The sequence below is a fragment of the Saimiri boliviensis genome, chromosome X (genome assembly GCF_048565385.1).
Source record: "Saimiri boliviensis isolate mSaiBol1 chromosome X, mSaiBol1.pri, whole genome shotgun sequence".
NCBI lineage: Eukaryota > Metazoa > Chordata > Mammalia > Primates > Cebidae > Saimiri > Saimiri boliviensis.
This window is the reverse complement of record NC_133470.1, coordinates 3,262,598-3,550,955: the sequence shown is the minus strand read 5'-3', so window position 1 is coordinate 3,550,955 and position 288,358 is coordinate 3,262,598. Positions and strand designations below refer to the sequence as shown.

Here is a 288,358-nt window from a genome sequence, read left to right as displayed (position 1 = left end):
ATGCTGCTGCCTGATAAACTCTCTCTCCCGTTTGTCTTGCTGGCTTTTGCCAACGTACACTGATTCGTCTCAAGTCGTCCACTTCACCCCTCACTTTCAGCACACAATCTTTCTTTCTAATGCACAGAGCAACAGACATTATCAGGAATAACCTTCCTTCGTGTTTTGCATCTCCTGCAAAATGATCTATACTTGCATTCTTTCTTCACTGCTGTCTCTGGGGTGCAAAGGAACCAAGATAAGAATCTCCCTATCTGCTCTGTAAATTCTATCTCATCCACATGATGGTCCCCATCATTCATCTCCTTTCTCTTCTTTATCGCCAACCTTTCTAAGAATGGCACATCTGCAGATGAATTAGTTCTCTATGCTTCTCAACATACTTGCCAAATGTCATCCATCAGTATGCTTCCAATTTTAGCATATCCATTGCCAGGCAAACATTCACAAACGTGTCCACACATACTGTCACAACTTTTTCACTTCCTGCTTATTCTGCTTTCAGAATATACTACTCTTCAGAAATAGGTATCTTTGAGATCACTTATCAATGACCTCCTAAATGCAACCTTAATCTCTTCTTTTCAGTCACATTCTTGCATGGTCTCTGCACATATTAAGATTTTAAAAATGGCATTCATGATTTGTTTTAAGAGATTGTCTTATTTTTTTTCAAAGGAGTAGAAAGTGTTAAACTGAACCTGCGTTGTTCAAAAAGCACACTCTTCCCAGAATTTTTGCATTTATTTAAGCTTTGGCTGAGAGGCATACTGGAAAACAAGTCCATTCAGTGCTTTTTACCACAATGCCTCCTGCACTGTATTTCAGAAATGAGTACATTGGATCTTGATTTTGATGGAAGAAATTATTTCATCAACAATAATGTGACCATGGTTCTGAAATAAGAATTTGTATTAAATCTTTGTGGTTGAACATAAAAGAAGCCTGCAGGAACTTCGGTAATTATTCAGACTCAGGGCCCGAGGGCTGTGTATTTCAGAGACAACTAAAAATGGATCTGGTACAGGTGTGGTGATTTGGACTCCCTGATTTCATACACATGTGCACTGCACAGTTTCTACCAGGTCATGACCCATGAATGGCATCTTTATTCTGCAATGACGATGACAGGGTTTATGTATGTCTGTATCCTATTACTGATGAGACCCCCAGGTATCAAATAAACAGATCCTGATATGGAAAGACAATCTGCTCTCATAGAAAACACAAGAGACTTATTTTTCCCCTCCAAGTTTTTTTCTGCTTTTTTGGTGTGACGAACTGAAGGACATGTAATAACTTAGAATGATTTCCATAGACCATCTTCACACACAATTTTCTCTTATGTTCTCTGCTGCTAGTTCTGCAGACTTCAAGATGTGAGTCTAAAAATAAAGACGCATGAAGATTCAATCACTACTATTCTTTTATTTAAAGCTCTGGACAATTACTGAGAAAAAACCCCTAGGGGATAAAAAATAGATTAGAAAAATTGAATAAGAAAGTCATTATGTACAATACATCACTTGGTATATGATGCTTTGCGATTCTGAATTTTAATAATGAGTCAGAGACTAGTTAGAATTTTTACCGAGTATTATGATCCTGTAAAAGTATTCCCACTGGGGCATTTTCATAAGTATTTCAAACATTAAACTGATATTTAAATATACCTTTCCAAAGCAATGTGAGATTATTTCCTATATTTCCAAAAATGATTATGTTGTCTAATTAACATTAGCCAATGATCAATATACTCATTAGTAATTGGAAAATTCTCTAAAATGATATGTAGTTAATTGGGCAGCAACAGAGGAATGTCTATCCAAATTGAAAGAATGTTTAATATTGACAAGGGTCTCATGCATATGTATGTACCTGAAAATGTCAAGATGAGTCATAGGATGGCATTGTACCTTTTGAGAATAAGGTTGAAAAACCATGGCTCATGTGCTTCCCAGCTCATGAAATCAGGACAAATTCAAGCACAGACACTGCCCATGTACTGAAACCAGAGTGGAAACATAATATCCTCCTTTGGACATGATTAAATTATGTATTTACTCACTCATACCTTTATAAAAGTATGTATTGTCTAGGGTACTCTACTTAAAAATGGCCAATCACACCAGTCAAAATGGTGATTATTAAAAAGTTAAGGAACAATAGATGTCAGCGAGGTTGTAGAAAAAATAGGAACACTTGGGCAGGGCGTGGTGGCTCAAGCCTGTAATCCCAGCACTTTGGGAGGCCGAGGCGGGTGGATCACGAGGTCAATAGATCGAGACCAACGTGGTCAACATGATGAAACCCCGTCTCTACTAAAAATACAAAAAATTAGCTGGGCATGGTGGCGCGTGCCTGTAATCCCAGCTACTCAGGAGGCTGAGGCAGGAGAATTGCCTGAACCCAGGAGGCGGAGGTTGCGGTGAGCCGAGATCACGCCATTGCACTCCAGCCTGGGTAATAAGAGCGAAACTCCGTCTCAAAAAAAAGAAAAAAAAGAAAAAATAGGAACACTTTTACACTGTTGGTGGGAATACAAGTTAGTTAAACCATTGTGGAAGACAGTATAGTGATTCCTCAAAGATCTAGAAGCAGAAATACCATTTGATCCAGCAATCCCATTACTGGGTATATACTCAAAGGAGTATAAATCATTCTGTTACAAAGGTACATGTACATGTATGTTCATTGCAGCACTAGTGACAATAGCAAAGACATAGAATCAAACCAAATGCCCATCAGTGATAGACTGGGTAAAGAAAATATGGTACATATACACAATGGAATACAATGCAGTGATAAAAAGGAATGAGATCATGACATTTGTGGGGACATGGATGAAGCTGGAAATCATTATCCTCAGCAAACTAACGGAGGAACAGAAAACCAAACACCCCATGTGGAAGCTGAACAATGAGAATACATGGACACAGGAAGGGGAACAACATATACTGGGGCCTGTTGGGAGGTGAAGTTGGGGGAGAGAGAGGATTAGGAAAAATAATTAATGCATGCTGGGGTTAATACCTAGGTGATGTGTTGACAGGTGCAACAAACCACCATTGCACACATTTACCTATGTAACAAACCTGTACAACCTGCTCATGTGCCCAGACTAAAAATAAAAATTAAAAACAAAAGAATAGAGTAAAAAAAAATGGCAAATCAAATATAGTGCTCAGTCTCTGCTCACTTGAGGTCTCAAAGGGGAGATAGAAAAATAAGTTTGTGGCACAAGTAAAAATAAATTTCTCGAGGGAGGCACTGACAGAGAGTTCTTCATGTTCCCAATCATTAACCACTGATTCTGATTTGAGAGCTGGGATGGGTAAGGTCAGAGTTGGAGGTTACTGAAGATGATGCTGTTGGAGTTAGATAGGAAGAAAGTATAGCGACAGGGAAGTGCTATGCATTCTTCCAATTTAAACAGCTGACAAGATAGATAGAGCACTTCCTGTTGAAATTTCTTTCAACAAGAAATTTCAGTTGTTTAAATTCCTAAGCCACAGCCCCAGGCAGTTTTGTGATGAGTGGATCTTGCTCCTCTCTATGGAAATGTTCTGGGGAGTCAATATTGGGTCAATAAAAGAGGACATGGGGGCCAGGGGCAGTGCCTGTAATTTCAGCACTTTAGGAGGCCAGAGCAGAAGGATCACTTGAGCCCAGGAGATTGTGACCAGCCTGGGCAACATAGCAAGACCCCATCTCTACAAAAATTTATAAAATTAGCCAGACGTGGCAGCACATGCCTATAGTTCTAGCTACTCCAGAAGCTGAAGTGGGAAGATTGCTCATGCCCAGTAATTCCAGGCTGCAGTGAGCTGATTGTGCCACTGCACTCCAGCCTGGACAACAGAGTGAGACCCATTTCTCTACAAAAACAAACAAGCAAACAAAGAGTATGTGACATCCAGGATACTGTTGTATAACATTTAGAAAAAAACCCCACTGACCACTTTCAGAAAAGAGGATCCTGTATCCAATTTTCATTTAGAGATGGTATTGGTCATGAAAGTTGCCTAATAGTGAGTTTCTGGGGTGTGATCTTTGTTGTTTACTCCAAGTTTTCTCTTGGCACCTTGACTCATTTCCACTGGGAACAATGGTCACAGTGCAGTGACCGAGACTACTCAACAATTTACCGCAAGGAAAGTACTGGAATGGGACTATCATGAAATGGAATCATAGCTTCCTGCATGAATCCTGCAGACAGAAGACCCCATATGTGAGGAAAGAGAGTTTGTTCATGGAAGTCCCTATAATCTGTGGTGAGGAGGAAGTAAAGTATCAACGCCAGAGAGAATTCAGCTAGTGCGCAGCTGCATGGTAGAGTTTTAATTTCACCCAAATACAATCACATTTGCGCTTATGGCCCCATTCAACTCATTCTCTTTACAGAATGTTGACGCAGTCCTTGATGTTGCCATCATGCTGAACGGTTTTAAGCAGCACTATGTAAACAGGCAAAAAGCAGAGAAATTGTTATAAAAATACATGCACCAAGGAGTGTCACAGTAGCTGCTGACTGGTAGTGGAAACTGGTTTTTATTTTCTGGATTCTTTTGGCCAATCTAACTCATTGATGATATTGTATTTTTACTATTTGTTTATTATGATGATGATTAGTATTTAGTTTAATATTTTTCTATTGAGATTGTTTCATTATTGTTGCTTCCATCTCTCAGGTTTTAAAATATTGCACCAATGATATAACATGAATAATTTTGCATTGTGCATATGGCCTGAAGAGATACTATTGCATCATGTATATTGCCTAAAGACGCAGTCTTGACTAGTGGGTCATTGCATAGTTGTTACAGTCAGTGATGACTTTCACCCCCCTGGGAAATATCTGTCAGACTTGGATAGGATTCTTATCCCCTCTCCACCTCAGTTTTCCCAGGTGTAACACAGTGGCTTTAATAGGATATTGGGGCTTTAATAAATATTTAAATGAAGTAATCCATTACAGTGCCTGATTTAAGATACAGATTCAATGATTATCAGAATTATAAGAAATGTTTTCTCAGGGTAACATATACACTTTCCATCATCATTTAAAATAGTTGCAAAAGATTCCATCTAGCATACATTCCACTCTAGTCATAACACTTCTTCTCTCTTTGAATCTATTGGGTCCAGTTTTACACTGTCATATATTGTTCAATTATGAAGATTTTGTGCATAAAGAATCATGCACATTGAAGATTCCATCCCTAGGAATAAAAACTCAGAAACAGAATTACCCATAAAGCATCCAACATTTTTAACATTCTTGCTCTATTTTGCCAATTTACTTTTTTAGAAATAATATGAAGTAGAAGCACTTTTTAGGAATGTTTTAAGGGGTACAGCAGTGTTTGTATAACTGACAAAATTGTCCTCCTTCAAATCTTCTGGTTGCTAATTCTTCCAAAATGCATGTAGACAAATATCCGACACGAAGTCTAGATCTCATTTCCCTCAAGCCATTCAATTGCTGATTGTGTGACCTGCAACTTTTGATGTTACTGGATAAGGTTCCATAAAATGCCTTGGAATATTACATCATAAAGACACCGTGGTATTTCCCATTACTACATAGATGTGGTTGTTATAAATGACACAACAAAATAAGGTGAGAATTATGAATTCAAGATGCTAGATCATTTTACTTACCCTTATCATAACTCCCCTGTATGCCAAATAAGAAATTGGCATTTTGGAACTTGGAGGTATTCCAGCTTTGTGGGCCCCCTGTCATGGCACACCTGGGAAAACTGTGGTTTGTGTTTGGATGATTTAAGTTACATGGCAGATGTGTGGTGGCGCTGACATTGACAGACCTGCAAATGTGGATTCCTGGGTATCGTGTTGCAGCTGCAAGCCATTGCTCATACTGATATTGACCCATTTATTAACTTGCATGCTCTCATGTCCCCATGTCCATTGAGTATGGCTTCAGAGATAAATTCAACATACGGACACAAAGGAAATGAGATGTGAAACACAAAAGCAATGGAAAACCTGGAAGTGAAGATAAAACCAGGTTGATATGTATTAATAATTCTGCAAGTCCTCATTGAGTTCCTTAGAGGGTGAAATCTGAAAGAACCACCCCCCATGCCAAAACCCTTTACATTACCTGGTACAATCTTAGTAAATGGGAAACACTAAGTCAGTGTTAGCCTGTAGCAATGGAAGCCAGAGTGGCTTGTGTTGTATCCAAAACAAAATTTGGAATTATATTCACCGTGAAACTTGTTGACTGACTGCGGGGGCTGCCCTCAGACAACCATGTCTTATGGGAACCATGCAGCAATGATAGAGACAGTCACTGCAATAAGAAGAGAGTGATGCAGGCTTGAGCTCATATTTAAAAAAAATGTTTTCCTATTTTAAAACAAATACAGATTTACAAGAAGTTGCAGCATGATGTACAGGAAGCTCTGTGTGTTCTTCATCAAGTTTCCCCTACTGAAATCATCTTGAAGAAGAATAGGGCAATGTCAACAAGGAATGGTTCCTATTTATCAAAACAAAAAAGTCCACCATTTTAAAAGGGGGCTTTTTATTTTCCTAATTTTTGAAAACACTATAATTGAGTATGTGTGACTTCGTAAACTGAGCGGAAGCTATGTATTTCAGTTTTCACAAACCATGTGTTCTTAAAAATAACTAAACTTGGTTCTGTTTAATCTTAAGGATAGGTAAAGTTTTTTGTTGGGTTGGTTTTGTTTGTTTGTTTGTTTGTTTGTCTGTTGGTTTGTTTTTTGAGACAGGGTCTTGTTCTGTTTCTTGAGCTGGAGTGCAGTAGCACAAGCATGGCTCACTGCAGCCTCAAACTCCTAGTCTTAAGTGACCCTCACACCTTAGCCTCCCGAGTGGCTGGGACTATAGGAGTGTGCTTCACCACACCTGCCCAGCTAATTTTTATTTTTTTATTTTTTTAGAGACAAGTTCTCTACAAAATACGCTGCCCAGGCTGGTTTAGAACTCCTAGGCTCAAGTGAGCCTCTCTCTTTGGCTTCCCAAAGTGATGGGATTACAGGCGTGAGGCACCACACTCAGCCCGAAGAGTTTTTACAAAGGGCCAGATAGTAAATACTTTGGCTTTGTGAACTACAAAGTCTCCACCATAAACAGACAACTCTGCCATTGTACAGCAAAAGCAGCCACAGACAATACCTAAATAAATGGATGTGACTGTGTTCCAATAAAATTTGATTCATAAAAACAGGCAGTGGGCCAGATTTGGTTTGTGGGCTGTGATTTGTAGACCATGGCCTAAATCAACTCACTCAATGTCTGAAGGGTTTTGAGAGTTAATTCAGTAAATCCAGTTATATCATTTCCCTGTTATTTATCCAGAATCCTCCAAACATACACATTAAAAAAAGAGACAGCCAGGAGCGGTGGCTCACACCTGCAATCCCAGCACTTTGGTAGGACAAAGCGGGAGGATCACTTGAGGTCAGGAATTCAAGAGCAGCTTGGCCAACATGGTGAAACTCTGTCTTTACAAAAAGTAGAAAAATTAGCCAGGCATGGTGGCTTGTGCATATAATTCCAGCTACTCAGAAGGCTGAGGAATGAGAGTAGTTTGAACCTGGTAAATGGAGGCTGCAGTGAGCTGAGATTGCACCACTGCACTCCAGCCTGGGCAACAGAGTGAGATTCCATCTCAGACATACATACATACATACATACATACATACATAAATATTTAAAACAAATCTTTCTATAAGCCTGTAACATTCTACTTTGAGGAGGCAAAAATGGCATAAAAATGAGTTGATATTAGGAATTTACTTGTATGTAACTTTCCGGAATGTACCATAAAGTCAATCAACCTGTCTACCTGCCTACCTCCCTCCCTTCCTACCTACCTACCTACCTATGTATATCTACACATCTCTCTACATATGCCTATATCTGTTTTACCTATCCATCTATCATCTATCTCTATGTATACCTTTATATATCTATATCTATCTTATCTATCTATATTCATTTGTCTATGTATGTCTATATGTATACATGTGTGTATATACATATATATGCATATATAGGCACACATCAATTTCTGTTAAATTCACATACAAACATATATTGAATTTCTATTGACTTCCTATACATACATTCATTTACATATGCAACTGTTGCCATATGCATGCATTTGTGAACCCATTTTCGGTTCACAAACATAACACGTTTGATGTCACATAGATAATTCTCAAAATTGTGTTGGAACTTGTCAACTTTCCACTGGCTTAGAGCTGCAGAGGAAAACTAAGACTTGAAGGTACAAACAACTTCAGTCTCTACCGAGTTTTTAAATTAAAACGGCAATTCTTCTACCAAGTGGATGTAAGTTCATTGTATTAAAATCCATTGATAAGATGTTGTGAAGTGTGGGATGAGGGCCACAGAGGGTGGATCATTATTAGCACTCTTGCTATTACCGACATGGCACTTCAATGAATGCACTCACTTGGGGTCAACATGTGGGCTCGAGGCCTTCTCAGGAATCTCTCCAGTGGATTTCATTTATTAATAAGGCTATTCTTTAAATTTAATGTATGACCTTATGTTGGAAAAAGAAAAAGTGATTACAATACTAACAGGCATGCAAAGAGCGATTCTTTAAATTATCAAAAAACTGTACTCTTAGGGACATCTCTGGTGGCCCTTGAGCTTTATAAAACCTGATAAAAATAAATTTAATATTGAAATGAAAAACCTGGGAAAATGTAGAAACAACTCTCTAAAATAGGTAATCTTAATTATTAAAAATATAATCTTTTATATCCCTAAAGGCCCAACCATGTGTACAAAGAAGCATCTATTCCATGACAAGAGATTTTTGATCAATTATTTTCCCAATGAGAGAACGCTAATTATCAAGTTATCCTTTGGGAAAATACCAAATAAGTAAAATAAAATAAGAAACACCAGTGCTGCCCTTCACAAAAATTATTACTTGGAAAACTAACTCCATGGAATGCAGGGTGATCAACCACCCCACAATACAGATAATTGCCAGGATATGGAATTTTCAGTCTTAAAATGGTGACAGTATTGTGCAAACCAGGATGAGTTGATCACCCTAATGGAATAGGAAATAGTAGAAATTACACTGCTAAGGTGTCTATGGTAAACATGCCAGAGACATTCTGGGATAAATAAAATTTAACCATTGTTTTTACTGTAACCATTCACAAAATTTTAGTAGGCTAATAAAGAAACAAGAAGAGCATTATTTAGGCACTCTCTTTTCCCAGGTTCTAGAAACTAAAATATTACTCAGGGAATAGCCAGGTATTCAATTTTAGCTCAGGTTCCATCCCTCTTGGAACATGAAGACAAGCTCAGAGTTTTACAGTACGACTCCCTTGAAGATTAACAAATGAAGGAGCAAATATTTGGAGAGGAAGAGAGGGAATATTGGTTCCTCTATCTAAATCATATATTACAGATTATTTGTAAGTTCATTCCTTTCTTCTTTATCCTGCTGTTCTCTTTCTAGGGCTTCTCAGCCTTGACACTATTGTCATTGGGGGCTGGACCATTATTGTGAAGGGCAGTCTTGCACTTTGTAGGATGCCATTTCCAGTTGTAACAACCAAAAATGTCCCCAGACATGGCCAAATGTCCTTGGGAGGACCAATATTGCTCCGAATTTATAACCTATTTGAGCCAGTCTGAAAAATAAGGTCTCACAAACAGAGAAGCAAACTCAGAAAGTAGTTGCTCAGAAAAGCAACCCCCTAATGGGACGTCGTCCTTGACTGCTTCTAGGTCGCTGTAGCTTCCTAAGGGATGTCATGTGATTGTTGAGAGTGGAAGTGTTTCCACCATCCACGTGCATGATTTCAGCAAAAAGCAGGCCCTTTCGTGCACCATTCTCAAAACCTTGAAGAAACAGGCATCAGTGTTCAACCTCAGCACCTGGCGTGTTGAATGTGGCTCTATCAAATGATTAACTTGGCTATCACAAACAAAATTCAGAAGGGAAAGAACATGCAAATAATTGTTCTCATCACTCTCAAAAACTGCTAATTGTTCCCCTCACTAGCTACTAGAGGTACTCAGGGCTGCAGGAGACATTGACTCAACACAGGTGTTTCTACTCTAGCTCTCTCTTCTACTATTTCCTGGTCTTTTTATCCCCATGAGACCTTCAATTTGTCAATTAAATTCAAAAGCGGTGGAAAAAGAGGACAGGCATTTAAAAATGTCTGGCAATGTTTAATAAACCCATCAATGCAATAATCCAATTCCCTAGGTTTGGGGCAGGTTTTCTTATTCTCAACTTTGACATTTGAGGGTTTGGGGCAGGTTTTCTCAACTTTGACATTTGAGGGTGAAGTCATTCGCTGTGGTGGGGGCTGTGCTGTGCATTGATGGGTACTGAGTAACATCCCTGGTCTCTAACCCAGATACTAACTGGGTTATCGCAACCCAAAACATCTCCAGACATTAGCAGATATCCCTAGGGGAAGAATAACCCCTGTAGAGTATCACTAGTTTGGGGGATAAAGATGAAGAGAAAATGGACAGTTGCTCAAAACATTTAGGAAAAATCTAAGGGTAACTTTCAAAACTACATATGCCTGGGTTCCATGCTTGGAGACTTGGAAATCATTGGGGTGGGGTTCAGCTGGAGTACAGGAGTCTTTAAACCTCCCTAGGTGGCTCTAAGGTGCAGACAGAGTTGGGAGCTACTGATCTAGAAAAGAAGGCAACAATGACCAGAGTTTGATTAAAGCTTCACAACACTTCGGCGTGGCACCAACAGATTCCATTACATTGTTGCCTGTCATTCATAATGTTTTCATAAACCGTAGAATCGTCCTCATTTCTAGAAAACGTGTGTGTTTCTAAATGTCTAAGAACTCTTGTACGTGGGCTAAAGTAGGTGATGTGGATTGGGGGACCAACCATACCCACTGGGATACCAGAAACCAAGACTTGCATCAAGCACTGCCTGCACCTGCATTTTCTAGCATTATCCAAGATTTTCTAGGGTGCCATGCTGGCATCTTCATCTACTCCTTTTTTCATATCTAGTTCATTAAGTCCTGCCTGTTGAACATTAAAAACATATCCAGAATATGACCTCTTCTTATTAATCTCATCATGACCTTCTAGAAACTCCTACCACTGGGTCTTGCAGGATAATAGTAATAATAATATTTGTATTTGCTGCTTCAGTGGTTGCATCGACAGCACAAAGCTCTCAAGATTATTCTAAATCCAGCTGATGGAGTAATCGTTTTAAAATAGAAGACAAAGTTTTATCAACCTCCCAACCTGGAAGCAGGAAATGGGGTGGGTGATGCTGCTGACATTTGTTGGGCAGAGGCCAGGTATACGCCTTAGTATCCTACAATGCTCCTCACCTGCATCCTAAAATCTGAGAGCCTTGCAGTGTTGTACAAAGATGGTCCTCACCATCATTTCTGTGGTCCCATCTCCTACTACTCTCCCTCTCTCGCTCATCATGGCCACTCTGGACTCCTAGGGAGTTCCAGGCATGCTCCTCCCTCAGGGTCCTAATATCTGCTGCTCATTCTTGCTGCAAATCTGTCCCCAGCTATTACTAGGTTTTAGAAACAAACAATCCTCTTCCCTCCCTCCTTGAGGTCTTTGCTCAAATGTCGCCTTCTCAGAGCAGTCTTCTCTCACTACTTTATCTAAATTGTAACTCCCTACCAAGCACTAGCTACTCCTTCTCTAATGTTCTTCATAATATTTCTTGCCAACTGTATTTGCTTTCTTGGGCTGCTATAGCAAATCAGCACAAACTGCATGGCTTAAAACCAACAGAAATATATTTCCTCATAGCACTGGAGGCCAGAGTCTGAAATCAAAAAAGTCTGAGTTGCCTCCGAAGGCTTTAGGGGAGGAACCTTTCTTATGTAGTGCAGCTTCTGGTGGTAGCTGGCCTTTCTTTGCTTGAATCTAAATCCCCCTTTAGCCTGAATCTCATCTTGAAGATAAGCACACAGATCTTTCTTTCTCTACATTGTCTTGTTCTCTGTGTGTGGCAAATGTCTCCCTGCATTCATTTTTTTAAAAACTATTATTTTAGGTTCAGGGTACATGTGCAGGTATTTTAGGAAAATTGCATGTTGCAGGTGTTTGATATACAGATTATTTCATCACACAAGTAATCAGCATAATACTTGATAAGTGGTTTTTGAATCTTCACCCTCCTCTCACTGTCTACCCTCAAGTAGGCTCCAGTGTCTATTGCTCCCTTTTTTGTGTCTATCTGTCCTCAATGTTTATCTCCACTTATAACTGAGAATGTACAGTTATTGGTTTTCTGTTCCTGTGTTACTTCACTTAGGATAATGGCCTCCAGCTCCATCCATGTTGCTGTGAAGGACATGATCTCATTTTTTTTTACGGTTGCATAGTATTCCAGGGTGCATATGAACCATGCTTGCTTTATCTGGTCTACCAGTGATGGATATTTAGGTTGATTCCATGTCTTTGCTATTGTGAACTGTGCTGCGATGAACATATGTATGCGTGTGTCTTTACAGCAGAGTGTTCTATTTTATTTGGATATATGCTCAATGATATCTACCTTCTTCTTGTAAGGATACACACGATTACATTTAGGGCCCACCTGGATAATCCTATTACCTCAAAATCCTTAATTGCATTTTTGAAGACCTTGTTTTCATGTTATCTTTCCTGGTTCCCAGGATTAGGACCTGATATATTTGGGGGTAGGAGAGCATTACTCAGTCTACTACACCACTTGCTTATTTTTCGCTCACTATAATCTAAAACCCACTAAGGATACGGCTATAAATTTTTTCTTATGCTTTTGCTATGTTTCTCATCTAGAATATACTAGAAGCTCCATAAAGTTTTCATTGTCTTTCTTGAATGAAGGAATAAACATTTACAAATGAAATGTGTAATTATTGGTTTAGAAATACCTTAATGGAGTAGATTATTTTTTCTTTTCTTTTCTTTCTTTCTTTCTTTTTCTTTTCTTTTCATTTCTTTTTTTTTTTTTTTTTTTGAGACAAAGACCTGATCTGTTTCCCAGGCTTCAGTACAGTGGCAGGGTCATGGCTCACTGCTGCCTCAATCTCCCAGGCTGAAGTCATCCCCTCACCTGAGCACCCCTGCCTCCGAGTATCTGGGAATACAGGTGCATGCTACCCTACCCAGCTAATTTTTTTTTTAGTAGAGATGAGGTCCTACTATGTTGCCAAGGCTTGTCTTGAATTCCTAAGTTCAAGCAATCCTCCCTATTTGGCCTCCCAAAGGCTGAGATTACAAGTGTGTGCCACTGTGCCATGCTGGAGTTGATATTAATTAAAGAAAAACCTTAATGGATTCGACTGAGGTCAAAGATTGATGATACTTCTGAAAAGATTACCCAGAAGGTAGCACCAGGAGAAAAACAGTTGCCAAATAAGCAACAGAAATGAAGACTTATTGCGCAGATGGTAAAATCATGCCTACTTCGAACTCACTGGATTTGCAGAAACAGAAATTCAATAGAATAGGAGAGAGGAAGAATTAATTGTTGAGAATTTGATAGAATTTAGAAAACCCTGGAGATACAGCTCCCACCTGGATCACTACAAAGAAATTTTCTTATTTTCATGTAATTTTTTGAGACACGGTCTCATTCACTCTGTTGCTCAGGGTGGAGTACAGTGGTGTGATCTCAGCTCACTGCAGCCTCAACCTTCTGGGCTCAAGCAATCGTGACATCTCAGCCTTATGAGTAGCTGGGACTATAGGTGCTTATCATCACACCCAGCCAGTTTGTTTTGTTTTGTTTTGTTTTGTTTTTTAGATATGTTGTTTTGCCATGTTGCCCAGGCTGGTCTCAAACTCCTGAGCTCAAGCACTCTGCCCGCCTCAGCCTCCCAAAGTACTGGGATTATAGGTGTGAGCCACCATGCCCAGCCACAGAGAAATTTTCATCAGACTTACACTTTCAAGCTAAAACACAATAAAGGCAAAAAGACCCAGACAGAAGGAAAGGAAGTGAAATAAATTATTTCTCACCAGTTAAGAAAACACTTACAGTAAAGAAATTTCAATTAATCTTTTTAGAAGATTAATTGAAAGTACGAAAGACAGTCATTTATTATTTTTTTTAAATCATGTGCTGGGAAGAACACGAAGCCAGAGGAACTCAGAGGCAAGAGTTTTCATGGCTGTACAGATTCTGAAGAGCAATGGGAGATACCTGGTAAAGTTGAGGGCATGAACACTCTTCCACTCTGCAATTCTATTTTTTTCGTAGTTTCAAAAGCATACATGCGAAAGAACGTTTATCGCAGAATTGAATGCAAAAGCAAATTATATTAAATATTTAACCTAAAATGGGTGAATGAAAGAGTCATGCATGAGTTGTAACCCAGCAGTGAAGAGAATGAATGAGAGATCAGTGATCAACATGGGTGAGCTTCAAAAACATGGTGTGGATCAGTACATTCCGGAGCACATTGAAGAGAAAGCAAACAGTATAAAGTTTAAGGGATGCAAAAAGTGCTAAATACATGTGGATATGCAAGCTGTATACATCAAGTGTGGAAGTGCAGTGTGAACAGCACTATTATAAAAGTATAAAGCAGTGCATGGAACTGACTGAAAGATTAATTCAAGAGAGGGATGAATTACTACAAGGTGGAGGGGAGTGAAGATTGATTGCAAAGGTATACACAAGAGACTGCAGTTGTTAGTAAGCTTTATTTCTTCACTTAAGTAGGTAGATCATTTTGTGAAGCATTGTCGCTTCTATGTCTGAATTTATTTTTATGCAATACTTACATAAAATAAGTACACAAAGAAAGCTATGCAAAAATAAGTTTATTTTGTTTCTGTGGAGGTTTCACCTTTTCTGCTTTCCTCAGAATTTTTTTTTTTCTTTGAGACACAGTCTCACTGTGTTGCCCAGGCTGGAGTACAGTGGCATGATCTTAGCTCACTGCAACCTCCGCCTCCCAGGTTCAGGCAATTCTCCCGCCTCAGTCTCCCGAGTAGCTGGGATTACAGGCATGTGCCACTATGCCCAGCTAATTTTTGTATTTTTATCAGAGACAAGGTTTCACCATGTTGGCCAAGATGATCTCAAACTCCTGACCTTGTGATCCACCCGTGTCGTCCTCCCAAAGTGCTGGGACTACAGGCATGAGCAACGCGCCTGGCCTCCTCAGCATTTTTAATGACCTCATAACATTTTTTTTTTATGTTGAGGCAAAACGTTTTCCTTCACTTTGCAATGTCTGGGGTGGCTGGTCACTGAAAACATCTGCAGAAGAGGGCAGGCAGTGTGGACAGATCTGTGTCCCAAGCATGGATGGTCTCAGCCCAACACTACGTGAACCACAAAAAAATCTTTATCTCTTTAACAGAGTGCAATCTTAACTTGATTAAAAAGAAACTACCCTGCCCTGAGTAAAACTGGCACTCCGAGAACCAGCAAGTGCTGTCAGGAGTACAGGAAAAGTTCACGACGTGCACCCCATTCCTGACTATCACTGGCTCACAGAGCAAAGTCATTGATAAGCAAGAGGTTAAAGGAATTATTTGATGTAGAACAGATTGTGGTTGGGAGCACTTGAATACTATGTAACCAGCTGGATCCACCAGACATTCTGTATTAACATAATTCATTCATTTATAAATTGCTTGGCATATTCCAGGTTTGTATTGCTAAACTGCAAGCATCAGGCCTCCTATAAGTAATTCCTCTGTGTACCTGATTCTCATAAATCCGAGAGAAGCCCCCAAACACTTGACCCTTGCTAGCACTACCCTGCTGCAAAATCTACAGCAACATTCTTTAATTTCTGTTTCATTATTATTTTTGTTATTATTTTTAGAGACAGGGTCTCACCGTGTAGGCCAGGCTGGTCTCACTGTGTAGCAAGGTGTGATCATGGCTCACTGCAGCTGCGAAATCCTAGGCTGAAGTAACCCTCCCACCTCAGCCTCCTGAGTAGTTGGGACTACAGGTGTACACCACTATTTTTTTTTTTATTTTGTAGAAATGGGGTCTTCCTACATTGCCCAGGCTGGTCTCCAACTCCTGGGCTCAAGTGATCCTTCCTCCTTGGCCTCCCAAAGCACTGGGATTACAGATATGAACTAGCCCACCAAACCTAATAATATTTGTAATAGACAAATCATAATTGCATGCATTTATGAAGTACAATGTGATGTTTTGCTATATGCGTTGTAGAATGATGAAACTATTAACATATCCATCATCTCATTTAGTTATCATTTTTTGTGATAAGACATTTGAAATTTAATCTCTTGCCTATTTTGAAACACGCAATAAATTGTTATTAGCTCTAGTTACCTTGCTGCACAAGAGATCTCAAAAAGGTATTCCTCCTTCTATCTGAAACTTCATACCTTTTGGATAACACCTTCCTGTTTCTTCCCTCTGCTACTCAACAAAGTAACATTCTTGAAATGAGATTTTTGTTGTTGAGCTTTGCAAAGGTGGAAGCAGGCTGGATCCCTATCAAGGCAGAAATAGCTGTCCCAGAAACGGTCTTTGCTTGGCCAGGCACGGTGGCTTGTGCCTGTAATCCCAACAATTTGGGAGGCTGAGATGGGCAGATCATTTGAGGTCAGTAGTTCAAGACCAGACTGGCCAATATGGTAAAACCCTGTCTTTAGTAAAAATATGAAAATTAACTGGGTATGGTGGTGGGTGCCTGTAATCCCAGCTACTCTGGAGGCTGAGGCAGGAGAATCACTTGAACCCTGGAGGTGGAGACTGCAGTGAGCCAAGATCCTGTCAGTGCACTCCAGCCTGGGCAACAGAGCGAGACTCCATAATAAACAAACAAACAAAAAACAGCTTTGGTTTAGGGCAGGTCCGAGTTTAATCTGTGGATCACACTTCCCGTCATGAATTTGGTCCAATCTCTCACCTTTCTGAATCATTTTTCTCCAGATTCCTGAAGAAGCCTCCCCCAGACCAAATATCCTCAGCAAAGTAGCTGAAGGGAGCCTTTGACTGGGAAACCCTGTTCATCTGATGATGTCAGCCCCTGGCTCAAAATACTGTATTAGCTACCATTTCTCTAGAATCAAGGCCAGAGTCCCCATGAGGTTCTGAGGCACTGCCCCATCAGGCCTCCTCCGCCTCTACTTCACCTGTGTTACTTTATTTCCGCCTGCCAATGACCCTAGCTCCTCCTCCCCATTCCTGGAAGGGGCCAGAGCCCCCGGACTGGATGCTCTGGTCTGTTCTTCACCGGGACAGAAGCACACTTCTTCCAAGCAGCCTGGCTGCCTCCCTCGTCTGCCTCAAGTCTTGCTCCTCTTCCTCATGCCATCTCCCTTAAAGGCCCTACTTAATCCTGTCATCTGCTGTCCAACCCCCTATAACCAGCATTGCTGTCTCTTTTCCCTGTAGAAGACAAGTCTCCATGTGTAAATGTACAAGCTCCATGCAAAGGCTGGAGCCAGCACAGGTCTGATGGCTCAGTCCACGCTACTGCTCATCACCCTGCAGTCTTTTACCTGGTGTTGGCTCCACACACCACCTTTGGGCATGCAGTTTGAGACACCATTCCTGAATACACCAATGCTCCTGTGAAATGCTTACTTACGGCTCACGAAGGCAGCTGACCTTAGCATCCTTTCCTGGCTGTGGACCACTAATGTATCTTTAAAATCAACCTACAGTGTAGAAAAGAAAAATGGTACTTCGCGGTTAGACTGGTTTCATAAAAAATATATGAAAATAAAGTGGAACAAATTTATCAGAGCCCTCAAATTACATACAACTTTATGAATTCATTTATTCAGTTATAGTCTCAACCATCTTATTTACAGAGTTGCTTTCTCACTGATTTCCTGATTTCTCTCCTTTCCTTTCCTTTTCCTTCCTTCCTTCCTTTCTTCGTTTCTTCCTCCCTCCCTCACACCTTCTATTTCCCCGTTTCCTCTCTTCCCTCCTCTCCTTCCTTCCTTTCTTCTTTCCTCCCTTCCTCTCTCCCTGTGTTTTCCCCTCCCTCCCTCCCTCCCTCTCTTCCTTCCTTCCTTTCTTCCTTCCTTCTTTTCTTCTTTCCAGCTTCTGGACATTCACATTGTTTCCAGCTTCTGCTACTAGAAACAAAAACACTGTGAAATATAATTGTGTGAACCTGTTTGTACATTTGGGTGAGTGTAGCTGTAGCTTATTTTACAGGTTATAATATGAAAATGACATTATTATTTCAAAGGGCGTATGCATTTTGAATGTTGAACAGGAACAGCCAAGGACAATATTTCCAAGGATGTTTTAAATGTGTTAATCTTTGCCAATGTGATGAGTGACAATGGGTATCTCATTATTTTAGTTGGTTTTTCACCAGTTTTTAGTCCACTGAGATTTTGGCAAGACTCAGACAGCTCGTAGCTTTATACTATATCCCCTGGGCTGGGTGCAGTGGCTCATGCCTGTAATCCCAGTGGTTTGGTAAGCTGTAGTGAGATCCTTTGAGGCCAGTAGGTCAAGACCAGCCTGGGTAACATAGCAAGACCTCGTCTCTACAAAAAGTTTTTAAAAAATTTGCTGGGTGTGGTGGCACACACCTGTATTCTCAGCTACTTGGGAGGCTGAGGCAGAAGGATAGCTTGAGCCCAGGAAGTTCAAGGCTGCCATGAACTATGATAGCACCACTGCACTCCAGCCTGAGCAACAGAGTGAGACCCTGTCTCTAAAAACATAAAATAAAATAAAAATAAAAAGACCGTATCTCTTAGCAAGGGTGTGGACTATAGATGTTCTACAGTTGAGTAAGCCATGGCTTTAGAAACCAAGTGCGTTTGTACTCTGATATATTGATGTTCTTTATTGGAAATTAAAGATCCAATGTCAGTTCTCAAACTCCACTAGCTGTCAGAGGTTTCTACCAGGTCTTGAGTCTTAAACTTTAAGGTTCTTTTTGATGTGCTTTGTGAGTTTCTTTTCAGGTCTGTTGCTTGGTGCATGACTTCTAGCACTCTGCACTCCAAGAATAGTGGACTTAGGTATCTACTCAAGTCTCCAGCTCTTAGCATGGGTGGTTTCTTAGTTGGCAATAATTTACTTCTATGCTGGATAACTCTTACTTATTCGACAAGATTCAGTGAAAGGTCACTCCCCACCCCCACCCCACCACCCCCACCAGCCAGACCTTTTCTGAACACCCAGCAGTGATATCCACTGCTATGCGTATTCATAACCTCATACTAGAACCTTTGTTCTATTGACTTGTGGGTCTCACCCCTAGATCAAAGGATTCCCACGAGGGAGTGTGCTTCTCAGAAGCACACAAAACCAACTAAAAGAGGATGGGATGGCAGGATTGGAACTCAATTGTTTTTTTTTTCCCATCATTTAGTGATTCCCAGTTTTGTGATTGTGTAATGGCTAAGAACACACACCTGTGTAAAAATCCATGCTACACTTCACCCTTGAGCGTGGTCTGTGCTTGAAGACTTATTTCCAAAGAGCACAATGAGCAAAGGAGAGGAAGAAGTCATTTTACCATGCATAAACCTGACAGTCATGAACTCAGCCAGGTGATCGGGTCGGCATCATCAGTGGGAGACCAGGGATGCTCCGAAGTGGGTGCTTCCAGACCTCAGAAAATTGTTAGCTCATACTGTTACCACGCACCAAGAGAATATTTGTCAAAGGTCAAGGGCACCTCCACTCAGAATCCCTCTATGGTTACCAAAATGTGAACCCCAGAAATTTGAGACAGATCTGAGTTAGTTTAGAAAGTTTATTTTGCTAATGTTGAGGACACGCATGCCCGTGACACAGCCTTAGGAGGTCTTGACAATATGTGTCCAGGGTGATCAGAGCACAGCTTGGTTTTATACATTTTAGGGACACATGAGACATCAATCAGCGTATGTTAAGATGAACATGGTTTGGTCTGGAAAGGCGGGAATACTGAAAGTGTGGAGAGGGCTTCCAGGTTATAGGTAGATAAGAGACAAATGGTTGCATTATTCTGAGTTTTTGATTAGCCTCTCCAAAGGAGGCAATCAGATATGCATTTATCTCAGTGAGCACAGGGGTGACTTTGAATAGAGTGGGAGGCAGGTTTGCTCTAAACAGTTCCCAGCTGGAGTTTTCTCTTTAGCTTAGTCATTTTACGGGTCCAATATACTTTCCTTTCACCTAAGTCATGTTGAGAGTCCTACCCTTAATGTGATTTGAGGAACACAGCATTTTGCCTCTGGGATCTTCCTTCCCCAAACACCTAACCTTAGTCTAATTGTGGGAAAGGCATCAGACAAACCCACATTGCAGGGCATTGTAAAAAATATCTAAGCAGTGCTTCTCAGAAACATCATGCTCATAAAAAGCAAAGAAAGTCTGAGAAACTGTCACAGCAGAGGAGTCCAAGGAGACTTGATGACTCACTGCAGTGGGGTGTCCTGGGTGAGATCTTGGAATAGAAAAGGGACATCAGGGAAAATCTAAGGACATTAGAATAATGTCTGAAATTTACTAAAAGTAATGGATGAATTCATTGCAACAAATGTGCCCTGGAAGTCCAAGATATTAACAAAGGGAACTGGATACTGGGTAAACAAGAACTCTCTTTAATAGCATTTTCAATGTTTTGTGAACTTAAACGTATTCCAGAATTAAAAGTTTAAGCCTACATCTCACTGCCTACATGACATTGGGCAAGTCACATAATCCCTTTGTGCTCTGGTTTTCTTATATGCAGAATGGGGATAATAACTATAGTATTGAGATTATAAAGGGCTTAGAACAGTTTCTGGAAAGTTGTCCAATAAGATAAAGTAAATAAGCATAAACATGTTGCTGTTGTATGATGTAATTGCTTCCTATGTTAGGATTGTGCAATTCTAATGTATAAGAGTGTGTGTGTGTGTGTGTGTGTGTGTGTGTGTGTGTGTGTGTGTGTGTGATGTTCCGCTATGTTGCGCAGGCTGGTCTCAAACACCTGGCTTCAAGTGATCCTTCTGCCTCAGTCTCCCAAAGTGCTGTGACTACAGACATGAGCCACTATGGCTGGTCTGATTGTGGTTTTTAATAGCAACTGTACTGAATGCTAACACACAGCCTCACTAATAAGAAGAGTTTATTAATATCTATTGAATGGATAAATGGATAGATGAATGAATGGCCATCAATATCTTTATTAATGGTGACATTAGAATGCTAGGTGTTTTATCACCAGCAAAAGTCCCCCCTCTCACTTATAGGGGGAAAATTAATTTTGCTACTGTATTTCTACATTTCATTTCTAAGCATGGTCAAGATAATTTGGAACATTTTTATGGCAAGGATTATCAGTAACCCACCTGGCTCTAGGAAAAATCTCTGTAATGCCATATTATAGAAGCATCATTTTTAGGCAATAAATTTTCTCTCTAAACTTTTCAGAATGAATTATTGGCTAAATGTATTCCCTGGCAAGCAAATGAATTAGCCTGTGGTCAGAGGTTATAAAAAATGAGCCAATTAAATTTTTCATGACATCTGCCAAAATAATAACTTTTATTCACAAGCAGTAACTAATACATCATTTTTGTTTTACCCCCTGGAAATTACTGAGGTTGCAGGAACAATTGTTTGTGGAGGCAACCCCTACTTTTTGGCAACGAGATAATGTCATGCATGTGTGGGAAACTGTTTTTAGGGAAGAGCCCCAAAAGGTTTTACATTATTAAAACGAAAAGCACAGGAGGAGTTCCAGAACATTCTATGACTTTTTTTTGCAACTGAAAATTATTGCCTGGTCTGTTGAGAAACCTTTTCTGCTTACCCCAACTCATCCAGTGATGTGTGAAAGGAAAAATAAATCTTAGGACTCCAAACTCAGTAGGCCAAAGAGAGAAGTCAAGCTGGGAACTGGGTCATGACCACCTGCCTCTCATTTGGTTCCTAAACAAGATGGCTACAAAGAAAACCTACATATCTACCACCTAAAGGTCTTGTGGGCTGCAAGATCTTTACCTTAAAGCAGTTCTGTTGTAGTTCACCATGGCAAAGTAAATTGACAGCTTATCTTCATAGGTACGGGGACACAAGACAGAACTCAGAGTCATCCCTCTGCCCACCAAGACAAATACATATCTTACTGCTTCCTCTGCCCTATTGTCTATGTTATCTTATGTAAAAATGCACATTCACTGAGCCAGACAAAGGCATGAAGGCCTATTTCCCCTACCCACCCCTCACATGAGAACTGTGTACTTCCCAATAACCTGCTCCTTCTCCTTTAAATCTTGAAGGCCTAAAATTCATCTTCAGAGAAAAAACTGTCTCCCAGGCATGTGTCCTTAACTTCAGCAAATGATACGGTTCAGCTGTGTCCCCACCCAAACCTCACCTTGAATTGTAGCTCCCACAATTCCCATGTGTTGTGGGAGGGACCTGGTGGAGGATAATTGAATCATGGGGGCCGTTTCCCCATACTGTTCTTGTGGTAGTGAATAAGTCTCAGGAGATCTGATGGTTTTATAAGGGGAAACCCCTTTTCCTTGGTTCTCATTCTGTCATGTGTGCCACCATGTAAGACATGCCTTTTGCCTTCCACCATGATTGTGAGGCCTCCCCAGCCACATGGAGCTATGGTCCATTAAACCTCTTCTTCTATTAAATTACCCATTCTTGGGTATGTCTTTATTAGCAGCATAAATGTAGACTAATACAGCAAATAAACCTCCTGATGAATAAACCTCCTAAATAAACCTCAACCTCTTGATTGAGACTTGCCTTAGTCATTTTCTTTGATTTATAGATGTTCAGTCCCAGGTTTCACAGTGACATGAATAGCTTGAATTCTACATTTGTTTGTTCAGCTGAAGACCAACTGTATCAACCTGTGCCACCTGTACTGTTGCAACACCTCTCTGAGAGTACCTAGCTCTGGGAAGTAGGTAGCCACCCATAATTCTATAGCTAGTGTGCATGCTGTGATGAAAGCCACACCCACTGACCACAGGAATATGAAAATAGGTTGGCCATCTGACTAAGACAGCTGGTTTTAAAATTATTTCTTCTCCACCTACAACCGTGTTCCTCCTTCTCAAATATGATTGGTCTACTCATTAAGCCACCTGTATCCAACAAGACAAGAGTGCACACCCAGTGGGAAAAACTGCTGAGAAATAAATTCTCCAAAATTCTTTGAAGAGGAAATTTGCCTTCTTTGAAGTCAAGATCCTTAAGAACATGTTTAATTTCTTCCATGGTAATTGGTCTTTTTAGTTAGTCTAAATTTTCTTAATTTATAAATTTATATTTTTAAGCATGGATTTTATAAAGATTTTAAAACTTTATAGGATAGTGTTCTATTAAGTACTTTTAAGATTCTGTTACGTCATCTTTATCTATAATGATAGCCCATTTATCAATTCTATCCGTTTCTACTTCAGCAATCTCCCTCTCCCTCTCCCTCTCTCTCTGTCACTCTCTCTTTATCTCCATCTCTATTTTTATCTTTTCGTTCTCCCTCCCTCTATCTCTATTTTTATCTTTTTTTCCTCTTGAACATTTTAAGAGGGAGTTAAAGATTTATATTTGAATATGTTTACCTGTTTTATTATTTCTTTCATATTGTCATCCATTAAATTTTACCTGTATGTTAGCATTATTTCTTCTGCTTTCTCAAGAAAAAATTTTCAAATATATATACCTTTAAAAAATCACGTAATCATAATTTATCATACTGGTGTAAGTTCCTTCAAGAATTTAGTATTTACATTCCATTTTGCAGTGGTGTTTCTCATAATTATTTAGACTTAATTACATAGTTAAAGAGACCCTTTATTTACCACTTCTCCTCTCATGTCTTACTGCCTTTCATAGCAAATTGTAAAAAAAAAAAAAATTGAAATTGATTTTAATTGATTGGTCTCTTATTTAATATAATTTAATTGATTAAATGAATTGACTTGAATTGATTGGGCTTTCATTTTATTGGAGTACATCTCCAAGTGTTTATGTATTTCCAGGAAGGCTTCCTGAGTAATATGTTTTTAGTGTCCTTACACATTAAAAAAATCTCCTTTGGCTGGTTTTAAACGTGTGTGACATTTCTCTAACTGTGTGCTTTACAACCATCTCAACTTGACTTGATAAGAAGAAAATGTAAATCATACCAGGATTTGCTTTAGAATATATGCTTTTTCCTTTTATTTTTTACTTGACAGGTAATAATTGTACATATGTATAGGGTAATATTACAAAATAATGTATGTATTTACAGAGTAATATTTTGATACATGTATACAATGTGTCATGATCAAACCAAGTTAATTAGCATATCTATCACCTCAAACATTTATCATTTCTTCGTGTTGAGACCATTCGAAATCCTCTCTTCTAGCTTTCTGAAAATATACCCTAAATTACTGGTAATCATCGTTCACCCTACAATGCTACAGCACACTAAAACTTATTCCTCCCATTTAGTAGTAAGTTTGTATCCATTAACCAACTTCTCCCTTATCTCCCCTGCTCTCTATGCTTACCAGCCTTTAGTAACCACAGTAGAATGTATACTGTTAATATATGTACTAGAGGACATGTTGGGACACATGAACATATGCATTTTAATTCCTAAGTGTTGTTATAATGTGTCATCTTCAGTATGATCAAGAAGAATGAACAGTGATGTTTAAACCTGCTACTTCTCTAAAGTAGGAGGGGAAGTAAGCCAATGAGAGACAAACCCTCCTCCGAAAGGTGAGAGTTTTGAGAAGGGAGGAAAAGATGGCAAATGCCTGCTTGCTTTGTGTGTTCAGGAGGTACAGGGAGGATTATAAAATACCTTCATACAAGTGCAGGTATCTTTTTGATAAGAAGGTGAGAAGGGGGTGAAGGATGAGAAATTGTGTAGTAGATATCATGTACATTATTCAGATGATGGATACACTAAAAGCCCAGACTTCACCACTATACAATGTACCCATGCCACATAACTGCACTTGTATCCATTAAATAAATACAATACAATACAATACAATACAATACAATACAATACAATACAATATAATACAATACAATACATGCCTCCACTTGATCATAACCTTGGGAATTCTCCATCCATCCTGTAGTGATGATATGCTGAGAATCAGTTCCATTCTCTCAGCCCTCCTCTGGTGGCATCCTTGGGGAGGAAACACACCTGTGCCGGTTCTATTACCATCCATGGCAATGTCATTAGGGACCAACCATGCTGGACCCAAGAGGAAGAGTTTACAGACCATGAGCATGCAATGAAAGTTAGGGGGAAGGACCGTTAGTAGCTGTCTCTTGTTTCATTGCTAGTTTGTTTATTTAAAAAGAACTCCTTCTTTCTCTTTCAAGTGTCTGGTGTTAAGAGTGTTCCATGCTGTCAGACTGCAGGGTTGGGGTGATTAGAATAGACTTGTGTAAAGGTCCTCTAACACCTTCAAGATATCCCCTGAGTTACAGCTATATTGATAAGCTGCAGTTTCTCTGCAGCTCATGGTGGGTAGAGGATGGGAACCCACACTATTACAAATATTTTCCAAGATTCAACCAAGTGAGATCAAAAAGCCATCTGGTTAGACAATCCTGCATACAAGAGCAGTTCTTACTTTAATTTAGAACACTGCTTAATGCACAAATTATTAAAATATAAAAACTGGGAGATCAAATGGAGCTCATTTAAGTCCTAAAGTCACAAATTTTATTTGACCTTGTAATGAACATATTCTGGCACTTTTCTACTTTCGTTGTTTCCCCAACACCTCCTTTTTTTTTTTTTTTTTTTTTTGCAAATGAGTGGTTTCTAATTCACGTTTTTATTTTTCTTTTCAAATATCATGAAAATGTCATGAATAATAGAAAAGAGAAATGAAAACTATACAACATACATTTGCAAACAGCAGCAATTCATAAGTTTTATGAAGTATAAGTTTGCTCATTTTAGTAAATGCATAATGAGATGATTTTATTATTCCTTGACCTTTCAAGGTTTGAATTTATTCGCTTTATTGTTTGAGATATTGTAACTCAGGCGATGTCTTTTTGGAAGAAATTCTGAACTGTGCTTTTTTCTGTCTCTGCCATGGGTGTGTGACTTTTGATATTATTGCACATTAAATTACATTATTTGTGAGGTTGCTTTTATTTGGAATTGTTATGTTTTAGGCAGTGTAGTTTAATGGAAATAAAATGTAAGGGAAAAAGATTAAAATGTAAGATAAAATAAGACTAATCTTGGAATAAAACAACAACAGATTTCTTTCGAATGTTGAATTAAATCTGCCATCAACATATTTTGCTAAACCCAATCAACTGAGCTTCTTAAAATAAAAAAAAAAAAACTTTTTGAGTATTATAGGGAACATTCATAAATCCAACACTCACGTTTTACAAATACTAGCATTTCTGTCATATTTACTGAAGCTCCAATTTTTCCCAGAAACAAAATATAACATATGTAATTAAAGCCACACTTACATCTTACTTTTTCATCCTCCCTAGAAATACTCATTGTCCTCAAGTAGTGCGGAATCTATCTTTCCAAATCACTCAAGCTTTTTTTGTTGTTGTTGTTGAGGTCTAGCTGTGTTGTCCAAGATGGACTCAAACTCCTGGGCTCGAGTGATCTTCTCTCCTCTCGCCTTAGCCTCCTGAGCCAATCACATTTTTATGTAACATGCATACAGCTCTAAAAAAAATCTGTGATACAGCTTTCTCTTTTTAATAAAAATGCATAAATAATAGCAAGCTACATATTTATATATTTATGCCACTTGATTTTTTTCATTTCAAGTTTCTTCTTTTATTTTCTACAGAGTATCTCTCTGTAGCCCAGGCTGGAGTGTAGTGACACGGTCATAGTTTATCGCAATCTTGACCTCTTGGGCTCCAACAATCCTCCAGCCTCTGCCTCCTGAATAACTGGGACTACAGGCACATGCCACCATACCTGGCTAATATTTTTTTTAATTTTTGTTTGTTTGTTTTTAGAGAGACGGAGGTCTCACTGCATTTCCTGGGCTGTCACCTATGCTTTCTGGGATGTATGCAGGTTCACACATGTACATCGATTCATTTATTTTTCACTGTTGTATATATACCCTGACGATAAGGTTATTGTGGTTTTTATTTTAATTGCATACAATACTTTGTGTGTCCTTGGTTATTTATGAGCTTTTTTTCTAGGAACGTATGTGTTTGTGTGTATGAAATTGCTAGGCTGTAATATCACAATAAGGTACCTTTGCAAGTTTACTAGGTATTTCCAAAACAGTTTAACAAATTTACAGTATTATCAGAAGAGTGTGAAAAATTTCATTTTCCACAGTCTTGAAAACACATGGTAATACCCTATCTTGTAATTATTTTAAAGATTCTAATTGGTATCAAATGTTGCTTTAAGGCATACTTTCTTAATTTTTAGGGTTTGAACAAATTTTCATATTTTTAGTTGTTCAGTCTTCTTTACTCTGAATCACCTTCTTATATTACTTGATCACTTTGTTCTAAGTCTTCTCTTTCCTTATTGAGTGGTAGGACTTTTTACTGGAGTAGGAACTAAATCATTTTAGGTTTGATTCCTTTTAAACATCTCTCTATCTATGGCTTATCTTTTAGGGTGGTTTCCAATATCTCCTCCTATACAGAAAATTTTGACTTTCATGCAATTTGATACTCCAATATTTTCCTTTAAAATGTATGCATTTAGTGTCTTCAGGAAACTTTCCCCAGTCTAAGATCATAAAAATATTTGACTATACTTTCTTCTAGTTGTTTGGGCATTTTCCTTTTAAATTTACATTTTTTTGAGACAGTCTCACTCTGTTGCCCAGGCTAGAGAGTTCAGTGGCACAATCTTGGCTCACTGTAACCTCTGCCTCTGGGTTCAAGTGATTTTCATGCCTCAGTCTCCTTAGTAGCTGGGATTACAGGTGTGTGCCACCACCTCTGGCTACTTTTTGTATTTTTAGAAGAAATGGGGTTTTACCATGTTGCCAGGCTGGTCTCGAACTGCTGACCGGAAGTAATCTGCCCTCTTCAGCATCCCAAGGTGCTAAGATTACAGGAGAGAGCCACCACACCCAGCCAAATTTTAGATTTTTAATCCACTTGATTTAAAAAAAAAAAAAACATTTTTGGTAGGGTAATGAAGGGATCTGCCAACCTCTCCACCTCGTTTCTACACACAATTGCTTGTTGACTAGCCTGTTCCTTTCCCACTGTTACACAAATTTCTGCCATATTGTCAATTTCTTTTTATATTTTCCTCTATTTTCTGTCTCTTTATTCTGCTAAGTATAATCAATTTTTCTATCCAGTGTTCCAATAATCTTTCTAATGTCTTGCTATTTACTAGGAGATTTCCCCATCTTTATTAGTATTCTTCAAAATGTTATTAGCAATTCTCAGCCACTTACATTTCATATGAAATAAGAATCGACTTGTCCAGTTTAAGGATATGCTGTATTGTGATTTGATAGGTGGTTTCCATGGATTATAGATTATATATATATATATATATATATATATATATATATATATATAAAATTTAAGGATGAAAAATATTGTAAAGATATTGAATCTTCCCTTTAGTGAACATGATGCATCTATCCATTTGTTACATCTTCTGTTATGTCCTATAATACATAAAAAGTTATTTATCCTTGGCTGGGTGCAGTGGCTAACACCTGTAATCCCAGCACCTTGGAAGGCTGAGGTGGGTAGATCACCTGAGGTCAGGAATTTGACACTAGCCTGGGCAACATGGTGAAACCCTGTCTCTACTAAAAATACAAAATTAGCCAGGTCTGGTGGCACATGCCTGTGATCCCAGCTACTCGGGAAGCTGAGGCGGGAAAGTTGCTTGAACCTGAGAGGCAGAGGTTGTAGTAAGCCAAGATCGGGCCATTGCACTCCAGCTTGGCAACAAGAGTAAAACTCCATCTCAAAAAAAAGTTATTTATCCTCATAGTGGGCTTTTATGTCTTTTAGTAAGTATATTTTAGATACTTTATATCTGAAATGTTTCGTGTTTTTCCACTGTCCTTTGTTCTTTTAGAACCACAACATTTGGGGATTACCAACATGGTTTGCAGCCCTCAGCTTTGGTGAGACTTCTTCCTTTTCAGTCTTTTCTGGGTAAATCTGAACCTTTGGAGAAGTAGATGAGTGAAGTCAATTTCAAAGGTAAGAGATATTCTGGGCTCTCCCATAACCTCTTTTAGGACAGAAATGATTGGCAGGGACAGGGACGTCTATCAATCATAACACCTTCACCTCGCTTGGGGTGGGTTCTATGAACAGATTGTTTTCTACTGTGTTGCAACTGCTTTCCATGAAAAGCTGGCATGATTTTTAAAGGAGTATTTCTCACAGGAACTTTGCAAGCCTAACTTGTTTTTTTCATTAAATCATGTTAAATTTATCAGCCTAAAGAAAATCTCTCAGTTGTTGCTGTCACTTACCTGAGGACTACTGTTAAAGGCCATATGGGTTATTTGCATCTTTTCTTTCAAAAATAAAATTAAATAAAGAACTTAAATCTAAACTAATGAAAAGGAATTTGACCCAGGATATCATGAAATAATAAGGTACCTTAAAGCGTGACACGAAGCTGTACCTAAAAAGTTCATTCTTGTGCCATTTTCCCTGGCATGTTTTTCTTCTGATGGGCAAGGGAAGGTCTCTTAGGTTGGATTCCAGAGGCAGACACTGAGGGAATCAGAGAACAAAGGGCCATAGAATAAAAATGTGAGTTCTTTTATTCCCCCACTTTTATTGTGGTATAATTGGCAAGTAAAAATTGAATATACTTACTGTATACCATGTGAGGTTTTGATAAATGTGCCATTATGAAATGTTTACTATGCACCAGGTAAATAATTTATTTATCACTGTACATAGTTGTTATTATTGTTATATGGTGATAGTGGGACTATTTGAGATTCATTCTCTTAACAAATTTCAAGTCAATGACGCGGTACGGTACTGGTAACTATAATCACCATGCTGTAGATTACATCCCCAGAACTTATTTATAACTGAAACTTTGTACCCTTTGACCAACATCTCTCCAGTGCCCCCCACACCCCAGCACCTTTTAACTACCTTTCAACTCTCTGCTTCTGTGAATTCAACTTCTTTAGATTCCACATCTAAGTGAGATCATATGTATTTGTCTTTCTCTGTCTGGCTTAATTTGCTTAACATAATGCCCTCTAGCTTCATTCACTTTGACCCAAATGGCAGGAATTCCTTCTGATTTATGGCCAAATACTATTTATATATATATGTATATAAAACAGATATACATATATGAATATGTATATATAAAATATATACATATATGTATATAAAAAATATATACGTATATATTTTATATATACATATATATGTATATAAAAAATATATACGTATATATTTTATATATACATATATATGTATACATACATTTTCTTTATCTGTTCATCCATTGGTGGACACTTAGGTTCGTTCCATATCTTAGCTATTGTGAATAGTGCAGCAATAAACATCGGGGTGCAGATATCTCTTTGAGACGCTGATGTTGTTTCTTTCTGATATATATGAAAAATTGCTGGATCATCAGATAGTTCTATTTTGAATTTTTTTGAGGAACCTCTGTACTGTCATTCACAGTGGCTGTGCCATTTTCAATGTGACTTACTTACTTGAAGCTTATCATGTTCTGAAACATCCACTTCAGAATTCATCTTAGAGAATATGAATTGAGAAAAATTTTGACCTTGGATTGTGCATGCACCTAATACATAGGCCAACTCATGCACCAGTGATTTGCTAAGCATATTTCTTTCTCCCAGCAAATCTGGACTTTTGGAGGGATGGATGTAGAGATCAATGGGACAGGGCAGTGAAATGTTCTAGGTTCTTTTGTAACCTCTTTTGGGGCAGAAATGATTGACAGGGATATCCACCAATCTTAAAACTTTCACTTCATTTGAAGCAGGTTGGATTGATTTTTAATTACTGCATAACAAATTACTGCAAATTAGCAATTTAAAACAACATACATTTGCTATCTCACAGTTTCTGTGGGTCAGGAATCTGAGGGCATAGCTTAGCTGTTGTTATGGACTGAACTGTGATTCCCCAAAATTCATATGTTGAAGCCCTACCCTACAATGTCACTGTATTTGGAGATGGGTCCTTGGACCTTAAAGAGGTAAGTAGGTTCTAACACTGAAATCTCCTTCAGTGTTAAAAATAATTCAGTAAAAAAATAGTTCAGTAAAAAAATAATTTTAAAAAAAAGAGGTAATTAGGTTCAAATGAGTTTGTAAGGGTGGGACCTAATCCAATCTGACTGGTGTCCTCATAAGAAGAGTAGTTTGGGACACAGACTTGCACAGAGGAATGACCATGGGAGGACACAGGAGGAAGACAGTTTCTTCAAGCCAAGGAGAGAGGCCTCAGGAGGAACCAGCCCTGTCCATACCTTGGTCTTGGACTTCCAGCCTCCAGAGCATGAGAGAATAAATTTCTGTTATTTAACTCACCCAGCCTGTGGTACTTTGTCATGGTAGCCCAACCAAACAAAAGAGCTGGTTTCCCTGCTTCAAGGCTCCAATCCAGGTGTCAGCCAGAGTCAGGGTCTCCACATAGGCCTCTTTGGGGGAACATCTCCTCTCATGCTTCTGTAAGTTGTTGGCAGAATTCATCTTCTTGCAGCTGTAGCACTGAAACTTCCATTTTGGCTGTCAGCTAACAGTTGCTCTCAGCTCCAAGAAACCACCTACAGTTGGTTCTTCGCCCTGTAGCTATCTTCATAGGTTCCCTCACAGCATGGGAGTTTGGGTCTTCTAGTCCAAAAATAGGGAGAAAGTCTTTGTTTTTTAATGCATTTTTGATTTTTAAAATTTTTATAGGTTTAGAGGGTACAAGTACAGTTTTTTCACATGGATAAATTCCGTGAAAAAGTCAAGGGCTTTTAGTATAGCCATCACCTGAATAGTGTACATTGTACCTATTAAGTAATTCCTCATCGCTCACTCTCCTCCCACCCTTCCACCTTTCCCAGTCTCCAGTGTCTATTATTCCATTCTCTATGTCTAAGTGTAGACATTATTTACCTCCCAGTTATTAGTGACATTGTGCAATATTTGACTTTCTGTTTCTAAATTGTTTCACTAAAGATAATGGCCCCCAGTTACATCCTTCTTGCTGCAAAATACATAATTTTATTCTTTTTGATGTTTAAGTAGTAAGTATTCCATGGAATATGTATACCAGATTTTCATTGTTTAGTCCTCTGTTGATGGATATGTAAGTTGATTCCATGTATTTGCTATTGTGAATAGTGCTGCAATAAACATATGAGTGCAGGCATCTTTTTGATGTAATTATTTTTATTCCTTTGGGTATATATCCCGTAGCAGGATCGTTGGATTGAATGGTAGTTCTAATTTTAGCTATCTGAGAAATCTCCATATTGTTTTACATAAAATCAACAGAGTAAACACACAGCCTACAAGGTGGGAGAAAATATTTGCGTAACTATGTATCTGACACAGGGCTAATATTCAGTATCTACGAGGAACTTAAGTAGCTCAACAAGGAAAAAAACATAAAAAGTGGGTAAAGGACATGAAAGGACATTTCTCAAAAGAAGACATACAAATGGCTAAAAAACACTTAAAAAATGCTCAACATCATATCAGAGAAATGCAAATTAAAACTACAAAGAGATACCATCTCACATCAGTCAGAATGGCTATTACTAAAAAGTCAAAAAACAATAGATGTTGGTAAGGATGCAGAGAAAAGGGAATGATTTTATGCTGTTGGTGAGAATGTAAATTAATTAGAGAGAAAATCTTTGACCTCAGGGAAGACCACATCTGCCTTTTACTGCTCCTCACCTAATCAAGTCAAGCCCACTGAAGATAATCCCCTTTTTAAAGAACTCAAAGTCAATGAATTTGGAACATTAGCCACATCAGCAAAAGTCCTTTGTCTCAACCATGTTCTGTTGGCCAGAAACAAGTCACAGGTCTTGTCCCTGCTGAATGGGAGGGGATTGCGTAGGCTGTGAGCACAAGGCAGCAGGGATCCCAGGTGCTTCCATCAAGAGTCTGGTAGGAAAAGCAGGAAGCAGGACAGAAAGGAAAGAAACCAAGAATAGATGTGAGGTCAGGCATCCGGCACTGACAGCAGATAGCAGCTTCATCCTGTAAATGCACTCAGTGTTATTCCAACCCAGAGCAGCAAGCTTTGACGGCCCATCGCTGTCAGCCACTGGGGAAGGGAAGGGAGATGCAAAATCCCAGACACTTGTAGCTCACTGTGCATAAAGGTGCAATGGCTCCACCACCCCAAGGAAATAATTCTGATGAAGTGCTCCAGGTGCTAGCCATCAATGGTGGAAACATGTTAAAGCCAACATGGGAGTTCTAAAAATGGTTAAAAATGACCCAATAGCACAGTGCTAACATTCTCTCCTACTGAAGGTGAGGATGGATCAGTCACTCCTCTTCTGGAAGTAGCATATACTTCCTCTGATTATAAGATTTAATATATTCCGGCCAGGCACGGTGGCTCATGCCTATGGTCCCAGCACTTTGGGAGGCCAAGGTGGAAGGATTACTTGAGGCCAGGAGTTCAAGACCAGCCTGGAAAACATGACAAGACCCTGTCTCTACACAAAATTTAAAAATTAGCTGGGCATGGTGGTTTGCCCCTGTGGTCCCAGCTACTCGGGAGGCTGAGCTGGGATGATCACTTGAGACCAGAAGTTCAAGACCAGCCTGGACAACATAGCAAGACTCCAGATCTGCAAAAAATTAAAAACAAAACAAAACAAAACAAAACAAAACAAAACTAGGCATGGTGGTGTCTTTCTCTAGTCTCAGTTATTCAGAAGGCTGAGGCACAGGGGTCACTTGAACCCAGGAGTTTGAAATTGCAGTGAGCTGTAATTGCACCATTGCACTCCTGCCTGGACAACAGAGCAAGACCTTGTCTCAAAAAAAAAAAATAAATACACAGAAATATATTCAAAGGAAAATCAAATTTCGGAAATTCTGAGACTTGGTAAAGAAGGAAACAAAGATCATGTGTAATCCCATCAGCACATGGTTGATATCTCAGTTTATTTGCTTCTGGACTTTCCTCTTGACATGCATATTTATTCTTTTCAGACTGTCTAATTAGAGAGTTGGATACTAATTGTATTTACTATCAGGGCCCAACAAGCCATTCATTGTAGCTGTCAGTTCCAGCCTCTGCACGCTGCTGTCTACCATGAATATTTTTTCTTCAAGGAGTTTATTTCACTTTTCATCAGCGTTAAAGTAAATAATCAGCACAGATATGAATTCTGCTGACACATTATATTCACAAGTAAGATGATGATTTACCATTCTGGATAAGTTCAGCCATGAGCCATTCCACCAGCTTACATATAATGCTTCCCCCTGAAATAATCAGCATTTTCTCAAAATTGGTGAAGACAGCTATGGATGTGAACTGGAGACCTTTTTTTTTTAAGCTAACATATTCGTTTAGGTTCACAAGTATGTATTTATTGCTTTGGAGGAATCTCTAAGCCTGTCCTTTATTTTGGTGATTAATAGATATTAGAATCAAGAACATGATCTAGTTTTGTGGGAGCCCTTCTCTGACATGCTTTGGGTTTTTGTTGGAAGATATTTCCCTAGTCCCTGCCCCCTGGCCTCTCACCTGGGTTCCCTGCCTTGGGCAGCTCAGCCTGGCTTATCCCACAACCCACTTCAGATCTGCTGTTAGCCATGAGGGATAGGGCAGTGGGTGGTTTTGTGGTTCTTGCAGCTGTGAGGGTAAGCCTGCCCACCTCTGGATCTCTATCTAGGGAACCCCAGGGCTGCTATGTACCTAATCACGGCCTCCAGTATTTGATTCACCAGCAATAATATCAACATTTTGAGCTCCTTTGTCCTGAGTCCTCTGTCTACCTCACTGATATATAACTCATGCTGTGAAAGAGAGCAATTTATTCAGCCTCTTACAAATGTTTGCTTGTTTAGATATCTGCAATTACATAGTTTCACTGATTAAGGCATCATGTATTGAATACCTTCCATGAGTAAGGCAATATACAGGCCTGTATCATTAGCCATGACTTGACAGTGTCTGAACTTAGTCTAACTGCTGAATGTCGCATTTCTTCTGTTCATCCTTTTCTCTATCAGGGAGAAAATCTTTACCTGTTACTTGACACCATTTTGGAGGTGAGATCAGGTGCACAGTTATATTAGATTAAGGCCAGTTAGAAAAATGAAGAAGTATCCAGAGCATGGATGATTAAATAATAAAAGCATAGCCACACAATGAAATGGCACAGGATTCACAAAATGATGCACAAATATTTATTGGGGTGGAAAAATGATCATGATCTGTCATTAAATAAAAAAAATATGGCTCAAGGATGTCAGCTTAAAAATTAAAATAAAACATGATCAATATGAACTATTTTTGGTAAAAAAAAATTTTTATAAAAATATGTGTGGCGCCGGGCGCGGTGGCTCAAGCCTGTAATCCCAGCACTTTGGGAGGCCGAGGCGGGTGGATCACGAGGTCAAGAGATCGAGACCATCCTGGTCAACATGGTGAAACCCCGTCTCTACTAAAAATCTAAAAAATTAGCTGGGCGTGGTGGCACGTGCCTGTAATCCCAGCTACTCAGGAGGCTGAGGCAGGAGAATTGCCTGAACCCAGGAAGTGGAGGTTGCGGTGAGCCGAGATCGCGTCATTGCACTCCAGCCTGGGTAACAAGAGCGAAACTCCATCTCAAAAAACAAACAAACAAATAAAAATATGTGTGTATATATATTTATGTTCCTATATATTTTATGTTCATATACATTTTTATATATAAGGATATATGTCCTTATAAAATAAATACACACAGATATATGTATACATACACACAAATCTACATCTGTATAACTCCTGCTGTATGTATGTATATATATATATATATATATATATATATATATATATATATATATACACATATCCTATTGGGTCTAGATTAACTGGAACAGGCAGCCAATTTAGGACACATAGTTCTGAGTGGTGACAATGATGTGTCAAAGGAGGAATAAATGAAGGTTGTTTTGAAGAATCACTTGCAATATGTGAGTCAACAAAATATATCCAATAGATAAGATACATCTTTATCTACATATCTACATCTATATCTCTACCTATATCTATCTATCTGTCTGTCATCTATCAATCATCTATTATCTCCATTTATCTACCATGTCTATTCATCTATCCTGTCTATCATTCTATCATCTATCATCTCCATTTATCTATGTATCTATGTATCTATCTATATCTATGTATTTTTCTATGTATCTATGTGTCTCTATCCTATCTATCATCTCCATCTATCTATCATATCTATGTATCATGTGTCATCTCCAGTTATCTATCTATCATCATCTATCTATCCCATTGTATCTATCATCATCATCTATCTTGTCTATCATCTCCATCTATCATATTATCTATCATCACCATCTATCTATCATATCTATCATCATCTATCCTATCTATTCTATCTATTCTATCTATCCATCTACCTATCATGTCTATCACCTATCATCTCTATCTTTCATCATCATCATCATCATCAGCTATCTATTCTATCTGTCCTATTTCTCTATCTACCTATTGTCATTTATCCTATCTTTCATATCTACCTATCTATCATTTCCATTTATCTATCTCTCATATCTATCATATATATTTATCTATCATATCTATCAATCTATCATTCTATTATCTATTATCATCTCCATTTGTCTATGTATCTATGTATCTATCTATCCTATCTATCATCTATCTATCATCCCCATTCATCTATCATATTTATCATCTCAATCTATCATATGTATAATCTATCATCTCCAGTTATCTATCTGTCATCATCATCTATCTATTCTATCTATCTATCTATCACCTATCATCTCTATCTATCATAACTGTCATCTATCATCTCTATCATATCTGCCCATCATCTATCATATCATATCTATCATCTATCCTATCTATCTATCATCTCCATCTGTCTATCTATCATCTATCTCTCCTATCTGTCATATCTATCATCTCCATCCATCTATCATATATATCATCTATCATCTCTATTTTTCTTCTCTTCATCATCATCTATCTATTCTATCCATCTATCAATCATCTATCTATCCTATCTGTCTATCTCCATATTCATCTGTCTATCATATCTATCATCTTTATCTATCTATCCTATTTATTTATCTACCATCTCCATCTGTCTATCATATCTATCTTATCTATTATCTCCATTTGTCTATCTATCTAAGGCTTTTGATGTTTCTTTCTTTTTGTTTGTTTGGTTGTTGAGATAGAGTCTGGCTTTGTTACCCAGGCTGGAGTGCAGTGGTGTGATCTTAGCTCACTGCAACTTCCACCTCCTAGGTCCAAGCAATTCTCCTGCCTCAGCCTCCTGAGTGGCTGGGACCACAGGTCATGCTATCATGCCCAGGTAATTTTTGTGTATTTAGTAGAGATGGGGTCACACCATGTTGGCCTGGCTGGTCTGAAACTCCTGACTTCAAGTGATCCACCCAACTAAGCCTTCTGAAGTGCTGGGATTACAGGCTTGAGCCACTGTGCCTGCACTTTTTGGTGTTTCTTAAGCAGAATTGCAAAGACCCAGGGAAGACTTAGTAGTGTGGGGCTTTTGCCTCTCTTGAGTCTTGGAGTCTTGATCCTGTGAGGGATGCTTCCATTGTACATGACTCCTCAGAATCCCCAAGATAAACATGGTGAGGGTGCAGGACCCTATTCTTCTAGCCAAAGTCATCGAACCACTCCATCTTACTGGCTATTGCCTAGAGAGCTGAGCTCCTTATCGGTGCCCAAGTTTAAACTCTCATGATTTATATATTCCAAAGCACTGTTTCCAGAATTCTCACTAAAATTTGGCTCATTGGCTAGGCGCAGTGGCTCATGCCTGCAATCCTAGCACTTTGGGAGATTGAGGTAGGCAGATCACTTGAGGTCCAGAGTTGGAGACCAGCCTGGCCGACATGGTAAAAACTTGTCCTTACTACAAATACAAAAATTAGCCAGACATGGTGGTGCATGCCTGTAATCCCAGCTGCTCCACAGGTTGAGGCTGGAGAATCTCTTGAACCTGGCAGGCGCAGGTTGCAGTGAGCTGACATCATACCACTGCACTCTAGCCTGGGCGATAGAGCGAGATTCTGTCACAAAAAAAAATAAAAATAAAAAGAGATAAATAATAAAATAAAATTTGGCTCATTGAGGGCATTGTATTCTTTGGTTCCCTAGCCCTGCACCAATAGGTGGCACACAGTTATTTGGTGGATGTGGAGAGCAGTTTAGAGATGAGTCAACTCCAGCCAGAGAGCCTAAGTGTACTGACTCCAGGAAAGAAACACTGAATGCTGCACACGCTGCAGACTGACAGTCTGAGGATGTGACAGTAAGTGATCAGATCTAAAAGCAGACTATTGGTTATGCCTGAGGCACCCAGATCCTGTGAGCCAGAAGCAGTGGAGAAGCAGTGCTTCCTGGCTTTGAGAGCACAGCACGGAAGGTCCTATAAGCTGCGGTGAATTGGACACAACAAAGGGTTTGTGCAGCCGCACATGGACCAGCATTTACTATGGAGACAAAGCCTCAGTTTCTTCCTTAGTTAACATTGTGCTCAGAAAACACTATCCCAAAATGAAGGCCTCAGAAGAAGCCTTGGAAGCAAAAGTTTCTTTCTCACCTTCCCCTGCCCTTTTGTCTCTCAGTCCCATTCTCCTCAAGGCCTCATAAAAACTAGAAATTTCTCTTTCCCAAGGTGGTTCATAGAAACGAGAGCCCCTTTTTCCCCAAAGTCAGACATAAAACCTAAAATAGGACTCGAACTTACCCTCCACCTCCTTTTGGTGTCAAAACTGGCCATAAAAAAATCCTCTGATCTGCCTGGTTTGACTGTAGCTCCTAAAAAATCCTCTGATCCGCCTGGTTTGACTGTAGCTCCTAAGACCCCCATTCCAGAGAGGGTCCCGCCACCCACCCAGAAGGAAGGAGGGCTGCTCAGACAGGCCAAGAACAATCTAGACAGACAGGCCTGGCTGGGTTTCCCCACTCAGTCCATTAGCTTTAGATCAGGCCCTTTTCCTCCAGTCCTATGTCTATATGGATTTTGTTGAACTCAAGCATAGCAATGGACAGTTTCCTATGTATCTTTGGGTCTTCATTCTGAAGGCTCCCGTGTCATACAAAAATATCATGAAATAAATGTTTGTGCCTTTTCTCCTGTTAATCTGCCTCTTATCAGTGATTTCAGTGAATCTTCAGAGGGCAAACAGGATGTTTTCCCTTGGCCCTGACATTCTCCAAGTGATATTTCCTCCCAGTTAGGACATTTCCAATAAAGGGTATTTACTTATCTAGTCAGTGCAACTCACACATTTTTTTCTTTCTTTCTTTTTCCATGGGACCCAGTCTTCAATTGATAAGCTGTGTACTTTGAAGAGATTTACAACAATGAGGCTTTGGGTGTGTCAAAACCTCCAGCTACAGAGGCAAACTGGGACATACACAGTGTTTCTTATTGGCTTCAGAGGAAATTGGATAATCAAAAATAATTAAAATGGAAACAAACACACAGAAAAACCCCAGACCTTTGGCACATGGTTATGTGCTCCTCCTGTTTGGTCAAGTGAGCAGAAGGTGATTTTATTCTCTGAAATCCAGCATCAGCAGCTCCTGCCCTATCTGGAACGGCACGTCTGACATCTGCCACAATGAACAGATGGTGTTAATAGTTCAGTTTGTTGCACTTAATAATAATGACACTATCAAAGTGTTGCTCCTTGAACATTTGATGCCAACCATTTCTGCTGGGTCTAGACTGATGGGAACAGGTGGCCGACTTACGAAATGTGAGTCCTGAGAGGTCATAGCAATGCAGTCAATGAAGAATGAGTGAGGCTTCCTTTCAAGACTGACTTCTATTTTACTCTGGGGATAGAGTGGAAGGCTGGCGAGATTTTCCACTTAGCTAAGTTTTATAGTTTACAGTGCATTTAAGCAGTGGTTTAATGCATGGCCCAAAGTCAACTGCCTTTGTTTTGAGGTGTTACCTGCTTCTGGCTGCAGCTGAGTCCATCTTAAATTGGTCAGATGATATGGACAATTTTATCATTAATGTGGACTGAAGATTGGGAGTGATTAGAAAATTTTGTGCTTAGTGTGTGCTAGGCTCCCAAATTCAGCTTTTAGTTTTTGTTTGTTTTTGTTGCTGTTGTTTTTGGACGACAGATTCTTGCTCTGTCGCCCAGGTTGGAGTGCACTGGCACTATCTCAGCTCACTGCAGCCTCCACCTCCTGGGTTCAAGTGACTGTCCTGCCTCAGCCTCTCAAATAGTAGCTGAAATTACAGGTGCCCGCCAGCATGTCCAGCTAATTTCTGTGTTTTTAGTAGAGACAGGGTTTCACTATGATGGCGAGGCTGGTCTCAAACTCCTGACCTCAGGTGATCCACTTCTCTCAGCCTCCCAAAGTGCCGGGATCACAGGTGTGAGCCACCACACCTGGCTCAAATTTAACTTTCAAAAATGTCCAGTTTCTCTGGTTGTGCCTTAGGTTTGAGAAAATAAGGAAACTATACAAATAAAATGCATCTAAGTCCCTGACTTGAAAGCAAATTGTCAAACAGATGATGGAAATGCATCACCCTATGGTCTCAGCATAATAGTACGTCATTTTAAGGACACCAGTCAGAAATACTCTACTACACTCAAGCAACTTTTGTCTAATGTCCAGGGAAGGAGGGGACTGAGACCTCTCATCAATGTCAGTTTGAATTGAGAGACTGTCAGTGACTCTCATACTAAATCCAGTGATAAAAGTGTCATGCAATACTTCAGGTGATGGAAGCACCATTGTTGAGTGAGGGATTCCTTTTGTCTGAGAGATCAAGAAAGATTTTCCAAAGCAGATGGACTAAAAGCTGGACTTTAACGGATAAGTGGACTTGGGGATAGAAGGGGAGTGGAGTGGAAGGACATTTGCGACTGGAGGATGGGTATGAGGGCCTGAGAGTGTGTGATATATCAAGAGAATTACGAATTAAACAGAAGTGTGATCAGAGCACAGAGCACAATAGCACTGCGTGCTGGGAGGTAAGATTAAACAGCAAGTGAGAGACCAGACCCTGGAAGATCCTTTGTGCTATGCTAAATACCTTGGGTTTTATTTCACAGGCAATGCAGTCTCAATGGGGATTTGAAGAGGGGGAAGTGACATTCCCTAATCTAAATCTTCTAAGAGGATGATTCTGGCAGCTTTAACCTAAAGCCTTGGAGTGATGTGCTCTTTTTCAGATCGTCCAATTTCCTGAGCCATGCTCATCTGTCAGTGTTTTGAGAGAACAAACTCTATGTATACTGTCTTGCTTACAAGTGTGTTCAATATATATATATTTGTGGGCACAGTCGGCTTCATCTAGGGTAGTTCTTGTCTTGAGGTCTCTGCTGTATTTTAAACTGAGTAAATTAGTCACTACCACTAAATTCTGCAGACTTTAGAGGGTGTGGCAGGAAAATAGCTTTAGGCTGGTGATACCTTTAGACATTTAAATGACATTTCTTCCTGGAGAAACGAGGATTGCTGAGACCTCAGCCCAAGCTTGTTCCTTGATGCTACTCATCCTCACAGGCTTGTCTTGGGACCTTGGTCATGGAGACCCTGGCAATAAATGGACCATGATGAAAACAACGGGAGCCAAAGAAACTGATAAATTATTTATTTGCAAAGGTCATCTTTATTTGATGAAACGATAAAGAACCAGGAGAAGGAGTTACATTTTCTGTCATTGCTAAATAATCTGGTTGATGTGAACAATACTAGCAAACAGGCTAATGTGAAAATGCAGCTCCTTTTTGTATGAAATACATTTTCCCAGAGCCTCTAAGGATTCCATAGATGCAATCTCATTAATCTCCTCAGCATTTTCTGGAGCTGTCTGACAGCCATGGGCCATAGTTTATAGATTAGGGAAGCCAAAGGGAGGCACCAAGTGTCCTACCTTGGGCTGCAGAGGCTTTTTCTACCTTGGCAGAAAGACAACTCTTATTTTGGAAAATTCTCTCAATACAGCCCTTCTCACACTGTTTGGGGGATCCTTGCATCCCAAATGCTACCAGAAGCTGTTGGCATTTCAAAAGAATTCTTTCTATGAGGGTGACAAAAGGGGAAGTCATTCAGGAATGTGGAAACAGACAGGCCATTCTTTCCTTAGGGCATATCTCCTTGGTTGGTCCTTGTTTTGAGTTACTAAAACTATTTTAAGAATTCAACTTGTTTTTTTGGGGGGGTAGGGTGGGAAGTGCATTTTCTGGGTGATCCAGCCAGGATTTCAGGAAATCCCACCCAAGTTTCTTGCTTTAAAGGAGCCTCATCAAAAATGAACAGTGACATTGTGAAACAGGGCTCAACTGTGGAAAATAATATGGATTATAATGATAGGTGCTTCTCCAGAGTCATTACAAGGTTATGAAAGAAAGTGCCAACTTCATAGGCTGCCATTAAACTGTGTTTCCAACCATGTTTCTTATTACTCTGTTGCAATCCATCCTGTGCTCTAGAACAGGAATTCCCAAGCCCCAGCCATGGACAGGTCTGTGGCCTCTTAGGAACTGGGCTGCAGAGCAGGAGATGAGTGGCGGGTTAAGTAAGGGAAGTTTCCTGTGCATTTAAGCTGCTCCCCATTCCTTGCATTACCACCTGAGCTCTGCCTCCTGTCAGATCAGCGAGGGCATTACAGTTTCATAGGAACGCAAACCCTATTGTGAACTGCACATGCAAGGGATCTAGGTTGTACTCTCCTTATGACAATCTAATGCCTAATGATCTGTCAGTCTCTCCCATCACCTGCAGATGTGACCGTCTAGTTGCAGGAAAGCAAGCTTAGGGCTCCCACTTATTCTACATGATGGTAAGTTGTATTTCATTATATCTTACCATGTAATAATAATATAAAGAAAGTGTACAATAAATGTAATGCACTTGAATTATCATGAAATCATTCCCTTGTATCCCCACTGTACATGGAAAAAGTGTCTTCCACCAAACCAGTTCCTGGTGGCATAAAGGTTGGGAACCACTGCTGTAGAAGGATGCACCCAGCCACAGGTCTGGAGCATGGTGCACTGCTTGGAATCCTCTAGAATTTTTTTACTAGTAAAGGACCCTCTAGTAGGATTTCTTCCTCTTCATATAGGAGGAAAAATTTCCTCTACCTTCTTAGATTGTGTGGCTGAGCTTGCAAAACAAACTGGCAAAAGACAAATTAACAGCAGAAAATCATACACTTTACTTGATACTAAGCTTTATATGACATTGGTGGGTTGTGGTGAGGGGGTGCTTCACAAAGAAAAGATGCCCCCTCATCCCCCAAGAGGCACCTAGACTTGGAGCCTTTTATACCATTCAAAGAATGATACACTTGTAGACAAGTGACACAACAACAAAAAAAAGGGTTTTTGGATTTTTTATGGGCTGTAAATGGTGGGAAGGTGAATATAAAGGGATGCTGATGGTTGATGAGAGTTATTTGGCAAGGTGTGCTGTTAGATTCTTTTTGGTCCTATCTTGCCCCTAGTCATGAAAAGGGGGAAGCAAAGCAGAATTTGTTTTGCTTTTAGGGGGCTGAAAAAGGGCAGAGAGTTTCACTGTGTGTCTCCCTTTCCTCAAAATAATCCTTATGCCACAGTTTCGTCTTTGGGGTGGCATATTCTGATCCCCTGCAACTTTGCAGCACTTCACTTCTTTTGCATATTGAATTTCACCCATCCTTTAAGAAATTATCTGATATGCTGACCAATGTTCACTCTAGCAATCTTTTAGAAGTTATAGAAAAATATACATAACATAAACTTAATCATTTTAACTTATTTATTTACTTATTTTAGAGCCTGGATCTCTCTCTTTCACTCAGGGTGGAGTGCAGTGGCACAATCGTGGCTAACTGCAGTCTTGAACTCCTGGCCCCAAGAGATCCTCCTGCCTCAGGAGGTGAATGGTTGCGACTGCAGGTGTGAACCACCGCACCTGGCTCATTTTAACCTTTATAAAATGAACAGTTCAGTGGCATTAAGTACATTCCCCTTGTGCAATCAGGACTCCCATTCACCTCCAGAACTTTTTTCTTTTCCCCAAAGTGAAACCATACCTATTTAGCAATAAATCCTCATCCATCCTTTCCCAGGTCCCCAGCCCTTGGTAACCACGGATCTACATTTTGTTTCTATGAACTTGACTATTCTAGGTACCACATGCAAGTGAAATCATACAATATTTGTCCTTTTGTGTCTGGCTTGTTTCACTTGGGACGATGTCCTCTGGGTTCATCCATGTTGTAACATGTGTTGGCATTTCACTCTCTGTTTAAGGCTGTATTGTATTCTATTGTCTGCATAGACCACATTTTATTATTTAAGTAATCTTGAATTCATTTGTTTGTTTTGTTTTAAGCTTCCTATGCTGATATTATATTCCTCCGAAAATTAAAATAATGAAATTACAGAAGGCACTTATCGTGTTTGGCCAATATTTAATGTGTGAAGATATAGTTAACCTTGAAATACTGTGTAATTGGTGCTTTCTAACTGAATGTTTCTTAATTTCTTTCGCAGAGGCACAATTTTATATAAGTGAATTTAAGGGAATAACAAAACAAGACAAAGTCCTTTGTGATGGTTAATTTTAGGTGTCAACTTGACTGAATTAAGAGAAACCTACATGGCTGGTTAAGCATTGTTTCTGGGTGTGTCTCTGAGGGTGTTTCCAGAGGAGATTAGTATAGGAGTTGGTAGACTAAGTGGCGGAAATTCTCCCTCAGTGGAGGTGGCCACTGTCCAATTGGCTGGGAGCCTGGATGGGAAAAAGTGAGAAGACAGGTAAATTCTTCTCTCTTCCAGAGCTGGGACACTCTTCTGAGTCTGCCTGTGGACCTCAGAACTCCAGGTCCTCCTGCTTTTGAACTCCAGGACTTGCATTAACGCCCCACCAGTTTCTTAGGCCTTCAGCCTGGGACTGAGAATTACGCCATCAACTTGCTTTGCTCTGAGGCTTTCAGACTTGTACTGAGCCGCATTGTAGGCTCCTCTGGGTCTACAGGTTGGAAAAGGTCTGTCATGCGAATTCTCAGCCTCCTTCATCACATGAGCCTATTCCTATAACAAATCCCCTTCAACATCTCTACCTCCATCTGCCTATTTGTCTATCTGTCTGCCTATCTATCTATATCTTCTATCTATCTACCTACCTATCTTATGTATCTATGTATCTATCTCATCTATTTCATCTATGTATCTTATGTCTCTCTCACGTATCTTATCTATCTTATCCCTTTCATCTATCATCTGCCTCATCTATCTAATCTAGTTTATCAATCTACCTATCTCATCTGTGTATCTATCCCCTACATCTATCCTATCTATCATCTACCTACCTACTTACCTCCATATCTTTATCTCTCCCTCTCTTATCTATCTACTTATCTAATCTGTGTCTCTCTAATCTGTTTCATCTATCATCTATCTAATTCATCTAATCTATCTTATTAATCTACGTATTTCATCTATCTATCTATCTATCTATCTATCTAGTTTATTTCATCTATGGACCTCATCTCTCATATGTCTATCTCTCTCATCTATTTCATCTATCTCATCTCTCTATCTCTATTTCATCTATGTATCTTATGTCTCTCTCATGTATCTTATCTATCTTATCCCTTTCATCTATCATCTGCCTCATCTATCTAATCTACTTTATCGATGTACCTATCTCATCTGTGTATCTATCTCCTACATCTATCCTATCTATCATCTACCTACCTACATACCTCCATATCTTTATCTCTCCCTCTCTTATCTATCTACTTATCTAATCTGTGTCTCTCTAATCTGTTTCATCTATCATCTATCTAATTCATCTAATTTATCTTATTAATCTACGTATTTCATCTATCTATCTATCTATCTATCTATCTATCTATCTATCTATCTATCTAGTTTATTTCATCTATGGACCTCATCTCTCATATGTCTATCTCTCTCATCTATTTCATCTATCTCATCTCTCTATCTCTATTTCATCTATGTATCTTATGTCTCTCTCACGTATCTTATCTATCTTATCCCTTTCATCTATCATCTGCCTCATCTATCTAATCTAGTTTATCGATCTACCTATCTCATCTGTGTATCTATCTCCTACATCTATCCTATCTATCATCTACCTACCTACATACCTCCATATCTTTATCTCTCCCTCTCTTATCTATCTACTTATCTAATCTGTGTCTCTCTAATCTGTTTCATCTATCATCTATCTAATTCATCTAATCTATCTTATTAATCTATGTATTTCATCTATCTATCTATCTATCTATCTATCTATCTATCTATCTAGTTTATTTCATCTATGGACCTCATCTCTCATATGTCTATCTCTCTCATCTATTTCATCTATCTCATCTATCTCTATCTCATCTCTCTATTTAATGTGTCTAATATATCTATCCATGTATGTTCAATCTATCTAATCTATCTACTTATCTCATCTATCTCTCTAGTTTATCTAATCTACTTCATCTATCTACCTTATCTCTCATCTCTCTCTCTCTCTCTCTCATCTACTTCATCTATCTATCTCATCTATCTATCTCTAGCTATCTCATCTTTCTAATGTATCTAATCTATCTATCATCTAACCATCTACCATCTCTCTCTCTCTCTCTCTCTCTCTCTCCATCTCCATCCATCCATCCTATTGGTTCTGTCACTCTGGAAAACCCTGACTAATCCACCTTTCCCTTTATACCTTCATCATCCCATAACCCAGTTTCACACATGCTTCTAGTTTGAAAAATAGTCGAGGGCACATGTGCTAATATAGGCAGAGCATAGTTTAAATTAAACCTCTCTCTGCATTTTCAAACTGCCTCCCACATGAAAGGTTCAGTGAGAGCCTCTGGGGGTCCCTGTGTTGTATTTGTCAATAATTTTCCAATAGCTGAGCATACGTTGCTTAATGAAGTAAACTTCAGAAAAATGAAGCAGAAAACTAAATTACTGAATGGCTAGTTAAGTAAGATAGCAAGCAGATGCAAGCCATGTAGTGATGTTTTCAGGGTGAATGTCCATATTTTTGAGAGAGGAAAACAAATCTTGTCAACAAACAAGTCAAACCAAAACATCACTGATAGCATTCAAAATGTGGGAATGACCCCAGCCATATTTTTTAAAGCTCCTCAGATAATTCTGATGTACTCTAGATTGAGAACCACTTTTTAGACAAGGAATGTGTTCTGAATTCTAATTATAGAATAAATGAAAAACCATTTAATTAGTATTCATATTCACCAAGAAATAAACCAATGCTATTTAAAACAAAAGGGGCCAGGCACAGTGGCTCATGTCTATAATCCCACCTCTCTGGGAGGCTGATGTAGTAGTACAAGGCCAGCCTGGGCAACGTGGTGGGACCCCATCTCTACAAAAAAAAAAAAATCAAATTTGGCCAGACATAGTGTCATGCACCTGTGGTCCCAGCTACTCAGGGAGCTGAGGCAGGGAGATCACTTGAGCCCCGAAAACTGAGGCTGTGGTAAATCATGATGGCCTGGGTAACAGAGTAAGACCCTGTCTCAAAAAATAAATAAAAATAAATAAATGAAAGAGAAATCTGTAAATCCAAATGAAAGAGAGAATATGTTTGCAAATGTGACCAACTGCTAGATGTTAAAAGAAACTTTTTTTTTTCAGTGGTTTATAGAGGATTGACTTTATAATGCATTCAGTAAGGGAGGGGGAATTATGGGCATGACAGTTTCCACTTCCTGATCTAAATCAATTAATTATGGAATATGCTTTATTTTAGTATGCTTAATCCAGAAATATTCTCAAATTAGATTAGTCACAAAATATATTTATTTACAAAAATGGCAGGCCCCTTCTGAATAATCCATAATATCTACTCTACGGAATTTGCAACATCTGTAGAATTGAATGCATCATGATCAGAGCTACATAGTCAATATATTTCTAATGAGCTCTCATTTCTCTATTGAAGGCTTTTGGTATGTGGGTGACTTTAGAGAACATCTCAAACACTGGAAATGCAAAAAATAGATAAACAGAAAAAGAGAAAATTACGTAACTTGTTTATTTCTAGTTATAATGGAGATGCACAGAAGCAATGACTCTCTAAAGAAGCAGGTGAATAAAAATTATTAGAATTCATTAATTTGGCATTATATTTATCTCATTAATTATGTTCTGTTTATACAGAAAAAAAGTAATTGCACTTTCTGAGTACTTTAAAAAAATTTTAATGCAACGTAAGAATTTAGTGGAAGCTATTTCTAATGTTAGATTCACTTCTATGGAAAAAAGAATCAAGTGATTTGTTTAAAGTCCCTAATTTCATTGCCAGATAATCTTGCAACATAGTGGTTTCTAAGCAATTAAGAGCAAATTTGTGTAACTGCATATTTATATATTTGCACATAACAAGTTTAAACCTCTATACATGACACATATTTTTTTAAGGATAAACAACCTTTATTCCATGTAAATGGCAATGCAGATATAATAAGCAAATGATACAGTAAGCAGATTGATATAATATGTAAATTGCAATGGGAAGGGGAGAAAAAATATTTACACTCATCGAGCTCTAGAGGATTCACCACCACATTGGGAAGCAACAGCCTGGGCTCCAGAGTCGGCCAGACACATATTTTTAAAGTATGGGATTATCTTATACTTGAAAATTTGTTTATTTCATTAAAAATATAGCACAGATATTTATTTATACAGATTAACACTTTGAAATGTTATTCTTTGTGGGTCCGTCTTGAGATTTAAGAAAAAGTAAGCACACAAATCAAAACGTTCTCAGAAAAGACACTTGGAAAACTACCTTTGGTTTTTGACAGTTAACTATATTGGATGCAATATAACGTGTACATTTTCAGTTGAATAAAGAAGAAAAATAATTCACCTATTTGGAGAGATGTTTGAATTGCAAAGGAGTGACTTTTCTGACCATCAATTTGCAGTTTCAACAAACAAACTTAGAAAGAAAAATATTGTAAGATCTCACAGAGAAGAGACTGTATTTGGTGCCTGATTTTTACTCTTCTCTTCAGTTCCAGTCCTGCAGCAGACGCTTAATAAGTGAAGATACTTTATTTTCATTTTCATTTTTTTTTAGATGAAGTCTCGTTCTGTTACCCAAGCTGCAGTGCAGTGGCACAATCTTGGCTCACTGCAACCTCTGCCTTCTGGGTTCAAGCAATTCTCTTGCTTCAGCCTCCTGAGTAGCTGCGACTATAGGCATGTGCCACCACACCTGGCTAATTTTTGTATTTTTAGTAGAGACGGGTTTCTCCATGTTGGCCAGGTTGGCCTTGAACTCTTGACCTCAAGAGATCTGCCTGCTTGACCCTCCCAAAGTGCTGGAATTATAGGTATGACCCACCACGCCTGGCCAATAAGTAAAGATACTTTAATAATAAACATCCATGGAGAGGTGATAGGCTGCAAAGCACGGACAGCTCTACTAAACCACTAAATTCAGGTGTAGGGCAGAACTCAGAAAAGCTTGCGTTAACAACTCAGCAGTCCCCCCACATTGCCTTTTATAGCATCAGTGTCAACATAGCCACAGGCAGTTGCTGACAACAACCAGGGCTTCCTGATTTGCGTTTTGATGGAAGGAGAGTGGACTGGTCAGTTTCCCAGGAGCCCCATGCCATAAATGTCTTTTTGCCACTCATTGGCCCAATTTAGAATGGGTGAACCCATCCTTGCAGTGAGCCATGCATGGCAGAAGAGATGGAATTACCAGCGTTGGTGCATAATGGTATCCTGGGATAGAACACAGTCAAGCGGCCAGTAATAGGGAGCCACTATATATCCTCGGGTTGATGCTCATCTCTCTTGCTTTTAGAAAACTTAACATACTGTAATTTAATCTCATGATGTTTATTCTGTCTCCATTTGCAGTGGGGGCAAGGTAACAAGATTTGGATAGAGAAGACTGAGAAACAAAAGATGTATAGAGATTTTCCCAAAGTAATTGTTAGTTCGTGGTGGGCCCAAAAGAGAACTAGAGCTTAGAGCTCAGACGTTTTAACATCTGGTCCAAGGAGTCATTCATTTCCCTCCCTATCCCATGCATTTTTTTTTAAGACAGGGTCTCACTTTGTCACCCAGGCTGGAGCACAGCAGTATGATCATAACTTGCTGCAACTTTGACCTCCTGGACTCATGTGATCCTCCCACGTCAGCCTCTCTAGTAGCCATGTCTGGCTAATTTTTGTATTTTCAGTAGAGACAGAGTTTTGCCAAGACTGGTCTCGAACTCCTAAGCTCAAGCAATCCGCCTGCCTCGGCCTCCCAAAGTGTTGAGATTACAGGCGTGAGCCACCATAGCCAGCTCCAAGGACTCATTCTTGTTGGATTTTATCCTGATGGCACTAATAACAGCTAAGTTTAGTGCCTGTTTTTACCCCAGCAGTACTTGCAATGAGGGTTCTTGGAGATGGCTGATTAGTTGAACTGACAGTACTCTTAAAGGCAATGGCCACTGGAATCTAAATTCTGTAGGAAGCAGAGTGGACTGAAGACCCTGAAAAAGGCAACTTTATTTATAAGAGTTATGGGGAATTCAAAGTTTTAAAAATGTGTTCTCTTCCCAGTGCTTTTTTACTGTGTTCGTTACACAAAATTTATTGTTTAAAAAAGGAAATGTTTCAGTAAGTGGAGATGTTCATTCAGAAATAATAATGTAGGAGAAAATGGAAAATAGCAATAAAATTTCTACAGCAGACAAGAATAGATATTGATATAGATTATCTCATTTAGTCCTCTAAATAACACTGGTGAAGGTAGAACTTGGAATATTTTTATTTATCACTTTTCTTTATGTATCTATCTGCTTGACCATCCATCCATTCATCCATCCTTATGTCTATCCATCCTTCTTTATTTCTACCTTGTCTGTCTATCTATCTATCTATCTATCTATCTCTATCTATCATCTCTATTTATCTATCTATCTATCTATCTATCTATCTTCCTACCTATTAATGGTAAGGGTGGCAAAAAACTTTTCTGTCTCTTTGGTTCTGTGACTGGGACTTGTGATCTAAATAGATGAAATATAGATTTTAAAAGGCATATGTTTCTTTATTAATGTTAATATTTTATGTGCATGGGGACCCCACATAAAAGAGGTTCAAAACCAAAAGAGACAGTTAGACCCCAGGACTTATCTACCACTTTCACAAGAGGTGGTGAGTTGTGGAGAAATGACTATACAAAAAAAAAGTGGGGTGTGGATTTGGGCTTCTTGGGTCAATAAATTGTGGAAAGGTGATTAGGAAATATGTGGTAGTTAAGAATTGTTTAATAAGGTTTATTACACCTAACTAAACCACTCGTGGGAAAGGGGAACCCCTTTACAAATAGAAATTTACATCAACTTTAAAAAGTGAAATGCCATGATTTTAAGAGGGAGAGTAGAGAATTATTTCTGTATCGGTTGCTTATCATGTACATTCAGCTAGAAAATAATCATTATGCCAAAATGGCACATTTGGGGTAGTATATTCGAATCCCCTTCCCTGTTTATCTATCTATTATCTCTCTCTCTATCTGTCTTTATCTATCATCTATTACCTATAATTTATGTCAGTCATCCATCTCTTATCAATCATCTATTATCTATGTATCATCTGTATCTCTCTATCAATATCTATCTCTATCATCTGTCTATCACTCATCTATCTCTATCATCTATCAATCTCGTATCTCTATTTCTTTATCACCTATCTCCATCATTCATCTATTATCTAACATCTGTATCTATCAATCATGTGTCTATCTTTCCATCCTATCAATTATCTATCTATCTATCTATCTATCTATCTATCTATCTATCTATCTATCTCTAATTCCAAAACTTCAGCTCTCCACAATATACTTTCATATTTGTATCTATCTATCTATATATATATATTTTCAGAATGTTTGCAACACAGCTCTCAATGAATACAGTGAGACTTATTATCAGTGTCTGCAGAGTTAAAAACTTACCCAATAGTCAACAGAGTTAAAAATAAAAGCAAACAAACCCGAAATTTTTATTCTCAAACTTCCAGTGCAATGTGCTTTTATTATACCTGTTTTATTTAATATTTTGAATTTTTAGGGTTAAAAAAATTGATTTTTCAGTCTTCACTGAACTTTAAATAAATAATCCATTTTGAATTCGCATCTTCAATTTGTTTCCAGGCAAAAATCTCCCCTCTCCAAAGGAGAAAAGAACAGAGAGATACAGAGAAAAAGAAAGAGATGCACACTTTTTACAGAACATAATTTGTTCTGTAACTATGTAGACCAAGGAAATAACAGAATTTGCAAACCATTTCTAATCAGGTTAGAAGTAGCATAGAACTCAAAGAAGATCTAAGTGCTGGTATGTTAATCCTCCTGAATCCTGGAGGCCTTGTTATTCAAGGTTGCCTCTACTTGCTCTCTGTACCTCCTGCTGAGTTTGCTTTTGGTGGATTATGTAAGTCAAGACAGTGCAGGGGCTCATTGTTATCGCTTTTTCTTCTTAGCATCACTTGACTCTTTTGTCCCAACTGAAGTTGAAAAAGCCATCCTTTTTGGTGCAGAAGAAAGAAGCTGTAGATTGTCCTGAAAAGGGGAACATGCTTATGGTGATGCCATAAAGGAAATCTTTGCAGTCTTATTCCATCTGTCCTGCAATGCAGTCCAAAGGAACACAGGTTAAATGATAACTCCAAATTTTACACATACAACCTAAAACTACTCTGATAAGGGATTCAGAGACTTCTTTTATAGTATGCATGACTCACTGATATCCTGAAACAAAAATAATCATCATTCTTCAATGGGAAAACTGCATTTTCTTTTTTGGGTCTGGAGGGAAATTTCTGGATAGATTTGTATTCCTGCCTTTGAATAAACATGTTTTTGTTCTTGACTTTTTAGCCCTTTAATTACTTAAGAGATTTAGAAACAAAATATAAGTAGATTTTGCTTTTTATTCTTAAATTGATAGTTAATAACTTCAATTAGCTGTCATGCATTTGACAAAAAATATGTGAAATGTGAGGAAAACATAAAATAAATTTATTTCTTATATAAAATAAACAAATTTTTCAAACATGTTTTTCAATCATAACAGATTTATAGAAGGGGGATTTTTATTTTTTATTTTTTGTAGAGATGGGGTCTTGGATATTGCTCAGGTTTGTCCTAAACTCCTGGGCTCAGATGATTCTCCTGCCTCAGCCTCTCAAAATGCTGGGATTACAGGTTTGAACCACCAGGCCTGGCGTAGTTGAAGAAAATTTTGTTTTGGGATAAAATAGCAAAATGATGACAAATAATAATGGTGATAATGAATATCTCGTTTTGTTCTTGACTTTTTAGCCCTTTAATTACTTAAGAGATTTTGAAACAAAATATAAGTAGATTTTGTTTTTTATTCTTAAATCGATAATTCAAAACTTCAGTAAGATGTCTTCAATTAGCTGTCATGCATTTGAGAAATTTGTTTATTTTATATAAGAAATAAATTTATTTTATGTTTTCCTCACATTTCACATATTTTTATCTAAGTACATTAAAAATTACATGCTAGTGAAATGCACAAATCTTAAGTGTACAATTTGATGCGTTTTGATAAACGCTTACTGTCATGTAACCAGCATTTTAATTAAAATGTATAACATTTCCATGACCATAAGAAAGTTCCCTTATGGTTACGTCCAGTGTATCTCCACCACCCAATATAGGCAGCAAGTTTTCTCATTTCCATCACTGTAGATTAGATGTTTTTCCTTGAAGTTCATACACCCGGTAGGACCACATCTCACCTTCTATGTTGTTCCATACATCAGTGGTTTGCTCTTTTTTAGTGCTAAGTAATATTCCATTGTATGAGTATACCACCATTCTTCTGTTGATGGTATTTGCATTATTTATAGTCTTTGGTTATTAGAAATAAAGTTTTTATGAATATTCTTGCTGAAGTATTTTTGTGGACATAAAAATATTCTTTATCTTGGGTCAATACTAAGCATGAAAGTATAGATTATAGAGTTCGTATGTGTGGATTTATAAGAAAATGGTGGTTTCCCTCAGCAATATGGGAAAGTACCAATCTTTGCAATTACCATTTTTTAAAAATTTCAGTTCTTGCAGTTGGTGGGAAGTGATGTTTCATGGTTTTAGTTTGTATACTCTGTTGACTATCATGTTGAGCATCTTTTTTTGTATTTATTGGCCATTTCTATACTTTCTTTAGTGGTGTCTAAAACATTTGCTCATTATTCAGTGGATTGCTTTTCTTTTTATTATTGATGTTTTAGTTTTTTATATATTCAACGTTGAAGTCCTTTATCATAGACATGTATTGCAAATATTTTCCTCTGAGTCTCTTGCTTCTTTTTGCAGCAGTTTATAATAAACTTTTTGTACCTGTTTACTAACACTATGCTTTGATAAGTAAATTTACCTTTGACAAAGTCTAATATGTCTTTTTTTTCTTTTATGTTTAATTCTTTCTGTATTCTTTCTAAGAAATGTCTGCTTTGGGATAGCAATTTTATTGTCTGACTACATAGAATTTAGATGAACAATTTATAATTAAGGGTTCAAGTATAATACTGGGGTTTAGGGGTTCAGGGTGCCCTCAGCTCCCCTGAGAGAATGTTTCTCCAGGTTACTGGTCACCTGCCCTCTCAAGAATGAGAGAGGGGACCACGGCACAGTGCGCAGTAAATACTGGACTCAAAAGTGTTTGTAGAAAGTGATTTTATTAAGCAAGAGAAGGAGAGAGAAAGAAACAGCTAACTCTCACACTGAGTGAGAGAATCCAGACAGATGGAATCCAGGAGAGAAAAGCAGCTTCCACACTGAGTGGAAGGGAATAAAGATGGAGTTTAGGAGGGGAAGACAGGTTTCTACGAGGGAGTGTGGAAGGGGACCCCAAATGGGAAATCCAGGCTAGAGAAAGACGGCTTCCATGAAGGGATTGTTCGTGGAAGGGGACCCAAACATGGAGTCCGAAGGGGTGTGGAAGAAGGGGACTTTTAACCTGGGAGGAACCCCCACCTTCTCTAAGACCCCTGGCCAATGAAAGCAGTTCCTTAGAACTTCTGCTGGAGTGATTGACCCTTAGTTTCTTACTGCTCCTGCGAAATTCAAACATAAACTGTTAAATCTCCAGGATGGAGAGAGATGGGAGGGGGCATGGTGCTAGGAACTTCTTGCCCTTAAAACTACACCCACTTGTGGACCCTGAAAGAGAACACATTCACTCACAAGGACGATGCCATATTCTAGATGAGAAAATTATAGAATAAAAATGTTTGCCCACTATAAAAACATGTGGAACTAAACAATAGAGCATCAAATTATATCAAGTATGACTGAAAAAGCCTCAGAAAAAAATTTTGTCCATAAGGAATTTAAGTTTGGAAATTGAATAGATCAAACTGTCAGATAATAATAAATAAAGAAGTGTAACTGCCCACTGTGGGTTCACCTTGCCCACTGCCTAGACAGAGCCGATTTAGCAAGAGAGGGAAATGTCATAGAGAAAGAGTAATTCACAAAGAGCTGACTGTGTGGGAGACCGGGGTTTTATTACTCAAATCAGTCTCCGCAAGCATTTGAGAACCAAGCACTGATCTTAGGTTTTACAACACTGATGTTATTCCCAGGAGCAATTTGGGGAGGTTCAGAAACTTGGAGCCAGAGGCTGTATGAAACCTAAAGTGGAATTTCTAATCTTGTAGCTAATTTCTGAGTTCTACAAAGGCAGACTGGTACCGGGCAAGAAGGGGGTCTTTTTGGGAAGGGGTTATTATCAATTTTGTTTTAGAGTCAAACCATGAACTGAATTTCTTCCAAGTGTTAGTTCAGCCTACACCCAGGATTGAACAATGACAGCTTAAAGGTTAGAAGCAAGATGGAGTCGGTTAGGTGTGATTTCTTTTACTGTCATGATTTTCTAAGTTATAATTTTGCAAAGGCAGTTTAAGAAGTACAGATGTTACATTTTGAACAATACGATTAATAAGAATGTGTCATGAGATATACACTGAATTTTCCATCCACAATCTTTATAAGATATACATTTTAGAAAAAGTAACCATGACCTAGGTGTAAAAGAAGTGTCAACATTTTCCAAAGAATCAGAATGGTATAACCTATGTTCTCTAGTATTAAAGAAAAATGTAAAGTAATATAATAAATAAGTTTAAATGTAATAAATTCAGCCAGGCAACTGCTTTGTTCTTGCCATCTCAGGCTCAAATTACCAAGGTGATTTTTTGCATGCCAAATTGAGCACTTGGGTTGGCTTCTCCTAATACTTATCCAAACAGGAAATGCTGGGTAAGCATGAAATGAGTTGGTCAAACACATCAGGACAGATCTGACAGGAGAACATGTTCAGAGAAAACTGCAAAGCATGTTCCAAAGCACCGAAAGAAAACAACGAAACAAAACAATGTAGCGTTTTCACTGAGGGCCTTTGGGTTTGTGAGGCAGTAAAATGTCTGGCCCATGCTAACCAAGGTTTAGATTAAATGAGAGTTATTTTCAGTTTTTACATGTGTGTTCAGAGGAAAAGTTTTAAATTTCCTTTTAAAAAGATAGACTTTTGGTTCTCTTAAAAATACAGCGTTATTATGTACTACTTAGACACTGTGAATCTGACTAAGTATATTTTTCTCCACTTTGGCCTGTTTGAATTTTTAAAATCTTTGTTTTCAGCACTTCTGAGCCATTGCACGAATAATACTTTACCCACCAAGAATCCATTTGCAATAATTTATTGCCACTCCTAGTCCATCCTGAAAACTGAAGAGAGAACTTATGCTTTCCACATTAGACAAATGAAAATTCCTCCAGAGATCAAATGAAAGAGAAATTACATTTAAATCACAGAAGGAGGCTGGACAACGTTCTTCATTTAACCAGCAGAGAAAAAAAAGAATCATTTCCATTCCTGGTCTCTACTGGCCTTTCCCTTTATTTGAAATGTAAACGCTGTCATTCACATTTATCTCCTTTTGCATCTCCTCAAAGCAGTTTCCTGTTCTTTTACAGACAAACATGGCAGGCCTGAGTATAGTTAACAATGCCAGGATTCCTGGAAAAAATTCCTAGGTCTTTTGATCTGTCAACTGAGTGAAGAGATTGAGCTCCCACAGTGTGGTCAAAGTCAGGACTCTACTTGAAAGGGTCAAAAGCTACTGAAAAAAAAAAGAAGAAAAAGTTTCATACAAATTAAAATGTTCCTACTAAATACATATGAATTATACAGATAATACATTAAATGTGAATTCAGTTCTTTAATTTTCTTCCAGATGATAATCTTAGCGTTAAAGTGTTCATAGACATGATTTTCTCTTTTTGTTTCTAATCCAGTGACAGTTGTTTAGGGTTAAAAGGCTTTTCTGCAGGTTTTGGTGTGTTTGCTGCACACAATAGCTGCAAAACTGCTGGCTATGCCTTATAGGGGTGATGTCATTGTGCATTTACTGAGCATGCAAGGAGCACAGAGTACATTCTAGGAGCTGGGATCAATACTGGAGCGGCAACATCCCATGGCCCCAACTTGGTGTGACTCTGAGTCTTGTGGGAAAACAGCTGAAAGGGTTCCAGAGAAATAGCACATGTACACACACACACACACACACACACACATTGTGCAATCATGGAATGGAAAAATATAGCTCTTGAAAATTAATTACATAACTGAACATAGATTAACATCCAGGAATTATGGCTCTCATACTTAATATGAGTTCTGATAAGAATGCCTTACATGTGTGTGGATTTTATATATATATATATATATATATATATATATATATATATATATGTATACACATAAATATATGTATATATATAATATAAACTATATATTTAGATACAAATACATATTTATATTATGTATAGTTATGTATTATATGTGTGTTGTAAACTAAAATTGAATACCAGATCTGTGTGATCTGTCTTTCCTACATATGAGCTGTGTAATTTTAGGCAATTTATTTAACCTTTGTAATTTTCCTTTTGTGCCTAGGAAATGGAGGTAGCAAATGTACTAGGGTCCTCATGTGTCACCCGAAATTTGCATGTTGAAAACAATTGTGCTTTACATCACAATTAAGGCCCTCCTTCTTCCCCCGCCCCCGGCCATGGGCATGAACTTCCTCCTCTGGGCCAGAGTACTCCAAAATTTAACCCGAAAGACTGGTTCAGGTTAAACGACTGGAAGTGGGGGTCGGACATACCTTATTATGCCCTCCTCCCTTGTGGAATTCAGGAAAAGCAGATGAGCATTGAACATCAACAGAGACCCTAATTCTGATAAGAAACATTTACAGTCTATTCTCTCTGAAGCCTGCTACCTCACGCTTTTATCTGCATGATGAAACTTTGTTCTCCACAATCTCTTATCCTAACCCAGACATTCCTTTCTATTGATAATTAAATTTCTAAATCTACCTATAACTTGGAAGGCACCTCCCATCCCCCACCGCAACTTTGAGTTGTCCCACCTTTCTGGACCAAAGGAATGTTTATCTTAAATGTATTCGATTGATGTCTCATGCCTCCCTGAAATGTATTAAACTAAGATGTACCTCGACCATCTTGGGCACATGTTCTCAGGGCCTCCTGAGGGCTGTGTCACAGGCCATGGTCACTCATATTTGGCTCAGAATAAATCTCTTCAAATATTTAACAGAGTTTGACTCTCTTCATCAACAGTTTAAATTCATATAATGTCATAAAAATAGATCTAAAATGTACTCTTTGTTTTATGTATACATATGTATAAATATACAGTCATGTACCATCTAATGGTATTTCAGTCAACAATAGACTGTATAGATGATTGTGATCCCATAAGGTTATAATATCATGTTTTCACTATACCTCTTCTGGGTTTAGATGTGTTTAGATACACAAATACCACCATGTTACAATTGCCTACAATATTCAGTACAGTAATATGGTGTGAAAGTTTGCAGCCTAGGAGCAGTAGGCTGTACCATACAGTCTAGTTGTGTAGTAACTACACCTTCTGGGTTTGTGTAAGGACATTGTGATGTGCACAATGATGAAATCTAATGACCCACTTCTCAGAACATAGTCCCATTGTTAAGCAATGCACGGCTATATATACATATATAGTTACTGCATAATATATATTTACTTACACAGTATAAATTTATACCACATATAGCAACTGCATATATGAATATATGTGCTCATTTATATACATATATTTATATGAACTACAAAGAGCAAGCTTTAGATACACTTTTATGAAAGTTTATGAATTAAAATGTAAGTTTTAATATTTATCACAAGTTGTAATATATGTTTTAATATATAAAATATATATTAATATATACAATTACAACATAAGCAATATATAAACATAATATTTAATATAAAATTATAGCAATATTATACTATATTTTATAAAATATATTTGTTAGTTTATATACTTAGAAAACTTTCCCCTAACATATATTACTTTCTCATCTATACATATTGCAAAGTAGCATATGTTAGGTGTACTTTTATAACATCACACAGATTAAAACAACTGTTATGCTGATTTTTCTATAAACATACAGTATTGCTGAAGGTAATAAATTTCTGAAGGGGTTTTGACATATAACCTTTGGACCAGTCTCCCATGGTAGATAGCATAGCTGGTCTTTGACAACAACGTCAATTCTCATTCTCCTATTCAAGACCTGGCTTGTTTTTTGAAGACACAAATCAGGGATATTTTAAATAAATATTGCCTGTTGACGAACAAAAAATAAAACTGATTGGTATGCAATTATATGTTGGAAATAAAATATTATGCAAGGTTTGCAAAGGAAAGCAATTTTTAAGAAAAGCTACTGCTGCATTTTTAAAAAGCCATGAAACTGTAAGTGACACAAAATTTATAAAATTTGATATTCATTTCTGGTAAACAAACTGCTGCCGTATATTTTATTGCACATCTACAAAGGTAAACTTTTCATGTTTTGACTTAGCAGTTGTTGTAGGAGATATTTTCTTTACTCTGTGCTTGAGAGGTGAGAGGCTTAATATGTAGAGAAGAGGCCATGCAACTTCGAGTCAGACAGATATGGGATTCAGTGTCTTTCCTACATGTGAACTGTGTAATCTTAGGTAATTTATTTAACCTTGTAATTCTCTTTTTATACCTAGAAAATGGAGGTAGCAAATGTATGAGGGTCTTCATGTGTCTTTCCCAATTTACATGTTGAAATTTAATTGGCCATGTGATAGTATGAAGGGGTGGAGCCTTAGGTCATGAGGGTGGAGCATCATGGATGGGATCATGACCCTTATAAAACGGCTTGAGGGAGTGAGTTTGTTCTGTCTTGCTATGAGAGGACAAAGCAAGAAGGCTTTCTGTAGACACCACATGCAGGTGCCCTGATCTTGGACTGCAAAGCTTCAAGAACTGTAAGAAATAAATTTCTGTTCTTTATACATTTACATAGTCTAAGATATTTTGTTATAGCAGCAGTAACAAACTAAGACACTATGCCTACATAGCTGGCCAATGTATAAATGAATACAATTATATACAATTGACCCATGAACAGTGCAATTGTTAGGGGTGCTGATCTTCTGCACAGCTGAAAATCTGCATATAACTTCTGACTTCCCCCCAAAACTTAACTACTTACTTACAGTCTCCTGTTAGCCAGAAGCCTTACTGATAACATACACAGTTGGTTAACACATACATATGTGTTAACACGTATATGTTAAAACATATGTATGTGTTAGTTTATATACTTACAAAACACATATGTATGTGTTAACCGTGTATGTTATACATATGTGTTAACATACATGTGTTTTATGCATTTGTGACATACCTTTCTGTATTCATGACCTGAATATATTTTATGCATTAATGACATGTCTGTTTCCTAATTCTGTTTCCTAATTTTTTCAATATTTCTAGGCCATGGAGTTTATCTACAAGTTTTTAAAAATTGTCACAGATCTCCAAAAAAAAAATTCCAACATATTTATTGAAAAAAAAAATCTATGTATAAGTGGACCCATGTAAGTCAAACCTAGATTGCTCCAGGGTCATCTGTATACATCTATACGATATATGGTGCCATGCCTGGCACAAATGATGTGTTATTTAATAAGTTCTCTGATGTAACATAGTGTGTTCCTTCTCTATTAATGTACTTTAAAAATGGTGAAGGCAAACCACAGAGGCCACCTAAATAAAGGACAATAATGACTGATATGGTTTGGCTCTGTGTTCCCACCCAAATCTCATGTTGAATTGTAATCCCAAGTGTTGGGGGAAGAACCTGCTGGGAGGTAATTGGATCATGGGGCTAGATTTCCCCTTTGCTGTTCTCATGATAGTGAGTGAGTCCTTACGAGATCTGGTTGTTTAAAATTGTGTCACACTGACCCCTTTCACTGTCTCCCCTCCTGTGCCATGGTGGGACATACTTGCTTTCCCTTTGCCTCTGCCATGATTGTATGTTTCCTGAGGTCTCCCAGCCATGCTTCCTGCTCAGCCTGTAGGACTGTGAGTCAATTAAACCTCTTTTCTTCACAAATTAACCTGTCTCAGTCAGGTTCTTTTTTGCAGCATAAGAATGAACTAATACAATCACCAACTAGGAAAAGACCATGGCTCTTCATATGGGGCATCAGCTCTTCCTGAGTGGAGCAAGTATTACCAGACAGGAATGCAACTTTTATATTGCTTGTTCTCTGCATTTTTCAAGAACAGTCCAAAAGAAGAAAGTATGTGTAGCACAGGCACATTTGAAAATAATATGAAAATAATAGAAATATCAGCACTGCATTGAAGAAGACCTGGCCCATAAGCTACTCATTTTTGACCTGTTTTCTTCATCCACCATGTAAATGAATGGTTCTCACCTGGGGACCAAACCTGAACTGTCAGAGGCATTTGAACCAGAATGACTCTAACTCAAATAGGGGCTGGGAAAAATAAAGCTGACGCCTACTCGGTGGCATTTCAGGAGGTTAGGTATTCTACGTCTAATGAGATAGGAGGTCAGAACAAGATACAGGTCACAAAGACCTTGTGAATAAAACATGTTGCAGTAAAGAAGGCCACTAAACCCACCAAACCAAGATGGTAACAAAAAGTGACCTCTGGTTATCCTCACCGCTCGTTACACACTAATTATAATGCATTGGCATGTTAAAAGACACGCCCACCAGTGCCATGACAGTTTACAGATGCCATGGCAACATAAGAAAGTTACCCTATATGAAGGACACGTGCACACGAATGTTCATTGCAGCACTGTTTACAATAGCAAAGACCTGGAACCAACCCAAATGCCCATCGATGATAGACTGGATAGGGAAAATGTGGTACATATACACCATGGAATATTACACAGCCATCAAAAACGATGAGTTCGCGTCCTTTGTAAGGACATGGATGAACCTGGAAACCATCATTCTCAGCAAACTGACACAAGAGCAGAAAATCAAACACCGCATGCTCTCACTCACAGGCGGGTGTTGAACAATGAGAACACATGGACACAGGGAAGGGAGCACTACACACTGGGGTCCGTTGGGGGGAGATGGGGGAGGGACTGGGGGGTGGGGAGGTGGGAAGAGATAGCATGGGGAGAAATGACAGATACAGGTGAGGGGTCAGAAGGCAGCAAACCACACTGCCATGTGTGCACCTATGCAACAATCTTGCATGTTCTTCACATGTACCCCAAAACCTAAAATGCAATAAAAAAGAGAGAAAGTTACCCTATATGGTCTACATAGGGGAGGAATCCTCAGTTCCAGGAATTGCCCACACCTTTCCTGGAAAACTCATGAATAATCCACATCTTGTTTAGCATATAATCAAAAAATAACTACAAGTATACTCAGTCCAGCAGCTCCAGCTGCTGCTCTGCCTATGGAGTAGCCATTCTTTATTCCTTTACTTTCTTAGTAAACTTGTTTTCACTTTACCCTATGGACTCATCCCAAATTTGTTCTTCCATGAGATCCAAGAACCCTCTCTTGGGATCTGGATCAGGACCCCTTTCTGGTAAGAGAACCACCACTTGCTTTTTCATGCCTCTGAACTAAGAATAATTATCACAGTTTTAAATCATTGGAGAAAATTACAAAGAAGAATAATAATTGATAACACATGGAAATTATATGAAATTCAAATTTCATGCCCATAAATAAAGGTTTATTGGAATACAATCACCCATTCACTTTGTATTATCTGTGACTGCTCTAGTGCTATAAGAGCACAGTTGAGTAGCTGTGATAGAGACTCTATAAACCACAAACTGAGAAATATTTATTATCTGGCTTTTTACAGAAAAAGCTTATGACTCCCATTCTACCTGATTCTGATGCATGTTCAAGTTTGGGAACTGTTGTTTTAAATCATGCCTTCTCTCCCATCATTGCAATATAATGTCATGGCTATGTTGAAAAGGGAAAGGGAAGAAGAAAAACTTTCATTCTTCCTTGGTGTGATATTTCCATTCTCACACTGCTATGAAGAACTGCCTGAGTCTGGGCAATTTATGAAGGAAAGAGGTTTCATTGACTCACAGTTCCCCAGAGCTGGGGAGGCCTCAGGAAACTTACAATCATGGCAGAAGGGAAAGCAAACACATCCTCTTCACTTTGTGGCAGTAAGGAGAAGTGCAGAGCGAAGTGAGGAAGAGCCCCTTATAAAACCGTCAGATCTCATGAGAACTCCCTCACTATCACAAGAAGAGCATGGGGGAGTCACCCCATGTTCTAATCACCTCTCATCAGGTCCCTCCCCCAACACATGGGGATTACAATTCAGATTGCAATTCAAGATGAAATTTGGTTGGAAACCCACAGAGCCAGGTCATATCACTGGGTACTGGATTGTGAATCCATTTGAGGCAGACAAGTTAAAAGAGCTTCAGTTTTTGCCTAAGATAGACTGAGTTCAGATTCTTCAGCCCTTTCTTGGAAGTTTAAATACTTTAAATTACCTTCCTTTTGGATTCCCCTTCTGTAAAGACACAATAAATGATCCACACCATGTAGGATTATTTTGAAGATTAAATGAATTATATATAAAATCCTTAATGCATTTCCTGGCATATAGTAGGTGTTTAGAAACAGGGTCATCGTTTCAGTTTTAAAAGATTATTTTCATTATTTGCAGACTCTAGGAGAGTGTGAGACACCAGCAACAGACACACTGGAACTGACTCTAGGCTTGAAAAAAATATTCATGGTAGCATTATATATTTAGAAAAGTACTTAGACATGGAGAGAAATGCTATATTTTCTTTTCAATTTCTAGCATCACAAAAAACTCTTATAACAGGATTAAAGGAAAATGAGCTTGTAGAGATATAGGTCTTAACTGATCATTTTACGGGTGCCTATCATACAAGGTACCTGTTTCAAGTAAGCATCTACTCAGTCTTTACTGAATGAAGAACGTGTCTACTGTTGATTGTTTTTGCGTTGCATGATGTATTGTTTTATTAGTGTACTCTTCCATTGTCATATTCCATATCTTTCTCATTTTACCACTAGGAATTATTATCTTTTCCATCTCTCAGGACTAAATATGGTCCCTGAAAGAGACTACTTGATTGGATGAAGATGAAAATATCAGACCTCTTTCATTTATTTAATCTGCAAAACTCATAAAAAAATGTGTTATTCACGACTCTTCCCTGATGGCCATGGTTATGTGGCTCCAACTAGATAGCTTTATACGGTTTTCATCAGAACACAGCAGGGCGTTCTGCAGGCATCCAGTGATCTTCCTGGCCACAGCTGGAAGTTCCCTCCTTAGAAATGGACTTTGCCTTATTCTTGTTAATCTTTTCTAAAGTGTGAATGCTTTTCTTCATGTCTACCAATGCCTTCCTTCCTTGTTCTTTTCCCAAATGTATTTCGGTCTTTCTCTATTTCCAATGATAGGTCTTAAAAATAGCCATTGGGTTAAAAATTCCTGAAGTAAAAAGAAATAGAATGGAACAACTAGAGTTTCCAGAGAAGGGACTTTGTAAATCAGAGAGATCACTCCAACACCAACTTGAGCAAGACATAACAGATTTCAAGTATTTCTATTTTCTCCTTTAGGTGAAATTGGGAAATTCCAACTGATTGCCTGGAAAATTGCCTTAGTATGCCAGCTCCCTGGAAAGCAATTTTGAATTGGGTGGATACATAGAAACCCTCTGTCTTCTGAAATTTAAGTCTGCGAGATTATTTTACAGCTACATGTATTGATAATAAAGGAGTTTCTCCAGAATGGGATACAGTAAATAAGATGGTGTTTGTCTATTTCCTCACATTTCTATTTTCTGTTTATTTAAAGCCCATTCTGTCATTGGAATTAATGTCTATCACCCCTGCTATTCCTCCTCTGTGAATATCCCTTTTTAAAAAAATTCACTGGCAAGTTTGAGAGTGAAATGCATTTTAGGCTTAATTTAAAAAGTAGATAAAAGTCTCCAGGTGCAAATGCAAGCCTTAAATGGGAAATTCTTGGCAGGCATATGTAATTTATATATAATCGAGCATCTGTAAACATAACACTAATGGATCTCACTCAACTTTCACATAAAGGGTAGATTTGAATATAGATGAAGAAGGGAAAAATTCTCTTATTTCATCTCTACATTTATTGTCTGTAACAGTCATCACAAATCAATCTTTTAGCCTTGCTACAGATTTTATTATTTGCCAGAGCAAAAGCTGATCAATTTTTAATCTGATCAAAAAATTATTCCAAAAACCTAAGGATTTATTTTTTAACAGAACAATAAAAGTATTTTTTGAAAGACTTTATGCATTAGTGAATGTAGCCCTGAAAAGTATATGTAACCTTGAATTAATAATTTATGCTTTCTTTGCCAATGTTGATTCATTTTGTTTATATAAAAATATAATAGTTTACTCAGATTTTCCTCATTAAAGAATCATATTTTATTTAAATGAAGCATTTATGAAAATAATTGGGCTAAGAAAATGTAGTGTAATAGAAGTCCAAACTGAATATTATCAGGAAATTTACATAGCATTATGATTCATTTTACATAAGAGTTGTATAAATTGGTGAAGGCATATTTATGTTTTAAAATAAATCCAACTAATTATCCCTATATACCTCACTTGGTAATGCCATTCTTATACGTGACAATCCATGCTAGCGTGAAAGATTGTATGAGGTTTTTGTTCCTCTGTGGAAGCAAAGTTATAAGCTATAGTCAGATGAGTTCTGAAGGCAGTGATTCTCATCTGTCAGTATTTAACAATGAACAGTGTTTATTGAGTTGTTACTGTCTTCAGTACTCTGATAGTTACTACTCGTATTATTTGAAGTGCTATAGAATGAATGATTTAATCTCTTTTACCCAGCAGTATATTGCAAGATTTGGCAATTTGCCCATTACTGAAGTAGGCTGAAATTATCTTTTATTTTCTCCAACTTGGCTTTTGGTCGGCTTTTCTTACCTTAATAGATACACAGAAAATTTTTGTTTCATAGTGTTTATATTCCTAACATGACATAAATAAGATGAATTTTATAACTTAATTGTACTAAGTTATAAGTGACTGATACTGGTTCTGTTTAAAAAGTATCAGTGTATTTTATTAGAGGGAAGAGCCTTAGGAGAAAGGAATTAATTAAGCCTGGTGCAGTGACTCATGCCTGTAATCCCAGCATTTTGGGAGGCTGAAGTGGGAGGATCACTTGGGTCCAGGATTTCCAGACCAGCCTGGACAACATAGCAAGAACTTGCCTCCACAAAAAGAATACAAAAATTAGCTGGATATGGTGGCACACACCTGTAGTCCTAGTTACTCGAGAGGCTGAGGTGGGAGGATTGCTTAAGCCCAGGAGGTCAAGAATAGGGGAAGCCAAGATTGCACTACTGCACTCCAGCCTGGACAACAGAGCAAAACCCTGTCTCAAAAAAAAAAAAAAAAAAAAAAATAGAAAGAAAGGAATTAAGTTCAGTTGGTTTTACCACATACAACAGGAAAATAAAGTTCATTTAAAAAGAAATAAAGGGAGAGGCGGGCATGAGTCTAAGGGTACAATGGTTCTATTAGACAAGAGAAATAAATGATAAGAACTGAGGTGATGAACATGATGTTAATTAGTTTCACTCAATCACTTCCCTGGGTATATATGCATCATAGCATCACTTTGTAATGCATAAATATATACAATTATGATTTGTCAATATCCAATAAAAATAAATAAATAAAAGATATAAAGAAAGAATTGAGGAACAATTAATTGTACTTTAATCAAAATACTGTCTGATGACAGTTCTGCTTCTAGCAACATGTTGTGGCTTCAAATAATCCGACCTATAGATAACAAAGAGAAACATGTAAGCAAGAAGATTAACAACATTAGAGAGCCATGAAGAAAGTGAGGAATCTTAAATTGGGCACAAAAAGCACTGTTTGTAAAAGAAAAGGATAAACGCGTAAGGTGCACTGATCATGAAAGACCATGACGAGAGTAGAAAGGCAATGCACACAGATGATATTTGCAACCTGTTTAAATAACAAAAGTCACACATATTCTGAATATAGAATGTGATCCTATAAATCAATAAGTAAGAGACTAACAACCCAATTGAAAAACGAGCAAAAGATTTGAACCAGCACTTCACACCTTGGATATTCAAATGCACAATGCACACATGACATAGTTTGGATGCCCCACTCAAATCTCATATTGAATTGTAATTCCAAATATTGGAGGTGGGGTCTGTTGGGAGGATAGGGGTGGGACGTGGGGGTGAATCTCCCATTGCTCAGTGCTATCCTTGCAATAGTGAGTGAGTTCTCACAAGATCTGGTTGTTTAAAAGTGTGGGGCATCTTCCTCTGCCTTGCTCCCCTTCTCACGCTATGACTTACCTGCTTCCACTTCACCTTCTTCCATGAGTAAAAAGATCTCTGAGGCCTCTACAGAAGCCAATCAGAGACCAGCACCATGCTTCCTGTACATCCTGCAGAACTGTGAGCCCATGAAACCTCTTTTCTTTATGCAGTCTCAGGTATTTCTTTATAGCAATGCAAGAATGGCCTAATACAACATGTGAAAATCGTAATGAAACTCATCACGCATTGGAGAAATTTACATTAAAACCACAAGAGGGAGACATCTACACCACCACCAAAATGGCTAAAATGAGAAAGATTGGCATCATCAAGTGTTAGCAAAGACACAGAAAAATCAGACTTCATGTACTTTGATGGAGGGATTTACTAGAAAGGGAGCATACCCTTTAGAAAATTGTTTGGCTGTGTCTTTAAAAGCTGACCATAGAATAAACTTTTGAAGAAAGTGATCATCCTTCAAAGATTCCACTCCTCAGTGTATACTAGATAGAAATGTGTGCTTATGTGTGCCAAAAGATTGGTTCAAAATGGTCATAGCATCACTGCTATGGTTTGGATCTGGACTGCCCAAATTGCAAGTCGAATCGTAATCCTAATGTTGGAGAAGGGGTCTGGTGGAAGGTGACTGGATTATGGGGGCAGATTTCTCATGAATGGTTTAGCTCCATCCTCTTGGTGATGTTCTCATGATAGTGAGTTAGTTCTCAGGAGATGTGATTGTTTAAAAGTGTGTAGCACCTCCCGTCTCTCTCTTTGTTGTTACTCCAGCCATGTGACATGTCAACTTCCCCTTCACCTTCTGCCGTGACTGTAAGTTTCCTGAGACCTCCCCAAAAGCAGAGCAGATGCCAGCACCATGCATCCTGTACAACCTGCAGAACTGTGAGCCAATTAAACCTCATTATAAATTACGAGTCTTTAGAAATTACTTTTTAGTATTTCATTTTTCTTTATAAATTATCCAGTCTTTATAAATTACTTTTTAATATTTCTTTATAGCAATGCAAGAATGGCCTAATATAATCACTATACATAAAAGCCAAGAACAGGATAAAAACCTAAAGATTTGTCAATAGTAGAATGATGGAATAAATTCAGGTGTCATTATACAACAGTAAAGTATATAGAGATAAAAAATGAATAAACTGCCCAGTCTATAAAACAATGTGGCTAGGTCTCATCAGCATGATGTTAAGTGAAAGAAGCTAGACAGAATAACAAATACTGTATTATTCCATTTATATAGAGTTTGAAAACAAACAAATCCAGGATGCAATTATTTTGGCATGGGGAGTGATAATTATTGGAGGGTACTACAGGGGTGTGCTTTGAGATGCATGCAGTGCTTCATTTTTTGACTTTGATGGTGGTTCTGTGAGTATGTTTACCTTGTGATCACTCACTTACCTGTGTAGGTATGCTGTGTGCATTTTCCCTCAATGTCACACATCAACAAAAACGTAACTTTTTAATGCCACTTGATTAAACCAATCACTTGTCACCATACACATTAAGGACCTAAGGACTGATATTTGCATGAAATAAAATCTCACTTGCATTTCAAACCTAAGATAAACCAGAAGCTTTACGAGTTTTCTAGGAACTTCGTTTTCTGCCTCTCTTCCCCTTTCTGGCCTGAATGGAATGTTCTTTTTCCTTTTAGCTTTAGGTAGTACTACAAAGGTACAATGTACTCCCCCCACTCCCCGCCTCCAGAAACTGTGACTTTAAACATGGTCTGATTTTCAACTCATTCCTATCCATATGGAGAGTTCTAAAACTTGATATGCCCAGTGATTTGAAACTAGGTGGGGCAAGAGGCTAAGGAGAATATAAATGTGATCTGTTTTCTCTCATCAGATTTCCATAATGGAGATGTTTGATTATAATGCAGTACATTTTTTTTGGATGGTTAATTGAATAGAATCATTGACACTCACTCTTTTCTTAGCCTGACCACTAAAGGGAAAAAGCAAATAAGAAAGCCTAGTATTTGTGTCTATTCACAGTGACTAATGCAGTTTTTTTCCCTCTGAAGAGCCAATAAAATGTTGACGTTGACATTTATCACTAAATTAACTGAGTCAGTTCTCTGTAAGGCTTCATTCTTTGTACAATAGAATAGCTTTTAGAGGTAAAAAATGAAAAAAAAAAAAACACAAAACTACCCAGATTATACAACAATGTGGCTACGTATCAGAAACATAATGTTAAGTAAAAGAAGGCATTTAGAATAATGAATCTTGTATCATTCCATTTATGTAGTTTGAAAACAGACAAACTCAATCTATAGTATTAAAATGTAACTGTTTTGGCATTGGGTAGCGGTAATTATTGGAAGGGAATATGGAATTGGGTTGATATGGTTTGGCTGTGTCCCCACCCAAATCTCATCTTGAATTGTAGTTCTCATAATCCCCATGAGTCATGAGAGGGACCCAGTGGCAGGTAATTGAATCATGGGGGTGGTTATCTTCACACTGTTCTCATGAAGTGAATGAGGTTTCATGAGATCTGATTGTTTTATAAGGGGATTAACCCCACTTCGAACTGCACTTCTCTTTGCTGCTGCCATGTGAAGAAAGATGTGTTTGCTTCTCTTTCTGCCATGATTTTAAGTTTCCCAAGGCCTCCTCAGCCCTGTAGAATTCTGAGTCCATTAAGCCTCTTTCCTTTATAAATTACCTAGTATTGGATATGTACTTATAGCAGTGTAAGAATGGACTAATTAATACATGGGTGCTTGGAGATGAATGCAGTACTTAACTTTTTGACTTTGGTGGTGGTTCTGTGGGTGCATTTTCCTGTGATCACTCATTTATCTGGACAGGTATGCTGTATACACTTTACTGATGCACATAGCTGATGTGAACATCATTAAATGGACTGAGCCAGTTCTCTCTATGACTGCATTCTAATCTCTCTCTTTTGGTTCATCAATTTCTTACTACAATGGTTGTTCACACACACACACACACACACACACACACACACACAGCCATGTCTCCCATTCTCTTTATTTCACCAGATAGAGCTGAGAATCAAATTTAATTTTTCACAATGGATTAGAAACCACGTAGGAGAAAAGACTATAAAAATGATCTTTAAAAAATGATTTTTTTTAAAAAAGACGAAAAGACAGGAAATCAACTACTTTCACTTTTCTGTAACTTGAATTCTATCCTTGCATTTCTGTTGATGTATTCAAACCTCCAAAGTGACATGTATAATGCCATTTTTCAATAAGAAGGTCAATAGTGAGCTTTATAACTTCTACCACTGTGGGGGAAATACATTAGAAACAATTTTGGAAAACATATTGAGAGACCACCTCAGAAAGGGCTATTTTGTTAGAAATAGCCAGTAAGGATTTAGGAGGCAGAGGTTTTTCTTAAAGCACCATTACAAGGGATGTTTAAAGACACTGTTGCCACCAGAGACAATAGCAGTTCACTGGATGCTATATGACAAGATTTTCAAACAGCCTTGAATAATGTTTTACCAGTTAAGGTATTGTTAAATCAAAGGGCCAAGAATCACTTGATAGGGAAAAAAATGGGTCAACACTTTAAGACAGCAGAACTCAGTCATCTGTAGGAAATGACAGCGTTCTTTTGACTTAGGCTAGGAATGAAGACATGGAACTTAGGGTAGAAACAAAGCTACTGTGTATCTTTTGAGAAAGTTACATGTCCTTTGAGCTTTCATTTCTCTACCTGGAAAGTAGAACTTATAACACTTACAGACATGGAAACTAATTGACGTACATTAACCAAAACATCATCCTCAGCACCCCATGGATTACTTCTGTCTAGCTGTTAGGGAGAGATGGAGGTTTCTTTTATGCCCGTGACTATCCTGTCCACTCTCATTGCTTCCCACATGTAGTGTCTATTTTTATTTTGAGGCAGGGTCTTACTGTGTCACTCAGACTAGAGCGCAGTGATGCAATGACAGCTCATTGCACCTTTAACCTCCTGGGCTCAAGCAATCCTCTGGCCTCAGCTTCCAAAGTAGCTGGGACTGCAAGCACATACCACCACTTCTGGCTAACTTTTTTTTTTTTAATAGAGAGAGAGTCTCACTTGTTTTTTGTTTTTTTCTGTAGAGACAGAGTCTCACTATGTTGCCCAGGATGTAAATGTAATGTTTATATTGCTTCTTCTAGATCTGGCTTGGACCATTCATAGCTTGCCTTCTTGCTAATTATTATCTAAACTCCCTGGTTCCTAGCACCCCTGGAGAAGACATTCTTCTTCCACATAAGCAACAGAAACAGGTGGACTATGAGAGGTCGGTGCCAACCCCTGTAGTTTGTACTTCTCACTGTCAAGGTTAAACTAGTGTATGCAAATAATTATGATCATGCACAGCAAGGCTATCTTTGTAAGCAGTTTACCTACCTGCCAGTCGGCAATCATTAACAGTATTTGTTGAATTGTTGCTATATGTATGATCAAATGTGTTCTTACTAAAAATTTGAGGTTGTTGCTTATGTTGGAGTTAGCTACAGGGAACTATAACAATAGGAGTATGTTTTCAAACTTCAGGCTTCCTATGTTTTTCTTAAATTCCAAAAGCAAACAAACAAACCCAAATGAAGCCAAAACAAAACCCTTAGTGCTTCTTCTATCTTTAGATTCACATCTCTCAGGAGAGCATTTCCTCTTATAATTGTTCCCACAAAAATCCCAACCTCCTTTTAGGAAAAAAACTCAGAGCTATACATCTGGCTCTAGGATCATTCTTCCCTCTTCCCCTCTCTCCTTCTTCAGGGAACACAGGAGAAAAGAGAGTTTGGATGGGGGAGTCCAGGCCGGATTTTCTTACTCTCTGTTACAGTCTCTGGCAAATCTCCCTCCCTGGGCATCATTTTGAGGTTCAACTTTGCCTCCCCTTCCAACTGGACCAACTAATGGGTGACCAAGGAAACCCAGAGACAATTCATTCTCAATTCATATTGAGAGAGAGAGAGAGAGAGACAGAGAGAACGGGTCTTTGTCATTTGCCATCACCTTTTACTTTGAGAAAAACACACACTGGACCCTTTCATTCTGAACAGGTAGTGTGCAAGGAAGATCCCTGTGTGTCTCCCAGGGTAGCTCTGTGAGTAGTCTACCCAACCTAAGCAGACAGCATCCTCGTCGGCAGCAGTAAATACTCTTGTCGACAGCACACCACTTTGGCAAAACGCTCAAGTGAGCAGATAGGAGCCTCAACGCAAACAGTGCTTCAAGGCTCGGCATAATATGTGAGTTTTATCAAGGGATTTGTAAGAGGAGTAGGCAGCCGTTGCTAGCATTGCTATCACAGGGATAAAGGAAGTAAGTGAAGAGTGCCAAAGCAGAGCATTTAGGAAGTCATAATGATAATAATAATAATAAAGTGTGGAGTTCAAGGAGCTGCAATAAAGGAAAAGAGCTTCATTCTTAAAACTGGGGCTCCCTGATCCATGTAAATGACAAATTCAAGGTTGAAAACGCACATGGTTCCACAGCTTAAAAATCACCATGGGGCTGCTTCTCCCAACATCAGTTCTGTTTACTTTCACTGCATAAATGCATAGGTGAGTTGATAGAATCTGGCTCGTTTACCAGACTCACATCCTAATGTAAATATCTGTAGGTAGAGCTTGAAAATTATTTTAAATCCCTTGCAGTTGTTTCCCATGACCTATTTTTTTAATTTCCTTTTTTTTTTTTTTTTTTTGGCGTGGAGAGCTGCTTGCACTTTGTACACATTCATTTTGTTGGTGGATGGATTTACAGTCACATTTCCATACAGATAAGCTGTTGACGTTAGCCAGATGTCTTAATAAGATTCTGTTTACCCTGTTAGTAAGGAGAGGCTCTGGTTCAAGGGAGAGAATAAAGAGAGCGGGATGGACTGTGTGAGGTCCCAGCTGGGGATTTGTTCAGAAGGCAGATTAGCTAAAATGTGGCAGCCAAGTCCCCATCCTAGGCAGACTAGTAAGACATAAAATTCGTTGTTGTCAATACCCCGTCTGCTTCGTTAACTCTCACCAGTTCTTTTTTGTAACATTCTTTTTTTTAATTAAAAAATATATTTATTTAGAAGCATTCAGAATGTCAACAAAACAGCTGTAACTTTTTTTTTTGCCATTACAGAGTGATATTCAGTTAACAGAACAATTACTTCGTATAAGTTGCATCAGAGACAACTGAAGATGAAAAACCTACCATCCCCATACAGAACTAATTTGTGCTGTGCACCAAAAAGAGCCTGCTTTAAATTTTGGTGCCAATTTACAACCTCCATACTGTACCAGGCAAGGTTAGTGGATGTTGAAAATACTACCAGCATAGGGCTGTCTAAAGACACATTCGGTAGTGTGTTAACTATACAAAAAAGAGACTGTACAGTCTAAAAACAAATCTTACACAGCCTTACATTTCAGTTTTTTTCTCTAAAAGGAGTCACTTGTGTACAGGAGGTTAAGTGCTTTATAGACAAGAAGAAAAAACTGCACTAGAACCAACTTATACATCATCATCTTCTTCATCATCTTCATCTTCTTTATCTTTCTCCTCTTCCTTTTCTTGCTTTTTCAGCTGTGACAACTCCCTTTTTTTGCTGCATCAGGCTTTTCTTTAGCTCAATATGCAGCAATATCCATTTCGTATTTTTCCTTCCTTTCATAAGGCTGCTTGTCATCTGCAGCAGTTACTCCACATCTCTCCCAGTTTCTTCGCAACATCATCAATGGACAGGCCAGGATGTTCTCCTTCGATTTTTGGGTGATACTCAGAGCAGAACAAGAAAAAGGCTGAAGGAGGCCCCTCAGGTGCAGTGGGATGCTTGAACTTCTTTTTTGTCTCCCCTTGAGGAGGAAACTAGATTTCATTTCTCTCTCATAACGGACCTTGTCCGCCTTTGCCGTATCTTCAAATTTTCCTTTCTCTTTAGCAGACATGGTCTTCCACCTCTCTGAGCACTTCTTAGAAAACTCTGAGAAGCTGACTGAAGCATCTGGGTCCTTCTTCTTATGCTCCTCCCGACAAGTTTGCACAAAAAATGCATATGATGACATTTTTGCCTCTAGCTTCTTAGGATCTCCTTTGCTTGTGTTTAGTTATTTTCCCTCAGGGAGGCACAGAGTTGCTCAGTACTCTTCCGGGTCTCACTTGCCCCAATGCTGTCTCTATGGAGCTCAATATACTGCAACGGCTCTTTTGCAACATTCTTTGCCTACCTCACAGCTTTAAAATTGCCTGCTCTCATAATTTCTTCTCATCCCATCCCAATTAAAAAAAAAAAAAAAAACATAAAACAGAGCAACACTTTACAATCCTCTTCCTAGTAGCTATGGCTAGTGCACAAATTTGTCCTTAAGTGCAGAGGGTTGTGTAAGTATGAGGGTAGATTTAATGGATTAATCTTGCAAGATAGCAAGTGAAAAAGAGACACTCTCAGTTCATTCAAGTTGCTAATAGAAACTACCTTAAATCAAGTGGTTTATAAACAAAACATCTGTTTTTTTTACAGTTTTAGGTGCTTGAAGTTCAAGATCTAGGCGTGGCAGATTCAGTGTCTGGTGAGGGCTTCCTGGTTCATAGATGGCACCTTCCTGCTGCGCCCTCACATGGTGAAAGGGGCAGGGGAGCTCTCTCGGGTCCCTTTTATAAGAGCACTAATCCCATTCATGAGTGTTCAACCTTATGACCTGTATTAGGGTTCTATAGAGGGACAGAGCTAGTAGGATAGATGTATGCATAAAGGGAGTTTATTAAGGAGTATTAACTCACATGATTACAAGGTGAGATCCCACAATAGACCATCTGCAAGTTGAGTAAAGAAGCCAGTCTGGGTCCCAAAGCTGAAGAACTTGGAGTCTGATGTTCGAGGACAGGAAGCACCTAGCACAGGAGAAAGATGTAGGCCAGAAGACTAAACCAGTCTAGTCTTTCCACGTTCTTCTGCCTGCTTTTATTCTGGCCATGCTAGCAGCTGATTAGATGTTACCCACCCAGACTGAGGAGTGTGTCTGCCTCTCCCAGTCCACTGGTTCAAATGTTAATCTTCTTCTTCGGCAACACCCTCACAGACACACCTAGGAACAATATTTTACATCTTTCAATCCAATCAAGTTGACACTCAATATTAACCATCACATGACCTTATCACCTCCAAAAGGCCCCACCTCCTAACACCATCACCCTGGGAGTTAGAGTTCAACATAAGAATTTTTGGGGAACAGACATTCCGATCATAGCTAAAACCATGTCTGTGCAGGGTGGTTCAAGAGCTACAGAATACCCATTTCTCATGAAAAGCATTACAATTTCTGTCATCGTGGTAAAATTCTCTTTCTATGCATTCTCCTAAGATCCTATAGTTTTCCTTTGACTAGGTTCAATTTTGTACATAACCCATGCTTTTCATTTCTAGTTCCTTGAGGGCAGGAGCCACATCTATCTTATTCAGTGCAATCTCTCCAATGACTGATCCATGTGGTGGATACTACATAGATACTTTTGGTTTCAAAAGAGAAAAAAAAAAAGACTCCCTGCTGTGCAAAAAATGCAGTTCAGTGATCCTAAGTATGGAAGCCTCTTGGGGTACGCAGGGTGTGCACACTGGTTTCCCTATGTACTGTTGCTGACTGTCTCAATGCCAGTTTGCCTCCTTTGGTTCATAACCTTTACTGAGAATTGACAAGCTTAAGAGACATCTGTCTTATCTATTCTATGTTTTCAATTTTAAGGGTTTTTTTGTTTGTTAATTTGTTTCTGAGACAGGGTCTCACTCTATTGCCCAAGCTGGAGTGCAGTGGTGCGATCATGTCTCACTGCTTGAACTCCTGGGCTCAAGCAATGCCACCTGCTAAGCTTACAGAGTAGCTGGGACTGCAGCCACTTGCTGCCACACCTGGTTGATTTTTTAAATTGTTTTGTAGAGATGGTGTCGCGGGGGGTCTTCACTATTTTGCTCAGACTGGCCTCAAACTCCTGGTCTCAAGCAATCCTCTGCCTTTGCCTGCCAAAGGCAGGGATTACAGGCCTGAGCCACTGTACCTGGCTGTATTCTGTCTTAGTGATGCTAAAGAGACATCAGCATTGGTAAAGTTGGAGCAGAAAGATAATTAAACATGTCTTCAGGAATCACTGACAGAGACAGAGGGGTTCTTCTATCCTCAGTAGAAAATGGCATGTTCATTCAACACTCTCTACTTGGGGAGAAGAGGCAAGATTCCCCCATGGGGCCAAATGTTGACACTACTGGTGAGACTGGGCTCTTTTGTTGCCAGAGCCCCTCCATAGTCACAGTTCTGCCTGAGTCACCTTAACTCTACTCTATTCCTGAGTAGCCAAGTGTTCTGATACGACAGATGGTTGATCTTCTAGGACCGAAGGCAATGAGAAAGTTCTTCATGCTCTTTCCAGATTAACAGCAAAACAGTGTTCTTCTCAGTATGAGTAAAGTTCCTGACGACCTGTCTTCCTTTCCTCTTTCCTATGGAGACAGATCATCAGACACAACGGTCTGAAAGGTACCCACTCATACCCTACCTTTAGATGCAAAGGAGATAGAGAGTAACTATTCATTGACTATCAGCATGCTAGAAATTTAAAAAAGAGCAAGAGAGGAATTTGTGAATGTTTTGCTCCAGGGCCCATTACTCAAACATATGTCTTTGCAAATGGACCATATGTTATGGTCTTTACAGAGGCAAAATTCCTGTGGAATCATGGGAGTTTCCCTAAGTAAAGATTAAAGTTCAGCAAATGCTCTCAAAGCTGTTCCACAGGCGTTTGCAACTGGCCAGCCCTTGAGTATATCATGCAATTAGCTTCAGATAAACTTATTGAGCTCCATTTCTCCTTTCTGTTGCCTACTGGGTTTCTCTGGGAGCTTACATTCATGAGAGAACTGTTAGTCTGTTTCACGCATGCAATTTATTTTGTACATACCATGTCAGAAGAAAATAGAATAAAAAGCATACCTATCTGATTCAACCATGCTGTGGCTCTGTGTCATTTATAGCTACTAAGAAGCATGCCTCAGCCAGGTGCAGTGGCCTGTAATCACAGCACTTTGGGAAGCCGAAATGGGAGGATTGCTTGAGTCGAGGAGTTTGAAATCAGCCTGGGAAACATAGTGAGACTTAATCTCCATGAAAAAAAAATTAGCTGGGCATAGTGGCATGTACCTGTGTTCCTAACTACTTGGGAGACTGAGGTGGGAGCCAGGAGGTCGAGGCCGCGGTGAGTTGATGGTGCTACCACCCACCATCCTGGGAAACAGTGAGACACTGTTTCAAAAAAAAAAAGAAAAAGAAAAAGAAAGAATAAGATTCCTCTCTTATTTGTGTGGTCATAAAATTTTCCTGGATCCTCAGAATTATAATAACAACAAGATAAAATATATAGAAAGACTATTTGGCTGGCAAAATTTTAGGTGACTTTTGTTTGATGCAGGGGGTCCAATATCCAATATGCAATGCAATGTCCATTTTGAAACACCACCAAGAGATAGAACAATTTCAGAAATCTTATATAAACCAAGATTAGCCAACATATTAGAGATACCACCTCTGGTTTCCACTGTCTCTCTATTTCCCTTTGACTCTTACCTTTTCCCTTGGCAAGGCACACAACTGGTGCAAGATAAATTTCTATCTTATCCTGGCCAAGAACTGTCTTCTACTTTGATAATTCAATGGTGGCAGCATTCCTGAAAAGTTTAGCATTGAGACTTGAAAAGCAAATTCAAAAAAATGACTCTTATCATCAGAACTTGTTGCTGCCATAGGGATAAAGGGAATAATGTTATTCTACAGCAATTATTTGGGGCTACAGAATGGAGACTGTCACACTAAGGTAAGACTATTTCTTTCTCTGCTTTGAGTATCTTTGGTGGGTAATAGAATAGGGCAGTCACATTGCTAATTTTCTGTGTTTTATTAGAGCTTCTTATAGCTAATTCTCCTATCAATTCTCTGAATGATTAATACAATTTCTCAAAGTGGGACGCAAGTTTCCAGTCTCTAGTGTGTAGAATCTATCATTCTTCTGTACACCCAGATCGGATGCACAGGTTAGCAGAGCAGCTCAGACTATGTGTGAATGGAAAGCCCACTAGACTATTATAGATACATTCTGGTAAAGTAGGATAAACTCTCCTTTGTACAAATGTGGGTAAATGCCTCCAAACCCCAATTTCCTTATCTTGATATTGGGTATGTTAATACCTGCTTTACCTCACAGACTCTTTTTCTGGATTCATGAAGACAAAAAGATGAAAGAGCCTTATGAGACCACAGAGCCCTGTATGACAGTAAGCCAGCATAGGATCAGAGATTGAACACCTGAGACTTTGTACCCAGGTCTTCATGAATAAAACAGCTCTTTGCAGTGGGCATTTAAACCATCCTTTGATATTAATCACAATTAACATTGAACTGCTTTGTCTTAAATACTAAGTTCCATAACGGTGGAAAAAAGCCCACAGATTCCAGTGTGTATTCTGGCAGTTTCTATGCATGTGTAGGAGAGGAGGAAAAGCATGTTCTCTATCCACCAAACTGAGACATTCTGGGGAGCAAAAGGAAGCACTCTTGATAATTCTGTTGGGAGAGCAACATGTACATCAAGACTTTCCTAGGCAAACCAAGACATGCATTCACCTTATCTATAAGGATAGAACTTGGAAACTGATAATATGATGAAGACTGCATACAGGTTGGGAGACTCTTAAGTTCTGACTCCTCTCTCCATTGTATTATTGTGTTTCTTATCTCAAGGGTGATGTATTAGTCTATTTTCATGTTGCTGATAAAGACATACCTGAGAGTGGGTAATTTGTAAAGAAAAAGAGGTTTAATTGACTCCCAGTTCCAAATGGCTGGGGAGGACTCACAATCATGGCAGAAGGTGAGTGAAAGGCATGACTTTCATGGCAGCAGGCAAGAGAGAACTTGTGCAGGGGAACTCCCCTTTATAAAACCATCAGATCTCATGAGACCTCACTATCATGAGAACAGCATGGCAAAGGCCTGCCCCCATGACTGAATTACCTCCCACCAGCTCCCTCCCATGACATGTGAGAATTATAGGAGCTACAATTCAAGATGAGATTTGAGTGGGGACACAGCCAAACCATATCAGGTGATGCTATGAATCCTTCAAAATGGGAGAAACTCTCCTGCCTCAGTCAAGCTAGACCAATACTTGATCCTCTCAGTCTTTTCCTGATCAGTCATATCCTATGTACTCTGTCTTAATGATCATTTTCATATACGCTATCACTAAGTAACAACTGTAATGAAGGATCTGAATCTATTATTTACTTATTCAGAGACTGGGTCTTGCTCTGTCACCCAGGCTGGAGTGCAGTAGTGTGATCATAGCTCCCTGCAGCCTTGACCTTCTGGGCTTGAGCAATGCTCCTGCCTCAAACCCCCAAGTATCTGGGACTACAGGCATGTGCCAACATGCTTGGTTAATTTAAAAATTTTTGTAGAGATATGGTTTCACTGTGTTGCCCAGGCTGATCTTGAACCCCTGGCCTCTAGTGATCCTTCCACCTCAGACTACCAAAGTACTGGGAATACAGGCATGAGCCATAGTGCCATGCCTGAATCAATTTTTGTTGGATGACCACTGATAGTTTTCAAATTCTATGCTTTGTCCTTTCCTTTTTGTCCCACGGTTGGACAAGACAATGAGAAAGCCTGGGAGCTACCTGCTTGGGAGGCAGTGGGGGATGTTTAAACCATGCACATCCTAATGCATGTGCATGCAGGAGGCTTCACCCTGTCCCTATCTCTGAACCACAAGAAAACTCAGAGCCACTGCCCCCAACCCCTTGCTGTCATTCCGCTCTAGAGTGAACCTGAGCCCTTCTTTTTGGGAAATCCTCTTGCCATTTACTATGTGTGTAATCAGATATTTCCTATTCATTGGTACCTGTGAGTCACCTCTCTGTACATCCATAAATCTCTGCACAGGGGGCTGACCAAAGTCCATCAGGGGATGCTGGAAACTCACCTAAAACATCAACCTTGCCAGCCAACTAGCTAACCATCATTAAATAAATTTATCATGGAGTTTTCCACAAACCCATGCACAAACAAGTCAACTCAACGGTTGCCTGTAGCTATGCTGGGGAGGGATTTCAAAGTGCACAGTTCTAGCCTTCAACCAGTAAAAAAGTTGGTGACCTCCTTATACTTTGAAGTCAACTAATCTGCAAACATAAATTTTAAGTCTGTCTAAAATTCATTTAGCTGATCTCATGTGATGTGAAAACAAACCAATACACAGAATCCACACTTCATGTAACTGCTTTGAATTTTTCTCCTGGGTCTAAACCAAGTATTTTAAACTCCTTGAATTCAGCATCTATTGCTGTGCAACACGTAACTGCAACATTCTCAGCCTGAAAAACACATATTTGTTATTTGACAGTTTCTGTGGGTCAGAACTCCAGGGGTGGCTTAGATGAGACCCTGCAGTCAAAATGTTGGCCACAAGTAGGTTTCACCTGAAGTCTTGTCTGGGGTGGGATCTTCTTCCAAGGTCATGTGAAAGTTGGCAGGATTCAGTTCCCTGCAAATTGTTGGAGAGAATGGCTCATTTCCTTGCTGGCTATTGGCAAGAGGTCAGCCTCAGTTTCTTGTCTTGTAGCTCTCTCCATATGACAGCTTATTTTAGTCAAAGCCAGAAAAAGGAACTCTACTAGAATGACAGAAGCCATTGTCTTATGAAACTCATTATAGAAGTGACATCCTGCCATCTTTGATGTATTCTATGGATTTGAATCAAGTCAGTAGGGCAGTTCACTCTCCAGATAGGGGTCATTTGAGTGCCATCTTAGTGTCTGTATGCCATGATTCTTAAGAACAGAAACAAATAACGTTCTTCTGTGCATCAATTTATCCATCTCTTCATCTTCTAATGACAGACTGTATGCCATAGCACTTGAGAGTAAATGGTGTTACTCAATATTCTTCAACCTTTCTTCATCATTGCTAAGAAATATTTTACACATTTTTTTCTAACGCACCCTCCCATGCACATTTTGCAGATATACTCCTTATCTGTGTATGTCTGTATCCCTGAGCTTCGTTCATGAATGACTTTTTCACCTCCTAAGAACCAATTTTTATCCCCTTTGGGAAGATATTATCCCCATTAAAAATGCCTGAGGATCATGCTACAAACTCAGACTGCTTTTGTTTCTTTGTGTTCTGCCACTTTTCAGCTTTGTGATAGGCAAGTCACTGAATACCTCTGAACTTCTGTTTCCTTAACTGTAAGATGAGAATCACAATACCACCTACCACTTACAATTGTTATGAGGATTAAAGGACACAAGACACCAGAAGTATATATAACAGACACAGTGGATTGTAGGAGCACCATAAATACTAGTCTCTCTTACTGCAGTGTGCAAAACACTATGTCTAGCATCAGAAATTCTAAGATAATACCAAAACAAGAGTCTCAAAGAGGCCCACTGTTTGTTAAAGGAGATTGAAAGATTACAAAATGTGTAACAAGTGCTATCATACAGTTATTTTCAAGATGATCTGGATATAGAAAAAAAAAAGAGTGTCTAAATTCTGAAAAAGAGAGGAGGGTGCAAGAAAGAAGCATTTCTCAGAGGAAGGACACTTGAAGGAAGAAAAACAGTTTGACCTCAGGAACAAAGAAACAAACTAAAGCAATGGCAATGTTGATGGTGACAGAGAGGAGGAGAAAGACTGGAAATAAATGATAATATGGTAGAATGCCATGGTTATTCAAAAGATTCACTTATGTAAGTACGCATTTCTCCACTTGCTTGTCTATTCATCTATGCATGAATTCATCTATGGATGATGAATAGACAAGCAAGTGGAGAAATGTGTACTTACATAAGTGAATGGATCATTCATCCATCTCCACATTCATCCATCCACTCTCCATCCATCTATCATCCATCCACACTTATTTCCTTCTGTCAATCCAGCTACCTATTTATTCACCCATCTCTTCATTGATTCTTTTATTCCACCCTTCTATACATCTATCCATCCATTCATTCATCCATTCCCACATTCATCCACTCACCATCCATCCATCCATCCATCCATCCATTCATCTATCCTTCCACCCATTTTTTCACATATTCATCTACCTGATTCCCTCTGTTAGTCTGTCTACCTATTTATTTGTCTATCTCTTCATCAATTCATCCATCTCACCCTTCTATATATCCATCCATCCATCCATCCATTCGATCATCCACACATTAATTTACCTGTTTCCTTCTGTTAATCCATCTTCCTATTTGTCATATTTTCATCAATTAATCCACCCCACTCTTCCATCCATCCATTAATCCATTCAATCACTCATCTATTTCTAGATTCATCTACCCACTCTCCATCCATTCATTCATCCATCTATCCTTCTTTCCATTCGTTTATTCTCACATTCATCTACCTGCTTCCCTCTATACATCCATTTACCTATTTATTTGTCCATCTCTTCATCAATTTGCCCATCCCAACTTTATATACATTCATCCATCAATCCATACATGTCTGTTTGCTTTCATCTATCCATCTATGTACTCATCTCTTCATCCATTGCTTCATCAATTCATCTATCCCACCCTTCTATACATCCATCGATCCATTCATACACCCATCCACACATCAGTCTATCCATTCATCTACCCATTCACCACTCATCCATCAATCCATCTATCTATCTATCCACCTATTCACCCATTCACCCATCCATCCATCCATCCATCCATCCATCCATCCATCCATCCATCCTTTTTTCCACAAAGGATTTAAGGTATTGTACAAAAACAGATAAAATAGATATAAAAAATTTATAATAAATGAATAAAATAATGAACAAACCAAACACTAAACTCAGGTGATAATGGAAAGGAGAAAACTAGAATAGGGACATAAAGTAGGGCCAGGGGTTTGATTTAGGCAAGTATGCATTCCATGTGCCTGCTCTGTGAGAGTCAGACTTTCGGTATGTTAGGATGTTGAGTTGTTTGTACTCCTAAGGTAGCCTGTATCTGTACTAAAATTTCTACTGCTTAAAGTTTAAATGGGGGAATCCCTTAAGCTATTTACTGTACTCCACATCAAATGTTTGATGGCATTTGGATAGACTTTGGCAAATGTAGTCCATCTTCTAATTTCTTGTTCATCTGCATTTAAAGGGCTTTGAGCTACAGAGATGAGATGCTGCTGATTACAGGGAAGTCAGGTTTCAAGTACTTTCTCCTGAAAATCCATTTTACTCCTTTGCTGTTAGCAGCATTTGCTACAGGAAAATGTATACTTAACATTTAGCCAAAAATAAAAACCTCTGCAAAATGCCTAAATATAGATTGCTTCATTGCCTTCAAATCAGCTTGGAAAGAATGCAGAGGCTGGTGCTCAGAAGAAACCAAGTGGTTGGAAACTGCAGTGCAGTCTGCAATCAGAAGAAGTTACAATTATGGCATGGAGCAGCAATCCCAGAAAATCAAAACACAGTTAGGCAACCACTAAATCCCATTATGAAATATAATAATCATTATTAGAGCTTTTTCTCCCCCAGAAAATAAAGAGTTGGAGACATTATGCCATTGCTTAACCATTTTCCATAGCGGGGTCATTATTCTTTATGATGCTACTAAATATACTCATCATCTTACAAATCTCAAGTTCACCTTCCAAATACGTGATCTCGTCCTTCTGTGTAAAGTTAATCAAAGTTGTAAAAGTGCTTTATTCCATATCTTTATTTTTCCCCACAGAGACAGGGGAATAAAAATGTGATGCATTGGAGGAGAATCACAGGACTCAACAAATAAACCTTTAGATGTCATTGTCACCTATGTGTACTCTATGAGAATATATGTAGAGATTAACCCTTTCCTGGAATGAATATCTAATGCTTTTTGGGGGGACAGCATGCTTTATAGTTAGGACATTCTTCTTTATATCCAGCCTGACTTCCTCATGCTGTACTAACCTTCCAATCCTTAACTAAATTTTTTTTTAAAAAAGGATAAACACTGGGCAGTGTGTTCTATGGGCTTTTAAAAATACTCTGAGACTGTAGTCAAAACTTCACAACACCAGTGGCGAAGTAGTCAAGAATGGTGCTGATATGGTTTGGCTCCACCCAAATCTTATCTTGAATTCCCATAATCCCCACATGTCCTGGGAGGAACCCAGTGGGAGGTAATTTTGAATCATGGGGGCAGTTACCCTCACCCTGCTATTCTCATGATAGTGAGTGAGTTCTCATGAGATCTTACGGTTTTATAAGGGGCTTTGCACCCTGTTGCTCAGCACTTTTCCTTGCTGCTGCCATATAAAAATGGACCTGCTTGCTTCCCTTTCCACCATGATTTTAAGTTTTCTGAGGCCTCCTCAGCCATCTGAGCTATGAGTCAATTAAACCTCTTTACTTTAAAAATTACTCAGTCTCAGATAATGTCTTTATTAGCAGTGTGAGAACGGACAAATACCGGTGCTGTGCTAAGTTTTCTGAGTTTAACATCTCTTACAGAACATGCTAGAACCAATCCACATTCAATTTTTCCTTAAGGCACAAACTGTTTCCTTACTATTTATAGCCACACAATACAGTAAATTTGTGGACACAATTAATATCCATAAATCCTCATAGAATGAGTGAGCCAGTGAATCAACAAACCATTACTTCCTGAATTCAGTAGAAAACACTTCAATGAAACCAAAATCCCCATCTCAAGTCTTTCAATTCCCATTCTAAGAATAAAAGAAAGCATAAACGCACAGTGAGTTCTCAGTTAATGAATTATTTCTAGATTAAACTACAAGAAATTGCTGCTTTGGTTTGTAGGTCAAAAACAGTTGAATATCAGTTGTATGCTAATATTTGCAGTTTGGGGGTGATATTTGGTAGTCTGCTCTTTAGCCACATCAGAAAAAACTACTGTAAGATGAGTTAGAGATATATAAATAGCATCTCATTTTGGGAAAATAGTTAAGCAAAAATCAGAAAGGATGCCAAAATACTAAGTTCTGGTGTGTCCTTTTTTGATTACAGGATAAACTTTAGTCACTGGTAAATGCTTCTTTTAATGTTCACCAAGCAAAATGAGGCATTTGGGATAACAGAGCAGTGGGTTCCCTCTTCTGATGACTTAGCCTGAAGAGCTAATGAGTCAGTCAAGAACAAGTGTTGGCTTTGACAGAGGAACCTTGAAGGAGATGGCTCTAAGAGTGGAAGCAAGCCTGGGCAACATAGCAAGACCCCATCTCTGCTCTGCAAAAAATAAAAAATCAGCTGGGTATGGTGACAGATGCCTGTAGTCCCAGCTATTTGGGAGGCTGAGGGGTGAGGATGGCTTGACCATGGGAGTTCAAACATACAGTGAGCCATGGTTGTGCAACTATACTCCAGTCTGGGTGACAGAGTGAGAACCTGTCTCAAAACAAAACAAAACAAAACAAAACAACAACAACAACAAAAGAACTTTTGTGAGTACATCAGCACCAGATAATCCAGGATTATCTCCACATCTCAAGATTCTTAATCACATCTTAATAATCTTTTTTTGCCAGGTTATGTCACACTTTCACACCATCTAGGATTGGGATGTGGATACTTTGGGGGGCCATTATTTGACTGACCATAGTTTCCCCTGGCTTTTCATTTAACCAAGACTGAGTCTAAATTGTTCAGTGTTTTGCTTATTGCAAAATCCAACACTCATGTTGGGTGGCAAAGCATCCTCTGATCAAGTAAAGTGTGCACAACAAAGTTAGACCTTGGTCGGGGTTTGCCTCTAAGCTCTTTAAAAAATTGTTTAAAGAGAATCTTGCTCTGTCACCCAGGCTGGAGAGCAGTGGTGAGATCACAGCTCACTGCAGCCTTAACCTCTTGGAATCAAGTGATCCTCTTGCGTCAGCCTCCTAGGTAGCTAGAACTATAGGTGAGTGCTATCATGCCCAACTAATTTAAAAAATATTTGTAGAAACTGGGTCTTGCTGTGTTGTCCAGGCTGTTCTCGAATTCCTGGACTCAAAAAATTCTCCAAGCCATCCTCCCAAAGCACTGGGATTATAGGCATGAGCCACTGTGGTCAGCCTCAGAGTCTTTATAAGAAGGTAAGGGGGTCTGAGAAAACGATATAATGATGGAAGCAGAGAGTAATTTGAAACCCTACATTGCTGCCTTTAAACAGTTGAAGAAGGAAGGCCTGTAGAAGCTGTAAAAGACATGCAGACAAAATCTGCCCTAGAGGCTAGAGGCTTCAGCAGGAGCACAGCCCTGCTGAGAACTCAGTTCTAACCCAGTGAGATCCATTTCTGACTTCTGGCCTCCAAAACTGTAACATAATAAGTTAATCTTGTTCTAAGCCATTGAACTTGTGGGAATTTGTAACAGCATCAGGAGACTCATACAGAATCTTTCTCAGGGTCTATCACGAGGCATGTACATCTTCAGAGAGGCTGTTACATGATAAGTTTAAAGTGAAAAGTGGCTGGGCGGCGGCGTGCTTCAGTGGTGTGGTGGCTACCACCTGTAATCCCAGCACTTTGGGAGGCTGAGGCAGAAGGATCAATTGAGTCCAGGAGTTTGAGACCAGCCTGGAAAATACAGTGAGATTCTGTCTCTATTTTTTTTTAATAGTTTAAAAATTAAATTATAAAAAAAAAAAAAAAAAACTTAGGAAGATGGGAAACCTGAAGGTACCCAATAACTATGGCCCTGTTTCTTGCTTTAATGTAAACTTTATCTGTCAGTGAGGACTAGGGCAGTCTATCTTCTCCTCCCCTGGTTCCCTGAATTAACTAACACAGAGTTCTTTAAAGTAGGCTGTGGAGAAATAACGTAGACTACTGGACCACTAGCTGTGGCTTTTGTTCAGTAACAGAAACATACAGCTCATTTCTGAAGTGGAGACAAATTGGAAACATGTAAAAATGGAAGGATGGAGTTACACAGGGAGCAACACACTAACAAGAATTGACAATAAAGAATGCAAAAAAAAATGAAAGTATAATCTCTCCAAACAGGGTGACTAACCATTCCTGCTCTGTCCAAAACTAGGTCTCTCCAACTATGACAGACTTTCAGTAGTACCCCAAAAATCGCCAAAATCAGTACTTTCAAAACCCAAAAAATCCTCAGTAAACTACCCATTTCCTAATAAAGATAACCTGTTTATGACGACAGAGGAAATATTGCAATTAATAACTCAATAGGGATATTAAATCATTCATTCATTCAACAGTTTCTGTTAAATACCTGAGATAAATAATGTATTAAGGTGATTAGGATAAAATAATTGTGATCGAGCCTGATGTTCTGAAAAGGAAGAAATAAAATATAAAACTTAAGTGTGATACAAACACTAATGTCAAGAAACATATTCTTTACTGGATATTAGATATATATATGTGTGTGTGTGTATATATATATATGTGTGTGTTTGTGTGTGTGTATAAATATCACATACATGTGAGAAGTCCACTGTGCTATTGAAGCCTAATAAAAATGTTACCCAACTATCTTTCATTAAAAAATGACTTAGGAATTGTTTTTCTTATTCTTTTCTCTCTACATTATATATATAATAAGATCAATTAATTACATTATATATGCATTATATGCAATGTAAATATTACATTATAATGTTATATAATGTATATAATGTTTATATATAGTGTATGTGCATACAATTTGTATAATATTTATGTATAGTGTATATTATAGTGTGTATACACACACAATATAAAAATATTGTATACAAATATAAATTATATATAAACATATTATATAAATATTTCTATTTTATAAATATAAATATATCCATTATATTACTAGTAATATAGTAATATGTATTATATAGTAATATAGTATATGAATTATATTTTATGGTAATATGGTGCAGATATTACTGTATATATCACTATATGTATATGGAGAGAGACAGAGAAGCTATGATAAATGTTATACCAAAAAATAAATACATGCTGAAGTTTTTAAGTTTTGTTTTAGTGGAAGATAGTTGGGTAACATTTTTATTAGGCTTGGCTAGCTCAGTTGGCTCTCATGACACAATGAGGATACTGCTAAAATAGATCAAATGTAGGAAATTGAAACAGATGTGCTAGCCTACTTAGATAGGACATTTTGCTCAAACAACTTATTGGGTTCATTCAGGGGGAAAAATACCCACAGCAGGGCATTGGAAAATGGCAAAGTGCTGCATTTTGTTGAATGAGATATATGGTTTGTGTGACCTTTTCCAGCTACGTCCAGTTTCTAGAAGGATAAAATTAAGTTTAAAAAGACCATTTTCTGTTTCTCTCTCTGGTCATTTTTCCTCCTTATCATTTTAGGAGCACCAACCAGTCTGAACTTCTTTTTTTGTTTTCTTGAGTGGATGGATGAGGAGTTCGGGTGAGGATTGCCACATTGACCTATTCATTACCTCATTCACAGAGTTCCAGAACAACCTGCCCATGAAATACTCATTGTTTCTTTCTATTCTTTCTCTTATTTCAAGCCAGTCTTTGTTCACTTACATATTTAGAGAGCACTGCTGCTATGAATTCAAAGTTCTAAACTGTCATTGACCTAATTAACTTGAGATGGTTTGCCTGTTGATTTTCTGTAAATAAATATATTTATCAAAGTCTATAATAAGTTTACAGGGTCCTTTTTAATGTATGCAGATAATGAGTTTAAGAGCAACCCAGAAAATGTCAATGATCTCTTCTATAGAGGACAATTGGTGAGCCATCACAGCACAGGGCTGTCAATTACTCACTCCGCCTTGCTAATTTCAATACCGTAGCCAACTTGAGATATTAGGAAAGCTAATTAACCTCTGTGTAACTCAATTTGCCCATCAGTGAAAGCTGCAAAATTGGATCATTCTCTAAACTGCGCTTCTCCATCTCGCAAGGACAGGTGCTCACTGACATCAGAAAACAAAGCATTAGAGTCGTGACAAGGTGGGGAGAAGAAAACACGGCCAAAAACAGGCAGCATGTCTTGGCCAGGTGAGGAACAGCTGAACTTTGTGTTTTCCAAATTATTGACCTTCAGTCCATGTTGTTCTTCCCACCTCATGGACTGTTTATAAGCCAGTCTTTTCAAAAGCATCAGAAAGAGATGGAAGAAGGAAAAGGAGCTAAAATTTGTCAGAATCCAGATTTTGGAAAGAAGATGGTTAACCTTTGGTACAGCAATATGGTAAGAAATAAAAAGAAAACACAGAAGCCAGGAGAGACTGGATGGGCTTCCTAACGTGGCCTTTTATAATCTCTGTGCAAAGAGCAAGTTACTCTCCGACTCTAAGCTCAGTTTCCACATTGAACAGGGATAGTAATACCTGCCTTACAGCACTGGGGGAAGGCCTATAATAGGACTGCAGTGGTGACCAGCTGTAGACCACTTGAATTTGAGCCACATAGGTTGAGTTTGGCAATGGTGGTGCTGGAAGCAGATAGTGTAAGAAAAAAAAATGGGAGTGGAAACCAAAAACAGAAAGCAGACAGCTTGACTCGTAATACCATGTTGCTACTTTAGTCTTCAGGCTCAGTGTGGTGCCCAGACCAGCTGCAGCACTATCTACAGGAAGCTTGTTAGAAGTGTGAATTCTCCAGGCAGGCGTAGTAGTCCCAGCTACCCTGGAGGCTGACGTAGGAGAGTCCTTTGAGCCCAGGAGTTCAAGGCTGCAGTGAGCTGTGATTGTACCACTATACTCCAGCCTGGGTGACAGAGCATCTCTTAACAAAAACAGAACTGCAAATTGTCACTTCAGCCCTACGTCTGCATGCCAGACTTCCTGAATCAGGAATTCTGAGGTGGGGTCCTGCAATCAGTGTTTTATTATCCTCCTGAAGCTTCTGATGTACATTCAAGTTTGAGAACCATTGCTTTAGAAAGACTTTGGTCAAGGTAAAAATCAACAAGAGGAAAGTAAAGCCCAAATCTTGAAGAAACTGGAGAACTTGATAGGTTTGAAGGAAAAGATTTTAGGCACAGAGAACAAGGCAGTGATTTGTTATTAACCTGGGACATGAGAAGGTGGAAGGTGGGGCAGAGATTTGGCCTGAGTGAATCCGAATTCCCATGACAAGCTAAAACACAGCCATGGAGGGATCATGTTGCAAGTTCACCTGAAGCTGAACCCAGGTGCAGAATCAGATATCCATAGAGCTAATGTTAGCGTGGGATTGAGTTTATATATTTTATTTTAAAATTTGTTTTATATTTGTATTTTTTGACACAGCATTTTGCTGTCACCCAGGCTGGAGTGCAGTCATGAGATCATGGGGCACAGCAGCCTTGACCTCCTGGGCTCCAGCAATCATCCTGCCTCAGCCTCTAGAGTAGCTGGGACCACAGGCATGCTCCACCATGCTTAGCTAATGTTTTATTATTAGTAGCAGTAGTAAGATGGTATGTCCTTATGTTTCCCGGGCTGGTCTGGAACTACTGGGTTCAAGTTATCCTACCACCTCGGCTTCCCAAAGTTTTGGGATTATAGGTGCAAGCCACCATGCCCAACCTGGACTGACTTTATAGAAGAGAATCATCATTCCAAACTTTTCCTCTTTTCCTGTCTTTTTTCTAGAACAGAGAGACCCTAACCTTTTTCAGTTTCTTCTCATCATATCTCCCACTTACCTTCCTTCTGCCTCAACCCTCTGGATATTAATTGCTTTATCTGAATCCTCTCTTAAGTTTGTGTGTGTCTGTTGATATTTTCACTTTGAGTTGTTTTTCAGTTAATTTCCTGTCTGTCCTGAGGCTCTAAGGCCAGCATTGTGCTCTGAGAATTCCAAGTGAAGATACATTATAGTTGTTCAGACAGATTGTATTATGTTTTCTCTTTAGTTTCCAACATTGTGACTTAGCTTCTGGCTGCCAAGGCATCAACAGTGTGTAGGGAATTGTCACTCACAAACAACCGTAGACAGAACCAAATTGGACTATGCAGGGGGCTGGGATTCTGACACCTGGATTATTCTTCTGTCTGTGAATCCACTGCCACTGCAAACTGTGGGAAGCCTCTCAGTCAGGGCTTTCAGCTCTAAGAATAAAGATATTTGAGAAAAAAATGTTTATAGTCCTTTCTAGATCTCAGATTCCACAATCTATAATCTATTGGTTTCCATCCTAAGCCATGAGTCCTACTTAGCACTTGAACTTCACTCAACATTCTATATGCATGGTTAAGAGTCAGCAATAAATCTGAACTGTGCATGATGTTCTTTTATTTTGCTATTTTGAATAAGTACAATTCCCAACCCTGAGAATTATGTGGTAGCTCTTTCCTGAATCTGCATGACTGACCTGACTCTTCAGAGTCTAAATCAAATCAGCTGCTAGCAGAAGTTTTGTAAAAAATGGATAGAGGAACACAGTTCTTGCATAAGCTTCATTTCTCAAACACCAGCAAAATCTCTCATTAGAGGTATCTGCAGGTTAATTAAGTCTTTTGAAAAGAAAGATGACCCTAGAAATAAAACGGACATTGCTTAAGTCATAGACAAAACTGACTTGATCTGTCATTTTACAGCATGGCACAGAATTTATAAGAGAATATCTGATTCTATGCTAAGTATGAAGGGCAGAATTAGAACACAGCCTCTAAGATTCCCACCCACTAGACTACATGTCCTGTATAATCCTGAACTTTGAGTATGGTTAGGGCCTTTCACTGTGATTGATGTCAAGACAGAGACTGGGTTATAGTATTGAGAATAGCTACAGGGATTTTTGTAGATGCCATTTTGTATATGTGATTAAGTTCCCTAATCAGTTGAATTTGAGTTAAGGAGATTACAGTGGGGAGACCTCACTAATTCAAAGAGCCTTTTAAGAGAAAGCCTAGAAGCAAGAGATCTGAAACAGCAGATCTCTTTCATCACCATGCATTCTGCAGCCATAAGAAAATAAACTCAACAAACAACTGTGAGTTGGAAAGAAGACCTAGGCTCCATGTGAGACGATGATTGCAGCCTTCAAAAGCCAGACAAAGACCCACCTATGCCATGTACAGACACTTGACCTAAGGAAACTCCAAGGAAACAAACATACATTTGAAGCCTCCAAGTATGTAACAATTGGTTATGAAGCATTAGAAAATGAATACAGTTAGCTTGTAGTTCCCTACTGGGAAAAGGAATAATTTAGAGTATTTAGAAGAAGTATACAGAAGACACCATTCATTCAGTCTGAAGAAAGGAAAGATGATCTCACTGAATGCCATTATTAAAAAATAACGTGTTACATATTCTGTTGTTAATCTGGTAATAACCATCCAGTTAATGGATGATACAGTTTTGCTGTATCCCCACTCAAATCTCATCTTGCATTGTAGCTCCCATAATCTCCACGAGTCATGGGAAGGACCTGCTGGGAGGTATTTGAATCATGGGGGCAGTTCTTTTCCATGCTGTTCTCATGATTGTGAATAAGTCTCACAAGATCTGATGGTTTTATAAGGAGGAGTTCCCCTGAACATGTGCTCTTTTCTGCCACCATATAAGACATGCCTTTCCCCTCCTTTGTCTTTCACCATGATTGTGAAGCCTCCCAGCCATGTGGAACTGTGAGTCCATAAAACATTTTTTACTTTATAAATTACTCAGTCTTGGTTATGACTATTATTAGCATGAGAGCTGACTAATTCAATGGACAAATGTGCAAATGATTATATAAAAAGATAGTTTCACCAACAAATACAAGAATCATATTGAGTAATTGTTGCAGAGTCGGAAGGAATAAAGAACTAAATGAAGACCTCTATTAAATTTTAGCTTGTCCTACAATAAAGGTTAGGAGTGTAAGGCCAGGGCTCCCAAATATCATTAAACAGGTTAGTGCTCACTGTTGAGATGTTCTCTTCAGATTTTGACACTTCCTTCAGATTAGTTCCTAACTGGTGTCTTTTACACATGCAAGATTTTCCTTTATCCACAAATCCCTTTCCCTATTGCATCTGGCTAGCCATTGCCAAATTCCTTACAGGGTTTGTCTTAGTCTGTTTAGTGTTGCTATAAAAGAATAGCTGAAGCTGGGCAGTTTATAAAGAAAAGAAATTAATTTGTACATGGTTTTGCAGGCTATACAGGAAGCATAGCACCAGCATCTGCGTCTGGTGAGGACTTCAGGCTGCTTCCACTCATGGTGAAAGGGGAAGGGGAGCAGGCTTGTACAGAGACCACATGGATAAAGAGGAAGCAAGAGAGAGAGGAGGAGGTACCAGGCTCTTTTTAACAACCTCTTGGGAACTAATAAAGTGAGAACTCACTCATTATGGTGAGGCTGGACACCCAGCCATTCATGAAGGATCTTTCCCCATGACTCAAACACTTCCCGTTAGGGGGTCAAATTTCAACATGAGATTTGGAGGGGTCAGAGATCCAAACTGTAGCAAGGTTCTTTAAAGAAAGAGAGAAGAAGGCCAGAGGTCTCATTTTTCAGCAAAGAAGTAACTGAGAGTCAAGAACAAAACAAAAGCCGTTTGGCTGACAAGCATTATCAATTTTTTAAAAGATTTATAAGAAGCTTGACATTCAAGCTCCATTTCCAGTTTGTATTGGAGGAAAGCAAAAAAAGGTCAGGAAACTCACAAAGTTCTACCAAGAGAAGAGTGCAATATCACAGAATAGAGCTTTATCTTGTAATTGTTTTCTCCATGAAAATTTCAAATACATCTCTAGGACAAAACAGATAGGTGTAAGTTTGTCAATAATTCTTCCTTGGGAAGTTTTTCCTTTCCTAAAACTAAGTCCACTCCTTGAAAAATACCTTTTAAAGGATAACTTTCAAAGAAAAGGAAAAATTATGACTTAGATAGCTAAAAATAAACAAGTGTTAAAGAGGTTGTTTAACTCATTATTGGTGTGTCAACCATCAGGAAGGTCTTACAACACATTTAAAAAACAATCCAAAGAACAATCCTATTTATAGGTTTAAAAATATCCTATATGAATATGAATGTGCAAATAGAGGAAAAACAGACTTTCATTTTTGTGGATAGGGGGAGTCATTCGCACTTCCACAGGACTAAATTTGCATGTCTAGAGACAAGAATTATTTTGCATTACCCTTGATCATTTGCAATGTACAGAGTTGTAAAATAGCTCAAAGACAGTGGATGGCATAGAGCCCTATAGAATCAGAATCAGATACCAGCAGGGGTGAGATAGAAACAATGAGCAGCTTTCTCCAGAAGCACACATTTTTGCCCTCCACATCCTTTATGCTATGAATTATAGTAATTACTTGGTATTCTTTAATTTTTTGTTTTCCTGGTAACCCTATGCAGGTCTCCAATTTTGGGGGGAAATGTTACTGATGAACATGGTTTAAATATATATAATTAGGTCAGGTGTGGTGGCTCACACCTGAAATTCCAGCAATTTGGGAGGCTGAAGTGGGAAAATCTCTTCAACCCAGGAGTTTGAGACCAGCCTGGGCAACATGGTGAGACCTTGTCTCTATAAATAATAAAAAAGAATTAGTTGCACATGGTGGTGCATGCCTGTAATCCCAGCTACCCTGGATGCTGAGGGGAGAGGATCACTTGAACCCAGGAGGTTGAGGCTACAGTAAGCCATGATAGTGCCACTGCACTCCAGCATGAGTGACTGAGTGAGACCCCATAGCGTAAGAAAAATTAAAAATTTCCGGAGGCATAGGGAATAGGGAATAGAGGAATTACTTTTGTATTAATAGTGTCAATGAAAAAACAAATCTGGACTAAGTAAGAAAGGACTTCTTTGAAATACTTATTGCAAGGGTTGGGGAGGACTGTTTACCTATTATTTTAATTGGGAAAGGTGAATTATTGCAATAGCAAGAATGCTCTGACTGTAGGTCTGCAAGTATCTGAAGAGTTAGGCAGGGAGGGATTTTCTCTTATCGGCAAGAAGAAATGAGGCTAGAGAAAAACAGGAGGGGAAGTTTGATAAATGGTTATATTATAGGACAGTAGTTCAGAGAATGGTTTACCCCCAGACCAGTCTGTTTTCAGAATAGGCCCTTAAGGAGGGGTATTCTGTTGGCATATGCTAAGGGTGAGCTGAAGTCCAGGGTCCTGGGGAAAATAACTGACCCAACGTTTGGTTCACAAGCATTTTGTTCCCATTGATTAGTAGGGATAATCAATTATCAATTACGAGGCAAAGAATGGAAACTTGGAGGGTCTGGATCTGGTCGTGTCCTATGTAAACTGGGGGAACATTTATGAGTCTTAACTAAGTCACATTGGTAAGGATAGTTCCTTGCAGTAATCCATTTTCCAGAACTCAAAGTGTGGGAGAAATTCTTTAACTGTTGCTGTTTCCAGGATCACAGGGCTTGGGTATAGTTCAACATCATCAACACAAACTCAAATATACTGTAGACTAGAATGCAAAGACTGAGGGCTGCTCATCTTCACCTGCCTTCTCCTGAGAGCAGAGCCTGGGCCAATGGCTTACAGGACAGGCTTCCCTTGGGCATGCCATCCCAGGTAGCAAGAGGGCTGGGGCAGTGAATTAGAGAATACCTAGCCATGGCAAGGATGCATTGCCCACCTGCAAGGGTAGCTGGTGGCCACCTGAAAAGTCAAGTGACAGCCATCTCAGGGGTAGTCTATCCAAGGGAAGAGGAGGAGAAGAAAATGAGACACATAGATCAATTTATTTCCCCTACGAGTGAGAAGTTCCTTCTATGATAACTTCCTGCCCATGATGGAGCTCTGTGACATTTCCTAAGGTATTCAGGGATAAGCCACTGTGTGGGAGGCAAAAGGAGTGTATCATAGGTCTGGCAAAACACACCTGGCCAGGTGCACCTGTGTGGAGCTATATAGTGTTAAAGCAAACTAAATATGGCCTGAGAAGGACTCCGTACTTCTATATTTGAGTCCTTGTGGATCAACTGTAACCTAGCTTAACAGGCAGATAAAATTGAAAACCTACTTAGTAGTATGCACCTGTAACAATAGCTAAGTCTTGGTCAATGCCAGCAGCCATACTTCAACCACACATACAGTGCTGAGTGTTCACACTGTGTTCAAATAAGGAATACACTGAGCTGTGACCAATCTAGCCATTGTGTACCTCACTTCCAATTTCTGTACATGGTTTCCCTTTTTTGTTGTTTATAAATCTTCTTCCACCACATAGCTGTGCTGGAATCTCTCTGAATCTGATTCTGGGGGCTGCCTAATTCACAAATTGTTCATTGCTCAATTAAACTCCTTTAAATTTAACTTAGCTAATGTTTTTCTTGTATCAATAGGAACTGGTTCTGAAGCTATGGATAGAATGGGAAGCTGTCATAAGAGGGAAGTTCTAGGAGGACACCTCACACCATATATTGTGAAAAGACAATACTTCTTTAAAACTAGGCAACAGCCCCAGGTTCCTGCTGAAGCTATTTTCTCACCTCTTCTATGGAGAGCCATTGTTCATAGTGCAGACAAGTTTGAGACTCACTTGGGAGTTTTCAGCTTTCTTAATTGTGGGGCAAGAACATTTAGGAGGCAACCGTATTAGTTTCCTTTTGATACTGTAACATATGACCACAGGCATACACTGAGGCTTAAAACAATACACATCGATTATTTAGTTACTATATATCAGAAATCTTGTGGGATCCTCTGAGCCCTCTGCTAGAGCTCACAAGGCTGAAATCAAGGTGTCTGTCAGGCTGCATGCCTTGCAGAAAATGCTGGGGACGAATCTCCTTTGGTTTCTTACACAAAATACATTTATTTCTGACAGTTCTGGAGGCTGGGAAGTCCAAGGTCAAGTCAATTAGAGGCTGGTCTTTGCTCCTAGAGGTTGCTTGCATTCTCACTCAGTGTTTCCATTTGAAGACCCCTTCAATAATGGCGTTTTGAGTCCTTATCTCACATCAAATTTCACTGACTCCCTGCCTTATTCCATTGGGTTGCTGTCACAAAACTGCAATTTAGAAAGAACAGACATTTTTTTTTCTCACAGGTGTGGAGGCTGGGAAGTCCAAGATCAAGGCATCAGTGGATTCAATGTCTAGAGACATCAGCTCTCTGCTTCCCAGATGGTGCCTTCTCACTGTATCTTCACATGGTGGGGAAGAGGTCAATGAGGAATAAATTCTGTTTCCTCACATGGCAGAAGAGATGGACAGACAAAAAACAATAACCAAAAATCAGGGTTCAGCCTTTTATAAGAGTACTAATCCATTCATGAGAGTGAAGTGTTCATGACTTAATCACTTTTCCAAAGGTCGTACCTCTTAATACCATGACTCTGGGTTTTAAATTCCAACATATAAATTTATTTTTTATTTTTATAGATTTAGGGAATACACATGCATTTTTGTTATGTGAATATATTGTATGGGGTGAACTGTGTGCCTTTAGTGTAACCATCACCTGAATACTGTACATTGTACCTGGAAAGTAATTTCTCATCCCTCAGCTTCTTCCCACCCCTCTGAGTCTCCAGTGTCTGTTATTCCACTCTCTTTGTCCATGTGTACTCATTGTTTCGCTACCACTTTTAAGTGAAAACAAACGGTATTTGACTTTCTGTTTCTGAGTTATTTTACAATGTGAAATTTTGAAGGGGCACATGCATTCAAATCATAGTATCCTTCTTTCTCATATATCTCTTTGACTTTGACTTCCTTTCCCACTTTTAAGGGCTCCTGTGATTGGTCTTGTCTTATCTGGATATTCCAGGATAATCTCCCTTTCTAAGGTCATTAATCTTAATCATGTCTCCATAGTCCCTTTCTCATATAAAGTGACATTTTTAAAGGCCTCAGGGGTTAAGATATGGACATTCTTGGAACTGGAGCATTCTGTCTGCCACAGTTTGCTGAGACAGTCAAGACTTTAGGAAACATTTTAAGAATGAGTTTTAAAAGGTCTCTAGAAAGATAGAAGAAAGCCTGTAAAGTAATAAGATCTGTTTTCTTCCCCCCAACAACTGGATACCTTAACTGGTGAAATGAAAGGAATTTCACCTTTCAGACTAGTCCCTTTAGGTGAAAATTTCTCAACATTTATACTATTGAAATTTCAAGCCGGATAACTTTTGTTCTGATCACTGTCCTGTATGCTCTAGGATCCTTAGCAGCACCCAGCCTCTGTACAACAAATACCCAAACCCAGCACATCCACTTTTAACAACTGAGAATTTCTAGATATTGCCAAGTAAGCCCCAGGAGGCAAAAGTTTTCCCTCTCTGTCCCCATTAAAAACCAATGCAGAAGGAAATTTGAGTCATTCTAGTTCATCCAATTATATTACCACTGATTGGTTCATTTGTAGAAATCTCCCTTTGGATATTAATTTATAAATCACAGAAAAAAAAATCACCCAGGATGCTATCTAAGTTCTTGCATTTAAATTCAGAATAGTATTCATCTTGGGCTTCCTTTTACTTTCCAAGCTTGTGCATAAATGGCTTTTGCTTGCTCCAAGAAAAAAATGTAGAACATAAAGAAAGTAAATTTGCAACCAATGAGGTTACTCATACTTTTTGGCAGGCTTAAAAAATAATCCCAAGCAAAGACTTGAAAACCTAACTTGACCATTTCCCATGTGCTTAAGAGCTTCAAACAGTTATTTTTTCTTGATGGGGATAATGCACACTTGTGTGTTTTCATTCTGTGTCACTAACTACAAATAAATTCCTTTTAGAATCACATATTATTTAGAATGAAAATAACATAATGTTAGATTTATCACAAGTCAAACACAAAACAGTGAGATGCCCAGTTAGCTGGAGATACAGTGGCCAAAACCAAAAAAAAGTACTTACAAATATGCATTTTCATCATAGAGCACACTCTCCTGAGTTATCTGATTTTAGCCTTTGTTTTTTTCTGAATTATTTTATAACTCTCTAAGTTGTATTTAATAGATAGTAATGCCAAAATAATTCTTAGAGATTTGCAAATTCTTTTCGGTCCCACATTGGCTTGATTACATGGCATGATTGACTTTTTCCCCATCCCATCTAGAGAAACCAGTTAAGCCTCCATTTGTATATCCATTTCATCCTTCCTGATCTATACATTTGTGATTTTTCAAAAAGCTTTTCTTGGAACTAATCAATCTGCTTGGTTCTCTCAATCAACGAGTTATGTAAAATTGCTTTAAAAACTAAAGTTATTAAAATACGTCCATTTTGATGTCTTCTTATTTCTGTGATGACTTTATCCTCCTTGAGTTTAACAATTTCAAGCACAATGCGTTATTAGTCATAGAAAAAGACATAGCACAGGTACTTATTAAAGAAAAATTTAGTATTTTCTGAGAGACGGCCTCAGAGTTGTTGGCTGCACATAATAATCTAAAGGGAATTTTACTTTTTTCTAGGCACTATCCCTTTGGTGCTCAAGTACATCCTCAGAAAGTTGCGCAGTGTCAAGGAAGAATCTTCTAGAAGTTAACGTTTTCTTCTCCCCTTTCTATTTCTTCTGAACTTTATTTTCTTCTTGGAACTGCTTTTCTTTTGGATTGCTTTGAATTAACTTTCCCCCTTCAAGCTTATCTCCACCATGACTGATGTTTTGAGATAAGCTTCCTGCCTTCTTTAGGAAGAAATACACCTCTCCTCTCTAGGGATGGATTCTATCCAGGCTTGTGACTGCTAAGAGATTTTGAACCATGTTGGGGTGATTAGAGCATTCTTAGGACCCCAAAATAAAAGAAGATGAGTTAAGAATACATTTAGTTTGGATGTGAGTGCCCACAGTCAATTCTTTGTAATGCTAAATTTTCCTAGTTTTCCTGGTCTATAATGGTTGGCTTCCAGCAATACACCTACTGCCTTTAGTCAGAAATACACCTGCTGCCTCATTCACCTGATATTGTGAGAAGGGACAAGGATATGAATGCATCCTCAGTGCCCAGCAGTGGAAGCAGATGGGTAAAGAAGAAGAAATATGCCTTCAAATAAATAAAGACAGAGCTATTCAACAGGTCCCCCTCCTTCAAATCAGACAGTGTTCAATTCTCACCAATGTCCGATAAAATAGAAGTTTTACTATGTCAGGAATATACTATATCCTACAATACATCAAAGGATAAACACATATTTCAATTTGGTGAATTCCTGTGTTTGTTGGGTAAAAACCCACTGGAGTAGGACTACAAACAGCCAACGCATCTGTAACAGTTCAGGTATGTGAGAACTACTTGATAGCAGTTTCCATGTTTGGTCCCATCTTGAAAATCTGCATGACGTTATCAATAATGAGCTACAAGTGTGAAAGACATTTTTTAAATTATAATGAATGAAAAAATGCAATCAAACCCCCTCACCCTAAAATAAAAAGTGTGTATAGCTATGTGAACACCAAAGATTTCCCTAGTACATGTGCTGTTTCTCTCTCTGTCTCTTAGAAGTAGAGGTCAAGCCCATCACCATGGCACATGTGTAGCAGAGCAACAATGTTGAACATTACTTGAGCCCTAAGCTCCCGGAACATAGCAAGAGTTAACAATTTCTCCTTACACTTTTTTTTCTTTTTCTGTTTTTATTTAAGATTCAGAGAGTACATGTGCAGGTTTGTTATCTGGGTAAACTGCGTGATGCTGAGGTTTGGAGTACAAATGATCCCATCACCCAGGTTCTGAGCATAGTACCCAATGGTTAATTTTTCAATCCTTGCTCCCCTCCTTGTCTTCCTATTTTAGTAGTCCCCAGTGTCTATTTTTGCTATCTTTACGTCTATGAGTACCCAACTTCTAGCTCCTGCTTGTAAGTGTGAGCATGCAGTATTTAGTTTTCTGTTCCTGTGTTAATTTGATTAGGATAATGGCCTCCAGCTGCATCCATGTTGCTGCAAAAGACATAATTTCATTCTTTTTTATGGCTGCATAGTATTCCACAGTGTATATGTACTATATTTTCTTTATCCAATTCACTGTTGATGGGCACCTAGATTGATTCCATGACTTCACTATTGCCCCCACTCTTGAATTCCATGAAAGGGTTAACTGAGTATACCCAGATAAGACCCACCTCCTTCCATTGTAACACTAGCAGATGATAAGAATGATTCCCTTGTCCACATCTTCCCTCTACAAAACCCCAGGCTCCAATCCTATCTTTGATATGTTGCTCATTAATGAACATTTTCCCTCTTGCAATGACCTGAATGAAATCAGCTCTTTAATTGTATGCTGCTATTTTTTTCTTATGCAAAGGCAATTAGAAATTCTAATGCTGGCTGTACACTGACAAAAGGTACAGAGTCTGTATGAAGGAAAACTTGGAGGTGGCATAGGAGAAGGTAAATAAGTTTACAAACTTGGGAACCTTAGGAGAGACATTAGGGCATAGGAGAGTGCCATTAGCATGTCATTTCTTATGTTCATTTCACCACCATTGGGCTCGGATTCCTTAAGAGCTCTTTATTGTGCTGAGTAGGAAATCCAAATTCCAAAAATTCCTACCAATCCAGAGCCATTTCTACAGAAATCTTAGGACTCTGTCAGATACTGATAGTTGGTAAGAGATCCCTGCCTTTTTTGGCTTTTCGGCTCTTGAATGCAAGCTTCCTTCTGCTTAAAATCCTTTTCACAATCGTCTGTTTGGCTGCATTTGCTAGTCCTTCAATACTTAGTCAAAAGCTGCTTTCTCTGGCCCTGATCCTTTAACTCTCTCTCCAATACTGTATCTATGTCTTTCCTTGTTCATTTTCCCACTGGGTACATATGAATAAAGGGACACTATTTGCACATAGTGTCTATGATAAGGTTAGAATGAGACAGGTCAACAGTAAATGCAGAGTCTTGATTGCTAAGTAAGCGTTATTCGTGTCCCACGAAATTTAAAAACTTTTGGAGTAGACAGAAGTGGGGAGCCAAAATAGGTGAAGGAGTCCAGAACATGCATAAATATGATTTTCAGATGAGGGACTCAATTCTCACAAATCTCTTTTCTTGGAGCAACCAGGGAAGATGGATTCTTATTACCAGAAACAAGAAGTTGGCATAACACCAGACATTGTCACAAAACTGTTGTATCTATAAAGGCCCACTTGTCTTTCACAAAACTCATTAATTTTAAAAACTGTGACCCCTGTTTCTACAAAAAAAATTTAAAAAATTAAAAATCAGCCCTGTTTGGTGGTGCCCACCTGTAGTCCCAGCTATTTGGGAGGTTAAGGCAGGAGGATTGCTTGAGCCCAGGAGGTCAAGGCTGCAATGAGCCGTAATTGTGCCACTTCACTCCAGACTGGGCAACAGAGCAAGATGCTGTCTCAAAACCTTATCCCCTTCCCCTTCCATTACTAAGTTAGTATACACGCCCCAAATTCTCTTTCCTTGAGTCACATTTTTCTGTTAATTTCCACATATAAGTAAATAACGATCTGCTTTTTCTCTTGCAAATCAGCATTTTGTCAGTTTAGTTTGCACATCCTCAATTTTACAACTTAAGAGGGTATAAGAAAAGTTTTTCCTCCTCAACTTGAGCCACAGAGAAGACAATGACTTGTTTTATTTCTGCATGGCTACATGAAAATGAAGGTTTTAATGCCGTTGTGTATTGAAAACAATTGATAAATGTCTTCTAAAAGAAATAATGAGGCTAGATGTGGTGGCATGTGTCTGTAATCCCAGCAGTCTGGGAGGCCAGGGTGGGAGGTTAGCTTGGGCCCAGGAGTTCGAGATCAGATGGGGCAACAAGGCAAAACCTCATCTCTACAAAAAATAAAGAAATCAGTCAGGTGTCACGGCACATGACTGTAGTCCCAGCTACTCAAGAGGCTGAGGTGGGAGAATCGCTTGAGTCCTGGAGGCCAAGTCTGCAATGAGCTGAGATTGTACCACTGCACTCCAGCCTGGGTGACAGAGAGAGACACCATCCCCTCCACCCCGCCAAAAAAAAAAAAAAAAAAAAAAAAAAAGAAAGAAAGAAAAGAAAGAATGATAATTGTCAAAATCTATATATACATACACATTTATATACATACATATAAAGGCAAAGCATGAGATTCTCTTAAGTAGACCATAAAACTTTTTGGAATTCACAATATTTATCTTTTACTTTTTAACATCTTTATCGAGATATAATTTACATACCATAGTGCTCACCCATTTAAAGTGTGCAATTCAACATATTCGTATTTTATTTTTTATTGTAGTAAAATCATATAACATAAAATTTACCATCTTAACCACTTTTAAATGTGCAGTTCAGTTGCATTAAATATATTCATATTGCTGTACAACAGATCTCTGAAACTTTTTCATTGTGCACAACTGAAACTCTACACTCATTGAACATCTCCCCATTTACCCCTCCCCCAGCCCCTGCTAACTACCTACCTTCCTTTCTTCCTTCTTTCCCTTCCCTCCTTCCCCTTCTTCTCTCCCTCTTTCTTTCCATCTTTCTTTCTTTCTTTCTTTCTTTCTTTCTTTCTTTCTTTCTTTCTTTCTTCTTTCTCTTTCTTTCTTTCTTGTCTTCTTCTGTCACCCAGGCTGAGTGCAGTGGCATGATCTCGACTCACTACAACTTCTGCCTCCCAGGTTCAGGCAATTCTCATGCTTCAGCCTCCTGAGTAGCTGGGATTACAGGCGTGCACCACCATGCCCTCCTAATGTTTGCATTTTTAGTACAGGTGGGGTTTCACCATCTTGGCCAGGCTAGTCTGGAACTCCTGACCTCAAGCGATCCACCCACCTTGGCCTCCCAAACTGCTGGGATTACAGGCATGAGCCACCACGCAGAGCCTAACAGCTGGTTTTAAATGACTATCACAGGACCAGAGTTCCTCCTCAGGCATTTTATGATAAACATCACACAGGGCTTGACATACCGTTTTTTGAGTAAAATAATAGAATTACAAATAGCCCCCCAAAACCTGATTAGGTGAAAACATTGTATAGATGAAAAATGTATGGAAATGAAGACACGAAGTTACTAAAAATACAGAATTTGCATGGCTTCCAGGGACTCCAGCTCCTCAAACTGTAGTTGTCTCTCAGATTTCTGTTTACAAAGCTCTGGGGAAATAAATGTAGATAAAGTACTCTTCTTCCTGGATTGTTACCTTATCTTTATCTAAACATATGTAAGTGTCAGCAATTTAATTTCCCAAAGCTGACTTTAAGTACATTGTCCATTTTTCTTTGAAAAAAAAAAATTTTTTTTAAAGATTCAGCAATGTTTTTGAGGGGTATATATCCAAAACAGTTGGAAGCAGGATCTTAAAGAGGTATTTGCACCCTCGTGTTCACTGCAGATCTATTCACAATAGCCATGAAGTAGAAGCAACCCTAATGTTCATTGACAGATGAATGAATAAAATGTAGCCTATTTATACAGTGGAATAGTATTCAACCTTAAAGAGAAAGGACATTCTATCACATGCTATAACTTGAACGTCCATAGAATGGGATGGCCATTTCTAGGAAGTGTTAGGAATGTCAATTGTGCAGACTCTTGCTGTCTTCAACTCAGCAAAACATGCAGGAAACAACAGCTGGAGAGCTTCTCCCCTTTCTGTCGTTTCTTCCTAGCTGGGGCTCTGATACTGTGGCTGGATTGGGCCAGTGCTCTTGTCTGTCACTATGCTATAATAAAAAAATGTATCTGATCTCTGTGGCCTGGCAGAAAGCTTCTAAAACCCTTGGTATTTCCTGAGTGATAGAGTAGTGTCTTTTTGTTATTCATAAGGACTCCCTTTCCAGATACCTGAGTTTATGCCAATGAATGGTGGGAGGGACCCCTAGATAGTCTCAGAGTGAAGACCGGTTACCAGGAGGGCAAACCTGTGATTTGAGAGTGAGTACTTTCATTCCCATTGCCTGACCATAGGGAAGTGAAGCTGAGCATTAAATTCGATGAAAACCCTTGAGCAATCAGTGGGGAGCTTCCAGGTGGGTGCACACATGGATGTGCTGGGAGGGTGGAGTGTCTTCAGAGGATGTGGAAGCTCCTGGCCTTGTCACCCTCCCCGCCCCCATGTCTTGCCCTATATATCTTTTCTATCTGGCTGTTCCTGATTCATATCCTGTAAATAAACCAGTAATAGTGACATAAAATATTTTTCTAAGTTCTATAATTCTAGAGAATTATTGAGCCTGAAGAAGGCATTGTGGGAACCCCCAAACTTCTAGCCAGTGGGTTGGAAATATAGGTGGTCTCTGGGATTTGAAGTATGGCAGTCCTGTGGGACTGAACCCTTAACCTGTCTTTGCTAACTCCAGACAGTTAGTGTCAGAATTGAATGGGACTGTTAGAAACCCAGCTGATATCAGAGAATTGCAGAATTGGGATAAGAAAGTGACATATAGATGGTATCAGAAGCAGTGTTCGAAAACACCACATAACCACACATCTTGTTAAATTTGTAAACTAAAAATAAAATCTTAAGCCCTCCATCAACTGATCAGATCCCCTCTTGGCCAAGGGAACCCTGGAGAATCCTAAAAAACTGAGTTCTGGCCATGATGGGAAGGGAAGTTGTTTTAGTCCATTCTTACACTTCTGATAAAGACATACACAACATAGGGACATTTACAAAGGAAAAGAGGTTTAATGGACTCACAGTTCCATGTGGCTGGGGAGGCCTCACAGTCATGGTAGAAGGCAGAAGGCATGTCTTACATGGCAGCAGAGAAGAGAGAATGAGAGCCAAGTGAAATGGTTTCCTCTTATAAAACCATCAGATCTCATGAGACTTATTCACTACCACGAGAATAGTACGGGGAAATCGTCCCCATGATTCAATTATCTCCCACAGGGTCCTTCCCCCCATACGTGAGAACTATGAGAGCTACAATTCAAGATGAGATTTGGGTGGGGAAGCAGCCTAACCATATCAGAAGTGAAACATACCTTATTATACCTCTTCTCTCTAGGAATTTAGACACGACTGAGCAGCATTAATGTTAAAAACCTCTCCATCGCAAGACAAGACTTGGTGGCAATCAGATACCAAATTATAATTAGAACCTCAGGGCATGCCAGGCAATGGTTAAGTCATGCCTGCAGGCCATCAGTCTTGCTATGTAGCATCGTTATCTAATTTAGCCATTCTTTTCTGCTGACTCCAAGTTCCAGAAAGAGCCTTAGTCCGTTAGCTTGCTGCAAATTAAAGAATCTCTGAATCCACCTATAACCTGGAAGCCCCTGCTTCAAGTTATCCCACCTTCAGGCCAAACCAATATCTACATTCCATGTATTGACTATATCTTTGCCTGTAACACCTGTCTCCCTAAAACTAAACTGTAATTCGATCACCTTGCGATCAGTTACTCAAGGCTTCTTGGGTTTGTGTTTTCCCTGGGCTGTGATCACTTATGAGCTCAGAATAAACCTCTTTAAAATATTTTATGGAGTTTTTTTTTCCATTGACTAATTTCTATTTCATTAAATTCAGTCGAATTGTAACATTAGAGCAGAAAAGTTTCTGGAATATTTAACATGGCTGTATACTGAATAGAAGATGTGTTCATTCTTTTCAGAACTTTGTGAAACAGAGCTAGCCAGTTACCTGTGAGACAGAAAAACACTTAGGATTTTCCTATCCAAAAAGGTAAATCTAACATTCATGGGCAACATGCCACTTGGATTTCTCAAAACCTTGAAATGAGAAGAATAAATCTCTTTTAGTAAAAAGATTTGGAAATGCAAAGTGGCATTTTTTGAAAGTATTGCAATAGAAAAAAGTTTTACATTAGAAGGGAGAATGTCGTTATAGCTATGCAGATAATAATAATGATTGCATTTTCTTTGGGTAAGTACCTCTTATCATCATAGGGTTCTCAAGCAATGCCAATTTTGTCCACCAGGGGACAATGTCCAAATAAATTTTAATTGTTAGATGTAGGGGAGTGCTCTGTTAGTGCCTAGTGAGTGGAGGCCAGAAATGCTGCTAACCATCCTGCAATGCACAGGACAGCCCCACCACAGAAAATTATTGTAATCACCCTATGGGTTATCCTGCCCATTGCACAGACAAAACCAATCTACTGAGACCATAGCATTGCAGTAGTAGAGAAAGGCTTCAATTGACATGAGACCAGTCCACACAGGAGAACTGGAGTTATCACGAAAACCAGTCTCCCTGAAGGCTCAGAGGTTAGTGGGGTTTACAGACAATTTGATGGGCAGAAGGATAGGGAATGGGTACTGCTGCTTGGCTGGGTATAAAATCATAAAAGTCTAGAAAATCGTCTCCATGTACTGAGTCCACCTCTGGATAGGGCCACAGGAACAGTGCAATCATGAGTCCTGAGTCTGGGTCGGATCAGCGTGAAAAACAACTCAGAAAAAAACAAAACAAAAAAAACCCTTAGTTTCTACATTAGTGATGTTTTCTATAGGAGCAGTTAGGTAGCTCACAAATCTTGTGAGTTGGCCACATGACTCCTGAGCAGTAAGAGATAAGAGAAACTATGTCTATCTTCTGACTTCTCATTAGTCTTACAAAGGTGGCTTCAGCCCCTAACATGGAGGAGAGTATTTTAGGGAGGGACTATAATCATTCTTATTTCAGAGTTAAACCATAAACTAAATTCCTCCAAAAGTTAGTTTGGCCTATGCCCAGGAATGACCAAGGACAGCTTGGAGGTCAGAAGTAAGATGGAGTCAATGATGTCAGATTTCTCTTCCTATCACAGTTTTGTAAAGGCAGGTTCATTATCAGTCCTCAATTATCAATAGTGCCAATGTAGAGGATTCCACCCTGTTAGACACTCCTGAAAAGTTGCCAGTCCCAAGATTCTAGCTTCTCCATTGTCTTCTTCTCACGATTTTACTATATTTGAATGAGGAGGTGGGTGTCACACAAAAAAAGGATGTTTTTAAAGGAGGAAGGAATATTTTCAATGCAGTGTTCTGAATTCTTCAGTTTGAAACATTAATCCCGAGATCTAGGCTTCTCTGAAAAGAGAGAAAGAAAGATTACTTTTATTGTTTTTAAACTTAAAAAAAATGAAAGAAAATCAGAGACAAGGTTTTACATGGGAGCTTTGATGGATATACTCCCTCAAAAGAGGGCTCCTGGGTTGGTTGGTCTAGGAATTAAGTATATAAAGAGAAGGCAAGACACTGACCTAACTATCTGTCTGCCCTAAATATTTAAACAAAAATAGAAATCAGCAGGTGTAGAAAAGCCAATACAGCAGCTATGTCCCTGTTACTTTTGCAGTGTGGCCAACACCCAGCCTGTCCAAGAAGGAAGCTGAAATCCTGTGTTCCTTGAGTAGTCTTTATGGGTCAGGGTCAGCATTTTGAGGGCAATCAATTAGATTGTGCTTGAAATTACAATTTGGAATTGAATCTATAAATTAGGCCACAGAATTTCAGAAAACTGATAACCACAAGCCCAGTTTAGACAATCTGTAAAACACCTTTTGGGAGAAATTTTAAAAATGACAGCATAACTTAATTCTCCACCTTTATTTGTACAAATGGTTGGTTTCTTTTCTGCTTAACTGTGCAAACAAGAAGACCTAACGAAGAAACTACACAATCAGATATGAGGCTGGAATATTCACTTTTTATGAGGCTGGAATCTTCACTTTAAACAAGTTACAATGAGTTACAGAGTACTCTGAATAAAGGTCCTTCCATCACTGATAATAACAGAACAAAAAAAAAAAATCTCTTGCGAGTGTGCATTCTGGGCTTCAAAAGGTATGTTATTTTAAAAGTGCACAGAAAAATGTCAAGTGGGGAGAATATTCTTTGTGGTTCAATGGGTGTGGTTTTCATTTTCCCTTGAAAATGTGGATTTATGAAGGCATGAGGAGTTGAATTTTATAAATACCCTTTGTTCTCACCAGGAGGGTCATTACTTTCCATGATGCAGTGTGGTTGAGGGCAATCTTGTCAATTCTAACTAAGTATGAATTCAAAGTTTTTTGAATCAAGATACATAGAAAAACTTACAAAACCAGATTTCTTCAGGAAAAAAAAATTTGTAAAGAGAAGAGAAAAGTAGCTGAAGAACAGAGTTCACTCAAAATGCTAATTCTAATATATCAATTGTGGTTACTTTCAGACTATATCCTTGTCTGCCAAGTCAACCAGTTCAGCCTCAGCTAATCCAGGATTTTTAAGCCATCAAATAACATTAGAACCTTCTCCATGGATTAGTTACTTCTGTGAACTCTGAATATCTGAGACATGTCTCAGTTAATTTAGCAAGTTTATTTTGCCAAGGTTGAGGATGCACACCATGATACAGCTTCAGGAAGTCCTGATGACATGTGCCCAAGGTGGTCAGAGCACAATTTGGCTTATACATTTTAGGAGACATAAGACCTCAATCAATATATGTAAGATGTGTATTGGTTCCATCCAGAAAGGCATGACAACTCAAGCAGGGAGGAGGCTTCCAGGTGACAGGTAGGTGAGAGACAACTGTTTGCATTAAGTTTCTGGTTAGCTTTTCCAAGGGAGACAATCAGATGTGCATTTATCTCAGTGAGCAGAGGGGTGACTTTAAATAGAATGGGAGGCAAGTTTGCCCTAAGCAGGTCCCAGCTTGACTTTTTCCATTAGCTTAATGATTTGGGGGTCTCCAAGATTTATTTTCCCTTCACATCTCTTGGAAGAGTTATTTCAGTGGTTCGAAAAAGCAGCTCAACTAGCTGTGTGTACTGACACAGTTTGGCTGTGTCCCCATCCAAATCTTATCTTTAATTGTAGCTCCCATAATCCCCACATGTCTTGGGAGGGACCCAGTCAGAGGCAATTCAGTCATGGGGGCAGGTTTTCTCATGCTGTACTCATGATAGTGAATAAATCTCATGAGATCTGTTGATTTTATAAAAGGCAGTTCCCCTGCACCTGCCCTCTTGCCTGCTGCCATGTAAGACGTGTCTTTACTCCTCCTTTGCCTTCCACCATGATTGTGAGGCCTCTCCAGCCATGTGGAACTGTGAGTCCATTAAACCTCTTTCTATTTATTTATTTTTTTTTTTACAAATTACCCAGTCTTTGGTATTTCTTTATAATAGTATGAAAATGGACTAATACATGTACATTTTGGGGGATTCACAGCATTGAAAAAAGTGGATTCTTGCTGGGCAAAATTGAGACTCAGATGTGGTGGGTGAAGCACCTTGCCTTGTGTGATCATGCACCTGTGGGCTTGCAGTGGAGAATGAACTTCCAGAATGCTGTTGAATGAATCCAGTGCATAAAAGAAATTCTGATCAGAGAGGAAGGCTGGAATTAAAAGCACATTCTCATTTGAAAGATGGAATAATAATGCACTTAACAGCTTCCCCAAGGAAGTCATTCCCTTTCTATTCATATTTTTTAAATCAGATTATAATTGTAAAACTATTTATAGGCTGTTTGCAGTAATGTAACTAAATGACAATTCCACTTAGATATACAAGGCCAGACCATGTGTTAGCGATTTACCAAAGAAAGCATGTGGATAGCAGAGTGACACATGGCACAGAGGTGGGATGTCATTGCATGAGATTTACATGCCAGCCTTTTATGTTACCCAATTCGATAATTTCCTTTCTGAACTAGAAATCCATTTTGCATAGTTTGTGATTTTGTAAGTGGCTTGTACAGCTAACTGTGGCCCCTTCTTCATGCCATCTAAACTGCTGGATTTCCATGTTTGGATACAGTAGAATTCATTGAAGGACTGCTGTAACTAAACATTATTATTAACAAAGCAGATGCTCAATATTGTCTGAAGAGGCTGCCTCTTATCTTGATTCCATTCAAACCGTTCCATTCGAAGTGCATGAGTAGATATTTTTGCATCCTTGAGAGTTTGTTGTCTTAATATGTGCCTTCTCAGCTGATGGAAAAAGTTTAATGAGAAAAATGAAATGCCATTCATGTATCATGCTTAGCAGAAGAGATATGCTGGTATGTATATATATATATATATATATATATATATATATATATATATGTATATATATATATTTATATAATTTCTTATGCCTGTCTTATTCTGCCTTCTTCTGACTGTAACAACTGAAGCATGAAATCTGGATTTGAAAATTGGAGCCATAGACTCTTCAGTTATAAAACATCCATCAGATCTAACCATTACTGGGTATACACCTAAAGGAACAGAAATAATTCTATTATAAACATACGTGCACTCATATTTTCATTGCAGCACTATTTACAATAGCAAATACATGGAATCAACCCAAATGCCTATTAATGATAGACTGGATGAAGAAAGTGTGGTTCATATACATCATGAAATACTATGCAGTCATATAAAAGAATGAGATAATGTCCTTTGCAGGGACATGGATGGAGCTGGAGACTCTTATCCTTAGCAAACTTAAACACAGGAACAGAAAAACCAAATAGTGCATGCTCTCAGGTTTAAGTGGGAACTAAATGATGAGAACATGTGGACACAAAGAAGAAAACAACAGACAGCATGTCCCTCTTGGGGCTGGAGGGTGAGAGGAGGGAGAGGATCAGGAAAATAACTAATGGGTAGTAGGCTTAATACCTGGGCGATGAAATGATCTTTTCAACAAACCTCTATGACACGTTTACCTGTGTAACAAAGTTGCACGTGTAACCCTGAACTTAAAAGTACATAAAAAGTTAAACATCTATATATTAGAAAATCTACATTTTGTGTTTACTATTTTCCTGGCAACAGGCTAGGTGCTGGGGGTAAATATCACATATAAGATATATGTGGTTCCTGCCTTGAGTCCATGTATAAACAAAATGAAGCTGGACCCCTACATCATACCATACACAAACTTACCTCAAAATTAATCATAGGCCTAAATATAAGAACTACATTATACAGTTCTTAGAAGAAAAATCTATTCATATTTCTTCCTGACCTTGGGTTAGGCAATGATTTCTTAGATTTCACACTGGAAGCACAAATGACAAAAGAAAAAATTCAAAAATTGGACTTTATCAACATTAAAAGTCTTTGCTCTTAAAAAGACATGGTCAATAAAGTGAAAAGGCAACATACAAAGGTAAAATATTGGAAAGCCACATATCCTATGAGGGACATTATCCAGCATATATAAAAACTCTTAAAACTCAGTAATAAAAGAATAAATCACCAAATTGAAAATGCAGAGGAACTGAATAGACATTCCTCCAAAAAAGATTAATGAATAGCCAACAGACACAGGAAAAGATGCTCAATATCATCATCACCATCACTCTTATTATTTGAGAGAGTCTCTCTCTACTCAGATTGAAGTTAAGTGTTACAATCTTGGCTCACTGCAACTTCTGCCTTTTGGGCTCAAGCAATCCTAAAACCTTACCCTCTTGAGTAGCTGGGACTACAGGCACACACCACCATGCCTGGCTAATTAAAAAAGAATTTTTTTTGTAGGGATGGGATCTCACTATATTGCCCAGGCCAGACTCGAGCTTTTGGGCTCAAGAAGTCCTCTTGCCTTGGCCTCCAAAAGTGCTAGGGTTATAATCATAAGCCACAATGTCTAACAGTATTAGCCATCAGGGAGATGGAAATCAAAACCACATTCATACATCACAATCACTAGGATTGTTAAAATTAAAACAGCAGACAATAACATGATCACAACGTTTTGGAGAAACTGGAACCCTCATATATTATTTGGGAGTAGAAAGTTGTGCAGCTGCTTTGATAAAATAGTAGCAGTTTCTCTAAATGTTCACATAGAATTTGACACAGCAATTTTACTCCTAGGTATTTATCCAAGAGACATGAAAACAGTTGTCCACACAAAAACTTGCATATGACTGTCCATAGCAGTCATTATTAACAATAGCCAAAAGGTAGAAACAACCCACGTGTCCACCACCTGATGAATATATAGACAAATGTAATATATACACACAATGAAGAAATGAAGAAAGTACTGATACAGGCTAGGACATGGTAAATTTTGCGAAGAAAGTCAGTCACTTAAAAAAAAAGATATACTGTAATGGCAATAGGAGTTCTTTTTTGTTTTTATTTTTTTTTAGTAAAGACAAGGTTTTACCACTTTGGCCAGGCTGGTCTCAAACTCCTGACCTCAAGTGGTCCATCCCCTTCGGCCTCCCAAAATTCTGGGATTATAGGTGTGAGCCACCACGCCGGGCCTGGAGTTCTTGTTTAAGAAGAGCTTCTGTTTTGCAACATGAAAACAGTTCTGTGTACAGGTGGTTGTGATGGTTGTACAACAATGTACTTAATGTCACTGGATTGTATACTCTAAGGTGGTAATTTCATGAACTGTACATTTCATCACAGTTAAATATAGACAGATACATAGAATGTATATAATAAGATTTCATTTATTTGAAATATCCAGGTAAGGAAAATCTATAAAGACCCAAAGTAGTTTGGGAGTTTGTTAGAGGTAGGGGAAAGGTGAGGTGAAGGAAACAGGTAGTGACTGACAATGAGCATGAGTTTTCTTTCTACAGTGATGGACCCATTCTTTTAAAAATTTTAATATTATTTTTTAGCGATAGCATTTCACTCTGTTGTCAAGGCTGAAGTACATTGGTGCCGTTAACAGTTCACTGAAGTCTTGACCATCTGAGCTCAAGTCATCCTCCCACCTCAGCCTCCTGAGTAGCTGGTACTAAAGGTGTATGCCACACATCTGGGATATTTTTTCATTATTTGTAGAGATGGGAGATCTCGCTGTGTTGCCCAGGCTGGCCTTGAACTCCTAGCTTCAAGTCATCCTCCTGCATTGGCCACTAAAAGTGCTGGGATTGCAGGCATGAGCCACTGTGCCTGGCTGGAAATGCTATAAATTACAACATGGTGACATGTGCACAGCTTTGTGAATATCCTAAAAGTAACTTAAATGTCCATTTAATGAAGGTGAATAAGATATTGAGGTTATGCGTCAGTAAACTTGTTACAAACCAAACCGTGGCATCTATATTTATTAAGACCTGATTATGGATAATTATCATCTTGACTTAGTCATTCATAATCGGCTCCCATTTCATTGAGGAGAGACTTAGGCACCCCCAAATAAGAGGGAAAAAGAAGAAAATTGTTCATGATACGTGAAAACTGTAAGGGTGAGGGCCATATTCTGAAATGCCTAAGGTGAATGTCAAAATGAGTTTACTTAGAATCAGGAAAGAGGAGGCACCCAAAACAAGAAAAGAAATAAAAGAGAACAGAAGACAAAGAGCCTGTTTCATTTATCTGTGGTAAAACAAGCTCATTTCCAAATTATAAGTCCATGTATTAAAAGAACACCTCATGCCATACACAAACTTACTGCAAAATGAATCATAGGCCTAAATATAAGAGCTACATTATACAACTCGTAGAAAAAAACCTACGAATATTTCTTCCTGACCTTGGGTTAGGCAATGATTTCTTAGATTTGACACTAGAGGCACAATGACGAAAGAGAAAAATTGGACTTTATCAACATTAAAAGTGTTTGCTCTTGAAAAGACACGATAAAGAAAGTGAAATGACAACACACAGATTAAGATAAAATATGGAAGCCACATATCCTATAAATAGGGACATTATCCAGAATATATAAAGAACTTTTATAACTCAATAATAAAAGAATAAATAACTAAATTAAAAATGCAAAGGAACTGAACAAACATTTCTCCAAAAAAGATACATGAATAGCCAATAAGCACCTGAAAGGATGCCCAATCTCATCATCATTATTATCATTATCATTATTACTATTTGAGACAGGGTCTCACTTTGTCACCCAGGTAAAACTGCAGTATTATGATCTAGGTTCACTACAATTTCTTCATGATATTGAAGAGTGTCTCTAACTTTCCACAAGCCAAGGAAACCCACCACCAGCTGACTGATTTTGCTTGTTTCCAGGAACCATGGGGTGGAGGTACTAGGTCCTGCTTGTGACCCTAATGGCATCAGAGGGGAACGGATCTCTGCAACGCTGAGTAACGGCTTTCCTAGAAGGACTCCTTTCCGCACAGGCACAGGTGATCAGTCATGAGAGGCCAATGTTGGCCAGAGACGTAGTAGGCTGGTGGAGCAGGCATTGTGCCATCCTCACCATGTGTGCCAAGGGTTCTGCTCCCTAAACAGAACAGATGTGAGAGGGAACATAGTGAGGGCCCCCAACCAGCACTATAGACATCCTGTTAATTGCTGTCTTGGATTGTTTCCTTATTACTGGCTGGCTGCTGTGTCAGTACTGACACACAGGATACAATTCCTAAGATGGTGATAGAGTTTGGATCTGTGTCCCTGCCCAAATTTCATGTGGAATTGTAATTCCCAGTATTGGAGGTAGGTGGGGCCTGGTGGGAGGTGATTGGATCATGAGAGTGAATTTCTCATGAGTAGTTTAGCACCATTCCCTTGGTGCTGTCCTCGAGATAGTGAGTTGGTTCCCTTGAGAGCTGGAGGTTTAAAAAGGGTGCGGCACCTCCCAGTCTTCTCTCTTACTCCTGCTCTGGCCATGCAATGTCCCTTCTTCCTCTTCTCCTTCTGCCATGATTGTAAGTTTCCTGAGGCCTGCCCAGAAACTGAGCAGACACCAGCATCATGTTTCTTGTACAGCCTGCAGAACTGTGAGCCAACGAAACCTCTTTTCTTTATAAATAGCCAGTCTCAGGTATTTCTTTATAGCCATGTGAGAATGCACTAATAGAGAGGGACATGCCATCATGGTAGATTTGGGTGATCCTTCATTGTAATATTCATGGCCTCAAGAAGCAGTCATCAATAGCTTAAGAATGCTAATGTTATCAGGGTGTGGTGACTTGTGCCTGTAGTCCTAGTTACTCAGGAGGCTGAGGTGGGAGGATAGCTTAAGCCCTGGAGGTCAAGGCCGCAGTGAGCTCTGAATGCACCACTGTACTCCAGACTGGGCAACAGAGTAACACTCTGTCTCTAATTAAATAAATAAATTAATTAATTAATTAAAATGGTGTTTTTGTAGTAGATATATGAACACCCAGACACTTCCCCACCTCCCTCAACTTTCCTGAATGGCTCTTGGAAAGAAATTTGAATAGCTTTTTAGGCTAGTCCATTCTCTCTCTAATAGATTTCCCTACTTATTTCAACTCACAAACTTGTATCTTTAAATATTAACAACAGTGGAAATCACCATGGGGTTATGACAGAAACCATTTTATTCTATGTTTTAAAAGAACTAAGACATAATACCTATCGTACACTTAATTTGTCAAGAGTTCATCCTCTCATAGAAGAAAGGTCCAAGACTCCTCAAGTTGTTCGTTATCAGAAAACTTTCAAGAGACCTACCCTTTGCGTAAAATCTACTCTCCACAGTCCATTTGAGTTAAACTCCAAGATTCAAAGAGGCATAAAAACATTTCTAGTCATAGAATATTACAGTTGGACATTTACAGAAAAATTTTCCAAAGCTACACATCCTGCAGATATTTTGTCGACCAGCCATATGGCCAATTTGGTTGTGCATCCCTGGTAGAGGCCAACGTTTATTGCTCCCACCTTCTCTTATTTCAGGAGCTCAAGGCTCTCCTCAGACAGTGACTGGACAGCTGGACAGTTAAACCTATATAGATCCGAGGAAATAATTACTAGTAATTAAGACTATATATAATTGTGTTTTATCAAGGGATTTGAACCCTGAGGGGTAGTTTTGAGTGTTTAGCTTTGTATATTGACTCTGAAACTTGTTAGCCATAGACACAACTAAATCCTTAATTTCTTTAAGCCTTCAAATCACATAAAAATGAGAATAACAAGATGGTGTGTGCATGTGTGTGCATGTGCATATGTGTGATTGTGTGTTCCATATTTATTTGGATGTATTTCTGGTAAGAGGAGAGTTTCATGGAGTCTGGGACATCATTTTTTCTGTGTATCTATTTGTCTATCAATCATCTATCTAATCTTACCTATCATCTATCTTCCTTCTCTCTATCATCTATTAATCATCTGTAATCTATCAAACTATGCCTATTATCTATATGTATGCCTATCACCTATCAATTCATCTATTGTCTATCTGCCTATCTTTGTTCAGGCTTTAGGCACTACATGAGAGTGATCAGCAGCTGTTATAGTATCAGAAGCCAAGTTAAGCATGTTCCATATCTACTACAAGTTCCTTAATTTTAAATCCATAATTTGGCAATTGTTCAGTATACTTGCTGTTACTCTGATTTGGGAAAGTTTGTCTGGTTAAATATGGACAAATCATTACATTTTATAAAATAATCTTTGCAGCATGTTGATGATATTTAATTGTTATATTCAAGGGTATTTCAACCTAAAATATATCTTTGAAGTTCCATGATGTTTTCCTTTTAGAATTGAATTTAGTGGATGATGATGCATTTTCTATGCCAAAGGAAGAAAAAAAATCCCACAAAAGAAAATCATGCATTTTGGGTCACATTTGATTATTTGAAGGCTATTTGCATGATGATAGGATTTCATTTGTTAAGAGTTCAGAGTGCCTGCTGTTTATTCCCCACTTGAAGTCATAATCTTGTTTGTGACATCGCAATCATCACCACAGCAACCAATTGTGATTCAACAAATTGGGGATTATGACAAAAATCAAGTGAGAACAGAAGGATGGGAAGAGGGGGGCGGATAAACTTTCCAAAAAAAAAAAGATTTTTTAAAAAACTCAGTGTTTATTTTAAAGTAGAAAGAAGTCTTGCTGGAAATGTTGTCCAGTGAATCATGGTTATCACCAACCATACACTTAGTCCTGAATCATACTCACTAGCCTACAGGATGCACAACAGAACTGCCATTTTGATTTGTTCAGATATTGCTTCTAACAATTTATAGGTTGTGGTAGTGAGCCTTTTTCATTCTAGAAACTGGCATTTCTCTGTCAAGCTGTTGTAAATTTGTAAACGCATCCCTCTAGACTTTTCCAAAGGATAGGGGTGAGTTCATTCTATGTTTAATTAATTTTCTAATCTCTGTGATTAGGTCAGCGCCTTCCCCAAAGTTACATGGTTGAAAATAAACTGGGCTCCATTTGAATTCCAATTTTGTGACTCTGTTGATAATAGTATTTTGAGTAACCCATGGTCAGCAGGGGTCCAACTATCAAATGATGAACATATACATATTATACATCTTTTTCTGACCTTCCTTAAAAATAAAGTTTGTTTCTGAAACATGGCTATTTTTTTTTCAAATTTTAATGTAATGTGTAATGTGTTTTCCAGAGACTGAGGTTTGAAAAATGAGTCTTCTAAAGTTTTAAGATATTTTCTCAGTTAGTGTTTTAGAAAAGTGAACATAGGAGAGAAAATGTTGATCAAGGGTCACTGACATTTGTTAACATATTAAGCAACAGTCACAGACACGTGGATTCAACTGCACTTAATACTTTCAGAATACTCTTATGCCAAGATTGGTGGTTTCTGCATATTCATAGGAGTTCAGGCTAATCACTTATTTCTGCAGGTAATATAAGGCAGAGGGATAGGCTGTGGAAGAGGGTATCAGGAACTGCACTCATATTTAAAGTGCTTATTACAGGCTTAACTTCATCCCCCAAAATTCATGGATGGAATTCTTAACCCCCAGAATTTTAGGATATGACTGTATTTGCAAATGGAGTTTTTAAAAGAGGTGATTAAGATACAATGAGATCAGTAGGGTGGGCTCTGATTCAATAGGACTTGTGTCCTTATAAGAAGAGGAGATGAGGACACAGACACACACAGAGGAATGACCACGTGAGCACACAGGGAGAGGACATAATCTACAAGCCAAGAAGAGAGGCCTCAGAAGGAACCAGCCATGCTCACACCTTGATCTTGGACCTCCAACCTTCAGGACTGTGGGAGAATCAATGTCTGCTGATTATAAGCCCCCTAGTCTATGGTATTCTGTTATAAGCCTGAAATGAACTAAGACAACTCATAAGAAGAGGAGATGAGGACATAGACACACACAGAGGGATGACCCTGTGAAGACACTGGGAGAAGGAGGCATTTATAAGCTAAGAAGAGAAGGCTCAGGAGCAATGAACCCTGGGACATCTTGATCTTGGACTTCCAGCCTCCAGAATGTGAGAGAATAAATTTCTGTTGGTTAAGCCACCCAGTCCATAGTGCCTTGTTATGACAGCTCTAGCAAATGAAAACAGCAATCAAAAAATTTTTAAATTTTATTTTAATGAGTTTCCATGCCTTGCTTGGACAGTATAAACAGTGAAAAGTGATATGTCTCTGGCTGTGAGTATAGAGCTTATGGAACAGAATAATTAGACGGACAAAAAGTTAGGAGAGAAGAAGTCTTCTAATTCTATGATCAACTTCCAGGGTCTGTACAGAATTGATGCAAAACCATTCAAATTGTTTTCTGCAAAAGTCTTAAAATGTGAACTCATAATGTGATTGCCTTGGGTCGGGAAACTGAGAGCAGATTATCCCACACTTTTTCTTTGAGCAAACAGTACCATGAGGTTAAAATTTCAGCTATCAGCCTGTGTATGATGGCTCAACTTGTAATCCTAGCACTTTGGGAAGCTGAGGTAGGAGGATCACTTTAGCCCAGGAACTCAACCCAGGTCAAAGAATTGCTTGAGCCCTGGGCAACATACTGAGACCTAGTCTCTGCAAATTTTTTTTTAAATTAGCTGGGCATGGTGATCTGTGCCTGTAGTCCCAGCTACCTGGAAGGCTGAGGTGGGAGGATTGCTTGAGACCAGAAGTTGGAGGCTGCAGTAAGCTGTTATTGCACTACTGCACTCCAGCCTGGGTGACACAATGAGACTCTGTCTCAAAAAAATAATTCAGCTATCAAAAAACAGTAGAAATTGCTTTAAATCCTACAAAAATATTTTAAGTGACTCCGTTTATAAGGTTTGTTGTCTCTCCAGGAACATTTTATCATTATAATGTAATGTTCTGGGGGACAGAAGCAGGGGCACGATTATTGAAGTAGAGCCTCTATCAGCTATTTTAAACACTTTAGACTACCCAAATGTGAAATCAATAAACAAATAAAATAATTGCAAGATTTCAAGCAGAGAAGTGGCCCAATAGCCCAATCTAAGGTTTGTTTTAGAAAGGTCCTTCAGGCTGTCTTGAAGAGAATGGATTGGAGGTGTGCATGAGGGGATTTGAGATACCTTGCTGGGAGTCTACTGTAACAGTCCAGGCAGAAGAAGGCAGTGGTATGAAGTTGGGTGGTTGCAGGAAAAATTGAGAAAATGCACAAATTTGGAAAAAGAACAAAACAAAGTACAGGTGCACAAATGTGTAATCACAAATGCACACATATGTAGATATTAGAATCAAGAGAACTTACTGTGCATGAGAAGGGATGAAATGGTAGAGGGAAGTCAGTGAGATCAGTCAAGGGTCCCTTCTGGAACTTGATACACTTGCATGCCAGGTGGTCTTTCATGAAGTTTCTTTTGACTCTGAAATGAGTCAAAATGGAGGGCCAATGGTTGAAACCTGCCAGTCTATAGATTATAACTATGGGTGTTAGAGAAAAGAATGTGGCTAAAAGGAATGAAAGGGTCAGGAGACAGGACACAACTATTTAAAGCCAAGAACTGGAAATAATATGTGACCCTATCATGTCTGAGGTAAAGACTCAAGCAAGACCTAGGAGGCTGAGTACCGATCAGGCTGGCATCGGCCAGTGACCAGGTAAGGATGCTGATTTTTCTGGATAGATTCTGATGTAATAATGATTCTTAAAAATAGGTCCTGTGAAGTACTAATATAACTAGGGTGTATGACAGACAAAATTATAATTTCAAATGTCCTGTGCTCAGTCCCTCTTCACATTGCATAACTCTGAAATTTTGTAATGTCATTAAATGAACTGGTTACATATTATTTTTTGAAATACAAAATAGAAAGCCATACACTTCCATAAAAATGTGTTAGACAATCCAAAGTGAATGGTGCAAAATCCTTGCATATCTCAAGAAAAGTACAGGCTTGTGTGAATCTAGCACAGTGGAAGTGGAATTCTGCCTAAGGTTATGAGGACAGGTTGGAAAATCCTGTACAGTTTCTCGAAGGCCCACGACTTTGGGAATTTAGGTCGTTAGGACTCCTACACAAAAGTAGGTCAGAGAGAGCAATCAAAGCACTATTTTTGTTTCTGGCTGAACAAAGGTGGGTGGTACGAAGAGATTTCTTTCTGTAGCAGCTGTTGTCCTGGGTAACTTAGAGAGTACACTAGAGAGATTTTCCAGGGTGTCACTAATATATGTTAGCTTTCAAAGACTTTGCTGAAATAATTGGGAAAATCCATTTCCATCAATATGCTTTGAAGAGGTACAAAGTCATTAAGGATAGGATAAATCATCAAATCCTTAGGAAATGATATGAGAAACAGTATCAATTCGTGTTAAAAGTTTTTACAATCTATTTGCTCCAGCCTAGATCCAAATTAGAAATTGAGGTTCACGAACATTAAATTAAATTTTCAATTGTATTCTGAATTGCTTCAGAGGACAGTTCTAGGGTAATCATTGAAAAGATAATATTTTATTTTAAATATGTCTGTTTTATATGCAAGCTAGCTAAGGATATCAATTCTAGGAAACATCGGTACAGAAACTTCATAATCACAAGGAACTTACTGAAAATGTTTATTTAACAATGTTTCCCTCTCTAGTAAAAAGTTTGGAAAAAACAGAAATCTTTAAAAGAAAGCAAAATCGCCCTCCTTGGGAAGGACACAAGGGGGATTTCAAGGTTTTTCATGTTGATCCAGCTCTTGACTTGCATCGTGATTATACAGGCGAGTCCAATTTCTAAACCTTTACCAAGATGTGCATCTATTCTTCCATTGGCTTTTGCTGATGAACAGTATTTGATATGGTTTGGCTGTGCCCCCCCCAAATCTCATCTTGAATTGTAGCTCCCCAAATTCCCATGTGTTGTGGGAGGGAGCTGGCGGGCGATAATTGAATCATGGGTTCCGTTTTCCCCATACTGTTCTCATGGTAGTGAATAATTCTCACAAGATCTGATAATGTCATAAGGGGAAATCCCTTTCACTTGGCTCTCATTTTCTCTCTTGCCTGCCATCGTGTAAGACATGCCATTAACCTTCCACCATGATTGTGAGGCCTCCCCAGACACGTGTAACTGTGAGTCCATTACACCTCTTTGTCTATATAAATTACCTAGTCTTGGGTATGTCTTTGTCAGCAGCCTGAAAATGGATTCATGTAGTATTCATTGTGTGACTCTATTGCAATTTGTTTACTCATTCCCCTCTTCATAGACATGTTGGTTGTTTCCTGTTTTTCTTTATTACAAATAAACCTGCTGTAGACATTCTTGAAGTGTCTCTGTGAGGACTTGTATTTTCATTCCTCTTGAATAAATATCTAGGAGAGGAAGTGCTGGGTTGTGGCATCATCATATGTCTGATCTTATAAAAAATAATTCAGATGCTTTTACAAAGTAGTCTTGCCATTTACTTGTCCCACCAAAATGCATGAGTGAATTTCAGTTAGGTATGATTCTTCCATAGTTATTTTCTACCTGTTTCTTATTATTCCATTACTCTTTTCATATCTTCCTTTGGATTGACTATTTCATAGTTATTTGACTGTGTGCCCATCCAAATCTCACCTTGAATTGTAATAATCCTCATGTGTCAAGGGTGAGGCCAGCGGGGATAACTGAATCATGGGAGCAGTTTCTCCCATACTTTTCTTGTGGCAATGAATAAGTCTCACAAGATCTGATGGTTTTATAAATGGGAGTTCTCCTGTACAAGCTTTCCTGCCTGCTACTATGTAAGATGCAACTTTGCTCCTCGTTTGCCTTCCACTATGATTGTGAGGCCTCCCCAGCCATGGGGAACTGTGAATTCATTAAACCTGCTTCCTTTATAAATTACCAGTCTTGGTTATGTCTTTATTAGCAGGATGAGAACAGACTAATAAACTCATATATGTGATTTTATCTACTCTACTAAACAAACATATAGACGTATGTATGCATGCATATATACATACACATGCATATATACTTATACATGTATATGCACATATACATACATACACACATACACATATTATTGATTATTCTATAGCAAAGCTCCAGCCCACCACCTAGTTTTATATGGTCTACTAGCTTAGATAGATTGCCACATTTTTAAATGGGCTACACTTTAAATAGTTATGTATGTACCAACATGATATCCTTGATATTGCCTCTCAGTCTACAAACCCAAAATTGTAAAGCAGCAGCCCCCAACCTTTTTGGCACCAGGGATCAGTTTCGTGGAAGACAATTTTTTGATGGACCAAGCTGGGGTGGATGATTTAGACAAGATTCAAGTACGTAACATTTATTATGCATTTTATTTCTATAATTATTTCATTGTAATATATAATGAAATAATTGTACAACTCACTATAATGTAGAACCAGTGGGAACCCTGAGCTTGTTTTCCTGCAACTAGACAGTCCCATCTGGGGGTGATGGGAGACAGTGACACATCATCAGGCATTAGATTCTCTTAAGGAGCACACAGCCTAAATCCCTCACATGTGCAGTTCACAACAGGGTTCGTACTCCTATGAGAATCTAATGCTGCTGCTGATCTGACAGAAGACAGAGTTCAAGTGGTAATGCCAGCAATGGGGAGTGACTGTAAATACAGATGAAGGTTTGCTCACTCACCCACTGCTCACCTCTTGCAGTGTGGCCACACTACTGGTCCATGGCCCAGGGGTTGAGGACCCTTCCTATGACTATATACTGCTTGGTCTTTAATAGAAAAAGTTCTCCACTTCTACCCTGGTGCTGTACTCGCCAATATGGTACTTGTTAGTCACACTTGTTAGTTAGATATTGAAAGAAAGTAGAATTAAATACAATTTTGAAAATTAGCCCCTCAATCACACCAGCCATATTTCAAGTGCTCACTAGCCAAGGTGGCTGATGGCTACCATATTGAATGATGCAGAATACTTCTGCTATAGATTAAATATTTATTTTCTCTCATCAAATTCCTGTGCTGAAACCTAATTCCCAAAGTGATGGTGTTAGAAAGTGGGACCTTTGGGAGGTGATAAAATCATGAGAGTGGGACCTTTTGAATGGGATTTGAGCTCTCATAAAAAAGGGACCCTGGAGAGAACAGAGCAAGAAGTTGCCATCTATGAAGGAGGAAGTAGGTCCTAATCAGGCATTGAATCTGCTGGTGTCTCAGTTTTGAACTTCCAGCCACCCAGACTATGAGAAACATGTTAGTGTTGTTTATAAGCCACCTAGTCTATGGTATTTTATTTTAGCATTTCCAACTTTCATCATATCAAAAAGTTGTGTTAAAAAGCGTGACTAGATAATTCAATATTCATCTTTAACATATCCTAGTCAACTTAAAAAAATATATACTCCATTTGTTCCCCTTTACCACAGGGTATATGTTCCAAGGCCCCTAGTGGATGCCTGAAACTGTAGATAATACTGAATCCTATAGATATTAATACTATACTTTTTCCTATACCTACATACCTATGACAAAGTTTGATTTACAAATTAGGCACAATGAAAAATTAACAAGAACTGATAAGAAAGTAGAACAATTATAACATTATGCCTGCATGTCCACTCTTGTGCTTTGGGGCCATTATTAAGGAAAATAAGGGTTATTTGACTACAAATACTGCCATACCAGGAGAGTGAATCTGATAACTGACATGGCTCCTAAATGTCTACAGCATAGATATGCTGAAAAGAAAGATGATTCATGTTCCAGGCAGGACAGCGAGGGATGGTGGGAGATTTCATCATGCTATGATATGCTTAGGCTTCAAAATCTGCAGGTGTTTAGGGAGAGACCTGGTAGGAAGTGACTGGATCATGGGGGTGGCTACCCCATGCAGCTCTTGTAATAATGAGTTCGTTCTCATGAGATCTGATGGTTTTATAATCATCTGGCATTTCCCTGCTTGTATGCTCTCTCTCCTGCCACCATGTAAGATGTGCCTGCTTTGCCTTCTGCCATGATTGTAAGTTTCCTGAGGCCGCCCCAGCCATGTGGAACTGTGAGTCAATTAAACATCTTTTCTCTATAAATTATCCAGTCTCCGGTAGTATATTTACAGTAATATGAAAACAGATTAATACATACTACTTAGAACAATATGCAATTTTAAACTTAGGAATTGTTTATTTCTGGAATTTTAATGGTATGTTCCGATGCTATTTTTTGGATAGCACTGGTGTGCCTATTTGCTCTGTCTCTCTTGCCCAGCTTTTTGTACCTCAAGAGAACTTTTCTCTATCTCGTGACATTGCCTTCAGTCTTTGGAGAGCTATACTATGTAAAGGTCAGGGAGGTCCATGCAGGATCTCATTCAGGTCTCCTTCCCTGATCTGTACCTTCTGAGAGAGGCTGCCTTGAACTTGTGGTAGATTCCACGTGCCTGCAGAGCTATGTCTCCCTGCTCTTTCCTCATGTCTCTACCACATTTGATGCACTATCACTCTACCCTCTCTAGAGATCTTTGGGAAGCAATTGGCGGTGAATAAAGATATATTCAGAGACTAGGACTTCTCAGTTGTCTAATCTGATATGACTCCCTGTCTGTGGTCACTACATTTTATAAAAAGTTTAGCTTGTGTATCCTTTCCCACATTAGCAGCTTCCTCTGCCTCTCCAACTCCAACAGAATGAAAGTAGTCAGGGGTGGGGTGTTTTCTTTCTTATATAGAGCTGTTACTTTTTGGAACTGACTTTATAGGTGCTTCATTGTTTACTGAGCTTTAATTAAATTTTTAGCTAGGGGCAGTGACTCACACCTAAAATCCAGCACTTGGGGAGGCCAAGGCAGGAGGACTGCTTGAGGCAAGTATTTCAAGATGAGCCTGGGCAACATAGCGAGACCCTGTCTACATAAAAATATTTTTTTAATTACCTGGACATGGTGGCACATGCCTGTAGTCCCAGCTACTCTGGAGGTTGAGTTGGAGAATCCCTTGAGCCTGGGAGTTCAAATTTGCAGTGAGCTGTGATTATACCACTGCACTCTAGCATGGACAACAGAGCAAGACAGTCTCAAAACAAAATACAAAAACAAATCTAAACAACCACAAATGTTTAAAAAACTGTGATTACTTAACTAAAAAAAACTTTTTAACAAACATCTATTCTTTTGTTTATTAGGATGAGAGTAATATTCTTTCTTGAACTGGAAGAGGGACTCCTAACAACTATATTTAATCCTGAGGTTGAATTAGATAAGAAATGATTTTTTTTCTAAAGAATTAATCCAAATGCTTATGACTCTGCATTACAAGGAAATTCAATATGCTTTGTTTTTTTTGCTTTTTCATTTGTTTTTTCTTTTGTCTACTTCGTTTTTTTATAATCAGTCACCATACAGTTACTATAACACAATTTTAATAATTTGAAATGTATAACAAGATAATTCAAATCTTCCTCGGTCTTCCTCTATTGATTCTATTTCCCAAATGGCCTTGACTGTGCTAGTATGTTTGTTCTTTCAGATGATCAGAAAAGTCACTTATTAATTTAAAGTACAGAGCAAAATTCCATTGTGGTTTTCATTAGTGTTGTGTCAACCCTGATAGGTTAACTCTGAATATCTAACATGTTAATAATAATGAAAAGTATCACCCAAATTCATGCCATATGACTCCATTTATATTTGTCATCTTCTAAGTCTTTCAGTAATGTTTTTATTTTCTTCATTTAAAAAATTATTTTTGTAACAAGAACAATGGAAAACAGGGAAGTTTGTAGACATCAGGGACCATGTGGACAGTTATCTGTGCCTAAGACAGCCTTGATGAAAAGGGACATGTAGTCCCTGGTCTAAATTAGCCATAGTCTGCTCACTCTAAACTTGTATTATACTTCACATTGTTGTCTTCTTTTCAACCCATACTCCAGCCTCAGGCCCCATGTATGTTTGTCTATGATCACTTGCTTATTTTCATAGAGTAAGTGAGTTTGTTTTCTTATATCAGCATTGAATAACTAGTTCCCATTTTACATCTTTCAGAAATAGAAAAAAGTTACTCCATTATACTTTGAATATTACATTTTCTAATATGCATTTTAATAGGACAAATTTTGTTGGTCTGGTAATATACAACAGTTAGGATGTTCATGACAAATGAAGAAAAATGGATATAAGTATTAACTCCATGACCTTGTAAAATGTTGAAAGTGTAATTCTTCTTGAATTTGGTACTAAAGATTATGGTTGTTAAAGTCTGGCAGGATCACTGCTGAAGAACAGCTATTGTACCATTTTGCATTACTGAAGAGTATTATCATGTGTAGAGCAGAAGGTGAAAGAATGAAAAAAAAAAAAAAGATATCTAGCAAAGTCCTCTGAACTGATATTCACCTCTTGGCATTGACATAGCCTACACTGAAACTTGAATAGCAACATGAAACCACTGTGGAAAGGTGGTCACTGCATTTTATCTTATTAGAGGCAATATTAAATCACTGAAATTTATAGGTCTGACCTAGCATGAATACACAAGTGCTTTCATGCTGTGCATGTCCCAGAAATATAGGTATGAAGGCCAGTAGGTCATTCTCAGAGAAGAGTTGGAGTGGGTTGTGTAAACATATGTTATCAAATTTCAAAAGGGAGTGAAATCATGTTAAAATTTATGCTCTCTATATTAGCATCTTTTCTTGCCCTGCTATGAAAAAAATACCTGAGACTCTGTACTTTATAAGGAAAAGAGATTTAATTGTGCTCATGGTTCTGCAGGTTGTACAGACTTCTGCTTCTGTGGAGGCCTTGGGAAACTTACAATTATGGGAGAAGGCAAAGAGGAGGCAGGTGCATCTTCACATGCAAAAAAAGAGAGAGAATGAAGGAGGAGGTGCGACACACTTTCAAACAACTGGATCTCGTGAAACTCAGAACAGCAAGGGAGAAATCCACACCCATGATTTACTCACCTCCTAGCAGGCCCCTCCCCCAACACTGGGGATTAAAACTCAACATGAGATTTAGATGGGGACACAGAGCCAAGCTACCTCACTGTACATACAAAGAACTAACAACCAAATTCTACCTGAATATATTAGTTCATTTTCATACTGCTACAAAGAACTGCCTGAGACTGGGTAAGATTTAAAGGAAAGAGGTCTAACGGACTCATGGTTTATCATGAGGCCTCTGGAAACTTACAATCATGATGGAAGGCAAAGGGGAAGCAAGACACCTTCTTTACAAAGTGACAGGAAGAAGTTCTGAGTGAAGAAGTAAGAGTCCCTTATAAAACCATCAGATCTCATGAGAACTCACTCACTATCATGAGAACAGCATGGGGAAATCTGCCCTGATGATGTAATTACCTCCACCTAGTCTCTCTTTCTACACATGAGGATTATGGGGATTACAGTTCAAGATGAGATTTGGGTGGGGACACAAAGCCTAACCATATTAATATATATTAGCATATTCAAACTAAAATATCGTTCTTCAATTCTAAAGACCCACAAGGTGTTATTAGATACGGTTGAAACAATTGTCTTTTTCAAGTATTGTAGATGTTAAACTTAAATAGTCTCACATCACAGAGAAACAATGTTGGAGAACAAAATTGGAGTCAGAATACTGAAAGAAACTCTGTATGTGAACATAGTAGAAGTTTTTTTTCTTTTTTACATCTAGTGGTCCAGACAGACATTTTGTATGTAGGAAAGAGATTCACGTTATGGAAGTGAACACTTTTTCGGGTGTATTTTATTGTTCACCTTTAGGGCAGTACTTATTCCTTCCACATGGTCTCACTGGTCTTAGTATGGCATCTCCCTTCCTCCTTCCCTCCCTTCCTCCCTCCCTTCCTCCCTCCCTTCCTTTCTTCCTTCCTTTCTGCTCTCTCCATCCTTCCTTCCCTCCATCTTTTTTCCTTCCTTTCCTCTCTCCACCCTTCTCTCTCTCCCTCCTTCCTTCCCTTCCTCCATCCTCCTTTCCTTTCTCCTTCCCTTTTTTCTTTCTTCCTTCCTTTCCTCTTTCATTCCTTCCCTCCCTTCCCTCCCTTCACTTCCTTCCTTCCCTCTTTCCTTCCTTCTGTCCTTCCTTCCTTCCCTCCTTCCTTCCTTCCTTCCCCTTTCTTCCTTCCCTCCCCTTTCTTTCTTCCCGGCCTCCTTCCTTCTATTCTTTCCTCCCTCCTGCCCTCCCTTCCTCCTTCTTTCCTTTTCTCCCCTCCCTCCCTTCCTTCCTTTCTTCCTTCCTCTTTCTTTCTTTCTTCTCCTTCCTTCCTTTCTCCCTTTTAAACCTTTTCTTTAGTACTTATGAATGGCTGTGATTTTCTCTCAATTATTTCCTTACTTAGTCAATATCATATTAGTCATGAAAATACTAAACAGCAACATTTAAAGCACATCACAGATGAGGAATCTGTTTTGCTACACACTTTGCTCCACAAGACTATTGATCCTCTACAGCAGGAACTAACAAATGTTTTTGGTGAAGGGCCAGAGGATGTGTATTTTAGGCTCTTGGGGCCATAGGGTCTCCACAATTTCTACTTCTACAGCATGAAAACAGCCACAGGCAATGTGTAAACAAATGGTCATGACTTTGTGTCCATAAAATTTCATTTACAAAAACAGAAGCAGGCTGGGTTAGACTAGCACCATCATTTACGAATGCCTGCCTTAGAAAGAGGAAAAACTCAACAATGCTCAGGTTACAGCAATAATACAAACAATATGTTAGTGAATTTTGTGTTCAAATTACTTCATGAAACCTTAGTACTCAGGGAATAAAATAAGAATTTAGGCTCAGCTATACACATCCTAAAACAGTAAGATAGTCCAGTGCAAACATGAACTCAAAGAGGTAGAACGTTATTCAACATGTCAAAGAGATTCCAGGCTGGAACTGAACTTTCTTAGCCACAGAAGCTAAGTCTTATAACTAAGACTTCCCCTAGTCCTTCTCCTTCTTTTCTTCTACCTCCTCCTCTTTCTTCTTTGCCTCTTTTCTCGTTTTCTTAGGATGATGAAATGTAGATAACCTTAGAACCTACAGAATGTCTTTTATTTTAAGGTCTATAAACTCATGGATGTACAAAGCTGAGGCAAGTAATGTTAACTATCAGATTGAGTTGGATGTTATACAACAGTGCTTTCTGGCAACTGGGGCCAACTGGAGAGGTAGTGGTTGCCCAGGTATAAAGGAGGCTGAATCTATTCAAAGTAGTGCCATGTGCATAAATGGTATTAGGAATAAATAAACATACTCACTTTCCCCTACCCCCCCCCCACCGCCCTGAATCCCTGCACTAGATTTTGCTTGGAAGTGAATACATGCATCACCCAACTTGGATTCATTGCTCAACAAACCTAAAATCAGGAACTCAGAGGAAAATAAAATCAAAGAAAACACAGCATCTCCATAGACTGGTGCTCAGGAATGCATTTTTTTCCTCCTCTACACTCTCCTTATCATAGCTCTGGCTTATTTTCTCCTACACCAAATACTGTTTGAATTCTGTCCTTCCCTGTCACCTCTGCAATGACTCTCACTAACGTGACTGATGGAAGCCATACTCTCAAAATAAGAGGGAGTTTATTTTAAGATGCAATGGACTTGGCAATGGTTATAGAAAACTAGAAAATATGTTGCAAAAGGAGAAAGACCAATAGATTAAAATATTTGAAGGAACCAGAATAAAATGTCATAAGATCTGAAATAAAAAAATATAGTGTGTGCTTCATAGTTGGTGCACTAAACATTGATGTTCTGCAAGATGTTCTCATTGGCTATGTGTTCATCTGCACCATCTATAAGGATGGTGTGCATATTGGCTGTTGTGTGAAGGACTTGCACACCCAGTTGATCAGTAGCCTTGCATGGATACAACTATTTTGTTTTTCTAAGGCCAGAAGGCAGTCACAGATTCATTCAGACCCATTGTCAAACAGCTTGAACACCAGCTCTTCTCTATCCTCAGGGCAGACTTGGCCTCAGAACTCTGGATTTTTAGCCAATTGTTTACCATCAATTTCCATCTCAAATGTGTTACTGAGCAATCAATGGGCTCTTGTCTGATGCAAAAAGAAGCCAATTCCATGAAACTGGCTTTTGAGAAAAGGAAAGTTTTATTGCAAGTCAACTGTAAAGGAAAGGAGACAGGGAAATGCTCAAGCCTTTCTCCCTGATTGGGAGATAGGTTGGGTTTTATAAGCATGGAATAATGAGGCATGATCTGACTGGATTTTACAATGGGGTGATGCTGGGAGGCATCATCTGACTGTATTCTGCCATGGGGTGACACTAGACCTCAATCTGATTGGATCCTGGATCCTGCCATGCAGGGTCTGCTTCTTCATTCAGTCCCCATTCCTTGTTCCAAGGGCTTAGGTTCCACCTTGGTTCATCTGGGAATGCTCAGGTTAGGTGACCTTAAACTGGGGATCCATTACAACTGAAAAACAGCTCACAACTTTGTTACATAAAAGTAACCAGATTGCTCTGGCATGGTTACAGATGCGATGTGTGCAAAAGAGAATGTGTCTTTATTCTCAGAACTGCTCCTCTGTAGAAGGAGCAGGTAAGAGATCTACCATCCATGTAGTTGTTCTCTATAACCTGGGAGTCAACCTGCTCTCTCTCTCCTCATCTGTCCTATATTTTTTTCCTGTGGCTGCAGTAACCAACTACCACAAACTTAGGGGCATTACACAGCCACATGTACTATCTTACTGTTTTGGAGATGAAAAGTCTTACTTGGGTTAACATCAAGGTGTTGGCATGGCAGTTGACATGATTTGGCTGTGTTCCCACCCAAATTTCGTCTTGAACTGTAGCTCTCACAATTCTCATGTGTTGTGGGATGACCCAGCGGGAGGTAATTGAATCACACGAACAGGTCTTTCCCATGCTGTTCTCATGATAGTGAATAAGTCTCATGAGATCTGATGGTTTTATAAAGAGGAGTTTCCCTGCACAAACTCTCTCTTGCCTGCTGTTATGTAAGATGTTCCTTTTGCCTTCTGCCATGATTGAGAGGCCTCCCCAGCCACCTTGAACTGTCAATCCATTAAACTTCTTTTTCTTTATAAATTACCCAGCCTGAGATATGTCTTTATCATCAGTGTGAAAACAGACTAATATAGTAGTGTTTCTTTCTGCAAAGTTCAAGGAAGTACCTGTTTCCTTGTCACTTCCAATGTCTGTAGTCTGCTGGCATTCACTGGCTCATGCTTTCCTTATTCAAGATCAGATTTGAAGATGCTATTGATCATTCTTCTGCAATATCAATAGCATCTTCAAATCTCTCTCTGATTTTGACCCTCCTGCCTCTTTCTTATAAGGACCCTTGTGATAACACTGGGTCACCTGACTAATCCAGGATAAACTTCCCATCTCAGGAACCTTAACTTAATCACATCCACAAACTCTCTTTTGTCAGGAAAGGTTGCATATTCATGAACTCCAAGGAATAGGACATGTGCATTTTTACTCTGTCCACCACATATCCCAAACCCAGTTATTAGTCTTAGATCATCCTTATCTTTAATATCTCTCCAACAAGCTACTTTCTCTCTACGCTGATGCCCACAGCCACGGACTGCATTCACAATCTCACCTCCTCTCATTTGCGTCACCCTTTAGCTTTTTAATTTGTTGCCTTTGATAACCTACAGGTCACATTTGACAGGAGTATTAGTCCATTCTCACACTGCTATAAAGACATACCTGAGACTGGGTAATTTATAAAGAAGAGAGGTTTAACTGGTTCATAGTTCTGCAGGTTGTACAGAAAGCACAATGCTGGCATATGCTCAGTCTCTGGGGAGGCCTTGGGAAATTTAGAATCATGGCAGAAGGTGAAAGGGGTACAGCCACATCACATGGCCAGAGAAGCAGTAAGAGAGCCAGAGGGGAGGTGTTACACATTTTTAAACAACCAGATCTGATGAGAACACACTCACTATCATGAAGGCAGCACTAAAAGGGATGGTGCTAAATCATTCATGAGAAATCCACTCCCATGATTTAATCACTTCCTACCAGGCCCCACCTCCAACACTGATTTTCTGTGTGAGTCTGTTCTTGCATTTCTAAAAAGAAATACCTGAGAGTGAGTAATTTACTATTTTTTAAAAGGTTTAATTGACTTATGGTTCTGTAACTTGTACAAGAAGCAGGACAGCTTCTGGAGAGGCCTCAGGAAACTTTCAATCATGGCAGAAGCTGAAGAGGGAGCAGGTATCTTACATAGCTGGAGCAGGAGGAAGAAACGAGGGAGAGATGCTACATGCTTTTAAACATCTAGATGTCATGAGAACTCACTCACTATCACAATGTCAACACTCGGTGAATGGGACTAAACCATTTATAAGAAATCCACCCCCATGATCCAATCCCCTCCCATAGGCCCTACCTCCAACATTGGAGATTACATTTCAATATGAAATTTGGGTGGCAAAACACATCCAAACTGTATTAGCAGGCTTCTAAATTAACCTGCCTTAAGAAGGTCTTGTGATGCATGGAGACTCCATGCCTGAGCAAAGAATCTTAACATAAGTTTCTCAAACTGTTGACGTACTGATGAATACATAACCTACTAACATTGGATAGGATGCTGATTTATTTCTGAATTACAAAGTTTTGTTGATTTTTTTCTGAATAATGAAGTTTTACTGATGATTGTCTTGCTGATAGAGCATTTTAGCCTATGTGTTGTAATCAGTAGCCAATGATTGTAACCTCTCCATCTACTCTTATACACTTAAGATATTTTCAAAGTTGATAAACCAATTGCTGTCCATCTCTGCTCTCCTCCCATGACCCTTAAAGTACTCAGCAACATGGTCTTAAGACACTGCATGGTGCAGTCTTTCATTATTGTTCCAAACTCATTTTATTGTGTTATCTCTCCTCTATTCATTACCCTAGTCATTCAGGTTGGCTTTCAGTCTTCCAATGTAGCTAGCCTCTTCCCGGCTTGTGCTAGAAATAGTATAGCTCTGACAGATTACCAGATATCAAGTGGTCTCCCGTATTTATCAGATTGTTCTTCAATTACACAGCACCAAGTACTAGTTCTGCCTGATGAGATGTGAGCAGAAGGCACATGTGGCATTTCTACATGCAGAAAGTGAGTAGTCAATACTCCTTATTCTTCTCTCTCTTTACCTGTAAGGTGTCCCCTGTGAGATCACGAGTTCCAGACAGCAAAGCTACAGGGCCCAGGAAGATGGCCCAGCCTCCATCAGGCAGTGAAGTGAGAAACTAATAACATTTCAAGCTGTGACTATTTATGTCACATGGATTTTGTTTCAGCAGCAAAACCTAGCTTTTCCTGACTAACAGACATCTCATTGTATAAGTTCATTCTTGCATTGCTATAGAGAACTACCTGAGACTGGATAATTTATGAAGAAAAGAGGTTTACCTGACTTACAGTTCCACAGACTGCAGAGGAAGCATGGCTGGGAGGCTTCAGGAAACTTTCCGTGATGGCAGAAGGTGAAGGGAAAGCAAGCACATCTTACATAGTGGAAGCAGGAGGAAGATAGAGTGAGAAGGAGGTGCTGCACACTTTTAAATAACCAGATGTTGTGAAAACTCTATCATGAGACAACACTAGGAAGATGGTACTAAACTATTAGAAACTAACCCCATCATTCAGTCATCTCCCACCAGGCCACACTTCCCACACTGGGGATTAAAATTCAACATGACATGAGATTTGGGTGGGGACACAAAACCAAACCATTTCACTTATAGTCTTGGATTTGCTACCACCTCCACCAACAATGCCAGTGTGTTCTCTTATCTTTTGCTCTGGATATTGTTTAGGTTTTATGCTAAAAGTCACACTCTCTAGTCCTGGTCTTTGCCTTTCAGACAGACCAAGGCCACACTGTTTTATTTCTCCATAGCCTTGTAGTCTCTACCTTGGTGGAAATCATCACTCATAACCATCTGCCTTGCTCAACAATGCCTTTCTAGCCTCTAGAACATCACCTACACTTAGTAAACCCCTGATACACATGGTTGCTTTATGAGTAACACATTCTAGACAAATACTGAATGAGTGGATGCAGGAAAGAATGAGTGAAGAGAAGCTGGTGATTGTGTGATCTAATCATCTGGATCTAAACACATCATGTGCCTGGATTCAAGCAAGAAGATCAGAGAGTTAACCTTAAGATCAAAGTAATGCTGCAAGGTCAAAACATACTGAACCTGATGACAGACAAAGCTTTTGAGCAACAGTATTCTGAAAAAGGAAGTCAGGATAATGAGAAATCAAAGTACGTATACTTTCTAACCTCAGGGGAGGAGAAAAGGTGGAATTTCCATTTTTGTTCCTAGAAAGAAAAATCACTATCTTTGCACAAAGGTTTACCATAATCACTATGATTACTATGTTTTCTTTGGTATCCACTTTCAGAAAGGCGGGGAAATGACACTTTTTTTTCACACCTTCATCCATCTCAGTGATACATATGTGCATATACTTGTGTTATCCTGGTTGACTTGAATCAATACCCATTAGAGATGAAATGAGTTATTAAGTCGTCTCCCCTCTACTTTGCACACAGATGGAGCTCAATCCCTCTTCCTCAGCCAAAACACTCATTGGATCTCTCTTTCCTTTCCTGCAGCAACTGGAGTGTAGCTGCTGCCACCACTACCACCACCAACATCTTCTCATTGCTGGCAGTGAGATCTTGAGACGCTCTGTAAACATTTCTTTGGCATGTAGCAGTGTCCCCAAGAGCGTTGATAATCTTACTTGAATGTGAGCTCAGTACTAGGACAGCCTCCTTGGATTTGGCAGGCAGCCCTTGAGAAAACCTTTTGTGCCTGCATCCCTTTGATGGACAGGCACTGAGGATGCCAGTGACCCAGCTTCTGGAAAGAATCACAGCAGGGAAGGGCATTCCAACCTGGGAATACAAACTAAAAATGAGAGATAAAAACTCAGATCAACGTTGCTGCTGAGCTTATTACATTTAAAACCAAAAGCAATACCCGATTAAAGCAACAAAACACCTGGATATTTTGCAGTTAGCCCCATTAATCAGAGGAGGACAAGCCTTGGGGCTGTGGATCAGGTTCCTAATCCTGTTGCTAGAGGTTTTCACTTTTATTCTCATTTCTGTGGCTGATGTGGGATCCTACAGATTGTTTATCCCAAGGCTGTCTGGGCATGGGCTCTGTGAACAGTGTCACTCTAAAAATAACAGGCTGTACCCAGAATAGCAGACCTTCTCCTTCTTCCTGCAGGAAATGATTTCTCAGCTCCTTGGAGGGGTCAGTACAAGGTGAGAGCCAGAGAAAGATGGCAATGAAAAAGAAAGACATATTCTGCAATGGGTCGAATGGGGTCTCCCTGACATTTACAACACCCAGAACCTCAAAATCTGACCTTATCTGGAAATAAGTTCTTTTGAGATGTCATGGTTGCTGCTGCCATCAGCAGACAGAAAGGTAAGCTCGGACTAGAGAATCATGATGATTTAACTAGGTCTTACTTGTTTTCTTTTCATGAGAAAGAAATCAGATGATATCGTGCAGGACTCCAGGGTGAGAGCAGATGATTCGCAGCACAAAGCCAAAAATAAGCTCGCCTTTCACACAACCTTTTTACGCATCGAACCACGATGCAACGAAAACAAGTTTAATGAATTTATGACTTGCACCTCTAGGTATCCAAATACTTTTTAAAAATTTAGATTCTGCGATGCAATGTCATTTTTACAGAAGTACCATCAGCGTTGTTATGTTCTGAGGTTATCAAACCTTTTTTTTTTTTTAATAAACATGTCCAAACCAAGTGTGAAATGAGATGGGTCAGAAGGGAAATTTTGGAGGATGCAGAGAGATCCGTCTTCTGCATTTTCATCTACTTTCTGCTGGTCCACAGGTCTGCCTTCTGGAAGTCAGCTGGAGCCCAGTGCAAAGTGCAGCTAGCTGTTGAAAAGATTGTGGTTCTCAATCATGAACTCTTTGCAATGCCAGCCTTCTCTAGTATGAGTGAGCAAGCTTGGTGGGAAGATGGGAGTCGTGATTATGGTCTTTTCTCTGGGACATTCAGAATCAAACTGTCCATCACAAGAGCAAAATAAAGTGGTGACATAGATAAGTCTGAGAACTTATTTACAACTCACAGCAGCAACTCTGTGTGAATGTTAATTGTACAACCAGGGTAAAAAAAAAATAACTCTAATACCATATGTGCATGTTAGGAAATTGTCTAAGTGCATATGGAATTGGGAGTTCAGAGGTTGAAGGAACTGAAATGATTTTCCATATAAAATTATTTGCTACATGTTATAGGCTGAATTGTGTTTCCTCAAAATTTATATGTCAAATCCTAAGCACTAGGACCTCAGAATGTCACTGTATTTGGAGATAAGGTCTTTAAAGAGGTGATTAAGGAAAAATGAGGTCACTAAGATGGGCATCAATCTAACAGGACTCGTGTCTTTATAAGAAGAGGAAATTAGGACACAGGCACAAATACAGGGATGACCCTGTGAAGACACAGGGAGAAGACAGCATCTACAAGCTCAAGAGAGAAGCTTTAGGAGGAACCAACCCTGCCCACACCCTGAGCTTGTACTTCCAGCCTCTAGGACTGTGAGAGAATAAATATCTGCTATTTGTAAGCCACCCAGTCTACGGTATGCTATGACAGCAGCCTGAAATGGACTAAGACATCTCTTAAGAAGAGGAGATGAGGACACAGATGCACACAGAGGGACAACCGTGTGAGGACACAGGGAGAAAACGGTGTCTACAAGCTCAAGAGAGAGGCCTCAGGAGGAACCAGCCCTGCCCATGTCTTGATCTTGGACTTCCAGCTTTCAGGACTGTGGAGAATACATGTCTGTTGTTTATAAGCCATTCAGTCTATGATATTCTGTTACAGCAGCCTGAAATGGACTAAGATATCTCATAAGGATAGGAGATGAAGACACAGACACACACAGAGGGACAACCATAAGAGGACACAGGAAGAAAATGGCATCTACAAACCCACGAGAGAGGCTTCAGGAGGAACCAGCCCTGTCCACACCTTGATCTCAGACTTCCAGCTTCCAGAACCATGAGAAAATTAATCTTTGTTGTTTAAGTCACCTGGTCTATAGAATTTTGTTATGGAAGTCCTAGAAAACTAATATACTGCATGGAAAGAAACCTTCCTATAACATCATTCATGAGAATAAATTTAGCTTGTATTGTATTTCTTCAGCATCAATAACTTTGAATAAGATGTGAGAAGAAGAATAATGTAAACATACTGGTATTTACCCCAAATAGGAAAATTGTAGCTAGCTTTTTTCCCCCAGGAAGATCTGTTCCCTTTTTTCTAGAATTGCTATTCCAACAACTTAAATATTATAATTCCTACTATCTTCCTTAACATCTTCATAAAAGGAACCTTAAACATTTTCCATCAACATCCTACAGATCAATTTGCAGACCTAAAATTATTTCTAACATCTTCCTAATTTTTTTCATGTGATAATTTAAATTTATACTCTCTTTGTTTCCTTTGTAAAAAAAATAAATATTCCTAGTTAGAACGAGAAGAAAGCCCCAATTACATTGGGATTAAATGCTGAGAACAATTAAATGTTGGGAACATTTTAGATCAAAAGAAGACCATGTTTAATTTCATTTACCTTCAAGAAATGTAGGGCAAACATTATCATATTTTCCCTCAATTCCTTGCTATTCACCCATCAAGATTTTATACTTTTTTCCCCAAATGTAGATTCTGAGAGAAGAATTTAGGTAAAAGTAGTTTATTTGAAAGGTGATCCTTGTAAGTATGACCAGAAAGAGACTGGGAGGTGAGGAAAGCCAATTGTATCAATGTGCTATTGCTGTCTAACAAATTAGTACAAATGAAGTGCCTTGTAACAACACACTTTTACTAATATTGCCTCTGAGTTTCCAAATGATGTCAGAGAGGTGGGCCTCAAGCAGGGTTTAGCCTACAAGGGTTCTTGGCTTTGCTCAGGAAGGAATTCAAGGGCAACATGGAGGTAGAAGAAAACAGCTTCATTGAAGCAGCAGTGTTACAGCTCTGTGACTGCTTCTGCAGAACAGACCTAACCCCTAGGCAAAGAGTGGCAGCTCAGGGTGGTTTCACAGTCACTTTTATGCCAATTTTAATTGCATGCAGATTGAGGGGTGGTTTATGCATAAATTTCTAGGGAAGGAGTAGTAACTTTTGAGTCATTGCTGTGGAAAGTGTTGGTAACTCCCGGGTGTTGCCATGGCAATGGCCAACTGACTTGGCACACTGGTGGGCGTGTCTGATGGAAAGATACTTCTGTCCAGGCTCTGTTTTAGCTAGTCTTCAATTTGATCCTGTGTCCCGGGCCCACCTTTGAGGTTGGGTCCTGCTTCCTATCTCACAAGGATCAGGATCAGGTATTCAGGTAAAGGTTAACTGCATCCTCTGCACAAGGTCTCATAAGGCTGCAGTTAAGTTCTACTCATTTAAAGCTCAGTGTTATTTGTTGATTGATTTTTTTTTTTTTTTTTGAGACAAGGTCTTGCTCTGTCAAGAAAGCTGGACTACAGTGGCATGATCATGGCTCACTGCAGCCTGTAATTCCCAGGCTCAATCAATCCTCCCACCTCAGCCTCCTGAGTAGCTGGGACTACAGGCATGCATCAGGGTTCTCTTTCAAGTGCAGGTAGCTGTAGCAAAAATCAGCTCCTTTCAGTTGTAGAACTAGAGTCCCCATTTTTCTGTAAGAGCTATGTTAGAGGAACCACTTTCTACTTCTCAAGTTTTGCCTGCATTTCCTTGCCACATCATCCCATAAGCAGTTATCATCATGGCTGTTTGCTGACTCTTCCCCCTCTTAAAGTCTCCTCTGATTAGGTCAGACCCACCCAGTGTAATTGATTTACTCAGTGAACCCCTTGGTAACCTGTTTAAGTGAGTGACATTCATCATATTCAAGGGCTCTGTCTATTCTAAAAGAAAGGTATTATACATATTGGGAACACCAGGAGGCTGGGATCTTGGTTTGCATCTTAGATTTCTACCTCCTAAAACAATATAAGATGTGGTGAAAAAGGGCTACTTCTGTGGACAATGGGATCTTCATCCCACTGGAGATTCCCCGAGGCACTATGGTGGCAGCAATCTCAGAATTGTCCAGCCCAGGGGAGAGGAAGCTGGAGCATTTATCTAGAAACTACCATCCCTCAGTGAGCGAAGGTAGTTCCTGGGGTGTCCACTTACTCCCCTAAGTTTCTACACCCATGGGGCTAGGATGCCCCTCTGTGTTATACTGCCTGAGAAGTTCACAAGCAGAACCACACAGGGCAGACTTCAACAAGTACTCACTACACGGATGGAGCTCATTTACCACGGAGTTGCAAAAGTTCTATTATTATCTCTGAGGCTACCTGCGAGTGTGGTTTCTGACTCTTTGTCAAGTTAAAGGGCTGCGGGATTTAGGATGTTCTGCTTAAAGTCTGAAGTACCCCTGGAGACCCTCATGGTTAATTTCTCCACTGATGGTTTGCAACATTGGCCTAACCAGTTAGACAGAGCTGGTTTGATGACATAGCCAGAGAGCTTTAAATGCTTGCCATAAACTTGTGCTTTGCATTTTCCTGAAGAAGTGTGCATACCTTGATGGTTCAGTTCTAAGGCAGAACATGGTTTATGTGTAAGTAATGTCCAAGAACTTTGTGTCTGGCCCTTAGAATATCTTTTGGATTCCTTATGTATGTCTTCTCTCTCTCTGTCAATCTCTCTCTCTCTCTCTCTCTCTCTCTCTCTCTCTCTCTCTCTCACTTTGGATTCACCATACCTTTGCCTTTAAATGGAATCTCCCTTGACTTTGCTTTGTGGCATCTTGGGGAGTTCTCTCATAAAACCCCAAATGGAAAATCTTTGCAGTCTGTCTACTGGAGCTGTGGCTGACTCCTCCAGCCGACTGAAGAGTTATGATCCAAAAGCATCTGCTTCAAAGTCTTACTGCTTTCAGTGACTGCACTGGCTTTAGAGCCCTTCTTGACATTAAATAAATGTTTGAATATTCATCAAATTCACTGCCTTTCTTTATCTATTGGATTTTAGAAACAAAAATGGGTGATTATTGATTCCCCTCCTTCCATGTCTTCCTAGGTATCATCTGACCAGTCGTTTTGGTTGTTATCACTAGAAATCGGCCTTTCCCGTTGGCCTTTTTGCTCAATGGATTTGACACTCTTGTTCCCATGGAGCCTCCTCAACTTTTCTGTCCTGCTTACCATAATTATTCCCTGGCTATCAAAACACAGCATGCCTCAGTTTGGGGAGCCTTGAAGTTGGCTTCAGTCAAACCCACACTTGTGTCTCTTCTGTTCTCTACACAAAGGTTGTTTTGACAGTCAGCTGTCATGCGCTTTTAACATTACCAGCTCATCAGAGCATTCTGTTGAGTTGCAATGCCTGCGGATTACCTGAGTTCTGCGACCTTTTGATGTCTTCATCCTTTCAAAAAGAAATGACAATGCTTTTGAAAATTCAGCAGAAAAAATGTTTCCTTCCATCCTGAGATCACACATAAGATGTTACCTCCAGGGAGATGTCCCTGCATGTGGCTATAAGTGTTACATAGGTAGGAATAATCATTGCAGAGAAGAACGGGGAATTTGAGCCCAAGTTAAAAAAAAATTGACCTTGGGGAGAGTGTCTAAATGGATATAGTTTAGGCCGAACACCTGCCTCTTTTCTTGGGAGAATCTGTCTCTCTGCACTCTCCAAGAGGGAGGAAGGCATATGGAACTAACTTTTCAAGTTTATCCAAGTTGGGAGAAAGTATTTCTCCACTAAGAAAATCAGGGGCAGAGAAATGGATCCCTAGATAGTTATTTCCCAGGAGTTGAGAGCAAGGACAAGAAACAGTGTAAGCAGAGTCAGGCAGGGAGAGAACTAACAATGGATACTGATCTAAATTGATTCAACTTCACAGCCCAAAGTCTTCACCATCACACTGCAGTGCCCCTTGTACATTGAAAAGCAATTTGGAAAGCTTTCTTTAAATAGTAACGTGACACGAAAGGAGGCCCTTAATTTATGAATCCAATGCATAGAGAACTTAGTATATCATTTATCTGGGGGAGATACAAGGAAAAATAACTCACCCCTTTTGGCTTTAAGAGCTTGCACCTTGTGAAGATGAAAAGAAGCTGAATTTAAACCACTGGGCCACATAGCACCTCCCATGGCAGAGTTATGAATCTGCTAAGTGTTTTGTGGAATGTGAGGGACATTTACTTTGTACAATTGTGGCTAGCATTAAATAGGATCTTAGTTTTAAAGAGTATGGTACGTACCCCTCATAATGTTGGGTCCTTCCTTCCTTTCTATCCAGCTGAGTCTGAGCTCCCAAAACTCATTGCCAAAGAGTCACTGATGAAGCCAGGAGTTAAATCTGTCATACACTTTCTGTTGATGTAATTGATGGTATCTCTGACTATCAATTTAGACCAGAGACAAAGTCAAATGCAAGAAGGATTTAAGATATGACCTTCCTTTTATTTTATTATTGATTGCTTTAATATTACCATGTAGTAATTTATTATCAAGCTGACATAATAAAGCATTTAAAATTTACATACATGTCTGGATGTGTTTACATACACATACTTATTCATACATGCATACACATTCATACATACAAGTGATTATTTGTCGGGTGAATGGGATTATCAAAACCCTTTCTACACCTTCATCAACAAAAGGAAAGCTGGGTTAAAAGTCTAGAACTAATCTGTCATGTTGTAATTGAAACTGTACTGGTTGCAAGAGAAAAGGGTGGGTTTTACAGGTTGAATATCTTTTTATCTAAAATGCTTGGGAAAAGGAAGTGTTTTGGATTTCAGATTTTTTTTTAAATTTTGGAATAATTGCATTATACTTACTGGTTTGGCACCTCAAATCCAAAATCCCAAAACTTAAAATGCTCTAATGAGTATATCCTTTGAGCATCATGTTGCTGCTCAACAAGTTTTAGATTTGCGAGCATTTTGGATGTGAGATGCTCAATTTGTATTTGAATCTCTGTGACTAACTGGTTATGAGACATCAACCAAGTCACCCAACCAGTCTGGGCTCCAGTTTCCTTTTCTGAATAATTAAGGAGCTAGGAAACTGATCAGCCCATCCCTTCCTATCTGAATGTTTGCAGACCTATTACAACAATTAACCTGAGCACTGAGAAGCTCAGGTCAGCTCTGTCTCCTGGGGGATGCTGATTCGCAAGGATTCAATTCATTCTGTTTATATTTGCATCAGTGAGCTTGGGCTAACGTAACAACAACAACAACAAAAACCCATAGGATGGATGATTTAAGAACAGAAATTTTTGTTCTCAGCTCTCGAGGCTGAAAGTCAATGATCCAGGTCCCAGAAGATTGGTTCCTGGTGAGAACTCTCTCTTACTGTCTTGTAAATGGCCACCTGGTCTCTTAGTCCTCACATGGCAGAGAAAGAGGGGAGCTCTAGTGACTCTTCCTCTGCTTATAATGACACTATCCCATCACAAGGAATGCACCAATTTGACATTATCTAAACCCTACTGTCTTTCCAAGGATTCACCTCCTATTACTATCACATTGCAGGGGTCAGGGCTCCAACGTATGAGTTTTGGAGGGAGCATAATGTAGTCCATGGCAATACTGATGCTGCCGCTCCTGAAAAGGGTAGTTTTATGAAACAAGTTCTTTGTAAATATAAACGCTTCCTCGTCTGAACATTGGTGTTATAATTTTGAGCCATGACTTTTACTGGTGTGCAGTGCGCTTTTTACAAGGCTGGAACAGTCTCTGACATGGAGTGTTTGTTCAGCAAGCTGTTTTTCCCTGAGGGAAGAAGATAATGGTGTGTATTTCATAAACCGGTCCACATATTTTGCTTCTGTGAATTGGAAACCCAGGATATTTGCATTCTGGTGGGAGAGTATTTTTTTCCTTTCCTTTTTCTAAATTGTTGGATCATCTTGGGAAGCTCATTCCTAATTAGCTCACAAAGTAAACACTTGGAGTGTTTATGAGAAAAGCCAAACCCTAAGTACTACCATTGCCTGAGATAGTTCCTTTTTTCTTTTTCATTAATCTATGGCTATAGGCTGAATTCTAATCAGTAACTGCCATATTTGCTCAAACCAGTAATCATCCCCATAACTTGGAAGAATAGAACACAACAAAACATGAAAAATGAAATCACATGGTTTGTGACATCAACTCAGTATTGATATTTTTATGCTGAAAGAATATAACATTGTACCAACAATGTAATAATAATAAGAAGAATGAGAAGACTCGTAAGTTGTCTTAAGAATTTCACAGGGAATAATGAAGTACATAACTGGTGATTAGTTAACCAAACAAATAGACTTAGTTCTACCAGGCATCTGATAGGAAATGTCATCTACAGGAATGAGATATGCAAAAGTATTTCCTTTTTCCTCTTAGGAGAGCAAAAAAACTCTGCCTCACCACCTCCCATTTCTTCGGCTACTCTATGTCTTCACAAAACAAACAAAAAAGCAATATATATATATATATATATACATATATATATATATGTATATGTATATATATATGTATATGTATACATATATATGTATATGTATACATATACATATATATATATAATTTTTGCCTGAAAAATTACTGGGAAGAGATCAAAATAAACTTTCAGTGCTTGGAAACTCACACAAAAGAAGTAAAAGCCAAGGAGCATTAAAATCCATTTTAAAAAACTTAACTAAAATATGCAAAAGGCAGGGGAATATTTACACTCACATGCTTCATATGTAAAATCTTAAAAAAGGAAAGCAACATAGTGATATTTTTTGTAATTTGACATATGCTATATTAGGAGAGAATCATGCTATTTGGTAATTACCAAAATTGCTACATCTTAAATTTTCGTAATGATTTTATGTTAAACATGTCAGTCTGGCCTCATTTTTAAGCGGACATTTTGAATGTTATGGGTTTTATTTTTTGGTAGCAAAATTGTGCAGATAAAATCATGCTTCACAGAATATGACTACATAACACATAGATTAATAGCATTATTTTAGGATATTTGTCCATTTCTTAGTTACTGAAAAAGCTCACAATGATTGCCCACAGCCTTGTTCATGCTATCATATTACAGTTATTTGTGTGTGTATTCTCATGATCCTATATGATAGTATCTTACATTTGTGCAGTATTTTATCATTTTTGAAAATCTGTGGCAGAATTTGTGCATTGTGTGGTGGGAATGTGTACCCAATCAATGTCATTTTGGTGTAGGCTAATTCTAATATTTTATTTTATTTTATTTTATTTTATTTTATTTTATTTTATTTTATTTTATGTTTTACAGACAAGCTGTCTTGCCTGAGTAACTATCCCCCAATACATAAATAGACAAATTTATTTCTCAATGTCTGGCTTAAACAGCATTCTCAAAGGTCCATTGAGGGATGAAGGTTGCAGAAGAAATAGAAAATGGTAGTCCATTGTATCTCATCAGTTTCTATTGGATTTGGTATTCAGGAAAAGAATATGCTGACTTTTAAAAAATATCTGCTAGGAGCCAGGAATTACACTAGGTCCTAGAAATACAAATGTGAATGAGAGACCTTCCCTACTTCCCACCACAAGAATACAGTCAAGGGGGTATACCATTCAGAAGGGAAATCAGCAAAGTAAACAATAGGATGTTTAATGACAGGGAAAGGATGAAGAGGGAACATGGGAGAAGACAGCAAATGCTTACTGAAGGAAGAGTGAGCAGACATTTTGCAAAATATATGTTGCTGGTGGATGTGATGTCTCAAAATTGGAGGAGAGGGCAGAGAGTCTTTGGGGCAACATGAACTTCAAGAGAGAAAGCCCAGAGATCTAAGAGGCGAAGCCTCATGTAAGAAATAGAAATAAATGCAATGTGTCTGGGGTGAAGTGTGAAGAGGCCATGGGAGGTGAGGCTGGGGTGTCAATAGAAAAGCACAAGGTAAGGGCATAGACCTTACCCTAAGAGATATGGAAAGCTGTCCAAGTTATGCATGGTTTCCAACAGTGTCACAATCATATTTCAGTTTTTAAAGATAACTCTAGCTATAGTTTGAAAAACAGAGCAGAATAAGGGAAGAACTAGATGCAAGGATACCAATTAGGAGTCTCTCACAATAATTACAGTAAGAGACAAAGATGACCTGAATTGGGATGACCTGGGAAACAGCAGGTGTAGGACACTAGTTTTATAGAAATAATAGCTACAGTCTAAAGAATCTTGGTGGTTTTTTGCCACATTCCTATTCTCACCTTGAAAAGAAAACCATGTGACTCTAATTCCATTCCTTACCTACAGTTTCTATTGTGGTTTTAACACAAAGCTGAAATTCACTGGGTGACAAAAATAGCACCACCTTTCAGAATAAACCCAACTAGAGGCAACTCCAGTTTCACATTTTAATCCAAATAGTCTCAAGAGAAACAAACAAACTCACACACAAACTCAAAGTGCTTTTCCTCTGCTCTCACATTGCAACAACAATCAACATAGAAGCTGTCTATGACGGGGGAAAGCCCCTTATAAAACCGCCAGATCTTGTGAGAATTCACTTACTCTTATGAGAACAGCATGAGGGTAACCACCTCCAGGATTCAATTACCACTTACCAGGTCCCTTCCATGACACATGGGGATTATGGGGACTACAATTCAAGATGAGATTTGGGTGGGGACAGAGCCAAACCATATCAGAGGGTAGGTGGTGCAAAAGATAACACATGTGACTATGGATCAGAAAGTCAGGGAAAGGGCCAGGTGCGGTGGCTTGTATCTGTAATCCCAGCAAGTTGGGAAGCCAAGGTGGGAGGATCACTTGAGGTCAGGAGTTCAAGACCAGCCTGGCCAACCTGGTGAAATCCTGTCTCTATTAAAAATACAAAAATTATCTGGGTGTGGTTGTGGGTGTCTGTAATCCCAGCTGCTACGGAGACTGAGGTAGGAGAATTGGTTGAACCCAAGAGGTAGAGGTTGCAGTAAGCCAAGATCGTGTCACTGAACTCCAGCCTGGGTGACAGAGTATGGGAATTCACTCAGGAGGTGGCAAAAATATTAACAGAAAAATAGTAGAGAAAGTGTAGAATATAGTAAAAAACCCTTTTGGAAGGCCTAAGATATTTTCACAGTTTCAGTAGAAGTTTCAGCTGAAGGCAGCCTAAATCCCCCTTACATTTTGTTAATAACTAGAGCAAATAGCAAGGCTGTGTGGGGGAGTTTACCTAACTAACTTGTTTACTCATGTGTTCTTAAAACTATGCTTTGAGCTGGATGGCCCTCTCAGGAGGGAGGTCAACCAGGGATATTACCCTCTAATGGTGTTTGCTTTGGGCATCGGAACCTGTGCTTTGATCTTTAACCTCTAGTGGTGTCAACTCAAGCTTTTGTCAATTAAACTTTACTAAATAAATGTAAGCCTCAGTGGCTGTGGAGCGCTAGTGTTTGCAACTGTTTACAGCACTCTCCAGGGTGCCTGTAAGCCACCTGGACCCTCAGCTGAACTGGCAAAGCATAATATCTGTGTGTCAGTGTACTTTATTCATCCATCAATGAGTCAGGGTCTACAGGACAGACTCCCGCAAGTGGTGACCCTGACAACAAAGCAAAACTCCATCTCAAAACAAAAATGAAACTCAGGGAAAGATTAGAGTCCCACTGCCTTGGGGAAGTGGAAGGAAGTCAGGAGAATGTCAGTGAGAGAGAGATTCTGCTTTCTGAAGTCTGCTTCTGAGGCCAAAAGCACCCCAACATTATAGCAAGCATTATGGGAGTTATGACCCAGGAACTGTGGATAAAAACCTATATCATATATACAATATATCATGTTATGTGTATATATATATATATATATATATATATATATATATGATTTTAAAAGGGGTTCTGCTTTTATCATTCAATGAATTTCAGCTTTTTGTTTTAAGGGTAACAAAGGACTAAACCCCTGATAGAAAATGTTTGATAAGGAGTAGAATGTTTGTCTTTCCCAGGTGAGAATAGGTATGTATCAAAGAACACCAGTGTTCAAGACTCTACCTAGAGCTGTTGTTTCTACCAGAGTCTTACATCTGCTATTTTCTGAATCTTCCCAATTCATAGATAGATAGATACAGATATATATAGATAGATATAATAGATAGATATGGTTTGCCCGTGTCCCCACCTAAATCTCATCTTGAATTCCCACATGTTGTGGGAGGGATATGGTAAGAGGAAATTGAATCATGGGGGCAGTTCTTTCCTATGCTGTTCTCATGATAGCAAATAAGTCTCACAAGATCTGATGGTTTTAAAAAGGGGAGTTTCCCTGCACAAGCTCTCTCTTTGCCTGCCACCATCCATGTAAGATGTGATTTTCTCCTCCTTGCCTTCTTCCATGATTGTGAGGCCTCCCTAGCCATGTGGAACTGTAAGTCCATTAAACCTCTTTTTCTTCCCAGTCTCAGGTATGTCTTTATCAGTAGCTTGAAAACAGACCAATACATACATATGTTACACCGTGAAATGGCAGTCTTAATGTCAAAATTTACTTTTGTGAAACTCTGTCTTTACCAAAAAAGAAAAAAACTTAGCTGGACATGGAGGTGCACCTGTAATCCCAACTACTTGGGAGGCTAAGGCCTGGGGATTCCTTGAACTAAGTAGGTCTAAGCTGCAGTGAACTCTGATTGTGCCACTGCACTCCAGCTTGGGCAGCAGGGTGAGATCTTGTCTCTAAAAAAATGACAAATTCAGAAAAACTATGTTAAATCATGATTAAATTTTACTTTTAAAAAACTGACATAATTTACCCTTTAGTCCAATGTCTTTTCTGGATATAGTCACTGTTTTAAAGGACAAAATGAGAATGAGATACTTAATTCCTTATGAAGTTTGCCTTTGTAGTCATTTTTTTCTGGATGAAATTGATACTCATGAGATAAATGGCATGAAATTTAATTTTAAATGTTTATTTCTACCTTCTTCCACACACCTTCCCATGGGGGAACATCTGTATAGTGTGGGTTTTAGTCCAAAGCAATTGAAGCTCTTCTTGGAATTTGGGAGAAATATATTGGAAAGAAATAAAAAATCCACCTGAGTATAAAGAAAAACACTTGGGACCAAGTGCATACAAAGATATTTCTACAGGCTCCTGGAAGCCATTTGTCATCACACCAGTCTGCAGCAACGAGGCATAGGCCATCCATTCCATGGTTGTCCCTTGCACAAAAGGCAATGCCCTGACTATGGAGGCTTAAGTCAAATGCCTGCTTCTTGGCCAGAGACCACATTTGTCCCATCGGGCTTTCTAAAATGGAGACAGTTGACTTGGCCTACTTTAGCACTCAATTTCACCCAATGAAAGGGAGAGAATTCCCCTAAAAGGAAATGTAGATACTTCTATAGGCTGAATGTCTGTGCTCCTCAAGAATGCATATGTCAAAACCCTAATCCCCTGTGTGATGAGATTAGGAGGTGGGGGACCTTTGGAAGTGATCAGATCATGACAGTGTTACCCTTGATATAATTTGTGTACTTTTAAGAAGAAAAATGAGAGCTTTATCTCTCTCTCTCTCTCTCTCTCTCTCTCTCTCTCTCTCTCTCTGTCTTTCTCTTTCTCCTGACCTCTTTCTCTTTTTCCCTTTCACTTTCTCTCTCCCCCTTGACCATATGAGGATACAGTAAGAAAGAAGGTGGCTGTCTAAAAACTGTACAAAAGGCCCTTGCCAGAACCTGAGCATGGCAGAACCCTAATCTCAGATGTCTCAGCTTCCAGAACTGTAAGAAATAAATCAGTTTTTAAAATTCACCCAGCCTAGGGTATTCTTTCGCAGCAGCACAGGCAGTTGAAGAAAGATGCAATGATGTCACATTCAGTAAATCTTAAGAAGCCAAAATACGGCATTAAGTATTAAGAACCATCAGTTAATCAAACATTCAGACCAATTGGTTTAGATATTTTCCTAGCTAGAACATCTGCCTCAATAAGAAACAACTTTTTTGACACAAGATCTCATGCATATGAGTAGATAATTCTATGATATGTATGGTCATACACATTTTCCTATGTAAAGCAAACAGCCTGAATGGGCTTGCTTCACGATGATTTGTGATAGGAGACTGATATTTTCCCTTCCATTACCCATTGAAATATAACTGCCTATTCATTGTGTAGTCCCAGAGAGCACTTACAATATTTGAAAGATAAAGTATAGTTTGCAGATAGGTTAAGTTAGTTATTTTACACACGTTGCTGAAAATCTAAGTGAATTTCACCTAATCCATTACACGGAATGAATCAGATTACATGTGACACTGCTCCTTTGTGACAAATGTGTTTATAAAGTGTTATTCACACAGAATTATGGTAATTTATCTGCCCAGTGGCTGGAACCTGGGCACTATATTTTCCTCTAACCATTCTAAGTCATCATTTCAAAGTATCATAATACATGTAAATACTTCTTTCCCAACAGGAGATAGGATATCCACACTCAAGTCACATTTTCCCCCAATGCTGTGATGAGACAGAGGAATCAACTCACCCTTCCAAAGCCCAGCAGCTCTCCAGGAAGTGATAGTATTTACGGGAGATTATGAAACTGGGCACATTTACAATTGTGCATTGAATGTTCTCATTTTGAATGGTCTAGAGAGATTGACTCAATGTCTGTGTATCAAAGATATACCCCAAATGAAGTTGGATTTTTAAAAATCCTCTCCTTTTACAAATATCTTGCATCTATATTGCAATAAAACCATGCTTTTTGTAACCCATCTCATTCTATTACTTTAGTACAAGTGATGTTTTGGTTCTGATGTAAACGTGGTAAAACTACTTTCCACCTCAATGTTTTTATATTTATCACCATCCCTTTTCCCAAGCCTGCATGTTCTGCAATTCCATTTTTAGATCCACATTTTTAATCATGTCTCAGTATGTTATGGGCAATTTCGTAGACAAGGTGCTTTCAACTCCATACAAATCTTGGAAGATTATGACATTCTCCCAGAGGTGGTCTTTTCTGTAAATTGATGAGATATTAATGTTTCAGGTATGAAGTTTCATACATTCTATGCTAAAAGGCTCTCTTAGTTTGAATATAAAAATACCTCAGCATAGGGCAACTAAACCATTATAGTCATTTAAACATAAGGGTTTTCCTGAAAATACAGAGGATTTCTTTGCAGAGTAGGGGAAGAGGGAGAAACTTTTGTGTTAAAATTTCTCTTTCTTCTTGTCTGTCATCTCAGATGTGAGTGGGAAAAGAAGAAAAGGTTGCACCACTGCCCAGTAATTTCTTTATAGATCAAGTAAAAACACTCACCACAAACTCTACTGGAAGGTAAATACTTCATATCACACAATGTTATTAACACAAAATGAGCTTTCCTCTACATTTTTGGAGCAGTATGTTCTATAAAAGTACTTTTTGTTGGTAGAGATGGGGTCTTGCTGTGTCATTTAAGCTGGTCTTACAATCTTTGGTTCAAGGAGTATTCCTGCCTCAACCTCCTAAAGTGCTGGGATTACATGTCCAACCTAAAAGTGCTTTTTTCAAGAGCACTTTCTACTGTCCTTGATGATAATGACTCTTCTGAGTATCTTTAGGTACTATCCTTGCCTACAGGAACATAGCACAAGGGAAGACCATGTAAAGAAATGGAAAATTGAACTATACCATATAGTCTCATCCTGGAAACTGTTTGGAAATAGTTTCTCTTGGCAAAATTTGTCCAGATTAAATTTTGGTATGAGCCAGAGTTTTTGACCAATGGGACACCCAGTGTATGCAATTGAAGACTATGGAAGATTTTCATTCCTCACTCTACTTTCTCTCTACATTTATTTTACTGAGAAATTTTAAATAATGGATTTGAAAGGAGAACTAACATGTGGAATGTCTTTCAAATTACCACTGTCTTGAGGATTCCTAAGGTTTCCTGAAGGATGTTGAATGATTGATGTCAAAGCCTAAGTGATGAATTTGAACTATGATGGTACAACTGATAATTTAAAAATCCATTCATCCCTTGAAGAATGTCCTCTAATACAGAAGTACCCTGATTGAACTAGAGGCACTACAGCACATGCTATTAACAAGTATACATTGAGACTAAAATAATCAACCTGAAAATATCTTCTTTGAGAAGTGAATGGTCACACCTAAGCACATCAGTAATATAAGCAAGAGTTATAGGCAATAGAAATGGGGTGTGAATCAGAGCACATTCAAGTTAAAATAAATGCACCATTATAAAGGCACATGCACACGTATGTTTATTGCAGCACTGTTCACAATAGCAAAGACTTGGAACCAATCCATCAATGATAGACTGGATAAAGAAAATGTGGCACATGTACACCATGGAATACTATGAAGCCATAAAATAGGATGAGTTCATGTCCTTTACAGGGACATGAATGAATCTGGAAGCCATCATTTTCAGCAAACTGACACAAGGACAGAAAACCAAACACCACATGTTCTCACTCATAAGTGGGAGTTGAACAATAAGAACACCTGGACACAGGGAGGGGAACATCACATGCTGGGGCCTGTCTGGGGGTGGGGTGGGGGTGGTGGTAGGGGAGTGACAGCATTAGGACAAACACCTAATGTAGATGACAGGGTGATGGATGCAGCAAACCACCATGGCACTTGTATACCTATGTAACAAACCTGCATGTTCTACACATGTACCACAGAACTTAAAGTGTAATAAACAAATTTTAAAAAATAAAATAAATGCACTATAAGAACATATCAATAAAGGAATGTGGTATAATAAAATAAGAGAAATTTGTCTTATTATTTGTAGCAATTGTCTTCTACCCCAAAATAAGTTGGATTTCTGATAGACAAATAAGGCAGATTTAAAGGATATTCATAGCAGAAGCTAAAAATATTCAGTGATAAACTAACATCGATAAAGAGTATATACCATGAGGGAGAATTGAGCTTAGAGACAGTAATGGGCCAACAATTTATTGAGGGGAGATGATCCTCAAGGAGGTAATACAAATATAGTAATTAATGTCCAGAGTTAGGGGACAGGGAGTGAGGGCATGGGGGGAGTAGGTGATCTCAATCTTTGAGAAGCCCAAGTTTAATGAACACTTGACATATTAACAAGCAAAGCAGGGCCATGACAAGGATGCCCTTGTCATGCAACTACGGTAAGATGCTGATAGGTTAAGAGCCTCATCTAAACTGCTCTAGACAGCCTCGTCCCTTACCCACTGCAAATGGTAGACATGGCATCACATTTGCCAAATTTTTCTTTTCTCCATCCTCCCTGTTAGTTTCCATTCGCTATCTGAACTCCTTGCACTTCTGCCATGTTGTAGAGACCTTGTTCATGTCTGCAGCTTGACTCCATATCATTTAAATAATTGGCATTGCTAATTTTTGAGAATCCGATTTTTTTTTCATTTCTTTCTGTCTATTCCCATGCCAAACATTTGTCAGATGAATACCTTGATGTCTAAATACTTAATTTCTTCTTTTGAGATCTTTACATCTTTTAAAACTGTCCCACAGACAGGATACAAAATAACTGATGATGGTTCTTCAAAAGCACCAAAGTCATTAAATGCGAGGAAAAAGTGAGAAACTGTCACTGATTGGAGGAGAATATGGAGCTATGACAATTAAATGCAATGTGCAATCCTGGATTGGCTCTTGGTCCATAAAGAGAACATGATGTGGTTTGGCTCTGCGTCCCCACCCAAATCTCATCTTGAATTATAATCCCCATATGTTGAGGGAGGGACTTGGTGGGTGGTGATTGGATCATGAGGGTGATTGGACCATGCTGTTCTTGTGTTAGTAAGGGAGTTCTCACAAAATCTGACAGCTTTAAAAATGGCAGTTTTCTCTGCACTGTCTCCTGCTGCCATGTAAGACGTGCCTTGCTTCCCCTTCTTCCATAATTGTAAGTTTTCAATTACAATTGAAAACCTCCCCAGCCATGCAGATTTATAAGTCTATTGAACCTCTTTTCTTTATAAATTACCCAGCCTCAGGAAGTATCTTCACAGTAGTGTGAAAGCAGACTAATACAGAACACTAGGGGTAAAACTGTCAGAATTTTATTTAGATTTATAGTTCAGTTAACAAAATTCTTTATTAATAATTTCCTAGTTTTTTAATTGTACTATAATGACAAAAGATGTTAACATTAGAAAAAGCATTCTGAAGGGTGAACGAAACTCTCTGTATTATTTTGGAAACTTTGGAAAGTCTATAGTTATCTTCAAACAAAGTACTAAAAAATAAATAAGACTTACATTATTGAGAAAAAAAAACATCCTGCAACTCTCTGGTATTTTACATGTGGGGTATGCATTCTTTTTCTTTTGTTTGTCTTAGAGTTTTTTTTAAAAGTTCTACAGACATTTACCTATATTTCTTATATGCTATGCAGATTATCAGGTTTTGTTTCAAGCTATTTTTATTGCACAGAAGAGCTTCATTCTTTTTTTTTTGATAGTGATAAAATTCACATCACACAAAATTAACCATTTTAAAGTGCAAAATTCTGTCACTTTTAATGTGTTTGCAATGTCATGCAACCATCACCTCTATCTGGTTCCTAAAAATTTTCGTCACCTTAAAAAGAAACCCCAGGCCAGGCTTGGTGCCTCATGCCTGTAATTCCAGCACGTTGGAAGGCCAAGCAGGTGGATCACCTGACGTCAGGAGTTCAAGACCAGCCTGGCCAACGTGGCAAAACCCATCTCTACTAAAATTACAGAAATTAGCTGGGCATGGTGGCACACACCTGTAATCCCAGCTATTTGGAAGGCTGAGGCATGAGAATTGCTTGAACCCGGGAGGTGGAAGTTTCAATGAGCCAAGAGTGTTCTGCTGCACTCCAGCCTGGGTGACAGAGCAAGGCTCTGTCTGAAAAAAAAAAAGGGAACCCCATATGTATGTGGCAGTTACTCCTTACCTCCCAACCCATTTTCACACCCAGCTCCTGACAATCACTAATCTAATTTCTGTCTCTATGAGTCTCTCCATGTGATTCATAGAAATGGAATACAATATGTGGCCTTTTGTGTCTGGCTTCTTTCACTGAGTTTGGTGTTTTCAGGGCTTATTCACATTTATGTATGCATCAGTACTGCATTCTCTTTTAAGGGTGAATAATATTTTATTGTCCGAATAGAGCACAATTTGTTTATCTGTTCATCTGTTGATAGAGATTTGGTTTGTTTTCACCTTTTGGTCATTGTGAATAATGCTGCTAATCCCTGTTTCAGTTTCTGCTTTCATATCTCTTGGGTGTACATATAGGGTTGGAGTTTCTGGGTAACATGGTAATTCTCTGTTTAACTTTTTGGGCCTCATTGTTTTTTGGACAGAAATTCTGCTGGATTACTTACTTTGTCTATGGCTATACTACTAAACCATTTTGTAATATTATAGTTTTGTTCCAAAAATCTAAAATTATAAAATGTAATCCTCCAGGGGTGTAAAGGATGCACGTCAGGATTATATTTTATAATTTTAGTCTCTTAGAACAATTATTGGGTATGGCTTTTTAGAGCATGCTGGATTTTCTTTTTGTATAGTTACCATCTGATAAGGTTAGGCTTTCTTTCCCCACTTGAATCTCATCTTGAATTATGATCTTCATAATCCCCATAATCTTCATGTGTCAAGAGAAAGACCAGGTGGAAGTGGTTAGATCATAAGGTGGTTCCCCCATGCTGTTCATATGATACTGGGTGAGTTCTCACAACATCTGATTGTTTTATAACTGTTTGATAGTTCCTCCTGCATTCATTCTCCTTCCTGTCACTTTGAGAAAATGACTGCTTCTCCTTCACCTTCCATTACGATTGTAAGTTTCCTGAGGCCTCCCAAAACATGCTGAGCTGTGAGTTAATTAAAACTCTTTCCTTTATAAATTATTCAATCTTGGGTGCGTCTTTATTAGTAGCCTGAAACTGGACTAACACATTATCCTTACATACCATTGACAAGTATAACATGATCACATATCCGAGGTGTTTTAATCCACCCTTTATAGTATAAGCACACACATTTTTATCAACAATGTTTTTTTTTTAAATTAAACAAAATAACCCAGGCCTACATTTGCTTATGTGAGTATGAGTTCCACAGTAACCTACAGGGTTGTTATCCTCACTGAAGAAGATCTTTTCTGCCTTCCTTCTTGATACTTGTCTGTGATGGCTTCCACTAATCTTGCTATATTCCTTTCCTCTACAAGAAATCTGTCTTTTTACGTTCTCCCATTTCTTCCATTAGGGCCACTTTTTGTTACCTTCACTTTGTCTGTCTTGAATTCATTTAGGTAGCTACCACTTCTATTCAAGTCCCCTGGAATTAGTACATTCTGATCAAAGAACTCTTTCTGATTAAGTAATTTGTTTTTCATGTATTTTTGTTTTGGTGGGGGAGGTGATAGGGTCTGACTCAGTCACCCTGGCTAGAAAGCAATGGTGCAATCATGGCCCACTGCAGCCTCCAACCTCTGACCACAAGTGATCCTCCCACCTGAGACCCTCCCAAGAAGCTGAGACTGCAGGTGTGCACCACTGCACCCAGCTAACTGTTTTTATTTCTTATTTTGTAGATATGGAGTCTGATTACGTTGCCTAGCTTGATCTGGAACTCCTGACCTCAAGTGTCCTCCCTCCTCAGCCTCCAAAAGCACTGGGATTATAGGCATGAGCCACCACCCTGGACATTTTTAGATTTATTTATATTTTCATCACATACATATTTATCTGTATTCAATATTGTTTAAAATACATTTGCATATTTGTGTATAGATACTTATATGTAAATATATTAATAATATAAATATATTATTCTACTTTTCATGTTTTGATATTAATACAAATATGATCTGACTGGACACATTTTTCTTTGACATTAAAAAATTTTAATGCTGATAAATTGATTCAGGTTGGAATATCTAGCTGTAATTTATTATTTGTCACTACTTCAATTGTGTAAATCTATCCTACCAATAGACTATCTGAAAAAAAAAACAAACGGAGTTTTCTGATGTAATCATAAGTGGGTCATTATTGATTTGCTCTTAAATATTTTGATGTATACCCAATTAAAGGATGCTTTTGCCAGGTTAAACTTCCCTAATACGTAGATTATATATTGAATTGTTGGGTTTTACCATGAACTGCTTTTCATACACTTAATTCTCTTTAATGCGAGGTATGAGTGGATGGAAAGTTCTCTGTTAGTAATGGCGCTCCCATTATGTTTGTCAAAATTACATTCCTACATTCTGATTTCCAAATATACTCACTTTTGCTTAAATGAGCCATTTTCATTTAAGGATATCTTCACAATATTAATGCCATGTCAGCAGCCATATTTTTCTCATTCTATTATTCTACAGAATTTAAATAAAAAACATGGGTTCTTTGAGTGATTTCAGTATTAAACATTGTTCCCAAAAATAGGTCCATCTTACACTACTCACATCCAACACAGATAATTATCCTTTTATTCCCTGCATTCAGTTAATCATTATGAACTCTACTATCGGGTTTAAAAATAATAATAATCAACAGTGCAACTGAATTGACAAAATAAGTAGAAAAATAAGAATTTCCCATCAGAATGTGCTGAGGCAAAGAAAATCATTTAATGTATATTTCTAATATGTCCATTGTTCAGGGAATCATGGCTTTGAATCTCAGACTTTAATCTAATTAAAAATTGGCTTTTGTATGCCACTAAGAGAGTGATTTGCATTAGAGAGCTTTATATATTCTTTTTATTCCCCATATACCTTCTGATATTCTTCAAAATACAGTTCATAGGTACAGTGTTGCCTTTGAATATTTACAGCTACCCAAGATATCCCTAATGGCTAATTATTACAGAAACCTGCGAGGCAGTAACATATTTTATAAAGGAATGCTAAAGGGGCTTAATGAGCCTGTTAAGAAGAATGAGGTGTTTGACTCTCCGAGAATACAAGATTGTGAAACTGCTCTCTGGGAAGAGGAAAATTTAAGATCCTTGACGAAAACTCTTAATAGAACCAAGTAGATGAATATGTTCATACATCAAGTAAGCAGCATGGATAGATTTAAAGTTTCTCATTTTTTTCTTATACATCTCTAATTAATTTCAGAGTTTCAAAATACATGATTCTGTACACCTGAGTGCTATGGAAACTCTATTATTCATAAGCAAGTTTGGACTTCTGCAATCTGACTGTCTCTTTCTAATAAAACCTTAGCATTGGACCACATTGATATTCACTGCCATCTAAACTTCCTTGATCTCAACTGAATCCCATCTTGTGCTATGAATTCAATGTCTGCACATCAAACCTAGAAAAATAATAAAGCTGTTTTGGGATTGTGCTAAAACGTTGACTTGTCCCAAACAGTTGTTGCTTTAGGATAGAGCACTGGCCTTGAGCATCACTGAGATAATAAATCAATACATCCATTTGAACATTTCCATGAATGTTTGTTTTACTCACTTCTTAGAGTTCATAAGAGAATGTGAAGCCAGGCAGTGATTCGAAAGCATGGAAGTCAGAATGAAAAAACAGACATGTTTTCCTACACTGTCAAGACTGAATAGGGAGTGTGGAAATTTTGTGAATCAAAGAGATACGTGAATGGATAATCTAATGGTTCTATCCTTCTTCAAATATGGCTGGAATCATGCCTTTTGCTGGGATAGGTAAGAATGTGCCCTAGGCAAACCACAAAACTCAGCTTGTCATCATATGACATCTTAGTATCTACAGCCTTATCCAGTGATGGCCTCATTTCCTTAAAAAAATTGTGAAGTTAGAGAAAAATTTTCTTATCACCATTTTGCAGTGGAAAAAAAAGCAGCATCAGGCGAACATTTTAGGATTCGCTCCAAATCCCCAAGCGTGGTCAGTACCAAGGCCATGATCAGAACCCAGAACTTCTGAATCTTTGTGGAGTAAAGTCCCCTCCATCCTAGTTTTCTCTCCATTAAATAGAGAAGGAAACCTCTAAAAATTATACTAGTTAGAAAGAAGGAATAAGTTCTACTGTTCGATACTATGGTAGAAGGATTATAGTTAACAATAATTTATTGTATATTTCAAAATAACTAGAATTAGAATGTTCCCAACACAAAGAAAAGATAAATGTTTGAGGTGATGGATACCCCAATTACCCTAACTTGATTATTATATCTTGTGTACAGGTACCAAAATATCACATGTACCCTCAAAATATGTACAACTATTATATGCCAATAAAATCAGTTAATTGATTTAAAATAAAATAAAAATTTATTTTTATTAGAACTCATATTCTAGTTAATTGAAACCCAAGATTCACATATTCAATTCTCAAATGTGCAGGGCTTTCCAATATGAAAAATAAAATGGCATTATTGTACCTGAGGTCTGAATAAAAGTGAGAAAAGCTGATATTAGCAAAAATTTTAAAATTGGGATATACTCCAAAAACATCAACAATTCCAAGTTAAGAAAATAAAATAGAGCTTTATGTTGGGTTACTAATGAACATTTCCAAAGATACCTCTGTATAAAGACATCTCCTGGAGGAATAGTCATTAATTTTGACTCTATAGTATTTGACCTAATCCTCTTGGAAAAATAAAACAAAATACTACGGTGATGAAAGAGATAAAAAGAATTACCTTTAATGAGTTTCATGGTTAAGAGAAAAGATGACTGTGAATCAAGTCTAGATTTCTTTGCATTGTCCTAAGATAAAAATATGTAATAGTGTTTTAAAAATATTAAGAACTGTGTTCATGAAAGCATTGGTAGTATTAAATCAATGTTTGCAGAGACTTGTCAGGAGGAAACCTTGTGTTTTAGTGGCCTTTTGGAGGGAAAATGAATAAGCTGAGTAATTAGAGTTATTAAATGTTTCAGAAGGAGAACGTGAAGACAGAGCCAATTAAGAAGGATGGTGAATATGGAAAAAGGAAGACGCTTCAAGAAGAAATTTTCCTAAAGAAGCCATTTGATGAACCTGGGAAGAAATCTTTAAAAAGGCTTGCAAAGATAAGGTCTCTTCTGTTCGCAGTTTCTAAAGGGTAGTTTTAAATTCTCAGCAAAGCAATCCGTAAAATAAAAGATTGATGTATTTCTTGTAAAGTCTTGAAAAATGATTCATTGCTGTTCATGCAATTTTCTGGCTTTGAAGGTGTACACACATTATAGAGAAGCAATACAAAGAAAGCCAAGAAAAAACGTAAAACTCCCATTAGAATTTCTGTTGGAAAAAAATCTACGAGATATCAGTATTCTGAAAAAAGAGAATGACTGATAGGAAGGAAGGTGAGCCCATCATTATGGAACTCATGAAGCTGAAAATGAAAATGATTTGTGGATCACGTTTTTGGATGGGATGAAGATAGCCTGACAGTTTGTTATACATGTGCAGAAAATGCCAGGAAGAAAAGTATCCATGGAGAAGAGTGTTCTAGCCAGTCTTGTGAATTTTGTGTCGTGTAACAGCAAAGGTAAACTTGCTAGTCTGAATGCCAAAAGGTTCCTAAAACACGAAGACTCTATAAAAGCACCATAGAATATTCCTCCTGTAAGATAAAATGTCCACATTGTGAAAGCAATGATTAAGCCTGCTAGGTTATTGAAGGGGACAATAACCAAGAATTCATGTGCAAAATAACTACAGGCACATTAAGATAAATAATTCTGTAGGTCTATGGGAGATTTTCCCCCACTTTAACCATGGCTTGAAAGCTTCAGAGAGGAAAGAAATTCAGCACATCAGGAATAGATCCTACCTCTTTGAGGAGCCATAAGAATTCACCTGCTTTGGGGGTTCTCAAAATGTGCTCAGCAGCATCAGCCTCAGCTGGAAACTTGTCAAAAATACAGATTCTAGGGTTTTGTCCTTGATGTAAAGGAATCAGAATCTGGGGAAGGGGGGCCGTTCAGGTGATTACAATGCCTGCTAAATTTGGAGAACCCTGCTCTAGTTGACTTTTGCATCCAACCATGCTCCAAAGCACAATCTGATTTAAAAGAGCTTCTTTCTTGCATTTTTTTTTAAAGGCAAGCTCTCAGTATTAGGGCATAATGAGTTTTCTGTTAACACTCAGCACTTCCTGTAGGTTTTTGCTGAATAGTTTAGGTTCCTCTGCCCCACTCTCTAGGCACACCTGCTGGTGCCTGTTGCAAGAATCCTATGCATAATGGAATTGAAAGTGTGATAAGATCATCTTTCTAATGACATGCTGGAAATGAAATTGCTAGGAAAATTGCCTTAAGACTAAAAATCATAAGATAAGTAATAAATAGCACCTTGGTAAGTTAAAGACTTCTGCCTTATTTTTCTCATTAAACTTTTCTTTTGAAAGATGAAAGTATTAAAAACAATCACGGATGGTGTCTGATTACAAGTTGATTTTCAGGTGTGAAGAAATGCCATTCTTGCAGAAGGAAAAGGTACACTTCTCATGAAACTCATTCTCTTCCAGCAGAAACTTGTAGGATTATTGATGAAATTATACCTTGTTAAGATGCCTAACCCTTATGGTAGTAGAAAGCAATGCAATCTGAACACAGTGAAATATGAGAACTTTTGATATTGCAACAAAAGCTACGGCAACATATATTTTTAATACATGTTCGGGGGGCTAGACATTTTAATATATCTTATTTTTTAGTGAAGCATAAGGGAAATTTTGAGCATATTGAGTGACTACAGTATAGAAAGCATTTCTCCAAATGTTCTATGGATGCTGATAATCTCTCGTGAGTTTAGAAGGTGTTGTACATGAGCACATTCACATACACACCATGCATACAGCATACAAATAAAATAGTCTCCTTCATCAACAGGTGCCAGGGACTTTGATATGCTAATGATCAGTGTGAATGTCTACGTGGGAAGACTTCCAGAATGAGGGATTGTCTTAGTTTATTCAGAACTACTGTAACAAAATACCATAAACTGGGCGGCTGAAATATCATTTATTTCTCACAGTTCTGGAGGTTGGAAGTCTGAGGTCAGGGTGCCAGCATCGTTGAGTTCTTGGTGAGGGTGCTCTTCTTGGTTATAGACAGCTATCTTCTTGCTGTGTCTTCACATGGTGGAAAGAGAGAGCTAGCTCTTTTATCTCTTCTTATAAGGGCACTAGTCCCAATGATAAGTGTACTATCCTCATGACCTAATCACCTCCCAAGGGCCCTACCTCTTAGTACTATTCTTAGCATTTCAAGATACGAATTTTGCGGGGATACAAACATTCTAACTATTTTACTTTTTCTCGTATTTATTTGATCTCAAGAATTTTAGTTCTAGAAACCTACATTGGAAAGTACTCTTTTATATTCTATCTGATTTGAACTTTGTTGTGTGTTACCTAAACTCTTCTAATCAATCCTAAATAGAACAGAAAATACAAAGCATATAAAAAAGCACTCAATTTAACTCAATACAATCCAAATTTTAAAAAGGCTGTGAGAAAATAATACCAAAGCAGGCAGGCCTTCTTAAGTAAACAAACAAACAAAGAGGTTAATACATGCAAAAAAACCGTGGTTGGCCATCTACAGGAACTCACGTCATTGCAAGGTATGTCTCTCACACACACACAGAGAGATATAAAATGAAGTCATTTCTTGAGTAAGTCAATTTTTATACTTTTTTTCCCTTTTTGACTCTAAAAAAAAGGTTAAATAAATGACACAAGATAAAAATATGGGAGTTTTTTCATTGCCAAAATATAGCTGTGATGGTCATAAAAACAATCATATCTTTATACAAAGAATTATTTCTAAAAGGAACAGCATGAATTATAAGTCAGGTAGGTAGGTAGGTAGGTAGGTAGGTAGGTAGGTAGACAAGCAGACAGATAAACTCCAAATTCCAGTGTAGATCTAAGGAGAAACTTTGGACCAGGAGCCTCAGAAGCAAACAAGGAGGAAGAAAGCTTCGAAAAATTTATGAAAGACCTGAAAACTGCAGATCGAGAGGATTTTGTCCAGGGCCACATAATATTACTTACCCTAGCAAAAGGAGTGTACATTTTCTCCTGTGCACCACAGAACTCTGAGCAGAGAAGAAACAGTTTCAAAAATTTAAGGGGAAATATTCATGAGGAGAAAGAGAAATATCTAAAATGGTTGAAGGAGACTGTTAGTGTTGGAGCCGTTGTGTGCATCCTCTGGTGACACACAGTGGAAAGAAACCACCTCCTTTGTGCATTACAATGCAAAGGGCAGGTCCAGCAGGGGACAACAAGCCCCTTAAGCCCCTGCTCCCACTCCTTTGGGAATTGTTAGATCTTGCAATGGGATTCCGTCTTCTCTGCCTGGGTCATGAAGATGCTTCATTTGGCCAAACAGATATTTCAGTAACTGGTCCTGATCAAGATTCTGAAGTATTGATATGATCTGGCTCCCAAGAAATACCAAGCGTTCAAGAAACATATGAAATGAAAGAGATTCATAATAAGCAAGGATGGAAAGGTGGTTCTGCTCAGAGTCATCTGCCATCAGCCATGTCACCTGCTATTTCTCAGAGATCAAACTTCTGAGGCATCGCATCCCTGAGTCAGAAGGCTTAGGGATGAGGTTTGTTAATATATGTTTTAAGAAGCAACTAGGGATTGTGAATAAGCCCTAGGTGTCATGCTTGTGAAATAATTCTCCACTTATTCCTGCCATATGCATGTATCCTATGATTACAAGAAGAAAAAAAAAAAACCTAACAACAAATGAACGGGAGAAATCCAGTCCTTCCCAATGCAGGGCATAGCTCAATCTCTTCCAAATTGAGACATGAAATCTGAATGCAAAAATTCTTGGAGTTTCTTTATATTTTCCAGAGAAATAAAAAGTGCAATCATTAGCTTCTATATAGTACTCAGTTGAATGTGTGCTATGACACTCCTAAGTTTTACTGATGTGACACGGCTTAGTTGTATTCTTTCAGAATAACTTCACACAGTATGGTTTCTGCAAAAGTTTCATGTCTCATTATCTAGTGTCTATTGTACTATTTCTGAAATAGACTCACAGGGAAGAAAGAGAGGAGATATTGCAATTTGTAATTGATATCACAGAACATGAAGTATAGTGTGAAAAATCAATCTTATAGAAATCTTGCTTATAAATTAGTGGATTTATCAGCTTTGAACATCCATACAGCTAAACCATAATAATCTCAAAGAGTGAATTATGAATCTTACCCAACTGAAATATACTTCAAATGGACATCTGGCCAAGGTTCCTGACACTGAGAAATAAACACCCAACATATTGCTTTAAATAAATTGGAACCACTTAACCAGTAAGCAAAGGCTTTCTTTTAATAAGAGGAAGAAAAAAAAAAGAGGAGACTATGTCTTCATGTATAAAGCTTGAGAGACATATATGAATAGTACCTTGTTTATGGGAAGAATATAGATTTCTGTTTATACAGTTAGAAATGACCAAATACTTAAGGAAATTCAAAGGTGCTACTGCTGTTGAGAAACACAGAGGTTGCCTCTGACTCCAACTGATTTGGTTTGGCTGTATGTCCCTATCCAAATTTCATGTCTAGTTGTAATCCCCAGTGTTGGAGGTGGGGCCTGGTGAGAGGTGATTGGTTCATAGGGGTGACTTCTAATGGTTTAGCACCATTCCCCTAGTACTGCCTCATGATTGATCTCTCAGATCCAGTTGTTTAAAAATGTGCATCACCTTCCCCCTCACTCTCTCTCGGACATGTAAAATGTACTTGCTTCCCCTTTGCCTTCTGCCACAATTGTAAGTTTCCTGAGCCTCTCAGCCATGCTTGCTGTAAGGCCTGTGGAACTGTGAGCCAATTAAGCCTCTTTTCTTTATAAATTACCCAGTCTCAGGCAATTCTTTATAGCAATGTGAGAACAGACTAATACACTCACCAAACTGTTTCTGTTATAGCCAGCCAAAAATAAAGTGAGAAAATCACAATAAATTTTTAATTTTAAAATGTATTTTTAAATTGGATATTTCAGTATCTAATTCTTAAGTTTACCATTGGTCTTAAAGGTTATAATAGAGCAAGTCTTTCCTGAGTGAGTGGTATCCACTGAAATATAGAAGGAAAAAGAAATATACAAGAAAGATATAAAGATAGGCAAATCATAAGCAATGTTCAGACCTTCATACTGACTCTTTAGGTGATGGGGGAACCTTTAAAGAATGAGAGTGTAACAATGCTTTCTGGGTAGCTCATTATAAAATGACATGGAGGGTCACAGAAACTTGAGGGGTAAGCACAAATCAAATTAGATTTAACATGCTTATATTTTTAAATTTTATTTAAAACTCATACACTGCCATTTTCAAGATAAATGGAAACATATACTCTTCAACTAAAATATAAAGTCCAGGCCAGCGTGGTGGCTCATACCTGTAATATCAGCAATTTGGGAGGCCGAAGCAGGTGGATCACTTGAGGTCACAAACTGAAGACCAGTCTGGCCAACATGTTGAAACCCTGACTCTACAAAAAATACAAAAATTAGCTGGGCAAGGTGGTAGGTGCCTGTAATCCCAGCTACTCAGGAGGTGGAAGTTGCAGTGAACCGAGATCATGCCACCACACTCCAGCCTGGGAGGCAGAGTGAGACTCCATCTCCAATACATAAATAAATAAATAAATAAATAAATAAATAAAGTACAATCTGTGCATATGTAATATTAAATATACTATATAGAATTGTTTAAATATTCTAAATATATAATATGTATATTTTCTTTTCTATATGAGTTTGACTTACTATCTTGTGATTCAGAATATTTGGAGTAGGATTGTCTTACCCATGAAGTTTGAAGGCAGAGCAAATTAGTTTAAACTTCAGGCAGTGACTGGGTTTAGAACTGTGTGATTACATCTTGACAAGGTTCTGGCTCTGAGCTATGTAATTCCTATTGTGAGATAGAAAATGTAATATTTGCCTAGATGCTCTCTTTGTTGGGCCTATAAAAAGGCAGTGGGCTGAATGATGTCCGTTTTAGTGCTTGATGGTGGACAATACTCGTTCTATTTTGATAATTGTTTTGTTTCAAAATATGCTTAGGGTCTTTGCATGACAAGTATGAAATATTAAATTGTGGAATATCAGAGGCTAGGTACAGTCGTGTATGCCTATAAACCCAGTGCTTTGGCAGGCTGGGTCAGGGAGATCACTTGAGCCCAGGAGGTTGAGGACTCAGTGATCTATGACTGTAGCACTGCACTCCAGCCTGGGTTACAGAGCAAGACCTTGTCTCAATAAATAAATAAGTAAGTAAGTAATAAGTAAATAAATAAATAAATAGTGAAACATAGATAGTCCTGATTTCTACATTACTATGCTACAACTTGAAAAAAAAAGTTCATTCCAAAGTGAATTTGGGCCGGCACAGTGGTTCACGCCCGTAATCTCAGCACTTTGGGAGTCCCAGGTGGACGGATCACCTGAGGTCAGGAGCTCAAGATCAGCCTGGCCAACATGGTGAAACACTGTCTCTACTAAAAAAATACAAAAATTAGCTGGGCGTGGTGGTTGGATTACAAATCCCAGCTACTTGGGATGCTGAAGCAGAAGAATTGCTTGAACCCATGAGTTGGAAGTTGCCGTGAGCAGAGACCTCTCCTCTGCACTCCAGCCTGGGCAACACAGTGAGACTCTGTCTCATATAATAAATAAATAGGTAAATAAATAAATAAATAAATAAATAAAGTTAGCCTGTCTTTCTGCTTTAGACCTTGTCTTTAGGAAAATGAATAGGCATCTAGATTTTCTCATGTTGATTGGCAACATATTTTTCTATTTGTGATGAACAGGACCAGCTACACAATTTGTGGAGTTCAAGATATGAAAATGAGTGGACCAGTGTTTATAAATTAAGGATTTCAAGGCCACATTTGCAGAGCATTAAGCCAAGCATGAGCCCTTTGAGCTGGGGCCCTGTAGGACATTGGTCTCACCCTCGTGAAGTAGGACCCGTTTGATGAAGAGAAGGTGTAAGCCTGGTGAATCTGCATATGCAAACATCGGTCCTCTGCATGAGGATTAAAATAGATGCACTGAATTCTATTTGGTTCACAAAGCTGGTATGCAGTCTCTTTGTTTAAAAAGGGATATGCTTCTTCACTCTGTATGATTTGCCTACTTATTGTCTGACTTTTAAATCTATTAGCTCAGCACAATTTGGGGTATTGTCCATGTACCAGGCAATGGGTAACAGCTTTGGTGAGGATGTCCTGCAAAAGTTTGTGGTTTCTCTAGGGAGACAAGAAGAGGAGGCATAAAACACGTGATGGTGGGTGCAAACTGGAGGAATGCTTTCACCTGTCTGGAGGATTTGGAGGCTCTCAGGACAAGAAGAAAATTAGAAAAAGTCTTAGAAGGCAAGTGTGATAAGAGAAAGAGAGGTCAAAGTAACCATGGAGATAGAGATAAGCATAAAACCAAATCAGAGAGGTTATTATATGATTTTTTTCTAGTAACTGGCACGTATATTCAATGTATTATCACATACTATGAGAAGGACGCAGTGAGGGGCTGGGAAAAGATCGTGGAGACAGACCCAAGTTGTTTTCTAGATAGCTTCAAATTAAAGTCTGATAAAGTTTGGATTTTATCCGTAATATTGCCTTTGCACGTGAAGATAAAACACTTCAACATTTACCTTTTTCTCATGTAGTTTGATGTACATCGTAAGTGTATACAATTTTTATTTGTCAATGACAAAAACAGTCTAAATAAAATAGAAATAGAAATAAACTACCTTAAAAAAGAAGTTCTACATTAAATCTGTGTTGTTGTTTTATTCTTTTCACTCTTCCACATAAAATATGTTCAGCAAAGGCAATCTCCATCTGTGTATCCACTTTATAAATTGTCTTCCTCCCTCCAAAATACTTTATCCTCTGTCTTTTGGGCTTCAGAAACTTTTGATTGGCATATCATGTACATTGAGAAAAATACAAAGACAAACGTGCAGCTGGACGCATTTGGATAAACAGAAAATTCATGTCACCAACATTCAGACCAAGAAACTGGACATTTCCAGCACCCAGTAACTTGCCTTCAACCTCTGAGAGTTACCACCCATTTTGAGCACAGGGACAAGCCTGATTTTAGCAGCCTTGATTAGTTTTGCCTGTGTTGTGACCGTATTTAAAGAAAACGAGACAGCATTTAACCTTTCATTTCTGGTGGCTTTTAGTTAACATTGTTTGGGGATTTATTCATATTTTTTGTGTGGTTGTAGTTTATATTTTTCTATTATTGCAGAATATTTCATTGTATTAATATAGCATAAATTGTTTGTCCATATTGATATCAGTGGACATTTGACTAGCTTTGGGGATTTTTGAGAGTTAATATGTCTATTTGCGTGAATATATGTAGCTAATTTTTATGGGTGTGGGATTGCTGGGTCACAAGTAGTTGTATCTTTAATTTTTGTGTAAGCTACGAGTTTTTCCAATGTTGCTGCCCAATTTTTATTTCTAGCAGACATGCGTGTGATTTCTAGTTGCTCTACATTTTCTCCAACATTTGATATTGCCCATCTTCTCAAATTCTAGCCATTATGGTAGGCAGTAGATTTCATTTATTTTCTCTGAAACTAATCAAGTTGAACACCCTTTAAAAATGTTTATCAGCCATTTAGCGATCTGTCTATTTTGCAGGATCTGTCTATTTTGGATTTTTCATGTATACAAATCTCAAGGTATCAAATATATGCTTGTTTTTTTCTCCTGGCCTTACTCCATTTATCCTTTTTACCCCAAGTATTTGGAAATGTAACAGTTTTTAAAGTAGGACTGAACATTTAGCAAAGAACACTTTTTCCTTTTGGAGTTTTCTCCTTGTCAACACATCACACAAACTTACATAAATCCTGTGGCGTTTGAATTGGGAAAATGTCTTATGTAAGCAACAAGGCATGGGGAAAGGGTGGTTTTGGGAATGAAAGGCTTGTCTTAGTTCCATCATTTATTATCAACAATTACATTGGGCAAGTTATTTGAACTCGCCACACCTCATTTTCCTTATCCATAAAAGGATGCAAAGCGTTGTTGGAGGATTAAATGAAGTAGCATTTATAAAATTTCTTATAATGTGTATAGTTATTTGAACAGAATCTCACCAAAGTCAGTTTTAGAATAGAATCTCACAAAAGCCAATGTTGCAAAAGTTGGTGTTCTATCGTGTCTTACCGCCAGTCACCATATCCTAAACTTGTATGGAATTTCTTTAATTAAGCAGTGTGCTAAGAGAGTAAGGGATGAACTTGAAATCATCATCAAGGCATTTTAAAGGAATCTTTTATTTCATGGCTTTCACAAGGCCTTTAAACATTGTGATACGACTTGCCCCACTGGACATGAAGAAACTGCAGGAAGAATGAATAACTTCCAGACAGCTGTATCTCTTCTTTGCTTTGCTTAGTGCAAAGAGCATCTCAGAAGACAGACTGAAATATTCCTATATGGGCTGAAAACAGTAATTAGAGGCATCTGGTTTGTCCTATCCCCTAGGGGCTTAAGGCCGATACCAGCAATATTACTGCTAATTAGTAGGATGTTATTTTTCTTCATTTGATTAGTTTCTTAATCTGATTAAAATGAGGTTGAATACATTTCAGAAGGAAAGATGTTAGTATTACCCACCTGGATTTTAAAGGTGAGCTGGTTTAATAAAGTTCCATATTTCAGGAAAACCTGAATAACCTAAGCAGCATTTGAAAGGTTGCTCTAGGTTTTTCGATTTGGTATTTCTTGTGTACTCCCTGGAGAGACCAGCAGGGGACACAGTGCAGAGTCAGAGCCAGAAATGGCAAAAACAGTTCAGAAGCTTGAATGGAAGAGAGCCATCCCAAAACCCACTCCTCTTTTGTCTGTGCCCTGAATACTAGCTTCCTTTAAGCTCTTGCTCTATATTTGTCAGTAAATTAGAATTATAAGGAAGCAGATAAACTTGAAGAAATAAATTAAAAAATATGACCGGTCTCAAAAATATTTTTCAAATAATAAGAGTAAAAATCCATCTAGAAATGTTGCAAAGAATGAAGCCATTCTTTTCCACTTTTCCCTCAATGCTCTTTCAGCTATTTTCAAATGAAATTTTTATGTCAGAGGCCAGTTTACTCTTACAAAAGTAAGATGTTTGTAGGTAAAAATGTACTATAACTCCTTTTTAAATTTACCCTGAAAAGCTGAGGCCAAAGTTGTATAAAGGCAAGGATGGCCTGTTAAGACATTAGTAATGTGGAAACAGTATCCTTTAGAAGTATGTCCCAATTTTGAGTTCAATATCCATTTCACATGAATGTAAAGAGCACTTTAATTTTTAATTAAAGAAATTCTGTAGTATTTCAAGGGCTAAACTAGATCTTTGAATCACACCTATTCAATATAAAACAGAGTTAACATTACTAATACAAGTGCTCTAAATACTTTACATGAATAAGCTCTGTGATTTACGCTAAAATTGATAAACACCATAGTGGTCTAGGACTGAATTATTATTATTGAACTTGGAATGAAAAAAAAAGGAAGATTTACCCGCCAATTCAGGAACATCACCCTTCTATTTTGTTTTGTTTTCAGACTGAGGTCATTTAAGTCACTGAGGAATTCCTTGATGTTGATGAGAGCAGTCACCTAGACTTGCTTTTTGCATGAAAGGACACCATATGCCAACTGGAATTTGACTTTCCATGTAGTTGCATGTGTTTTCAAATGTTTTTAACCTCACACATTAAATATTGAACCAAAGAAAACCCAGTGAACACCTCAATAATTAAATACATGGAGGATAAAATGCATTTACAGGACAAATGACAGACTTTGCATAATGGGTTGCACAATAATTGCTTATTAAATAAGGATCGCCAATGTGATGCATGTAATAGAACGTAGACACAATCTAATATCAGAGGACAGGCCATTTGTTGGATGTGTGAATTTGGTCCAATACCTCAACAAATCCAAGTATTAATTCCTTGGCTGTGTCCCCACCCAAATCTCACATTGAACTGTAATAATCCTCACATGTCAAGGGTGGGGACAGGTGGAGATAATTGAATCATGGAGGTAATTTCCTCCACACTGTTCTTGTGGTAGTAAGTTTTACAGGATCTGATAGTTTTATAAATGACAGTCCCCCTAACACAAGTCTTCTTGCCTGCACCATGTAAGATGTCTGTTTGCTCTCCCATTGTCTTCCACCATGTATGTGAGGCCTCCCCATCCATGTGGAACTGTGAGTTCATTAAACTTCTACCTTTTATAAATTGCCCAGTCTTAGATACGTCTTTATTAGCAGCATGAGAACAGCCTAATACGCTGTAAAACAGGAATAACTCCTTATGGAGTTGATAAAATTAAATATGGCAATGGCCTATGAACATGCTCTGTGATTTTCAACACTTAAATTGGGTCACATCAACTATGATATCCTCAGAGCTTTTAATGGAAATGTATCTCTTCTCCAATTAGCAAGTTAATTGTTTTGCTATGCCACTCCTCTGGTGAAAAACATAAAAATAAATTAATTGTAGTTCTCTCATGTTTCTTCATAGTCTATTAAGCCTTGCAGATACTGCAGGAACTTGCCTAAAACTTCCATAGAACTTACAATGCATTAAAAGGGTGGAGATCAGGAATTAAACAGATAACTATGCAAATCAATAGCCAATTATTATTGGTTATGATAGGGGCAACAATCGGAAGAATATTTTAGAGGTGACAAAGAAGGGATTAGAGGTGACAGGTGGCACTGCAGTTTAAAATGACACTCTGACAAAAAGATGCATCCTGTTTGTATCTATTCATGCCTTATTAAGGGATATCACTAGGTATTGATTTAAAGACATATTAAACTATCTACTGGAGCTACTTGAAAGCTTATTATCTAATTTCCTGGATAACATCAACTGGTGGAAAATAAAGCATAAAATGAGAGATAAATAAAACCCAAATTCTGATGTATTTGGGGTGAAGAGGTAGCTACAACAATTATCTAAATATCCACACTGAGTTTAGATACTGGATTGAGAAATGACACACACTTTTTAAAGAAAAAAAAATCAAATATTTAAAATTGTAAAAATTGAGTGATCATATCCCACCCTCTAATTTTCTTAAATTTCAGAATCAGCATCCTTTATTATCCAGAATGTTCTATGCCATCTAGTGAGCCAAAAACCATTTCTACTTTTATAGATATGATGCCATATTTACTCTTTATATTTTAGGGATTAAAATGGGTTAGTGAAATCTAAGCAGTCCATTTCCAGGTCAGTTCTTACATTATGCTTTTCATAGGAGATTTTTGTGGGTGTGTGTGTGTTTTCCAGCAAACCCAGAAAACGTAAGAAAGCTAGTACATCCCAGGACCACTCAAAGTTATCTTTTAAAAATCCTACAGTAGATAAAGTATTCCAGAACACTGTATCTGCTACCTTTCACAATAACGCTCAACACTGAATATTGAGTGCCTTATGAAACCAATAAAAACTTATTAATGATAAATTGCCACCTACCTTTGTTTCATATTAGAAGGGTTTTGTTTGTTTCTTTTAGAGATGGGGTTTTCTCTGCCACCTAGGCTAGAGTGCAATGGTGTGATCAGAGTTTCATATCTCACTACAAACTCCATCTCCTCAGCTTACATTATGTTTCTACCTCAGCCTCCCAAGCATCTGGGACTACAGGTGAGCACCACTTGACTAATTTTTTTAAAGAATTTTTTTTTGTAGAGACAGAATGTCACTGTGTTGCCCAGGCTGGTCTTGAACTCCAGGGTTCAAGCAATTCTCCCACCTTGGCTTCCTAAAGTTCTGGAATTAGAGACATGAGCCACTCCAATCAGATATATAGGTTTTCTCAAAGTTATAAAAATCAAAAGCAAAAATTCTGAATTTATATGTTCATTTCTAAAGAGTAAAAATATGGCATTGGGATAATTCTAATATTGTTGGTATAAAAGCAATTCTGTTATGATTTTCCAATTAACTATACTTTATTCATTCCTTGGAGTTAAAACAATTTTTTTCTGTGTGTTACATTCAGACTTGGTGATCACTGGGACTAATTAGTATTCTTTTGAATTTTCTGAAGAATGAGCTCAGCAGTTTAAATTCAGTTTTAAAGAGTCTACTCCACCTGAAACATTAAAAGGACCCATGATCAAACATTGGGGCATCCCAGGAATGTGCAAATAAAATCTCTGCTTTCATTGTTCCAATGATCCAATCATGTTGCATTTAGTTTAATAAAAATGTAGGCTATTGGGCCCAAATAAACATAAGCAAAATTCTCAATGTTTTCAAATAAATTTCTTCAAAATGTCTTTGAGGGTTACACATCTTTTTCTATCAGATTAATTGTAATTAATTTCATTTGTTCAAAAGCCCAAATGAAAAAATATAAAAAGAATCCAAGAGAGGTCTGAATAAGAAAAAGCACAAATGCTTTTATTAATGAGCAGAGTGAGAACAAAAGCGAATCTCTAGGCTCTGTGAGGTCAGAGACAGGGTTTGTCTTGTTCTATTTTTGGTGCCTGGTGCCTGGTGCCTGCCTCTTAGATGAACAAATGAATAAATGAAAAGTACCCCACACTATGGGGTTCATTCAAGGAATTTCAATTCTGAAACTCCTGATCCTATAATCAGATCCTCTCTGCCCAGGGTTAATGCCCAGTGCTGAAAAATAAATGCCTTTTGTAATATTATCAAATTTCAAAATTATTAGGAGCCTTAAAATTAGTTAATACTGTAAAATACAAGAATGGATCAATATTTATTAATGTCATTCTCCACAATAATAAATCAGAGAAGATATAAGCCACGTGATCTTTGTGTGGCAAAAGGAATCTGATAAAACTCAAAGTCTATTCTGATGAAAATGAGAAATAAAAATGGACTGATAATTTTGTTATAAAAGTACACATTTTAAGCCATGAACCAGTACCTTAATTCATATGAAAACATTAGAAAAAAATCCTATTAAAGTCAGTGAAAGATAAGGATGCCCACAGTCATTGTAATAATTTAAGGTTGTTCTGAAATTACTAGTCAGTTTAGTGGGACAAAAGAGAGAAACATGGAATAATATTAGGAGAGAAGAGGTGCAATAATTTGTAGATATGAATCTACATCTGAAAAATATCTAGAGTGTTATTGAAAAACCATTGGAAACAAGTAAATATATACATATATATAATTTATATTATATTACAAATATATAATTATATAACATAAAATATATATAATATAGATTGCATATTTATATATAATGCATAATACACTCAAATATATATGTTTTTAAACTTAAAGAAGTATATGAACTTTATACAAGTTCATACATATTAAGTTCATACGAAAAAAAAGAATTACCAAAACATTTCTGAAAGCACTGAGGTGGGACTGTTGTACCTAATACGGAAGCATGGTATTAAGCAACATTAATAAAAGTTTCATATAGATGTGCAATCAGACAGATCTATGGAGAAATGGAGAATCCTGCAACTGCCCTCGGTGTGGTTCAAAATTTTATTTTTGTAAAGATAGCAATTCAAACCAACTTGGAACACACGGATTAGTCCATCTATGTACTAAGTGAAATAACTAAAGGAAAAAGGGAAAAAAAAGGATAAGTTCACTTGTTCCAATAAAGATAATTGTACATAGACCAAAAATTTAAGTGTTAAAGGAAAAAAAAAGTCCATTCAGACCAGAAGAGATGAGATGAAACTTAAAGAGTATCACAGGCATTTCTGATACTCAGAATGGTGTTTCAGACACCATTTTTCTTTACAGTATCTGAATTTCTGCTTTAGCAGAAAAACTGATAAATTTGATGATATAAATTTGAAAAACAGTAATTTCTGCCCCAAATAGGAAAAGTCAAAATATATCAATGCAAGGTATTATATATAGTTTATATATGTGTGTATGTGTGTGTGTACCATATACATGTATATATGTGCATACATATACATGTATATATATGCCTAAATTTGCCTAGCAGTTAAAGAGTTTTTACAGTTTACTGAAAGACCAAAATCCCAGCAGAAAGAATGGACAAAAGATAGGAACAGATATTTCACAGAAAAATAAGCACCATTTACTTATAAACATATGAAAAGTTGCTCAATAATATTAATAATATTAACTGGCAAATTAAAACAACAAAAATTCTTCTTAGCCTGTTGTTTCAAAAGTTTTGGAAATATGCACAGCAGTGGCAAAGATATGGGTAAAACAGACTCCCTTATATGGCTATTGGTCAAAATGTAAACTGGTGCAACGTCTTCGGAAAAAAAAACGATATAGTAATTAAAAATCTCAATAGGTATGCCACTCATATATTCAAATATGTGCACAAAGTCTTACAGACACAAGGGTTCTTTTTGATATTATTTATAAAAGGCTCAAAACAACCCAAGAGGACATAATCAGGACTAGTAAAATATAGTACTTCCATACAAAGGATTACTTTGATGCTATAATGTATGTGTGAAGATATGAAAAGGTTTTCAAGATAAGCTATTTAAATAAAAAATACGGTACAGAAGATTGTGTATAATATTCTGCAACTGTGAAAAAATAACACGCATAAATATATATTTACACATTCATACAGCTAAAGACAGATGTGTGTTCATCAGAACAAAACACAAAGGGTATAGAAAGAATTGTTAGTCTGGATTTTGACAGTTTTATTCTCCATTGTATCCTGCTTTTTCCCTTTGAGACTTTCCTCCCATGTATGTGCGTGACTTTTAATTTAAATTTAAAAGCAAATTAAAATTAAAAACCAACAAAAGCAGAAAAAATAGATAAAGGTATTTGTTACCTTACTGCTCTGATTGTTTCTTTCTTTACAGCTTTTAAAATTTTTTAAACCAAATATCATTCTCCTTTGAAAGGCAAACAAAAGCTGACAACCACTGGGATATTTTCCCAAATAAATACAGAATAGTTACTGAAGTACAAACTAAAATTAATCTCACTTTTGTCCTGAGTGAATTCATAATTTAATACTTATTTGACAACTCAGGAGGTGGATTAAAAATTTGCAGTGTCTTGCACTTGGTCTTATGACGGTCAGTTATTGTTGTGCATTAGATGTGCTGAAGTCTAGGTTAAAAAATTTAAGAGTGCCTTTTGAAGGAATGCTAATGAAAGCAGCACTTCCTGATGTTATCTATAGCTTTTTATATTTTCGTTGATATGATATTTTTACTTTATCTCCCTCATCACAGTGAGGATAGGTTACAGCCATATATCCATGTCTCTATCTCTCTTCTCTTTATTTTTCTCTAATCTCTATATAATTGTATTCATTCTAAGATGTAATATTTGGGAATGAAATGAAAAACAGACATATACCTAACAATTTTAAAACAAGATTCTTGGTAACAATAATTTGCTCAGTCTAAAAATAAAATCTGGTGCTCACTGGTAGGAATTTTATAAGCCATAAAAAGTCACATCTGACTCATTTGAGTTCTGTGAAGAATGGTACTATAGAAATACAAAATACTACTATCATACTACAGCACCAAGTTGTCAATCTGGTAACTTCACTAGCCTCACCTTTATAAGCCCATCATTTGCAAACATCCGCTTCCTGCCTGCTTTCTCCTCCTAACACAGAGCTTTACGACATCACATTAAATATCCATGTAGCTCCACCACAAGATGGACAGATGAGAAATTAAAGAATTAAAACTGTCCCGCATTTTACTAGCATCTGTATCAACTGCAATAAACATGTGTGCAGGCTTCTTGACAACGATTGCTCCTGTGATAATGGCTCTTTCTTAGAGCTTGGTGACACCTGTTGACTCTGCTAAGTAAATGACAAATGGAAAGACAGAAAATGCAAGTGAGGAGGGGGTGGGGGTAGATTAGACTCTGTGACAGTTGCATGCATCATGTATTTAGGTCACTTGTCAGGGATGTAAATCAGGCCACTCTTTTCCCTATGTTTAAATGAGGGACCATCAGCTCTTCCAGATGTGGCTGCACTTGGAGGCTGTGCAAATAGATCCTGAGACATATTTGATGAGAAAAGACAGTAGAACACAACTGGCAGTTGGAGATGGGGAGATGCCAGGAGATGAGGCATCAGGACCACATGGGAGAAGGCTACAGGCACCAGGTGGAGGAGAGGGGTACTGGGCCAATAAGTTTTGATTGTTTTTTATTCTTTGTGGGGTTTTCTTTTTTTCATTTTTTTAGAGACTTTTTTTAAAAAAAAAAATTAGATTTGAGAGTACATGTGCAAGTTTGTTACATGAATGTATTGTGTGATGCTGGGGTATGGACTTCTAGTGAACCCATCACCCAATAAAGTACTGAACATAGTACCCAATAAGTACTTTATAAATCCTCGCTCCCTCAAAATCTCCCCTGTTTTGGAGTCCTCAGTGCCTATTGTCTCCATCTTTATGACCATATGTACCCACTGTTTAGCTCTCACTTATAAGAGAGAACATGTGGTATTTGACATTCTGAGTTATTTTAGTTCAGGTAATGGCTAAGTCCATCTATGTTGCTGTGAAACACATAATTTTATTCTTTATATGGCAGTGTAGTATTACATAGTGTAAAAAAAAATCCCATGTTCATGGATAGGAAGAATCAATATTGTCAAAATGACCACACTGCTTAAAGCAATCTACATATTCAACACAATTCCTATCAAATTACCAACATCATTCTTCACATAATTAGAAAAACAATTTTAAAATTCAAATGGAACCAAAAAAATAGCCTGAATAACCAAAGCAATTGTAAGCAAAAACAACAAAGCTGGAGGTAATGTATTATCCAACTTCAAATTATACTACAAGGCTATAGTAACCAAAACAGAATAATATTGGTATTAAATGGATATATAGATAAATGGAATAGAGACCCAAGATATAAAACTACACACCTACAATCATCTGATCTTTTGCAATGACAACAAAAATGGAGAAAGGACACCCTATTCAATAAGTTGTACTGGGAAAACTGGCTAGCCATATGCAGAAGAATGAAACTAGATCCCTATTTTTCACCATATTCAGGCACTTTCAAAGAGTAATATAGAAGTGTTTGAGTGAGAGAGACAAAGAAAGAGAGAGAGACTGATGGAGGGCCATCTCAGTTGCAAAACTCTCTGAATGAGGCAAAGGAAAACTGTTCAAATTCAGAAGTGATAAGGGTGAAGAAGAGAGGCTCAATTTGAGAAACCCATGAGAGGAACTGAACAATCTCCTAGGAATGCCAGAGATCTTTCATTCAGAGGCAAAACCAAGACTGAAGTCATAGGCGAGAGCCTGATCTTGCAGACAAGAACAAACGTTGCAGAGCCAAGAGCAACTGTCTCAGCTGCCCCTTTGCTAAAATCTCTGCTTATTGATTCAATTCATCTCTACCTCTTCCAACCCAACAGGTGTCTAAAATTCAACACGCAGCTTCAGAAAAGCATAACCACCACATTTGTCTCACTTATTGTGAAGACTGATGAAAATATTTGCAAGCAATCCAAAGATCGAAAGAGGCCAACTCAAAAAGCCAACTCTATTTTCCCTCTATTATTACAAAATAGAAGAAAAACAATTGACACTTGTGTTTTTAAAATATATTTTTATTGATATATGGTAGTTATATGTATTTGGGGGATAAATGTGAGATTTCGACACCTGTATACAATATGTAATGATCAAATCAGAGTGATTGGTGTATCTATCACTTTAAATGCTTATCTTATTTTGTGTGCTGGGAACATTTCAATCCTTCTCTTCTAGCAATTTAAAAATATACAATAGGTTTTTGTTAATTATATTCTCCCTATTTGGTATCAAATACTAGACCTTATTATTTCCATCTAACTGTACTTTTGTACCCATTAACCAACTTCTCTTTATTCCCTCCTCCCCACTACTTTTCCCAGCCTCTGGTATCTGTAATTCTATTCTCCACCTCCATGAGATCCACTTCCTCACCTCTCATATGCGATTGCGAACATGTGACATTTGTCTTTCTGTGCCTGGCTTATTTCTCTTAACATAATGACTTCCGGGTCCTTCCATGTTGCTGCAAATGACAGGATTTCATTTTTATAATGGAAAAATAATATTTCATTATGTATACATATCACATTTTCTTTATCCATTCATTCATTGATGGACATTTAGGGTATTTTACACATTGTCTATTGTGAACCCTGCTGTAAAAATCATGGCAATACAGATATTCCTTTAATATACTGATTTCCTCTCCTTAGGATAAATACCTAGCATTGGGATTGCTACATCATATGGTAGTCCTAATTATAGCTTTTTGAGGAACCTCCATATGGTTCTTCATAGCGGCTGCACTATTTTACATTCCCACCAACAGAGTGTGAGTTCCCTTTTTCCACATCTTTTCCAGGATCTGTTATTTTTTCTCTTTTTGATAATAGACATTTTAACTGGGGTGAGATGATACCTCACTGTGGTTTTGATGACACTTGTCTTATTGTCACAGACAAACTTCTTGAAAGTGTTGTCTTTAGTCAGTATGTGAATTTCCCAAATTGCCAATCACATCAACAACCGTGATCACATTCCCTGTCTGTAGCTCAACATCCTATTGAAATTGATTTCCAACTTGGCTTTAACCACACCGGCTTTTTCATGTCTCAGAACATAAGACACTGGGCTCATGTTTTCCTGATACACTGGGCTGTTGTTTGTCATCCTGGCTCCATCTCTTTTCCTTTTCCATCTGATAGTCTCTGATCCTTCAAGGCCCACACCCAATGCACCACCTCAATGAAGGTACTAGGAAAAGTAAATCCTTGTCCTAGCTTCCTAGAGGCTGGGGTTGCCCATGATTAAATTGTACAGTATTGTAGTGTGTATGATAGGATGGTTTGTTTTGAATTGCGTTGAGTTAACTGGGCTACGGGTTGCCCAGGTTGAACATTAATTCTGGGTGTGTCTGTGAGGGTATGTTAGTCAGGATACTCCAGAGAAACAGAGCCAATAAGAGATAGATAAATAGATAGGGAGATAGATAAGTAGATAGATGTAGAGATAGGTAGATATAGAGATAGATAGATATAAATAGATATAGGAGATAGTAATAGATAGATAGTGTATTAGTCCATTTTCACACTGCCATAAAAATACTACCTGAGACTGGGTAATTTATAAAAGAAAGAGATTTAATTGACTCACAGTTGTAAATGGTGGGGAAGCCTCAAGAAACTTATACTTGTGATGAAAGGATGAAATTAGCATCCATTGTATCTGGATGAAATTAACATTTGAATTGGTCAACTGAGTAATGAAGATCTACCCTCAGCAATGTGGGTGGGCATCATTCAATCCACTGAGAGCCTGAATAGAACAAAAAAGGAGGAAATAGGAATCATTCCATTTTTTTCTGACTTACTGCTTGGGGTGAGACATCGCATCTCACCTTCTCTTACTCTTGGACTGATATTGACTCCCCTGGTTCTCAGACCTTCAAACTCAGGCTGAATTACAAGACCAGCTTTCCTGGGTCTCCAACTTGCAGATGGCAGGTCATGGGAATTCTTAGCCTTCATAAATGTATAAGCCAATTTATCATAAATCTATCATTTATCTATTCATCTGCCTACCTACATAGATCTATCCATCTATCTATCTATAGCTATCTATAGCTATATCTCTATATATCTCTATGTCTATCTATGTCTCTATCTATTTAGATCGATCTCTATATCTTTGTCTTTATATCTATCTAATATGGTTTGGCTCCATGTTTCCACCCAAATCCCATCTTGAATTGTAATCCCCATATTTTGTGGGAGGATCCTTGTGGGAGGTGATTAGATTACGAGAGCACTTTACCTCATGCTGTTCTTGTGATTGTGGGTAAGTTCTCATGAAAGCTGATGGTTTTAAAGTGGGCACTTCCCCTTGGCTTGCTCTCTTTCTCCTGCCACCAAGTAAGACATGCCTTGCTTTCTCCTTGCCTTCCACCATGATTTTAAGTTTCCTGAGGCCTCCTTAGCCATGCAGAACTGTGAGCCAATTACACAGCTTTCTTTTATAAATGACCCAGTCTCATGTAGTATCTTTACAGCAGTGTGAAAACAGAATAATATACTATCTATACCTATCTCTGTATCTATCTCTGTATCTATCTATCTATCTATCTATCTATCTATCTATCTATCTTTTTACTGGCTCTGTTTCTGTGGAGTACCCTGACTAATGCATGTGGTCACACATCTATTTTCTCTGCTGAACTTCAAGTGTTACATGAGCATTTTACTTAGCTTTGTATCCCCAGGCCCTATCATAGAATTGAAGCTCTTGAAAAGTTTATTCAAACAAAACGAACTTAAAAAGACAAAATTTTTAAAAATGAATTAAGATGTGAAAGATGTGATAAATCTCCAATTCATATTAGATTTATTACAAGCATTATATTACTTAAGGTTTTTATTAATTCTGTTGTGCTGCTTCCTCCACTGTCAGAATTGTCAAAACTGAAGTGTGGCAGAGTTTCTCAAGATCGACACTATTGAAACTAGAGGCCAGACAATTTTTGGTTTTGGAGGTCTGTTCTGAGCATTGTAGGATGTTTAGCACCACCCCTGGAGTTTACCCAGTAGTTCCTTTTCTCCTCAATTGTGACAACCAAAATTATTGTCTCCAGACATTGCTAAGCATCTCCTGGAGAAGTGGTACAAGATAACCCCCAAGTAGTTCTCAACTTGGGGGTGATCTTGTACCACTTATCTTTCTTCTATTTCAGAGGAATGAGAAAGGAATAGAATTAAACAGAGACAAACATAATAGAGGCATTTCCAACCAATGGGACTTTGTTTGGGTTTCAGGTTCAGAACATATTATACAGAAGCAGGTTTGGGGTTAGCAACTGGGAAGTGGGATGGTTTGGGTGCTCTTTAGCCTTGGTAGTATGGCCCGTTGTGCACACATCTCCCTCCTGAATGGTCCTAAATATTCTAAGGTCTGAATTCTGTCTTCTTCACATTCATAATTTAGTACAAGTCATAGAACGATGCTTTGAACATGCATTGAATTAACAGCCTTGTCAGTCTTAAAAGTCAGATTTACTCTCATTTGAATTAGAGGTATTACTGACAAGCAACAACAAAACATCTTTCTTAGCAAACGCGTATTTTCTTAGAAATGGTACATTATGTCATTACCATTCTTGATTTAATGGCCAATGAGAGAATACATAAAGAATTGGTTCATATGATTGTGGAGGCCATGAAGTCCCAGGATCTGCAGTGGGAAAGGTGGAAAGCCAGGGAAGCCTGTGATGTGAGTTCTGGTCTGAAGGCCTAAAACCCAGGAGAGCCAAGGGTGTGAGTTCCAGTCTAAGTCTGGAGGCCTGAGACCTAGGAGAGCTGTTGGTCTGAGTTCCAGTCTGAGTCTGAAGGCCTGAGACCCAGAAGAGCTGAGGGTGTGAGTTCCAGTCTGAGCCTGAAGGTCCAAGACCCAGGAGAGCCAAGGATGTGACTTTCAGTCTGAGTCTGAAGGCCTGAGACCCAGGAGAGCCAAGGGTGTGAGTTCCAGTCTGAGTCTGAAGGCCTGACACTCAGGAAAGCTGATGGTATAAGTTTCAGCCTGAAGGCATGAGACTCAAAAGACCCAATGGTATGAATTCCAGTCTTTTGGCTAGAGACTCTGGTGCAAGTTCCAATGTGAATCTAAAGGCCTAAGGATCCGTAGAGTCAATTATGTTATTTTCAGTCCAAGATCAAGTCTGAAGGCATAAGACCAGTGCCTTAGCTCTAAGACAGTCAGACAGAGAGGAATAATTCTATCTTACTTAGTCTTTTATTGTATTCAAGTCTTTCATGGGTTAGATGATGTGCACCCACAGTAGGGAAGATAATATGCTTTACCCAATGTACCAGTTCAAATGCTAATTGCAGCCAGAAACACCCTCAGGGACACACCCAGAATAATGTTTAATCAAATATCTGGGCACTCTATGTCCCCATCAAATTGCTACACAAAGGTAACAGTTGTAGATATTATATACACTTTTAGCGTTTTTACATTTTTATAGCGAGAAAACTTACATTATTTGTGCCAATAAAAGATAAATCACTGGGGTGTGAAGCCTTTAAACCATTTAAAATCCTCAAATCTTTCACTTTGAGACTTATTTCTTAAATTTGCAAAATGATAAATTCTGACTATGATTTTGCAGAGATCTTGTTGTTGTTCTCATGCACATTTGAAGGTATTATTAATTCGAAGGATAAGCACAGATCATACTGTGGTTGTATAAGCCATATGACTAATCTTTTAAAAAGAAATCCCATCCCTCATCCCCCATCCTGTACCCGTGAATATCCATATAAGATGTACATAGATGCAGACATATATACTGTCATACGGACTTCACACAGGCACACACATGCATATGTCTGAAAAAATGGAATAACTAAAATTGAAAGAGTTTTGACCAGGCGCAGTGGCTCACACCTGTAATACCAGCACTTTGGGAGGCCAAGGCAGTGGATCACTTGAGGTCAGGAGTTCGAGACCAGCCTGGCTAACACGGTGAAACCCCATCTCTACCAAAAATACAAAAAATTAGCCAGGCATCATGGTAGGTGCTTGTAATCCCAGCTACTCAGGAGGCAGAAGGAGGAGAATTCCTTGAACCCAGGATGTGGAGGTTGCAGTGAGCTGAGATTATAGCACTGCACTCCAGCCTGGGTGACAGAGAATCTCCATCTCAAAAAAAAAAACCATAAGGTTTTGTAGAATTTCCATGAAAATAAATGCAATGTGTTAACTCAAAATTAATTTTTAAAATAAAAATATGATTAATATAAATTTGCCTAACAAAATTCAAAAACCCTAATTATTTCCCATTTATGAGATGAGAAATGTTTGTCTCAAAAGTGTAAGTCTCCCAAAAGTGTAACTCTCCTTTTTCTTGTACTCTTCAGACACATCTTCAATTAATGGAAGCTTTTATGTCAATTCCATTAAATATTGCAAATTTGTCAGATGAAACAATAGACTTGTCATGATATTTTACTGTAATTTTATAAATGTTCAGACCAAATCACTTGCTAACATTGGACAAAACAGATGCACATATACACACATATACACACATCTAGGTATTTGAAATGTTTCTATTTGAGAGGCATCAATATATGTAGAAGCCAAAATTTGTTATAACTCAATGTTCCTATAAACTACCACTTTTATTCTTGGATTATAAATACTTCTGTTTTAATGGGGTCTTCAATATATGATTTTTTTTCTTTGAAGAAATCATTAATACTGGTGATAAACAATTTGCTGTTATGTGGTACCTTAAGTAACTTAGGACTATCAAGTTTCAAACCCTGGCTTTTAAAAGATCACTTCAGGCCATCAGATAGCAAGGCATATTCTATGAAAATGTTTGTTGGGAGACTATCAATCAGACCAGTGTTCAGAGTGTATCAGGAATGTGACTATCACTGGACTCCTCATTCGTGTGCATTCGCCATTCACACTCTTCTTATCCTAAAAACTTTTTATAAATCTTGAAGTTCTTCACCTTTTGCAGCCCAGGGTTATTTCTCCAGATTTGCAGCGTAAGTGATGCAGCGGAAGGTCAAGAGAGACAGCCAGTGATGCTTGAGTAGATCTTCTGCCCTGAACTCAATCCTTTTACCACCTGGATGAATTAAGTTGCCGACAACAATGGTAACCCTAGAACTAGTGATTCAGAGATCTCAGCCACAAGTAGTATGATTAGATTCACCTGGGATGGTGATTCGGATGTGTGGCCAAGATAAGGGTTCTATTACCATGGAGGAAGAGCCATTAAACAATGGCTAGTGGGCCAAATCTGTCTGGCCATCTGTTCCTTTAGGACCCACTGGCTAAAAATATATTTTCATGTTTTTCAAATGATTGGGAAAAGAATCAAAAGGAGGCTCATGTTTCATGTTGATAAAAATTATATGACATCCAAATTTCAGTGTGCATCAATGGAACACTACCATATTCATTCATTTTCATATTGCCTGTAGCTGCCTTCTCCATAGGATCGCAAGGTTGAGTAGTTGCAGCAGAGACTGTGGGATTCACAAAGCTGAACACATTATCTGGCTCTTTCCTCCAAACATCTGCCAACCCCTGCACTAGAGGAAACCTTAATTTAACCCTTTGACTCTTAACCCTTTGACTCTCTCCTTAATACATAGAATAAACACAAAATTCCCAGCATTAAATGATAAAATAATAAACAGATGTTTTCTAGTCATAACAGTTATTGAAATCCAAATATATGGGAAACCAGAGATAATATCCACATTCAAAAGTACACTCCCCCAAACTTTGCAAACAGCCTATAGTGAGACTTCATCCATGCCCAAGGTCTTTTCACTCTCAAGGTTTTGGGTATAGTGTAGGGGCATTTGCTCATGCTTTCTCCTGCTTTCCTAAACATTCTGGTTTCTACGTGGTTCTGAAGAAGATCACCATGGCTCTGGATTTCCAGGTTGAGTATAGGACACCTGGATTAATTGTATCATAACATTATCTCCCCCTGAGCTCTCTGATTGGCCAGGAATGTTGGGCTAAGTGAACTCATGCATCTTTTCTGGACATGAATCAAAAAGCAATGAACTTGGAAGTGACCTTGGGCCATCAAAGGAGTCAGCTTTAAGATGAGTGAGACAACAACAAGCAGGGCAGTGCGAGGAGAAAAACCAAGTGCTTGGTTCACAAAGAAGTTGCTGAATAAAGTTTCCCCTAAAGTATGCCCAACCTCTGAACTTTCCATTTGGAGTTGTCAGAACTAGCAAATAATACAGGACGACCAGTTTTATTCAAATTTTAGATAAACAACAAAAAACTCTTTAGTATAAGTATTGCAAAAATAAGTAATTCAAAATCAAAGCTGTTGGAACTTTAATTTTAGACTTAAAGGAATGTGATTATGAGACCTGAGTCACCTGACAGGCAGCTATAACCTAGGAAGCTGCAACTTTTGTTCCACTGATTATAGAAGAGCCTTTGCTTTACCTACGTTGTTTTGCAAAATGTTGTGAAAGACTAAAGGGCACCAGAGAAGACCTTTTCCCACTGCACAGTTGATTATCATTGTGGAATAACGTCTCTCTTACTCCTCATACACAAAGACGTCACAATTATCACATTGTCTAAGATGAAATATTAAATATACTTTTTTAAATTGAAAAAAAAAGAAAACAGCTATAACTAATCAAATTTCTGAAACTCATAAATCAGCCTTGTACAAAACATATTGTAATTCTGTTCAATTTTTGTTTTGTTTTCTCCCCATATAAGCAAGACCTTAGCTTTCCCATTTAGAAACAATGATCGCATTCTTTTAGAGTCTGTTACCTGAATGGCTGCTCTTAGATTTGCACCTGAATAAACTGTTTCATACTGGATTCCGATCCTTTTGATGATTTTAGGTTGACAGTATGTTGTATGTTAGTGTGTATGTACATGTGTATGTGGTATATATCTGTATGCGTGTGTGTGTGTGTGTGTGTGTATACACCAAACTCTTCTTTTTTCCCCTACTGCCAGTTCTCAGTTATTTGGATAACATCTTGAACATCTTGTTACTACTTCTTATTCCTGTTCAGAAGTTTGGCAGCAAAAGCAGATATTGAACCCAGTTAAAAATTCTAAACTTGCATAAATGCTCAACTTGCATTAGCTAAACTTATACTCATTCGTTATTTAAAAAAAAAAAAAATCATGTGACAAAATGAGCTCCAAATACCTAGAGGTGTTAACTTCTCGGGGAAACCTCATCAGAATCAGTTATCAAAGAAAATAGGTGGCACGACTCTCTGTACCTGTCATTTTAAAACATATAATATTTATCTGTGAATTATATGTAAAGTGTTTCACTACCAGACTTTTTTTCTACTACGAACCACTCTTCCTGGTATCAAGGCATATATATCCTAGAGCCAAACGTTCATATCCCACCACTTTTGAGTGGGTAATTGTGACTGCTGATAACTCACTGTGCTGTATTCTGGAGGCAGCTACTTTTAAAAAATTGCATACAATAAATATTTGCATTAGAAGAGAAGACAAAATATCCTCATTTTGCTTAAAAATGCATACACAATTTAAGAGGTGAAGAGTCACGAAATAAGAAGCCCACTTAATTTTTGAAAATCAATAATTTGGTTGAAGGAAGAGGCGATGAGTGTATAAATGCAATCTAACTCTGTTTTGGGAATAATTCTCATACATAAATCAATAGTCAGGTCCAATTTCAGCCCAAGAACCATGGCTCTCTAAACCACATTTCAAAATTGCTTGCCATGAAGAATACATGCACTAAACATTTTAGCCATGTCTTCAGCTATCTCTACTAGGGACTCTGCAATCTATTTCTTAAAATAATGATGTCTATATGAAGTGGCTAGTTTTCCTGGGATATATACCCTGAGATGCGTCACTGCATGCCAGGAAAATTTAGACCACGGACCCACATGAGGAGTTTAGGAGTGGAGGTTTAACAGGCAGGAGAGAAGAGAAAGAGAAACAGTTCTCTCTATAGAGAAAGGGGTCTCCAAGCAAAAAGGACCAGCTGGCAGCAAATGTGCCAGAATTTATAGACGAGTTTGAGGAGGCAGGGTCTGATTTACATAGGCCTCACAGATTGGTTCAATCAGATATGACGTTTACATAGTGTGGGTTGGGGAAAAGGCTGGTTGCCCCACCTTAATATTATGCAAATGGGCTTTCCAGTTGATCAGTGCCACCTTGCCTGCTCCTTACAGTACACATGGCTGACAGAGAGCCGAAGATGGAGTTGCCATTTTGAATATGTCTAGTGTTTAGTTCCTGCCAGCATTTCTAAGTTCCCAGCTTGCTTGTCTATGTCTGCAGCTCAACTTTACAGGCTGCTCTTTCTTAGAAAAAGATTTGGGGCTGGTTTTCATTAAAAAGGAAAGTCTTACTGAGGACTCCCATACCCTTACCATCTCCCTAAGTGATTTCTTCTTAACTTCTGTGTCACATATACCAATGAGGTAAGGCTCTGCAGAATATTGGGTATACACACACTTTAAAAAATCATCTGTTGTTCATCACAAATTCAAACTTCACTGGGAATCCTGAAATTTATCCCTTACCCCAATTAAGTCAGGGGAGCCAATGCATCCATTCCCTTTTTTCAGAGCAGGCCTGTGTGATTCTTTCTTGCACGCAAGGGAATAATTGGTATATATATATATATATATATATATATATATATATATATATATATACACACACACACACACACACACATAAAGGGTAGTATTTTTCCATGTTCCCTGCTCCTGCATGAAGGGTCTTTTATCTGTGCTCATTAATTTCTCATCCTTCATAATTTTGTTTAATCTTGATGGCAACAAGTTACCACAAATCCAGTGGCTTAAAACACAGTTAAAATCCAGTTACCACAACAAGTTACCACAAATCCAATGGCTTATAACAGCATAAATGTATTTTGTTGTATTAGTTAGGGTTCTCTAGAGGGACAGAACTGATAGGATAGATGCATATATAAAGGGGAGTTTATTAAGGAATATTTACTCACATGATCTCATGGTGAGGTCCCACAATGGACTGACTGCAAGCTGAGAAGCAGTTTTGTTCAAGTCACAAAACTGAAGAACTTGGAGTCTGAAGCTCAATGGCAGGAAACATCTAGCATGGGAAAAAGATGGAGGCCAGAAGACTAAACCAGTCTGTCTTTCCATTTCTTCTGCCTGCATTTGTTCTGGCCACGCAGGCAGCTAATTAGATGGTGCCCACCCAGATTCAGGGTGGGTCTGCCTTTCTCAGTCCACTGACTCAGATGTTACTGTCCTTTGGCAACAGCCTCACAAACACACCTGGAAGAATACTTTGCATCCTTCAATCCAATCAAATTAATACTCAATATTAACCATTACAGTTTTCTCACAGTTCTAGAGGTCAGAAGTCCAAAATAGGTCAGCAGGGCTGCATTTGTTCTGAAAGCTCTAAAAGAAAGTGTGCTGCCTCACCTAACCCATCTACCACAGCCTACCTGAATTCCTTGGCTCATGGCCCCACGTCACTCTGACATCTCTCTCTATCCTCATGTCTCTGTCCTACCTCCTAACTCTATCTTATAAGGACCTACCTGGCTAGCCCAGAATGATCTCCCAATTTTAAGATCCTTAATCATTTCCTTTTTTCCAGGTACAGTGACATTTTCACAGCTTCTGGGATTGGGATTTGAACATCTTTGGGGACTGTGAATCAACCTCCCAACATTACATAAAAAGAATTTTGATTCAATCCTTTTTTTTTTTTTCCCATGGTGTGTCCTAGATATTCTGTGGACAGACTTCTTTGGTCACATGAGAAAAAAGTTGAAGAATAAGGTCATGCATTTTGATCCCATTGGTGGTAGAACTGGAGAGACGTATACAGCATTAATTATTGACGTATCCTTACTGAGAGGTAGTGTGGTGTCTTGGGAGGAAAATCATGGTTTCCAAGCCACACAATAAAGATTTAGTTCTGGGCCGGGCGCGGTGGCTCAAGCCTGTAATCCCAGCACTTTGGGAGGCCGAGGCGGGTGGATCACGAGGTCGAGAGATCAAGACCATCCTGGTCAACATGGTGAAACCCCGTCTCTACTAAAAATACAAAAAATTAGCTGGGCGTGGTGGCGCGTGCCTGTAATCCCAGCTACTCAGGAGGCTGAGGCAGGAGAATTGCCTGAGCCCAGGAGGCGGAGGTTGCGGTGAGCCGAGATCGCACCATTGCACTCCAGCCTGGGTGACAAGAGCGAAACTCCGTCTCAAAAAAAAAAAAAAAAAGATTTAGTTCTGTTACTAACCAGTTAAGCAAAATTGCATAATCACTCTGATCTTCCTTTTTCTCATATATAATGGAGGCATAACAAATACTTTACAGAACTGTTGTGAGCTGAATGAGATAATATATATGATGTTCAGCCTGGAGCACATTGAAAAATAACCTTACCAAACAAACAGGCAACCTGATTTTGGATGCATTGCAACTCTTTTGGCAGGTGACAGGGTGCTGAATGTGCAGAAGCTTCTGGATGAACAAAAAATCATCTCAGACTTCAAAAAGGTGTCAGGTAAGTGAGGCAGATGTATGGCCTGATCCCAAAAGAAGATAACAATTCAAATGTTGACTGAAAAATGCAACAAATATTAAGAAAAATGCAGTTACTTTCAGAGATATTTAATAGGACTGGGCTGATTGTGATTTAAAGAAAACAATGAGGTGGAAGAAGTGAGAAATTAGGGAAAAATCAGGGAGATAAAAATACAACAGGGTGGGCAAGTGCTTGATGAATGCATGGAAAAATGGAGAGAAGAATTCAGAAGAGAAGTTTGAAAGCAATAAATAACAGATTTTGACAACCAATTGTATTGGTGAGTGGGTGGACAGGAAGGAGAACATGATAAAACAAAGTGAAATGTTGAGTCTGCAGGCGAGGAAGGTCATTGTTTTGGGGTTTTTTTTTGAGACCAAGTTTCACTCTTATTGCCCAGGCTGAAGTGCTATGGCACCACAATCTTGGCTTACTGCAAACTTCACCTCCCAGGTTCAAGCTATTCTCCTGCCTCATCCTCCCAAGTAGCTGGGCTTACAAGCACATGCCACCCCGTCTGGCTACTTTTTGTATTTTTAAGAGAGATGAGGTTAAGCCATGTTGGCCAGGATGGTCTCGAATTCCTGACCTCAGGTGGTCCACCCACCTTGACCTCCCAAAGTGCTGGGATTACAGATGTAAGCCACTGCGCTTGGCCCGTTTTTTGATTTTTTGTTGTTGTTGTTCCAATTTTAGTACACATGCTACCGAAGCGAGCACTTTTTTTTTTTTTACGTTTTTCAACTTTTATTTTAAATTCAGGTTTGTTACGTGAGTATATTGCATCATGCTGAGGTTGCTGTATGATTAAACCCACCAGCTAGATAGTAAGCAGAGGCCCCAGTAGGTAGTTTTGCAACCCTTGCGCCTCCATCTCTCCCACGTCTAGGAGTCCCCAGGATCTATTGTTCCAATCTTTATGTCCATGAGTACCTCATGTTTAGCTTCTGTTTGTAAGTGAAAACTTGTGGTATTTGGTTTTCAGTTTCTGCATTAGTTCACTTAGGACAGTGGCCTCCAGCTGTATCCATGTTGCAACAAAGGACATAATTATATTATTTTTATGGCTGCATAGTGTTCCATGGTTTTATTATTAAATTGGAGAACACAGATAAACAATCAGGACTGCAATAATAGAGGAGGCAATCATTAATTTACTTTTAAGAAGTGCCGAGTTCCAGGTGTAGGTGTTCGGCATTTAGAAATGAGAATGGAGAAACACAGATTAGGACTTAGCAGCAGAGAACTCATGGTGGAAGCTATAGGGATGGTTAGGAGCCCATGGAAAGCAGAGTTTGGAGGCACAGGCTGAGCTCAGGCATAGCTTCGGTAAATGCTGACTTATAAAAAGTGTTGGGGAAACAGAAATCAATGAAGAAGGCGAACAGACTCAAAGCTGCAGAGCCACACCTTGAAACTAAGATGCAGGTGAACAGAGTCAAATACTGTAATGTTAATGATGGACTAAGAGGAGGTAACGGGATCTGACTGCATTTCCTGAGGTCACAGGTAACCTTGGAGCAGGCGTCCCCAAACTTTTTACACAGGGGGCCAGTTCACTGTCCCTCAGACCGTTGGAGGGCCGCCACATACTGTGCTCCTCTCACTGACCACCAATGAAAGAGGTGCCCTTTCCTGAAGTGTGGGGGCGGGAGGCGGGCGGATAAATGGCCTCAGGGGGCCACATGCAGCCCTCGGGCCTAGTTTGGGGACGCCTGACTTGGAGAAATAAAAAGTAGATTCAAAAGGGTGATGTGGATGTGCACTAGGGGATTGGTGGAAAAATCAGACAGCAAGAGGTTACAGGTATCAATCAATAGGGACAAAAGGGGGTGTGGAGAGAGTCCAGGGTGATCCCATTAATCCAGAATATAAGAATCTGGTGGAATTATTGGACAAAGCAGGAAAGAAATCCCAAACCAACAAAACACTGAAGACAAGACATGGGAACTGAGAGAATCCACAGATGATCGATGGAGCTTTGTCTCTAATGCTTTGGGGAAAGTGCTAAATCCCACTAGGTGCACTTTTGCTATTTGTAGATTGATAGATGTAGGGCTGGGAGAGAGGGTATGTCAAGCTGCTTCTTACCCTGAGCCAGGGCTAGTCCACCCCAGAAATCCCCTGAGCCCAACCGACCATTGCTCATTTGCTTAAGGTCCAGGTGCAGTGTGTCACCCTGAACTCATCCTGGGAATTGCATCAGTATCTAAAGTCATCATTATTCTCTCTCTCCAGGCATTTTATCTCATTGTGCCTTGAAATCACATCCTGGGATGGGAATTCAGGCATTTCATTCTAAGGAGAGATTCTGCAATAGAATCTATCCTTATGTTTATTGTGTTTTAATATGCATTATAAAATGCTTCTCCACCTTTCACATTACATGGAGTTTTATGATTTTTGGTCTCCACTGGGCATACTTTCATTCCAATTGCCTATTCAAAGAGTTTGTACGGATGCATAAACGTAATTTATTTCCAAGTTATATCCTTTTTCAGAATAAGAATCTCAAAAACAGTCAAAATCACATGTGCCACATTGTAAATACCCCACTCAGAGCAAAACTACCTGTTACCTATGTCTATCTCTCTCTATCTTAAATGTAAGTGTGTGTGTGAGAGAGAGAGAGACAGAGACAGAGACACAGAAAAAAACAGATACAGGTAGAGAGAGAGACAGAGACAGAGACAGAGAGAGAAAATACGATTTCTATGTTATTTATAGGTTTCTGGAAAATATTTCATTATTTACTTAAACTGAATGTGAATATTCAAGATTTCTAAGATCTCTTTATTTTGTCTTCTATCATAATTAAGTCACAGAAAAGGATTCACTTTTGCATTTCAATTACCTTGAAATATCCTCACTGTTTCAAGTATATCTTCCCTTCACATTCATTTTACTCGGAAGACTAACTTTCACATTCACTTTCCTGCTGTTCTATGATTCTCCTATGTCAAAGCACTCCCTAAACACACCCACAGAAATATTCTATACGATTTCCATTTGTAAAAAAGGGAGTGATGGTTCATCTGAATGTAGCCTTTTGGGTATAACCAGATGAGAAAACAAATTTCATTCTCTGATTGCAATCCTGTCATTATCGAGGAGATAATTTAATTTCGTGTTGCATGCTTTTTAACTAGAGCTAGGCCTGTCATCAGTAATAAACTCAACAGGTTTTATGCAACACATACAGCTGGGTCTGTGAAGCATTTTGAAACCTAAATAAGCTTTGGAAATTGGGGACATGGAACATACTAGTCTCACTCTTTTCTGGAAATCAAGAGACACAGGACAGTAAACTTTTCAGTTTTTCTCTGGAGTTCAACTGTACTCTTCCTCCAGGTGACCTGTTTATTCAACAGAGACCTGTGGTTTTGCATCTCACAAGGTGGGTCTCTAAATGAAGGTTGATGTTAGCCTCTGGGAACATATTAACTGTTCCTGGAGAACAGCTTGAGTAGCCAATTTAGGGATGAAATTGTTACCAATTGCTTCAGGAAAAAAAAAAAAACTCAGCACTGATTCCAGGTTTTCCACGGGGCCGTGATCAGCAATGGAATCTCCGGCAGCTATTTTCTCCAGCCAGGTTTTAGCCAAATTTAATTTATTTGCTGAAAATCTGTAATCACTAAGGTTTAATAATAAAATGCAGATTTCTCAATGGCCAGTCTCTTTAAGAAACCATTTGAAGGTTACACGTTCGATTCTCCAAACAAGTAAAAATTATATTCTTTTTATAAAATTGTTACATCTCTGTGAGATTGCTCACAGAGCTGCAAGAGTAAATGGTGTCATGTTAGCCATATTCTAGCAGAGGTTTTGCATCTGCATCTCTGGGAGGGCTTATTGAAATGCAGATTTCTGGGCCCCACTCCGGAGTGTTTGATTTAGCAAGTCCACCTGGCATGGGACCTGAGAATGTGCATTTCTAACCAGGTCCCAGGTGAGGCTGATTCTGCTAATGTGGACACTGCTTTGAGAAAACTTCTTTCTAACACTTGTTTCTCATAATTTATCTAAAAAACGTGTTATCAAATGATTGTTTATTTTTGTCTTCTGATTCCCAATGATTAGTTCCATTATAGATACTCACCTTCTTAAAACTTCATAGTTTAACTATCGTCATCTTTGCACTTAAGGATACTTTAACTCTAACTTGGAAGACAATCAATTTAAGAAAATCAGTGTAGGCATCTTCTGATGTACCCACCACAGACAATGTCTTCTTAGAATTTACCATTAGAGGTTATTTCTCCCTTTATTAAAATTAATTTTAAAACTCTTCTTTATCTGTTTGAAAATTAACTAGGAGCATCTACCAACCCCCCAATATGGGAAGCGTGTATATGATCTCCTCACTCATGGAAGGTTTGCGTTAGCTGAGACATAGCTATAGTTCACCTTAACATGTGCTTATTAACCCCGGGGTCTGGGAGAGCTGCCTGGAGGGCTTGTTACCTCACCTAAGCAGTGGAATTTCAAGTGGCTCACTCCTCTAAACAAAATCTCCCTCACCTGCAGGGTGGTATCTGAATTTCCATCCTTCTTTGCTTCTGTTTATTCACACAGGTAGCTTTTGAAGGCAGCAATGGAAAAAATGAACAAAGAACACTCTTCTGAATGAGGCATAGAAAAGAAAAACAGTTCTGGATGCTGGATAGTGGGGAGATTTGAGACTTGGCTAGAGGAAAACCAGAAGAGACAGAGCCTGAGAAATATCCCATGTCCAAGTATGATCATATTGGAGGTCAGGGCTGGAATTAGGTAAGAGATTTCTCTCTCCTGATGAAAGATAAAGCCGGGGAATAGGCCTGGCAGTGGGAAATGGCTTATTCTATTGAATGCACATAAAGAAATCCTCTACAGTTAGATATGAGGGGATTTCAAAATGTTCATGGAAAAATGGAATTAAAAGATAAAAACTTTAACAATATAAACTTGATTTCTCAATTTAGTCTTTATCAAGTTCAGGTTCTGTAAATGATAATACCAGTCATTCTAGTCCATCCCTAAAGAACTGAGACTCCTGGGAATTTAACCATGTCAATGCCATCTTTTTTACATTATTAACTGAAGTAAAATGGGTGTCCTTTAAGTAGGTTAAAAAATTAAAGGTGCCTTTTAATTTTTTTTAAGATTAGGAAACAAAAAGAAGTCAAAAGGAGCCAAATCAGGACTTTAAGGTGGATGCCTAACGATTTTCCATTGAAACTATTGCAGAATGGCTGTTGTTTAATGAGAGGAATGAGTAGAAGCACTGTAGTGGTGGAGAAGGAGTCTCTGGTGAATATTTTTGGGCATTTTTCTGCTAAAGTTTTAGCTAATTTTCTCAAAATCCTCTCATAATAAGCAGATGCTATTGTCCTTTGTCCCTCCAAAACATCAACAAGCAAAATGCCTTAATCATTCCAAAAAAGTATTGCCATGATCTTTGTTTTTGACCCATCTGCTTTTGCTTTGATGGGACCCCTTCTAACTCTTGGTAGTCATTGCTCTGATTGTGCTTTGCCTTCAGCATGGTACTGGTAAAGCTATGTTTTCTCTCCTTTAATTATTCTTCAGAGAAATGCTTCATAATCTTAATGTCATTTGTTTAAACTTTCCATAGCAAGCTTTGCTCTTGTCTTCAGCTGACGCAGATGAAACCATTTTGGCACCCATCTTCTGGAAAGTTTGCTTGACTTTAATTTTTCAGTCAAAATTGTATTAGCTGAGGCAGTTTAGATGTCTATGGTGTTGGGTATTGTTTCTGCTTTTAATCATCAGTTCTTTTCAATTAGGGCACAAACAAGATTAATTTTTCCTTTTAAATTGATGTGGATGGTCTTCCACTGCAAGCTTTGTCTTCAACATGATCTTATCCCTTCTTAAACTGAGTTATTCATTTGTAAACTGCTGGTTTCTTTGGGGCATTGTGCTGATAAAGCTTTCATAAGGCATCCATCATTTCACCCTTCTTCCACCCAAGCCTCACCATCAATTTGATGTTTGTTCTTGCTTCAATTGTAGTGAAATTCATATTGCTCTGATAGGGGCTTTTTTCAAACTGATGTCTAATTCGTCTTAGTGCCTCAAACTTGACCCTCTTCAGACACGTTATAACAAACTAGGATGAGTTTATCTTAGTGCAACAAAAATTTGAAATCCAGGCATAGTTTTTTCATAACACAAAATTTCCATGAACTTTCTGAAACCTCCTTTTATAGTGGACAAAGATGGTGCAGAGGATAAGATGGTCAGGTCACATGGAGTTGCAAAAACCAGGGCCAAGTGTTCCCAGTATATTTCAAATCCAGCTGTACATTGTTGGAGAGGACTGAAACTGCCTTCATAGATTTTAAAACGGTCACAAAATTAAAATTATGGTAGTATGGTAGGGGTCTGAATTTCAGTAAGATATTTTCCTTTCTCTCTGATGTTTTCCTCCTCCATGCATGATTGCTTGTGCATAGTCATTTCAATAAGTGGTAGTCACTAATAATTGATTATCTTCCTGTCCTAGCCCCTGGGCAGGCTGCTCACAAGATTAATGAACTTGTTTTATCTTTTAAAGAACAATGATCCTTATATCGTGCAGACCCCCTCGATAGCTTCCAGAAGTTGGGCTTGCCAAGGAGGCTGCCAGGCAGCTTTGATTACTGGAAATATCACCTCTTGAAAACTTTTCTGCTATGTTCTAGGCATAGTAAACAATAACCTGCCACTGTTTCCTAGCTTACTTTCCATAGTAACTGGTAGTCACAAAAGGTATTGTAAAACCTAAAACTTGTCTTTGAGATATTTTTCAGACCTGGCTTGCAAGTGGGCCAACTGACATCAGTCCGACCAGTGGCCTGTGACCCCAACCAATGAACTGACTTTCTGGTGTTGTGACCCCCTGTCTTTCCAGGAACTGATTCAGTGCAGGAAGACAGTTTCAGCACCCCTACGATTTCATCCCAGACCAATAAGCAGCACCTGCCACTAGTCCTCCTGCCTGCCAAATCAACTTTAAAAACCCTAGCCTCTGAAGTTTTGAGGAGGTGGGTTTGAGAAATATCTCTTGTCCTCCTTGCTCAGTTGCCTTGCAATAATTAAACTCTGACTTTACTGCAACGCTTCTGTCTCAGTGTTCAGCTTTATCCAGGCAGCGAGTGGGTAAGAACCAGACATCAAAAGGCTTAGCAGTAGAGAGTGTGCTATGGTTTCTGTTTTTAGAGAAATACCCTGGCCTCTGAGTCAAGCACTGATTGCAAGAGCAGGAATTGCAGAACTCAAAATGAGGGATGCTCTATGCCAGTATAGGGCATGTCTGCATGACTGCCAGAAGCAAGTGGGAGTCATGCAGACATGCTCTAGATGGGCATAGAGTCTCCACCATGAACCTGTGGAAGGAAACATGTATTTCCATATATGAGGGTCATAGAGAAATAACTTTTCTCAGGAGTGCATAGCCATCCTAGATGCTCCTCAAACTTTCTACTGCTCCTAAGACATCAGAAAGATATAACTAAAAACCTATGTCCTCATTTTTCAGAGTTAGGATATACAACTTTTAAACTATATTTCTCCTTCATAGCAAAAACTTCCTTCTTTTTGGCCTTTCTGGCTCCAGGTTGTATCACCTATAATGTGTTCTAGTCTCTGTAGCCAGAGTTTAGAGAATTTTCTAAAACAAAAATTGGATCATGTCATTTCTCTGCATAAAACACTTACTGGTTCCCCATGGCTTTTAGAAATTTTCTTTTTAACCTGGCCTGTAGACTCAGGAGGCTGATGACATGAAGGGTGGCCATTAATGTAACACACAAGGATACCCTTTTGCACTACTCTTATTCAACATAGTATTGGAAGTTCTGGCTGAGGCAATTAGGCAAGATAAAGAAATAAAGGGTATTCAAATAGGAAATCAAATAAGAAAGAGAAAGTCAGATTGTCTGCTTGCAGATGATATGATCCTATATCTAGAAAACTTTGTCATCTCAACTCAAAAACTTCTTAAGCTTTGGCTGATAAGGAACTTCAGCAAAGTCTCTGGATACAAAATCAATGTGCAATAGTCACTAGCATTCCTGTACACCAACAACAGACAGGCAGAGAGCCAAATCGTGAATGAACTCCCATTTGCAATTGCTATGAAGAGAATAAAATACCTAGGAATAAAGCTAACAAAGGAAGTGAAGGACCTCTTCAAGGAAAACTACAAACCACTGCTCAAGGAAATCAGAGAGAACACAAACATTTCATGCTCATGGATAAAAAGAATCAATGTCATGAAAATGATCATACGACCCAAAGTAATTTATGTATTCAATGCCATTCCCATTAAACTACCATTGACATTCTTCACAGAATTAGAAAATACTACTTAAAAATTTACATGGAACCAAAAAAAGAGCCCATATAGATAAGACAGTCCTAAAAGATAAAAAGCTACAGGCATCATGCTACCCAACTTCAAGCTATACTACAAGGCTACAGTAACCAAAACAGCATGGTATTGGTACAAAAACAGACACACAGACCCATGAAAAATAGAGATCTCAGAAATAAGACTGCACATTTACAGCCAACTGATCTTCAACCAACCTGACAAAAACAAGCAAATGGTTCTAGGAAAACTGGCTAGCCTTGTGTAGAATATTGAAACTGGACCCCTTCCCTAGACCTTATAAAAAATTGACTCAAGATGGATTCAAGGCCTAAATGTACAACCTAAAACTATAAAAATTGTAGAAGAAAACGTAGGCAATACCACTAAAGACATAGGCATGGACAAAGATTTCATATGAAAACCTCAAAAGCAATTGCAACAAAAGCAAAAATTGACAAATGGAATGCAATTAAACTAAAGAGCTTCTGCACAGCGAGAGAAACTATCATTAGAGTAAACAAGACAACCTACAGAATGGGAGAAAAAATTTGCAATCTCTTCATCTGACAAAGGCCTAAATTCAGAATCTACAAGGAACTTAAACAAATTTACAAAAGAAAATCAAACAACCCCACTAAAATGTGGTCAAAGGACATGAACAGACACTTCTCCAAAGAAAGCATGTATCCAGCCACAAACATGAGAAAATGCTCAACATCAATGATCATTACAGAAATGCAAATCAAAACCACAATGAAATACCATCTCATGCCAGTCAGTATGGCAATTATTAAAAAGTCAAGAAGCGACAGATGCTGGTGAGGCTGTGGAGAAATAGGAACCCTTTTACACTGTTGGTGGGAATGTAAATTAGTTCAACCATTGTGGAAGGCAGTGTGGTGATTCCTCAAAGACCTACAACCAGAAATACCATTTGACCCAGCAATCCCATTACTGGGTATGTAACCAAAAAATATAAATCATTCTATTACAAAGATACATTCATGCATATGTTCATTGGAGCACTATTTATAATAGCAAAGACATGGATTCAACCCACATGCCTATCAATGATAGACTGGATAAAGAAAATGTGCTACATATTCATCATGGAATACTATGCAGTCATAAAATGGAATGAGATCATGTCCATTGCAGTGACATAGATGGAGCCATTGTCTTCAGCCATCTAAGACAGGAACAGAAAATCAAACACTGCATCTTTTCAATTATAAGTGGGAATTGAACAATGAGACTACATGGACATGTGGAGGGGAACAACACATATTGGGGCCTGTCAGGGGGGCAGGGGGAGGGAGAACATTAGGATAAATAGCTAATGCATGTGGGGCTTAATACCTAGGTGATGGGTTGATAGGTGCAGCAAACCACCATGGCACACGTTTACCTATGAAACAAACCTGCACATCCTGCACGTGTACCTTTTAACATTTAATTTAAAAATAAAGGCACATTGCTTTTCTTAAGGCAAAAGTTTAACCCATATATCCATATATGTGTACACACACACACACATGTGTATGGGCTGATATATGTGTGTGTATATATATATATATATATATATATATATATATATATATACTTGTGCATTATATATACATATACATACATATATATATATATATATATATATATATATATATATATATATAAATGGGCTGATGGAAACTTGTCCCCTACAGAGTACATCTCAATGTATTTTATACTCTGTATTTCATTATTTCAAGACCTCTTAAACATTTTTTTCTTATCACTTATATCTGGCATATACAAAATATATTAGAATACTTTAGAACAAGTCAATTTGCTCAACTCTCTAATAATAGATCATCAAGCTTTTACATCAGACAGTCAGAGCATCTGCAAATAAATCTAATTTTTCCTTGTCATTTCCAATATTTGGACCTTTCATTTCTACTCCAAGTCTTAGTTTATTGTGCAGAATTTCCAATAGTCATATCTATACGGGGATCCTTGTTTTGTTCTTGGTTGAATAAACCTACCTCGATTTTGTTCAGTATTAATTGGCTTTGGATATGAGGTCAATAATCATCATGTTTAAGATCTATTCATGAACAAAGCAGAGCTTTAAATTCTCTTAGTAGAATTTAAGGCAGGGTAGCAACTGGAGAGAAGAGAGGAAGGGAAATTTGCATAGTGCATGGTCAAGTTTTTGATTCAGCTTCTTGCCATGAATAGAAGCTGCTATTATATGTTCCTTCAATGCACGTGTTCAAACACTGTTTGACACATTTTAAGAAGTAAATATTATTAGTTTTGAAGTGGGGCATGTAGCCAGTATTGTTAGTCCAGCTAGGTCTAAGTGGACTAGGAATTATTTTAATTTGTATTTAGGTTATTGCTACCTCTGTCAATATCATACTTGTGCAAAGACTCCCAAAACTTCTGGGTTGTTATTTATCAAACTTCAACAAGCAAATCAGCAGCAAAGTTTTGACTATTTTTGGTCAACATTAAACCATCCATCTAGCACCTCATTTCCTGGCTATATAGAATTTCTCCCAAGTCCTCCTCTCCCAGAATATTACACTCCTGCTTCCAAAACATTTCCTCATTCTGCATAGTTACAAGATCATCCCCCAGGTTATATTTCATAACTTGTTATGCATTTGAGAAATTCTGCATTTATTTCTTCAGACCTTCTTAGAACCTTGAGTGGACTGGTACATTTGGCTAGTCAAAGATGAGCATGCCCTCAGGAGTTCTCACCAAGGAAGTGGGACAGTCCTCAGGAAACACTGGCCCAATGGAAAAGGACCAAGTTCTCCAGCTATGTTTGCTTCACATCCTTGCCTTAAGAAAGAAACCTCATTTGCATTCTTCTGCAGCAACCCAACTGCAAATCATCTCTCCTTTTTCTGGAAACCTCTTCTAGTATTTTTGATAATTTCGTTATTTCCCTGACTTTTAACCATACGAAAAGGTTTCTTTTTCTGTTATTTGCACATAGTAGATGCTCTAAATCAGAGTTCTGCAACATTTTCCTGTAAAGGACCAGATAGGAAGGATTTTAGGCTTTGCAAACAGCATGGTTTCCTTTACAACTACTCATCTCTGCCTTTGTAGCAAAAAAACAGCCACAGACAATATGTAAATAAATGAATGTGGCAGCGTTTCAATAAAGCTTTATTTACAAGAACAGGTAGCTGTCAGTTTTGCCTCGTTGACCACAGATGAGTTTCTATGATCTTAAAATAATGAAGTCACTAAAGAGGCATAGTTTTGTCAATTTGATACTGTGATTATTTCCTATATGCTATGTGTATATTGTCTTCTGGGATACCAAAACATATATGCATATATGTCCTTCTTGGTTTGCTTTTATTCTTTGATGAAAAAATTAAATAAATGCTCAGCTAATATTTTTGCAAAAAGAGCATTTGTTATGAGGCAGGTTTTTGAGATGGAAAAGAGTAGGATACTGTTAGAATAACAATCTGTTAATCTAAAGGAGTTTAAAGCTACCCATGCTTTTTTGACATAGCATTATCTAGTATAATGTACTTTCAACAGGAAATAATACCTGTCCAGACAATAATCTAGGAATGTCAGGACAAGGTAAAAAGGGAGGATCATTTTTTTTAGAAATTCCGAGACTGGCTGAGGATGGTGGCTCATGCCTGCAATCTCAGCACTTTGGGAGGCTGAGGTGGGAGGATTGCTTGAGCACAGGAGTTAGAGACCAGCCTGAGCAATTGTATTAGTCCGTTTTCATACTGCTATGAAGAAATACTAGAGATTGGGTAATTTATCAAGAAAAAGAAGTTTAATGGACTTACAGTTCCACATGGCTGAAGAGGCCACACAGTCATGGCAGAAGGCAAAGGAGGAGCAAAGTCATGTCTTAAATGACAGCAGGCAAGATAGCATGTGCGGGGGAACTACCCTTTAAAAAACCACCAGATCTCGCAAAACTTATTCACTACCACAATAACAGCATGGGAATAACCTGCCCCCATGATTCAATAACCTCTCACTCGGTCCCTCCCACAAACCATGGGGATTATGGGAGCTATAATTCAAGATGAGATTTGAGTGGGGACACAGCCAAACCATATCAGCAATATAGTGAGACCCTGTCTCTAATAAAAAAAAAAAAAGAAGAAGAAGAAGAAGAAATTCTGTGACTGATATGAACACATTAGTTAATTGACCATTTCCCAAATTGTGTGTATTGCCTGTCAATAAAAACAGAATTAGTCGAAACGAAGACATGAATAAACTCCATATTATCTGGCTATTTTTGTCACTTCGTGTAAGTAATCAAGAGATGATTGAAAATGTTTAAAATGAACACAAAAGTATAGCATATATTAAAAAGAAGATAGGGATCACCCCAGATCTCACCACCTAACAGTAACGCTGTCAGCCTTTGGAAACCAATATGTCCAAGAGAAGGTGCATGTTAGTCTCAGAGTCCAGCAACACAAATATACACATGTATTTCTATTTAAATAATCATGCTATGTTTGATACCATTTTCTATTCAGCATTTTCTGCTTGGCATCATCCTCAGAGCTATTTGTATAATGTTATAAATTCCATCTTGGCAAATTCAATAGATACTATGCTGCATCTTCTTTTAAGTCCATTTAAGTATCATTTGATGGGAGCTGAATGGGATCTCTTCCTAGAATGTTTTTCTCTTGGAGTTGGTAAATTCACATTCTTCTGGTTTTCCTTCTACCTCTCAGTGTTCTCCTCATCCTCTTTTCTACCAGCTCCTCATCTAATCAGTTTCTAAATGCTGGACTTGCTGTGGGTGTGTGGTGGGTACTCTCAGCTCTCTATAGAGTCTCCATGGATAATCTCAACTGTTTCTCATCACCTTGCTGATGATGTATGCATTGACTCTTCTCAGATCCATTTTATGAACTCCCACTTCCTCCTTGTTTTCTGCAAGTATGTGTCTCACAACTCAGTATGCCCAAATGTGAATATTTTATTTTCATCTTTTCATTATGTTTTGCCATTCCCAGTTTTCCTAGCTTGATAAGGAATATACTACTTACCTGGTGCCTCCTGTTAGAAGTCTGGAGTCATCATGAAGACTACTTCGATAGTTGAATTCTGTTCCATTCTCTATTCCATTTTCATTGCACATCTCTTCAAAGTTGTCTTGACTCCTGAATATCACAGAGACAAATGTGGGATATTTCAATGTACTGAGTTGTAAAACAATCCCCAGATCCCTGCAGCTGACAGAGTCTATCAGACAGAATTGCATTCAGTTTCAGATAACAGAAAATCACCATTACTCCAGCTTCAGTGCTTAGCTGTGAGCTGCTGTCATGGCTCAATGATACCCTTAGGTAGCTAGGCTCATCCCCTCTTTTCCCAAGGTTGAAGCAACCACATGCCTAGGCTGCAGGATTTGGTCCTCATGCCTTGTGGTTGCAAGATATTACAACTACTCCATGCTTCAAGATCCCTAGTCCAGAAAAAAGGAGAAAGAGCAAAGGAGTCAAGGTCACGCAAGTAAATCTTTGCCTTTTTATATTAAAGAGCTTGCAGTCTCAGCCGCCCAAAGCAGCAAGGGAATCCAGGGGCATTGATGGGTTTAATCAGTCTTATTACTTTTCTGAGAGAACTTGAGGTCCATTTATAAAAAAGAAGGAGATATACAGAGTGGGTAGGCAAGAGACAGTGGTTGTCATGGTGAGTTGGGTACTATTAAAATTATCCAATGTCCTGTCTCCAAAGTAAAAACATTGATGCTCAAGTATTAAAGCCAGCTGAGAAATGCTCAATACTGTGACAAATTCTGTCCTGATGATCGTCATCATCATCATTATTATCAATACCATCTTCAATATTAACAGCCCATATCATAGTAATTACTATTTTTAAAGTCCTAGGTCCACTACATTATTCCCTTACACAGTTATTCCATGGAAAGGATGAGGAAAATAATAAATATCTGGAATTCAAACTTGCCTCTTGATGGGAGCTATATTAGGGGAAGTGAGATATTGGTCAGATGAAAGCCTTGAGTAGTAGAGTCTTAATGTCTTTGACAAATGTGCACATTTCATGGTGGTGACATATATCTCAAATTAATTTGGAATGCTGAATTGTCTGGGAACTCCCAAAATTATTCTCATTCTCAGTCTGAAATATTTTGTAACACAAATTTATTTTAGAAAACAGAACTATGAGGTTTTTTTTTGCTGTTTTTTTTTGTTTTTTTTTTTTATCAAGTAGACACTGCCAAAGAGGTGAAGGATGGTTCTGTCTCTCAACAGATGGTTAAACCATCAGCAAAACAAGCAAAATGTTCTCTCTTTCCCAGATGGAATTGCTGCTGCTAACCAAACATGGTGGGGTAGGAACTTCAAATCACAACAATGTCAATAAGTTTACAGAGGATCATCCATGCTGTCTTCCAGTCAGGCTATGTGAGACAACAACGATGCATTATGAGATACTTGGCCAAGGTGAAGGGTTCAAAGTGTGGTTGGGAATGTCTGGGCTCAACTTGTTTTATTGTCTGTTTGTTTGCAAATACTCTCTTTTCACTGTGCAGCTAAATGGATGCATTTCACTGGCCTCATGAATACTTAGCCTTGACTAAATGCTTCAACACACAACTGAGTGTTAGCTTATAAATAATTTGTCATCTACAGCGAGATATATCTTCACATCCACAATGATGGCTAGAGTAAAAAAATCAGATAATAACAAGTGATGGAGAGGATGTGAAGAAATCAGAATGCTCATGCACTGCTGGTGGGTATGCAAACTGATATGGTGTCTTTGGAAAACACTGCCACAGTTCCTCAAGTTATGTAAATTACTACAGCCACTATTGAGAAGAGTATGGAGTTCCTCAAAATCCTAAAAATAGAACTACTATAAGATCCAAGTATTCTACTGCTAGGGATAGAAAGAGAGAGATAAATAAATAAATAAATTTGTACACCAAAGAGAGATATCTGCATGCTCATGTGTATTGCAGCACAAGTCACAGTAGCCAAAATATGGATTTAGCCTAAGTGCCCATCAACGAACAAATGAATAAGGAAGATGTGGTGCTGGACAATGGAATATTATCCAGCCATAAGAAGCATGTCATCCTATCATTTGCAGTAACATGGATGGAACTGGAGTCCATTATGTTAAATGAAACAAGCCAAGCACAGAAAGACAAATATTGCACGTTTTCACTCATATATGGGAACTAAAAAAGTGGTTGTCATGAAGATAGCAAGTATAGTGATTGTTACCAGAGGATAGAAGGGAAAGGGGGAGATAAAGGTGAAATAAAAGAATATGAATGTATTTATTACCACTGAAACTGCAAGCTTACAAGTAGTAAAGAAGATACTACTTTCTTCTCAGCACTTACTGCTGAGTTATTGTTGGAATAATGAATTAACACTACAGATAAGTCATGTACCTAAGTAAGTAGTAAAATAGAGACAACAAGAAGAGTTCAGTGGAATGTAGAACATAGGAAATGTAGTGTGGTCAGGTATAATTCTGCTGCTGTTGAGTTAATATGTAAGTTCTGTTTAACAAGTTTCCCGTGAAACTTGTTACATAGAAACAGCTAACAGTCAGCTAACAGTCATTACAATACCAAGTGAACCTGATCCTGAAAATTATGTTCTTTGCAACTCTCAAATATTGGTTTTAGTTGGGATAAGAACTTTGAAGGATAGTTGCTGAGTGTTACTTAGGAAAAAAGTTACAAAGGATAACTGGAGATAACTTGAATACCTACACAATGCCAGGAAAAAGCAAAATCCTTCCTTATCATTCTACTGTTTTTGTTGGAATAATAAATTGCCACAGACACCTGGTGGTAAACATGTAATTAGAAACCTAAAGATGGTTAGAATTAGTCTTACCAAGTAATTGATCCCAGGAAGCTGAAAATAACGAGTCTATGCCAGGGAGTTGAATAACCATTTTCCTCAATGCAAAATTCCAACCTCACATTAGAAAAAATACCTCATACAGTAGATATCTACTTTATCCAAGTGAGTAATTAACTAGATGAAGTCAGAACTTGGAATAAGCAAATTATTACCAATACTGCTTTTTATGTCTTTGTGACATAAAACTAGACATTTAGTAGTACCTAGGCAAACAGTTGAATAAACAACTGGCAATTACTAGGAAAACCAGTTGAAGATAGAAAGTTTAGTAATCATTCTAGTCAACTCTGCAGTCTTACTTTTTTAGGATTGTTGAGAAGGTACTATGGATATGGTAACCAGAGTTACCTGGATAAGAGTTTAAGTACAGAATCCTCCATAAACCTAGAATAACTGATTGAAGGCAAGAAGTATAACATTGTATTCTCAATATTTCTCACTTCTTGTTGGAACAATGAATTAGTTATTTCAGGGTGTAGTAGTACCTAGATTATTACAAATCAAGAAATAAGAAGAGGTGAGTAAAACAAATATTTGATACCAGGATGGTGAAAAAAATTTCTTTTCAAATAGAAACTCTTATTTCCTGTGTGATTAATGAGCTAGAATTAGTTAGTACTGGAGCTATCTCTACGAGATGTGGATTTCATTTTGGAGATGGGGTGCATACTCAACAGATGAACTGCTAGGTCATATGACAGATCTATTTTGGTTTTCCAAAGAACCATTATACTGTTTTTCATAACGGCTGTACCAATTGCACGTCTGTCAACAGCATATAAAGGTCCCCTTTTATGCACAACCTAAAAGGGTTTCATTTTCTCCACAGCATTGCCATCATTAATTTTTATCTCTTGAGTTTTTGATAATACACATCCTAGCAAGTGTGAGGTGATGGTTAATTGTGGTTTTCATTTTCATTCTCTGATTATTAATGATGTTGAGCACATTTTCATATACTTGTCGGTCAGTTGTGGGTTTTCTTTCAAGAAATGCCTATTCAAGTCCTTTGCCTATTTGTTAACCAGACTATTTATTTATTTGATAGGGAGCCATGTGAGTTCTTTATATATTTTAGATATTAACTTGTTATCAGATAGATGGTTCACAAATAGTTTCTCCCAAACCATAGCCTCGCTTTTCATTTTGTTCATTGTTCACTGTGCAGAAGCTTTTAGTTTCCAGGCTGCCCACTTGCCCTACTTATTTCCACTTCCTAGACCCTCACGTTGTGGGAATGTGTGAGGCAATTCGTTAGAGTAAACCATATCATATATATAATATTATTCATAAATGCTATGTGATAGTAAATAGATGTTTATGAAATATAATATTACACACACACACAGACACACAGATACAAATATCCAGTTCCCTTAGTTTCTCCTTCTCTTAGGAACCCAGCCTGATACTGATACGCAGTTGAGCAAGTATGTTTGCTGATGTCGACCTGAAGCCAGTGCTTTAAACCATGAGAATGAAACATTTAGGGGTACTATGTGGACACTAGTAGAAGGAAAAGAGATGGAAAAGTTCCTTCATGACATCCAAGAAGTGAATGGTCCTCGAGGTGCAGCAGAGGAATTTGTAGGAGAGAGAGATGATTGACATCTTCGTATAGCCTTACACCTGTCCCAGTTAGCATGGAGGGGTTTGAGGGAGGTGACAGAGACACTGGGTAATGATGGAAGGTGTGAGGGAACAGAATGTACCACTGAATGGGGGGGGGGGTCCTGGGGAAACATCTGGAGGAAACACTGTCCCGTGCCACCTGATCTGCAAAAATTGAACATGGGGAGGTTAAGAGGGGTGCCATGTCAGTTTGGGAACTGTCTTTAGGAGTGCTAACCATAATCTCCCTTTCTCCAACCAGAGCGTCCTGCCTTCCTCATCACATGCCACCCCTCCCCCCCACACACTTTGTCGGCCATGTCCTGACGGTGCTGTGTGACGTCTAAGCCCGTCCTTCCCGCCCAGGGCTACCATTGGCTGGGTGGCGGCGTGCTGACCAATCAAAGCTCAGGGACGCGGTGGCCGCGTTGCCCTGGGATCCCGGGAGGGGCACGTACACATAGACCAGGCAGCGCGACGTTGACAGTTGGAGACGTTGAGGTGAGCAAGATGGCTCCGAAGATGAGACGCTCGGGACCACCGGCCTCAGCCGGGGAGACGCGCAAGAGGAAGTCGTCGTCCGAGGAGAGGCCCGGGACCCCGAAGAAGGTGAGCGACCCGCCCAAGCTCCTCCTCGTCTTCCCGTGGACCCCTTCCTCAAGGTTCCTGCCCTGTCCTCACCGGGCACAACCCCAGCCCGCCCGCCCCGCATCTCAGGAAACCTCCCTGTTCCCGGCCTCCTCCTCCACCCTCTGCCCTGACCCGGACGGAGCCCCACTGTGATCTCCCTGCTGTCCTTCCAGAAGCGCAAGGCGGGGAAGAGAGGGAGAGCGGGTCCCGGAGGGAGAGGCCGGAAGAAACGCGCCGCCGGGACAAAGATGGCAGCCGTGGGAACCCCTGAGGCAGGGAGCGGGCCAGCGGCACCCGGGCCCGGCGAGCCGCCGAGCCAGGCGCTTCCTCCGCCCGAGGAGCAAGTGAAGGAGGAGCCAGAGCGCGAGCCCGACCTACTGTGCCAGGAGACCCAGCTGGAGGATCCACTGAGCGACGCGGTCACCATCTCCACCACCACGTCCGTCGGCAGCGACTAAGCTCAGGCCCAGCCGCCTGGAGACCGCGGAGGTCTCACCAGCGTGGGGGGCCCCCATGCTGACGTCAATAAAGCCACAGTGTTGCAAAGTGATCCCAGTGACTGTGTTCTCTGATGGTGGGGAGGGAGGGAGGGAGGGAGGGAGGGAAGGAGAGGTGGTGGGTGGGGAGGAGGGAGGGAGAGGTGGTAGGGGAGGGAGGGAGGGAGAGGTGGTAGGGAGAAGGGAGGGAGGGAGGGAGAGGTGATAGGGGAGGGAGGGAGAGGTGTTGGGGAGGGAGGGAGGGAGAGGTGGGAGGGAGGGAGGGAGGGAAGGAGAGGTGGTGGGTGGGGAGGAGGGAGGGAGAGGTGGTAGGGGAGGGAGGGAGGGAGGGAGAGGTGGTAGGGAGAAGGGAGGGAGGGAGGGAGAGGTGGTAGGGGAGGGAGGGAGAGGTGTTGGGGAGGGAGGGAGAGGTGGTGTGGGGGGGAGGGAGGGAGAGGTGGTGTGGGGGGGAGGGAGGGAGAGGTGGTGTGGGGGGGAGGGAGGGAGGAGCTGGTGGTGTGGGGGGGAGGGAGGGAGGAGCTGGTGGTGTGGGGGGGAGGGAGGGAGGAGCTGGTGGTGTGGGGGGGAGGGAGGGAGGAGCTGGTGGTGTGGGGGGGAGGGAGGGAGGAGCTGGTGGTGTGGGGGTGGGAGGGACGGAGGGAGGAGCTGGTGGTGTGGGGGTGGGAGGGACGGAGGGAGGGAGGAAGATGTGCTGAGTGGGGAGGAGTGAGGAATGGGTGGTGTGGAGTGGGTAGGAAGTGGGGTCCTGAGAGGTTGATGTCAGAGTGACAGGTCGCAGCCGGGCAGGAGCATAAGGACTGCATCACAGCTGAGCACTGGAGACAAATTTCCTCTTCACAGGATGACTCTGCTTCTTGTAAGGTTTCTTTCTTCATGCAATGTTGCTAGCTCATACACCAAGTACCAAGAATTAGATGCTACCTACTTAGGTTTCATTGTTAAAGTACCTTTTCATTTATAGAAACCGATGGAAGAATCCTCCTTCCTTTCAGCGTCCCCTCCCTACAATCTAATATAATTAAGAAGAAAAATTCAAAGTCGATTAAAATCTATTTATCTGAAAAAAGCTGTTTTAATTTTGCAACTGAGGAAACAAAAAGTACATTTCATATTTCCATACATTAGAAATACACAAGTCTATTCTATATATAATAGAATTTACTATATATAAATATATAAGTAAATAAAATATAATATACAACCATATTATATACAAATATATAGATTATATATTTATATATAAAATATATAAATACAAATATGGATTATATGTCTATATAAATACAGATAATGTCTATATACATTAGAAATACACAGGTCTTTTCTATATGTACTAGAACCTACTATATATTTATATATTAACTTCTTTATATTTACATATAGATTATATAGAAATATTTATATTATATATATATAACATATTTATATGTTATATATAATCATTTATTTTAGAAGGTAAGGCATTATGATTGTTGAAGCATGGTTCACAGGCAAAAAGAGAAAGAAAATTACCACTTTAAGAAGAATAAACTACAAAAATTTTCACTATGCAATACCCAGTTGTCCAACATTGCAATCAGAGAATTATATAGAACTTGCTATGTGTAGAAAAGACCTGTGTATTTGTAATGCTTATATGTGTAATCTACATTCATATATAGTTATGTAAATGCACAGGTCTTTTCTATATATAGTAGAATTTCCTACTACTGTATTCCTAATGTGTATATATATAAAATATGCATTTATAAATATTTATGTACATGGGTTTTTATATAAACACACAGATCTTTATACAGAAAAGACCTGTGTATTTCTAATGTGTGTATGTGTATATATATATATGATTTATATTTATGTCTATATATTTGTATAGAAATGCCTCTCTATATGTATATTTATATATTTATTTTTATATATTTATGTTTATATGGCTAGATTTCATAAATAGATTATATATAAATATTTATATTTTATATAAATTTATCAATACATATATAAAATATAAACATATATTTTTATTTTTAATGTATAAATATAACTATATATCATATATAAAATATATATTCTATTTGTGATCATTTATTTTAGAAGGTAAGGTGTTATGATTGTTGAAGCATGGTTCTCAGGCAAAAGGAGAAAGAAAATTATCATTTTAAAAAGAATAAAGTAAAAAATTATCACGATTTAATTTCCAGTTGTTAATAATTACATGGACAGAATAACTCATACCCTTTAATCTTATAATGAATACCACATTAAACTTTTATGTGATTATGGAAACATGAATTTCCATGTAATAAGGGTGTGGGATGTAAAGCACTGGCTTTATAGGCAGTTTTACAGGGCCTTGCACCATGTCCTGAACACCATCATTTTGTGGTATATTTTGTTCGTATTTCGTATATGGACATACCATATTAGAATGAGCATGCTTAGTATAACTCAAAGCCTGTGTATTTGCAAGGCTGTATTGACCCTGAACAATAACTATTTGTACATTATGGACGGGAAACAAGTCCGAATGAAAAGCTCCTGCTGTCTTTTAGGAAAGCATATTGGCTGTGGTTGTATGTCTCTTTCCAAAGGGAAGTTGGTGAACTTTCTGCTATAGTTTTTCCATAATGACAGCAAAAAACTGCAGTAAACTGAGTCTTGTCAGCAGTCACTTTTGGGCTTGTTGAATATTAGGGAGCACTTTAGCAGTGTGTTTCAAAATCACATTCAAGAATTAATTTCGTGCACCTTATTTTAATGCCATATTGCCATTCAAGCTCTGCAAGCCAAAACAGTCTGTGATGATTCTTTTGGCATTTAAAAAATTATACATGGCTCTTACACTGTGTTTTTTTTTTCATCATTTGAAAGCAGTTGGAGCTTCAACTGCTATTTGTTGGGAACCCATCCTGACTAGTTCTTTCATTGGGGCTTCATGTTTTATTGTGATGATTGGCAGACTGGTGTTTCAGGCATTTTCAGCTTTGAAAAATTACTAGGATTTTGAAATTATACATGCAAAAAGTCACTGAACTTATTTTCAGAAACATTTTATTCATTATAGACAATAAGTGGTTTAATCAGAAATCAATAATTTAAATGATCGTTTAGTTTGTTGGAGTATTCACAAATACTACATCTTCATTTAAGTCTTTCTTTATTCTACATGTTAAATACACAGTTAAATTAGTTAATAAGAATGTTAAATATTTTCCCTCCTTCTCCAACTACCCACAAGCTCAGGCTTAAAATAAACAGTGGGATGAGTAAAGAAGTAATATATCAGCAACACTGTAGTTGACTCTTATAATAAAATAATAGATATCAAGCTTCCTGACGTTTTTAGGCAAATCTTCCTGTGTCCCTAAAGGGCGGATCCCCTTGACAACAGTCCCCAATAATAAGTAATCTTGAGGTTCCCAGCTGTCAATGATAGTTGGGAAAATTTGGAAACACCTTGTACATATTAAAGAGCTAAGCATGAGATGATGTATACATACGTATGTCTCTTTCTCATTAGACACGTCAGGAAGGCTCGTGCCGATTCCCTTTGACCATGCAGCTTTCTCTGCTCCCGACTCCTGAGAAATTTCCCACCTTTGCTCATTCCCAGCTTCAGATTTCCACACTTACAGATTGATTTTAGCCCAGCGTTAATGCTACCAAAGACACAGAATTGTTCTCAAAAAACACTCTGGAATTGATAAATGACAGGAGAAGCTCAACACGATGGCTGGGTGCCGGAGGGAAGGGCTTCCACTGTTTTGAACCCTGACACTAAGCTCTAGAATAACTGCAGCTGCAGCCTATAGGACGTGGGCATGTGTCAGGCAGGCTGTGAAATGCTCCCCATGCATGACCTCATTGCTCCCTCACATCACCCCTATGGATTAATCGGGGCTCTCGGGAGACACCACAAACAGGATATCAGCAAAGATGGATGAGAGGAGACTTATTAGGGGAATTGGAGGGTGAAAAGTCTCAGGGCAGGCTGTCTGCAAGCTGGAGCCCCTGGGATGCCAGGAGTGTGACTCAGGTCACATTCAAAAGCCTCAGAAGCAGGGAAGTGGATGGTGTAACTCTCAGTATAAAAAGAGCCTGAAGTTCTGGTGTCCACGGGCAGGAAAAGAAGAGTCCCAGCTCCAGGAGAGAAAGGGAGGAAAGTGCCTTTCCTCTGCCCTGTTTCTTCTATCTGGGCCTCAGAGAATTGGATGGGGCCTGTCTCTACTAAAGGCATCTTCCTCACTCTGTCCACCAGCTCGCACCAATCTTCCTGGAAATACCTGCAGGCTCACTCAGAAACAATGCTTTACCAATTCCTGATGTATTCCTTAAGGCAGCCACGTTGACACTTGAAATTAACCATCACACCCTGTAAAATGGGTACTATCCCCACTGGACAAATGAGACAGACAGTTTGGGCACCTTTCTTATAGTGCTTATAGGTTATAGAGCCAGCACTAAAACTCAAGATGGCAAAGATCGTGTTCCAATCTCCACCCTCTTAAGGACTGTTGCTCAATGCTGCAGAAGCAGCACTGTATTACACACTGCAGGAGGACTGAAGAGGCATTCGAGACACATCCCCTGCTTTAGGGAGCACATCCTAGCTGGCATTCATGACAGTAGTCCCAGAATAGACAGAATAGACCCCAGAACCAAATATGAATTGGCATGCTTGAGGTGTGCATAAGCTCTACAGAAATCCTAAGTAAAAGCAAGATGATTGTAGGCTCAATTCATATAGGGAAGTTTTTATGGAAACAGCTTTTAGCCAATTCCTGAAAGCAAATGTTTTTACCAGCAGAAAAATGTTCTGCTGGAGAATAAGTACTTGAAGGGTTTCTGGGGGCAAGGGGCCCTGGACACAGGTCTCTTGCCCATAGACAGGGCTCAACAATATTTTTTTAATGAAAAAGAAAATACTTTTAAATTTTACTATACAAATAAATACTTCTCTATAACATAAAGAACATTTACAAATATGCAGGGAATAGCTTTTCAAACATGTGGCTCACATGTATTGAACAATTATTATATAAAGAGTTAATAACACCAATAGAAAAACAATAATAAAATAAAATGTTGGCTAAGGAAATAAAAAACTATTTATAAATGCATTTATAAGACCTATAAACATATAAAAATATTTAAAGTCCTGGCAAACAAAAATTGCTTGCATTTAAATACTATGTAAGTTTTCCATGACAAAACTGACAAATATAGTGGTAAATCATAGACAATGTCTGCCAAGATATCGGGGAAAAGATACTCTTGGACACTTTGGATAAATTGATAACATTTTTTATGGTAAGCCATTAGGAAATATATAATAAAGACCTTAAAATGTCTTAAATGTGTCTCTGTAAACATAATTTTAGGAATTTAACCAGAAAATGTAGAGCAGAAATAAGAAAATCAAGAATGCCAAGGAATTTTGCAACATCAAATATCAGAATAAATTTACTCTCCTATGACAGTTGTTGATTAATTATTTATGACACATTTATGTAAGAAAACACCAATAATGAACACAGACATGAGCATTACATGTTGTATAGTGGCTGGAATAAAAATAGAGCCTTAAGTAAGGTTGACAGTTTTTGTCTCTAGTGTAGTAGAATAGTAGGTAATTTTTATTTTGAAAATTGGTTAACTAGTATTCTCATTTTTCCCCACTGAAATTATATATATACATATATACACATATACATATATACATGTGTATATATATATATATACATATATACACATATATATGTGTATATATATATATATACATATATACACATATATATGTGTATATATATATATACATATATACACATATACATATATATGTGTATATATGTATATATATAACTTTTCCTGAATCATTCTTTTTTTGTCATTATTCTGTCTTTATAGATCTAGAACTAAGCTGACTAAAGAAGGTGACAACCAAAGTTAATTAAAATAAATTAATTTAAAGGTTTTTCACTAACACTATTTGCATTTCAAATGCTCCAGTAGGTAGCACTCAAATATGCCAGTGGCTACCATATTGAACAGGGAAGAAGCAGAAGACTTCTATTGCCTCAAAGCATTCTACTGGATTAGCCTAGAATGTCAACAAAAGTTTCCAAACTTTCTAGGCATTCCTTCTTACTTAATTTTCTCTGTATCTCTCTGAATGTTATCCACTATACTGAATTTCACATTTTAAAATACTTATAATTTTCTTTAATATGGATTTTATTTCAAGTATTTACGTGCAAACACTGTACTGTTCAGTTTTAAAATAACAGCTTTGTTGAGATATAAGTCACCATTTGTACAATGTATCCATTTAAATTGTACAGTCCAACAGCTTTTATTCACAGGATTGCGCGTCCATCACCATGATCCATTTTACAACTTTTTATTACTCCAGAGAGAAACCCCACATCTCTTAGCCATTGTCCTCTCAACCGTCCCATCACTCTAAGGCCTAGACTACCAATGATCTACTTTCTGTCACTATGGATTGATCTAGTCAGGATATTTCAGAAAAATGAAATGTTATCATATGTGGTCTTCTGCATCTGCCTTCATCTGCTCATTTTCAGGTTCATCCATGTTGTGCTATGTATGATATATAATATTTATATACAATACATCCATATTGTATATGTAACATATATGCACATATATATAACATATATTATGAATATAATATGTTCATTTCTTTTTAATTTCTAAGTAATATTTACACAGATATACCACATTTTATTCATCTTGATTATTTAGTTTTGTATCTTTGAAACTTTTAAATATCTGCCTCATACATTCAACATTATATAACTAAGTTTCTGTAGATTACTAAATATTTCATGTTTGTATTGACTGCTATATAATATCTTATTAGGTGGTTATGTGCAATATATAAACATTGGGCATATACATTCTTTCATAGTATCATTTTATTAATTGTTACACTTTTATAAACTATACCAATGTGCCATCACAATAAGTTCCTTCCTTCATTCTTCTTCTTTTGATTTGTTTAAAATATTTTGTCCCTTTCTGATAAAATTAAAAATATATTGTCAAGGTCCAATAAAAACAATATTATGTCTTTTCATAAAGTTTTTTAATAAGTGGAAGTAACATGTAAAATTTTGCTGTGAGGAGCAAAGGCAATATGGATTGGTCTATTTGGGATATTTCAGATAGAGCACACATACCTGCACAAGGACATTTATAGCAGCTTTATTCATCATTGCTAAAACTTGGAAGCCACCAAGATATCCTTCAGTAGGTGAGTGGATAAATGTACTGTTGTGCATCCAGACAATGGAATATTACTCAGCACTGTAAATAAGTGACAGTCAAGCCACAAAAAGACATGCATATTACCAAGTGAAATAAGCCAGTCTAAAAAGGGTATATGCTGTACAATTCTAACTATACGACATTCTGGAAAAGGCAAAACTATGGAGACAGTAAAAAGGTAGTCAGTGCTTGACAGGAGTATGCAGGAAGAATGGTTTAATAGGTGGACCACAGAGGATTTTTAAGGCCAGGAAACTATTCTGTATGATACCATTAGGTTGGTGAAAAAGTATTGCACCAAAGTATTGGCAAAACCCGTAATTACTTTTGCACCATCCTAATGTAATGGTGGATGCATGTCATTATACATTTGTTCAAATCTCTAGAATGTAAAACACCAAGAGTGAATCCTAATGTGGACTATGGACTTCAGGTGACAATGATGTGTCAATGTACGTTCATCAGTTGTCACAAATGCACCACTCTAAAAGGGTATGTTGAGAGTTGGGGAGGCTGTGCATGTGTAGAGGCAGAGGCACATGGAAACTGTACCTTCTGCTCAATTTTGCTGTGACCTTAAAATTGCTCTTAAAAATAAAGTATATTAAAAATGGTGAGCCAAACAAAGAAAGGAGGCTCCCAGGAAATGGCAGTGGCATAGTTAATCCAAAATAATAACTGAAAATCATGACTGCTTACATTTTAGAAGGGTGTGGTAGAGGTTGTATGTTCTCAAAGAAGTAGCAACTGGAGACAGATGCTACTTGCAAATTGTCTGTACTTTCCCCTCAATTTTACTGTGAAATTTAAACTTCCTTAAAACGTAAGTTCATTAAATAAAAAATGTTTACATAGGAAAATAAATTGTTCTCCCAAAAAGCACCTATACTTGTGTATTTATCATAGCACTATTTGCAATAGCAAAATCTTGGAATTCACCAAGGCACCCATCAACAGTGATTGGTTAAGAAAATGTGCATATGCACTGTGGAATAATACACAGCTGTGAAAAAGAATAAACTCATGTCCTTTGCAGCAACATGGGTGCAGCTGGAGACTATTATCCTAAGTGAACTAACACAGCAACAAATACCCCAAATACCTGGGATTTTTGTTCCTGTGCTAATTCGCTTAGGATAAGAGAAAACCCAAATACCACATGTTCTCACTTCTAAGCGAGAGCTAAACATTGGGAATTGATGTACCTACACATGGGAACAATAGATACTGGAGATTCCTAGAGGAGGGAGGCAAGGGTTGAAAAACTTACTTTCGGGTACTATACTCAGTACCTGGGTGACAGCATCAAGCGTACCTCAAACTTCAGCATCACGGGAACAACAAACTGGTTTATTCAGTCAACCAACCTGAATATGTACCCCCTAATCTAAGATAAAAGTTGAAAAAAAAAGTCTTTGTATAACTCATGAAGCATAATCTTTCAAAGTGATTTCATTTGCTGTTACTGTGTTAATAAAATAACTTGTAAAAAATCAAGGGGAGTTCATTTGCCATTACTATTTTAATGAAATAACTTTAAAAAATATTTTAGTTTCTTTTGTATACAGAGATTATGTGGGTGCATCTTGAAATACCAAAATAAAATATAATGTAAAAATCCAGATTTGCAATATAGGATTATGATGAATTGATCTTACATGCTTTTGTCTTTCCTGAGGGTAAACTAGTCATTTAAAATATATGTAAATTATTTATATTTCTACCCTTTGTGTTCACTGGTAAGGAGGAATAAACAAAAATAACAGTTAACCAACTCATATAATTAACTGTATTTCCAGTTAATTTTCTCAGTGAACTGAATCTCATAATGAGAGGATGTATGTGAAATGGTTTTGAGAATTGGAAAAGAATAGCATAAGAGTGTTTATTTTGAATGTTCTGCCCCAGAAAATACATTCATGCTACTCTTCGTGCATCTACACAATCCATTTCACCAGAAATCATTCCAAATACTTTCGAAATTGAAACAGTTCTTCTCTTAATGGAAGAGGAGAAAATAGAACGAGGGAAATTATTTCCCTGAAGGTACATAGTTAGTGCCGGAACTGATTAAAAATGGAGCCCAGAACCAGGGAAATGAGCAGTCCTGTGGGAAGAGAGAATGTGGCACTTACCAATATTAAACATTTGATTAAAGGAACTATTTTGAGACCACTGAGCAAACACAAACTTTCTTTTTATTTATTTCTTCTTTTTTTTTTAATCTTTTTTTTTTAACTTTTTTTTTATTGCATTTTAGGTTTTGGGGTACATGTGATGAACATGCAAGATTGTTGCATAGGTACACACATGGCAGCGTCCAAAGGATTATAAATCATTCTTTTTATTTCAAATAGCAGTTTTTTAGAATGTGTTCTTCAATACTTTTATTTTTCATAAATGTCAGTAAACCCTCATGTCCACTGTGGAGTACCAAATTATTGAGTGAGTTTATTCAAAATCAGAATTATTTTTTTTTAATCTGAACTTACTTGTCAGTAAAAGGAAACACCTGAAGGCTCTGTGAATTATATCAAGGGTCATTTTAAGTAAAAAGACTTAATTAGCAATGGTAACTAGAATACCCTCCCCCTTTCCCCATATAAACATCTCAGAAATAGATATCTATTGCATCTATAGCACATTTAATTCATGAGAACTAGCAGATAAGTTTAAAAAAAAAAACTAGCAATTCCTCCAACTCTCCATAAATTGAAGCCTTGAAAAACAAATTGGTATTCACGATAAAAAGCCTTAATAACTAACTTATTTTAATTCAACCATATTTTGTAGTGTTTTCTTAATAGAATAAAATCAGTGTGTACACTGAGATCCTTCTGGAATAGTCCATCATCTTGTTGGATCATCCCTTGATAGATGGGTTAAATGATCCCCATAATCCATAAGTGGGAGTCTGTGTACAGAAATTACCTGTGACACACACGGAAACAGAATTACCTTTTGGAATTTTATTCAAAAGACATTTTCTGGGTAGATCTTGCATGTGGAATTCTTCTATCACCCCGTTTTCCATTCAATACTTATACCCACATTTTTGGTTATGTGTTTTGCTTCTTTTTAGGATTATTCACTTTCTAATAAACTCTAAGTGCTCTACATTGTATAAATATACATATCTTCTTTCTCTTTTGGTCTGCCTCCCTTAATAAAGTAGATGAGAGAAGATGCAGAAGTGCTGGCATGCGTGAAAATCTCTGGTCAACAGTGTTTTAAAAAAATCTGCTCTCTCAGACAAGAGGAAATAGTATTGCATCTATTTTATAAAATGTATTGGTTTTGTTTTTCATTTATTAGGTTGATGCAAAAGTGATTTCGGATTTTGCCGTGAAAAGCAATGGCAAAAACCACAATTACTTTTGCACTAACCTAATAAAAAATCAGTTTTATTGCAAACATTTTGAAAAATGTGGACAAGCAAAAAGGAATTATTTAAACTCTTTGATATTTTTGCTTGTCAAAGATGAGCACTTTCTCAAATGTTTAAATTATTTATATAATGTGAATTTTATGCATGATAGGTGATACATTAGATAAAAATGATAAAAAATGTAGGTTCATACTGCATATATAATTTTGCATTCTAGTTTATAAAATAATGCTATGCTTTCAAAAATTCCATTGTGAAATTTATTTTAATCTGCATTTTAATGCCTGAATATTACCACTAAAATTATTCAACTAATTTTATATTGTTGAGCATTGGGACTTGTTTCTGATTATCATTATTATCAATACAATTGTAATAAACATTCAGACATAAATTTTTCTGCAAATCTGATTATTTCTTTAGGGTAAGTTTCAAATAATGGAATTGTGATAGCATTTAAATTGCACTGTTTTTTTAAATCCTGAATCTATGCCACATTCAAGAATAACTCAGCCCCAATAACCACATGCTATTTTATTTTCTCTGTATTTTTAGATATGCCTGAGGAATTGAGAGAGTGGTCATTTTCTTTAATTAGAATGTTTTCTTTCAATTTAATAATTCAAACTGAACATTTATTCAATTTGCCCAACAAAGCAATGTGTTTATTTCTGTATTATTTAAGCATCATTTCTCAGTAGACAAGATTTCAGTTTAAGTGATTAAGCACATAGATGAAAAATTGAGAGCTTTTCCCTTTGGAAATACTCATTTATATTGTCATCTGTAATGATCAATAGTCATCTCAATTACTTAATTTTCTAACAGAAAACATTGGTGCTTACACGACTATTAAGTAACTCAAATCTATTTTAATTACTTATTCTAGAGTAATCATGTCTGTTGCTAAGACCTTAAATTAAGGAAAAAATAATGTCTAGAAGGTGACTCGCTGCTTCTCCCCAAGTGAACATAAAGACTTTACTAAAATGATGTAAGGCCCACCAACATTTATTGAGCTTAGCACTAATGTCAAGCATGGACATGCTAACATACATCCTAAAAATTCATGGAAAACTTAGGAAAATAATAAATGAAAAACTCCATTCAATAGAACTAACTATGTAAAGAAATTATTTCAATTGAAGATGCATATCAGATCTAAAATGAGAGAGAACAGTAACTTGAAAATTAGTCTGAAATGGCCAAAAGAGAGAAGAAAGTTGAGTGAAGCTGGTGTTCACTCCTCAGAGATTGGCTTATTCAGCTTCAAGGAGGAATCAATTCTGTTTTAAATGAAGGAATATATTTTAGGCCTAGAATGACAAATTGGCTTACAAACCTAATTCTGCTAGAAATAGGGATACTGGAATTTGAGGGGGAAATGCCATTAAGATTAAGATTGAATGAATTAACTCAAAAGACATCTTGTTCATGAATCTTCCATGGCAGCGCCTCCCTAGACACCATCCTCACTAACTCAGCACATAGACCCACATTCTTTGCTCTATTTTTGTTTATCTTGGGAACTATTTTCTTTCTAACATATGGGTGGCTATGTTCATTTGTTCATTGATACATATTCGGGACTTAGCTCAATCACAGTCTTGCAGTTGATGCTTGAGAATATTTCTTGTATAAATGTTTGAAAAACTTTAAAATGATCCCTAGATGCAAAAAGTCAAGCTTTTACAGAAATTTCTTCTAAGATGAACAACTTAAATTAAAACTATCCAGTGTTTCTGTTAAATGTAGTAGATTTTAAACTTCAATCTCTTTCTCAAAAAAATAAGTGGAAGAAAACTTCATCTTCAATGAAAGCAAGAAATGATGACAAGTTCAGACCACTCACTAAGTCACTTTCTGGCTAACTCTGAAATCTACTCAGAAGAGGGAGATATTGACAGCCTGTCTTCCATCAGAATAAATAGTTCCTAGAAAAAAGTGTCAGAGATCTGAAAGGCATACCCAGTAATTAGATAGAAATGCAAATTGATGCATGTAAATTCTTTCTCTTAACAAAGTCTGTCTATCAAGATGATACTGCTTGCTGCAAAATCCTATTTTGAATGTTGGAAGCTGACTGTAAACTCCCCTCCACCTCATCTTCTCAGAGATGCTCATGGGGGCTCAGAATATAATCATATTGATGAGAATAAAAATGGGAAAAGCATCTGAAATTTTTTAAAAACTGTCACCCCTATTATTTTCCTAAGACTTAGATATCAAACTCTACAAGGTTGCATTAGTTCAAGCAAGTTAAATAAATTTGGGGAGGGAGTCATGACAAGATTACAGATACACCCACAGAGAAACGATGGGACAAACATGATATGATTTGGATGTGTCCCACCCAAATCTCATCTTGAATTGTAGCTCCCATGATTCTCATGTGTTGTGGGAGGGACCCAGTGGGAGATAATTGAATCATGGAGGCATTTTTCCCCACACTGTTCTCATGGAAATGTGTAAGTCTCACGAGATCTGATGGTTTTATAAGGGGAAATCCATTTCACTTGGTTCTCATTCTCTCCTGCCGCCACCGTCTAAGAAGTGCCTTTCACCTTCTGCCATGATTGTGAGGCCTTCCCAGCCATGTGGGACTCTGAGTCCATTAAATCTCTTTTTCTTTATAAATTACCCAGTCTCTTGTTATGTCTTTATAAGCAGTGTGAAAACGGACTAATACAAGGGGTTTTACTACCATCTATACCAACTCTCTAAACTCTTGAATCTGAGAAGAGACACGCACTCATGACAAAGAATAACAAATTTGCCAAGAGGGAGTGTAAAGCAACAAACTAAATTAGAGCTATAGGGCAGATCCCTTCAATTTTAGTCTTTGTGCCTTGCTGATTATCTGTTCTAAGACAAGTAAAAGTCAATATACCCAGAAAACTCTTGCTTAAAAACCACAAAGAAGGTAGGTGGGGTGGGGTGGCAAGAGAACCAATCAAAAAGGAAATGAAAAATATTATTCACATAAGCAAATAGTAACTTCAGAAAATTCTTCAAGTAGCATTCTTCATTTTCTGCAATACATTTTCAACACCTGATTTTGCTTTCAACATGAGTTGAAGGAAATACACATCTTTAAGAAAAAACAGAGATTACAAAACAACAGAAGTCACATATCACTTTATGTAAATCAAGTTGGGAAAGCTCATAAAAGAGAAAAAAATGTGAACAAAAAGATTGACAATGCCATTTAGATTACAATAAAATAGAATTTAAAAGGCTGCAATACTGCCAGAAACACAGTGGACAGATTTTAGGAAATCACTCCAACTGACACAAAGAAAGGTAAGGATGTTTAGTATTGCAGAGATGATAGCGATGAAAGACAGAGAGGGTACAATATTTACATAATTGACATCCCCTTTTTTAAACTTTTATTTTAGGCTCAGGGGTACATGTGCAGGTTTGTTACATTGAGAAACTCATGTAATGGGGGTTTGTTTTACAGATTATTTCATCACCCAGGTATGAAGCCTAGCACCCATAGTTGTTTTTCCTCATTCTCTCCCTCCTCCCACACTCTACCCTCCAACATGCCCAGTGTGTACTTTTCCTCTCTATGTGTCCATGTGTTCTCATCATTTAGCTCGCACTTATAAGTAAGAACATGTGATATTTGATTTTCTGTTCCTACATTAGTTTGCTAAAGATAATGGCCTCCTCCATCCTTGTTCCTGCAAAGGACATGATTTTGTTCTTTTTTATGGCTACAGGTACATAGTATTCCACCGTATATATGTGCCATGTTTTCTTTATCCAGTCCACACTGACGGACATTTAGGTGGATTCCATGTCTTTGTTATGGCAAATAATGTGGCAATGAACGTACACATACATGTATCTTTATTGCAGGATTTATATTTCTTTGGGCATATACCTAGTAATGGATTGCTGGGTCAAATGGTAGTTCTGTGTTTAGCTCTTTGAGGAATAACCATACTGCTTTCCACAACAGTTGAACTAATTTACACTCCCACCGACCACCATGGTTGGTATGTGTTCCCTTTCCTCTGCAACCTTCCTAGCATCTGTTATTTTTTGACATTTAATAATAGTGATTCTGACTGGTATGAGATGATATCTTATTGTGGTTTTGATTTGCATTTCTCTAATAATCATTAATGTTCAACTTTTTTCCAGATGCTTGTTGGACATCCCTGATGAACAGAAGGAAAAAATAAAAATATAACAGAAGAAGACTTCAAAAAAATAAATCAGACTTCACTCTAGTGGTTCAAAGTTGGTATTCAGAAAAACTGCTACACAATAAATTTGTCACCAAAACATCACTTAGGGATGTTACCAAACATTAAAAATAAAGATGAGGGCATTAAGGAGGAAAAGGAAGTCCAGTAGAACACGGAGAAAAAGCAAGCTGGCCTCAGATGCTCTATGTCAGAATGGAATGGAGCAACAGCTGTAAAGATTGAAAAAGTATGTTCTTCACAATTGTCCTTGAAGTATGAAGACATATGACAGCGACCAGGGTTTCTTCTTGAAGAAGGGCTACTTAAGGGTGAAACCCATTCAAACAGATGACGGGAAAATTACTCTAAAATTGAGAAGGTTTGATCTAATGAGTGTTGATGTGCAACAAATCCATTCTAATTTAGTTCTAAGATAAAATTAGGGAAGGAATTTTGGAAACTAAATTTAACTGTTACAAAATTTGGCCTTTTCAAAAACGACTATATAACCAACAAAACTGGTAAGTTGGAGAGAGTGTAGGTACCAGTAAGATATCTGTAGAAAGTCTTTCATCTTTCACGGCAGACAGTCAGTGGATGCCCTTAAAGCTAAAATATGCCATTAATGAAAACATAATGTCTCCAACCCCTTTGCAGACTTTTTTTTTTTAGTTAGAAGACTCTTTTTTTCTCACAACACATTTCACTATTTATTTTCATGTTAATACATATAGATTCTCATTCATTTATTTTAATTGCCAGATGCAATTCTATATTGTGAATATGTCATATTTAATCAATTCATTTCATCTTACATAGAAAAATACTTACTGTGTCTTCTCATTAGCTATGGCAAGTAGGATGGGAACTTCTAGGCATACATTTTCTTTTTAAAAAAATTAACTTTTATTTTAAGTTCAGGGGCAAATGTGCAAGTTTGTTACACAGGTAATCTTGTGTCTTGGGAGTTTGTTGTATAGATTATTTTATCACCCAGACACAAGCCTATTACTGATTAGTTATTTTTCCTGACCCTTCCCCTCCTCCCACCTTCCTTCCTTTAATAAGCCCCAGTGTGTGTTGTTCTCCTCTATGTGTTCATGTGTCCTCATGATTCAGCTCCTACTTGTAAGTGAGAACTTTTGATACTTAGTTTTCTGTTACTGCATTAGCTTGCTAAAGATAATGGCCTCCTCCTCCATTCTTGTTCCTGCAATATGATCTCATTCTTTTTTTATGGCTGAATAGTATTTCCTGGTGTGTATATATATGCTATTTTCTTTACCCAATCTGTTATTAATAAGCATTTAGGTTGTTTCCATGTCTTTGTTATTGTGAATAGTGCTGCAATGAACATTCTGTGCATGTGTCTTTATGGTAGAATGATTTATATTACTCTGGGCATATACCCAGTAATGGGATAGCTGGGTCAAATGGTAGTTTTGTTTTTAGCTCTTCGAGGAATCACCACACTGCTTTACACTCCCACGAACGGTGTGTAAGTGTTACCTTTTCTTTGAAACCTCACCAGAATCTGTTATTTTTTGTTTTTTTAATAACAGCTATTCTGACTATTGTGAGATGCTGTCTCATTATGGTTTTGATTTGCATTCCTTTAATGATCAGTGATATCGTACTTTTTTTCATGTTTGTTGGTTGTATATATGCCCATTATAGAAAAGTGTCTGTTCCTGTCCTTTGCCTACTTTTTAGTGGGATTATTTGTTTTTTGCCTGCAAGTATTTTCTTTTTTTTTTTTTTTTTGAGACGGAGTTTCGCTCTTGTTACCCAGGCTGGAGTGCAATGGCACGATCTCGGCTCACCGCAACCTCCGCCTCCTGGGTTCAGGCAATTCTCCTGCCTCAGCCTCCTGAGTAGCTGGGATTACAGGCACGCGCCACCACGCCCAGCTAATTTTTTGCACCTTTAGTAGAGACGGGGTTTCACCATGTTGACCAGGATGGTCTCGATCTCTAGACCTCGTGATCCACCCACCTCAGCCTCCCAAAGTGCTGGGATTACAGGCTTGAGCCACCTCGCCCGGCCGCCTGCAAGTATTTTTAAGTCCCCTATAGATGTGTTAGTTTTTTTAAATCCCTAAGTTACAACATGTTTACTGTAGGGAGCAAAGGTGTTTTACTTTATTGCACTGGCATTTGCCTACTCTTGTTTGTCTCGCTGTGGGGTCAATGTCATCCATTTGAAGTTAAACCCACATCTGTCTATATTAAGTAAGAAGCAAAACGGGCCATGTTACTTGTCTTTATGTTATATTCAGAGCTGTGGCCTAACTCCCAGAAAACAACAAAGCAGCTTTTGATACTATATGGCCAGTAGGAGTTGAATTTAACCTCTGAGATCATTCTGCTTAAGAGCCTAATTAAATAAAAACAAAATCCAATGTCCATAAAGTTTGGAGTCTTACCCAATCAGCACACCTGGGGACAGAACCCAAATCTTTCTACCAGCTTACTTTTGAGAATCCAGTGGCTTTGTGTACTTATTGTTACTGTCCATCTCTGAAAGCAATACCAAACCAGGCCCATTCTCTTTGTGCACAGTAATCCAGTAACTGTGATGATGGGTTTTGCAAGAGAGAAAGAGTTTATTCATGAGACCGCCAAGCAAGAAGGTGACTGAACAGTTCTCAGATCTACCTTCCTGAAAATGGCATTTTAGGGATGTTTATGAGAGAAAGAGGATAACAGTCTCCGGCATGAGGAAAGGTGCTTGGAGGTAAGAAAAAGTGAGGGAGTTCACAGTCTGTGCTCATGTAGTTAAGCTTCATGGCTCTTCATGGGACACATGTGAAGAAAATGGGAGTATTTGTATGAGCTGAGGGAGTTTTTTGCCCTCTGTCATCAAAATCTCACTTCTCGGACATGCACAGATGAAGGATCATGGTCTCAATTTGGCTTGAACTGTACAAGACCTGACCTCAAGTTTCTGATAAACAACTTGAAGCAACTGTTAGCATGCTGACCTATGTGTCAGAGATACTATCTATAGGAAAGCTAGGGGATTGATTAACTATGTGACTTTCAGCTCTATGTTTTAAGACTAACTAGACACAGAGCATTAAAAGCAAACAAGGCAGTTAATATTTGGCAGGCTTAATCAGGTTAGCCCTCAGTTTCAGAGGGTATAGCATTACAGCATAATGGAAAGAAAATGATCCATTCCAAACCAAGCCAACTTGAGTAGAAAACACTTTCCCTTTCCGAGAACCCATTTCCCTCTTCATAGACTTTTCTGGAAGACCAATTGTGGTAAAATATTTAGAATGTCTCACACATTGCTTAACATAGGTGCTTAAGTCTATTCAGTTGTTTTTCTTTCTCACTCTTTTTCCCACTCTTCTTTTCCCACCTGCATCCCATGATTGAAAGAAAACATCATCTGTCTTTAATAGTAAGTAGGTGATTTTTTTCTTTATTTCTCTTGGTTTTACTTTTCATAGACAGAGAAAATTGGAACTACAATTTATGTTTATTCATAAGTATTCAGGCCACCTAGAGGGGTGTTCATTAAGGTAAAGTGAATGCTGTATAAATTAATTAAATTCAAGCTGAAGCTGTATATTTTCATTTGACACAGGCGTTTTAAGGGGCTGTGATTGATACATCATTAAAAGAATTAGATTTGTGGTTAAATTAGTTATTGAACCACCTCCAGCCGATGCTCTCTATTGTGTATGTGAAACTGGACAGGCCACTAAGTTCCCAACATAAATCAGGGAATCACACCAGGCCTGCTCTACTTACTTCTCGCATGCAGAGAATAAAAAGAGATTCAACACCTTAGCAGATGAAATAGTCATTGAAAAAAATTGCAAGTAAGTTAATTTCCACCACAAAGGAATCTCTCTAATAGCTTAAGCAAATGTATGGCCCCAATAACTGCACATCCAGGGAGTACAATCCTGTGTCTTTTATTCTTTTGAACACTTGGATGTTCATGTGAAGAAGCTATCTAGTATCAATTTTAATGATGGAAGTTCAAACAACACCCTAACAGTAAAAAGTTTTATTTTAATGAAATCCTATGCACCATTTTTAAAAAGCTAATCTTGAAATGCAATTTAACTTGGAGGGGGAAAATGATGATTGCAACTTAGATTGAGGGACTTATTAATCACAGTAGCTCCACCGTGATTTAGCTACAACGTGAGAATAGTTTGCATGCAGAGACTAATTACTTAATGAGTGTCTGGGGCTCAGCAAACAACACCCCTAAATGCAGGCCTCAGCAGTAGCAGCCTCAGAAGCAAAAGTTTCTCTCTGACCTTCTCCTGCCCTCTTGTATCTCAGTTCCATTCTCCCCTGATGTGCCATAGAAACTAGAATTTCTCTTCCCCAAGGTGTGCCCTAGAAACCAAAATCCCTTTTCCTGAACCCAGCCATAAAACCTAAACAAATGACTCTCTACTCATACCAACCTTTCTTTGTAAAAACTGGCCATGAAGATATGACCTGATGTACCTTGTTTGACTGTAGGTCCTAAGACCCCCGTTCCAGAGACAGTCCTGCCCCACACCTAAGAGAAAGGCAGCACTGCTCAGAGACCAAGAAGAATCTAGACAGGCTTGGCTGGGTTTCCACTTTCAGTCCATTAGCATAAAATCTGGCCATTTTTACACAATCGTATTTCTACATGGTCGTCCATACTTTGTTGAACTAAGTATAAAAATGGGCAGTTTCCCTGTATCTTTGGGTTTTCATTCTGAATAATCCTGTGTACATGTAAATAAAATTTGTATACCTTTCCTCCAATTAATGTATCTTTTTAGAGCTGATTTTTCAGCAAAACTTCAGAGGAGAAGGGGAAGTTTTCCCTTAGCCCTTGCATGAGGAAACCCTGAAGAATCAAACAGCATTTGCCTATACTCCTTAGATATCAGTGATGTCTTAATACACATTATCAGAGTGATACCATGTTTTGTATGTGTATTCAGATAAATGCTTCATGAACCCCAATGGGCACAATGACAATTAAATGCAGTCCATGGTAAAGCAAAAAATTATTTCAACAATTATTCGTTGCATGTCCACACCCAATCTCCAAGCATCCTTCTAGGTAATGGATACAGTGATGAGAAAACAGAGGACATCTCCACTTTCGCAGATCTTATATTTTACTGAATGTGGAGTTTTCTAGCAAGAGATGAACAGATGAGTATGTGATCAAGCCTCTTTTAGATATGCTGAATAAAGTTAAAGAAAATAAACCAGCCAGGTACGGTGTCTCATGCCTGTTATCCCAGCACTTTGAGAGGCAGAAGCGCGTGGATCACAGGGTCAAGAAATAGAGACCATCCTGGCCAACATGGTGAAACCTGGTCTCTACTAAATATACAAAAATTAGCTGGACGTGGTGGTGCCTGTAATCCCAGTTACTCCTGAGGCTGATGTAGGAGAATCGCTTGAACCAGGGAGTCAGAGGTTTCAGCAAGCTGAGATTGCGCCACTGCACTCCAGCCTGGCTACAGAGTAAGAACTTCATCTCAAAAAAAAAAAAAAAAAAGTAAAGAAAAAAGAAAAGAAAAGAAATAAACTCAGGTAAGGAGAGAAAAGGCGAAATTTCCTAGGGGAAATTTAGGTTAACAAGTCATTGAAGATGGCACCTGAAAACCAGTGGTAAGAAGATGCCACCCCAGGAAGATCTGAGGGCTGTGATGTCCAGCCAGGGGCTGGAGCAATCAGAGGCCCTGAGATATGCATGAACTTTATGGTTTCAGGAAAGAGGGAAAGAAGGTCGGTGTTGCAAGATCACAGTGAAGAAGGAGGCATGGTTAGACTTAGGGTGAAAAGTAGAAAGGAAGCCAGTCACAAAGTCCGCATAGACTCCAAAGTGGAGCTTAGCTTACATCCTGCATGCTATGGTGAACCTAGTTAAGCAGGGGATTCATAACAGTTTAATGCTGATAACTCCTGGAGCTTCTTGGAAATAGCCCCGCTATGATCACCCAGGACTCTGTGTAAGACATAATGGCAGCTTGGATGAAAATGGCAACATCTGGGTATGTGAGTAGGTGTGGGGTGTTTGGGGGATTTAATGGCAATACAATGAATGTCTTCCGCGTTTTTTCCTTTGTGCCAAGCACATGAATGTGTTATTTATTTAGTGGGAAAGACTGACAAAATACCTAGTTTGTTCGTGGCACAAAAATGAGTCTAAGTGAGCCATGTGTTAAATTTAGCTTAGCCATGCATGGTAGCTCATGCCTGTAATTACCAGCACTTTGGGAGGCCAAGGCTGGCAGATCACTTCAACCCAGGAGTTCAAGACCAGCGTGTGCAACATGTCGAGACCCAGTCTGTACAAAAAATACAAAAGTTGCCGGGCGCGGTGGCTCAAGCCTGTAATCCCAGCACTTTGGGAGGCTGAGGCGGGTGGATCACGAGGTCGAGAGATCGAGACCATCCTGGTCAACATGGTGAAACCCCGTCTCTACTAAAAATACAAAAAAAAAAAAAAAAAAAAAAAAATTAGCTGGGCATGGTGGCACGTGCCTGTAATCCCAGCTACTCAGGAGGCTGAGGCAGGAGAATTGCCTGAACCCAGGAGGCGGAGTTTGCGGTGAGCCGAGATCGCGCCATTGCACTCCAGCCTGGGTAACAAGAGCGAAGAGCGAAACTCCGTCTCAAAAAAAAAAAAAAAATACAAAAATTAATAAGATGTGGTGATGCACATCTGTATTCCCAGCTACTTGGGAGGCTGAGGCAGGAGGATGGCTTGAGCCCACAAGGTCAAGCCTGCAGTGAGCTGTGATCATGCCACTGCATTCCAGCCTGGGTGAAGGAGTGAGACCCTGTCTCAAAAAGGAAAAAAGAGAAATTATGTCCCACTTTTCTCTTTTTTTTTCTTTTTCCCTCCCTTTCCTTCCTTCCCTCCCTTCCTTCCTTCCTTCCTTCCTTCCATATGTTTAGTTCACTCTATGGAAAGAAGATAAAGAAAAGAAAGAAAAAGAAAAAAATATTGAAAGTTTGTTATACATTGTTCCCCCTTAATTACAGTATCTTTAACAACTAGAGATCACATAAAGTTCCAAAGAATGGAAAAACAACAAATTCATTAACTCTTTGCTTATGCTTTTAGTCTTAAGGATAATTCGTTGTCTTAGATGAAGACTTCTGCTCTTATTAATACCTTTTGCATGAAAGCAGCCTATACTTCACAAGTATTTTGCAAACTATATCAAGAATGGCCAGCCTTGTAAATGGGATAATGTGATGGCATCGTGAGTCAAGCAAAGACCATATTGATGCAGCTAAATTTGAGTGCCGGGGTGGAAACAGAAACACATCTCATGAATTTGCTAATGTTTGAGTTTCTGTGGGGTTGATCTGAAGTATGTAATTTCATCACTGGGGGGAGAGGCCTTGCATAATGATAGCAGGAATTCTTTGTGATGTAGACTTCTTCAATTATTTATATGGCCTGATAATATTTGAGAAACTTGGTGATAATTACTGGCTGATCCAAATTTATATTTGAGGATCCATTGAGGCAAATTATTAATTCATTAAGCAGATATTTGTCTTTGTACCTATTACATGCAATACTCTATCCTGAGATCTCTAGAGTGAAAAACAGAATTTGATAGTATAATTAAGGTTAAAAAGCAAACACACGAATAGACATAATACAAGGAAAATATGAAGCATGTAATTTAGAAAAAAAATAACAGTTTACTAGGTTTTAGAGAAAAAAAGGTTACTTTTTAAAAGTATCTTTAACTTTTATTTTTGATTCAGGGCACACATGTGCAGATTTGCTACCTGAGCATATTGCATGATGTTGAGGTTTAAGGTACAATTGATCTTGTCACTCAGGCATTGAGCAGAGTACCCAACAGTTAGTTTTTTAACTATTGAGCTCTCCATCTCTTTCTGCTTTAGTAGCTACCAGTGTCTACTGTTCCCATCTTTATGCCCATGAGTGTCCAATGTTTACTTTCTACTTATCAATGAAAACCTGCGGCATTTGGTTTTCTATTCCTATGTTAATTCCTATGTTAATTAGGATAATTACCTTTAGCTACAACCATGTTGCTACAAAGAACATGATGTTGTTCTTTTTTATGACTCTGTAGTATTCCGTGGTCCATATGTACCACATTTTCTTTATCTAAGCTGTCAGTGATGGGAACCTGGGTTGACTTGATGTCAATTGTGAATAGCACTGCGATAAACATACAAATACGTGTATCTAAAATAGATTACCTCTAAAAGAAAAGCAGGGCATTTTGGTGAATGAAGTGACATTTGGCTTGAACCCAGTGAAAAAAGGGGGATATTTGGATACAGCAAAATTTAAATTTAGGAGTGAGCAGACATCAGTGATATGGTTTGGCTATGCCCCTACCCAAATCTCATCTTGAATTATTGCTACCATATTGCCACATGTTGTGGGAGGGACCTGGTGGGAGATAATTGAATCATGGGGGAAATTTCCCCCATACTGCTCTTGTGGTAGTGAATAAGTGTCATGAGATCTGATAGTTTTCACTTGGTTCTCATTCTCTCTTGCCTGCAGCCATGTAAGATGTGAGTTTGCTCCTCATTCACCTTCTGCCATGATTGTGAGACCTCCCTAGCCATGTGGTACTTTGAGTCCATTAAACCTCTTTTTCTTTATAATTTACCCAGTCTTGGGTACTCTTTAACAGCAGCATGAAAAATGAACTATTGCAATAGGCCTAACTGATTCTTAAACTGAAACTATTTCTAAAGCAGCCCATGAAGAAGAAAGGAAAGAGAGACATTCTCCTTATTGACAAGTTGTTCTAATATCCTTTGACCAGGTGATACCAATTTTATCATCCCAGGCACAGTTCCTTGGGAAATAGTTGCTTTTCTGTACAAAGTCTCTTCTCTGGATTTCAACTTATACACTGTCTCAAAGCTATCAGATTTACTCTCAAATAAAATCATTTAGCAATTGCAAGTGACTATGACCCACTGACTCCTGATACACTTCCCAGAATTTAAATCTTAGGAGCAAAAGTACAATTTTGATATTTTGAATGATTTAAGAAATAAGCTTTTGGGACCAAAATTACTAAACAGCATTGTTCCAGGAAGAATTGAGGGCTGGTGACCTTGCCATGAATTCCTGTAAAATCTCGGATGAAGATGCAATTTTTCAAATCTAAACCCAGATCATTTGCTTCAGAAGCTGACTTTAAACTACTGTCAGGATGGAGGAGGGACTAGAGTCACAAATAGCAAAGTCTGCTTAATCTATATGTGACTATGAACAAGGTGAGTTACAAATTGGGAGCTTTCTAAATTTTATACAATGGTGTTGCTTCATAGGAAGCAGGCTTTTTGCCTCTGACCTTGAGGAACCGTTGTGTTAAATGCAAAGAATAAGTGACTGCCTTTAAATAAGGCATGTTATAGTCACAGCTGATTCTGTAATGAGATACCATTGTTTTAACTTCCGGGATAGAACAGAATTATCCAAAGTCTGAATCTTTTGGAGCATGGTATATTTATAAATCCAATATCCAGTGCAGGGTGTCTCCCAGGAAAACAGTTTTATTATATTGTGCAAGTTTAAATTGAGCAATAGGACTGTCCTCATGATTTGTTACTGATAGTCTTTGAGGAAAAGGACAACAGATAAAATACAAGGTTTCATTAGACGAAAGGGCAGTGTCTCTAGGAGAGGTTGAGCGAGCACCACATACTACAATAAGCATTGACTTTTTAAAAAGCCTCTTCTATAGACTGAGTCTCCCTGGTTGAGGCAGTAGACAGGGATTTCTGTGATTTCCATATAACTAAATGCTACCTCTTCAGTGATCACCCCTATGATATATTCATTACAATGAAGGTAGCTATTACAGTATGATAGACCTTGCAGAATTTCAAATGCAAACCCATCTTTCATTTCCTTGTTACCTATTGCTTCCTGACCCTAAGATAGACAACAATAGAATTTGAGAACAACAGATGTGTATTTGAAGGCCAAGGAGTGAAAGAGAATACGTAGAAATATATAATTTATGTAGCAAACCTCATTTAGATAGGTGATTATTTCTGTGAAGGGTTCCTAAGTTCAGGAGATTTTTTTTTTGGATGTCTAAGGAAAATATTCAAAGTGATTTTTTTTCATATCATATTATATTTAAGGAAACACTACTTTCTAAGGAAGGTAATTTTCTCATGGTCTGTGCTTTAGGAAGCAGTCTGATATTTCTGGAATCAGGAGTGGATTGCCGCTCTTTTGTTACCTGATGGCAGACACTCTACTTACCATGTCTACATTTCACCTTCTGTAAAATAATATACAACAAATCTGTGTCCTACTCATGAACTTTTTGTCCAAGGAAAACCTAAAAATAGTAAAATTATAAAACTACTAGCCAGCTAATTAATGTAGAAAGTATACTCACAAAATATCTTTCACTTAGCAACCAACCACCTAGCCTGAAGTTTCTTGAATAGGGAACTGACCTATTCATCATCTTCATCATCAATCAACTCTACAATGTGAAATTTCTGACTGCAAACATGAATTTAGGCAAGAGAAATATTAAAGACCTTTTTTTTTCTATTTGTATGTGAAAATAACACTAGAAACAATCCAATCCTTGGGCACCCATGTGACAGACAGCTTATCATACCCATTGGCATGCTTTTGAGAATTAAAAAAAGGTGTTGTTTTTAGTTGTGTCAGAAAGGTTTAAACTTAGAGGCGTGGTTTTGTTTACCCATCCATTGCCCTCTGAAAACACTCTGGTCCAAATAATTAATTGAATTTGCTAAGAGAAACAAGGACTATTCACAATCAATACTCCGAGTTTAAACTTTTGGGGCAAACAGTGAAACTCCAATACGGCTTCCTCATGGTTAACAGCAACATAGCATGCAAGATTGAACTGAAAATGTAATAGTATGTATAGGATGTGTTTCTTCCACCTCTAATTCACCTCAGACATTCCATTATTATTTTCTCTCTTCACATCTCATAATGTTCTATAGATATAGACAATTCTTTGCCTACTTTGGTAACTGTGACCAGGGACTGCATTGTGTTGAATTAGCAGTCAAAATTATGCTCTGTCTCTTCAAAAAAGCACCATGTCTGGTCAGTTTTATAGGTGAATCTTAATAAAATTTCAGTAAAAAGAATACATTAACTTTATAAACTCTTTCAAAAATATAAGTGTGTAAAACCTTAGCATATTTTATAATGCTGGCGACCCTTTGATATAAAAATTATGTATATCTTTCATGTCTAAAATATTTCTTCCTATTTCCAAAAAAGAAAGAAAATAATGACCCAATGCAACCACAAAATAATGCCCATTAATATTATCTAATCCCATGTTTAGAATAAATTTTCTTGGTCATAAAACCATAGCAAGAACCCATCATTGTGAAGATTTATAGGTTAATAAACTATATAAAATAGTTTATAAATTTATAGATTTATAAATTATATTAAATTACCAATGTACTATACCCAGTGTAATCCATAAGCAAACCTAAATGTAAAATGAGGACTAGTACAAATGTTTGCAACATACAATTCTGCCTTAGTATTTGCTGACATTATACTTACCTCTTCCCTTTCTCATCTAGACAAGGAGTTGGCAAACTTTTTCTATAAAGGGCCAGGTAGTAGATAATTTTAGCTTTGTGTATGATAGAGTTTCTGGATCACCTACTGAAATCTGCCATTGTAGTGGAAAAACAGCTAACCACAGTCTCTATAAGCGGGTGGGCATAGCTGTGTTCCAGGAACATTTTAATTACAAAATAGGCTGTATCCATGGAATATGGTTACCATGAGTTTGGATTATACATGGGTTTTTTAAAATTTTCTACAGACAGACTGGTCAAATGTTGTATTTGCCCTGTATCAGTTGTTACTCCCCAACAAAATATATGTGCTTTCAGCCTTCCCTCTGAAGATGAGAAACTTTAATTATCTGAAGTGTCTCCAATCCTTCCAATAGTATGGCTCACTGAATATTGATGGCTGTGCAAATGACAAACAGGCTGACATTGGCCTTCCACCAAGGCCCTCCAGAGAATACAAGGGTGACTCTTCCAAAAGCAACTGATGTGAATCTTTGCATAGCTTTTGCTATGAAAAAGTGAGTGCCAGCTCATATTATGGGAAATGCATTTAGGCCTTTACTCAGGCAAGTAAAATTCCAAATTTCCAAAAAAACCTTGGGCGTCACTTACAGCAAAAGGGCCTCAAATAGCTGGCTTGCTTATTATTCAGGCAATGCAAATAGGGCCACATATTTTTGCTAGTCTTGTGTCTCATAAGACAGACAAACCATTACATAACAGTGACCAGGTGCTCTGGCTCCATAACAATTCCCCACTTTGGCTGATAGAAAGAGGGCTCTAACTTTGACCAGGCTCAATCTACTTTGATCAAGCCTATCATTGCAGGGCTTTGGGAGGTCAAGCAGGAGGATTGCTTGAGGCCAAGAGTTTGAGAACAACCTGGGCAGCATAGTGAGACCTTGTCTCTAAAAAAACTAAAAAGAAAGAAAGCTTTAGAAATTCCATAGCAAAAAAAAAAAAAACTTAACAAAACTGGGGTCAAAAAGTAAGAAAAAGGCAATAAATCTATCAGCTGTTCACTATCTCAACTAATCATGAAAAGAAAAGCCAAAGCAGTAAGATGTCATCTCTTTAATTTTATTCATAATTGGAATAAAACGAAATAAAGGTAATGGGCAATATTGGTAAATGTCAGGTGACAAGGTCAATGTCATGCACTGTAAGTGGGCATTTGGGTCTTTGTGTAGGCCAAAGTGGAGAAGAAACAAGAGAATTTCAATTTGCATGCCCCTTTGGAAAGCGGATATTGGGAAGCAAGACTGGAAGTATGGGATACTAGATGTGGAAAGAGTAAAGAGATGACAACCTTAAACCTTGAACTGATAACAATGGGTGTTGGCAAGGACTGAGCATCCCTTGTGACACAATTTCTTTAAGTCTGTAGCAGATTTCACGTCATCCTAAGGGCTGAAAATAGAGGAGATCTCATCATAGCTGTTGAGTCTGAGAATCTCCATCTCCTAGATGCAATTCTTTGTGGGTATGCATAGACTACTCAATGCCCCAATCATTCTGTTGAATTATGGCCAATATTAATATTGGCTTTGGACTCTGGACAGCTTGAAGTGATATTCTCAGGTGGAATAGTCTTCCCTGACCCCAGTTCTTTATCTAGCCTCCTATATCACAAAGAACTTGGTCATATTCCTTGGCAGGCAGAGAACATTTCACAGTGGTTCTCAAACTCAGCTGTTACTCAAATCACCTACAGAGCTTTAAACAGCCCCACTCCTGTGTTATAACCTGTACTAAGTTGAGCATGCACAGGTAAATGGGGACAGATTTGTCTTTTCTGCCAATATTTTCTCTATTAAAGGCATCAACACCTGCTTCTGCTGCTGACGACTAACATGAGTGACACACATAATTCTCAAACTTTGGGGCTTATTCCATCACTTTAGGGCATGTCTGGGAAAAACACAAGCCACAGACACATCTGTGGCTCTTTTTCCAAAGAGGTTTCCCAGAGGTTTAGTATTTATACATTTCCTTAAACATGGGGAAGCATGAAGGAAGAGGGGCAGGTAGGTGGTTAGACAAATACTGCATTTTTCATATGAGAAAGTGAATGTTTGAAGAAAAAAGGTTGTAAAGAAAGAGTCAATTATGCAGCTATCTCTGCAAAGTGGAGGAAAAACTCTTGACTTTGCATCTAGGGGGATAAACTTGTAGTGGACATTAACAGTGTGTCATCTTACAAGCTAGACTTTGATGGATTGTAGACTGAAGTTATGATTGGCATGTCCTTGTTTCTGGGAGGCCCGCAAAGGATTTACTGGTGAATGTCCTGTGAAGACTATGTCTTTCCCAGGTGACTGAGGACATTTACTTCTCCATGGAATCTGGTTGGCACACATTGTAAGAGCTATTCATTTGGAAGAGGGTGCTGCAACGACCTTCCTCTTTGTGTAAGATGTTTGGGGGAGTGGGTCCCGAGATTTACAAAATATTTCTTTACATTCTTCTTATTAAAAATTTTTTTCAAAAGCACTATGTGCTGGAGAAATAGGAAGGAATAAGATGCAGTCCTTGTCATTAGGTCACTCATTCCAATGGGGGAAATCAGACATTTGAAAATAAATGAATAGATGTATTAGTCAGTTCTCACACTGCCATCCAAAAATAACCAAGACTGGGTAATTTATAAAGGAAAGAGGTTTAATTGACTCACAATTCTGCAGGAAGAGGGAAGCTTCAGGAAACTTACCATCATGGCAGAAGGGGAAGTGAACACATCCTTCTTCACATGGCAGCAGCAAGGAGAAATACCAAGTAAAAGAGGCTAAAGCCCCTTATAAAACCGTCAGATCTTGTGACAATTTTCACTGTCAGGAGAACAGCTTGGAGGTAACTGCACCTGAGATCCAATTATCTCCCACCAGGTCACATGGGGATTATGGGAACTACAATTCAGAATGACATTTGGGTGGGGACACAGCCAAACCATATCAACAGATATATCGTCTATCTAGAGACAACACAGAGAAAAACGACATAGGGTAAAATGGCATAGTTAGACAATGATGGGGAAGAAGTTGCTATTTTAAAAGAAGGACCCAAGAAAGATCTTTTGAATTGGATGACATTTAAATAGAGGCCTGAAACAAATTGGGGCACACTTTACCATGCATGTCCAATGGGGGAACCATGCAGGTATCTGGGAAATGGCACCCCAGGTAGAAGAATTAGCAAGTGTAAATGCATAGAACAGGAGCCTATATATAATTAATCACTTTACAAAAGACCATGGGAGATTTTTATGGCTGGACTAGAATGAGCAACATAAGGAATTGGGGATGAGGCCAGAAAGGTAATAGAATTCCATGTCAAGTAGGACCTTTAGGCCATTGCTAGCAATTTAACTTTTATTTTGAGCAAGTTGGGAAACCATTCAAGAGATTTGAGCAGAGAAGTGACACAACCCCATGACCTACATTTGCAGAGAACCCACCTGGCTGCTGAGTTGTGAATAGGCTACTGGTTGGCAGGTTGCCTCCAAGACCTGAAGGAGAGGTAATAAAGACTTGGACCAGGTTGGGATGGAGAAAGTGGGCAGGAGGGGTGAGGATTTGGATTGGTTTTGACTCTGGCTGAAGAATGTGTAAGAAAGAAATGAGACGTGGATGACTCCATCTATTTTTGGCCTCAGTAGCTTGAAGAATAGAGTTGCTGCTTTCTAATTCAGGAAAGACTGAGAACAGAGGGGCAGAACAGAAGAGGGTGCAGAAGGGGGTGTCTATTGCACAGACCGTAGCTTGGGGTCGATAAATACTTTGGATCTTTCAAGACACTTTGAATTATATTCTTTAGGCATAAAGGGCTTCTCTTACAAAATCTGTATTTCCCACCTCTCTGATTTTACATGGCCCAATTTTAGGAAAATCCTATCTCTTGCTTTTAGGCTTACTGAGAACTTCAGGAAGTAGCTAATTCAGTCCAACACCCCACATTTTCCCTCCCAGCTGTCCTAAACCTTGATAGGTACAGAAACTGCAACCCAAGAAATAACTGGTGATTTTTTTTTTTTTTTGAGATGGAATTTCACTCTTATTGCCTAGTCTGGAGTGCGATAGCGTGATAGCTCATGGTAACCTCGGCCTCCTGGGTTCAAGCAATTCTCCTGCCTCAGCCTCCCAAGTAGCTAGGATTACAGTGCCTGCCATCACTCCCAGCTAATTTTCTGTGTTCTTAGTAGAGACGAGATTTCACCATGTTAGCCAGGTTGGTCTTGAACTCCTAACTTCAGGTGATCCACTTGCCTTGGCCTCCAATAGTGCTGGGATTGCAAGCATGAGCCATGGCGCCTGGACACTAGTAGTAATTTAGTGTTTTGTAACTACTTGCTAATGATAATCAACTTAACATCCCAGAATAGTGGAATTCTCATTGTTTCTGTCTTTATCATTGGTTCAACCAACTCAACATTTTAGATGTGTGAATTAAGGTAGACCACTCCTTGAGACATAATTCCTTAGTTAGACAATTTTGATTGGCAAGAAATATGGAAAAAAGGTACTCAAACTCGCTTGAAAATGAGTGATGTGTGTTGGTAAATGTAGCTGAAATTCAGATGTAGGGCATTTTTACGGTTGGTGTAACCAGCAACTCCTCTTCCATTTTTTTCTGAGATCCCTTTGGTCTTGCCTTTTGCAGGGAGTTGGCTGCATTTTCAGCCTACTCCCTTTCGTAGTGTCAAAGTGGCTGTTGCATACCAGCCATCACACCCACATACTACTGTGTTCATAGAAGAGAAATGCTCCTACCTAAGCATGATCAACTCCAGTCCCAATATTAGCTCCAATTGGACCACCTGGGTCACATGTCTTCCATGTGCCGATTGGTTTAAGCCAACTGAGGTGCAGCACAGCATTAGGGGCAGGTTCAACCTCCATTGAGATATGTGGCCAATGTGGATAAGTGGTGGATACTAAATGAAAATATTGGTGACATTAAAAAAGGGGATTAAATGAATAATGGATTGGCAAGCTATGATGTCAATTCATATTAAACACACACACACACACACACACACACACACACACACACACACACACAATTTGTCTGCTTTCATCTCTAAACAATTGATACGGTTTGGTCCTGTCCCCACCAAATCTCACTTTGAATTGTAATCGTCCCCATGTATCAGGGGCAGGGCCAGGTGGAGATAACTGAATCATGGAGGTGATTTTCCCAATACTGTTCTCATGGTAGTGAGTAAGTCTCATGAGATCTGATGGTTTTATACATGGGAGTTCTTCTGCACAAACTCTCTTGCCTGCTGCCATGTAAGGCATGACTTTGCTTCTCATTTACCTTCTGCCATTTTTTTTGAGACCCCTTCAGCCATGTGGAACTGTGAGTCCATTAGACTTCTTTCCTTTATAAATTACTCAATCTCATGTATGTCTTTATTAGCAGCATGAGAACAGACTAATAGAACAAACACATACATGCATAAATATATACAAATATATGATAAAGAAAATTTGGTATATATACAGAATGGAATACTATTCAGCCATAAAAATAATGAGACTATGTTTTTTGCATTAACATGGATGGAAATAGTGTCATGGAGGTTATTACCTGAAGTGAAACAAGCCAGACACAGAAAGACAAATGACACATGTTCTCACTCATAAGTGGGTGCTAAAAAATGGGTACACATGAATGTAGAGATGAGAATGATAGATAGTGGAGACTCTGAAGGGTGAGCGAGTGGAAGGGATATGAATGATGATAAATTACTTAATGGGTACAATGTTCATTACTCAGGCGATGGATACTCAAAAAGTTCTGATTGACCATTATACAATCTATACATGTAATTGCACTTGTACCCCAACATTTACATACATAACTCTGCCCTCCCCCAAGAAAGAAATATGCATTAGTTGTTGCAATAGGTAGCGTCTATGAGGGTCACTAAATTATTTTCCCCTGTGATATTTATACCCTAATGCAGCTCCTTCCCTTCAGCTTGGATTGCACCAAGGAAGTTACTTCTTATAGAATACAGCAAAATAATGGGCCACCACTACTGAGATTATAATTTCATCTTGTGTGTCAACTCTCACTTGCTTCCTCTGAGGGATACCATTTGCAACCATTGGAGATGTTCTATGATGAAGACCACATATAAAAGAACAGCTAACAAAGACCTGAGACTAGCAAAAAGTGACGTCAGTGCACCTGGAAGCAGTATTACCCAGTCAATTTTTCACACAAAACCCCAGTCCTGGGTGACATTTGCAACTCTATAGGAGTCCCTATGCCAGAGGACTCAGCTCATCTGCTCCTGGATCCCTGACACACAGAACCTGTGATGTTAATAATTATGTTGCTAAGTTTTGGGGGGATATTTTAATGCAGCAATAGATTACAAATACAAATATATTATCTCAAAACTGGAAACAATTTTAATATTCAACACTATAGGCTTGGTCAGCCAACTGAATTAACCTAGATCTATATTTTAAGAAATATGAGTCAGTGGCTCACACTTGTAATCCCAGCACTTTGAGAGGCCGAGGCAGGCAGATTAACTGAGGCCAAGAGTTCAAACTCAGCCTGGCCAACATAGTAAAACCCCATCTCTACCAAAAAAATACAAAAATTAGCTGGGTGTGGTGCTGTGTGCCTGTAGTCCCAGCTACTTGGGAGGCTGAGGCAGGAGAATCGCTTGAACCCGGGAGGCAGAAGTTGCATTGAGCCGAGATTACACTACTGCATTTCAGCCTGGGCAACAGAATGACTGTCTCAAACAAAAAGAAAAAGGAAAAAAGAAAGCTGAGTTTGACCCCTTATCTAAGTAAATTTGATTGCAATGTGGAGTGTTACAATCATGTGAAGGGAGAAGAAAAGCAGTGGAAATAATTTTCCAGTATTTTATTTTATTTTTTTAATTTTATTTATTTGTTTTTTTGAGACGGAGTTTCGCTCTTGTTACCCAGGCTGGAGTGTAATGGCAGGATCTCGGCTCACCGCAACCTCCGCCTCCTGGGTTCAGGCAATTCTCCTGCCTCAGCCTCCTGAGTAGCTGGGATTACAGGCACGCGCCACCACGCCCAGCTAGTTTTTTGTATGTTTAGTAGAGACGGGGTTTCACCATGTTGACCAGGATGGTCTCGATCTCTCGACCTCGTGATCCACCCGCCTCAGCCTCCCAAAGTGCTGGGATTACAGGCTTGAGCCACCGCACCCGGCAATTTTCCAGTATTTTAAAAATAACTTTGCTTATAACCTACCCTGAAACACTGAGGTTCAGTATGCTGTATTGATTCATTGGTTATTCTCTACCCAGAAGTGTGTTCAAGGCCTAAGATTCATGATCTCTTTGAATACCTTTTCATTCCATGTGGCAGGTTTATGGGCTCAGCTGTTTCTGAGAGAGCTCCTAATAACCCCACATCCTGAATAGCCACACCCTTGTTATAATTTCCTCTTTGTGTGGGGATGGGACCTAATGACTTCTTTCTAATAAATGGAATACTACAAAAATGATGAGATATCACTTCTATGATTGTTTCAGAAGGATATGTGACCACATTCTTTTTTTTTTTTTTTTTTTTTTTTTTTGAGACTGAGTTTCGCTCTTGTTACCCAGGCTGGAGTGCAATGACGCGATCTCGGCTCACCGCAACCTCCGCCTCCTGGGTTCAGGCAATTCTCCTGCCTCAGCCTCCAGAGCTGGGATTACAGGCAGGCGCCACCACGCCCAGCTAATTTTTGTATTTTTAGTAGAGACGGGGTTTCACCATGTTGACCAGGATGGTCTCAATCTCTTGACCTTGTGATCCGCCCGCCTCGGCCTCCCAAAGTGCTGGGATTACAGGCTTGAGCCACCGCACCCGGCGTGGCCACATTCTTAGTGGCAGGCAACCTCTACTACCTTTTTGACTTGAACGCTCGGATGATGCAAGCTGCCATGTGTTGGAAGCCAGCACAGCAAAGAACAAACAGAGACCTCTGTTCAACTGTCATCAAGCCCACCGACCTATCCATTAACCCACCAACCTATAAGAAATCAAATCCTGCTAGCAATCACATGAACTGAAAGTGGATTCTTTCCCCGTTAAGCCTTAACAAGACTAAGGTCAAAGAACCCAGCTAAGCTATGCCCAGATTCCTGACCATATACCCTGTGAGATGACACACATGTGTTATTCTAAGCCACTACCTTTTGGAATAATTTTCTCTGCAATAATCAATAACTAATACAGTCTATTATCATGTTTACCAAATGGGAAAGACATTATGTTCGGACAACCAAAGGGAGTGCCATTTTTATATAAGTGGGGAAAACTCTCCAATTTCTTATGCAGAGAGGTGTTCTCACCAGGAAATGTAGTATTTCAACAAGTTGTCAGATTTTGATAAATGGGTGGTTGATAGATCATTCATAAATGGGTGGTTGATAGTAACTTTCTATTTTGAAAGCAAACAGCTTACTTTCTTAAAAAATGTCTCAAGGCACCCGTGTCTACAGAATCCTAGCCTCAGGCTGACATTTTTGCTCAACCCCACCCACGCCCACCAACTCCATGCACCTCCACGTTACCATAAAAGTCAAAGCCTACAAATCTTGCTTTCCATAAGGAAACTTTTCACTATGTAATTCTGAATGCTTCGTTCTTAATTTGTAGGGATTTCATGGGGTAATCTGAAGCCTGTCTGTAGGCTATGTTATGTACACACTATTAAGATAAGACTGTTTTTGCTCTCTGAGTGAATTCTTTATGGGGCTTCAGTAGCAATGATGCCTTTTGGATAATAACGGGTTTACATCTGAGCACTTTGCATTAGGCAATGAGATAAGTGGCCAATTACCCCAGCTGTACACTGCATGAGCTGTATATTTAGAAAGTCTCATGTCATCACTCTGACCACAGCAAATGTACATGTATGGAAAATTTTCTGGGAAAATATCATGACCCCCACCTAATTCCTGAAAAAAGTGAAGCTGGACTTGAACTTTGCTATGTGTCCAAAACATTATTATTAAGACATAAGCTTTTCTTCCCTCTGTAGATTTTATTCTCAAGGAGCAAAGATGTTACTTCCTGGTAACCTCAATTTGTATGCAGGATATTTTTGTATGTAAAATGTGGAGTACTTTATAGTTCACAAAATTTGTTTCCACATGTTTTGTCCCTCAAATGTGTGATATATGTGGAAAATATATTATGTATCTACTCTTTAGAAAAGAGTAATGGGAAACTGTTTTCAGGGAAGTGGTCATTGTTAGTTATATAGATGTAAAACAGCAGGCAGCCAGGGTTAAGCGAGATATTCCAGCCTTAAATTGCATGTGATTCCCACAATATCCCCCCGTCTCTGCTGTCTGAATTGGGTATTATATAATAAAATAATGGTTCTCAGCTGAACAAGCAGAAATGGAGTCATTTAGAGAAGTAGAACATTTCAATTCCCTAGCAACGCTTCTTCCTGGTAATGCCCATCTCATAATTTGAGGCATAAACATCTTGACCAGCTATTTATTATTTTTTGCTTGTTTCATTGTACATCTCTTTCAATGCTATTAAACTAGTGTTTTGCTTCACCAGTGTAAAAAAAGATGCATATTTGCATTCTACATGGTTCCAGTTGGCTCAATATTTACAGTAAAAGTGTTTGCTCCTCTAATTATTAGATAAAAACATTAGGCTATAGATTTAAATACCTTTCCCTTAAAATATTTTAAGTATTCTCACACTTCTATCCCTCAAAAACTTTTACCATACTAAAATTGTGGAGATTTTTGAGACTCCAAACCTTACATGGCATTTTTACTTCAAAAGTGTAAAGTTAGTTATTAGTAATTTCCAAGATTTGAATTCCCAAATCCCATTCAGAATACTACCTCTGTATTTTTCAATCTTCAAAGAGACTTAGTTTATAGATAAATGTATTTCTTTTCACTGTGTAAATATAAATGCTGCTAAAGAAATAAGCTATGTCTAATTTATTAATATATATATAACTTCTAAAGAAAAGGTAAAACACAAAAATAGCACAATTTTCTACACAACAGTTTAACAAGGTGTCCAGGCGGTAGTTTACGTTGACCTAATATAACGCAATGTTTTCAGAATACCATAACTAAAAGTATATAAAATTGTCATAGGTTATTATATAGATTTTTAGGTGTCAAAGCCACATTAATATTGCATGCCTATGAGAGGAAAGTGAGGTTGTCTTATGTTGATCATATATAAATGAAGACTGGTTAAAAATACTAGATGAATCCAAAGTGAAATTAAAAAAAAAAAAAACATAATGTGATCTTCTCTTCTACATAAATCATCATGGAAAATCTAGTCAAAGAGGCAGTCTAGAGTTGCTATGGACACATAGCTATCTTTATAATAAAGATAAAACCAACATAATGTTTTGAATATTACTGAATTATCCACTCGTCTAAGACAGTGAAGTTATTAACTAAAGGTAGCCAATTAGAGAAGAATAAGAAAAGTTCAAAAAGAAGCTTTATTTGGATAAATGAAGATGGGGAAAATCTCATTTTCTGGAAATTATACAGTCTCTGAAGCTTGATTGAGATGATCTATAATATTTCATTAAAGTAGACATGCCCCAAACCTTGCAGCATTAAACCCAAATAATGACAAAAACAGAAATGAAGAGTGAACTCAAAATTTTCAGTTCAGTTGGGATCTTTCTTGAATTATTTAGATCGGTAACTGCAATGATGGTACCCACAAAGAGTGCACTTTTTTCCCCAAAAAACAACAATGTCTTTGTTCATGAGTAGCTAATAAATTAAGTTAGCTACAAGTAGTTACAAATTAAGTAATTAGTTCACAAAGACATTGGAAGTCCTGTCATCAGGCACATTTTATGCAGGAAGGTCACATCAAAGACAGTTGAAGAACTCAAACGTTAAAAGCAAACAATTTTCCTTTGTTCTGTGATTTTGAAAAAGTCATGTCTCCACTGTAAAACACAATGTACTCAACTATAAAATGAGAAAAACAAAGACAGGAAATCCCATGATAGGGATTAATTACATGTAAAATTAATTAAATAAGTTAATTATATGTAATTTATTTAGTTAACTAAATAAGTTAATTACATGTAAAACTTCTAGTGTAGTGGCTAGCACATAAGTATTCAGTAATGAGAGTTGGTATTATTATTGTGGACTTATAATAAGATTTGGCCAATGAATAGCAATGTTCTATCAGGTATATGCTTTTTAAATATGCTGCTTTCTCTTGCTACAAAAGAAAGGAGTAAGCAGGATTAGAAGCTGGCAAAAATTGCCATGGGCAGAGGATGCCATGTCTGGAAACATGCTTGGAGGTTGGGCATATAAACAGTTTACTAAATAAAGGGGATACTTTTTGCTATTTCCTGGAGACAAAGTGTGTGTGTGTGTGTGTGTGTGTGTGTATGTTTGTGTGTGTAATTAGGAAGAAAAGAAATCAAGGTCAGTTTCCTACAATCAGATCAAACTGGAGTGACTGGGGGAGACACAGAGACCAGAAGAGTAAACTAACATTGATGTCAAAAAATCAATTTTTGCAAAGAGGTAAGAATGACTTTCAGAGCTTCTAAGGTAGGACTTGGTGCTTGGTTGTCACCAGGTGTGGAAAAATAATGGAAATGGTGTTAAAACTGCCTTTGCAGAATTATAACTGAGAAAATTATGACAGTGAAAGAGATCAGACCTAACTGACTCTATCTTGCTTCTAACCTTTAAGCTGTCCTTGTTCATTCCTGGGCATAGGCTGAACTAAATTTGGGAAGGAATTCAATTCACGGTTTGACTCTGAAACAAAATTGATAATAGCCCTTTTCCAAAAAGACCCCCTTCTTGCCTGGAGACCAGTATGCCTTTGCAGGACTAACCAATTACCTACAAGATTAGATATTATAGTTTAGGAGCCATGCAGCCTCTTTCGGGAACAGAAGACAACAAAAAAAGCCTCACTTTAACTCCCTGTGATTCCATCTCTAACCTGACCAATGAGCATTCTTCACTTCCTGAACTCCTAACCACCAAATTATCTTTTAAAAACTCTGATACCTGAATGCTTGGGGAGACTAATTTGAGTAATAATAAAACTCCAGTCTCCTGCACAGTCAACTCTGTGTGAATTACTCTTTCTCCATTGCAATTCCCCTGTCTTTAGAAATTGGCTCTGTCTAGGCAGCTGGCAAAAGAAACCCACTGGGCAGTTACAGTGTCAAGCCTGGAGATTGGAGTTTGTCTTTCATCATTTGGAGAGAACCATTGGCATGCACAAATGTAATGGAGCCACCGTTCATGTTCAGTTACTGGATCGTCAGTGAAAAGAGAAGACTCATGGCCAGGCTTTGTTCTAACACAATGAAGAGCTCCTCACATAGGGTGGTGGATAATCACGGTACAACAAAATCAATTATCTTGAAGATGACTAGTTCAACACAAAAATAACCAGATAGTATTAAATAGGTATTTTTTTTCACTTCCAAGACTCTTGATTGTACTAGCTAAAAAGGGAGACAAAGGATGAACAGAAAAATCATGCTTTCAACTTTGTATTTAAAGATGCACTTCAAAAATTAATTGGGAGAAGTAGATCTCTTTTTTTTTCCTTTCTAAATTATAAACTCACTAAAATTTTCCTAGAAGATAATACACAATATCAACAGCCCTCAGTTAATAATGTGAATAATATGTAAAAAAAAAAAAAAAACATTATTTGATGTTTAACAAAGAAATCTTGCAATTGATGAGTAGGTTGATGTTTCCAGCATATCAGTCATTTGGGAAAAATATCCTTAAATATGAAATTGCAAAACAGGATCTTGTGTCTTTGATAATTTTCAAAGATAAAGGCTAATAAGTATGATCTTTAATGGAAAGGGGCATAATGGGAAAAAGTGAAATACCTTCTGAAGGTTTTCATATTAAGCTCAGGGCAGGTGTGGTGGCTCACGCCCGTAATCCCAGCACTTTGGGAGGCCAAAGCAGGTGGATCATCTGAGGTCAGAAGTTTGAGATCAGTCTGGCCAACAAGGTGAAACCCTGTCTCTACTAAAAATACAAAAACTAGCCAGATGTGGTAGTGTGCACCTGCAGTCCCAACTATTCAGGAGGCTGAGGCATGAGAGTCACTTGAACCCAGGAGGCAGAGGTTGCAGTGAGCTGAGATCACATCACTGCACTCCAGCCAGCCTGGGCAACAGAGTGAGACTCTCTCAAAAAAAATGAAGAGAAAACCTCAAAAGCATACACATTATTGCAAAACTGCCAGAATCACTGAGAAACAAACAAGAGAAAAAAATAAATAAAGCCTTAGGAAAAACTGTTGTAATACAGGGCAAAGTGAATGAATACAGAAATAGCACCAGTGTATGTTATTTGCAGAAAAAAATAATAATAAATCAATAAAAAACATGAAACAGATCTGAGAACTGCTTACAGAGTACTGTCCTGTGTAAATAGCTTCCTGGGTTTTGCGTTTGTCAGTAAAGTCACAAATTGTGATTCTTAGTTCTGCTGGGAAAGTATGTCTACGTCTTGTTCTTTCTGTAGATTTCTTTTGCTTTTGTATAATTTCAAAGGACTATTCAATTGGCAATGTTCTCAGTGAGTCAGGATGAGCTTCTCACTACATGGAAAAATACAACTTGGTTCTCAGATTATGGAAAAGTTGAAAGCGTCTGATTTTAGTGACATGACTAGATTTAATTGGAGCCCAAAGGAGAAATTACCATTTGTACTAGCTCCAGTCTTCCCAAAGTTTTAGGGGCCACATAGAGATCAAAGCAAATTGGCTCTGTTTTTAGTGCTTCATTGTCTTCCACCCAACAAAGTGTACTTTTGGTCTCAAATGCTGAGATCATATTTTTTTTTCTAAAATTATATGGAGATAACAAATGTTTTACTTTGCCTCCAACCTTAAAAGTATTATGAAAATTGTGATGATATTTTAAATTAAATGGTGAATTTTTAAAAAAGTATTATTTATTTTTATTTTCAATTATTATGAATGTATAATAGTAGTACATATTTATGAGGTACATGTGACATTTTGAAACAAGCACACAGTGTATCTCTTCTTAAGTTATGAATTAATAATAACTGTCTAGTTCTAGGGTAGAATAAAGCTTCTTATTAATATTAATACACACTTATAAAGAATCTAGGGGACATTGTATGCTGTGCACTAGAAAAAGGAAGTGAAAAATCATATCATCTTTTTCTTTAGGTGATTTGCATTCTCTTGAAGATAGCAGAAAAACACAAAGAGTGTCTAAATTTTGGACTGTTGAGTGAATGCACAGGACAGGATTTTAGGGAAATAAGCAGGAACTTCGAAGGAAGGCTTCAAACAGAACATAGAATTTGAGATGACTCTCTCTAACCTCGATATTTTATTTAAGAAAAACTTAAGGTATAAAGCAACATTGAAAGAATTTTAAAGTGAGTGTCCATCTAACACAATTTATGTGGTAGATGTCTTTAAATTACTATAGTCTTATTAAGTTCATAGATTACTATACTATTTTCATGAAATATCTCTCCACCTATGCATCCCTGTATCCCCTCATCCATCCATCTTGTTTTTTTTTCATTTCAAAGCAAAGTTCACACATTAGTACATTACTTTCTCAATTCTTCAGTATGCTAACAGGAACTAGATTTTAATGTTTGTTTATAGCTGTTGATGTAGGTTTTACATGAAATGAGATGCACACAGCCAGGCTCAGTGGCTCATGCCTGTAATCCCAGCACTTTAGGAGGCTGAGGTGAGTGGATCACCTGAGGTCAGGAGTTCAAGAGCAGCCTGGCCAACATAGTGAAATCACGTCTCTGCTAAAAATACAAAAAGTAGCCAGGCCAAGTGGGGGACATCTGTAATCCCAGCTACTCGGGAGGCTGAGGAAGAAAAATCACTTGAACCTGGGAGACGGAGGTTACAGTGAGCCAAGATCACACCATAGCACTCCAGCCTGGTCAACAAGAGCGAAACTCTGTCTCAAAAAAAAATAAAGAAAGAAAACAAAAAGAGAAAGAAAGAAATGAGATGCACACATTTTAGCATATATTTGCTGAGTTTCAACATACATATACATCTGCAAAACCAAACCCCTTTCAATATAGAAAACATCACTACCCCAGAGATATCATTTGTTTCGCTTGCCAGTGAAGTCTAGCCTCAGCAACACCATCTCAACTCCCTTCAGAGGCATCTGCTATCTTCAGGTTTACCCACTGTAGATTAGTTTTGCCCATCCTGAAGTGTCATTTAAGTGTAATAATACACTACACTCCATTCATCTGTGGATGGACATTTGGGTTGTTTCTATTTCTTGGCTACTGTGACTAATGCTATACTTGGACAATTTTAAATGTGAAGCTATCATGAGTAGAGCTATGCTGGAAACATTCTTATAATGTCTTTTTGGAGACATATACTGCCATTTCTATCTGATATTGATACAGTCACTTCAGCATATTTGTGCTTGTTTCTTGCACAGTATATTTTTTTCCCATTCTTTTGCATTTAGACTATGTATAAAACACTTGTTTATAGACTGTGTATTGGTTTTGCTTATTGATCCATTGTGACAATTTCTGTGTTTTATTGAATTTTCTATTTTATGAATATTTATTGTAAGTTAATATTTATCTTTTAGTTTTATTTTTGTTCTTCTTTTCTTGACTATTTTGTGATTTTTTTAAAAAAACTAAGTTCAGGGTATAGGTGCAGTTTTGTTACCTATGTAAACTTGTGTCATGGGGATTTGTTGTGCAGATTATTTTATCACTCAGGTATTTAGATTCTATTTTCAATTATTGATTGGATTTTGAGCTGTCCTTAGTGGTTGCAGTAGGGAATATACACATTCTTAGCTTTTCATAGCCTAAAGTTAATGTTGAACCACCACGCATAAAATGCAGAAAACTCACAACTCTGCAGGTTCATTTACTAACTCCCCCCACCCAACTTATTGTACATTACACAGGCTTTTACATTTACCTAGATATTTACCACTTCTGATATTATTCATTCTTCCTGAAGATCTAAGTTTTACCTTCAATTCTTAGGTTTTCTTATTATTCAATTTTGCAAGTGATGCATTTTTGGTTTTCTTTTCCCTGAATGTACCTTTTGTTACCTTCAGTCTTAAATAACACTTTTGCTTCATATAAAATTCAACATTTTTTCACCAACATTTCAAAAATGTGGCTCCATAGTCTTTTGGTCTCCATAGTTGTGAAGAAGACTGAGGGATTATCTGAAGTGTAAGTAATGCATCATTTTCCTTTGGCAGCTTTCAAGATTCCACCGAATTGGGGAAATTTTATTCAATTATATTTAGTGTAGCATCTCCCCATCCCCCCTGGGATTCCAACTACACATTAGTTAAATATTTCTTACATTGTGATGCTGATTTAGGTGGTCTGCTTATTTTCTTCAATCTCTCTTGTCTCCCTCTATCATTCTCAATAATTTCTAGAAATCAGTCTTTATGGTCACTCATTCTTTTCTGTCCATTCTGCTGCTAAATGCATCCAGTTAATTATTTCAGGTATTATATCTTTCACTTTCAGGATTTCTACTTGGATTTTCTTTTCCATTGTTCCTCTTTTTCTGCTGAGATTCCCCATTTTCTCAGTCATTTTGGACATATATTTCTTTTCCATCTGAAGAATATTATAATGGCTGTTACAAACAATTACTTTGGTAATTCCAACATCTGGATCCTCTTGATGGAAAGTGGGGCTGGTCTCTGTTGATGGTCTTATTTCTTGAGAATGTTTCCCATATTCCTTGTTCATTGTATGTTGAGTAACTGTGGATTTTGTCCTGAATATTGGAAATGTTATTTTGTGGTTACTGGGGACCCTATTCATTTATGTGACTTTGTGTGTGTGTGTGTGTGTGTGTGTGTGTGTGTGTGTGTGTCTGTGTGTGTGTGTGTATGTGTGTGCTTTGCCAGATAATTGTTTTTGTTAAGGAAGCAGGTGGCTAAGAGAGCCAGAGTGTCACAGTGTCACCATTTTAAAATCAACTCCATCTTAAAATTAGCAAGGCACATTTCTTGCCAGTCATGACCACGTCAGATGTTTATAGTTGAGGAAACAGCTTAAGGATACCTACAAGGACACACTCCTACAACAACAAAAAGTCCAGATGTCCCAATACCCATAACAATATATGCTTAATCATCTTGCTTCTTTTACCACACTCAGTGACTTGTCTTAAATTCCTTCCTGAGCAGGATCCAAGAACCCTCTCTTGAGGTTTGGATCAAGACCTCTTTTTCTGGGTAACACTTTCACTAGACTCCAAATGCCTACACAGTTTCTGGATTACAGACAAAATCTCAACCTAGTTATTTCAATTGGATCTGAGATGATTTGTGTCTGAATTGTTCATGCATGTGTCAGCTAGAAAGTTGAGAGAAATTTATATACAGAATTTAGGGCTCCTTGGGTGTGAATATTTTCATTTTGGGATGTACCCATTCACTTTCCAAAGGGTATTGTTTTCCAAATTCTTCAATTTCTTCTGGCTAGAAAAACCATAGGATTTCTATTGGAATTTTAGCTGAAGTGTTAACTGTGCTGTGTTTTCTGGCTAAAATCTGTAAGAATGGAAAACTCAAGCTTGTGGATTGTTTTATCCATATGTCAACCTCCCTCCAAAATCAGCCTGCTTTTATTTACTTTCTTCTGACTTCAGATATTTGATTTGTGTCTCTTACCTAAATTTTATTCTTGTTACCTGAGCATTTGTTGGTGCAATATGGGCTTCACTGGACACATAGAAGTGGAATTCCTGAGCTGGGGTTCTACAGAATATGATACTTAGGTAAGCAAAAATCAGAGAGTGATGAATTACACACAAGAGAAATATGCCTATCAGAGATTCTGGATCACATCCAAGTGTGCTCCATGTGCAATGAAAGAAATATGGTGGCCCACTTTGGTCTAATACAAGCGGGAAGCTAGATACTAAGGCTGGAAGCAAATCATGCCCTTACAATTGTCAGTAGCAAGTGGCTATGTTGGGTCTTGTCCAATGGCTGAAAATTAGAGCTGGGAGGTCAGAGAAACTGACTGTGAATCTTCATAGTACCTGTCATGGTCCTGGAGAACAAACACCAAGGACTGTATCATAGAGAAGAGACCACAATGATTGAGATAGGGAAGCATGATGGAACAAATCTTTTTAACTAACATAAGGAATATTGAGGGGCACTGATAAAATGTAGTAAGAGAGCATCAACTGATGGATGGATAAACATAATGTGATACATTTATACAGTGAAATTTTATTTGGTAATAAAAAGAAAGATGCACTGATGCATGGAACATCATGGATACACCTTGAAAATATCACACCAACTGAAAAAGACAGTCAATATAGGGCACCCACTGGACAAATTCATTTATATAAAATGGAAGAAACAGAAGAAAAGGCAAATGGCTTTCTCTTCATTTTCTCTCACATTGGCATTTTGCAGAATAAAACCCTGTATATTTACTCTTATCAGACATCTGTTTCTCAGGGGAATGGGATAAGGCAAGAATCCATTCAAGTATACTAAAGTTTTCATACCAGCATCATGGCAGATTCTTTCTCCAGGTGCCATGGCCCTATGATGCCATCACTCTTTATTTATTTATCTGTCTTTCTTATTAGATTTCAAGATCTTTCAAACCAGGAATGTTTTCTTATCTTCAAGCCTACTACTCTATGTGACACAGTACTGATGCTTAAAAACTGTGGAAAGAACAAGTAAAATAACACAGTCTGTCAAGTTTGCATAAGAGTAAATTACACAAACGCTGGTGAGGATGTGGAAAAAAAAAAAAAGACCACTTGTACACTGTTAGTGGGAATGTAAATTAGTATAGCCACTATGGAAAACAGTCAGGTGGTTCGTCAAGAAACTACAAATAGAACTACCATATGATTCAGCAATCTTACCACTGGATATATACCCAAAAGAAAGGAAATCAGTATATCAAAGAGATATCTACAGTCCCATGTTTACTGAAGTACTATTCATGATACCTAAGACATGGCATCAAGATAAGTGTCTAGCAACAGATAAATGGATAAAGATAATGAGGCACATATACACAATGAAATTTATTCAGCCAAAAATAATAATAAAATATTGTTATTGGCAAGAACATAAATGGAACTGAAGGACATTATACAAAGTTCACAGAAAGAAAATTTTGTATATTCTCACTCATATGTGGGAACTAAATTTTTTAATTGAACTCATGAAGATAGAGAGTAAAATGATGGTTACCAGAGGCTGGGGAGAGGAGTAATGAGGAGGGGAGGATAAAATGGGGGTGGTTAATGGTTGCAAAAACAGCAGTTAGATAGAAGGAACAAAATCTAGAGTTCAGTAACACAATAGCGTGACTATACTTAACAATATATAACTAAAAGACTGTAATTGGAATGTTCCTAACACAAAGAAATAATAAATGCTTGATATGATGGATACCTCTATTACTCTGATGTGATCATTACATGTTGTATGCTTGTATCAAAATATCACATGTACCCCATACATATATATGACATTTGTATACCCATAATAATTAAAAATAAAAAATTAAGAGAAACACAGTAAATTACAATAATGTCTGGTTAATTTAAGAGTCAACTGTCCCTCTCTATGAATCACTGTCATAACCCCTAAAAATTCAGATTCAAAGTGTGCTCTCTATTTGTATGTCATTTGTATCATTCTCAGCTAGTGGCCTCTGCAGATACTGCAATGCTTCTCATTATAGGCCATTGTTTGTGTGTGTGGCTATTTAAACCACTTAAGTCCTTTTTTTTATGTGATTTGAGGGTGAAACATGAAGTGTACTATATCAGCTTCACTACTCCTCTTTTCTCATAGAGGGAATAGCTTAATAAAATAAGTTATCCATTCAAAGTGGATGATATCTTCAGGAATGCCACAAATGTGGTAACAAGAAAATTAGAAACTGAATTGCTATTGCAATTCTAGTCAATATTTTCCAAATGTTAGTGAGCATATAGTCTCCTCAGAAATCTACATTAGGAGAAATAATAGTTAAAATATTAGCCATAGACATAATAATTTGCTACATACAAATTGATTATTTTTGTTACAACAAAGAATGAATCATAATTTGTCCTAGGTATTCCATGAGTAGTTTGAAGGAAATGTAACTTCTGCTAACTATATTAGATAATTTACCTCCAGCTCCTATATTTCTGCTACCTAGATTCAGAAGAATGTGTTTGTACAGTAAAACATACCTGTACTTCTTTATGAAATAAAATACATTGTGTCAGTCCACATAATGACTGTGCTGTTTGGCTCAAAGATTTTGTGATAATCATAGAGTAAAATACAGCTCATTTCAAATAGTGTTAACTTCTCTAATAAATGTATATATGCAGGATGTTTTAAGGAATGAATTTTGCTTCTAGTTATCTCGATGTGGCTAACAAGGTCAGAGTGTTATTTTTAAATTATAATTAAAGAAATCTCAATCTTGAACTGTATTCACACAGTGTCAGATTATAGAAAATTGAACTCATAATGAGACACTCTCTCTTATTTTATAAACCATCATTGTTGGCTTTGTGGGCATATATATTAAAAATCAGTACTCTCTTGTGGGTAATATTTAATAATATCTTTAATCTCAAAGTCTCTGTTGGTTGAAAGATTCCAAAGTGAGCTTTGACCATATAAAGCCATTTTTCCCATATGGAACCAAAAACTAAATGGCAAAAAAAAAAAAAAAAAAAAAAAAAAAAAAGAAAGAAAAGAAGTTCTTGGTAAAATAACCCTAAGAATGATTTACATGACAAAAAGGTTTTTTTATCAATGACCCAAGGAGCAATGCCACCTGATGAATTGTGTGTCTTTGGCATTACGCTTTATCTGCCACTTATTCTAAGAAATGTTATCATGACTTTACCAGATCATCATAGATACTAGACAATAATCAATAAAATCCCACATATTTCATAAGTTTTAGAATTCCATTTTTTAAAATCACACAGATGTCATGAATATAAACCATTGCTTTCCAGTTGCAATGCCTGCATGATGCTGAATGGCCCTGCTATTAAATGCAGAACAAAGTGTTAATTCTGAGTGAACCCCATGCAATTGCAAATGCATCTATTTGGTAATTTCTAAAATTTCTTCTTTTAGCTTTTTATCAACACACTTCAGGCATTACTTTATCCAGGGGATTTCCCAGAAATTGCTCACTTTCTTTGAAAAACAGAAAATATTTTTTTTCCAATTGAAGAATTTCTGAGTACAAATGTGGAGTATCCCTCTGTGCTATAGCCTTTCTTATATCATGGCACTTCCACCTCATAATAATTTAACTCCTGAGAAAGCCATCTGGTTTCAGATGCATGAAGGCCGGAAATGAAATGAAGGAGAAGGAAAAGGTAGATCAGGAAGAAATGGGGGAAAAAATAAAAAAGCAAAACTCAAGCAAGCTTTCAGTAATAACAAGTAATGATTATCAGACAGCAAAAACAGTTATGTGTGTGCTAAAAGTAGAACATAAGTAACATGATATTTTGTTTGAAGAGTCATCATGCTTCGCAGAATGCTTAATAATTATCTTGTTCTCATAATTCACACTTAACCCTGCAATTACTTTTCTATAAAGTATCACCTCCTGTAAATCTGTGATAGTGTATCTATATTGGCCATTTTCTTTACACATGCCAATTCATATATTTAAATTAATCTTATAATAAAATAGTATTATACGTTTTTCTAAAATTGTTCCATCATCACTAAGGATTTTGAATTTAATACCATTTGTTCCTAATGACACTGAAATTAATCTGTTTAGACCTATTATTTTATCCTTCCATGGATAGTCACCTTAAAATTTTCTTTCTTTAATTCTATGTTTAACATATATCGAAAGAAAAGGGGGTAGTGTCTTGCCATTGTATAATCATTGAACTTCTGTATACTAGTTAATGGTTAAATATGCAGCTACAAGATTTAGTGACGTATTAGAAGCAGAAAAGCTGTTTAAATTATAACATCCATGCTTTAAAGCCACCATTACAGGACCACATAAATATATCTAACCTATTTCCCAATGAAAAATTAGAAAGTAGAGTTAATAAAAAATTATAAAAATTTAGAATACGTAGTAGAGGAAAATAAGAAGACAATAGTAGAGTTAGATTGAAAAGCAATCATATACATTTGAGTTGTACAATGTAATGCTTTGCTACCTGCATATATTGTGAAATGATTACCACAATCAAGTTAATTAACACATCTATCACCTCACATAGTTAGCATTTGTGTGTATGTGTGTGTGTGTGTGTGTGTGTGTGTGTGTGTAGTGAGGACACTTAAGATACGCTTTGTTAGTACACTTCAAGTATATAATAAAGTATTGTTAACTATCATCATCACATTGTACATTGGGTCTCCAGAGCCTGTCCATCTTTTATAATAACTAAAAGTGTGTACTCTTTGACCATTATCTCCCCAATTTTCCCACTACCCAATCCTAGTAACCATCATTGTACCTTCTGCTTTTATGTGTTCAACTTTTAGAATTCCACACATCAGAGAGATCATGCAGCATTTGTCTTTCTCCACGTGACTTATTTAGATTTGCATAATGCCTGGCGGAAAATAATAGGATTTACTAAAAGTGCTAGAATATCTTTTGATAAGCCAGTTTGAGGTGTAAATGGAATGCATAGATTGTCTTCCTATAGGATATATGGACTCCAACTAGAATAATATTTGACGGTGGTCAAACACTGCAGCTATTGTTGCTATAGAAATTCAGGAAATTGGAATTGAGCATGATGACTTCTCTGCCTTGCATAGAAATGGACCTTGCTATGTGACTCACTGGCAGGTAAGGAATCAACCACGGAAGTCTGCTAATCTGTGAGCTCAGCTTTTGTACTGAACATAGGATGTCTACCTGTTGATCATTACATTATCATCATTGTCATCATCACTGTCCTTATTGCCATCATCATCATCACCATCATTCCCATCACTATCATCATCATTCTAACCATCACTATCATCATCATCATCACAATAATTATCATCACCATCACCATCTGCCATCATTATCATCATCCCCATCACCATCCTCACCATCACCATCATCTCCATCATGGTCATCATCATGATCATCATCACCATCATCATTACCATTATCATCATCATCACCATTATTGCCATAACTATCATTATCATCACAATCATCATCATCATCACCATCATCATCACATTATTGCCATCACTGTCATCATCACCATCACCATTATTATCACCACAATCATCATCATCATCATTATCACCATCATTACCATCACCATCATCATCATCATTATTGTCATCTCCATTATTATCACCAACACCACTATCATCACAATCATCACCCATCATCACCATCACCATCATCACCATCATCATCACCAATACCACTACCATTATCACAATCATCATCACCCATTATCACCATCACTATCATCACCATCATCATTATCATCACCATCATCATTATGATCACCATTATTATCATAACCATCATCATCACCATCATTATTGCCATCACCTTCATCACCACCATTACCATTAACATCATCACAATCATCATCATCACCCATCATCACTAGCACAATCATCACCATCACCATCATCATCATCACAATCAGCAGCAGCAGCAGCACCATCACCATCGCCATCATCATCATTATTGCCATCACCGTCATCGCCACAATCATCATCACCCACCATCACCATTATCACCATCATCATCACAATCATCATTATCGTCATCACTTGTGTATCTTTTACTGTTGACAAAGTATTTTTATATGTGTTCTTACTTGAATTTCATTAATTTCTGTCTTCAAGAAATTGACTGTAAAATGGATAGACAAACTGTGATAGAAACACAAGCAGTAAACAGGAGTTAAGTGCTTGACTATTCTATAGAAAAATGCTGGATACGGAAGATGGAGCATTTTAGCATCAGGAAAAAACTGGAGACATCAGAAGCAAACCTCTTGGAGAAGTGGGATCCTGAAATGCATTCACTGATTCAACAAATAATTTTTGAGTGCCTGTTTTATTCCAAGTTGTGTGAGAGTTGTGAGGGGCTGCAAAGATGTGTAAGTTAAAAGCTTCATCTTCAAAAGAAACATGCCAGCTAGGAGAAAGAAAGATAAGCAAATAATGTGATTATTGTCTTACTTCGGCTTCCCTTAACAGTGGGGAGAAAAGCTTGTGGGTGGATACTTTAGCTAAGAATGTAGTTCCAGGAAGAAAGCGTCTAGAACAAAGGAAATAAAACAGAACACCCAGTATAAGAATGCTTCATTTACTCATTCACCTCCAGAAAATCACATGTTCAATCCTGTCAGGGACCTTCTGAAAAGCCTCTGAAATACACCTTAGAACTGTTCATCTGGGACAGCAAAGGGTGAAGTCACTTATTTTACAACTCATGGTACCCAGTGGCCAAGGGTACCAATCATGGGCACTATGATTTGTGGCTGCCCAAATATCTCATGCTGAAATGTCAGGGAAACCCTGAGCCAAGCAGCGTGGAAGGTCGTTGTCCAATTATACTTGTGTAAAGCACCACACAGAAGTGATGGCATAAGAGTTGGAGAAGAAAGCCTGTTGGGGAACACAAAAAACTTCAGTACAACAACTCTGCAGAAGTCTTCCTTTCCTATTCTAATAACAGCAAAATTTCAAACAAATGTATATAGTTTGATAAAGCCAATAACTATCACATTTATTTGATACATTTTGAAATTTAGTTTACCTTGACAGGTAACCATGCAATACGTATTCTCTAAGGTAAAAATATTTTCAATGGCTTTCTAAGATTAGAATGTTATGAAATTAACCAGACACTCATTTTGTTTGCATATTCCACAATTTACTTTCAAAATAAGCAAATCTGTGACATATGCCCTGAACAAAGTTTTATCAATTTTTTAATAAAACATAATTTGAGTTTCACAATACTGAAATTAGAATTTTTAGAGTATTTTCTAAGATGAATATTCCTCACTTCTTAAAGGATCACCTTTTTATTTCAAATCAGAAACATGTCTTTAAATAATATAAGATTATTTTGCAAGACGAAATATGTTCTACATTTTGTAGAAATGTAGCATCTGAAATACATTCTCCCAAAAGGAAAGAAGAAAGTATTGACAAGAGAAAGTGGTTATTCCATAAATATGGTACATCTTGGACTGAGGATTGATATTACGTGGATGATGGCTCACCCTTGTAGGTCTATACAAAACCAACTTATGTGAAAAAGAGGGTTGATGCTGAAAGAGTGGTTCTTTTCCTTGGCTGCACATTAGAATGACCCAAGGAGCTCTTTGTGTAGAATCCTGATGTCAAGGCCACCTCTTAAAGCAATAAAACCAGATGCTGACCTTCATTTACAATGTGCAGCTGTAGTTGAGAGCCACTGGCCTAGAGGAGTTCTTCTCAATCTTTAATCTGTATGGGAAACTCCTTGGTATCTTGTTAACATATAGGATATAATTAACACAGTCTGGGGTGAAGGTTTAAAATTCTGCATTTCTAACAAGCTCCTGTGACAATCAAGCTGATGATCTAATGACCAGTCCGGGAGTAGTGTGGTTGAGTCTTGGCAACATTGAGATTACTCAACCAACTCGATTTTTAAATACTTTAGTGTATGTTTATCTGTGTCCTCTTGTAATCTTTATTAATCACCCACATAATATTCAACAGAAATACAAACATGACTAAGACATGGCCCCTGCTTTAAGGTGGAAACTAAGTGTGAAGAGTTATTTATACCATGGTATGGTGCCAGGGATACGCTTATCCACACCAGGCTGCAGCTCTCCACAGCAGCATCAGAAAGTTAAGGTTGACTCCTTCTGGAAGAAAGAACCATGAGTCCAGTTGCAATGTCTGAGATTAGTGTTTTTGGAGCAGGTATTTGCATGTGTTTGGGTTTTTTTCTGGCTTCTGTAACAAATTACCAAAATCAGAATGGCTTAAAATAACAGAAATGTTCTTACCTTACAATTCTGGGGAGCAGAAGGCAAAACTGGTCTCACTGGAGCAAAATCAAGCTGTTGGCAGGATTGTGTACCTGCAGATGCTCAAGGAAAAGGTGATTTCTTACTTTTTCCAGGTTCTAAGGACTTCCAGCTTTGCTTGACTCATGGTTCCTTCTGTTCATCTGCAAACCCAGTAACGTAGGCTTTCTCTGACTCTGGTGCAGTCCTCACATCTTTTTTTTTTTTTTTTTTTTTTTTTTTGAGACAGAGTCTCACTGTGTCGCCAGGCTGGAGTGCAGTGGCACAATCTCGGCTCACTGCAACCTCTGCCTCCTGGGTTCAAGCAATTCTTCTGCCTCAGCCTCCCAAGTAGCTGGGACTACAGGCGCATGCCACCACACCCAGCTAATTTTTTTTTTTTTTTTTTTTTTTTTGGTAAAGACGGGGTTTCACCATGTTGGCCAGGATGGTCTCGATTTCTTGACCTCATGATCCACCCGACTCGGCCTCCCAAAGTGCTGGGATTATAGGCTTGAGCCACTGCGCCCAGTCCCTCACATCTTTTTGTCTGACATCTTCTGCCTCCCTCTTCCATTACGAAGGACACCTGTTACTACATTAGTCCCACCTGATAATTCAGGATGATCTCCCCATCTCACAATCAGTGGATTAACAGCCTCAACGGCAATTACAGCTTAACATCAAACCAAAACATTTGGTTTTTATTTGATATTTGGTAAATAAGTGTTGAACACTAAAATTTAGAAATAAAAGAGAGCAAAAGTATAAACTATATTTCCTGTACACCACAGTCATCACAGGAACAAGCAGTTACATTGTAGACTTGCTGTTTGCCCATGAACACAAAGTTACACATCTAGTTAGAAATATAACATCAAATAACATCAACCTAACATCAAATAAAGCTAACATCAAATAACAAGTTTTTTTCTTTGCCATGTAACAGCATAATTGTAGCTTCTGAGGATTATGATGTGGACATCTTTGGGGGGTCATTATTGCCAACTTTAATCAAGGAGGTCAGAATCTAGTTTAAAGAGGGTTTATTCAAACTCAAAGTTAAAGGCAGGCTGCCCTGGGAAGCACAGATTACAAATAATGGAAATCGGTGTTTCAAAATGTGAAAGTTTGGGATTGTTTATATAGACAACGTTCAGAGAAGTTTAACAGAATTTCACCATCTTTCAATATGATGTTTGATGCAGTTACAGTGATCTGATTAGTCAAGGTGGACTTTTTCTTTGAGGAAAGGTGTATTTCACATTGCACACTGAAGATGTGACTGTGAAGTGGTTTTGGATATGATCTGGTCTGAGTAGGTACAGGACAATAAAGGAGACAGTTAATCTATAACAAAGATCTGTGATTGAAAAGGGAAGGCCTAATCTCTGATCTCTCCTAGTCATTTACAGAGGAAGAACAGTAAGGAAGAGAGTTAAGCTATTATCTAAGAAGGAAAATTACAAACATGCTACATGACTCACTTTCCAGGGCTTAACTCCCTCCTTAATATCATAAATTTAGAGGTTCCTGAAGTTGTATTTTATTTTCTACATTATTGAGCCAACCATAGCATGGGAACCAAACCCACAGTTCTTCTCATCACTCACTCCTTTCTCTGTTCCCTGGAGTACTTATCCCTTAGAGTACACTTGAGAGTTGAATATATATTTTTTTTACAGTGGTCTCTTTTACTTCAGTGAAATCTGGCTTTCCCAGCAAAGTATAAATGCCTTAATGTCAAAGGCTAAAAGAGAATCTGATAGTCATGCATTGCTTAACGAGAGGGATACATTCTGAGAAAGGGTTGTGAGGTGATTTCATTGCTCAATTGTAGCATGTGCTTACATAAGCCTAAACAGCATAGCCTATTACACACCTGTTTGATGTTGCCAATTGTTCACAGGCTACAACCTGTACAGTGTGTTACTGTAATGAATATTACAGGCAATTGCAACACAATGGTCAGTGTTTGTGTTTCTAAACATGTTTAGACATGAAAAGGTACAGTAAAAATACAGTATTTAAATAATATTTAAACAAAGAATATGTAAAGTAAAAGTAGGAGATTAAAGTATTTCTGTGATTAAACATATTTAAATACAGAAAAGATACAGTAAAAATACAGTACTAAAATCTTATGGCACCACCATTGTATATGTGATCTGTCATTGACCAGAATATGGTTATGTGGCATGATTGTATTTTTTCTCTTATCTTGTGAATCTCAGTCCAGTGTTGTTTTAGACCTTAAGATAACCATTTCTAGAGTTGACTGGCAGCTATGCTAAATTTCAGAAAAACACCACAGAAAGACACTAACCAGTTTTTAGATAGCCTTACATATTGACATTTATTCCTTTTTATTCTGTTGGAAAAAACCCAAACCTGTACCAAAAACAGGAGCTATATGTTGAGATAAGAAAGATCTGTTGAATCTAAATTCCAATGAGCCCTTAAAAATCAAACTTCATATTTTTAAAAATATAAGTATAAATTTTAATCAATATTGTGCTGATAGTTTTATGATGTTTTCATGCAAAACAAAAAAATAAACGAAATAGTTAAACATCATTTTTAAACAGCCAGGCATGGTGACTCATATCTAGAATCTTGGTATTTTGAGAGGCTGAGGTGGGAGGATCACTTGAGGCCAGGAGTTTGAGACCAACCTGGGCAACATAGCAAGACCCCATCTCTACCAAAAAAATTAAAAAATTAGCCCGATGTGGTGGCATGCACCTGTAGTCCCAGATAATCTGGAGGCTGAGTTGGGAAGATTGCTTGAGCCTGGGAGGTGGAGGCTGCAGTGAGTCATGATTGCACCACTGCACTTCAGCCTAGGCAAGAGTGAAACCTTGTCTCCAAAAATAAAATAAAATAAAATAAAAAACTAAAAATAATTTTTAGAGTATTTAGTATCCTGGTTAAATTATTTTTTTCTTATTAACCAAAAGTTTTTTTCTCTAATTATTAGAGTTTTTCTCTCATGTATCATCTGCTTTTGAAAGGAGTCCTGTCTTGCCTAGCTCTGTATAATTTTCTTCTCATGGTTTTTGTGCACAACAGATACTTGATAAATGTTTTTACAGTTATCTGTACTAAGTCCCCAATCTTGTGGATTAGTGGATGTGAGTTTTCTTCCTCCCTGAAGAGGACAGAATCCCTCTGTCCTTGGATGTTTAGTTACAAACTCACACTTGGTAGACCCACCTGGGTGCCTAATCCATCTCCTTGCCTTGTTAAATTTGGATTCCAAGCAATTATTTAATATCTTGCCACCTCAATTTTCTTCTTTGCAAAGTGGGCATAATAGCAACAATCCATTTGCTGAGTGGTTTTGAGGATGCAGTGCATATAAAGTTCTAAGAACAGGCCAGATATCATTGGGGCCATTATACTAGATTCATTTCAGCCTTTAGGTGATTGCTTTACATATTTTGAGGGTCTATCTAATTTTCTTTTTAATGCAGGAATATAAAGGACCAGTGCTAGGCTATTTATTCCCAGTCTATTTATTTTAATAAGTAAGGTGATGAATATCAATATTTTAAAAGAATGGTTTTAAAGCTTTGCCGTCTTTCTGAGAAAGTCGAGTGGAATATTTTTTTCTGTTGTTCATCCCATAATGAAAATGTTCCTCTAGTTGAAACCATCACTTTAAATATTCATGCAACCTCAGTTTAAATATAGTTAAAGAGTCATTTCCTCACCAGTAAATAAAACATAAACTCCAAAGAAAGCAATCTGAATGTTCAATGTAGAAATTAGGTATTATTCTTTTATCAGTGTGTGCCCTTAGAAGTGGATCTTTCATGTTATTCTAATTCCCTCTCTGTGGCATTCAGACTAAAATACTTCCAGTGCTATTAATAAAAACATTTAACCTTTGAATATCATATTGAAAATATAACAAGTGTTCTGCACCTTAATGAAGAGATATTGCATCAGAGGTCTTTAGGATAGTCTAGCAGCATTTGTTTTTCAGTAGAAAAATCTTCACCATTAAAACCCAGTGTAGCATAATTTACTCTGGTTTAATAGCAACTGATTAACTACCTGAATCTGATTTGGAATAACTCATCTTTAATGGAGATAGTCTACAAATCTTCAATTGAAGAGAAGGTTAAATCCTAATCCTTCCATTTAGAAGAGAGGATTTATGTGCATCATTATTTCACTGTAAAAGGCTCATTGAAAAACATCCGATATGTGGAGGGGAAAGTTAGTCCAAGTTATTCAAAGGTTGAAAAATTGATTTGAATTCTGGAAGTGAACAATGCTAAAAGGGACTGGATGAATCACTTAAATCTCCAAGTCTCTCTCCCAAAAAATAAAAAAATAAATAAAAATATACTTTGGAATTTAACAGTCCAACCAGTCTCAAGGAATATACTTGATATTATGAAGTATACTTGACTTCCACATTCAGATAGATGATTTAAGATTTTTTTCTCCAATAAATTGAATTATTTGGAAAAACATTGTCTGTGACTTTTAGAAAACAGCTAAACAGATTTGAGTCATCCCAAGACCCACTGGGCATACACCACTGGAGACATATTATGGTCTTTTTCAGAGAGATGCTTGCTCTTAACAAGAAATTATGTAGTCTATTTCCTGAGTTCATTCATCTTGATTTGATTAAGAATATAATTGCTTTGCCTTCGAACTCAGTGTAAACCGTTTGTGCGCCTGCTGAATAAATAAATGAGTGTGTGCACCCCTGGGAGAAGCAGGAGGGAGAGGCACAAAAGTAGAAAAGTGGAGATTGATGGAAGAGCAGGAGGAGGTTGTTGGTAGAGGAAGAGGCAGAGAGATGAACCACATGATCACTCAGCCCCACAGTCATTTCCATTTCCCTGTGGCAAAGATTCCCAGGAGGGGGCTGTAGGATTAAGACACTCATTCGTCCCTCCTGGCCTCTGCCATTTGAAAAGCAAAAGTACATATTCACCAAAATCACATTTAGACCTTTGATTTATATATTCTGGGAAGGAGATAAAAGAGGCAGTTTTTGGTAATTCATAGCTGACATGTCATCCCATTTGGAAGAGCAATCACATAATTAAAGTATGAATTTCACCTAGTCTCTAGAAAGGGAAAGGGGGATTTTGGAGGGACTAGACTGTATTGTTTTGTTCAAAATAGAAAACATTGGCTTCAGAGATTTTCTTTGCACTTCCCTCCCAGCCAACCACAGTTAACTACCTCCCCACGTCTTGTTCCAAAGCCACTGCTTTGGAAAAGACGCCATTCCATCCTAGAAGTAAGGATACAAATATTTTGGGTGAAGCAGTTTCACCCTTGCTTTTATAACACATCCATCTTGATGTGTTTCTTTTCGTTTACCTCTACCACATTGGCCTCCATTACGAAATCATTTTTTTTCAACTGCCAGTGCTATGGCTTATGAATATCAGATTAAAGTCATTTTTTCAGTCAGTGTCCCAGAAACAAACTCCTCACCCTTCATTGCACCTGCCAGCCCATGACCACAGAGTGATCTGAGCTTTAGCTTCTGAGGACAAGGATGCAGGGTAAGTTCAGCTTGCCCGTTCTGCAGCTTTTCTCAACAAGAACCAACATAGCACGGCACATTTCAAACCTGTACATTTTACACTCCCTGGCATGGCCCATTTGTCATCTGGAAAGATACTTGGCCACCTCCGAGCACGCACAAGGAAACGGCAGCCAGGACCTGCTCCTCTGGCCCTGATTATCCCGCACCCATAAGTAACTCCCACTGCTGAATCAAGCCATCATGATTCATCCAGCTGAGTACCGTGAAGAATCCATTAATCCATTATTTGTGGTTCAATATATTCTTTCTAAATCAGGCCACCTAGAAATCCAATATTTTTCTTTGCAATTTGGTTGTAAGTGTTGGTCTTGCTTTGTGGATAAGGAGATTCTGCAAAGTATTTGACATCTCAGTTGGATGCATTTTAAAGATAGGTAAGACAGAAAGGGAAGGGAAAGGGAAAGCGTGCTTGTTAGCCCTCTTTAAATGTTTTTATTGCCAGTGGGCATGCAGAACTTGCTCAGATTTTTATTTGTTTATCAAGTGAATCTTCCCTAACAGGCCGCTCTATCACAGAGGCAATTACAGACGTATCTTCCTTCTCATCATAGTGTGATTGCAGAAAAACGCCAGACAGCAACCACAGAAAAAATGGAAGGATGTCATTTTGAGTTTTATATGCCATTTTGCCATCTTGCCTCAATGGTAAAGCTCCTTTTGTGTCTCAAGTTTTCTGTGTCTACCTCCAACCCACACCCAGCAACTGAATCTCCACCTTCTGGTAGGGAAAACATCATGACAGGTTGCAGTTTTTCATTGAGATGATGGGAGTGAATGCTCATCTTACTTTTCTAGATTTTTGTCCTCAAGTTTTATTGCTTTGACATCCATGAAGCACGCCGCCTCAAAAACTGAAACCAATTTTTTAAACTGTGGTTATTTTGGGTAAAAATGTAGAAGACAGGAAGACTGGAATCCAGGGCCAGTGGAATTTGAGCCTTGTCCTACTATTAAGCAGGAAAGTTAGAGAAGTTAGAAAGGTAGATCTTACCTTACAGAAGTTTATCTGACCACTTTGAGATTCATTTTGACCTTCTGAAAAATGGAGATAGTAGTACCTGTTTTATAGCATATCTTCCTAATGGTATACCAAGGTAGAGAGACTAGGCTCAATTACCTCACCCATTTATCCCAGTGCACAGGGCAAATATGAGGGGTGTGTGTGTGTGTGTGTGTGTGTGTGTGTGTGCATGCAACACTACACATTAAGCATGAGTAGCCTGACTTTGAAGGCTATTGAAGGAACCAGAAGTCACGAATGCAATTGACAATGTTAAACTTTACCTGTGCTACAAGAAAACAGTAACAATGAAGAAATACCCCCTTTACCTTTTTTGCGGGTTCTGAGAAACCGGTTACTTCAAAAACCACCCTTCCCCCTATGCCTTAGAGAAGATTCATGGATGCCTTCCCACTTTTATTTTCACTTATGACAAAGACACACACAAACCCTTCAAATTCCTAATTTTTGCCTCATAAAGGTTAGCCAAACTATTGCTCCCCACAGATGCATCGGAATGCAATGCTCATTCTTGGGATTAGGCCCAATTCACTTACACTTCTTTGCTTTGCCCCAAGGTTCCTGAACTTTGACCCAATCTCAGTTTGAGCCAGGACACAGACCCTCTTAAGGGCCTCTCCTGAGAATTAACTGACCTTACCACAAGGAAGATATTGTCTGGTCCAATTATGCCACCCACTCACCCACCATGTCTGGTCCTTTTCAGTGATTTGTCTCTAAATTCCTTTCCGCCTGATCTTTGACATGCATGAAGATCTTACTCTCTCTATAACTCCACATGCCGGCATTCCCCTTCCTGTTATTAGAATAGTACCCCACCTTATTACAATAATCTTTTTGAATAAAGTTTTCCTTTCCTACATTTAGATGTGTTTTTATCAGATACAACACAATGAGTGCTTGTGTGTCTACTACGATAACCTACATGTTAGATAGTTTTGAATATTACAGTTGTCCTTATTTGCAATCAAACACATGAGATATAAAATTTAAAGCCCTGCCTGCTGTCCACATACTGCATTTTGAGTGAGTCTGTTTGCACTACTCTGTATATCACCATGACCTTTGCTTTTGATTGCTCAAGTGTTAGTTCACTGACTCAAGAGGTAGCATGTGTTTGTGCCTTGCAAAACCATGCTACCCTGCATTAATATCTTTCAGGGCATCAGTAAAGGAACAAGGACATGGGAGTAGACTGTGACATCCCTGTTTTTGAGGAGGTTACTGTTCATGCAGGGTGGTGGTGGTGGTGACCCATGTGCATGGAAGGACAGGGGACTATATAAAAACCACATCACTGAGCTCTTAACTCTGTCTTCCAACTAAGAAGGAAGTGATTAACATGACAAATCAGCACACAGAAGACAGCAAACAACTCCCAATGCAATTGGGCAATGAGGAAGCCTGGCTTCTCCTTGAGGGTGTAAACCAAAAAGTATCTGACACAGGTCCCAATCAACTTAGAAGTTTATTTTGCCAAGATGAAGGACATGTCCAGAAGAGAAAAACATGAATCACAGAAATGGTTTGTGGTCTGTGCCTTTCTCCAAAGATGATTTTGAGGGCTAAAATTTTTAAAGGGGAAATGTGGGCTGGAGGAGAAGGAGGGAGGGTATGGTCACATTGCTCAATCTACAGGTTGCAAGAGAAAAGGAGCAGGTAGAGGAATAGTCAACTGTGTATTCTTTTTGCACTCAGTAAATGGGCACTTTACATAAGATAAGGTGAACATAGAGCAGCCACCTGTGGCGATGCTTAACCTTTTCTCTGTAGCTATCTGCTTAGGAACAAAGGGAAAGGCAACTTCTCGCATGATTCACCTTTTAGCTTATTTATTTATTTTTTGCACAGCAAAGTGGGGTCCTGAATTTTTCTTTTCCTTTCACAAGGGAAATTCTCAGTTCTTGGACTGGAAGCTGCCTGTAAAATTGGAGAGTGAGAATGAGCTGGGGGCCACAGGCATGATCTAGAAACAGGAAGAGTATCTATGATCCACATCTGTGTGTCTCTGCCCTTAACTTGGATGCTGGGACATCCTGCAGGAAAAGCTTGGCCCCTTTTTCACAGGGCTGCATGCACACCTGAAAAGGAGTCCAGAAAAAGGTAGAGCAGCTTCAGGTCCCATGGCTACCCCCATGCAAAGGAGGTGAGGCCACAAGTAAGAGTCAACATGCCTGAGCTACCACAGGTCTCGTTCGTTTCCCCAATCTTGACTGCAAAAAAGCAATATGGCTGCAGCTTCACTTTTGCCCTGATATTGTTACACAACTGAACTGTGGTCTGCTTGCCTGGCATAGCAAAGCCAAACACTAACAGTAGGATGGCAGTGAGAGAAAGTGAAGCATTTATTTGCAAGCGCCAAGCAAGGATAGTTGGGGCAGTTCATGCCTAACACCCCAGCTGCCTGGTGGCTTGCAGATAAGAGTTTGTAAACACAGGGGTAAATTTCAGGGAAGTAGAAGCTACAGCAAAATCTTAAATCAATACAAGGAGGTTATACATTGCTTTTGTCCTAAAAGGCAGGATATCTTGAAGCAGGGGACTCACAGGTCATAGGTAGATTGAAAGATTCTCTGATTTGCAATTAGCTAAGGAAAATAAGCTTTGTTTAAAAATTGGGGTCAGCAGAAAAGAATGTTAGCTCTGGCTCATGGACGTGACTTCCTCCGGGCCGCTCAGGAAGAAGAAATTTAAAATAAAGAATGGTAATTAGAATTCAGTCCTCAGTAGTTACCCCTTAACTAAGGTCTACATGCCAGTAGATGCATTTTGTGTGGGTCTGGGTTTTGGAAAAACACCTCAGGGACTTCTGTTAAGGTGTTATCTTTCGTTACTATAGGTAACCTGGTGTCTCCTGGCTCTAGCTTCCTTGGCTGTTGTTTTAGAGTACCATTACCTTCTTGGTAATCAAATTGCTCACTTACTTTTCAAGGCTAGCCTGGAATTTCCCTTGAAGGAACTCAAGAATTTTCTTGACTTCCATAAAGCCTTAATTGGGGGTCCTTGCTTCATCACAAAACCAGAATAAAAATGGCTTTTGTGGGACACAAAAGATAGAAACACACAGGTGGGAGGATTCTAGGAAAAGTAATTTAGGCAGGTTGACACACTACAAAATCACAAGGCTGAAATCTTCTCCTTATATGAGTAATTTGACATTAGGCAATGTGTTTTAAAACATGTCTTTTTGGGAGATTGACTTTATATATTGATGCCATTATGGAGAACAACAGTGAAAATTCTAAACTGGATGTTAAAACAACAAAAAAATTAACATGTCAAAAACTCAGTTATGCGGGTGAGGCTGTCTCTTCAATGGCAGCATGAGAAATTAGTTTCCTCCGTCTACTTTCTGAAATAACAGCCCCTGGTGCCTTCAGGGATGTGTGTTGGTCCCAATAAATGCTACAGAATACAATACCAATGTGGCAAGATGACAAAAAGATCTTGGAAACCTCAACCCCACCTCATTCTTCAAGATACAGCTCAAATATCTCTCTGAATAATGCAGAAAAGCTAAGCTAATTACTCCTGCTTTGGTCATGATGATGCCTAGCTCAGAATTATAGGATGGTCCAGGGGATCACCAGAAGAGATTACCAAACTTTCTCTATGAAGAACCAAATAATACAAACTTCCGTCTTCACAGGCCATGTGGTCTCTGACTCAACTGCCCAACTTTACCACTATAACGTGAAATTACCCACGGACCATATGCAAAAAAATGGGTGTGGCTGTGTTACAATAAAACTTCATTTGTAGACACTGATGTTTGAATTTCACATAATTGTAATACACTTTGTTTTCTTTTTTTTTCCATTTTTTATTGCATTTTAGGTTTGGGGGTACATGTGAAGAACATGCAAGATTGTTGCATAGGTACACACATGGCAGTGTGGTTTGCTGCCTTCCTCCCCCTCACCTGTATCTGTCATTTCTCCCCATGCTACCTCTTCCCACCTCCCCACCTCCCCGTCCCTCCCCCATTTCCCCCCAACGGACCCCAGCGTGTAGTGTTCCCCTCCCTGTGTCCATGTGTTCTCATTGTTCAACACCCACCTATGAGTGAGAACACGCGGTGTTTGTATCAGTTTGAGGTTCACAGCAAAATTGAGAGGAGATACAGAGAGTTCCCATCTACCCTCTACCCCTCCACAAACAGTCTCCTCCACTACCAACATCTTCCACCAGAGTGGTTCTTTTTTTACACTCAATTAACCTACACAGACACATCATCATCTCCTAAAGTCCATGGTTTACATTAGGGTTCACTCTGTGTTTACATTCTGTGGGTTTGGACAAATGTATAATGACTACTACAATATCATACGAAGTGGCTACACTGCCCTGAAAGTCCTCTGAGCTCCACCGTATTTCACCCTCCTCCAAATACCTGGCAACCACAACCACTGATCTTTGTCTCCAAGATTTTGGCTTTTCCGGAATATTCTTTAAGTATAACTATATAGTATGTAACCTTTTCAGATTAGTGGTTTTCACTCAGTGCAATGCATTTCAATTTCCTCCATGCCTTTTCATTGCTTTATAATTTCTTTCTTTTTAATGTTGAGTGATGTTTCATTTTCTGGATGTACCATGGTTTATTTATCCATTCAGCTACTAAAGAACAACGTCTTGAATGCTTCCAAGCTTTGGCAATGATGAATAAGGTTGCTACAAACATTCATGTGCAGGTTTTTGTGTGGATATACATAAGTTTTCAACTTCTTTGCAGAAATACCAAGTTGTGCAATTGCTGGATCATATAGTAACAATAGTCTGATATAATTTGCACGTCACAAAATAGTAGTCTTCTTTTGATTTTTTCCCAATTATTTAAACATGTAAAAAAATTACTTTCCTCATCATACAAAATAGGCACAAGATGAATATGGCCTGCGATTAGAGTGTGTGGACATCTGGTCAACACTATGATATAATGTTAATACTTTTTAAAGTGTGTATCTTTGTAATAACTTTAAACCTCTTGAGGGTAAGGATTGGGTCTTATTCATCTTTTTTTAGGTGAAAGCAAAGCAAGTTTAGAGCAACAGAGTACAGGAAAATGTATGTTCCATAGACAACCAGGGGACCCTACGGGCAGAACAACCCATATTCATCTTTACATCATGAACAGTTAACACAGTGACAGACATAATTACCAATAGAAAGATGAAAATATAAAATGAAAAATCTACACTCTCATCAGTGATAACCACTGAAAAAAATGACCTTCACTCAAAAAAAAATATCCACAATTATTCCTACAATAGTGGAAAGAGATTTCTACACCACCATAAACCAAATGGATCTACACTGTAATGCCAATAGCTTAAAGGGCTATTCAGTATTGAATTTTAGAAGGCTCCCAGTGATAAATAAATTTCCCCAAATGTGTCTCCATTATGCACTGAAGTTGTCAGAGCCCTAGAAGATTCCATAAGGATTGTCAAACTGAAGCGACTGAACGGATGGAAACCGAGGTGAGGTTCGATGTCCTACTTTGACATCTGTCTTACAGACTTGTTTGTGAACATGCACATTAGTTTAGAAAGAAGCACACTGAGTTTTGGAGGCCTGATGCAAATTAATTAATTAATTCAGCCTACAGCAACAACATCTATATCAAAGGACTGCAGTGGTGCCAGTATCATCAATATTTAAAACACGAGTTTCCATTTCATTTTATTTTTAGAGCATCGCTTTCAAGAATTTATTCAATGCCCTAATAATCTATGCTAATTTTCAGGTTGACATCAGGATCTTGGTATTTTTGGGCCCAAGCTGAGGGAGGGTTCATGTGAGTCTGCGTCTTCCATAGGTTGTAGGAAAAGCCCCCCAAATTCTTTCCCAAAGATTTTGATAATCAAATGAGGTCTCACCAAACATGTTGGTTCCCAATCTCTCCTACAGTCTGTGACCTTGCACCTGCAAACCTTAGCTTACTTCTTTTCCCCATGGACTCACTCCTAAGTTTCCATTTTAGGCAGAAGGATTTAAGAGACTTGTCAGCACTCTGAGACTCAATCTTCTCACTCTTGGTTCCTTGGCTCCTGTTCTGTTGACTTTTGTCCTTGGGACCAACATCAAAAACTGAAGTCTGCTCTCTTTGCTCCAAGTCTGAAGACTTAGTGTTTTGTTCAAGCCTTGTCTGATCCTAGCCCCCTAATCTCATCAGGGTAGGGGTCCTGCTTTGGTCTCAACAGATCTCTCCTGAGAAGGGAACCTTGTTCTTGGACATGACCCATTACACATGGCTCTGTTAACTTTCAGCACACATTGCAGCAGCAAGGTGTCCTCTTGGGTATGTGAAGTGTGGCTGTTGCAGACTCTCCTACTGCCTTCCAAGAGAAATACTCTTGGAAGTTTCTTCATACTGATGTACTGCTTCAGACTTCCCATATCCTCCCAGCCAGGCAGCTGGGTTCCAGTTTCCCTGTCCTCCAAGGTGGGGAGGGTCTAGCTCCAGGTCTTAGTTTCTTGCTGCCTCTGGTTGGTCAACTGCCAGAAACTAGACCATCCAGGCTCAATAAATGACAATGCTCACTTGGTGATAAAGTGTGCCTGAATGTTTTAGATTTAGGTTACATGTTTATAACATTGCTAGATAAATTTCCAAAACATTATCTCAGTTGGTGATTATTAGGTGTAATGAGTTGAATTGTATCATCTACATATTCAAATCCTAATCTTCAGCACCTGTAAATATTATGCCTCTTTTTGAAAGTAAGGACTTTGCAGGTGTAAGCGTGTTAAGAGGAGGTCATATTGGATTAGGGTTGACCCCAACAGAACAACTGAAGTCTTTATAAGATAAATTAAAAGAAGGTTTTGTTTTGTTTTGTTTGTGACTGAATCTCACTCTGGTGCCCAGGCTGGAGTGCAGTGGCATGATCTCATCTCACTGCAACCTCCACTTCCTGGGTTCAAGTGATTATCCTGCCATAGCCTCCCAAATAGCTGGGACTACAGGCATGTGTCACCATGCCCAGCTTTTATTCTTATTTTATGTTTTAGTAGAGATGAGGTTTTGCCATGTTGGTCAGGCTGGCCTCGAATGCCTGACCTCAGATGATCCACCCGCCTTAGCTTTCCAAAGTGCTGAGATTACAGGCATGAGCCACCGTGCCCGGCCTTAGAAGAAGGTTGAAATACAGGAACACACCAAAAGAGCTCCAACTGCTGATGGGTTAGAGAGTGCAGTGATGTATCTAACAAAACAAAGAACACCAAGAATTTCCAGCCACCACCGGAAACTAAGAAAGGGGGAAGGAACAGATTCTCCCTCAGAGCCTCCAGAGGGAGTCAAGGCTGGAAACACCTTCATTTTCAACTTCTGAGCTTTAGGGCTGTGAGAGAATAAATTTCCATTGTTTTAAGCAAATGGTCTTTATGTGTGTGTTTTTTTTTTTTTACAATAGCCAGAAGAAACTAATATATTAGGGCAAAGGATGATTAAATGAAGTAGCTCTGGAGAAAGAATAATCATTTTATTCCCAATACATTCAGGTAGAAAGGCTTGATTCTGCAATGCTGGGCAACATAGTTTAAACTTCAGGTTTCTCTCTTCTCTTAATTGTGCCCTTTTGTGATGGTTAGTACTGAGTATCAACATGCTTGGATTGAAGGATGCAAAGTGTTGTTGGATGTGTCTGTGAGGGTGTAGCCAAAGGAGATTAACATTTGAGTCAGTGGACTGGGAGAGGGAGACTCACCCTCAGTCTGGGTGGGCACCATCCAATCAGCTACCAGCATGGCTAGAATACAGCAGGTAAAGGAATGTGGAAGGAGTAGAACGTCTGAATCTTCAAGCCTCCATGTTTCTCCTGTGCTGGATACATCCTCAAACATCAGACTCCACATTCTGCTTTTGGACCCTTGGACTTACACCAATGGTTTGCCAAGGGCTCTTGGGCCTTTGACCACAGACTGAAGGCTGCACTGTGGGCTTCCCTACTTTTGAGGTTTGAGGACTTGTACTGGATTCCTTTCTCTTCAGTTTGTAGATGGCCTGTTTTAGGACTTTACCTTGTGATTGCTTGAGTCAATACTCCTTAATAAACTCCCCTTCATATATACATCTGTGCTGTTAGTCCTGTCTCTCTAGAAAACCCTGAGTAATACAGTTTAGTCTTCCTAAATTTTTTTAAAAACGAAGAAGCTATGCTTTTGCCTTGAGTTATCATCCAGCCAAATGGCTTCCAGTGGCATCTTTACGTGCTGACCTCCAAATTTATATCTTGGGTCTGTTCCCCTCACCAAGCTGCATAAACATGTACTCAACTGCCTTCCAAGAGCTATTGTTTATGAGCACCAAATGTAGGTCATGATTCTTATAAGCATTTTATAAATTAACTCATGCCAGCCCTTAGAGGTTACTTCCTTCCCATTTTACAGATGAAGAAACAGGCACAGAATGGTTACGTTCTTGTCCAAGTTCATACCACAGTAAATGAAGTATCAGGCAGTAAATTGATGCAAGATGCATATCAGTCACGCTCCCTGTACCTGCACCAGACAAGGATGGTTTAATATTAATTTAATTTGTTTAATTTAATTAATATTAACAAAGCAGCAAAGTTGCATCATGCCTCAGCCTTTGGACTCTTGACTCAATAGCTCAACATTTTTTTTAAAGAAATTTTTCTAGAGATGAAGGTCTCACTCTGTTATCCAAGCTTGAGTGCAGTGATGCAATCACAGCGCACTGTAGCCTTGAACTCCTGGTGCAATCACAGTGCACTGTACCCTTGACCTCCTGGGCTCAAGCTATCCTTCTGCTTCAGTCTTTTGAGGAGCTTGTACTAGAGGTGTGTACCACCATGCCCAGCAAATTATTTTCTTTTTTCTTTTCTTTTTTTTTTTTTTTGTAGAAATGGGGTCTTGCTATGTTGCCCAGGTTGGTTTTCAGCTCCTGTCCTCAAATGATCCTCATGCTCATGCTTCATCCTCCTATCCTGAGATTACAGGCTTCAGCCACCACTGCACCTGGATGACAACTTAACATTTCTATTGGTCAGCTTTCCACACTTGTTACAGAGGTGCCAATTCTCCATTTATATGAAGTAGAGATGCTCATTATACCCACTTCATAATGTTGCCTCAAAGATTAAATATCTGGCATGCATCAACAGCATAATAAGTGTTATCACAGCTGCTATTATTATCATTTGGAGGACATTAATAAAAATCACAATAATTATACTTGTTATGGAAATTGTTTTTAGTATGACGTGTACAGGGAATGCTCATTATCTGCAGAAGACAAAAATATTCCAGGATATAGTCTTGATTCATAGTAATAACCACAGAACTTTGCTGTGGACAACAAGACCAACTGATTTCCACCCTCGTCTCATTCTTGAAGCAGGGTGTTTATCATGAAAGAGTCAAGGGGGAGGGGTCTGCAGAGAGAAGGGGTTCTGAGAACCACACAGAAACAGTACTGAGTGCTAATCTTTGAAGAGAGCCCAGAAAGTTCCTAAATAGATAGACTTGAAGTAGATATTAAAGAAAGAACATGGCCAGGCACAGTGGCTTACCCCTGTAATCCCTGTGCTTTGGGAGGCTGAGATGGAGTATCACTTGGGTCTAGGATTTTAAGGCCAGCCTGGGTAACATAACAAGACCCCATTTTTACAAGGTGGCAGGCATCTTTAGTTCCATATTCTCAGGAGCCTGAGGTGGGATCGCTTGAACCCAGGAGTTTGAGGCCAGCCTGGGTGACACAGTAAGACCCTGTCTCTACAAGGTGGCATGCATTTTTAGTTCAGCTATTCAGGCTGAGGTAGGAGAATCGCTTGAGCCCAGGAGTTTGAGGCCAGCCTGAGTAACATAGTGAGACCTCATCTCTACAAGGTGGCAGGCACCTTTGGTCCCAGCTACTCAGGAGGCTGAGGTGGGAGGATTGCCTGAGCCTAGGAGTTCAAAGTTGCAGTGAGCTACGATTTCACCACTGAACTTGGAGTGAGACATTGTCTCTAAAAATAAAAAAAGAAAAAAAGAAAAACAAGAACACATCAGGAGAAACCATGGTGAGAAGGAACTGCCTCTGTAAATTAAGAATAAGCAGGCAAGGTCCCTGGAAGGTGTAGATCCCAACTTGTAAGTGCTATAAAAGTTACAGTATTAGATTTTTGTGCTGAATTTTCCAACAAGATCTAGGAATATGTGTGTCTGTAAAATTTTAAACATCAGCTGCTTCTACATGGTTAGGCACAAAACCAGCACAGATTGTGGGGTTGGCCACTAAGACTACGGGGAGTTTCAGTGTCTAGGATCAAAGAAGACTGATTTCAGCAGCTGCTGCAGCAATGGAACAGAAATACAATATGTGTGTTACTCACAATACATTCATTATGCAACACTATTCACAATAGCATGCTCTTGTCTTATAGGGAAGGCTCCCCTACATATTTTTAATTATACTCCAGTCAAACTAGTTTGTCAATAACTCTTCGACCCAGACTTTGCTTATTCATTTTCATTTCATTCTCTTTCTCAATCAGAAACAACAATCAGTATATCATTGAGATAAATGGATTATGAATGACTACCACCTTATTTCCTGAGAAGGGATGTAATCACCTGGCCTTATTTGGTCAGCCTCAGGATAGGCACAGATTCTCAGAGCAGTTGTCACTGCTTGCAATAGAGTCCCGACCAAGCTTCTAGAGCCATACCTCACTCATCACAGAGTCTCACCATATCCAGTCTCATACACCAGCCACCAAGGACAGAGGCTCCTCATTTCATTCCGGGGCACTAGCCTTGTCAGGGAGTCACAGGTAGTAGGTTCATCTATTTATATCCCTAAAGCTACATCATTTAGGCAAACATTTGGATTCTGGCTGTCCCTTACAAGTGATGCAAATTATTGACTGTCCTAAATCTCCGTTTCATCTGCCATACAATGGGCACCTAGGTTTGTTATGAGGGTTCAAAGCTAGAAGGTATGAACAACTCTTACCATGTTTTTTTTTTCCAACTTTTAAGTTCAGGGGTACATGTACAGGATGTGCAGGTTTGTTACATAGGTAAAGCTGTTCAGTGGTGGTTTCCTGCACAGATCATCTCATTTCCTAGATATTAAGCCTAGCTTAATACCTCCCTCCCTCTGCCCCTTACCTTCTGACAGACCCCAGTGTGTGTTGTTGCCCTCCGTGTGTCCATGTGTCCTCATCATTCAGCTCCCACTTATAACTGAGAACATACAGTATTTGGTTTTCTGTTCCTGCATTAGGTTGCTGAGGATAATGGCTTCCAGCTCCATCCATGTCCCTGCAAAGGACATAATCTTATTCCTTTTAATGGCTGCATAGTATTCCATGGTGCACATGTACCACATTTTTTTAAAGCCAGTCTATCACTGATGGGCATCTGGGTTGAATCCATCCATGTCATTGCTATTGTGAATAGAGCTACATGAGCATATCCACAGTAAGTTCTTGATTCACAATTTGTTCATTATGCAGCACTATTCACAATAGCATGTTCTTATCTTGTAGGGAGGGCTCTATAATCATATCTTTGTGCATCTTATAACTATTAGCAGAATTTCATTAGTAATAATATCGAACTGGAAGTTGGTAGCTGTGTGCTGGTGTTTTGCCTCACCACATAGAAGCATCTGAAGTTTAAAGTTCTGCAGATGGACACATCCCTAGATCTTGTCAGAAAATTCAACACAAAAACTTAATACTGTAAATTTTATAGCAGGTTCAAGTTGGGATCTAGATATCCCACTTTCATTTACACACAATCATAACATCGCAAGTATGATTTAGGAAATAAGCCTCCACATTTCAAAGGGATGAAATCTAAGCAAACTGTGTTTATTGTGTTGGCTCTCAGAGATTATATAATCTTTCTTACTCAATTTTTGAAAAGCTTTCTGCAGCAGGTTGATAATAACTTCATCTTTTGGTGACAATGCTCTCCTAAATACTTTAAAGTTTCCAAATCAAAGACGGATAGGTAATAAGCACCTGGAAAGCAGAATGAATTTGATTATTTCTAGACTGTTTCCAATTCTTAAAGTTGTGGACAACTATAGTTCATCTTCCATGTGACTTTGAAAACTGTATAAATAAGAAATATAGGGTTTTCCTTCATTCTGAACATCATAAGCTAAAAAGGGAAATTATATTATTACTAAAGTAGAAAAATGTTACTTTATAAACATCAAGTGTTAAAATTAAGGAGACTTGCAGCGAGAGAAGGACATAAAGTATTAGATGGCAATGTCCCCTGGCCAACTATTATATTTTTGCCCAAACAATATTAGATGCTATAAACCAAGAGTCTACAATCTACATCCCAGGGTAAACACGGCTGTGGTGTTATTACGTTTATATATATATTGGTTTTCGTGCATGGTTTCTGGCTCATAACTCCTAAAATTCTTGAAATATCTTAAGTGCTGTCTTTAATGTGTCTTTTGTCTGATAGGTTCAGGGTAGCACTGGTCACCAGAAAGACCAAGGCAGGATTAGAGGGTAGGCACTTTTAGCTGCATGCCCTACCGCCAGAGATATAAGATAGGCTGAAGATCAAGTCGATCACCAATGGCCAATGGTTTAATCAATCATGCCTATGTCTTGAAGCCTCTATAAAAGTCCAAAGGACAGGGTGCAGAGGGCTTCCAGAGAGCTGAACACATAAAGGTCAACAGGAGGGGGATGAAAAACTCATTCATGTGTTGGGACAGTGTCGTATCCCAACTCCATAGGTACAGAACTCCTCACTCGAGACACTTCCAAACTTCCCCCTATGTGTCTTCATCTGGCTGTTTATCTGCATCCTTTAAAATATCCTTCTTAACAAAAACTAAACGCGTTTTCCCAAGTTATGCGATGTGCCCTGGCAAATTAATCATACCCAAAGAGGAGACTGTGGGAACCCCAACTTGAAGTAGCTTGGTCAGAAGTTCCAGAGGCCTGGATTTCTGACTGGAGAAAAGAAGATGGTGGTCTGTGGGACTGAGCCCTTAACCCGTGGGATCTGATGCTATCTCTGGGTAGAGAGTGTCAGAACTGAATTGGAGGACAACCAGATGGTGTTCCCTGTTTTGTGTGTGGGTAAAAACCCTACACATTTGGTCACAGAGGTCTTCTTCTGTGTTGATTGCTGTGGTGTGAGAGCAGAGGAAAAACATGGTGACAGAATTTTTACCTACCTATCGGCAAACATTTGCTTTGTGTAAATAAAGTTACATTAGAACACAGATGTGCCCCTTTGTTTTGATATTGTCTGTGGCTGCTTTGAAACCACAATAGCAGAGTCACATAGCTATAACAAGATCGGATGGCCTGCAAAGCCTAAAATATTTGCAATGTGATGTTTTACAAGAAAAGTGCACACAACCTTGGTGCTTTATATGCATTAGCTTTATTATTTCCAACAACTAAGATTGATAGCTGTTTGTGTGTATCTGTAGTTTTAATCAGATGCTCAGAATAGTTTAATGACCCACCCAACAACAAACCAAAGGGGAGTGATTGTGGCATGATTTGAGGTCCTGACATTTTAATTCTAGAGCTTTCTTCTACACCTCTGAGAACAAAAAATTAGAAGGCTTCACCATGTAGAGGCAGAGATCCTCCAGTGTTGCATATATTTTGGGCTGGAGAAAAATTGTAGGTGGTAAAACGGTTCCATGCTACTGATGTCTAATAGATGGAGACTTGACAGGATACTAATGATGTGGGAGTTCTCATTCACATGCGGAGAAAATCTTTATATACCAATTCTGTACACATGGAGTCACACAACCTGGGAGATAGGTACAGGCTTAGCTATTGCTCATTTAAAAGATATCTGTGCATTTGGACAGTATTGGCCTTATTAATACCAAGAGTATATTCACCAAAATCCAGGTACATAGATATTTATGAGGCCATGAGCTGCCAACATAATCTACACAGCTGCTACATCACACTTCAGACAGTCTTGCATCCTGAGCCCCCAGTAGAAGGACTCCCTCATATTTATGTGGGATAACATGCAAACTTAGCTATGGTTTTTAATCTAACCATCACTAATATTGAATACCTTGGAATACAAAAAATCATCCAAATCTTATTATTTTTAGTGTTAAATAATCTAAATTTTACCTTATTCTTCAGGTTAATGTCACCAGGTAAAGAGATTCTGTTCTTTCCAGTAGAGAAGCCAAAGCAAGCTGTCCTTCACAGATCCACTCCTCTGTTTCTATTCAAATGACTCTCATTTCTAGATGTTCATGGCAAATCCATACATTATTACTTTAAATTATCACCAGGGCATATCATCACGTATTTCAAAGATCTGTCCAGTTCTAAAATTTGTACTAAATCAATGTTTTACTGAATTCAAATAAAAGTTACGTAAGCATTTGGTGGTAGCCATAAATAAACAAACCTAAAAGACATTTATGAGGTTTTGCATCTCTCTGACACCTAGCATATACACAAAAGCACAAGGTTACATTAATACACTTTGAATTAAAGGGTTTTTTCCTCTTTATATAAAACAACAATGACTGTGTCTACATCAGGAAGTAATTTCTATGGTTCAGAAATTTTTACTTGAACTTTGTTTTAGAGAAAGACCAAGTCTAAGAATGATCAACTGGAAGCCAAGCGTTTGGGAGTTGGCTGGGTGTAATCCATCATTATCAGATGAAAACAAGCATTACTTCCCTGGAAACCTGTCAGAACACTGAACCAAGCACACAAAGCAGACAGATTTATCTTCTGTAAATTACGTTTCCTCATTGGTTGACATCCTCAATATAAATGGTGGTCTTAATTTCTTTAGCTCTGTATTTAATAGATAATTATCCTTTTATAGATTAATCAACATAAATACTGCTGTAACAAGAAATCTGTATCCAGACTGTAATATTCTTTATCAGGATACATGAGCTTGAGGGAATCGCATCATTAAAAAATCAGAATATTACTGTCTAGACTGGTGTTATCCAATAGAGCTCCTATGATGATGGAAATGTTCCATATTTATGAGGTAAAGGATCAAAGCCATCAGTCACACATGGATATTGATATCTTAAAAGGTGACTGATACATCTGAGAAATGAATCTTAAATTTTGTTTAATTTCTTTTTAAGTCCTAATTTTATCTGAAATAGCCATGTTGGCTGATGGCTACTCAATTGGACAGAACAGAGTCTCTTTACCAGGTGATATTAACCTTAATAATAAGATCAAATTTAATTATTTAACACTAAAATTAATTACATTTGGGTGACTTTGGTGACTCTTTTTTTTTTTTCTATTTCAAGATATCCAAGGTCAGTGATAGTTAGATTATGAATCATAGGCCCGGGCACAGTGGCTCACACCTATAATCTCAGCTCTTTGGGAGGCTGAGGTGGGAGGATCATCTGAGGTCAGGAGTTCAAGACCAGCCTGGCCAACATGGTGAAATACCATCTCTACTAAAAATACAAAAAATAGCCGGGTGTGGTGGTGCATGCCTGCAGTCTCAGGGGAGGCTGAGACAGGAGACTTGCTTGAATCTGGGAGGTGGAGGTTGCAGTAAGCTGGGATGATGCCACTGCACTCCAGGTTGGGTGACAGAGCAAGACTCTGTCTCAAAAAAAAAAAAAAAAAAAAAGATTATGAATCATAGCTTAGTTTGCATATTATTCCACATAAATATGAGGGAGCCCTTCTACTAGGGGTTCAGGAAGTCAGATTGTCTCAAGTATAATGCAGTAGCTGTTCATGAGAAACACTTATCATTGATACAGAAAAATGTCAGGGATTTTGGGATATTAGTTCTTATGATATACCCAATTATTTCCTGCTTTTTAAGAGTTCAGCTTTGTGGTAGGCTAAATAACATCCCCTCCTCCCAGCATCCATGTTTTAATCCCCCAAACCTTTGATAATGCTGTTACGTGGCTTTTATAAGCTAAATCATGTGCCCCTCAAAAGCGCTTGCTGAAATCCTAACGCCTAGAGCTTCAGAATATGACTGTATTTGTATAGATCCTTGAAAGGGGAATTTAAAATGAGGTTCAAAATGAGAATTTAAAATTTTAAATGTGGTTACTAAAGTGGGCCTTAATCCAGTAGGATTAAGGAGAGGAGATTAAGACACAGACACACACAGAGGAAAGATATGTGAAGACATGGAGAAGATGGTGTCTAGAAGCCAAGGAGAGAGGCCTCCAGAGGAACCATCCCTGCCCACACCTGGATCATGAAATTCCAGCCTCCAGGAGTGTGGGAGAGTCAACATCTTTGTTTAGTTCACCTAGTCTGTGGTAGTTTGTTATGATAGCCCATGCACATTCATACAATGATCAAAGGCTCTCTGTAGACGTGTATACCATGGCCCTTAAAATGGAAAGATTATTCTGAATTGTATGGGTGAGCTCATGAACCTTTAAAGACAGAGAACCATTCCTGGCTGTGTTCAGAGAAATGCAGCAGCAGAGGAGGCAGGAACAATTTGAAGCTTAAGAAAAAGTAGGTCAGCTGTGGCTGGCTTTAAAGGAGGAAGGTGACTATGAGCCAAGGAATGTGGGTGGCCTCTAGAATCTGAGAATAACCCTCAGCTGTCAGCCAGCTAGTAAAGGGGGGCTTCAATTCTACATCACAAAGACCTGCAATTTTCCAACAACCTCACTGAGCTCAAAAACAGATTTTCCCTCAGAACTTCCAGATAAGACTCCAATCTAGGGACCACCTCGAGTTTGGCCTTTGTGAGACCCAGTGCAGAGAACCCTGCTGAGCCACTTGCCACCTAGATGACTCCTTCTTCTCCTTCTTCTTTTTAAGAGACAGTAAGACACTCCCAGGCTAGAGTGCAATACTGGAATCCTGGCTCACTGCAGCCTACATCTCCTGGGTTCAAGCGATCTTCCCACCTCAGCATTCCAAGTGGCTAAGACCATAGGCACGTACCACCATGCCTGGCGTTTTTTTTTTGTTTGTTTGTTTGTTTGTTTCGTTTTGATTTTTGTTTTTTGTTTTTTGTTTTTTGTTTTTTGTTTTTTTTCTTTTGGTAGAGGCAAGTTCTCACTATGTTGCCCAGGCTGACTTCTTATCTATAAAACTGACAGATAATACTTTAGATTTGCTTTAAGCTGCTAAGTGTGCGGTCACTGGTTACAACAGCAATAGAAAATAAACACACATCTAGATCATTGTTATCATTCAATAATAATAATTCCTGGCACCCTCCATGCCAGTTAATTTATGGAGCACTTAAAGTAACTAATTAGTAGGCAAACCACTGAGAGCACTGAGATTATCTTCCTTTACTGCTAAAATCATTGATGCTTCCTTTTTATACTTTCGGCACATAGGAAGGTGACCAAATGCCAACACGCAAAGCATAGGCAAAGGTATTTTAAAGGGTTTTGTACAAATTGCAAATCACTCTTCTGGGTAAAATACTACTTTTGACAAAGACTCAACTAAGCAACCGAGGATGGCTACAGAGACTTTTCAAAACGTCTTTTACCCACACAACCTTAATGGTATAGTATGTGATAAATCTCAGTTCTCAAAGGACCAAGACTCCAGTGGCAATCTTTTATTCTTGACATTGTCCATGGAAGTCATAGTATTAGTTACAACAAATTAGCTGCAAGTCTGCAGACCAAGTGTTGATTTTTATTTCCCCCTGGGGTTGACTTGTGGCTTTCTCAGGCATTCTTCTTCTGACTGCCTTGGCTTAGCAAGTTAACATACCATAAATATTTAAATTTAATTGTACGTTTGTGCTTTTGTTATTCACAAAAAAGTCATTTAGCCCTAAAGAAATGCACTAAACTCTTGCTTTCACTATGTAACCACTAAAGCTGCAGCATAATAATTATGTGCGCCTTTCACTAGCAAGGTTCAGCAACACAATTTATCACCAACCTGCTATTTAATTTATCATAATAACAGTTCATTTGGCAAATATTGATTTAGTGCTGACCATATCTCAGGAAACGTTGAGAGGCTGCACAGAAATAAAGATGAAAGAGCTAGACTCTAGAGTTAGAGATAGGCAGGCAAAAAGTGCAATGAGTGCTCCAGGGAATGGAAGAGTGCCGTCCCCTGTAGAGAAACACTGAAGCGGATGCAGCAAACGTGGCCAAAGAGGACCAGCAAAGGTCTCCTGGAAAAGGGAACACATTCCTTCTCTAGGAGAATTATTTGGAGATCTTGGAAAACCTTCCATGAGAAAAAGCAATATTCTCTGGTGGAGAGAATAATGAAAGAAAGTACTAGGATGTTTAGACCAAAAAGGGACTGAGGCAGATCTCAATCGATGAGAATTTTATTTTGTTTAGGTTGAGGACGCACCCTGGAAAAACACGTATCACAGGAACATCTGTGACCTGTGCTATTTCCAGAGGGTTTTGAGAACTTCAATATTTAAAGGTGAAAGGGCAAACAGAAGGGGAAGAGGGGAAGAAAAAAAAAACGGAAGATGGGCAAGTAATGAGGCAAGTGGGTTGCATTCTTGTGAGGCTTTGATTAGCACCCAGTGAATCTACATTTTACAGTGGAAAAGGCAGTAGAGGAAAAGTCAATCATGCATTCACCCAACACTCTGTAAATCTACATTTAATATAGGATAAATATGTGGAAAAAAGGAATAGAAGAAAGTCAGTCCCACGTGTCTTGGGATGGGTGCAGGAATTATTTCTAGTCTTGTCCTTGTCCCATATCTGGAAAGACAAGCCAGTAACTGACATTGTTAAGAAGAGATTCAGCAGAGTTTGGTTTTAGGGCTACTTTATATTGGGGATATGTATTCTGAAAGATTTAGGGAATCACAAGGAATTTCTTTGTGAGCATTTGTGAGTGAGGCCATCTGAGGAGATGCATGGCCTTCTATCATTGTGGGAAGCCGACTTATAGATGAAGCTATAACGCAGGGCTGTGTAATTGCAGCTATCAGTTTGGGAACAAAAGACAGGGAATT

General features: G+C 38.3%; 1 protein-coding gene and 1 pseudogene across 1 annotated transcript; one reads left to right on the top strand and one right to left on the bottom strand.

The window, feature by feature from the left end:
• Positions 1 to 74,602: 74,602 nt before the first annotated feature.
• Positions 74,603 to 205,455, bottom strand: LOC101045192 (high mobility group protein B1 pseudogene; annotated as a pseudogene).
• Positions 205,456 to 209,518: 4,063 nt separating this feature from the next.
• LOC141582846 (testis-specific basic protein Y 1-like) lies at positions 209,519 to 210,205 on the top strand. Its single transcript, XM_074392119.1, has 2 exons — positions 209,519 to 209,726; positions 209,921 to 210,205. The coding sequence occupies exons 1-2, from the start codon at positions 209,628 to 209,630 to the stop codon at positions 210,203 to 210,205; spliced, it is 384 nt and encodes a 127-aa protein (XP_074248220.1). The 5' UTR covers positions 209,519 to 209,627.
• The last annotated feature ends 78,153 nt before the right edge of the window (positions 210,206 to 288,358 follow it).

Bases quoted from the DNA above. Each gene is read 5' to 3' on its own strand.
- LOC141582846 (XM_074392119.1), top strand. From the start codon at position 209,628: ATGGCTCCGAAGATGAGACGCTCGGGACCACCGGCCTCAGCCGGGGAG. The intron at 209,727-209,920 runs GTGAGCGACCCG...CTGTCCTTCCAG, and splicing joins GGCCCGGGACCCCGAAGAAG to AAGCGCAAGGCGGGGAAGAG.